Here is a 288,358-nt window from a genome sequence, read left to right on the forward strand (position 1 = left end):
TGTTCCCCAGGTACCATCTGTGTGTTCACGACAATCTTCGCTCCTCTTGGGCTGTTTTTCTGATGTCTGGCTTACCTGCCCTCTTACCCTGGCTGATCTCATTCACCGTTCTCAAGCCATACTGGCCCATCTTATGTTCCTTGAATGCGCCTGGCTTGTTTCTGGGTCTGGGTCACGGCCGCTGTCCCACTGCCTGTAATGTGTGCCTCACATAATCCAAGACTCACTGCCGCGAGCTTATACCAGCCCATAGCGACTGTATAGGACCGGAGAGAACTGCTCCTGTGCGTTTCTGAGACTGTAAGTCTTCACCAGAGTAGAAAACGCCCTCTTTCTCTTGCTAATGTGCTTTAATTCCTCCAGAGCACTCATCACTACCTAAAATCTATTTTATTTATGAATGCGTTTGCTTTCCAGGTAATCGTCCATCTCTCCCACCAGGCTTGTCCTTCCATCATCCAGGGCTGAGTGCCCTAAGATACATACCTGGGGACAATCCAATTGGGCTGGAATGAAATTTGGCCTCATTTTCCACCTTGTTCCGGTTGGATTGCAGCCACCATGCAATCATTTAGAAGTTGGTTTACTTGGGATTTCCCCAGTGGCATGGTGGTTGGGTATACACAGTTTGCATTTCTGTCTTGTCTAGGAAAGGCTGGCTTCATGTGGGTGCTTGCCTTAACAGCCTCAGCGGGTCAAACTGTGGAAATCCCAGTCAGCTCCTAAAACTTCAGGCCAGGACATCCCCTGTATTACTTTTGCTTGCATGTGATTGGCAAGTCTTACGATCACGTCTCACCTCAAGAGGGCAAAATATTACCCCATCCTCCCTGGGCCAGCAAGGAAAAGAGATGGATTATTTGTGACCACTCTCGACCTTCACTGTTACGCTTTTGGAGATATGCTGGCTTGCTAGAAAACATGAAAGTTTTCTATGACTATTGAGCAGTCTTGCACTTTATACTTAACTTTTACACTCCACATGCAGGTTTGTGAAGGATCCATTTACCTCCAGTCCCACCTGGAGCAGTGCAGGATCACCTCCACACAGGACAGGGGTGGCATGAACTAATGTCAGTAAAGGTGGTTTAATCATGAAGATCTGACTCGCAAGCTCTGTTCCTTACCCTTCCACAAGCTCGTCCTCTCCAAGTCCTGGCTGACAGTCAGAGAAGCTGCTGCAGATCCAGACTCCTTCCTAGCCATGGGGATGAACATAATGGGCATCCCAGAAGAAGAGAGGTCAGACAGTAGTGCTTAGCCATCAGAATGACCATCATGATGTTCAAGCAGCAGCCAAGAAGCCTGACTGTATTATTAGAATGGACATATTTAATAGTCGGTAGATATCTGATGTTGGTTCCTCGCTCTGGAGGGTGACAGTTAACATAGTGGGGTGGGGAAGGTTAAGGGAAGTTCTTAAAACACACTCCCCAAAAACCCATCTCCACTAGGGTAGGGCTTGGTAGAGATGGCAATGGGACCTCACGTGACACTTAGGCCAGAGCTTCCCTTCATGAACTTCATGGCTGGAGTTTTATGGACTTCCCTTGACCTTCCTCCCTATAGTGGCCCCACCAGCAATCCAGAAGCTAGACGTGGTACAAACTTGGACAGGGGCAAGCGGAACAACTAAGTTACAGGAACAGGTGGCCCAAACCCCGTATCATCTATCATTGTCGCACTGACTTCACAGACATTTAGGAGGTCCCTTATGCCCATCCAAGGAAAACAGCTGAGCTTGGGCCACAAATGGGTCAATCTGTTATGAGGGTCAGAAATAGGATCAGGCAGAGCTTTCAACATGGTCTCTGGGCATCTCTACTTTTTACAGGAGGAGGGGGGATGTTAGTCTGGTTTGACTACAAAAACAATTTCGTAGACATGTAGAAAAGGAAAGCATTAAATAAAGAGTAATTATATTGAGATGAGGGAGTGCGGAGCGGGGAGGGAGGGGGGAATGAGGAACTGATGCCAGCGGCTTAGGTGGAGAGCAAATGTTTTGAGAATGATGAGGGCAATGAATGTACAAATGTGCTTTACACAATTCATGTAGTTGCATGAGCTCCTAATAAAATGATTTAAATGAAAAAAAAAAGACATGTTACAAAGTTCTTTGAGGTCTGCCTTTAAATGCCCAAAGGGGCATGCCTCTTTGCCATAAGCTCCAACCTGAGGGCAGTCAACTGAAACTCTGTGGGTCAGCAGACCCAGCTCCCTGAATTAAGTGCCCCCAGGCACCCTACCCCAGTAAGCCTCAACTCAGACATTCAGCTCCACAGGTCAGCAAGCCCCTTCCCAGGTTAGGACCAAAGGCCATAACCCACGCCACAAGCCAGCCTCTTGTCCCAAACACGGAACTGCACTTGTTTCTGTGGCTCGGAAGTCCCACTCTGCTTCATGTTCTGGCTCCCGGATGTGCTGGCGCTCCTCTGCTGCCATAGCTGTCTTCGGGATCCTGGAGATTCACTGGGCAGGCACCTGGGCTCCAGAGGACAGGCTCCACTCCAGGAGCTTGCTGGTAATGGGATTCCTCCTCCTGCTTCTCAGTCAGGTCATTTTATATGCAGCAAGATGACATTCCAGGGAATCCTGATCACAATTACTGGTGAATCCCATCAGTATCTTCCTCTGCCTTCCTAGGAGACCCACTCAGGAAAAGGTGGTTTAGTGGAAGTGAGAGACTTTGGCTAGAAGAGCCATATTAAATAATCCACTGCCCCTGCAACTGCTCGTGGTAGAGAGGCTTCAGTGGAACTTCCAGACAAAGAAAGGCTAGACAGCAGGAGTTCTTGACCTACTTCTAAAAAGGTTGGCCAATGAAAATATTAAGCAGCCATGAAACATTGTCGGATACAGTGCTGGGAGATGAGCCTCTTAGGTTGGAAAAGGAAAATCCTAATCCGAATTTTAACCTTTGGAAAAGAACTTGAAGGTCCTGCCAGGCCCCATGCACTTCCTTCCTCATGCCTGGGATGCTCCCATCACCTGGCCCCCTTACTCAGGAGCATGTTTGCTCTAGAATCCCTGCCTATTCCACTTCTGTGACCTTGCTCCTGCAGATAAAGTATAAAAGCTACGTTCCCCGTTCCCCATCCCCCGCCTAAAAAAAGCTACACCCAGCCGACATTCAGGACCCAGATCTTCCGGAACGCGTTTCTTTGAGTTGGCGTCTAATAAAATTTCCTTCTTTCAAGTTCTCCAAGAGTGCCGTCTGGTCACGGTTTTGCCGTTTCAAAAGTATTGGCTGACCTTAAGGACATGGACAGAGTAAAGCTCTGAGGCCTTCATTTGCCATTGGGTCATGCCTCTGAAGGAGAAGAAGCATTCATTAAATATCAGGATGTGGAATGTATGGAGCATGAGTACCTTTTATTTTTTGTGTGTGTCATTTATTTTTAGCAGCCAAAAAGTCATGGTTTATTCTATCTGAAGTAATTTCATAATTCAAACCTAACCAAGCTGTACATTTTGCAACCGCATTCTGTCTGGAAGCCGCTAAAAAGCCACGGACTATTTTCGCATCTCGGGACACAAACAGCATCAAGGCAATGTTATGATGGCAAATTCTGCGCCTTTAAAATGCTTCCCCTTGTTGAGTGTTTCCTCTTTGACTAAGCGAACATTCTAATGCCATCTGTGAGCAGAAGGGGGGCGGGTAAGAGGGTTTAAAAAGGGCTCAAAATAAAATAAATAAAAAGGGCATAACTTGTTAGTTCTGCAAAAACATTTAAAGTTTTTTCTTTATATAACAAACCACTTGTAAGCCCCAGACCTTGTTTACAGTATGCATAGTTGCTGGTTTGGGCTTGAAGGTACAAAGTCACACATTAACACAGCCACAAGAGGGCAGAAACATATACAGCCACTTATGGGATGCCAACAATTTGCCTATGGATTCCTAGCAAACCGTCATCGCTCACTAATAAAAAGACAGCATCGGGAAGCAGAATGTCCAACTCCAGCTTTAAGCATGTTTTTTTTTTTGTCAGAGATAATTCTTTAGCAGAGCATTATGTAATATCAGTGCTAAAAGTCGGGGGTTTTCTTTTATTCTTATAAGAAACTACAAGTGCTTGTTTGTCGTGTGTGTGTGTTTTGTTTTGTTTTTAACTGGGGAACTGGGTTTCCTGAGAATTAGTGCCATTTGGTCTGACACTCAAACACCCACTCCCCAACAGGCTAGAAAATCGCTCACTGCCTATGTGTTCCCTGCTGATGGTTCGTATCATGAAGGTTAACAGCTGCACAAGAGTCTCAAAACAGCACAAACATTCAAAAGTAGCTACAGAATTTTAAACTGCTTCAGCCAGGTTAACCCATTTTAAAATTACTGACATCGGAAAGCCAGTTTTGATTGCCTGATCAGAGAAGCATTCTTTCTTACCACGGAGTGACACCTATCAAACAGAAAGGTGCCTGTCACCTATCCACAGGCTACTTTGGGTGAGACCATCCCAAATACATAGGAAAATCTCAAATTTTATGTATGCATTTAAATTCCATTCTGTAGAGATGATTCTGACTCATAGTGACCCAACAGAACAGGTTTGAACTGCCCATGTGGGTTTCTAAGGCTGTAGCTCTTCACAGGAGTAGAAAGTCTCAGCTTTCGCCTACAGAGCAATGGGTGTGTTTGAACTACTGACCTGGTGGTAGCAGCCCAAAGCACCACTTTATAGTGACCCTAAATATCTAAATCCAGACACGCAAATTTCAAAACAGAGCACTAGTTACTAGGTTTACTTTGGATCACAAAAGGAACTCACTATGCCACCAGATCATCTATTATAAATATTATTCATATTTACATATATATGTGCATATACGTGTGTATAGAGAGAGATGCTGCTCTCCCACAAAACATGTCTAAAACAACACAACAGAGTGCCTGCCAAAAATAAGAAATAACTCTGTTAAACGCTGAAGCAGAACGATAATTTTCAGAAGATTCTGAGTCACGCCAAACTCAGGCATCATAGGCAAACAGGACTGAGAACAAACTTGTTCACAGCTAAGAAAATGCACAGCAAACTTCATAAGACTAAGACATTTTCTAAAAGCCATGAAGCAGGAGGTTGTCGTTCCAAGTGTGTTCACCTTTGCAGCAGCGTCTCTGAGGTCCACAGAAATGTGGGGCTCAACACCCCTTTCTCTGGTTGCAGTTTTCTCCAACACAATGAATGATTAAGTCGATGACCACGCTCACCCTACCCAACCCAAGGAGGTCTAGCCTCCCTTAGGAGCTTGCCTGCATTTGTCCACGATGGAGGTCATTGTGCTGAGGTCACATAGTTCTGAGTCACAGCCCTGCCATGGCTGGAAGGCCCTGGACCAATCTTGTCATCTCTTCTGCCTAAGCATGGGCCGATTCCTGATTCTGTAGCCCCCCATTATCACTGTGAGGTACTGATCTTCCACCAGCCATGTTTCTGCAAGTTTCCTTTGTCCAATCACGTCTTACTTAAACAACCAAAACGATTCTCTGTAAACCCTTGGAAGCCAGTATGATCTTCTGCGAACGGTGTCTCTGATTCAGATGGTTTGTCTCTATGTCTTGTTTTTAATTCAGAGCAGGCTGCTAAACCGTGAAGTCGGCAGTTCAAACACACTAGTACGGGAAACGCTATATACTATCTATGCTGAGTGTATAGGGTCGCTATGAGTCTGAACCGACTGCTGGCAGTGGGGTTTGTTGGGGTTTGGGGTCCGAGAGATGAGCTCTAGTCTTTTCGATAGCAGCCTAGCGATGAACCATTGCGCCACCAGAAAGCACGCAGAAGATGGTCACAACTCGACGAAGTCCCTCCCTGGTGTAGTCCGGCCCCAGGGAACGTCCCCGAAACAGTGGGCGGGGCCGGAGTCCCGCCCCGCCCCGCGCGCGCCGGTCGCATGCAAAGAGACGTGGTGACGCCACGACGCGAGATTCATTATTCATGACGTTTCCCGGGCTCCGGCGGGTCACGTGAGCTACTTTTCGCGCGAAATCCGTCTGGCGCAGCGAGCTGAGCGGATCGCGGCGCTGCGATGGCGGTGAGCGCTGGGCCCGGCGGTCCCCGGGCGGCGAGCTGAGCCGGTCCGGGTGACGTTTGTGGGGGCTGCGCGCTTCCACGGGGGTCCGGCCGGGTGTGGGGCAGTGGGGGGTCGGGGTGGCCGCGCGCGGGTCCAGAGCGGATGGCAGCTGCTGGAGGGGGGGGGATGGGCGCCGAGAACTTGAGGCAAAGCTGGAGGGGGAGCTAGGGGGGGCGTGCGCCGTGCGCCTTCGGGCCCCCTCCCCTGTCCTGCCCCGCCCCTGGACTTTGGTTGGAGTTTTTCTCCTGTATTATCCTCCTCCGGCCATATCCATCCCCCGGAACTCGCCGGTGCCCGACCACTTAATTCCTTTTGTACACGCTCCTTGGGCCGCCGGCCGTCTGTCTGATTTACATCGGACTGACCTCCGTGCGCCTCTCATCACAATCCTCCCATCTACCCTTGGCCTGCATGAGTGGCCCTTGCGCCAGTCTGACGTCCAGAGCCGGTAGGGGCAGCGCCTGGCCCATGCGGGTGCTCACGTGGGCGCTGCGTTTGCTTAAAACCAGAGCGAAAGAGGGCATGCAGAGCTGGCCAGCCAAGAGCCTGCGGATACAGGGGTGTCGCCTGGAAGGCACGGGGTGTAGTTTAGGACATAGGACACGGATCCCTGGGTCTGATGGAGAAGGGCACCTGGAGGGGGACGGGCAGTCTCGTGGTGAAGCCGTGCTCGTCAGCCCTCCTGGCCCGTCACTGACAATGCTCTTTCCTCCACCAGGAATCGTCTGAGTCTTTCACCGGGGCGTCCAGCCCGGCTCGGCGCCGCCGAGGCCCGGACCCCGTTACCTCCAGTCCTGGCCGCAGCTCTCGGCGCACGGATGCCCTGACTTCCAGCCCCGGCCGAGACTTACCTCCCTTTGAGGATGAGTCAGAAGGGCTGCTGGGCACCGAGGGGCCCCTGGAAGAAGAGGAAGATGATGGAGAAGAGCTTATTGGAGATGGCATGGAGAGGTATTTTTCGTTGAAGCCTTAGGTTAGGATCCGGGTACAGATGGATTCATGGAGCCGCAAGTCAGGTCTACTTGTCACGCTTTGCTGTCTCTGATTTACAAAGACTAGATCCAGAGGCGTGGTAACTAAACTCACCTCCAGGGGATCACCCACCCCCCACCCAACCCCCGGGGAATGCAGGAGGGGCTGATTCTGATATGGGGGCCTTGGCTTGGAAAGAAGGGGAACAGGCAGCTTCAACCAACAGGAGTTGATTTTACCAGCTCTATACCAGGCTCAGTAGTATTAGATACTTTTTCACAATTATTGCCTCACTTAACTCCTAAGGATAAACTATCCTAATAGTAATGGCTAACTGGACTGAGTGGTCAGTGAACAACATTAGATATTTGCTTCTTCACTATTATGTACTCATAACTGAGACTTGATTGAGACTTTAATAGCAGAATTGTTATGAGTGCCCAGGAGTTTCATTCCCTCCCCCCCGCCCCACACCCACCCCCCAAAAAGCTTCCTGTAGGTTCTTCCTTCATGTGTCTTTGTTTACGCACCGTTGGGAGTTCCCAAACTTAGAGTGAGGGTACTGGACAGACCATATGTGGCACCCTGTATGAGTAATGTGAGGACCTCTAACGGGCATCTCAGAACACCCAGGACTCCAGAACCTTTCAGCATTACCCACAGAACTTGCCCCAAAGATGGTACCAGTGCAGGCTTCGACCAACTAGCAAAGAATGAGAAGCTTCAGGATCCCTCAAACCTGGCTAGAGGGCACACATGTGAATGCACTTGAACGGAGGGGGAGACAGTGAACAACAGACAGTTCACAAGTGTCTGCTCTCTAGCTGTAACTTACCCTGTAATTACCTACCCTCCCCGGGTAATCATCAAAGAAAGTTTCTTTTCGTATGCAGACCTTTTTCTGGACTTTTCATAGTTGTGAGCTCATACAAGGAGCCCTGGTGCCATAGTGGTTGCACATTGGGCTACTATCCACAAGGTCAGCAGTTCGAAACCACCAGCTGCTCCAAAAGAGAAACATGGGGCTTTCTACACCCATAAAGGGTTAGTCTTAGAAACCCACCGGGGCAGGTCTATCCTACCCTATACAGTCACTATCAATTAGCATGGGCTTGAGAGCAGTGAGGTTTTTTGAGAGGTTTCATAAAAATTTCAGACTATTCAGTTCTGTGTATTTAATGTGTTTATCCTTCCTTCTATGGATGGGCATGTAGGTTATTGCCATCTTGTTGTTATTGTGATTAGTGCTGCAATGAACATGAATGTGCACAGGCCTGCATGTACTTATTTGTAGGAGCCCTGGTGGCATAGTGAATTACACAGGGAACTGCTCACAGCAGTTCAAGACCACCACCTGCTCTGTGGCAGAAAGATGAGGCTTGATGGCATAATGGATTGCAAGTTGGTTTGCAAACCATAGGTCAGCAGTTAGGAACCACCAGCTCAGGAGCAAGAGGAGGCTTTCTACTCCTATAAGCAGTTCAGTCATGGATTCCCCCATGGGCAGTTCTTCCCTGCCCTGTAGAGACGCCGTGAGTCAGAATTGACCCAGGCATTGAGTTTGCTTTTTGGTTTATTACTACGAGGGAGCCCTGGTGACACTGTCAAGTAGTCCTGCTAAGTGCAAGGTCAGCAGTTCAAAGTCAGTACTGGGTGTGCTGGAGAAAGTTGAGGCTTTCTGTTCCCATGAAGATTGACGGCCTTGGAGGAGCTGTATTTATTTGAATTTCTGTAATGGCCAATGAAAGTGAGAATTCATATGTTTGTTGACTCCTTAATGTCTTTGATCCCCTCCCAGATTTTCCGTGGAACTTGTTCTCGTTGAAGTGCTGAAGTTTTCCTTAAATTCTGCAGATTAGTTTCTTGTCCTATATAACATTGCCAGTGTTTTGATGCTCTTAAGTATTTTAATATTTAAGAGGTCCCTGTCATCTAGTTTGTTCGTCTTAGGTTTTCCATTACGCTTGATCGTCTGTCAATACCTGTATTAGGGCCCTAAGATTGTCACCCTTTTTTCATTAAGCTTTTTGCAGCCATAGATTCTACATGTGTAATCTTCGTTCCATCTGGAGTTTTTTGTGTGGTGTGAGATACGGGTCCTATTTTGTTTTTCTACACATGGATATTCCATTTTGTCAGTACAGCTTATTTAAGAAACTGTCTCTTCTCCATATAATGAGCCTCGGTCCTTTGTCCTTTGACTGTCCATGGCTGAATGGGTGTACTCCGGCTTCCTGACCCTGTTCCATTGGTCTGTGTTGGGCACTGTCCCCCTGCCTGACTGTGTGACTGTGTAGTAGGTTTGGAAGTCTTCCTATCTGTGAGCAGATCTCTTGTTTGTTGTAAGCAGTGTATTATGATTTCTATGTACAGGTCTTTTGTTTCTCTGGTTATATTTATACTAAAGTGTCTCATCTTTTGGATGGCGATTGTAAATGGTACTGATTTCATTTTCAGACTCTTTGGTAGCATAAAGGAATTCAACTGGGTTTTGTATGTTGATCTGGTCTCCGCCACTTTGATGAATCTTTCCATTAGTCCCAATAACTTTCTGGTTGAGCTTTTGGGGTTTTCTATTTATAGGATTATATCACCTGCAAATAAAGAGAATTTTTCTTTTCCAATTCAGGTGTCTTTCGTTTCTCTGTGTTGTCTTACAGCGCTGGCTAAGACCGCATAAGGTTAGAAGAATGGCATGGTGATAAAGGACATTCTTGTCTGGTTCCTGTTCACCAGGGAACACTTTCAGTTTCTCTCCTTTGAAACCAATGTTAGCCATTCGTTTTGCCATATGCCTTTAATCATTTGAGTAATTTGCCTCTTATTTGTGTTTTGTTGAGTGTTTTTATCAAGAATAAACGTTGGACTTTGTCAATGTCTTTTCTACATCTCTTTGATTATGTGGGTTTTTTTAGTTGTTTTATTAATATGATATATTATCTTGTCGTCTCCCCCCCTCCCCCATGCTGAACCATCTTTGCATACTTTATAAATTCCACTCGGTCATGATGTTTTAATTTTTTATGTTTTGGATCCTGTTGTATATAATTTTACTGAGAATTTTTCTGTCTGTTCATGAGAAAGAATTGACCTGTGATTTTATCTTTTTTGCCCGGTTTTGGTGTCAGGGTTACGCTCACGTCATAGAATGACGTAGGAAGAATTCCATCCTGTACTCTGGAATGGTTTGAATAGAATTCATGTGTGAATGAATAAAATGTGTGTGGAAATGTTTGGTGAAATTTGCCCAAAAGATTGTCTGGACCTGGATTTTTTATTTTGTTGTTTAAAGAACTATCAGTTTTGTTTGTGTGCTCAAACTTTCCTACCTCAGTCTTAATTAGTTTAGGTAGGTAGGGTGTTGCTAGAAATAGTTACCCCCTCCTTTGTTGGAATACAGTTCTTCTTAGTATTGTTATTATTTCTGTGAGAGAGGATTCTACCCAGTGGAAATCTACAGTCCGGTGCTTTATAATAAATTTCCTTAGCTGTGTATTTCCACAATCCAATTTTAGGTCGTTTCCTTCATTCCAATAAGCTCCCTCATGCCTATTTGTACAGCTAATCCTAATGCCTATCTCCCTCCCCACACAACACTAATCTCTTTTGTGTCTGTACATATTTGTTAATTTGCGGCATGCCCCTAAGTGGAATAAAGCCGTCTGTGGATGTTGTGTGTAGCTTCCTCCACAGAACTTAATGTTGTCGAGGTTTATCTATATGTAAAATGTATGCGAACTTCCATTTCTTTATAATGATGATTAACATTGTTTTATATAGAGAGACTGTCCTTTATCCATTCCTCAGTTGATAGACACCTGAGTGGATGCTGTTGTGTTTTTGTAAAACACTGGCCTAGGGCACTTAGGGAAATACCTTGTGGAAACCTTGGTGAGATTGGCGAACAGAAGATAGTATATTATATGTTTTTTGCACAAAATTATGATACATATTTGATAGAAATGAAGTTCGCATACATTTACATATGATACAGGTCGATAAGATCCCTGTTGCGAAGTTTAACACTTTGCTTTTGTCCACTGAGTTGTGTTTCTAAATAGATCCTGAGTTTGTGTCCTGAATGCAAATCCCTCACCAGATAATATGATTTATAAATATTGTCCCTCTACCCTGTAACTTACCTTCATTTTCCTCCTGGTGTCTTGTGAAAATGCAAAAGCCTGGGGTTTCGATGAATCTGATTTATTAGTTTTTTAGATTTGTTTGTTTTTCAATGGGCCAGTTACATCTTTTTGCTGAAAGCGTATCATTTGATGTAAAAGTCCTCAGAGTCCAGTCATACAGAGAGCTTTTCCCAGAGACCAGTTCAGTATTCTGAACTGACCACTCCCAATCTTTACAACTTTACCAGACCCCGAGTTGCATACAGTATCAGTTCTGGGAGCATAGTCTGGCAGTTTATTGGGGGGAAACCATGAGCACCACTTTCTGAGGAAACACAGAATTCTGGCATATTATCTTCAGGTTGGCAAATGGGGTGACAAAGCTTGCTGTTTGCTGTGTGACCATTGCCAGGACCCACATCCCCACAGTCTCTGTAGCCTCATCTCCCAGGTGCATCCCAGGGTGGCTGGAAGGGAGAGCCAAGTGCATTGCCAGGGAAAGCTCTGTGGAGGTGGTCTTTCCCTTTAAATGTCTGAATCCCCATCATGTGGCCAGTCATTTGTCTGGAGATCTTGGAGCGGCTTCAGAGGCTTGAGACAATGGATAGAGAGGCTGGCTTGGCCGGTGGTGAATAAAAGACAGCGTGATTGGAAATGGGAAAGCTGCAGAATGCCTGCCGTGTGGGGGCAGTGGGCTATCTGATGGCGTTTCTGAACGGAAGGTGTTGAGGTTCCCCCAGCCCCTTCTTACTAGATGCTCAAGCTGTGTTTCTGCCCTGGCAGCTCTGGCCCTGGACCGGTCCAGCTTGAGACTCTTTAATGTTTGAAACCGCTCCAGTCTCCAGGAAGGGTTCTTTTGGTGCTGACTGTGACGTTTCATGGTCTTCCAGGGACTACCGCGCCATCCCAGAGCTGGATACCTATGAAGCTGAAGGGTTGGCTCTGGACGATGAGGACGTGGAGGAATTGACCGCCAGTCAGAGGGAGGCCGCTGAGCGGGTCATGAGACAGCGGGACCAGGAGGCCGGCCGAGGCCTGGGCCGCATGCGCCGCGGGCTGCTCTATGGTATGTTCCGTTGGGTCAGGGGAGGGGTCCTGGGGGCGGAAAGCAGGCTACCCTTCCTGTCCCTTTGCTCCCACAGACAGTGATGAGGAAGAGGAAGAGCGTCCCGCCCGGAAACGCCGCCTGGTGGAGCGGGCCACCGAGGACGGCGAGGAGGATGAGGAGATGATCGAGAGCATCGAGAACCTGGAGGACCTGAAGGGCCACTCTGTCCGGGAGTGGGTGAGCATGGCGGGCCCCCGGCTGGAGATCCACCACCGGTTCAAGAACTTCCTGCGCACCCACGTGGACGGGCACGGTCACAATGTCTTCAAGGAGCGCATCAGTGACATGTGCAAAGGTGCGGCTCTGGCGAGCACCCCTGCTTGACACCCCGGTCCTCGCAAGGGCTTTGTTTGGGCATGTGGCAGCACATTGAATAAAGAAGCAGCGTCCAGGGAGTGCCAGGTGACTTGGCCATCGAGACAGGAGCTCAGGAAATGACAGATAAATCCACAAAATGTTAAATCTCTGCTCTAAGACCCTTGTTCCGACAGGCTCGGAATGGGCGGGTTTACTCCTGAGATCAGAACATGGGGGTCGCGTTCTTATGTGGTGATTGGTTTTGAAGGCAGCATGTGAACCTCAGTCTCTGGAGACACTCTTCCACTCCCCTTTGTCTTAAGTTTGACGCAGTCTATCCCTGTCTCCTTCCTGGCCCCTGTAAGCAGTGGAGATTGTAGCCCCTGGGGCACTAGATGCTGTGTTGTTTCATAAGTGACATCATAAGCTGTGCAATTGTCCCATTTTATAGATTAGGAACTGGAGGCTCAGGATATGTCACTTTTCCAAGCCATGTAACCCCAAACAAGACACAGTTGACTCGGATGTAGCAGCTGGGTTTTTCACTCACCCTCAGAGATTTCAGCAAGCAGCTTCCTCCTTGCCTTCGGTGAGTGAGCGCCCGCCCTGGGCCGGTGCTATCTCTTGTCATCCTCTAGAAAACCGCGAGAGCCTGGTGGTGAACTATGAGGACCTGGCGGCCAGGGAGCACGTGCTGGCCTACTTCTTGCCCGAGGCCCCCGCAGAGCTGCTGCAGATCTTTGACGAGGCTGCCCTGGAGGTGGTGTTGGCCATGTACCCCAAATACGACCGCATTGCCAACCACATCCACGTCCGCATCTCCCATCTGCCCCTGGTGGAGGAACTGCGCTCGCTGAGGTGAGCTGGGGGCTAGGAGAGAGAGTGCGAGCATGGGGTGGGGGGCTCTGGGGAAGTCCAGAGGAGCCCTCGTCCCAGCATGGAGGGTGGATGGGGTGCAGTGGTGAGGATCTGCTTAGTCCTGAACAGGCTCTCATGCCGGAATGCCCTCGTGCACCTCTGACCCCTCAGGAGGGCAGGGGTCAGAGCCACTTATGTCCCCTCTCACCCCTTGCAGACAGTTGCACCTGAACCAGCTGATCCGCACCAGTGGGGTAGTGACCAGCTGCACGGGCGTCCTGCCCCAGCTCAGCTTGGTCAAATATAATTGCAACAAGTGTAGCTTCATCCTGGGGCCCTTCTGCCAGTCACAGAACCAGGAAGTCAAGCCAGGCTCCTGTCCCGAGTGCCAGTCGACTGGCCCCTTTGAAGTCAACATGGAGGAGGTGAGTGAGGACACTGCCCTGGGCACCCCAAACTGCCTCTGGGGCCACTGGAAGACCAGGGTAGGCAGTGGAAAGTGGCAAGAGAGAGGCGAGTGTTCCTTACACCGCAGTGAGAACCAGATCCTCGGGGTGGTGTGTGTAGCTTGGGCCATGTCATGTTTTAAAGAGGTGGTTTTGTTTATGGCTTCTCTTGAAAAACTGGGCAGGGGGAGAATCTGTCAGATATGGGTCCCCTTGCGCTTTGGCCACCCAGGGAACAGTGCTTGGGTGTTCTGGTCAGACATCGCTTCTTTCTTCACCCCCTGTACACGGGCAGTCCCCGATCTCAGCTCGCAGACTGCCATCCTCTGCGTGTTGAGACCTTAGGGAGCCACTTGTGTCTCCTGGGCCGGCCTGCCCTCACCTGAAAAGCAGGGCGATCACCCTGATCTGTAGGCACCCCAATCCCTCCACAGTAGGTTACTGTGCCCAGGAGCACTATCCTCAGGCTCTGCTTCGGAAGATCCTAAGGTAGGACCACTGCCATTGAATCAGTTTGACACCTGACCCTAGAGGACGGAATAAGACTTCTCCTGTGGGTTTCCTAAGACTGTAAATCTTTAGGGGAATAGAGATCCTCATCTTTCGTAGAGATACTGGTGGTTTCAAACCGCTGAACTTGTGGTTAGCAGCGTCATATGTAACCCACCATGCTACAAGGGCATCTGAGACAGGACCTGGAAGTGAAAACGAATCATTGCAGATAAGACCTCCTGAGTCCTGGCTGCTATTGACAAGTGGTAGTGATATATTATGTAGTATCTCGCATTTATAAATTAGGCAGTGTTATTAACCATGTAGTGGGTTTTATATTAAGTCAACAGGCACTCCATTAGAGAAAGATGAGACTGTCTACTTCTAAAGATTTATAGTCTCGGGAAAACCCACAGGGATAGTTCTACTCTGTCCTGTAGGGTTGGTGTGAGTCAGAATTGACCCATGGGAGGGGTGTGTGTGGGGGGGGGGGCGCGGGTTGTGGTGGTGTTTAGAGACGTAACAGGAGGAAGTTAGAACTTAAAATTTTTTTATGTAGTATGGCGCTTCCTGCGGGGGCTTGCACAGTAGTTTAGGTTCTCATTCCCTAATTTTTACACAAGTTATTCAGTGACGGTTATGGCAAAAGGCAAGCCTTGGGAATGGACAGAACACCGAGTGAAGTGTTTCAACGAACAGAACTCGAAGCCCCCACTCAAGCATACGAAGAAGACAGCTGCCTAGCCAACTGGCAGCTAGAGACCTGTTTTCCTGTCTATTCTAAAGAAAAGTGGCCCAACACAATGTGGAAATACATAGAACCAGATGTTATCACATGCAAGTAAAGCTTTGCTAAAGATAGTCAATGATCGCAGTAGTACAGCGATAGGGACCTGCCGGAATTCAAGCTAGATTCAAAGGAGGACTTGGGACAAGCAAATAGTTCTGCTGATATCAGATGGATCTTGCTGGAAAGCGGAGAATTCCAGAAAGGTATTTGTTATTAGGTGTCACTGCCGACTCATAGCACACCTGTGTACAACAGTGTGAGACGTGGTCCAGGCCTGTGCCACGCTCGCAGTGACTGCTGCACTTAAACTCCTTGTTGTGGACTGCAATCCGTCTCCCTGAAGGCCTCCCTCTTTCTCACTGACCTCCTTCACGAGCATGATGTCCTTTTCCAGGGACTGGTCTCTTCTGATACCAGGTCCAGAGTAAACGCGACGAAGTCTCCATCCACTACATCACTTGACTGCTACGTCCATGGCATTGATGGTGGATCGGAGCAAAAGGAATCTCTGAGAACTTGCCAGCTTTTTCTCCATTTATCACGATATTGTCTGTTGGTCCAGTTGTGAGGATTTGGGTTTTCTCGAAGGTGTAGTTCTTCACCACGAAGTGCTTCTAAGTCCTCCGTACCTGTGGCAGGCAGGGTTGCCCCATCTTCATGTCCCAGGTGGTTAGTACACCTTCCTCTAATCGGATGCCAAGTTCTTTCCACAGTCCAGCTTCGCAGACAGATTTAAGCAAAGTGAAAGGATACAACCGTGGCATACGCCTTTTCCTGATCTTGAAGCTTGCACCTGCGTGCTGCTTGTTTATGTTTTTATTGACTGGAACAGCACTTGACTGTGCATCATAAGGTGATGGATAATATCGCAGCGCTGTCACGTGAGGACCAGAATAAGGTGCCGGCTCAGCTATGCGGCGCATTGCCTACAATAGTACTTGACGATTATGACTGGAAGAGGGCATTCCAGAGCGATGGTGGCAGGGACAGGGACTTGCACGGATTTGCTGGGTCTTCGTAGCTGATTCCTCACCAACTTTCACTCTTTCTTTCTTCGTAAATAGAAATGAATAACACCACCTATTACCCCTCTTTGGGATTATGGTTAGTATTGATGTCTTCAGAGAAGCCAGTGCTTTTAAGTTTAACGGGTAATTATGCCTTCCACAAAAAACCTTGCTACCCAGGCAGGGCCCCGTAAGACTTCTCCTTTGTCCCGTGCAGACCATCTATCAGAACTACCAGCGCATCCGGATCCAGGAGAGTCCGGGCAAGGTGGCCGCGGGCCGACTGCCTCGCTCCAAGGATGCCATCCTCCTTGCTGATCTGGTGGATAGCTGCAAACCAGGGGATGAAGTAGTAAGTAGCCGCTGGCAAACCAGGAAGGGCCACCTCTGAGGAAATGGGCATGAGTCATTGTGCCCACAGGAGTGGTAGGGGGGCTTTTCCTCGTAGTTGGAATATTGGGCTCAGGAGTGGTTTCCTTCTGCTTTAATAAGAATGCCCATCTTGGTGATGATGATGGTGGTGATGAGAACTTGGTGCGGACGTGGGCTCTGGCTCCTGTGTCACTGACCGCTTGCTCTCCCCCAGGAGCTGACTGGCATCTACCACAACAACTACGACGGCTCGCTCAACACCGCTCACGGCTTCCCGGTCTTTGCCACGGTCATTCTGGCCAACCACGTTGCCAAGAAGGACAATAAGGTGGCTGTAGGGGAGCTGACAGACGAGGATGTGAAGATGATCACCAGCCTCTCGAAGGATCAGCAGATCGGGGAGAAGGTAGGTGTGAGCAGAGGAGCGGGGCTCTCCGCTTGCTGCCCCTCAGGCCCGTGTCCTGGAGACTTGCTCCCTACATAGAATGCCCGGGGTGCACCTCAGGAAACCCGCCTTGATGCAGAGCAGAGATTGGCGACTCCCATCCTAGCACTGTCATATCTTAGCGACATAATTGGACAACCTGGGTGACCCCTCAGAGCCGGTATCCTCAGGAAGAAAAGCAATCTGATTGTTGGGGAAATACTTAAGAGAAGTATGCCCTTTTCGTCCAACCAGCTACATCCAGCCGGGCTTCGGCTTGACTAAAGGGAGAGTACAAGGAATAATAACTCATGACTGGTGTGTTCCTCCATCTCCAACGATCGCACTTTGTTTTCCAGGCAGGCTGCCCACTTAAGTTCTTTTTGACTTGTTTTTAACACGGACAGTTTTATCAAAGGTTCGGGAGGTGGGGGTTATGTTGCAGAAACACCGATTATTAAGTATTTGTTCATAAAAAGCCTCTTCCATTTTTATTGCTGCTCAGGCTCCAACCTGCTCCCAGCTGGCTAAATGTTTATTCTCAAGCCCACTCTGCTCTCCTTTCCCCCTTCTTCCCAAATTCCTCACTTCCTGTTCAGTTCTATTCCTGTTGTATTTGCCTCTCCCATTCATTTTTTTTAAGGTGTAGGTGTTACTTATTTTTTTTTTATTAGGGGCTCATACAACTCTTATCACAAAACATTTGCTCTCCACCTAAGCCCCTGGCATCACCTCCTCATTTTCCCCCTCCCTCCCTACTTCCCCCTCCCTCATGAGCCCTTGATAATTTATAAATTATTATTTTGTCATATCTTGCCCTGTCCGACGTCTCCCTTCATCACTTCTCTGTTGTCCGTCCCCCAGGGGGGAGGTTATATGTAGATTCTTGTAATCGGTTCCCTGTTTCCAACCCACCTTCCCGCTACATTGCTAGTATCAACACTCACACCATTGGTCCTGAAGGGATCATCCGCCCTGGATTTCCAGTTCCAGTCAGTTTTCTAATGGAGAGCACTATCGTGTTATCTTTGCCCCTGTCTCCTGCTCCAACAGAGTCATGTCCACAGGGCAACATGCGGGTCAGATATCAGTTGGCTTGGTTAGTGAATACGATCATTTTCCTGTTCACCTCTGTCCTCAGATGCTGGCAGCGGAAGGACTTGAAAGAGTGAAGGGCTGAGTGATGAGGCCAAGGCTCCTTAAACCACCCTTCCTTGAGCCACTCAGAGGCCTCTTCCTCCTGCCGCCCCCCTTTAGAGCAGCTGTGCTTGCCCTTTGTTCCCCTGCTTGCCTTCCCGAACGTGTCCGTTGCTTCATATTCCTGCATATGTATCTTCCTATCTCGACCCCTGGAGGCATCTTCAAAACTGAGCGGTTCCACCTCTCGGTGCATGTGGTGTGCTGCCCTGCACTGTGAGAAGAGTGTGTTACAGGCACTACCTGCTCTGCCCAGATGCAGAGAGAGAGCGCCCTTCCCACTGACTGTCCCTCCTTCCCTCAGATCTTTGCCAGCATTGCTCCTTCCATCTATGGCCATGAAGACATCAAGAGAGGCCTGGCTCTGGCTTTGTTTGGAGGGGAGCCCAAAAACCCAGGTGAGCAGCGCCGTCCACCACCCTCCTGTCCTGTGCAGGGACTCGAGTAGGTGCTGCTTGAAGGAGTCGGTGTTCTCGGTGATAGACTAGGCAGGACTGCATTGCAAGCATGAGCCTTTGGGAGGATGACATCCTAAACGATGACTGGAGCAGTGGTGATTGCTCATCACATGGACGGAATAGTCCATCGAGCTTTGATACCTGCCGTACAGTTCCAACAGCCAGTGTCGGCCCCAGCCCCGTACTCTGAACTTTGAATCCTTGGCTCTCTTTATTAAATTTAAACTACAAGCGTGATCCTTGATTGTGTTTATGCTTGTATCATATCCAGGCTGAAGTCACCGCTGATGTCTATTTCTAACCCTAGGCTCCTCCCTCTAGGCAGTCTGTCTTTGTTTTTTCATGGTTAAAAAGGTTATTCGGTCTTTTTAAAAAAAATCATTTTATTAGGGGCTCATACAACTCTTAGCACAATCCATACATACATCAATTGTGTGAAGCACATTTGTACATTCGTTGCCCTCATCGTTCTCAAAACATCTGCTCTCGGCAGTCTGTCTTCACAGTCCCTTGTGTCTGCTTGCCGCCTTTACCTAGGGGTTTACATAGACTTCCCCCCACGAGAGTAAGGCATGCAATGATTGGCCACAGTCACAGGAACTTTATTCAAACAAAATAACAAGATGTGAAGCTTCTCAACATACTTTCCATCTCTCACGCCTGAAGGCAGTGTTTCTCGCTAACCCTTCCCCCGAAGGGCCGACCCCGGGCTCTGCAAAGCACGAAGTCAGAATGTTCTCTGAGTTTGGGGGACAAAGAAGTCTGAAGGGGCATGAGGAGAGCTGCAGGCTGAGCGGGTAGATTCCCAGTGACGCTTCCCTAGGTCGGCCCTTGCTCCCCTCGAGGCATGAGCAGGAGGGTTGAGATGCACATTCTCTGGACAACTCCTCTGGCCTTGTCTCGCCATTTCCAGTGCTTAATTTTCTTAAAACTTCTTCCTAATAAGTCCCTGTGACCATCCTGTGCCCTTTGATAAAATCTGTCAAGATTGTCTCTTTGGAAGAGGGTCCACATGACCTTCTGACCTTGAATGTGACTGGCCTGGCAGATCTCCCGGGAAGCCACTGGAGAGCACTGTGATTCTTTGCAGATGTGCACATTTACCGTGAGCTTGTTTGTGCGTGCTGACTGTGTGCCCAGGCACAGGTTTCTCTAGGGGAAGTGCTCGGATTGCCGGTCACAGGGCATTGCATTCCTCTCTAGAGAGAATATCCTGCTCTTCCAAATGATACCATTCCTAGACCCCTCATCCTTTCCCCCTCTTTCTCTAATCCTCCTTTTCTCTGTGACAACCCCCCCTCCCCCAGGTGGCAAGCACAAGGTACGAGGTGACATCAATGTGCTCCTGTGTGGAGATCCTGGCACAGCTAAGTCGCAGTTCCTCAAATACATTGAGAAAGTGTCGAGCCGAGCCATCTTCACCACTGGCCAGGGGGCTTCGGCTGTAGGGCTCACGGCCTATGTCCAGCGGCATCCTGTGAGCAGGGAATGGACCTTAGAAGCAGGGGCCCTCGTGCTGGCAGACAGAGGAGTGTGTCTCATAGATGAGTTTGACAAGGTGGGTCTAGGGGCCACGAGGGGTGATGGGATTCAGGGTGTGTTGGCTTGACCCTTCCGTGGTGAAGAGTCTGTGGGATGTGGTCTAGTAGTAGCGGGAAGTATGTGAATCTCTTGCAGATGAACGACCAGGACAGAACCAGTATCCATGAGGCTATGGAACAACAAAGCATCTCGATTTCAAAGGCCGGAATTGTCACCTCACTGCAGGCTCGCTGCACCGTCATTGCTGCTGCCAACCCCATAGGTATATAGAAGTCACTGCAAGGGCAGAGGGGTCGGGGGGCTATCCATGAGCCGGAGGGCACCTGGGTGCCCATCTGAGAGCGCAATCCACGGAAAGAAAGTGCTCGCACACGTTTCTTGCCAGAGGGGCAAAGTGGGAGTAGGACTTGGGACACCTGAAGTCTTTTGACAGTGTGCTCTCAGAACTTGGATGTTTCTCGTACGACACACAAGGGAAGCATTTCAGAGCATTATCTAAATTGAATTAGTGGTTCCTCTCAACCGGGAACTAATTTAGAGGGCACAGAAGCATCCACACTAACAGCTCTTCGCTTTTTGCTTCCTGAAAAATAGCCCTCTGACTAAAGGCCATCCCAGGAGTTAATTATCCCCCTAGAGTATGTGTTGAGTCCTGACCGCTGTGCCTGTGGTCAGAGCTCCATTTAGGACGAGGCTGTCCTTGCTACGCTCTTGAGACGGGGTTAACATAGAGTATGTATTTTGAGTCTATCTCGTAAGATAGAAAAGCGATTAAGTGCAAGCGAGGAACAGAGACGAGGAAAGAAACCAAGTTATTTGAAAATTGCCCAGGAGCATAAGCTAGTAAAAAGGAAGGAAGGACCCTACTCCATCACTTGACAGAAACTCTTCCCCGATGACCAGCACCCTGAACTGAGACTGTCACCTGCTAAAATGGAGAAAGTACGTGTCTGTTTCTTAAAGCCGCCCCCACTTGGGGAGCTTCTGTTACAGCAGCTCTAGGTAACTAAGGCACCGAGCAGTTGCCAAGGGAAAGTGGGGCATCTGTCTGCCTCCTTTCCAGGAGACCTAGCAGTCAGTATTCTGTGTCCTTCACATATTTCCTTTTCAATTCTTTCGATCCCCTTATTCCTTTGGTGTTGAAGCTCCCTGGTTTGTTAAGAGCACTTACTGAAGGCTGAGAAGAAGAAATCTGGTAGGAGGCTCCGATGAGCTCTGATAGAAAGGGACCTCTGTTTTACAGGAGGGCGCTACGACCCCTCACTCACCTTCTCAGAAAACGTGGACCTCACAGAGCCCATCATCTCGCGCTTCGATGTCCTGTGTGTGGTGAGAGACGTCGTGGATCCCGTCCAGGTACACCACTCCCAGAGTCGGCGCGAGCAGTGTAGCGTGCCAGGACTGTGGGAGCACCCTGGGGAGAGGGACCCTGGTGATAATCTAACCCCTTGTCCCTCCTTCGGCAGTATTTCCTAAATGTTTCTCACTACTTATCTGCCACAGCTCAAATAGAAAGGATTGCAGTCATGGGGTAGTTGGTCTCCTGGATTCCACTCTTGCTCCCATTGAGACCCTTTTCTCATTAGGAACCAGAACCATCTCTTGAAAGTACAAATCAAATTATGGCTTCTCTCCTCGCACTGCTAGTAGCTTCTGGTTGGAATGAGGGTAGAATCCAAAGTCCTCACTGCCGCCGGCACGGCCCTGTGTGGTATGCTGGCCTGCCTCTCCAGCCTTCTCTCCGGGGTTTCTCTCTCGGTTCCCTTCCGTTCAATCGCAGTTGCTGCTCTCTCTCACTGAAGCATGTCTGGGCTTTAAAACTGCTGTGTTGTTTTCTTGGAATGGGAGAAAGATGGGGCTTGAACTCCTGGGAAGAGTTCCCATCTCAGAAACTCACAGCGACAGATCCATCCTGTCCCGTAGGGTCTCTCTCAGTCCGCATCAGCTTGATGGCAGCGAGTTTTTTCATCACCTGATTATCTTCTCATGTTTATCTGACAACTTAGCTAGGGAGGTCTCCTCAGTCCTTCTATCCTTTTGCATGTGTTACTTGTACAATAAATTCTTAAAGAAAATTTTTAAAAATAAAAGTATGTGTCATTCACTTGGAAGTAAGCCTTGTGAGGGCTCTGTCATGTCTGCCGACGTGCTTTAAGCACCCAACGCTGCCTGGTGCTTGGTAGGCGTGTGTTTGATGCTGTGGAGAAAATGCTATTCTCAGAGCACATACACCTTTCAGTTCTTCCACTGAGCCATGTTACCCACCCTCGCCTTCGGGCCTTCTTCCTCAGGACGAGATGCTGGCCCGCTTTGTAGTGGGGAGCCATGTCAGGCACCACCCCAGCAACAAGGAGGCGGAAGGTCTGGTCAACGGCAGCACCGCAGAGCCTGCCATGCCAAATGCACACGGAGTAGAGCCTCTGCCCCAGGAGGTACTAAGGAAATACATCATCTATGCCAAGGAGAAGATCCGCCCAAAGCTCAACCAGATGGACCAGGACAAGGTGGCCAAGATGTATAGTGACCTGAGGAAAGAATCCATGGTGAGAGGCCCCAGGATGGAGCCTGGAGGGTGGACCGGAGTGGGATGTGGGGGTGGAAGCCTCGGAGAATCTTGCCAAGAGGTGCAGTTACGCTTTGTCGCTGGCCACTTAATTCTAAAAGTCCAAAGCAGAAAAGCTGAGCAAAGAAACTTGTATGCCACAACATTTTGTTTTAGGTGAGAGTATGCACGTTCGTTCGTTTGTCCATCTTGGTAAAAGGTCAAGGCCTTTTGAGTGTTGGTTCGTTGATTAAGTTTCGCATGACTTGCTCGAAATCTCAGGTGGACATGCGTTGTGAGTTCAGTTTTGAAAGTTCATAGCAGGGAATTCAAAGACAGCTTGCAAGGAATTGGAAGGTAGAGGTCTTGTGGACTTGTATGTCCCGCCCACTTTGCCCATCTCCCTGACACCTCACCTGATAGCAGCTCTTTTTTGCCTTTTAACTCTGAGAGCATTCAGCTTAGTTTTCACAGAAACAAATGTTTCCCACGGCCTCGCTGGATCATGCAACATTTTGGGACACGAGGATAGCAAGCACAACTCTGAGCTGGTGGACAGAAATGTGTAGGCACAGTAATTTGAGCCCATGCACGTGCAACATCCCTTGGGTACCACCCTATTACCTAAGAACGACATTCCTTTCTTCGCCTTCCTTTCCCTACCTGAGGAAAGAGGAAACCCGAACATTTCCTTCTCTTCAGGCAACAGGCAGCATCCCCATTACTGTGCGGCACATTGAGTCCATGATCCGAATGGCAGAGGCCCATGCGCGCATCCACCTGCGGGACTACGTGATAGAGGATGATGTCAACATGGCCATCCGTGTGATGCTGGAGAGCTTCATCGACACGCAGAAGTTCAGCGTCATGCGAAGCATGCGGAAGGTGGGTGTGACTGAGGCTTAGGGCCCTTTGAGCTCCACGTTTTCCTGCCTGTGAGCAGCTGTTTCTTGCTCGAACTGCCCTTGGCCGATGTGTGGGGAAGCACGGTCCAAGGGAGGAGGCTTTCCTGTAGGAGCTTGGAGGGTCGTGGCGTGGGCCTGTTGTCTCACTCTTGCTTTCTCTTTGCAGACGTTTGCCCGCTATCTTTCCTTCCGGCGCGATAACAACGAGCTGTTGCTCTTCATATTGAAGCAGTTGGTGGCAGAGCAGGTGACGTACCAACGCAACCGCTTTGGGGCCCAGCAGGACATGATTGAAGTTCCTGAGAAGGACTTGGTTGACAAGGTATGGAGGGCAGCTAAGAACTGGGACTGGTAGTCTCAGGAGATGTCAGCTGGGGACTGGGTCATGGGTGGACAGTTCTCAGTGCAGTAGCGCTGGGACCTTGAGTGATCGCCACTCGGTGAGTGTTGATAGTGAGATGTCCACTCAGAGCAGGAACTGCAGTCGTGTAATCAGTTGAGTGAGGTTGGTCTCATTATCTCATTACACAAAGGAGGCCGCGGGCACAAGGAACGCGTCGAAGTTCATGCAGTAACTGGCAGAACTCAGATTTGAACTCATGTCATCTAGTTGCAGTTACTTAACCTCTCTGCACCTGGCCTTTTCCCCTATAAAGTATAGAGAACACTTGCCCTCCAACTTCAAGGCTCTGTAAATATTGGACGTCATTGTTTTCATCACTGCCAACTCACTCGCCCATTTCTCTCGTTTTAGGCTCGTCAGATCAACATCCACAACCTCTCAGCATTTTATGACAGTGAACTCTTCAGGATGAACAAGTTCAGCCTCGACCTGAAACGGAAAATGATCCTTCAGCAGTTCTAGGGCTTTGGGCCATCAGAATAACTAACTGTGCCTTCTGGTTTGGGCAGGCAGAGCCAAGTGCTCAGGTCACCATGTCCTTTCTAAATTCACTAGGAATCCCCGGTCCAGTGGGGTCTGAAGTTGAATCACCTGGCTTCATCCACAGACTTCTGAGGGCTAAGGCCATGGCTTGGAGTCATGGTATTTATTTCTTTTGCTCTGTTTCCAGCTTCTCATGCCTTCTCACATGAGCGCACTTTACCAGTGTTACAGCCTGCTGAGCTTGGATAAAAACTGTGTGTTCAGCACCCCTATGGTAGAAGATGTAGTATTCTTGGATGAGGTCTGTCTTGGGTAACTTGCGTACAAGTGTGTTCAGAGAACTGTTCTCTGGAAATGGTTTCCAGGTCCAGGCTGCTTCTACCACTTTCATCCTAGGAGCAGCTTCAAAGGCACGTGTAGTAGTTCCCCAAACCTTGTTGGGAAATTTCTCGAAACCACAGTGATACGACAGCTTTACCGATAGTCAGTTGTGGGTTGTTCTGAAAGTTTTATCTGATAGTGAGGGTTATCTGATAGCTACAAGTGTCCAACCAATATCACTATGTCCATCTGTTTTCTCCTACCTACCCATTGCTCCAGTCTCATATTTGTACATTTGATTTTTTTCCCATATACTTTTAATTTTTAATAAATTTAAATAAAATGCAAACATTAGCATCTGTTGGTCTCACATTATTTTACTATCTTACTTCAGGCTTCACTAGACTTTCCTGGGCGAACTTTTCTCCTGCCTTTGGGAGGAACACAGGCAGAAGCGCTGTTTTTATGGATCTGGAGAGGCTAGCCTGAAGTGGCTCTAGGAACTCAATCTGCAGTGGGTTGTGTATTGCAACTATATTCCCTGAGTAGGACCCGTGGGACTCAGAATAGACTGGAGGTGATTTGGCACAACCTCCTAGTTGGGGAATACTGTTAACATCATTAATGTCACCGTCCTTTACATGCTACATTAATGGGCTGCCTTGGGAATTGTTGGCCATACTACATTTCGTGACACAAGTACTTATTACCTGAGATTTGGCTGAAATGTCCTCCCGTGGTTGCTATCTTGTACTCCAAGTCTTACCCTTGAGGATCTTCCTAGGTGAATTCTTCAGATGAAAACCAGGCAGATACATGACGTTAACGAGCATGTCTGACTCCCTTACTCAGTTCCCGACTCAAATCCTTGAGGTTCAGCACCTAGGGACAACAGGAGAACAAAGACACGGTTTTTGCTTTTATGAAGACTTGAGTGTAAGTGGGTCACTTTAAATCAGAAAAGGGAAAATCCCTGCAAGTTGTCCTGTGAAGAAAAGGGGGAACCGTACAGCTATGAGAGAAGCAATCAAATGTGAAATCGAACTGGAGCAAATCCAAGTCTAGGTAGGTCCCATGCTTGTGGGTAATACATTAGGCAGGAGGCTTCCCTGACTTGCATAACTGCAGGTGCCAATGAACCCAAGATTGACTGGAGGAAGATAGGCTGGTGGCTTGACCAGCAAGTGAATTCAAGGTCAGCAGGATGATTGCAGAGGTGAATGAGTTACAGGTCAAGTGACAACTCCCAGGATCAGTATGGCAGGCAATTGTCTCCAGCCCATATATATATCGGTTATTTATAGCAGATCCCATTATGGAGGTAATAATGTGTTAGGTCATATGGGTAATTACTAGGTCTTAACAGCCAAACCACAGAATCCTGGCCGAGCCAAGTAGACACAGTCTTAACTATCCTGATGACTATAGCAGACTATATATTCTTAACTGGCTTTTCAAGATAGCATTTTTGTGTGAACTGTTTTAAACTTGCCACAGCCCTTAGGACAGAGTGGAACTTTGTATAGTGTTTACTAGGCTATAAATCTTTATGTAAGCAGTGCGCCATATCTTTCTCCTGCCAAATGGCTGATGAGTTTAAACTGCGAACTGCCAAGCACATTAACTGCTGTGCCACCAGTGTTCCAAACGTTTGCTGGAAGCTGACATTGAGTTGATGGGGTTATTTTTTTAATTTTAAACTAGGTCTCCAAATTGTGTTTGTAGATGGAACTAGAACCCCAACAGCCTGCGATACATAGATGACACACCTTGCTTGCTGAAGTGAAGACTTGAAGCACTTGCTGATGACGATCAAGGATAACAGCCTGCAGTACGGATTGCAAACTCAATGTAAGGAAGACCAAAAACCTTCAAATTTAACCAACATGATAAAAGGAAAAGGATTTTACCTTGGATTTACAATCAATGCTCATGGAAGCAGCAGTCAGCAGATTAAAAGAAGAGCTGCATTGTGTGAATCTGCTGCACAAGACCTAGAGTACTGAGAAGCAAGGGTGCTTGCGAACTTTGAGGATTAGGGTGCACTTGGTCCAAGCCATGGTATTCTCCATCACCTCATGTGCATATGAAAGTTGGACCGTTGAGAAGGAAGATTGAAGAATCGATGCATTTTGATTGTGCTGGTGAAGACTATCGAAAGTACCATGGACTGCCAAAAGGACCAACAAGTCTGTCTGGGTCGAAGTCCAGCCGAAGTGCTCCTTAGAGGAAAGGATGGTGAGACTTCAGATTACATACTTTGTACATGTCAGAAGAGACCAATCACTGGAGAAAGACATCGTGCTTGGTAAAGTGGAGGAGCAGCAAAATAGCATGGATTGATGGAGTGGTTGTAATAGGCTCAAACATAAGAACAATTCGGTGGATGGTGCAGGGCTGGACAGTGCTTTGTTCTGTTGTGCAGAGGTCACTGAGTCAGGACTGACTTGATAGCAACAAATTGGACTCATAGTTCTAACAACACCCAAAAGTAGTCAACACTACGTAAATTCAAACATTCGCTGAGTCCTATTCTGAATCTTTGGTAGATTTAACCTTATTCCTCTTTCAGCCCTAGTTAGACTTTAATCATCTCACCAGGACGATGTTAGCAATCTCTCTTACATCTTTCTTCTCACTGTAGTCTCATATTGCTTTCAGAATGACCTGTCAAACACAGGCATGATTCCCATCTAGGAAGTTAATTCCTCATCAGATCCCCAAATGGCTCATCATTTCCTACCAAGTCATTACCAACCTTTCTAGTATATCTTCAGCTTTTGTTTACTGTGCATATTCATTTCAAGGAGATTGTGAGAAATAAAAAGAAATAAAGACATCCGAAATAGCTAAAACCCTTTCTTGCTCCCAGAGAGTGGTTTAATCCATTCTAAACTTGTGACATAATGAACAGACATCACTCATCAAGTGAAATGACTGCTGGAGTTTCGATGGACCACGGGCTAAATGAAGGGATGTGGTGCTGTGAGTGAAATAACAATGCCTTGAAAGGAGCCCCTGGGGGGTACAAACAGAGGGCTTGGCTGCCAGCCAACCCAAAGGCTGGAAGTCCAAGACCACACTTAAGGCACCTTCAAGAGAGGCCTGGAGAAATGCTTTGGAAAGTCAACTGTTGAAGCCCCCGTGGAGCAACGTCCTCTGGTACAGTTGTGGTCATCAGAGTCAGTCAACTCAACAGCAATTGGTTCTTCTTTGTGCTTAAAAGTTCTAGATAGTCACTGGCCTCAATGTTTAAGTTTTTCTTTTTGTTTGCATAGACCTTTTTATTATTTAATAGTTTTGACATCTTAAACATTCCAATATATATAGCCATTCACATACAATTCTGTTGTTCAGTTCCATCGGGTGGAGTTACACAATCATCAATGCTGTCAGTTTCTGCCCCCCCCCCACATTCCTGTACCCTCAGGGAACTGTTACTCCTGTCACTGCCTCTGAGGGGTCATCTTGACTTTCATGTACCAAGCAATCTTAAATATACAGATGAACATACATAAATCTGATGTGAATTAATGAAAACTTTAAACCTTAGGAGTAAGGGGAGGAAATATTAAGGAAGTAGAGGACAGTTATGTGCTTCATCAGTGCCCTATAGGACCTTGCCTCTGCATTCCATATGGCCCTTCGGAGAGGGACTGTCCAATTATCTTGCAGGTACGTTTTGGGTCTCCATTGCATCCAGGACCCTTCACAATGAGTTGGTTGCATGTTTTTGAACTTCTAATACCTCTTCCCGTCGACACCTCATGATCACACAGTATGGTGTGCTTCTTCCATGTAGGCTTTGTTGCTTCCCTGCTGGATGACCGCTTGTTTAATTATAAGCCTTTAAGACCCCTGATGCTATATCTTGATCACACCATCAGCTTGCTTCACATTTGATTATGCACCCATTCTGTCTTCAGGGATCCTGCCAGGAAGGTATCATACAGTGCCACATTATGGTAGGTACAAGGTGTCAACTTGCAAAGGGGTGGAGTCTAGCCTGTCAATCAGGTCTCAGCTTGATAACCTCATTTGGAGGCGCCATGGAGATAGAGCTCACTAGAGGCCAGATACATACAGACTCAGCCTTGTGTTTCTGCTGACAAGAACACATGGAGCTACAGTAGAGGCCTGGAGCTGGAGGAGTCACGTGGAGACCCCTGCCAGCATTGACATGCTTCCACTGCCAAAGACTTTCCACCCACTGACCTGTGATCTTCCTGCATTCGGCATCATTGCATGTGTTGTGTGAGTCTGAAGAGGACTTTATAGATTGGCATCGGACTTATGGGCTAATATCAGACTTAAGGACTTGATCTGGACCGGGCTGGGATGTTTTCTCAATATACAATTGCTCTTTTATATAAAGCTCTTTCTTATGCACGAGTGTCTATGAATTTGTTTCTATAGTCAACCTGGACTAACACACACATTGTTAGAGCACACCATTTTTTTTTTTGGTCAAACTATTCTTGTACTGAAGCAAGATTTAAGTGGAAGCTTGAAGTCCATCTGCTTCCTTGTTACATGCATATGTAACATACATATATGTGTTATATATGTAATTATATATGTGTACTTACATATACTACATATATAATATGTAACAAGGAAGCAGCTTTGTCTATACATATATTTTCCCTCCTATGCTACTGTTAGGTTTGCCCATCATTTACCTTTCAGTAATTCCTCTCAGATATAATTCAATTGTTCAAGTGTGACAGAAAAAGTCACACACACCATCAATTTCAGAATACTTACTATTCCCTTGTACCCATCATTATTGGCTCCCCACTCCCTTTCCCCCTTCTTCCCTTTCCAGACCCCCCAGGAACCACTGGTCCAGTTGCTGTCTCCATAAAGTCACCTATCCTGAATATCTTGTGAACACACACACACAAAACCATATAGGTAGTCACAAGTCTAACAGGAATCATGATATAGAGAAAATGAAGACTTCTTTTTTGTTGTTTTTTTTTCAGATGAAGACTTCTATGTGTGTGTGTGTTTTTAAATTACTTTATTGGGGCCTCAAAAGCTCTTATCACAACCCATACATATATTCTTTGTGTCAAACACATCTGTACATTTGTTACCATCATCATTTTCAAAACATTTTCTTTCTACTTGAGCCCTTGATGTCGGCTCCTCATTTCCCCCATGCCTCTCCCACCCTCCCTCCCTCATGAGCCCTTGTTAATATATAAATTATTTTTTCATGTCTTACACTGACCAATGTCTCCCTTTACCCACTATTCTGTTGTCTGTCCCCCTGGGAGGGGGTTATAAGTAAATCATTGTGATCAGTTCCCTCTTTCTTCCCCCACCTTCCCCTTCCCCTCCTAGTATCACTACTCTCATTATTGGTCCTGAGGGGTTTATCTGTCCTGGATTCCCTGTTTCCAGCTCTTATCTGTACCAGTGTACATGCTCTGGTCTAGCCGGTGTTCTAAGGTAGAATTGGGGTCATGATAGTGGGGGTGGAGGGGAAGCATTAAGGAATGAGAGGAAAGTTGTATGTTTCATCGGTGCTATCCTGCACCCTGACGGGCTCATCTCTTCCTTTTGACCCTTCTGTAAGGTAATGTCCAATTGTTTACAGATTGACTTTGGGTCTCCACTCCGCACTCCCCCCCCATTCACATTGATATGATTTTTTGTTCTGGGTCTTTGATGCCTGATACCCGATCCCATTGACACATGATCACACAGGCTGGTGTGCTTCTTCCATATGGAATTTCTTACTTCTCAGCTAGATAGCTGCTTGTTTATCTTCAAACCTTTAAGACCCTAGACGCTGTATCTTTTGATAGCCGGGAACCATCAGCTTTCTCACCACCTTTGCTTATGCACCCATTTTGGAAGACCTCTGTGTGAAAGATATGTTTATAGAAGGACATATTAAAAGCCATCAGCCTAGTGGCCTTTCCTTTCATGGTTACCTAACCTGGGTCCTGCTTACCTAACAACACTCACACCCTTTTAGTCTTCAGCAATTGTGTCTAAAAGATGAGCCTCCTATACGTTCACAATGCTATTCCCACAGCAGTCAGGGATGGCGCAGTCTAGTGCCACATGCCCCCTCCCCCCCAGCTATACCTTTAGTCAATGTTTAAGTTTTTCCTGTATGTAGTCTAAAACTTACTGTTTTGTACAGATAATCCCAAATATATCACAGTATTTAGCTATTAAGTCACTTTATCTAATGTGTCTGCTTTTCCCCATTCGAATCCCCAAACCTACCCAAAGTATGAAATGCCAAGTCCTCTGAGCTACCTTTTCCTCGTTGAATAAGCCCTGGTGATCAGGGTGATCAAGGTCAGCAGTTCAAACCCACTAGCCCCACTCCTTGGGAGAAGGTGAAGCTTTCTGCTCTCGTGAAGAGTACAGCCTTGGACACACAGAGGTGCAATTCTGTTCTGTCTTCCCCTCTTTCCTTTCCCGGCTGCTTTCCTTCCTTGCAGCCCTGCACCCACCTTTTGTCCATAACTACTACTTCCCTTTAATATTTAGCCCTGGAAGGGTTTTTTTTATATCATACACAGTCTACAAAGTCTAATGATATCTACTCCTTGATAGAAGGGTAAAGGTATAGTTTGAAAAATCATATTCAATATAATTTTATATTTTAGAGAAAAATACTTTCTCCAATACAATGTATCTGAAGAGCCTCAGAAAGCTGTGGGAAAATGGATTTCAAAATCATGGAAATTTCCACCTTTTTGAACTCCCTTGTATGTAATGTACAGTCCTTCAAAGTTATGGTTGCTGGAGATGTATGAGTAGCAGTGGGTCTGAAGGGACAGTGGTTTTTCCTGTGTCCAAGGAGGAACAGAATTATCATTATTCTTTTCTCAGTCTGTTCTCTATCCAACCCCACTTCCTGCTAACAACCATTCATCCTTTCAGGTATCAGCTTAAATGTCATTTTCTCCAGGAAGGTTAGTGTAAAGACTCCTTTCCAGATGCCTCGAATTTCATGTACTTGTGTACTTTCTTAACAGAACTTACTACTATTGTAATTATGATTATCTATGTGTACATTAAAAAATTGTTTTCTCCACTCGACTACCTGTGAAGACAGGATGTGCATGCTTGATTGACGACCAAAGTGTCCCGCACATGAATGTATTTTAGTTAACAAGAGTGAATACATTTTAGTTTGCCAAAAGCAGCACGGGTTGAAAAAGTTAATAAATGTTGATCTAATAATCCCGAATCAGTGAAACCAAATACATTGCAGTGGAATCGATTTCTGATTCCTGGATGAGTCAAGAGTGGAACAGCTCCAGAGTTTCAATGGCTGATTTTTATCAAGGATATTGCCCAGCTTTTTTTTTTCCTTCCCCTGAGCCGCTTCTGTGGAACCTTCAACCCTTGTGTAATCCTTTGCATCACCTAGAATTCACAACTCACTGCCACCGAGTCAATTCCGACCCTATAGGGCAGGGTGGTCCTGCCCCTGAGGGTTTCCTAGACAACATCGGAGTCCTCATCCAGCAGTGCAGATGATGTGGGCTCTGGGGCTGTTCCAGGTCCCCCCAGAAATAAGTTAAAGATTTGAGCCATGCTTCCTAACCTCAAGCCAAATCCCATTCTTGCTCCTCTAGGTCCGCCGGCCACGTCTCTGCCCACTCAAGTCCTAGGTCTTTTCAAGCCCCGTTCCTCTGCTGCAGTTTCCCTTTAGCTCCGATGCACCACTGCCAATAGTGACCACACTGTGCACGTGTGTTGTAGCTACTTCTTCCCATCGCATCCCGATGACTTGATACAAACCACCAGGCTTCCGAACGCCGAGGAGGAATAGGCTCGGGCGCGCCCACCACCCCTGCAGTCCCCGGGGACGAGCCAGGGAGCCCGGCGCGGGGTCTGCGCGGCCGAGAGCCGCGGGGCTCGAGGTCCAGGGGTCCGAGGACCGAGTCCTCTAGCAGCCCGGACCCGGGAGCTGCCGCGGCGCGTGCGTCGGGAGCGGTGCGTCCCCGCGCGCCCACCGGGTCTTCGCGGGGGCGCGCCCGCGGCACGCGGCCGGGCGGGGCCAGGCGTGAGTGACGAGCCCGCGGACCAATGGGCGCGCGCGCCGGCCCCACCACCCGCGCAGCCCCTGACGCGGAGCCCGGCGCCGCGCCGCTGCGGCTGCGGGCGGCGACGGCTGCACCATGGGCCGGCTGCTGCGGGCCGCCGGGCTGCCGCCGCTGCTGCTGCTGGCCGCGGGTGAGTGCGCAGCGGGCGGGCCGGGCCCCCGCGCCGAGGGGCGCGCCGCCGGGGGGTGCCTGGGTCGCGGCGGGGCGGGAGGCGGCGCGGCGCGGCGGCCACTGCGGGCTGCTGGACAGCTCCCGCGCCGCCGCCACACAAAGGGCGCCGCGACGAGGCGCGACGGGGCGTCTCTGCCTGCCCGGCCCCCGCGCAGGAGACAGACGGACGGACCGACCGACCCAGAGGCGGCTTCGGTCCCCACGGCGGTGGAGTGGGAGGGTGTGTGTGTGAGTGTGAGTGCGCGCGCGGAGACACCCACGGGCACGCGGGCGTGAGTGCCACAGGCGGCGCCCCGCGGGTGAAGGGGGCCGTTCGAGAGAGGCTTCTGGTCGCACAGGGTTGGGGGTGAGGGGCGTGAGTGTGTGCGTGTGTGTGTGTGTGTGTGTGTGTGTGTGTGTGTGTGAGAGAGAGAGAGAGAGAGAGAGAGAGAGAGAGAGAGAGAGAGACTGTGTGTGTGAGTGAGTGTTCCTTGGCTCTGGCGGCGACGTTCCACAGCAGCACCTTGGGGGTTCTGTGCACAGAACGTGTGTGTGTGTGTGTGTGTGAGAGAGAGAGAGAGAGACACGCAGATGCCATCGTCACAGGGGGTAGGGGCCCTCTGAGCGCCCCATAGGGAGCAAGAGGATGTCCCCGTGGGATCATGTGCGAATTAGGGGGGGGCAGGCCATGCAGGATTCCATCCTTACAGGCGCGGCACTGCGTTGTGGGCGCACGTGTGCTCGCATCATCGAGAGACTGCTAGAAGGCACCCAAGGGTGGTAGTGTGTGTGTGTTGGGGTGGGGGGCACGCTCCCACTAGGGGATGAAGGGAAGCATGGGTGAGAGAGGAAGAGAGGGACCCCAGTGCCCAGCTTCCTTTGACAGCCATACAAAGATGGACAGACGTTTGTAACGTCCCCTGTGGCCACCACACGTGCTCTCTGTGGCTGAGAGCGCAAAATTGCCAGCTGCGATGGAGGGAGTGTGGCTTTACGCAGCTCCTTGGGAGTATTTCTCTTAGATTGTGCGGAGCTACTTGATTTGGAGTAGGTGTAATAGCAACGTGAAAATGTGTGGCTTTGACACACACTGCTGAATAGCTCCTATTCAGCTGATATGAGAGGTGCATGTGATAAGTGAGTTTTATCCCGCAGCTACACCAGGGCATGGTAAGTGCAGGTGTATGAATAGGTGGGAGGGTATGGAGCAGGTGCTAGATAGTGTGTGTGTGTGTGTGTGTGTGTGTGTGTGTGTGTGTGTGAGAGAGAGAGAGAGAGAGAGAGAGAGAGAGAGAGAGAGAGAGAGAGAACGAGAACCTACTGAACACCTTCTGAGTGGCAGACACACAAGATCTAGGTGTGTGTGTGTTGGGGCAGATGTGGTGCACACAAGTTAAGTGCATGATTATGAGACAGCTCGTATGTGGCCACCATCCCAAAATACAGGTGGGAGAAGGGATATCTGAAAGGGGGAGGCAAATGAGGACATGACTAAACAGCTTTGTTCCAAGGCTGACGCAGCAGTAGGGTGAGTCTGTGTGATTGGTGTCACCGCAAAGGAGTGCTGGGATGGATGTCATGTGTGTGCTTGTGTATGCATGAGTACACCAGTGGACATATGCACGCGCCTATCAGATAGACCTGGGTAACTTGACTTCGAATGTACGCACAAGCACATGGAATGTGTGTAAGTCTGTCTACGAGGCATTGGCTACTAGGTAGTTCTCATGAAGTGAACCCACCCTGTGTCCATATGTATAAGAGGGAGAGAATCTTCTGATGGGAGAGCACGTGATATCTGAATGAAGGCAGGAGTCCTCTGCTCGGGGTAGCGATGAGATGGCCAAGGTAGCGTTGCCATGGGGCCCAGAGTGACATCATCTGAAAAATGGCTGGAGGGGAGAGGGGCCACTCGTTCCCTTGCACATCTTAGGAAGGTTCAGTTCAGCAAGGGCACATTTTCTGTGTAGTCAATCCAAGCATTGCATTAGCTCCAGGATTTAAGTGATAAGCACAGAAAAAATACCCACCTGTGTTTGTCTCTCACACACACCTACTCATATCCTTCAGTACCTTAAATCCTTATGTGGAGAAAGGTGAAGTTCAACAAGTAAGTCAATATTAATCAGTCTATTCTCTCTCCCTCCCTCCTTCCCATACACACTTGATGATGCACATTCTTACCTCAGTGTTTGGAGAATGTGTTTGTCTGGCAGTTTGTCTTTTCACACACATGTCTTGTATAGAAATTGTAAAAGGACCCTTTTTTAACTTCTCAGCATTAATTCCCAGACACAAACCAACACACACAGCCTCATGTGTTAGTGCTAGACACTTTCTGTTGTAGCTGACACTCAGGATGGGAACTGTGTGTCAGACACTGCTGGGAAGTTCCCGTATTCGTATCTGGTAAGGACTTCAGATTATCTGAGTTTCTGAGCTGCTGCGTAGGGGAGGAGTAGAGGTGGTGGAAATTAGGAAAGGATCCTTGGATCAGAAACAGATTGCAGTTTGGGAAAGTGAGGTGAAACATGGGGATCACCTCATTCGTCTCACCCTCCCTACTCTCCCCTGAGGTATAAATCCACTTCATTGGCTTAATTTTCTGAATGTGTTTGGGTCCAGTTTTCCATTCTTTGAGGCTGATCTCTCAACCCTTTTCATGTACCTCTTCTTCTCACCACCCCTCTCTGTTGAGAGGGATGAAGTAAGAGACAATTATAGGCGCTAGAGAAAAAAAATCACACAGTGTAACTCTGAAATGTTAGGTCAGGTGGGTCTCAGTTAAGGCAGCTTAATTATTAACTGCAAAGGTAATTATACACAGAATGGTTAGGTCTCAGATACTATTTTGGTTTAATCTTATGGTGGCCAAGTTTGAAAAGAAGTAACTTCTCTTAATTACATAAGTAATTACCCACTGCCAAGGCTGTTGAAAATACCATTTGGATAAAGACAAAATAATAATCACAGGGAGAATAACTTCAAGAAAATGTAACTGTTTACTCTTGAAGAGCTTCAGCTTCTGGTTAAGAATGAAAAATCAGGATAATGCCAGTTTCCTTTTTTTAAAAAAATAAATCATTGGGGGCTGGTATAACTCTTATCACAATCCATACATCCATCCATTGTGTCAAGCACATTTGTACATTTGTTGCCATCATCGTTTTCAAAGCATTTTCTTTCTATTTGAGCCCTTGGTATCAGCTCCTCATTTTTCCCCTCCCTCCCTCACGAACCTTTGATAATTTATAAATTATTATTTTTTCATGGCTTGCACTGTCTGATGTCTCCCTTTACCCACTTGTCTGTTGTCCATCCCCCTTGGAGGAGGTTATAGGTAGGTCATTTTGATCGGTTCCCCTCTTTCCCCCACCACCTTCCCCTTTCCCTCATGGTATGGCTACTTTCAATATTGGTCCCGAGTTTATCTGTCCTGTATTCCCTGTGTTTCCAGCTCTTACCTGAGTACCTGCTTTGTAAGGTAAAATTAGGGTCATGATAGTGGGCGGGGGGGAGGAAGCATTAAAGAACCAGAGGAAAGCTGTATGTCTCACTGGTGCTATACTGTACCCTGATTGGCCCGTCTTCCCCCCCCCCCCCCGAACCTTTCTGTAAGGGGATGTCCAATTGCTTACAGATCGCTTTGGGCCTCCACTCCCCACCTCATTCACATTATGAATTTTTTTGCTCTGAGTCTTTGATGCCTGATACTTGATCCCACTGACACCTCATGATCACATAGGCTAGTGTGCTTCTTCCATGTTGTCTTCGTTGTTTCTCAGCTAGATGGCCGCTTGTTTATCTCCAAGCCTTTTTAAGACCCCAGACGCCATATCTTTTGATAACCGGGCACCATCAGCTTTCTTCCCCACGTTTGCTTATGCACCTTCTTTGTCTTCAATGATCGTGCCAGGAAGGCGAACATATCAGAGTGCTGGATTATTAGAACCAAAGTGTTCTTGTGTTGAGAGAGTACTTCCAATTTCCTTTTTCTCACACACATCTTTTCACCAATGTTACCAAAATCTTTGTTAATTTCTTCAGGACCCTGAGTTAATGAAGACCAAGAAGAGAATGGGAGAGGGGTTAGAGGGAGACTACAACTTCTCCGTTTGATAGGAGGAAGGCAGGGTTCAGAGAGTGGAGTGAGTAGCCCAAGTCATGGAAAAGGTAGGGAATGGATTCAACAGATTCATCAGAACCACAGTCTTATTCAGAAAGAGTGTACTAACTAAGAAGTATGTTACCTTCTAGAAGTGACAAATAAGCCCTGCATCAGACTTTTGTAGAGAGGGCAGGAGCAGCCATCCCAAGCCCCAAGCCCCGCAGGGCTGCAACATCTCTCCAACCACGCTAGTCCAGCTCGGAGCCAGTTTTGCAGTTTCAAAGAACCAATCCATGTTTGATCCCTCTGTGGTTTAGCAGAGGGTAAAATTCTTGAAAATAATTTTGCTGTTTTCTAAAAATATTGAAGTAATCGTTCTCTTTCAACATACCTACTGTGCATGTGGATAAAAGTCTTCCCCTCTCAGCCCTCTCAAGGATTGGCTGCGAAGGTGTCCTCACTGTTACCAAGTCCATTCTGACGCAGTGATTCTAGAGGCAAAGTAAAACCGCCAGCAGTAGAAAGCCTTGCCTTTCTCCCTTGGGGTGGCTGGTGGTTTTGAACTGCTCACCCGGTGGTTAGCAGCCCAATGTACAACCACTTTACCAACAGGGTACCTATATAACATATTATTTGTTTATTCTAAAGTTTTTTGGTGGCACATTTAGTTTTTTTCTTCATGTACTGCCTGGTTTTTGTCCCCCAGTGTCTTTGATTTGCCTCTTTGCTAGCTTCGTTCCCCCAACCCTGGGGATGGTGCTGCTGTAAAGGAGTTGCCATTAGGTGCCCTTGAGTGACCCAGCCCCTTGACAAAAACACTGCCCAGTGCTGTGCCACCCCAATAGTTCTTGTTATGTGTGAGTCCATTGCGTCGGTCTGCTTCCTTGGGGTCTTCCTCTTTTCCGCGGACTGTGGACCAAGCATGATGTCCAGGACTGGCCCCTCTGGATAACATCTCCCAGGCATGTGAGATGAAGTCTCTGCGTCTTCCCTTCTAAGCAGTAGTCTGCCTGTATCTCTTGCAAGGCAGATTTTTTGTTTTTCACAGTCCATGGTACTTTGAATATGCTTTGCCAACACCAGAATGAAAATGCAACAATCCTCCCATCTTCCTTATTCACATGCTTGTGATGCAATTGGAAATCCCATACCTTGCATCAGGCATACCTTCATCCTGAAAATGACTCTTCTCTAACGTTTGAAAGAGTTCCTGTGCACAGATTTGACCAGTGGAAGATGTTGTTTGATTTCTTGGCTGCTGCTTTCATGATCATTGATTGTGGATGCAGGTAAAATGAAATCCATGACAGCTACAATCTTCTCTGCAGATAAGTAGGGTTATTATATTAGCCGATAAGCTGGATAACATATATATTGTGTTTTTCAGAAGACTGCCGTTTCCTGAGGGCAAAGGCTATATCTATTCTCCTTTGTCTCTTCTGAGAGGGCCTGGTACGTTACTAGACAAAGAATAGAGGCTCAATGGTGATAATATGCTTAAGTCCATCTAAACGCCTTCTACCAAGATTGCCCTCCGTACAACAACACAGCCCACCTAAAACCAAAGTTTGATTCTAAATGGCATGGCATTACTTGATTGACAGTCATATGAATCTGATTAACTTTTTAAAATTCGGAAGTAACTATGAAATAAATGCAGTAGATGAAAATAAAGGCCCCGAGCAGAAATGCTTATAGAGGGAATTCTTATTTTTAGATAGTTTTATTGGCATATAATTCACATATCAGACAATTGAATATTTAGGCACGTTAAGAGTTGTGCGATCATCACCACAAACATATTTAAAACATTTTCTTCTTTTTTGTAGTCGTCGTTAGCTCCTCATTTCCCACCAACCGCTCCTGCCATGTTCCTAGGTAATTATTTATCCATTTACTATCCCTGTAGATGAATCTATCCTGGATTTCACACACAGAAAATTATACAAAACAAGAAACAAATAAAAAACTAACAACAATGACAAAATAGGAGAAAAATGCAATTGAAAAGAAATCAAAATATTAAAAAGTGAAACAAATTTAAAATGGGTCAAAAGGGAGATCAAATGATGAGGCGTTTTATTTTAACCTGACTACATCTGCCATAATTGATTTTACGATGTTCTCTGGCCCATACCAGGCTGTTCACACCCCTGGACTGTGTTCTGAGAGGATTCACCAGAGTCTGACTTCGCACAGGGACCCTCCAAATGGAGTTTGGACTTCCACCGACATCGATAGCCTTCTACACTCTAAGCCTTTAGACTGTCCTGTCCTCTGGAATTAGATTTTATTATTTATAATCTAGTTTACACTGACGGGTATGTGTCTTATTTTTAAACTTAGTGGATGCCTCACTTGGTTGCTTGTTTTAAGGCAAGCCATTAAAACCCTAGTTGCTATTCTTCCTTATAGCCGGACACCATCTGATTTCTTCACCACATTTTGCTCGAGCAGCATATCTTCATTTCTTCATGTGAGCTAGTATCCAGTAGGGTCATGGCATAAGAATAAATTGTTCTTCAATTAGGACTTCAATTATGTGCGAGCCCAAAATCTATTCATATATCTATGGTTTATATATGTCTCTGGTTCACTTTAGAGATGTCATCATTTCATTAGGGAACATTATAAATCATTTCCATGGGCATAAAGTGATTCTATTAATAGTATTATTAATTTAGCCCATGAATTTAAACCACTGCTGAGAAAAGGAAATTATACAGATATAAGCTGTCTCTTCAGACTTGCAATACATGAATTGTTGATTTATATATAGATCAGAAGCAACTGAACACTGTTTACACAAACAAGTATGTGTTGGGGATAGGGTAAAACTTCCAGTAACATTCATCCACAAAGAGAGAACATGAAAGTGGCAAATGTATGGTAGTCCCAGGCCACCACTCATTGGGCACTCTCAAAGCAGGAGGTCCAAACCAAGAATAGCCACCAATTCCATAACCTTGGTGCAGTGATCAACTGCTTCTTACACGAGAGTGTTTTATCCTTTAGTCCAAGGGATTATTTTAGTTGAATTTTTAGGTGTTTGAAAGCAAAGATATCACTTTATTATGATTATATATATATAAAGGTCATTTTATTGGGGCTCTTACAGCTCTTATAACAATCGATACATCAATTGTATCGAGCACATTTGTACATACGTTGCCATCATTATTTTCTAAACATTTATTTTCTATTTGAACTCTTGGAATCAACTTCTCTTTTTTCACTCCTCCCTCCCCCCTAATAACCCCTTGAAAAATTATAAATTATTTTTATATCTTACACAGATGCTGTCTCCTTTCCTCCACATTTCTGTTGTCCAACTCCCTCAGGGGGAGATGGGGGTGTGTGGTTTGTGTCCATCATTATGAGCAATTCCCCCTTCCCCCACTCCACCCTTCCCCATCCCCCTACCCTCTTGGTGTCTCTACTCTTATTTCTGTACCTGAGGAGGTACCTACTCCTACTCCTATTTCTGTACCTACTCCTATTTCTGATCTGGATTCCATTCCGTGTGTTGTGAGCTCTTATCTGTACCAATGGACATGCTGTGGTCTAGTCAGAACTGAAAGACAAGACTGGGATCATGATAGTGGGGGTAGGGTGGGGGCAGAAGGAAGCCTCAGAGAAGCAGAGGAATATTGTGTGTATCATCAGTGCTGTCCTGCACCCTGGTTGACTCATCCCTTCCTTGTGACTCTTCTGTGGGGGAATGTCCTGTTGTCTACAGATGGGTTTTGGGTCTCTGCTCAGACATCTCATTCTCAACAATATGTTTTTTTGTTTGATTATTTGTTTTGGTGGTTCTGATGCCTGATACTTGATCCTGTCGGACAGGCTGGTGTACATGTTTCATGTGGGCTTGTTGCTTCTCTGCTAGATGCCTGCTTGTTTAATTGCAAGCCTTTTTAAAAAAATCATTTTATTGGGGGCTTGTACAACTCTTATCACAATCCATACATCCATCCATTGTGTCAAGAACCTGTGTACATTAGTTGCCATCACCATTCTCAAAACATTTGCCTTCTACTTGAGCCCTTAATATCTGCTGCTCATTTTCCCCCTCCCTCCCTACTCCCTCCTACCTCATGAACCCTTCATCATTCATAAATTATTATTATTTTGTCATATATTACACTGTCCGATGTCTCCCCCCACCGCCTTCTTCTCTGCTGTCCATCCCCCAGGGAGGAGGCTATACATAGATTCTTGTAATCAGTTTCCCCTTTCTACCCCACATTCTCTCTACCCTCCAGGCATCGCCACTCTCACCACTGGTCCTGAAGGAGTCTTCTGTTCTGGATTCCCTGTGTTACCAGTTGCTAGCTGTACCTATGTACATCCTCTGGTCTAGCTAGATTTGTATAACTCCAAGCCTTTAAGACCCCAGACACTATATATTTTGATAGCTGGGCACCATCAGCTTTCTTCACGATGTTTGCTTATGCACCCATTTTGTCTTCAGCACTTGTGCTGGGAGAGTGAGCATCACAGAATGCCAGGTTGTTAGAACACAGTGTTCTTGCATTGAGAGAGGGCTTGAGCAGTGGTCCAAAGTCCATCCACTACCTCAATGTATTGCCATATAAATATGTGTACATAGGCCAATACCTCTATTTTTATGAATTAATATATTTGCATATATACACACCTATGTTTATACCTCTATCCATAGCTTTGCTTCCCAGATCTTTCCTGTTTCCTTTACCTTCCTCCTGCCCCACCATCATGCTCACCCTTCTTCTGCCTCTCAGTAATTCCTCTCAGCTAGATTGTTGCTCCAACAACCCAGGATCCCTACATCCTCTTTGTTGGTGATTTTAATTCCTTAGTTGGTCCCATGTCTATGTCATTGTTTGCTCACCACTCCCTTCTTCTACCTCTTTCTCCCCACAACTCCCTCTGGAACTGTCAGCCCCATTGATTTCTCCTCGTGCTTGCTTCCCATTCCTATCTTACTTTGGTAGACAAACCAACAATAATGGAGGCAAAACAAAAAGAAAACAAAAGATGAGTAAAAAGAGAAAAAAAACCCACCTAGCATAAAACCCTAAAAATCACACATAATTCCAGGTCTGTCTGCTGTCCTTTATGACTATCTCCCCACTGGTCCTGGGGGTTCTGGGAACTGCCCCTCCTAGCGTGAAATCTAATTTGGGAACTACTCAGGGGCTTTGTGGCTTTGCTTTTCTCCCATTACTGATATGTTTTCTTCTTGGTTCACTCACTGTGGGGGGGGGTCAGACTGGACTCACTCCACACCGCGTGTCCCCAGTATTGTTGTTCTCTGTCGAGGTGTGCTCCCTCGGGGGGACTTCATGCCTTGAGCTGTTGTTGGCCCTGCAGTCCTCCCTGTGCCTCAGCAGCTCCATGCAAGGATGTCCTCCTCAGGGCCTGTGTGCCAGTGTTCTCCTTTACCTTCTTGGTTTGCTTCTGCATGGGCATGGCAGACCGACCCCTCTCCAAGTTGAAGGATTAGTGTTGTCTGCTGTAGCACATACTTCTAGGTGGGTGTCAGCTTGGCTCGGACATAGGCCGGCCCTGTAGACCTCTCTATTCGTGAGTTGCTCCATGTGGATACGTTGCCTTCAAGGTTTGGCGTGCTGTGATGGGGTCTGCACTCACACTCCCATTTCTTTGGAGACATAAACGATACCCTCCCCCTGGGTGTACTAGTGCCCTGCTCCCCCAGTGCCATCGTCTCCCTCTTCTTAACCCTCCTGTTCTCTCTTCCATCTCCCTTCCCCTTATTTCTGTTGGAATGACACGTACACCCTTGGGTTAACCTGTCCCCCGCCCAACTGCCTGCACCTCAACCAGTATAGTGTGAAATAAATGGCTTTTCTTCTATAACTACAGTGCTGTTTATACTTACCTCATATTGTATTTTTCCTCTTGTGATCAACTAACTTCATTTAGTATAATTTCCTCTAACTCTTCCCGTGAGACTATGTGCTATATGCAACTGTCTGTGGTTTTTAGTGATGCGTAGTACTCCACTGTGTGTAAGGGCCAGAGTTTTCTAATCCACTTATCTATCGATGGAAATTTAGGTTCCAATTCTTTGCGATTGTGAATTGTGCCACAATAAACATTGAAGCATAGATGACTGGTTGTGGTCTATTTCTTACCTCTTTTGGGAATATGCCCAGTGGAGGGATTGCTGGATCAGAAGGTAGATCAATTTCCATTTGCTTTAAATATCGCCAGATCGCTTTCCACAGGGGCTGTATGTATCTACACGACCACCAGCAGTGGAGGAGAGGTCCTGTCTGGTCCCCTCTCCTCCAACATTTCAGTTCTTTAAATCTGCTACCGGCGAGTTCAGGGGAAAATCTCGCTTGATTAGTGGAGTTTCCAAATTGGATTCTTCTTGTGTGGCCTACGAGGGATGCTATGTGCCTCGCAAGGATTAAAGTCTCAGTTGTCTGTAGCATGCAGCTTGGGTCATGAACAGCTGGATAGAAACTAGGTCAAAGCTGTCCAATTTGGACCCTAATACAAGGGATGTTCTCCCTTTGGGGTCTAGAAATAATGCTAAGCATTCCCCCCCCCCCCCATGGCAAGTTGCCCACCGGGTTTACTAAATAAGAGGAATTCTTAGTGGTGAATATTTTGTGTTCACTTTACTGACTTTTGACCCTGCATCTTCCTGCAGTTAGGATTTGCGGTGGGGACCTTGCACACCTGCTTGATTGAAAAGGGTGTCTCTTAAGTTTTCAGCTCTGACCTCTGTCTTTGGTCCTTAAATCCCATGCGTGATTTACATGATCTTAGATTCTCTTGCTTTATGTATCCTTTGGAGGAAGTGATAGGTTTCCTTTTTTCATGGATCATCTGAAAAGTCTTTTTGTGGGAAAACCTAGCTAATTACTGTTACTTCATTAACCAGCTATTTGACTTTAATCACATGAAGTCTGCTTTAACAGGTTCCCTGCATGCTCTGATGCTGACTCAAGTTCAAACAGCTCCAACACAACACTGAATTTTAAAAAACACTAGCTTAAAAACAAAACCTATTTATTTAGGTCATGGTTTTTGGGGTTGGCAGTTCTGGCTGGTGTACCAGGGAAGTTCTTCCAAGCTTAATTGGACTTGTCAAGTGACTGTGAATGGTCAGCATTGCTGATCTTGGATAGATTCTTTTACATGAGGCTTCAGCTGGGATGACTGAACAGATGTGTATCTCTCTTACATGAGCTCATTCTCCAGTAGGCTAACCTGGGCTAATTTGGGCCCAAAGTCTAAGAACTGAAGTTTACGAAGACTCTTGAAACATAGATTTGGACATGCTACACCATCACTGCTGCTGTATTTTGTTGGCAAAAGTAACTCAGTTTTAAAGGTTGTGAAATTAGACTTCATCTCTTGATGAGAGGAGCTACAAAGTTTCATTGCAAAGATGGTTATTTATTGGGATTATCAGTGGATAATCACTCTACCACAGTGCCACTGGGGGTAGAAAATGTCACTTTGGCTCCTTCCCACTTTTAGGCGATGGATATTGTTTTCTCCATAATGACAAGGCTGTAAATAACCAACAAGAATAGCACTCCCAATCATATCAGTGGGTGCCCACCTTCCTGATATAATCACTGAAAACAAATGTGTGCATAAGCAAATGTGGTGAAGAAGCTGCTGGTGTCCAGCTATCAAAAGATATAGTGTCTGGGATCTTAAAGGCTTGAAGATAAACAAGTGGCCATCTAGCTCATAAGCAACAAAGCCCACATGGAAGAAGCACACCAGCCCGTGTGACCACGAGTGTCGAAGGGATCAGGTATCAGGCATCAAAAACAAAAACCATATCATTGTAAATGAGGGACTAAAAGCTCATCAGTAGGCCACTGGACACCCCCTTACTGAAGGGTCATGGAGAGGAGATGAGCCAGTCAAGGTGCGATGTAGCAATGATGAAACATACAAACTTTCCTCTAGTTCTTAAATGCTTCCTACCCCCACTATCATGATCCCAAATCTACCTTACAAATCTGGCTAGATCAGAGGATGTACATTGGTACAGATAGGAACTGGAAACGGAATCCAGGACAGGTGACCCCTTCAGGACCAGTGGTGAGAGTGGCGATACCTGGCGGGTAGAGGGAAGGTGGGGTGGAAAGGGGGAACCAATTACAAGGATCTACATATAACCTCTTCTCTGGTGGATGGACAACAGAAAACAGTGAAGGGAGATGTCAGACAGTGTAAGATATGACAAAATTTCATACATTATTAAGGGTTTATGAGACAGGGACGGTGGGGAGGGAGGGGAAAATGAGCTCATACCAAGGGTTCAAGTAGAAAGCAAATGCTTTGAGAATGATGATGGCAACAAATGTACAATGTGCTTGACACAATGGATGGATGGATGAATTGTGATAAGAGTTGTACAAGCTCCCAATAAAATGATTTTTAAAAAAAAAGAATAGTACACACACACACACACACACACACACACACACACACACACACCCCAAATGATGGGGAAGATCATTTGAGTAGAAAGGATCTTGGGAAGGTCAAAGCTATATTTGAATCCAAGATGCTTGATTTAGTATGGCTCAGCAACTCTGGGGACCTTTAAGGGAAGCACCCTCAAATGGATTGGCTGGGCATTCTCTCGTCCCTAAATACCTGTGGTTCTAAGAACTCACAAAATATGAAGTGCCCATGCCCCCATCTGAGTCAGTGACACAGATGCAGACGGAGTAGCATGACTTCAGTTTAGGGAAGCCAGTATTTTCCTAGAAGTAAAACCTCTCACCTTAGCTGTAGTGTCCAAGAGAGAAGAACCATTCTGGAAGAGGTGTAGCGAGGTTTCCTTGGTTCCATTATAAAGCTTTCTCTACATTAGCTCCTAGAAGCAATATAACATAGCTATCATCTAACATCAATATCATATCATTTGACCCTGTTTTCCAGAATTTCAGAGTTATCACAGATACTTCCTCTAGTTTGTGACTTGACTTTCTAAATATCAAAGTTTGGTCCCTGACTTACTGATTTCAGCACATCTCCAAAAGGGAAGCATTGTCGGCTTTCTTTTTACAGGTGGAAGAGTTGGCACACAGGCAAGTTTAGAGACTTAGGTTCATGCGTCTTGGAGTGGAGGTGACCATAGACATCCAGCTTCTGGTTAAATTCACTTTGAGGCTCTGACACCTCATGCCAAATGATCTTCCTGTGTGTCCACCAATTCAAAAAAAAAACACAAAAAAATAAAACCCCAACGCATTGCCATAGAAAACAGATAGAGTTTCTAAGGCTCTAAATCTTTGTGGGAGCAGACAGTCTTATTGGCTCTCTTGCAGTGGTTGGTGGATTTGAACTGTCGAATTTATGCTTAGCAGTCAGATGCTTACCCAACAGTGCTACCAGTGTTCTTCCACCTATTGAGCCTACTTTTTTCTTTATAGCCACCTAAAATAAAGCTAATCTTTAGTATTCAATTAGTCTTTTATTTTAATAGAAGACACTGACTTGTCTGAATTAAATATTCTCCTTTCCAGACCCAAGAACTTTGCTAGATCTCCATTTTTTTATATAAGATCATAATACTTATATTTGTATTCTTATAGTTTGTGAAGCTTTGTAGAACAATGTACACACACTTCATAGAGACTATTGCCTTTGATCCTCCCCATCCTGTGAGGGCTCTTTTCTGCTGTAATACTTCTGCTGTCCTGTTTTAAAGATGAGAGAACAGAGACTGGTTGTAGCTAAATACCTTAATCAGAATACCTGGCTGAGAAGTCACAATATATATATATCAACTTTCCTTCTCTCTTTGGTTGGAAGACCTACTTATTTTCTTTTGTATACTTCTTAGTTTGTTAACACTTCTTTTACTCCGCCCCCCCCAGAATGCTTTCTCTGGAACTGAATAGACTATCATTCTGTCAGGCCTTGGTTGTCCAACCAGTGCATAGTTTGCAAACATCCCACCACATTCTGAATACTGACCATATTTCTGGAATGCTCGTGTTTTTCAGTAGTTTTTCACTGTGTTCTTCATACTAAGTTTATGGCCTATTATTTCAACAGGTGACTGTAAAGATTGAAAATCAGATCAATGCTTGTGAAGCATCAAGTATATGGCACCAATAAGTGTTATCTCTTATTTGTTATATAAACATCATCACAAATTTCCAGGGACTGGTGCCCCACCAGGTCTCAGTGCATATCAGGGCAAAGCAGGAGACAGTCTCCTGAAATTGTAAGGTGATGCTAACATGACCTTGCAAATGGATCCTCAGACCCCTGTTTTCTGTGCTGTAGAATGCCAGTGTTGGAAAAGAATTCCCAAAAACCCACGGGCATCAGGTTGGTTGTGACTCATAGCACCCTATAGTGCAAAGAAGCACTGCCATTGTGGATTTCCAAGGCTGTACATTTGCAGGGGAGCGGGAAGCCTCGCCTTTCTTCTGTGAAGCAGCTGGAGGGTTTGAACTACTGATGTTGCAGTTAGCAGCCCAACTCATAACCCACTTCAGCATTTTCAGGTCATTTTCCCCCCAACTTCGTCATTTTTCAGATGGGAGATTGATACTAGAGGGTTTTAACCACTGTTTGGTCCTTTGGTAATAATTGTGTAATGATGTCATTAATCCAGTGCTGTTGGGTTGACTTTGACTCAATGTAACCATAGAGGAGGAAATCCTTATGGAGGCTGGGTTCAAGACAAGGACTTTGCAGTTAGCAGCCCAACACCTAACCTTCTGTGCCACCAGAGCGTCTTAAGTCATTTAAGTTAGCAATTAAGTCCAGAAACAAATAAGGAAGAGTGGGGGAAAAGGTTCTTCTTTAATTTGCTATTTTTTCTTTGTGTGTCTTGATGAATAAGGAGAGAGGAGACAAGATTTTACCAACACAGGGCGGATTTGACCAATGATCTCACCTGGTTCTTAACAGATCACGTTCTTAACCCAGTTGACCACACTTCGTCCTAGAATCAAGGCAATGTCAATCATGGAAGTACTGTATATACTCGTGTATAAGCCGAGCTTTTCAGCACATTTTTAATGCAGTTGTTGGTAGTAAAATTAGGTACCTTGGCTGATATTCAGTCAGCTCATACTCAAGTGTATACAGTAGGTCCTTAAAAGAAGGGACCTATCTTCATCGGTATCTGTCCTTCAGCACCTGGCATAGTTAGCAGCAAGGAAAGATACTTCAATAGAGATTTTCTGAATGCCCTGAGGGATGCAGGTCCAGTTGACTCTTCCCACCTTTGCTCCTTTGTCCCTGCTACAGAAAAGGCTAAGAAGCTTGACGTTTTCTGTAATGTAAGATGTATTTTATAATCCCCTTGTCGCCACTTGTTGCCATTCGAAGCCCTTAAACACACCTCTGGTTTCTTTGTTGGAGAAATATCTAAACCTGGTGCCGCTTTAATCCACAGTCCTTGGTTTCTCTCACTTCATTTAAAAAAATCATTTTATTGGGGGCTCGTACAACTCTTATCAAAATCCATTCATCCACCCATTGTGTCAAGCACATTTGTGCATTTATTGCCATCATCATTCTCAAAACAATTTCTTTCTACTTGAGCCCTGGGTATCAGCTCCTCATTTTTACCCCTCCCTCTCTCACGAACCCTTGATAATTCATAAACCATATTCTTTCATGTCTTGCACTGTCCTATGTTTCCCTTCACTCACTTTTCTGTTGTCCATCTCCCAGGGAGGGAGTTATATGCAGATCATTGTCATCGGTTCCCCTTCTACCCCCCACCTTCCCCTTCCTCTCCTGCTATCACTACTTCAATTATTGGTCCTGAGGGCTTTATCTGTCCTGGATTCCCTGTGTTTCCAGCTCTTACCTATACCCATGTACATCCTCTGGTCTAGCAGGATTTGTAAGGTGGAATTGTGGGATCGTGATAGCGGGAGGGAGGTAAGACATGAAACAATAATAATTTATAAATTATCAAGGGTTCGTGTCAGAGGGAGGGTGGGAGAGCGAGGGGGGAAATGAGCTGATACCAAGGGTTCAAGTAGAAAGGAAATGTTTAAGAATGATGATGGCAACAAATGTACAAATGTGCTTGACACAATGGATGGATGGATGGATTGTGATAAGAGTTGTACGAGCTACCAATAAAATTATTTTTAAAAATAGAACTAGAGGAGAGTTGTATGTTTCATTGGGGCTGTACTGCACCCTGCCTGGCTAACTGTTTTTATGTCTGCACAGGAGTGACCCTCGGGGTGTGCACTGCTGGGTCTGATGAACCTGGCCCAGAGGGCCTCACGTCCACCTCACTGCTGGACCTGCTGCTCCCCACTGGTCTGGAGCCACTGGACTCCGAGGAACCCAGTGAGGCCATGGGACTAGGAGCTGGCCTGGGAGCTCCGGGCTCTGGCTTCCCTAGTGAAGAGAGTGAGGAGTCGCGGATTCTGCAGCCGCCACAGTACTTCTGGGAAGAGGAAGAGGAACTGAATGACTCCAGCCTGGACCTGGGGCCCACTGCAGGTAGTTCTTCTTACCTAAAGAGAGTGTGTTGATTGTCAGCTGAGTGTGAGATGGGCTAGGCTAAATGCCACATGACCATTTCCATGACTGAGTCATTCCCTTTTCTCTCTACCGGTTGTTACCATGCTCAACTGCACATCAAATTCAAGTCTTATTGGCCCAGAAGGTCGTTCTCTTTTTCGTATTAGCACCATTTAGTGAGCACTTACTCTGCTTACATAATCACAATATGAGACTTACACCTGGTGAGATAAGTAATATTTGCTCCATTTTAGACACGAGAAAAGCAAGGCTTAGAGGTTCAACAAGCCGGAGGTCATGCAACTGTTAAGATGTTGTTATGGTTTTCCCAAGGGTTAGGGTTTATTTGTTTTTCTTCTATATTATGCTGTACTGTCTGTGTTTAAGATTCCCAAGAAAGTGACAGATTCTAGTTCCCCCTTGGGTCAGTATGATCCCCAGTCAAGGCATTCTAATTGCCATTTATGCAAGCATATACCTGCGCTAGTTTCTGGGTTTACAGAGCATTTCTTCTTACATGGATGCTGTTGGACAACTGTATCCTGAAGGAAGTTGGATCAGGCTTGGAACTTTGAACTGGAATGCATACCATCATGGGGCTGCTGGCCTTTTCACCAGCACCAGGGCACTTTCACCACTGAGTCACCAGGGTGTATTTCAATCACATGCAATACTGTTTTTACTTGAAATATTTTATAAATGTATTTTATATACTTACAGGTATTTGTATAAATATAGTTTATATTCTTTATGACTGGATTTCTGATTTTAATGTTGCTACAAATACCCTTAGATATCTTTATTCTGCTCTGATTGTTCCTTTAGGATAAATTTCTAGAATAAAATGGCAAGGCCCAAAGATTTATCCAATAACATCCTACTGAGCAACAGAAGATACACCAAATTAAGATAATACAAGAAAGGTTTCTTTATAAAGCACCTAATTGATAGCGGTACAGCAGATTATAGATAAACCACAAAGGAATCCAGGGTATCAGCACGTGCGCTGTAACTCTCACAGGCCCTAAAGGACAAAAGGAGGGCCTGGCTGAAGGGGACTCCCAAGGACAGAGTGAGGAGGAAACCAGGAGCCCTATTGGTGCTGTGGATTAGGCACCGGGCTGCTTGCTGCAAGGTCAGCAGACCAAAGCCCCCAGCTCCTTCTCTGGAGAAACATGTGCTTGTTTAGTAGAGGGGCCCCATCAAGGTGGATTGATGCAGTGGCTGCAACAGTGGGTTCGAACAGAAGAACACTCATAAGGAGGCGCAGGGACAGGCAGTGCTTCGTTTCGTTTCGTTGTACATAAGGTCTCTGTGAGTCGGAACTGACTCAGTGAGCCCTAGCAACAAACCACTGTTCCTGTGCAGATTTTGCCATTTGGAAACTTTAAGTAGGGTCTCTACGAGGCAATGGATTTGGGTCCCTTCCAACACTCCTTTTAGCTCCCGCCAGAGGAACTTTTGAAAACGTTTGTTAAGTATTTCCCAGTGACACTTCAAAAAGGTTGCTCCAGTGTACATACCTACAAGACATGGAAGCATGCAGTTGAAACAAAACAACCCTTTTATTGTGAACTAGGTGGGATTTGCATTGTCATCATTTTTGAATTCTACAACTTTATTTAAACCCTCCTATTAGCTTGCCCTTCCCTCCCTTCCCTCCTTCTTCTTTTTATGGATATTCTCTCCCCTTTCACCAAATTAGTGCCTGTCGACCTTCTGCCCTTTTGCAGCCCCTCCCCCCTCCTCCCTTCCCATCCAGCTTTGGTGTGGTCACCTTTATCTTAATTTTTTAAAACAATTTATTAGGGGCTCATACAATTCTTTTTTTTTTTTAAGGTCCTTTCAGTATTTTTATTTATTTATTTATTTATTTTTCTTTCTTTTTTTTATTTAATTTTAATTTTTTTATTTTAACAATTTATTGGGGCTGATACAATTCTTTTCACAGTTCATACATATACATACATCAATTGTATAAAGCACATCTGTACAGTCTTTGCCCTAATCATTTTTTTCTCTTTTCTTCTTTTACATTTTATTAGGGACTCAAACAACTCTTACCACAATCCATACATATACATACATCAATTGTATAAAGCACATCCATACATTCCCTGCCCCAATCATTCTCAAGGCATTTGCTCTCCACTTAAGCCCCTTGCATCAGGTCCTCTTTTTTTTTCCCCTTCCTCCCCGCTTCCCCCTCCCTCATGTGCCCTTGGTAATTTATACATCGTTATTTTGTCATATCTTGTCCTATCCAGAGTCTCCCTTCCCCCCTTCTCTGCCGTCCCTCTCCCAGGGAAGAGGTCACATGTGGGTCCTTGTAATCAGTTCCCCCTTTCCAACCCACTCACCCTCCACTCTCCCAGCATCGTCCCTCACACCCTTGGTCCTGAAGGTATCATCCACCCTGGATTCCCTGTACCTCCAGCCCCCATATGTACCAGTGTACAGCCTCTGTCCTATCCAGCCCTGCAAGGTAGAATTCGGATCATGGTAGTTGCGGGGAGGAAGCATCCAGGATCTGGGGGAAAGCTGTGCTCTTCATCCGTACTACCTCGCACCCTCATTGACCCATCTCCTCTCCTAAACCCCTCTATGAGGGGATCTCCATTGGCCGACACTTGGGCCTTGGGTCTCCACTCTGCACTTCCCCCTTCATTTAATATGGTATATATATACATATATATACACACACACATACATACATACATATATATAATATACGCACATATACACATACATACACACACATATATATACATACACACATATATCTTTTTTTTTTTTTTGCATGATGCCTTATACCTGGACCCTTGGCACCTCGTGATCGCATTGGCCGGTGTGCTTCTTCCATGTGGGCTTTTTTGCTTCTGAGCTAGATGGCCGCTTGTTCACCTTCAAGCCTTTAAGACTCCAGACACTATCTCTTTTGATAGCCGGGCACCATCAGCTTTCTTCACCACATTTGCTTATGAACCCATTTGTCTTCAGCGATCCTATCATGGAGGTGTGCAGTCAATGATATGATTTTTTGTCCTTTGATGCCTGGTAACTGATCCCTTCGGGACCACTCGATCACACAGGCTGGTGTGTTCTTCCATGTGGACTTTGTTGCTTCTGAGCTAGATGGCCGCTTGTTTATCTTCAAGCCTTTAAGACCCCAGTCACTATCTCTTTTGATAGCTGGGCACCATCAGCTTTCTTCACCACATTTACTTGTTCACCCACTTTGGCTCCAGCAGTTGTGTCGGGAGAGTGAGCATCATAGAGTTCCAATTTAATAAAAGAAAGTATTCATGCATTGAGGGAGTGTTTGAGTACAGGCCCAAGGTCCTTCTGCCACCTTAATACTTAACCTATAAATATAGACACATAGATCTATTTCCCCATCCTCCTATATATATTTGCATGTACATGTCTTTGTCTAGACCTCCATAAATGCCCTTTGACTCCTAGGTCTTTCCTCCATCTCCCTTGACTTTCCTCCTGCCCTACTACCATGCTTCGTCGCCACCTGGGCTAGAGTATACCTCTACGATATATGTCCTCTTGTACTAAACCAACTTCACTCAGCAGAATGCCCTCCAAATCTATCCGTGCTGTGTACGAGGTGTTTTACAGTTTCATCACCCTTTAGTGGTGCATAGGCTTCAATTGTGTGTGTGTACCAATGAAAATTCCTCCTTTCGTCCACTGAAAGGGTGTTTGGGTTGTTTCCATCTTCTTGCGCTGGCCAATAGTGCTGCGGTGCACATGAGTGGGCATGTATGTGCTTGTGCTCTGTCCCTTTCTTTAGGGTCTAGATAGAGTAGACAGATTTCAGGGTTGATATTTCCATTCCCAGTTGTCTAAGGAAGCTTCACCAGACTTTCCACAGTTGTATTAATACACAGTCCCATCCGCATATATGAGTTCCAGTCTCTCTGTGCCCTTTCCAGCATTTGTTTTTTTCTGCTTTTATGAACGTTGCTATCAGTGCTAGATGGAGATGGCGTTTGCATCTCTTAGATGGCTAGTGGTAGTGAGCATTTCTTCATATGTTTTTTACCCACGTGAATATACTTATTGGTAAATTCTCTGTTTATGTCCTCTGCCAGTTTTTAATAGGGGTAGGCATGTTTTTCTTATTGAGGTGTTGTAGTTTTTAAAAGGTTTTAGAGATTAGTCACTTGTCTAGTATATATCATTGCACAAAATTTGCTGTCAATCTGTAAATTTTATTATTATTATTTTTATAAATCATTTTATTGGGGGCTCTTACAGCTCTTATAATAATCCATACATCAATTGTATCAAGCATATTTGTACATATGTTTCTCTCTCTTTTTTTGTTGAATATTTGTACATATGTTGCCATCAGTATTTTCTTTTTTTTTTTTTAATTGAAGGGAGGGACAGCTGCACACGCGACTGTATTTTCAAGACCTTTCTTTCTACTTAAGCTCTTGGTATCAGCTCCTCTTTTATCTTTCCCTCACCCAACCTCCCACATTTGTGACACCTTGCTAAATTATAAATTATTATTTTCATATCTTACACCAACCGTTGTCCACATTCACCCATGTTTCTGTTATTTGCCCCCCTCCAGTGGGGGGTGGGGGCTGGTTATATATTGATCGTTGCGATTGGTTCCTCCTTTTTCCCCCTTTCCCCCCCACCTACCCTCATGGTATTCCTACTCCCATTACTGTTCCTGAGGGGGTTGTCAGACCTGAATTCTGTGTGTGTTGAGAGCCCTTATCTGTACCAGTGTACATGCTCTGGTCTAGCCTGATTGGTAAGTAGAACTGGGGTCATGATAGTGTGTGGGGGAGGAAGCGTTAAAGAACTAGAGGAATGTTGTGTTTCATCAGTGCTATACTGCACCCTGGCTGACTGTCCCTTCCTTGTGACCCTTCTGTGAGGGGATGTTTAATTGTCTACAGATGGGCTTTGGGTTTCTACTCTGATCCCCCTGGTTCACATTGATACGATTGTTTGTTTTGGGTCTTCTGATGCCTGATACCTGATCCCGTCGACACCTCGTGATCACGAAAATGGTGTGATTCTTCCATGTGGACTTTGTTGCTTCCCTGATAACTGACTACTTGTTTAACTTCAAGTCTTTAAGACCCCAGACACTGTATCTTCTTCTTTTTTTTAACACTGTATCTTCTAATAGCCGGGCACCATCAGTTTTTTTCACCACATTTGTTAATGCACCTTTTTTGTCTTTAGTGATCGTGCTGGGAAGGTGAGCAACACAGAAGGCCAGGTTATTAGAACAAAAAAGTGGTAGTGCATTGAGGGAGGATTTGAGTAGAGAGAGGTACCATGTCCATCTGCTACCTTGATACTTAACATAAATATATGTGCATAGACCTATATTACTATCATTATATATTAATATATTTACATAGATACATGCCTATATTTATACCTGTATAAATGTCTTTTGCCTCCTGGTTTTTCCTCTATGCCTTTTACTTCCTTCCTGGCCCACTCACATGTTCAACATTCATTTGGCTCTCAGCATTCCTCTCGGCTACATTGTGCTTGATCAAACCCCACAGGCATTCTATGCCCTCCTCACCATCAATTTTGGATCTCTTACTGTTCCCTTGTCCCTGGGTTTGTTGGCTCTCCCCTCCCTTTCCCCTACCTCCCCCTCTCCCCTGACCCCCTCGAACTGTTGGTTCCATTGTTTTCTCCTCAGAATTGTTTAGCTTGCCTATATCTTATATAGATAGACATGAAAAAAGAAGTGGGGAGGGAGAAAGGGCTTATAAATAGTTCCATGTCTGTCTGCTGACCCTTTTGCATGTTTTCTGACTGAGTCTGCTGAGGTGCCCAGCCCTGCCTTCCAAATCTGAAGGCTATTTATGGGGTACCTCGGGACCTTGTTGCTTTGCTCCCCTTGCTGCTTTGTCGTGAAGTGAGAATTTTATTTTTACTCTCCATGAGATCTCTGTTATTAGAAAAGCTGTTTTTTTTCCTCTTCAAACCGTTAGGAGCTAATCCAGACAGCATGCCATTCTATAGTGCAGTCATATCAAGCAGTGTTGTACAATCACTACACAATCCATTTCAAAGCATTTCTTACTTCTTGAACTCCTTGATATCAGCTCCCCTTAACCTCCCTCTACCTCCCCTGCCATATTCCCAGGAACTCTTATTCTAGAGCTTAAAAGTTCAGGAAGAAAATACAATTGCTTGACATTTACAACTTCATGTTTTAATAGACACAAGACGGTGGTGAGAGTCACTGAGCATTATTTGCTAAGTGTGAACTTTGGGTTTAATCTGTGTAACAGCTTAATCTATGGGCATTTTGAGGGCCAGCATGAATTGACATCCTGAGGACATGCTACAAGAGGACGGGGGAGGAGAGGGGTCTGCAGGCTTCCGGAGGTTTGCTGGCTAGTAGATTTTTGAGTCAGCTTCGAGTAAGCAGTAAATAGCAGACATAGAGGCAAACCTGCATCTTTCCTGCACCTTTGGCAGAAGCCTCTCCTTTACCAGCTTAGAGCAACCTTGTGGAGTCTGTTTCAACAGAGGTTTATTGAGGGAGAGAGATATTTGGTTTAGGAAGACATCCGAAGTCATAGGGTAAAAAAGGCTGCCTTCGGATACAGGATGAGAGCAAAGAGATTTTTGTACAATTGTAGCAAGAACCAAAAGTTACAAAATCATAATTGACTGACAGAAAAATCAAAGGTGGACTATCTAAAAGCGGGGATTTAGCAGGGTGGATAACATATGGGGATTCTGTGATTGATTAAGGGAACATACTCGCAAGCATGCGGGCTCTTCTGTTTCATACAGAATAGCCACAGACAATGGCAGGGCTGGTTTCTTGAATAACTTGCCAAAAAAATTGCTTTCTCACTCATGCCCGTTTCTGGGGGTTGATTGTAAATATTTACGATGCTGCTGTGCATCACGAGCCTTTGGGTCCAAGTTCTCACATCTTGCAGCTGTTTGTTTGTAGTGGAAAGATGCTCTGGGAGGAGATTTTAAGACGGTGCACCTGCCAGGCCTCAGAAAGAGGCCGTCTCCTTTAGGATAAATGATTGGGTCGGCATCAAGGTCTGAGGTGCTGCTGTTGGAAAGCAGCTTTTATCTCTCCACATGGATTCAGACCGCTCTATTGACGTTCGCACCCCGAATGCCTCTGCTTCTCAGCTCTCCAGCAATACCATGCACCTAGCTCTTTTGAGAGGGACCCCTGCTGGCATATTGGTTATACATTGGACAGCTAACTGCAAGGTGGGTGGTTCATAAACCACCAGCCACTCCTTGGGTAAAAGGTGGGGCTTTCTACTCTTCCTGTAAAGAGTGAATACTCTTGGACACCCGCAGGGGCAGCTCTACTCTGTCCTATGGGGTCGCTGAGGGTTGAGTTGGCATCAATTTGAGGGCAGTGAGTTTTCCGAATGAATTCTTTCGAGCTCCCTCATAAAGTAAAATGGCTCAAGGTTTGCTAGATTCAATAAATTAAAGCTTTTGAGAAAAGGAGAGAGAAATACACAAGTATAGATCAACCATTGGCTAATCTCAACATGACTGATTGAACGTTGTCCTCATCCTTTACTGAGATCATCTCAGGTCACAAGGTGGCCTCTGGCCCTCCACCCACATTTTGAAATTCTAGTAAGCCTGGCTTCAAACAGCAAAGAATAGATCAGCAGCTCTCAATCTGTGGGTTGTGACCCCTTTGGAGGTCAAAAGACCCTTTCACAGGGGTTGCCTGATTCATAACAGTAGCAAAATTATAGTTAAAAAGTAGCAACGAAACTGATTTTATGATGAGGGGGTATCACAACATGAACTATATTAAAGGGTGGAGGCATTTAGGAAGGTTGAAAAACACTGGAATAGATGATCGATTTGGGGTAAAAGGAAAACTGCTGGCAAGATTAATTTTGGTGAGGGATTTCATTACAGTGACTATTTGGTGTTTTGGATAAGAAAACTATAAAATCTAAGTTGTCATCAATTTTTCCCCTGACATCCTTAAGAGAACATTTTCACCTAGACACACAGCCCTATAATTTTTATTTTATGCTAGTAATGAAAAAATAACCAAAACTCTTGTAGATTTGAATATCCTATTTATTCTGTGCAGTTATTCTGTATACATATAGAGGGAGATCACTTCGACTCCAGGAAAAGCAAACAGCCTGAAGAACCGAGGTGCTATGAGGCTTATAAATAGAAGAGGTGGAAGAAATACAGATCAACCAATGGTTAATCTTAACTTGAATGCTTGAACCTTGGCTCCCCCTTTACTGAGATCAATTTATATCAGGCCATATTTGGTCTGCCATCTGATAACTTCCCTTCCACCTACTTGTAACCATGAGACTTGAAATTTAAATTAGGAGGTAAGGGTGTGATAGGTAACATTTTCTAGCGGGGTAAGACAAATTTATATTGCTGTAGAACAGTTTCTTATGGATGTTGGCTGTTGGGAGTAGGTTTCTTAGAGTTAATATATGGCTTCCTGGATAAGAAAAACCTTGAAACCGAAGTCTGATGCCTACTATTAACTTTTCTACTTACTACAATATTAAAAAGTTATAAGTAAAAAGAAAATAAAACCGTTCAATGCCATCACCCAGAGTTAATGAGTGTTGGCATTTTGGTGTACCCCATGTTGACTTATAGAGACACAGGGAAGGCTCTGAACGGCATGGGTGGGCACTGTGGCTTCCACAATGGAAGCAGGTGCGGGAACAGGTGTGAGGATGGCGGGACTGGGCAGTTTGGTGGTGCTGTGCACAAGGTCACTGTGGGTCGGAGCTGACCCAACAGCACCCAACAACAACATACTGCCGTTTTTTGTTTTTTGCCATTTGGGAAATATGTAACATGGGCTTTTTACAGAAGATGGCATTAGAGTGCACACATGTCTTACTCTTTCACTTAACAGCATCTTTCCGGACTAATAAATACACTTTCAGCATCCATTATAAGGGGATAATATTTCATCATGCAGATGGGCCATCATTTATTTAGCCTGCTAGGTGAAGGCTGGATCATTTCCAGTTTTTTACTTCCACGAATTGTGTTGTGGTGGGAATCCTATGGACATTCGTAATTGTTTCCCTACGGTACGTTTCTAGAAGTGCAATGGTAGATTCACAGTGTTTATTGCTAGAGCTTTTCATTCACGTGGACATCTAGCCCTCCAGATGTGTAGCAACTATGCCTGTTTTATGCCTCCATCCAATACTGGGTGTTGTTTTAAGATACACACACACACACGCACATTGAACATTTCTGCGGAATTTCTAGTCCAACATATTTGGCCTCTTGTTTAATTTACATTAAAAATTACAGAGGTTGACCATTACAAAGTAAGTTTTAACTATTTTAGAAATTTCTTCCTATATACCTCTGTTTTACAGAATTCTAGTTTAAATTTGTGACTATCATTTGAATACCTTGAGAGTTGTACTCGGGGACAGTTTTCACTGAATAGCATAAAAGGACATTTATGTGATATTTTAAGACTACTAGTCCTTAATACCTTTTTAAACTCTGTGTCTTGAACAGAGGATTCAGTAGTTTGCTAATATCTCTGCTTGACATAGGAAGTCAAAGGAGAAATAAAAGCTAACAACATAGACCATGACTCTAAGAAGATTAAGACATCCTCAAGAAGAGTTGAAAGTCGGTCTTTTCTAGGCTCAGAGATAACTCTGATGGTCTCTTCTAGGGTTAAGGTTCTAAGCTCCTCAGCATCCCAGCATGATGATGTCTAATCACAAATGCACCTACTGTGAGTTGGATTATGTGGAGTACTTACGGAAGCATAAACCTTGTCAAGTGTCTTCAAGACATTAACTCCCTTCAGAAAGGAGAGTGTGCTGTCCTGGGATTAAATGATAAGACATTACATTTTAACCACACTGTATCTGATAGAATTCATTTTACAATGCTCTCGGTCTTATCACAAGCCTGGTCACATCTCTAGACCAGGATCAGAGGTGATTCGCTGGAAGCTTAATTTGCGTCTGGACCCTGAAGATGGATTTTGGACTTTGACTATCAAAATTGAAGCTCTGATACTATTCCCACCATCATATTTGGATTGTATTATTTATAATCCTTGGATCACACCGGCTGGTGTGCTTCTTCCATGTGTACTTAGTAAAAACCTCATTTAGATGGCTACTTATTTGAAGACAAGCTGTTAAGACCCCAAATGCTAACCTTTCTGAGAGCCAGGCATCATCTAGTTTCTTCACCATGCTTGGCAATCGCACTAATTTCTTCAGTGATCTCTTTACGAGGGTGAGCATGAAGCAAGGCCATATCATAGGAGCTACTGTAGATACTTGAGTATAAGCCGACCTGAATATCAGCTGAGGCACCTAATTTTACCACAAAAACTGCATTAAAGATGTGCTGAAAAGCTCAATTTATAAATGAGTATGTACAGTAAGTGTTCTTGGACTGGGTCTGGAATTAGGTGTGAGCCCTAAATCCATTCATGTATCTGGGTTTATATATGTCTTTGGTTCACTTTAAAGACATTATCATTTTAAGTTAGAGAACATTATAAATCATTCCGATTGGACAAAAGGTAATTCTATTGATGTGTCATTAATTTAGCCAATGATAAAGAACTTAAAACATTGTTGAGAAAAGGAAATGATGTAAGTATAGGCCAGCTACGAATCACATTGCATGAAATATTGACTTGTACAGATTAAATTCTTATGTAACTGGACACTATTTATACAAACAGTAGGGTCCATGATAAGGCAAAACTTTCAGTAACATTCACTGATAAAGACAGAACCTTGCCTATTTGATAATACGTATCATAATGAAGCAAAACTCAAAACCAAACTCACTGCTATTGAGTCAGTGTTGACTCATAGGGACCCTGCAAGACAGCCAAGAACTGCTTCTGAGAGTTTCTGAGATTGTAACTGTTTATGGAGGTAGAAAGGTCCATCTTTCTCCCTTGGAGTGACTGATTTTGAACTGATGACCTTGTAAATTACAGCTCAATGCATAACTACTATGTCACCAGTGCTCCTTTTTAAAAAAATCATTTTACTGGGGGCTCGTACAGCTCATCACAATCCATACATGCATCCATTGTGTCAGGCTCATTTGTACATTTGTTGCCATCATCATTCTTACTTTCTACTTGAGCCCTTGGTATCAGCTCATTTCCCCCTTCCCTCTCCCACCCTCCCTCCATAACGAACCCTTGATAATGTATAAATTATAAATTGTTCAGATATACATATAGATCTGGATTATGGACGCTTGACAGGGCCCTCCGCCTCGTTGCTTGGGAGACTGGATTAGAAGATCACATGGCCTAGGAGCAGCAGCCCGCCTTCACCTTGATGTTTATCCTTAGAATTGTGGACTCATGTAATACCTGCCCTTTTAAAATTGGTTTCCAGGTCCCTCCAAGTCATGAGGTGTTTCATGGATAAACCCTTAATAATAAGTAATAAAATTTTAAATAATATAATTAGATAATCAAATTAAAGACTGACTTATTATTACTATAGCTTTTTTACAGACAAGAATACTGAAACACATAAAGGTTAGGTAACTTCTTTAATGCCATATGGTTGATTAGTAGAACTGAGAGCAAACAGTAAAAAGAAAAGTAATTGCTACTGATAGTAAATAAATTGGAAAGGACTGTGGTTCTGAGTACCAGTGGGCTCAGTTGAGTGTATCGCCAGGATTAAGTAGTAAGGAAGTAATCGGAAATGAGAGGTTAGAAAAAGGTGAAAAGATTTGGTAGGAGATATAAAATTAGCATAGAGGCTATACATAAAGTTTTTGGAGTAAGGCAACTTTTAAGAAAGAAGTTTAGGAATTATCAGCCAAGAATCGACTATCTGGAAGTGATCGTGTTTATGGAATCAGGAAAAGCTTTAATGAAGGAAGTTTGTGTTACGTCTCTATATACAAACCATAAACACAACCTCAAACTTCCTGCCACCCAGTCGATGCTGACTCATAGCAATGCTACAGGACAGGGTAGAAAGCCACATCTTTCTCCTGTGCAGTGGCTGGTGGTTTTAAACTGTTTGCCCTGTTGTTAGCAGCCAATCTCATAACTAACTACTACACCAGGGCACCTAACCATAGAAAAATGAAAAGTCTGTGCCGCTGAGTAGGTAATCCTAATTTATGTTTTAGAATTATGTATGATACAGAGCATACACATAGACAAAATGCAAACACATCATGAAAACAGTAGAGGAAGTCTTAAAACCAAACCAAACACTAAAAGTTGAGCTTACCCAGTAAACAATGTCTGCCTTAAGCATTATGCCCTTTTAAGAACCACTATATGGACTCAAACAGGCTATTGTAATTTTGAAGATGAGAACCTTGGGGCCAGTGAGTTTATATGTTAATGGGGGAGAACGACTCAGAAAAGGAGAATGAGGGGGGGTTAGATAGCTGGAAGAATATAAGCATTGTCACTGAACGCTACATGTAGAAACTGTTGAGTGAATGTACAGTTGGCTGTGTGTGGCACTGTCGGGGAAGCATTGGGCTATTCATTGCAAAGTCAATGTTTCAAACCCACCAGCCATTGCAAGGGATTAAGAGGAGGCTCCTGTATGAGGTTGCTAAGAGTCGGACGGGACGTGATGGCTATGTTTTTCTGTGTATAGTCTCAGTAATAACAAGAAAAATTTAAAATCCCCAAGGAAATGAAATATTTACCTTCTGTTTCATGCATTCTTGTACACACTAAATTTGAGTGACGATTTTATATATGTTTTCTGTTATAAAGGAAACGATGAATAGCTTGGCTCTTGTGTTGTTCCATAACCTTACCCCTCCCTTCCCTCCTCTCCATTCTCTTTCCAACATGCTCCCCATTGTTCCCTGTGAGTGTCTTCTGGTTCTTTTATATTGGCTGCTCAGTAAATACTGAATAATCAATGAACGATGAAACTAGTAAATGAAATTTTCATCTCTGTTCTTAGACTATGTTTTTCCTGACTTAACCGAGAAGGCAGGTCCTATGGAAGACATAAGCCAGGCTCAAGAGGTGCCAAGCCCTGCTTCACCCTTGCCCAAGATGAATCTGGTTGAGCCACCCTGGCATATGCCTCCCGAAGAGGAAGAGGAAGAGGAAGAAGAGGCAAAGGAAGAGGCAGGGAAAGAAGAAGAGGAAGAAGAGGAGCTGCTACCTGTCAACAGATCCCAAGAAGAGACCCAATCTCAGGTCCATGACTTTTCTCCCAGCAGCACTAGCCAGAGTCCAGGGCCCACTAAACAGAGGCAAGAAGATTCTGGGGACCAAGCTTCATCAGGTGTGGAGGTGGACGGCAGCATAGAACCAAGCCTGTCACAGTTCTCAATCACCCCAAGTACATCAACCCTGGGGGATCAGGACTTCTCAGAGGCAGTGGGCACAATGCTGCCAGCTACAGGGTTTGGGGCAGAGTTTGAGGCTCCCCAGGAAGTAGTTAAGGATGCTACTGTGGGAACAACTGAATTGGCTGCAAAACAAGGGGAAATGCCATCCTCGGCATCCTTTCCACAAACAGCAGCTCCAAGTGGGACTGAGACTCCAGAGGAAGATCATTTTCACCCCAGGACCTCAGGCCCTTTCTCCCAGGCCCCCAAAGACATGGAACTGACGCCTTCTTCTGCTACCTTGGCACAAGAAGATCTCAATCAGCAGCTCCAGGAAGGGCAGGCAGCTGAAGCTCAATCTAGAATACCCTGGGATTCTACTCAGGTAAAGTCAAGGTGCATACAAGCCATCACCTTCTTCTGTGGAGGCCCACCATATTCAGGGGTGATGCAGCCTGGTGTGGCAGCTGCCAGGCTAAGGATGGCGTCCTTTCTGTAGCACATACAACCCCAAGAGAACTTTTGGGGTCTTTACTTGATGTCCCAGCAATGAGTATTCTCACCACTTACATGCAAAGACCTTTAAAGGAAAAGATTGATGCCCTTGAACTGGTTTTCACCGGTGCACCTGCTGTCACTCTTAGCCTGCCCTACTGCTGATGCTAACTGCTGAGGGTTGGTGCCGGGTCCATGCTCCTCCCTCCTCCCCACTCCCACCGCCATCTGTGCAGTTCCTGCTTTCCTCTCCCATGTGCCCCACTCAGGAGTAAGTGCTCAGACCCACAGAACTCAAAAGAAAAAGAGGTCCCATGTTGTCATGAGCCCGGCTTACGTAAAAGCAAAATGAGAGACGCCTTCTGCAGTCTGCCCCTGAGACACCGTTTCCTACTTCTGTACAGCATGGTCTCCACTCATTTAAGACAGTTTACGTGGTCCCTGAAGGCAGAGTTTCGGCCAGATTCTTGACATGCCACTACCCAGGGCTTGTCAGTTCCCACCCAGCTACACAAACCTAAAACTGGCCTCTACCTACTAGCTTCTTCAAGGGTTTCCACACGCTCACCCCCTGGCGGCCTATCTTATGCCATTGTAACGGTAGCCCTCTTTGTTTTATCGTACAGGTGATCTGCAAAGACTGGAGCAACCTGGCTGGGAAAAACTACATTGTTCTGAACATGACAGAAAATATAGACTGTGTGAGTGCCAAGCCCAGGCTGGGGCCACAGGGAAATGTTGGAGGCAGGCGGGTGCAGTGGGGAGAGGGAAGCTCTTGGAGAGTGGGAAGTGAGGCCAGGAGCAGTGGACAAAGTGGAAGCTTAGTCCGTAAGTCCCAGGGAATCACCTTATCTGGGGTATGAACCAACAGCATCCACCAATGTCAAAATAAAAGGGCTTTTATATTTTAAAATTTCTAAGGGCTCTTTTGTTCTTCATTTCCTCTGCCTCTTAATTGAAAGGAATAGTTTTATTCATGTGTGCAACATACTACACTGGCCAACACACATATCTGTGCCTTAAATAATAGATTTGTTTCTTGGTATATTTGATCTGCTGATTCAAAAAATAGAACCAGTTTTCCCCTGTTAGGTCTAGATAGAGCACATATGCCATATCCCACTCTTCATTCTGCTCACCCATAAAATGTCAGGATATTTTAATCTAGCGTTAGCTAGCCAGAGACGGAGGAAGTGCACACTGGCTTCGTTTAAAGTGGTATGGGTTGTACTAAACATTTAAGCCAAGTTACACTTTCCGTGGTGCTCTTTTGATCCAAAGATCTACTTGAGCAGTGCACAGCACATGAACTCAGACTTGCCCCTCAGGGTCACATCACCTCTATTAGGAACTGAGTAGCAGGCAGTTCCAATTAGTTTTCTTTAAGAAGCGTCCAGACTTGCTGTCAGACAGAAAGCATTGTGAAGTCGGGTACGGCAGATGTAATTTGGTTAAATGAGACCTTACCATTTGATCTCCATTTTGACCCAACTTATTTATGTGGTTATAAACAGTTTGACATAGTCCACATATCATACAATTCAATAGTTCAGTCATATTAAGAAGTATACAATCATTATCACCACAATCAGTTTTAGAACATTTTCTTTCTTATACTCATTAGCTCCCCATTTTCCTCCAACTACCCCTGCCATACCCCCAAGAAACTATTAATCCAGTTACTGTCTCTGTACATTCACCTATGCTGGATTTCATGTACAGGAAAATATACCAAAAATCCCGCCAAAACAACAACAAAAACTAACAACAATGACAAAATAAAATAGAGAAAAGCTTCAATCGAGAAGAAACTAGAAAATATTAAAAACTAGAACAGCTTTAAAAGGTGATCCATTTTAAAGTTTCATTTAAAAAATATTTTTTACTTTTCTACTGAATTTTTTCTGCTTCATCTAGTCATTGTTTGATTCCTATTTGTGTTTCCTATGATTTTATGTGTGTGAACTCCAGGATAGGTGTATCTATAGAGATGGTAGCTGGATTGATCATTGCCTAGAGGTATGTATGGTAGGGGAGGGTGGGGGCAAAGTGGGGAGCTAACAGCAAGGAACAGGCGAAGGAAATATTCTGAAATTGATTGTAGTGATGATTTTACAAATCTTAATATGATTGAATGATTGAATTGTATAATATGTGAAGTATATACCAATAACATTATTTTTTTAAAGCATGGGGGGCCAGGGGGGAGGTAGAAATAAGAGTTACCATACAATAACTAAGGAGCCCTCATGGCGGATTCTGTGTTTGACTGTTAACCACAAGGTCAGGTATTCGAGCCCACCAGCCGCAACACTTTACAGACTCAGAAACCGCAGAAGTTCCGCTCTGCCCTGGAGCATCACTGTGAGTTTGGTACAAGAAATAGAGATCCAAATGTTTTGAAACCCAAAATGGGTCTGTCAAAATTCAAACTCCTTTATTAAAATGAAAATGTTCTAGTCCTGTCATAAGGTAGTACAACTTCTCTACCTGTGCACAGAAACACTACAAAGGAAAGTTGGAGTTTTTCTTATAAAGAAGCTTGGTGTCAGCCTCACCTCTGATACATATAACGTGAATTATCCATGGAGTGCTACATATTAAACGGCGTTCTGAAATGGTTACTGCATAATTTGAAGAAGAGAAATTTAGAACTTCAAAATATTTAGGAAAATTGCTATGAAGTCTTAAATTTTGAGTGCCTTTCCAATGTCCTTTCTTATGCTCCACTCTTCTCAAGCTGTGTGCTAGCTTGGTCGTATCCAACTTGTCGTCTGTCTATATTGTATGGCCTCCCATACCCCAAAGGGAAGCCGCGGCCATCGAATGGGTCCTTAACTCCTAATGAGCCTGTGGGACAGAGAAGGACTACCCTTTAGCTTCCAGGCCTTTACATCTCTTAAAGGCTGCAGTGACTGGCGGCTCGGATCGCTGCCTGTGACTGGAAGCTCAACGTGTAACCAGCTAGTCATCATGGGCCCATGTGTAGGGACTTTGTCTCGCAAGTCCCTCAATGCCTAATTCTGTTCCAAGGACTGGCTACCTTTTGTGTCTTATCCTGTGGGTCCGAACTCTTCTTGTATGTAAAAACAGGCTGATAAATTAATAAACTGGTATAACAATAGTTGAAGATAGAGCAGAAAACCTTCTCTAAACAACTAGAACTGGTGTAGTCTATCCATCGCAATACTCTGCATCAGTGCCCTTAACCCCAGGTGCAGACCTAAACACCAAGAAAACAACTGGACAGCCTCTGGTATGCTTGTCTTTCAGCAGGGCTCCCTCTGAGTCAAAACAAACACCAAACTCATTGCCATCGAGCTCAGGCTTTCTGATAGTCTTGTTTGTCTCAGGGCACTTCCTCCCCGCCCCCCCCCCCCCCCGTTTGTTTTGCTCAGGTTTTCATATTGGCACGCTCCTTAAATGTGTGATGTTGTCAGTTCATTTATATTTAAGAAAGGCTTTCAAAACGCTGATAGCATTAACTTACCTGTGGCTTCTCGGAAAGGTGATCTGGCTGGGCTATTTCATTCAGAAATCTCTTAGTATGAGCAGCATTCAACCCTTCCTGTCAGTGTGATCTGTAAAAGGAACTTTTGTCCCACAGGGAGTACAAGGGACTGGCTGCAGAATTCTGGAAGCTGAGGCTGGGGAAGAGGGCTGGGTGTCTCATGAATATACATGTGTAAATCTCCAAATAGAAATTTGCTTACTCCTCCTGTTTGCAGTATGTACCCCTCCCCCCATGGGGCCTGGTAATTCTCTCGTTCAGAGACCCTTCATGCTCTTTAAAAAAGAAACCTTTACAAAAATAAAAATAAATAAACTTTTATTTTAAAAAATTTAAAAAACAAAACAAAAAACCATTTTGTCAGTTGTGTGCAGCCCTGGGGAAACGATGTAGGGATCCGGCTGCTTTGTAAACAGGCTTTCATTTAGTTTTCCTGTTTTATTTACACCTACAACCCACAGCTTTGGGGGAGTTGAGACTGTTTTAATCTATTTCTCAGTTATCCCCACTGTTCACTTAGCATTCGGCTCTTTAGAATTTGCTGAATCGGGAAATTTCTACTCATCAGTCTCCTGCCAGTGTCTCATTCTGTTGCTCTGGTTTCTTCCGTTTTCGTTTGCCTTTGTCTTTGTGGCTTTAAGCTTTAAAATAATTCTTGGGTTAATGGGCTTGGGGGGAAGAGTAATCGGTACATACATGCATGTGTTTAATCTAAGTGACACAAAATACTAAAAAAATGTTTTTGTTTCACTGTTTTAGTATCATTATAAATCGGTGGATTTGAAAATAATTGATATTTGCATGTTCCTTAATTGATCCATTGCAGTCATTATTCATATTGAGACCTCATTTCTTGGTCCTTTCAAATTGGCTCGTGGGCCCTTGTGACGGATCTGTTCGTATTTGACAGTTTCTTTACTTTCGGGCATAACGTGTCCCAGGCTCGTCCCGGACCTTCCCTTGTCTGGACGTGGAGACTCGGCATTTTTTGAAAAAGAGCTCTCTCTCTCTGACAGGGAAGAACTGCCCCTGTGGGATGCTCCAGGAGTATAGAGCCTCATCTTTATCTCAAGTAGAGGATGGTGGCTTTGCACTGCTGATCTTGAGGTTAGCAGCCCAAAGCATAACCCACTGTGCCACCAGGGCTCCTGTTCAAGTCCCTAGTTCCTTTTAGTGGAAATGAAACTTAGAATCACAGGGTGAGCACTTGGAGGACCTTTACATGTTTGGAATGCGCATACTTTAACAGTAAAGTTAACCTTTCTCTTCTGGTTCCATACAACACATAGACATTAAAATGCCTTTGTTCTGTTCCCCAGGTTTTTTGTTTTATATGTCATTTTTATTTTGACATTATTAACAGCCAATTCAGCTTTATCAGTCTATTAATCATGTGATGGGCCAGCCCCATTCTGGTTCTCATCCGTGGTTCTTAGGCTTCTAGGGAGAAAGAATTTGGAGACAGCAAATAGCACGCAGCCTAGGAAATTTCACTGCAAGTGAAAGTCCAGAGATGAATAGGCTGCTTGCGAGGGGATCCCCACCCTCTGCCTGCCTGATGGGTCTCCCTTTCGCAGTCCTTCCTTCTAGCCCTGCCTCCTCCTCTTCCGCAGCTGTCAGTGGGTGCTGCTTTCTATGAGTCAGCATGAGTCAGCTTCTTGGAGTTGTTTTGCTGGTCAGTTTCTATACGTGATTGGCCCAGCTTGTTTGAGGTTGTTTTGTTGGGCTGTTTCTCATTCCCAGTATTGGGTTTCCTCTCCCACCACTTCCTCCCACCCCCGCCCTTGCAGCCCTGTGTACAGTATAATAAAACTTTGCCCAGTCCTGAAGCATTTTCATGATTGGGGTTGAATATAGCTGCCTCACACACAATTAATTTTTGTAAGAATTAAGTATCTTTAAAAAAAAACTTTTAATTGTGAAGGGGATGAGGGTTTACAGTGCAGCTCATCAGTTTTCCATTCAACAATTCATGAACATTTTGTTTAATCACATTCCTTGCAGTCCTTAATGTCCTCGCGCCTGCCCCCACTTCATCCCTGTGTTTCTCATTTCCATTCCTCCTCCTTTCCTGACCCCTGGTGAACTTATCTTCGCTTAAATGCTGTCCTTTCTTCTTAAGTGACTGATTAACCTAAGGTGTGGGTGCCTCCCTAATGTTATTGTTCCCCTTGTAAACGTGTCTGTTATTTAGCTGAAAATTAAACCAGAGTCCAGCTCCAGGTTTGAAGGACCCCTAGTCTAGGGGATTCCAGTTGTCTTCATCTGACCAGTAAGCCTGGTATCTTTGTTTTAAAATAATTTTATTGGGGGGCTCTTCCAAATCGTAACAATCCAGCATTCAGTTGTATTAAGCACACTTGTACATATGTTGTCATCAACATTTCCAAAACATTTTCTTTCTAATTGAATCCTTAGTATCTGCTCCTCTTTGTTCCCTGCCCCCCCCCCCCCCCGTAGATCCTTGATCAATGATATATTATTGTTGTTATTTCCTGTCTTGCACTGTCCTTTGGTTCCCTTCACTCACAATTCTGTTATTTGTCCCCCTGGTGGATGGGCCATATATTCAACCTTGTGATGGGTTCCTCGTTTCTCCCTCCCACCCCAGTATCCCCCTACCTGCATGATAACACTATTCTCACTATTGTTCCTGAGGATTTTATCTGTTTTGAATTCCATGTGTCAAGAGCTCTATCTGTACCAATGTGTGCACTTCAGTCTAGCCTAATTTGTAAGGTAGTAGTACTAGGTCATGGCAGTGGGGAGGAGGAAGCATTCAGGAACAAGAGGAATGTTGTATGTTTCCTTGTTGCTATACTGCACCCTGGTTGAATCTCCCTTGCTTGTAACCTTTCTGTGGGGGGGATGTCCAATTGTCTACATATGGGATTTAGGTCTGCACTCCAACCCCCCTCATTTACATATTTATAGTTGCTTGTTTTGGATCTTCTGATACCTGAAACTTGATCCTGCCAACACCTCATGCCAACACTTCACACTTCCCCGCCTTATTCACAATGATATGATTTTTTTGTTATGATGATGATGTCTGATACCTGATCCCTTCAACACCTTGTGATCACACAGGCTAGTGTGCTTCTTCCATGTGGGCTTTGTTGCTTCTGAGTTAGATGGCCGCTTGTTTACTTCAAGCCTTTAAGACCCCAGATGCTATATATATCTTTTGATAACCAGGCACCATCAGCTTTCTTCACCACATTTGCTTATGCACCCATTTTGTCTTCAGCAATCATGTCGGCGGGTAGGTCAGCATCATGGAATGCCAGTTTAATAGAACAAATTATCTTGCATTGAGGGAGTACTTGAGTGGAGGCCCAATGTCTATCTGCTACCTTAGTACTAAACCTATAAATATATGTGCATAGATCTATTTCTACATCCTTATATATAAATATATTTACATATGTACATGCCTTTATTGATATTGGGACAAGAGGAAAGTAAAAGGAAATAGAGGAAAGAGTTGGGAGGCAAAGGGCATTTATAGATGCTATATCTTTTAATAGCCAGGCACCATCCACTTTCTTCAGTACATTTACTTATGCATTCATTTTTTTTCTTCCAGTGATTGTGTCAGGAAGGTGAGTATCAAAGATTGCCACATTACTAGAACAAAGTGTTCTTGTGTTTAGAGAGGCCTTGAGTAGAGGTCCAAAGTCCATCTGCTCTTAATACTTAACATATAAATATATGTATATTGGCCTCTATCCTTTTCGTTATAAATTAACATATTTACACATATACATGCCTAGAGCTATACCTCTATAAATAGGTTTTGCCTCTTACTTCTTTCCTCTATTTCCTTTTCCTCCTGTCTCACTGTTGTGCTCACACTCCATGTGGCTCTCAGTAATTCCTCTTGGATACATTGCACTTGATCAAACCCCACCAGGCATTGTACACCTTCCTAAGTAGCTTTAATGCCTTAATTTTGCCTAGGTTTTTTTTCTTTATTAGTATGCTGTTTTTAAATGGCTTCAAATTTTTGGTAGCTGTTTCCTCAGGAGTACATCTTTTAGAATCCCGGGTTCCTCTTTGCTTTGATTGTATATCATCCCAGCTATGGTTTAACCTTTTTCCATTTTTTCCTTTTTGAATTCACCTCTTTTGGTTTTAATTCTTTCCTTAACATGTGAACCAGTTGGCTTTTCTTCTTTACTATAAAGAGCAATGGATATTTAAAGCACAGTCTCTTATTTTCACTTTTAGATCTTAAGGTAGTCTTTTAGCACACAGCTTTACATTTTATGAGTAAATCATCTATTTTCAGTGTTAACCTGAGCATGTACCCTTTCTCATCTTTTGCTACATTTGACAGTGCCGTAGCCTTAGATAAATTATTGTAGCTCTGTGTCAGCTTTGCTGCTTTTTCTAGATCGTGATTGTAAAATAGTAGCAGTAGCAGTAACGTTCACCTCTCAGCAGTCAGGTTGTCAGACTGTGGATGCCAAGTGTTGCTGTAATTCTCGAATCTATCAAATACCAGCTGGGTCACACATGGAGTTTTAGCGGAACTTTTGGACTGACAGCCTGAGGAGGACCTGGTAATCTACTTAAAAAAAAAAAAAAAAAAGAGAAACACTGGGCTCGTGGAGCATTGTCTCATATGGTGCCAGATGAGTCCTTCAGGTTGGAAAACACTCAGAATATGACTGTCTCTTCAAAGTAGGATTGGCACCAACCAGCAAGAAGGGGATAAGCTCTCCACAGCATCTACTTATGTAGAAGTAGGCCACAGACCTGAAGAGACTTCCTTCCAGTTACACTTTATTCTCATTGTCTTACAACTGCTTGACTGCTCATAGGAGATTCCATCACGGAGTTGTTTATATTATGTTAGGTGACACCTTGGTGGAGCAAAGTGGACTCCAAACTGAATCATCACAGTGATAGAAACATTGTTGGAGATCACATGGTAAAAATGTGCAAAATGAATGACTTATTTGAAGGAGCTGGTGGTGCTGTCTAGTAAGTATTGGACTACTAACCTCTAGGTCAGCAGTTCAAGCCCAGCAGCTGCTTTGAGGGAAGAAATAGAAGCTATCTACCTGAATTGGAATTGACTCTGGAATTTTTTTTTAAGAAAGATAAATGACTACTATCCACATGGACCAAACCAGATAGAACACATACAAATCAAATTGACTACATCTTTGTAGAGAGACAATGGAGAAACTCAATAGCATCAGTTTGGGCTGACTAGCGAAAAGACCATCAATTACTCCTATGGAAGTTCACGTTGAAACTGATACAAATTAAATCAAGTCTATAAGAGCCAAAATAAGACTTTAAGATTATCCCACATGAATTTATAACCTGTATTATGAATAGATTTGGCTCACTGAACACTAATGCCCAAAGACCAGACATATTGTGGGAGGAAATCAAGGACTGCATGCATGAGAAAAAGGCGATAAGTGACAGGGGCAGTTAGTTCTGGGTCCCTATAGGGTCCTTATGAGTTGACATCAACTCGATGGCATGGAACGTTTTATTGAAGGAAGGCTTGTTAACAACCTGTGTTCTATGACATAGCTTTGCTTGCTGAAAGTGAAGAGGACTTGAAACACTTACTGATGAAGATCAGGGATTGCAGCCTTCAATATATAAAGAAAATCAAAATCTCACAACTGGACCAATAGGTAACATCAGAATAAATGAAGAAAAGGTTGATATTGTTAAAGGATTTCATCTTGCTTGGCTCCATAATCAGTGCGCATGGAAGCAGCCTTCACGAAATCAAATGATGTACTGCACTGGGTAAATATGATCCACACAGCCTCTTTAAGATATTGATGAGCAAGGAAGTTACTTTGAAGATTAAGGTGAGCCTGACTTAAACCATGGTGTCTTCAGTTGCATCATATGCATGTGAACGTTGCCATTGGATAAAGAACAGGGAAGAATCAATGCATTTGAATTAAGGTACTGGTGAAGAATATTAAAAAGTACCCAAGTGCTGCCAAAAGGACAACCAAGTCTGTTTTGGAAGAAGTACAGCCAGAATGTTCTTTAGAAGCAAGGATGGCGAGCCTTCATCTCATATACTTTGGGCATGTTATCAGGAGAGATCAGTTCCTGGAAGAGGGCTTCGGACTTGGTAAAGTGTATAGTAAGACCCTCGACAAAAGGGATTGACCCAGTGGCCGCAAAGATTGTCTTGAACATAACAATTGTGACGATAGTGTAGGATCAGTGATTTGTTCTGATTCATAGGTTTGATGGGACCTAGCGACAAACAACAACAACAGTTTTAAGAAGAAATGATGAAGTACAAGAACTGAACAGGATATTTTAAAGGCCGAGTGAAGAAGACAAAGTAAAGTATGATGATGAAGAGTACACAGACCTGGAGTTAAAGATCAAAGAAAGGAAGAACCTGCTCAGCATTCCTCACGTTGAAAGAACCGGAGGAAACAATCCAGGAGGCCTCGGGTTGTAATATTGAAGAATTTTAGGTTGTTAGGTGCCATTGAGTTGGTTCCAACTCATAGTGACCCTTTGTACAGCAGAGCAAATCACTGCCTGGTCCTGCGCCATCCCCGCGATTGTTCTTATGTTTGAATACATTATTGCAGCCACCGTATCCATCCGTCTTGTCCTGGGTCTACCTCTTTTTTGTTGCCCCTCTAATTTACCAGGCATGATGCCCTTCTCTTGGGACTGGCGTCTCCTGACAGCATGTGTAAGTCTGTGAGATGAGTCCTGCCATCCCTGCCTCTACGGAGCCTTCCAAGGCAGGCTTGCGTATTCTTTTGAGAGTCCACAGCACTTCCCATATTCTTCTCCAGCACCGTCGTCCAACTGCACCGGCTTTCCTCCGGGCTCCTTACTCCTCAAAGTAATGCCCTTGCTTTTCAACACTAAAGAGGTCTGTGAGCAGGTTTACTTAATGCAGTGTATCATTTGATCTCTCTTTGTTTAAAATTGGGTGATAGCCACATTTCTTTTCTTCTTCTTTTCTTTAACATATTGTCTAGTGTTCTTTCCCCCGCCTCCACCAGCAGTTTTATTGGCATACAATTCACATATCATACAATCCAATAATTCAGTCACATCGAGAAGAGCTGCACAACCTTCACCACCATCAGCTTTGGACCGTTTTCTTCATTCTTGTACTCATCATCATTAGCTCCCCCTTCCCTTCCGCTACCATACTCTCGGAACCATTAATCCTCTTACTGACTCTATAGATCCTCTACCTGTCCTGGATCTCATACATAGAAAAACATCAAAAACAAGCAAAAAACTAGCAAGCACAACAAAGCAAAACAGATAAAAGCTTCAATAGAGAAGAAAGCAGAAAATAATATAAACCAGAACAAATCCAAATGGATCGTAAGGGAGACCCAATGATAGGGTGGTAAATTTCAGCTAACTGCATCTTCAACAACCCACCTTCCAATGCTCTCTGCATGATAGCAAGGTTACTTACATCCCTGGTCCTTGATCAGAGGGGACTCACCAGGGGCTGAATCCACGTGTTACACGCCCCCCACTTTTAAAACTGGAACAGCTTTAAAATTAGTCAAAAGGGAGATTACGTGATAAAATACTAACTACTTCTGCCATAATTGACTTTGTAGTGCTCTCTGTCTCATATCAGGACTATTCGCATCTCTCCTCTATGATCAGAGTGGATTCACTGGAAGTTCAATCCATGGGGGAACCCTGCAAATAGATTTTGGGTTCCCGTTGTTATCCATAGTCCTCTGCAAGCCAGGTGTGCACAATTTCAGATCTGATGCTGTTCTTCCCTTTAGATTTGGATTATATTATTTATAATCCTTGGATCACACAGGCTGGTGTGCTTGTTCCATGTAGACTTAGTTGGCACCTCACTTAGATGGCTGCTTGTTTAAAAATAAGCCTTTAAGACTCCAGACAAAAATAAATAAACAAACAAATAAATAAATAACAACCCCAGACACAATTCTTTCCGATAGCTAGGCACCATCTAGTTTCTTCTCCATATTTCACACAACTGCCTCCTGGTCCATGTACAAGTTCGCATGAGCACAGTGAAGTGTGTTTGGATCCCCATTCTCAAGGCCATTCATAGTTTGTTATGACCCACACCGTCAAATGCCTTGGCATAGTAAATAAAGCACAAGCATGCATCTTTGTGGTATTCTGTTTTCAGTCAGGTCTCTCTGCCATCAGCAATGATACCCCTTTTCCAAATGCCTTCTGAATCTGGCCTGAACCTCTGGCAGTTCCCTGTCAGTGGACTGTCGCGGCTGTCATTCGGTCAGCTGCAGTAAAGCTTCACTTGCGTGCCCTCTCACTGATACTGTTCTATAATTTGAGCATGCTGTTGGGTCACCTTTCTTTGAAATAGGTACAGATATGGATCCCTTCCAGTCTGTTGGCCAAGTAGCTGCCTTCAAAATCTCCTTTTTTTTTTTTACATTTTATTAGGGGCTCATACAACTCTTATCACAATCCATACATATACATACGTCAATTGTATAAAGCACATCCGTACATTCTTTGCCCTAATCACTCTCAAAGCATTTGCTCTCCACTTAAGCCCTCTGCATCAGGTCCTCTTTTTCCCCCCTCCCTCTCTGCTCCCCCCTCCCTCATGAGCCCTTGATAATCCACAGATTGTTATTTTGTCATATCTTGCCCTATCCGGAGTCTCCTCTCCCCACCTTCTCTGCCATCCATCTCCCAGGGAGGAGGTCACATGTGGACCCTTATAATCAGTTCCCCCTTTCCAACCCACTCACCCTCCACTCTCCCAGCATCGCCCCTCACACCCCTGGTCCTGAAGGTATCGTCCACCCTGGATTCCCTGTGCCTCCAGCCCCCATATGCACCAGTGTACAGTCTCTGCCCTATCCAGCCCTGCAAGGTAGAATTCGGATCATGGTAGTTGGGGGGAGGAAGCATCCAGGATCTGGGGGAAAGCTGTGTTCTTCATCGGTACTACATCGCAAAATCTCCTTTCATAGATGAGTGAGTGCTTTCAATGTCTTTATCAGCTTGTTGAAACATGTCAATGGGTATTCCATTAATCCATAGCTCATGGTTTGGGCTAATGGTTTCCATGCAGCATGAACTTCTTCCTTAAGGACTATTGGCTCTTGCTTCTCCTGAAATGGTAGCATGTTGACTAGTTCTTTTTGGTACAGTAACTGTATTATTTCCATTTTCTTTTTGTGCTTCCTGCATCAGTCAATATTTTGTCCACGCAATTTTCAAACCTAGCTCAAGGCTTGAATTTTTCTTGAGTTCTATCAGTTTAAGATAGACTGAGTGCGTTTTTCTTTCTTGGCTCTCTAGCACCAGGTCTTTGTATATTTCGTTGTAACACTTGACTTTGTCTTTCCAAGCTGCCCTTTACAATTTTCTATTCCATTCCTGACTTTATCCTTTCTCCCACTTGCTTTAGCTACCCCACAATTGAGATAGCTTTAACAAGTGGACACAGAGCTGGACATGTGCAGTCATCCACGCCAGGAGACTTGAAAGACAACGAACTACTTGGCTATCTGACAGGAAGAAACTCACATTCAGGCCCAAGCTAAAGAAGAGTGATTCTAGAGAATGTGGGAAATATTGAAAAGTGACATTAAGACCACATACAATTAAAATGATGCAAACAATATATATTTTTAGAGTTTGCAGCAGTAAACTGACAAAGACCTGTCAGAAATTCAAACCAGATTCAGAAGAGGATATGGAGCAATGACTGTCATTGCTGTTGTCAGATGAATCTTAGCTCAAACACAGGATACCAGAAAGCTTACTTCTGTTTTATTGTCTCTAAAGACTGTGGATCATAAATGATGGATATCGCTGCAAAGAATTCTAGGGCTTTATTCTGTTCATATGAAACCTGTACTAGATCAAAGGCAGTTGTTTGAACAGATGTGGGGCTATAGCTTATTTTAAAATCAGGAAAGGGGTACATCAGGATTAGGTCCCTCTACTTTCCTTATTTAATATGTATGCCGAATAAATAATACAAGACATTATAGTGCCTAAAGAACTATGGGGAATTGGGATTAGAAGATAGACTTGTTAGTGACCTGCAAAAAACAGATGACACAATGTTACCTGCTAAAAGTGAAGAGAACTTGAGTGATTAATGATGCTCAAAGTCTATATCCTTCCGCGTGGATGACACCATAACATAAAAATCCTCACAACTGGTTCACAGAAAGTGTTCAAGTGTGTCCAGGGTTCCATATGACTTGGACCCACGGTCAACACTCATGGAATTGGAGCTAAGGAATCCATGATGTAGTCCTTTGGACATACCAACAAAGGACCTCTTTAAAGTATTGGAAAAACAAGTATGTCACCTTTAGGACTAAGGTGTGTCTGACTTAAGCACACCCACCCCTTATTTATGTTGTTAGGGTCCAGAGACTAAGTTATTTTGAGAAATCAGCATGATGAGAAAGCTGGGGCCACACCCTCTCTTCACTGCTAGGGTTCTGTCTTCATTCCCCCTTGATCCACAACAGAACCAACATCTGTCTTGGAAGTAGTGTAGCCAGATGCTTTTTGGAAGTGCGGATGTTGAAACTGTCTCATGGACTTTGGGTCTGCAGTTTACTCATTGCCCCTGGTGCATCTTGCATGCCAAGATGTACATGGTGTGGCAGGTTTTCAGTTCTCAAGACTCTGATGCCTGAAGGGATTGAGAATGGCTTGGGTTTTACTCACCTTTGAGTTCTCCCAGTGCTTTCCCTGGATGGAGACATTGTTCATCTTCTATCCTCTGTCTCCCATTCTTTTTAAAAAAAACATTTTATTAGGGGCTCATACAACTCTTATCACAATCCATATATATAACAATTGTGTAAAGCACATCTGTACATTCTTTGCCTTCATCGTTTTCAAAGCATTTGTTTTCCACTTAAGCCCTTTGCATCGGGTCCTCTTTTTTCCCCTCCCTCCCCGCTCCCCTCTCCCTCATCAGCCCTAGATAATTTATAAATTGTTATTTTGTCATATCTTGCCCTGTCCGACAGCTCCCTTCACCCCCTTTTCTGTTGTCCGTTCCCCAGGGAGGAGGTCACCTGTAGATCCTTGTAATCGGTTCCCTCTTTCCAACCCACCCTCCCTCTACCTTCTCAGTATCACCACTCACACCCCTGGTCCTGAAGGGATCATCCGCCCTGGATTCCCTGTGCCTGGTAGGGAGGAATTATTAAAGAACCAGAGGAATGTTGGGTGTTTCATTGGTGCTATTCTGCACCCTGGCTGACTCATCCCTGCCTTGTGACCCTTCTGTGAGGGGATGTCCAGTTGTCTTCAGATGGACTTTGGGTCTCCACTTCGAACCCCCTTGTTCGCATTGATAATTGTTTTGGTTCTTCTGATGCCTGATACCTGAACCTGTCGACACCTCTTGATTACACAGGGTAGTGTGTGCTTCTTCCATATGGGCTTCGTTGCTTCCCTACTAGATGACTGCTTGTTTAACTTCAAGCCTTTAAGACCCCAGGTGCTATATCTTGTAATAGCTGGGCACCATCAACTTTCTTTACCACATTTGCTTATGCACCCATGTTGTCTTCAGTGATTGTGCCAGGAAGGTGAGCATCACAGAATGCCAGGTTACTAGGAGCAAAGTGTTGTTGCATTGAGGGAGGACTTGAATCGAGGCCCAATGTCCTTCTGATGCATGGTGCTATTCTCAGGGCCCTGAAAGCAAACATCACTCAAGCCAGTGGAAGATGCCATTGTCACCTCGTCCCAAAGAAGCTCATCAAGTGAAATCAAGATCAAGACAATGATTTGTGGATGTGAGGGGAATAGTACTTTTGGAGTTCGTTCTACCAGGTCAGACTGTTAATCAAGCTTTCTGTTTGGAGCGTCTGAAAAGATTGCATGACAGAGTGAGACAAAAAAGGCCTGGTTTGTGGCAGATAGAGGACTGGTTTAGCCACCACAGCAATGCACCTGCTCACTCAGGTGTCTCAGTGAGCCAGTTTGGGGCAAAAATCAGCATGCCCTCCTTGCCCCATGTACCTTATTCACCTGCTCTCTTTCGGTGGGACTTCTTTTTGTTTCCGCAATTGCAGAGGGACATGAAAGGACAGCAATTTGATGGCTGCAAGAGGTGAAGAAAAAACAAGGAATGTGCTTTCAGCCATCCAAACAGATGAGTTTGAATAATGTTTCCTAGAATGGAACTGCAGATTTGACAAATGTAATGGAGAGTACTTTGAAGGTGATAAGGTTGTATTGTAAAAAAAAAAATTGAGTGAATAGCTTTAAAAGAAATTCCATTTTGGTGTACCCCCTCGTATAAAATCAGCTCATCAGTTTTAAGACATAGTCATACTATCAGGGTCAGGAACTGACTAATCCCCTCTCAGTAGGCTACAGGTACTTAATATGCATAGTAAGTCATAGTCACTTCATTTGCATACAAATATTGACCATTTCATGCAAAGTGCACACTAATCACAGGAGCAAGTGTCCAATGGAAGGCTTTTCCCAGCTCCGTAGAAATAACAGCCTAGCCATGTTTACTGCACCTTCCTGGCACAATATATATATATATATATATATATATATATATAAATATATGTATATCATATATATATTCGTGTATAAGCCGAGTTTTCCAGCAGTTTTTGTGGTAAAATGAGGTACCTTGGCTGGTATTAAGGTAGGCTTATACTCAAGTATATATATATCAGAATTACCTGGAAAAGGTTTATTGCTTAGAGAAACATCTTACAAGGGGAGAAATGTAGTGCCTAAGGCAGCACAGAATATCTCCCTCTAGAGTAGGAGAAAACCAAGTCAAATTCAATGCCATTGAGTCAATTCTGACTCATCCCAACCCGACAGGACTGGGTAGAACTGGCCTTGTGAATTTCTGAGACTGTACCTGTTAACTAGAGTACGAAGCCCTGCCTTTCTCCTGTGGAGCAGCAGGGGTTTTGAACTGCTGCTCTGCAAGTTAATAGGCCAACATGGAAGCACTATGCTACCAGGGCTCCTGACTATGGAAAAGGCGAGGTTTTTAGGGAGTTTGGGCGGGAAGGACATTGTGTGTATCCATAGAACAGAGGTGGAGAGTTCCAGGAGTTGTGTGCCTATGTGTGGGGTTATGGTGGGCATATGTGCAATGATTGTTCAAAACAGGGACTGAATGAGGTATCATTACTTATAGAATGGTGCGCATGTGCCAGTTTCTCACATTTAGGTCCTCTGCGTAGATATTCTTTGTTCTTGGGATCTACTTGAGATCACAGATGTCTGGTCTGCCGCCCTTGCCTATGTTCAGTCCGAGCCGGTCAAATGTTGAATACTGCAGGACGAGGGAGGAGAAACCAAAAGCATATTATTCTTGCAGGGGGATGAAATGGAAAACGACATAAGCTGTTGTAATGTGCCACATGTTTAAAATTAACTAGATGTGGGTGTGGCTGAGCCCATATGTGTTGGTCTGGGGAAATTCCTTAAAGTCATCTAAACTTGAAATAAGAATTGGTAGAAGAATTCAGCTTCTTCTCTAAGCTGCCTCAGTGGTAGCCCAAGGGCAGGCAAAAAGTATCAAAGCACAGTTTGTTTACACTTCACATGGGAAATGCCAATCTACCTGGACAGAAGGCACCAACCCTCTGGTTTAGAGGGAACCATCTCAATCCGAGTTTCCAGAGAACCAAGGCAAAAGGCGACGTAAACTAATTTCACCACATTGATGATCCAGCCCTTGGCACTGAAGTGTTCTTTCAGGATTTCTGTGATCCACTTTAATCCACATTAATCCACTTTGAAGCATACCCTGCCTGGGACAGGTAAATCTATAGAGACAATAACTGGATTAATGGCTTCTTGTGGGCATGGCAGGGGAAGATGAGGGCAGGGGGCAGGAGGGACCTAATAACAGTGAATACAAGAAAGAAGAAAAGGTTCTAAAATCGATTGTGGTGCTGATTGTACGACTCTTCTTGATATGATTGAACTATTGGACTAATATGATCTGTGGATTACGTGCCGATAAAACTGTTTTCAAAGAAGAGTTACAGTCTTGGCAACCTGCAGGGGCAGTTCTACCCGGTCCGATAGGGCTGCTATGGGTCAGTGCTGACTCGATGGCAGTGAATCGGATAGGAGTTTTGTTTGTTTGTTTTTTGAGACCGTTAAGTTTGTTTCTATTTGTATTCCATTTTAGGGTATGTTCCCATCACAGTTAACTGCATTATATTTTTAGTATGGGAAACGTTAATGTGGTGCTAAGTATCTAAATCATGTAAAACTTAATGCTTACAGAATCATCACTTTCTCTCCATCATCTCTCACGCTGGACCCTTCCGCTCTCTTCTAGTAACTGCTCACATGCATTTCTGGTTGTCCTGCCTCTGCTGCTCTTTCACAGAAATAAGCAGGTGGATGTAGAATTTTATCATAGAGCACATTATTTACACTCTATTCTGGAAATGGTTTTATGTCAATTTGAAGAGCTTCAATAATTTTTACAACTGAATAGTACTCCATTGTGTATGACTGACACCATGGTTTCTTTTTTAATCTCTCCTATGTTGGGCATGTAAGTAGTCCCAATATTGTATAACTACGGACAGTGAAACCTTGAATATGTGTATTTTGCTATTGTTGGAGGCATATATTTAGAGTCAGTTCCTAGAAGTGGCACTACATATGCAATTTTGTTTGATATTGCCCAATTCTCACGCCTCATTATTTTTCTTAGAAATCCACTGGTCTTTATTTTTTTCCTCTCAATGTCTCTCTTTCGGAGGCCTCATGTATTTATTAGTCAGTTAATCTCATTTTTTTCCAAAGCTATGTATTTAAATTTTTTTACCAAACAACCTTATCACTTTCAAAGTACTCTCCATTACACTTAATACATTGGTCAAATCTGCAATTCCATTTTTGGAAACATTTTTCAAACTCATCTGTTTGGATGGCTGAGCTGACAGCACCTCCCTTGTGATTTCTTCACCTCTTTTCTGTCTTCAAGGTGCTGTCCTTTCATGTCCCTCCTCCTCAAGCCTGCTCTTTTGCTTGAGTCCATTGTTGCCGCCACCGTGATCTGTTGTTGCTATTTTTAGGTGCCATCAAGTCCAAGTCTGTTCTCTGGGATGGCCATGATCTCAGCAGCCACGTCTGTGCAGAGAGAGGGAGGAGGAGAGGAGACCAGCCAGTTAATCTCTTCATGGACTCGATTAGGCACCTAACGACGACAACATTTTGTGTTAGCCTTTTATTCAGACAGCACTTTGTGAGATTACTCATCCCAGGGAACTTCAAAAAGTTCATGGTAATGGAGTTTGAACATAGAATTTCTCTACGACCTATTTGAGCAACTTGCAGTGTATGTACTTGAAGTTTGTATGTTCTTCTGCATTGCATTTAATTGTTTTATCCAGCCTACTGTTGACCAGTTAGGCGGCTTCCATTTAGGTTTATGTGGACCTCCCTGGCCAGTTCTTTTGGTGAACAGTGGCACACTTTTTGATGGGCACATGTGTGAGGGTGGACTTGCAGCGGCACGGTGTATGCACATGTCCAACAATTTCTTCATCAGGAAGTTTCCAAACGGACGCTCCCATTGGCGGTGTATGAGAGCTCAGGTTTCCCCTTGCCTTTGATAATGTTTGGCCTTGCATTTCTTTCTCACTCACCTGGAAGGTATGTAGTGTTTTGTGGTTTTGATATGTAGGTTGTTGGCGGCCAATGAAATCGAGCACCTTCACATACGCTGTTGGCCCATTTGTGAACCCTCTTGCATGAAGTACCTATTGAAGTTTTCTTCTTTGCCCATTTACCTGTGGGATTACTTACCTTTAAAAAGTTTTAAAATATTTTTGTTGGCACATAATTCATATGTCATATAATTTAATAGATCAAGCATGATTATTTATTATAGTTTGGTAAGAATTATTTATGGACTATGTATTTGAGATTTCTGTCAACTGTACAAACGAACTCAAACAGTTTATGATTTGGGCTCGAACACAATCCTAGCTCCAACTTAAGAATAATTAGTTCTACATCATAGCCCTGTTCGATACTCGCCCGCAGGAAGGGGACACAGGAGATACGGTGTGATAGCAAAATGTGGCGAAGGCTTTAGATGGTGCCCGGTTGTCAGATAAAATAGTGTCTGGGGTCTTCAAACAAGCAGCCATCTAAGTGAGATGTCAACGAAATCCACATGGAAGGAGCACCCCATCATCAGTCCCTGAAGGATTGGAATCTGTACAATCCAAAGTCGAAGGAGGGATCAGTATCAGAGCCTACATTGTGAGAATTCAGTGTGCAGAAGGCGATGGGTGACAGTGGGAGCCCCAGAGTCACTGGCGGAATCACCTAGGAAATAAACCTCCGGAGGACACCCCCCCTCTATAATTGAGGGATTGGAGGACAGTGGTCACTAAGCAGAGTGCTTGGCAGAGAGCAGTGTAGAAGGTCAAAGGCATGAATCTGACCCGAACACTTAAAACTTTGTCAGTATATTCCTCCGTCCCCAACTCCATGATGTGGGCTGGAAAGCTGATCTGGTTTACAAAATTTCTCTACCTTTGGTTTGTATTTTTGTGTTCAGTTTTTGTTTGTTCATCTTAGAGTGTATCTCAGAGGTGTCATGTCAATAGAGGTCACTCTCTTGAAGCTGTGTTATATGCTTTTCCGTATTTTAGTATATGAAGCTCAGGATTGATGAACCGATAGGGACAGCAAATAAATAAGGGGTTTGGGGGGATGGGGGTACAGTGGGGGAGTGGGGTAGCAGGGAGACGATTTCAAGGAGTCCATGTAGAAAAGGAATGTTTGGAAGCTGATTGTGGTAGCAACTGTACAATTCTACTTGATGTGACTGAAATATGGAATGATATGTATGTATTAAATCCCAAATAATAAAAAAAGTTTATGGAAATTTCCATGATCTTTTTAACTCTCTTTTCCATGAACTCTTTCAAGCCCTCATTTTATGTACTGTGAGTACCTCCTCCCACTGTTGGGTGGCCTTTTCACTCTCATCATTGTATCTTATCATCCACAGAAGTTTTAAGTTTTTAAAAACTTAATCATAATATAGTCAAATTTGTTATTTTTCCTTTACGGTAAGTATATTTTGGACTTGTTTGGAGAGCTTTGCCTACTCCAAGATCATGAAGATTACCTTGTAAGCTTACTTTTATTCCCCCAACAGTTTTATTGGCACATAATTCACACGTCATACAATTGAGCATTTCAATTGTTCAATCACATCAAGAGGAGTTGTACAACCACCACCACATCCATCTTAGAGCCTCCCCTCCCCCCACACACCACGGTTATATTGCCTTTAAACCGGATTATGCAATCACGAGCAGTTTGAGTGCTCTCTAGTCCCTACATTTACTTTTAAAAGCTTCCGATCTATACCCCATCTTGGTTGATTTCGGTGTATGGCCTAAGGTATGAATCATGGTGCATATTTTCTCTTCCACTGGGATATACAGTTGCCTCAGCACCAATATTAAAGTTGTAAAATCCTCCCAGGAAGCCTAGGGTATTAGGAACATGCCTACATTTTCAGATGAGAGGGCTGAAGCTCAGGAATGTGCATTATTATTTTGCTCAAGGTCACAGAGCCGGTAAATAGCAGAACTAGGATTTGAACCCAGATTTCTTTGATTTCAAAGCTAGGGCCTTTCCTCGGTGTGACCCAGTTTCCCATCTATAAAATAAATGGCATGACACATAGTTATTTATATAGGCCATCCTAGATCTAACATGATAGGCCTCGGTTTAAGCTAGGTAGGCTTCTTGATCTCGGGAGACCTGGGGCGCACACCTGGTGGAGCAGGAAGGACTTCTGCTTGGCCACTGGACACCCACCCTCACTCAAGCAGGTACTGACACAAGCGCGTGTGTACGCGTGCGTGTGCAGACACACACATACACGAGGATGGTTAAGAAACTGGGATTTTTAGGAACTGGGCTTTCCTTGTTGCTATGTGGCTATTTTCAGGCACCAGTCTTCTCCCAAATTTATGCAAGTTTGGCTTTCTGTTAAACCAGTGAACCTTGAGCCTGTGCCTGGCACTTATGGTAGCAAGGGACAGAGGCCCAGCACTTTAATCACTTTGGTGTCTTTAGCACAGCATGGCATGACAGCCAGAGAGCCGCAGGCTCAGCAGAAAAGAAACGAAGGCTGGCAGGAGCTCCTGCAGAGCTAGACTGGGGCCATGCCTGGCCCCCTAAAGATAGCTGAGTGGCTGGAAAGGGGGTGTCAGGCTTTGGAGGCCAGAGCAGGAGGTTGGTGATGTCACGTGTAGAAGATGGGAAGGCTGGTATAGTGGAGGAGGTGGGAAATGGCCTCAAGACCCAAAGAGGGTCATTTCCAGATGGAGCGAATGAGAAGATAGCAAGAAAGTACCGAGTTCCTACCCAGTTCCAGGACCTGGCTTTCTGTTTTCTAAGGTACATCATTGCATATACATGTGATTGAAAACCATTGAAACAGTTTAAGAGAGTGTCACATGAAAAATAGATCTCCCAGGCTCATATCCCAGGTGTAGCCATTTTTAACCAACTTTTGTTTTTAAAATCATTTTATTGGGGGCGCTTTCAACTCTAATATTCCATACATCAATTGTGTCAAGCATATTTATACATGTGTTGTGATCATCATTTCATGAATATTTACTTACTATTGGAGCCCTTGGTAGCAGCTCCTCTTTTTTCCCTCCCTCCCGCCCTCTTGACCCCTTGATAACTTGTAAATTCATATTGTTTTCATGTCTCAGCCACCTTTATGTTTTTTAATTCTTCCTGTCATCGCTACCTCCGTAAGAGTACTTCACTGTGGACAGTACCTGTGCAATGAGAGAAAAGGGATGATGGTGGCTATTTCCCACCCTTCATAGTTATGCTTTGGGCTGCTAACCACAAGGCCAGCAGTTTGAAACCACCTTCAGCTCCGTGGTGGTGAACTCCTGCAAAGAGTTACAGTCTCAGAAACAGAGGGCAGTTCCACCCTGCCCTATAAGGTTGGTATGAGTTGGCACAGACGCAATGACAGTGAGTTTAGAGTTTGAATATTGATATATGCCAGTGGTTCTCAACCTGTGGGTCGTGACCCCTTGGGGGGGTGACCCTTTCACAGGAGTCACCTGATTCATAACAGTAGAAAAATTACGATTATGAAGTAGCAAGGAAAATAAGTTTATGGTTAGGTCACCACCACATGAGGAACTGTATTAAAGGGTCACGGCATTAGGAAGGTTGAGAACCGCTGATAAATGCATTTGTGTCAGTTCTTCATCTGTTCATCTCCAGTAACACACACTTGAAAACTAACACACAATTAGCTTTTCCTCCACAGTATTTCATTCTTTTTTTTAAAAGTTATTATTTTAAAAAGCATTTTATTGGGAGCCAATATAGATAGCATTCCATACTTCAATTACATCCAGCAGTATTTTACAATTGCTACCTCAGCCAGTTTCCAAACATCTTCTTCCCTCTTGAAGTCCTTGATGTCAGCTCGCAAGCATTTCATTCTTCGTGCACTCCGTCTCTTGGGTTGGCATCGTATGTGGGTGTAACCACCTTCCCATCTAAGCTGTACGTGTCTTCAGGCAGGCCTCATGCCTTCCGCACACTGGGAGCACAGGGCACGAAAGAGCTCCTGGAGGCTGCCAGTGAACCAATGAATCTGTATTACTGTGCACCACCCCCACCCCCGTCTTTCCCACCACACCCGGAGGCCAAACTCCTGTCAAGCACTAACTTCCAGAGTACCCTTTCTCCCTGGGAATGCCCAGATCATCTTCCTAGACATTTAGGTTCTGGGCTGAGGTCGAAATGGGAGGCCAGACCTAGGGGCAGAGAGGCCAGCAGAGCCTTCCTCCTTTACTGAGGACGGGGTGGTGGGCTTCTTTCTGACCTTGCAGGAGGTGTTCCGGCGGCACCGAGGGCTGCAGCTCCTGGCCCTGGTAGAGGAGGTGCTGCCCCGCCATGGCACCGGCCACCATGGGGACTGGCACATCTCCCTGAGCAAACCCAGCGAGAAGGAGCAGCACTTGCTAATGACCTTGGTGGGCAAGCAGGGTGAGTGAAGGCAGGCAGGTAAGAGGGACGGGTGTGGTCCTGTGGAGCGGGGACCCAGGAAGGTAGTGTGAACTAACAGACTGTAAGGATGGCAGAGTATGGTGTGGTGCTAGGAACCACATGCGGTAGAGAGACCTTATGGAAGTACCCGCTCATCAAGTACTCCGCAATTGGAAGTCCACTAGTACTCATCCAACCAGTTCCCAAGGCCTCGTGAAGTCTTCCTTAGAGCGGCAGCAAAGTACACAGGCAACAGGGCTTTTGAACTTGGGCTCTCAGACAGTAGGACGAGCCACTGATGGGACTCCTTAGTTGAGGATTAGGGAGTTCCGGCAGGCTTTGTGCCGCAGAGGACGTGGAGGGTGGGAGTTAGTTATTAGCAATAAGAGGAAGGTGTGGCTTCCACACAGGCATGAAATGAAGCAGCGTGGGGTTTTGGAATTACACTTGTCTCACAGTCAGAGTCCACTAAATAGTTTTTAATAGCTCAGTTCAATAGAAAGTAGGCATAGGAGAGAGCTGGCGTTCACGTAGCACGAGGACCTGTGTATAATTAGGAGATAGCCACGAGGCTATGAAACTTAGATCAGGAGCTGTTTGAGGAGGGAGCAGGGAGCCTGTGGAGGCAGGACTCTGGAGCCAAGTCCATGTTGATAAATGAGTATCTCTCCCTCCAACCAGGGGTGATGCCTACTCAAGATGTCCTTTCCATGCTGGGTGATATCCGCAGGAGCCTGGTGGAGGTAAGAGTCAGGAACGTGGAGGTGGGCTGCAGGACCCCGTTCACTGACGACGTTCTCCGGCCCTCATTCCTGCATGCTCTGGAAGCAGGGCTGGCTTTTCTCAAGGACAGGAGGCTGCTTATAATGTGTGGCTCAAGGGGGTGAATGATACCGTATATACTTGTGTATAAGCCGAGTTTTTCAGCACTTTTTAAATGCAGTTTTTGTGGGAAAATTAAGTGCCTCGGTTGACAATCTGCTCTTGGGAGTCTTCTTATTTAAGATCTCCCTAAGACACAGGTCCAGTGGAAAGACAAGCACGTGAGCACTTAACTTAGAGGTATGCAGTGAATGGTTACCAAAAGATGCAAAGAGGTGGTTTCTAAGAGAGATTTTGGTGGTTGAATGAGAAGTTCTGGATAGACAACAGCACTATCTCTGGTCGAAGGAATTGTGCAGGGACTTGTAGGGATGGAAGAACATGATGTGGTTCCAGGAGCCACATGTGGTGGGGAGGAAGGAGAAAATGGGAGGCATGGAGGTAAGCCATCAAGCAAGTCGTCTCCAATTTGAGACTAGTGGTAGGGCTTGGGCTGTTAACTACAAGGTCAGCAGTTTGAAACCACCAGCTGCTCCGAGGGAAAAAAAAGATGAGGCTTTCTACTTCCATAAACAGTTACCCTGTAGGGTCACTGATTCGGAACCAACTCAATGGCAGTGAGTTTGAAATCTGAGTACTCATCCAGCCCGGGATCTGGTACTGAGATGATAGGTCAAGTCCAGAAACCAGCCCTGTCATCCTGAGAGACAACTCCAACCCAAAGGCATTCTGGCAGCTGCCTGGCAGGTCCTGGAGAGGCGGAGCTGAGGAGATAACCTGGGCGACTAGAGTGGAGCAAAGCCACTGGTCTATGGGAAGGGGCCCGCCCAGTCTTCTGTTCCGCATAATGCATTCCTTCAAAGAGAGGTCCATGCTGTTCTGAGGATAACTAACATTTTCCTAAACTATTTTCACTAATTATGAAATACAGTTCATTCTTGGGGGCTTTTCAGTGTTGGACATCAAAGATGAGCTGTGTGTAATCTTGGGCCTCCACATCCTTATCTGCTACCTGCAGGAATGCGTGTTGTGTTTTTGTGAGCATTGTGAGTGCTGCGTATCAGCCTGCACAGATGCTCACTGAATCCTTTCCCCATCCCACGGGGCTATGAGGATTAAATAACCCCTCTGCTGAATCCTGGTGGCACCCCTATGTAGATGAGTGAACTGAAACCCCGACAGGCTAGATGATTTGCCCGAGACTGCACGGCTAGTAAGTGGTAGAGCTAAACTTTGAACCTGGATTGGTCCATGAGGGCTTTTCCAGTTTTTAAAATTCTGGGCTCATGAACACCTTGGGGACTGTGGAGACTTCAGCTCATCTCACCTTTTTCCCCCCGAACGGTTTCATTGGTATATAATTCATGTACTGTGCAATCCACTGCTTTAAATATATTTAAAAGAGTTGGGCATCATCACCACAATCAATTTTAGAACATTTTATTCATTATTGTACCTACTGCTATTAACTCCCATTACCCTCTAACTGCCTCTGCCATAACCCCAAGGAACTGGATTAACTATCCTGGATTTCATATCAGGAAAGTAGTACAAAAAAACCCTTAACAATGACAACAAAATAAAACAGAAAAACCCCAATCCAAGTGAAATCAAAAGATAATAGAAACTAAACAAATTAAAATGGGTTGAAAGGAAAACAAATGATGTTTCTTTTAATCTATATCTTCAGTAATCCACTTTCCAATGCATTCTATCTGAGGGCAAGACTACTTGCATCCCTAGTCAATGGTGTGAGGGAGTTCAACGGAGACCTAATTCATGTAATTCGGGGACTCTGCAAATGGATTTGGGACTTTCACTGTCATCTGTAGCCTTCTGAAAACTGGGTGCTCAAAATTTAATTCTAGTACAATTTCCTCCTCTGAACTTGGATTTTATTATTTATAATCCTTGGATCACATATTGCTTCACCCTTTTATTACAGATCCTTCTGTCCTTTCTCCTTGCCCCTTGGTATTCTGGTCTTACTGGGCACACTGAAGGGGAGGACATATAATTCAGACCCACTTGGCCAAAAGGCATGATAGATGACTTTACCTTTACCTCCCTTGCCCAAGATTCCAATCTGTGAGTAAGGAAATGGTGTAGGGGCCACAGTGATATGGTGCATTCTCAAGGGATAAAGCAGGAGCCAGGCATGTCTCCACCCTCCATTCCTGTTCTGACACCATGGCATTCTAGTTCTGTGGGTGAGTTTGGCAATTCATTGAAATGGCCACACACAACTCATGGATGATACTCACGATTTAGGGTTAATTAGAAAAGTTAACAAGTTACAATTCATGTAAGAATCATTCAGGGTATTGTTCAGTCAGCACAGTTTCAGCTATGCCTGCAGGCAGGCTTCTTGATTCAGCCTTTCTCTTACTCAGGCAAGGTTACAAAGCTCTTCTCTGGACTGCCAATAAATGCCCAAAGGGCATGCTACTCCACTGTAAACCTTAACCAAAAAGCACCACGTTCCAGTTCTAGCTCAGTGGGTCAGCAAACCCACTTCTCCCAATTAAGTGCCTGCACACACCCAATTCACAATCCAGTCTCCTGCCCCAAACCAGTGTTTCACTTACTCCGTGAGCTGGAAAGCCTGCCCCTGTCTTATCCTCTGGCACCTGGTTCTGCTGTTGCCTCTCCTTGCACACTCCTCTGGTGTCAAAGCTGTTTTTCGGGGCAAGGAGGTTCGATATGCAGGGATCTCATGGTTCAAATGAGGATGTGCTTCCCTCTCGGCTTTTCTCTCTTGCTAGTAAGTGTCGTTTAGAGCGAGTAACAAAAGCTGTGGCTGGAAGGTAATGGGAGAGGGTCTGTCTGGCCTGGTGGGACATAGCAGCCACTTAGCCAGAGAAGGTAGGCCCAGGTGGGCAGCCCAACCCAGACTACATGTGGACCCAGCTGGGAGGTCAGTGGTGGTTTATTAGGCGGGCCTGCCCCTGGGATGGGAAGTTGACTCATCCACAGTGGTGCTTCCTGTGGAAGTGGTTTCTGGGGCTAGACTCAGTGGTTGTGTGTAGGTAGAGGATGGTGTCAAGTGGGTCTTTGCTGCCTTTACTTTTCTCCTTTTTAAATTGAGATCATTGGTGCTGATGGGGCTGGGTGCTCTCTACACTATCTAGCCACCAGCAGCATGAGGGCCAGGCTTAGCAGAGGGTTAGGGCCACAGACTTTCAAAAATATAATTTTATTGGGGTCTCTTACAGCTTTTCACAATCCACCCATCCATCCATCGTGTCAAGCACATTTGTACATATGTTGCCATCATCATTTTCAAAACATTTTCTTTCTATGTGAGCCCTTGGTATCAGCTCTTCATTTCCCCTCCTCCACCCTCCCTCCCTCATGAACTCTTGATAATTGATCTTTTTTTTTTTTTCTTCATGTCTTACACCGACTGCCGTCTCCCTTCACACACTTTTCTCTTGTCTGTCTCCCTGGGAGGGGGTTATATGTTGATCGTCGCGATCGGTTTCCCCTTAGGGCCACAGACTCTTGCACCAACTGGTTTGGGACAGAAGCTATGGAGATAGGGTGGGGATGTGATGTGAAGGGGCTAGAACTTGGACCTGGGAAGGGCTTGGTAGTGCTCTCAGCTACTGGGATGGGACAGAGCAGAGAGCCCCTGCTAAGGGGCCAAGGCCGAAGCCTCTGGAGAGGCATCAGGGTCTGCAGCCACCATTGGCCTGCTCCTTCTCAAAGAGTGCCATAGCCCCAGCGTCCCGACCTGGCAATCTCTGCTGACTGCCCCAGCTGAGGAGCCTGACTCTCCGGCATCCCTTCAGATCGGCATCCAGAACTATTCCACCGCGAGCAGTTGCCAGGCGCGGCCCAGCCAGGTGCGCAGTGACTATGGGACGCTCTTTGTGGTGCTGGTGGTCATCGGTGCCGTCTGTGTCGGCATCATCGTGCTTGGCCTGCTCTACAACTGCTGGCAGCGCCGGCTGCCCAAGCTCAAGCATGTGGTGAGTCTGGGGGGGAGGGGGGTTGGGGGGAGGGCAGCAGGGCCTGAGCTGAGTGTGGGTACCACTGAAGAGTGAGCAGCTCTCGGCCTCCTCTTCTGAGTGGGGGTGGGAAGGAGTAACTAGCCTTGGCCACAGCACTATCGTGAGGACTTGGGCGGAGACATGTACACAAAGCACTTTTTTCCCAGAGCCTGGCAACTCAGTTGTCTGCCTCTGCAGGGAGACACGGGCGCTGCGTGGAGTGCTAGGCCCCACAGGAACCCAGCAGTGCTTCCTGATGGCAGGGCCATCTCTGGCCCAGGGAGTGTGGGGGGTGGGGGTGGGACAAGAAGAGGGTTCGGTCTAGGGGCTTCTTGAAAGTAAGGGCCATAAATTCTGGCTACCTTTAAAGGTCCCCTGGTGCTGTTCATGAGTCTCCAGCCCCCTCCTTTAGAAAATGGGGAAATTGGGAGGGATAATTAGGATTGTTGGGGACAGGTGCCCTGGGGATTCCTGTGTAGGATTTTGCTTTACCTGCTAAGAAAAAAAGTAGTGAAGTGACTCACTCAAGGTTGCAAGCTAGGAAATGCTGGAGCCAGGATCATGCTGGCGTTTGACTGTGCTGTTGGTGGTGGAGGTGGGGTGTGGGCACCAGGGCAGTTGGGGTCGGGCGTGTGGAGGCTGTAGGTGTGCCAGTCTAGCAGCCCTCTCCCACCTGCCTGCAGTCACATGGCGAGGAGCTGCGCTTCGTTGAAAACGGCTGCCACGACAACCCCACGCTGGACGTGGCCAGCGACAGCCAGTCGGAGATGCAGGAGAAGCAGCCCAGCCTGAATGGAGGCGGGGCTGTCAATGGCCCCGGTGGCTGGAGCTCGCTTATGGGGGGCAAACGGGACCCGGAGGACTCAGACGTATTCGAGGAAGACACCCACCTGTGAGGCGCCCTGGCCTGGATGCTGCAGGCTGGCTGAGACCTCCGGTGGTCTAGCGTAGCCGCTGCTTCCTGCTGCCCCCAGCCCCATTCTCGCCCGCGGCTGGCGCCCAGAACGAAAGGCCAGGCCACTGCCACCTCCGACCTCGCGCCTCCCCTGTCCTCTGGGGTCTTCCCGAGCCACCCATTCAGCAGTCTGGCCCTTGACTTTCGGGGAGTAGGGGGGGTCCCCGCCAACTTTACAAAACGGTCTTATGCACAGTCCCCTGCCCTTTCCCCACCCCACTCCACCCGTCACCCCGCAGCCCTGAGACTGAGTCCGCCTCTCAGACATTGGCCCTTCAGGGCAGCTCTCTCTGGGACAGGACCCTGCCTTCCCTGCCCCCGCGGAACCCTGCCCCCACAGCCACTGCCTCTAGCGCCGAGCTCGCCTGGGGGGCAGGGCATCAGCGCACCGTGCCCATCGGGACTCCCATTAAACCGTCCGGGAGACGACGCTGAGCCTGGCCCGCCTGCCGCCTCATTCTTTCCGCCTGCGTTTGGGGGCTCTGTGGTCGGGGTGGGGCGGGCAGCGGGGAGATGCTAGAGGAAGTGGATGGCGGGGCGAGGGCCCCCACCTGCTGGACACGGAGGAATGCGTTAGGTGGGGGTGGGATGGATAAAGGGAGAAAGCTTCGCGGGCAGGGAGGGCTGAGTTGGGGTGACCTGTGGTCTGAGATCACGTGGCGCCGAGCTCCGGGCCCCTCGGGTCCTGCCGCGCCGGTGAGCGGCGGCCGGGCTCGGGCTCGGGCTCGGGCTCGGGGCGGAGGTGGTCGGTCCTCCGGGCGCCAGGCGCCGCTGCGGAGAGCCGACGGGCGGGCGGGGCAGAGCAGGACGGGGGCGGAGCCAGCACCCTTGTTGACATCCGCCGGGACGCGCCGCCGTCCCGAATTCGGTCCGGAGTTTCTGCGTCATGGACACCAGCGACCTCTTCGCCAGCTGCAAGAAGGGGGATGTGGGCCGCGTGCGGTGAGGGACCCCCAGCCCCGGGTTTGGAGGGGGCGGGAAGGGTGCGATGCCCGCGGCGTGGCAAGGCCCTGCAGCTGGACCGCCCCTGGGCAGGGGGAGCCTCGCAGCCTAGTCACAGCCTTCTGCCACACTGCCAGGGGGGGGCATGGGCGCAGAAGCGGAGTCCCCCTAGGGGACACCCAGGGGCTGCAGCCCCCTTCGGGACGGCAGTGCGTGGGCGGAGGTGCTCTGCTCACGGTGGTGGAGGGCTTCCCCAGGAGGGGCTGAAAGAGTGGAAGTAGGGCAGGGAAGAGGAGGGGCCGAGCCTGTGGGCGAGCAGGAGGGTAGCCCTGGAGTCCTGGACCGGGCTTTCTTAACATTGTGCTGCCTGGGGGGTCACCTAGGGTGCCGAACCCCCTACCAGCAGATAAAGCGCAGTCTCCTTTGACTAGGGGTTGGGGGGCTGTGTGCCCAATGGTGAGCTGGGCATCTCTTCCTTGACCCTTTACTTCCTCTCCTGCGTTCATTCTGCCCCCACCCACCCCTGACCCCTACTTTCCTTCTTGGTCCTGATCTGACTTCTGTAGGGTTGGCCCCGAGTTTTCGGCACTTCCTCACTCCCCAGGCTCCTCAGGCCCATCTGCGAGCCCCAGAGGAGACTCCTGAGAACTGGAGACCCCCCCAAAGCTGAAAGCAACCTAGTGAGTGCACTCCTGAGGTCCACTCTGCGCACTTGGCACCCAGACAAACATGTTCAAGTGGAAACCTTTCCTTAGCCCATTTCTCCAGTTCCCTCCCCAGTGTTGGATCTGCCACCATCCCTGCGAACTCCTGCCCCTCTCCCACTTTCCATCGCCACCAAGCCCTGTCCACTTGTTTCCCAAGTTCTCTGTCTCCCTCACTCTGCAATAGCCGCATTTCTGCCCACCCCCCCTGCCTCTCAATCTCTCCCAGGAACATACTGCCCCATCACCCCTTTCTTGTGCTCCCAGTTCCTTCCTGCCAAAGTTTCAGCCTGTTCACATCTGGGGCCTAGCACCACCCCGCCCCTACCCCTACCCCCACCCAGTCCGTGGATCTTCTGCCCAGGGTCTGCCTTGCTCGTTTCCACCCCTTGTATCCTTGTCTGTCCCCCAACCTCTTCTACTCCGGTGCGCTTACCTGACGGCCCTCATCTAGCTGAGAGGGATTCTTTCCCACCTTCTCTGCCCCCTGGCCTCCTCTGCCAGACTTTGGTTCTGACCCAGGCTCTGACCTCCTTGCCCAGGTACCTGCTGGAGCAGCGCGATGTGGAGGTGAATGTTCGAGACAAGTGGGACAGCACTCCCTTGTGAGTGCCACCATGGTGGGGTGGTCGGGGGCTGCAGGTGGATTGGTCAGGTAGGCTGGGAGAACGCTTCCACTGACAGCTGATTTCTGCCTCCTCCCTTTCCTCAGATACTATGCCTGCCTGTGTGGGCATGAAGAGTTGGTACTCTACCTTTTGGCCAATGGTGAGGGGATAGGCTCTGTGTGTGTGTGTGTGCAGGTGTGCATGTACGCATGCATGCACGTTTATTCAAAGCCATGGGTACACTTGTACAGACATCTCAAATCACCCATAGTTCCTCTGGCTCCCGCATCCAGTCAACATGCCCTACCCTCTAGCTAGTTACACCTTTAAAGCAGACTCTCTTCTGTCCACTTCCCCCACCTCCACTGCTGCCACTCACCCGAGCTGAGCTACTAGCGTATCCGCCTAGAGGCAGTGCAAGCTCCTTACTAGCATCTGGCTTCATATTTGAGTAGGGTGACCTTTACTGAAGAAAAAAAAACCCCAACACTTAACCTTTTCCTATGACTTCCTATTTCACGTAGAACAAAGCTCTTTGCTCTTGCCTCGCAGTGAATCTGAAGTTGTGTGTCTTGCCCATCTGCTCTTCTCCCCTCCCCTCGGGCCTTACCCCCCTGTTGCTGCCACATCACCTTCTTTGCCCCTGCTTTGTAGCCTTTTCATTTGCTGTGCCTTCTGTGATGGCCACCCTTTCCCAGACCTGGCCCTCAAGTCTCGGTCCACTGTCACTGCTGCCACTGCCACCCTCTTCCTGTTCCTCTGTAGCAGCTGACGCACAGCCTGGCACGATTTGTTTGTTTGTGTATCCCACCTTTCCTCTGCTGGGCTGTGAACATGCTGTGATGGGGGCCTGTCTTGTCCCCAGAGTGTAGGGCAGAGGGTAGGAGAGAACCTGCTCTGGGTTTTGTATGACATGTGTTAATGAATATGTGCACAGGTGAGTGTAAGTGGACATGCATGTGTTCCTGTGCCCTGGCCAGGAGGATGCTGGGGTTGCAGTGGACCCAGGGTACTATGGGAAGTTCTTTCTGGTGCACAGGGACCCATGGGAATGGAGGTGGCGAAGAAGGGCAAGGAGGTTAGAATTTCTCTAGGCTTGAGGGACATCATCCCAAGCTTGCCGGAGGCCCTTCCCCGGCCACTGTGCACACCGGATGCCCTGCTGACTAGGAGCTCTGAGCACTGTCCCCCCTAGGAGCCCGCTGCGAGGCCAACACCTTCGATGGAGAGCGCTGCCTCTATGGAGCTCTGAGTGACGCTATTCGGCGGGCACTGCGGGACTACAAGCAGGTCACTGCCTCCTGCAGGAGGCGGGACTACTATGACGACTTCCTGCAGCGGTAAGAGAGGAGTTGGCATGCCCGGTGGGTGCCCAGGGGTCAGTGTTAGGGAAATGAGCTTGTTGCATGTGGCCCTAGTGGGGCTGTGGGCTCTGCCCAGGGGTGGGGGGATGGGGCAGGAGAGGGGGCCACCGAGGACCTCCGCCCCCATATTTTCCCCCATCTCCCCGCAGACTCCTCGAGCAGGGCACCCACAGTGATGTGGTGTTTGTGGTGCACGGGAAGCCATTCAGGGCACATCGCTGTGTCCTGGGGGCACGCAGCGCCTACTTCGCCAACCTGCTGGACACCAAATGGAAGGGCAAAAACGTCGTGGTCCTCAGGCACCCACTGGTGCGTCCCTTCAAGGGGCTGGGTGAGCTGGTTGCCCAGAGATGGGGGGAGGGAGGGCTTGTGCTGGGTGGCTGCCTCTGACTGCCACTGCGTTGTCTCTTGTGCCCGCAGATCAACCCAGTGGCCTTTGGGGCTCTGCTGCAGTATCTGTACACAGGTGACTCCCTGGGCCCGGGGTGAGTGGGTGGTGAGAGAGCTGCGGGTTTGGACAGCAGCAAACCTAGGGATGGCCTTGGAAAGGGAAGTCCCCTATGGGCTGGCCTTTCACCACTTCCACTGCGGGGGTCCAGCAGTGAGATACAGGCTCGTGTACCCGGCACAGAGTCTGCACACAAATTGCGCCTCTCACCCATAAACTGAGCCCTCCCATCAGCCTCTGGGGCTCTTTCCTCCTGTCCCTCAATTGTACCTATGTCCTGTTGAGGACATGTGCAACTCAGCAGTCCCTACATGCACAACTTAGTGACACTGCTGACATCCTCCGAATCGTGGACCATCCTTACCTTCCCACACGGACCCACTGCTTCCTAAAGGTCCTGCCTAATCGCCCAAGCCGTGCTGTTAACTCCGGTCCCACATTGCTAGTTCCTAAAAGGGCAGACCTGCCTGACTAGCTAAACTAGTGGATTTGAAGAAAACTTCCAAGGATGATTTTGGTTTAAGGTTTAAAAATTATCTCAGGGCCATAGTTTGAGGGATTCATTCACACTCCATGGCTCTGGAGAGTCTAGTGCAGCGAGTCTCACCCGTCCTCATGCCACGACCCTTTAATACAGTTCCTCAGGTTGTGGTGCCCCCCCAGCCATAAAAGTATTTTCGTTGCTACTTCATCACTGTATTTGTGCTACTGTTAGGAATCGGGCGACCCCTGTGAAAGGGTCGTTCGCCTCCCAAAAGGGTCAGGACCCACAGGTTGAGAACCGCTGATCTAGTGTCTTTTCAGAATTTGAAATTCTGTTATACACATTCCTCCTTTTGATCAGGATTCTGCTGTGGAATCTTCTATCAAAATGTTTAGTGATCACAGCTGGGTACCACCCAGGTCTGGTCGTAGGGGAAAGGGGGCATTTGTTCTTGGAGGCAATTAGCTACGCTTTCCATTTCCTCATCCTGTTTCTAACTTCCCTTCTTCCGTGTTGCGGAATAGAGACAGATGGTGGGGCCTTGGTTGGCTACTTGAAGCCTTTTAAGGCTGCCGGCATTATGCACCGAATTGGTAGAACAGAAGCATTAAACACTTAGGCTAAGAAACTGGGACGTCCCATGAAACCATGACCTTACACTTCCAAGGTCGTGTTCTCTTGTACATAAGCAGCCTCAGCAGCTACTTTAAGTCTATTTGGGGGGGGGTCACAGTATAGCACACAGTCCTTCTAATTCAGATTTTGCTAATTCAGTTTTTCCCACTCCTCTTGATGGGAAACCAGAGCAGCTAGCACTCTTGGGAGCCCCTGCCCTGCAGCCACTACCCACCTTGCATGGAGGCAGCCAAGGGCCCCTCCAGCCCTGACCACTCTACCCCTGCCCCCAGGTCGCCTAGATGTCGGCGTGGAACATGTTGGTGACTGTGAGCGACTGGCCAAGCAGTGCCAGCTCTGGGACCTGCTCAGTGACCTTGAAGCCAAGTGTGAAAAGGTGTTTGAGTTTGGTGCGTCCGGGTACGGGGCTCAGGCCTAGACGGGACATGGGCCGAGCCAGCCTGGCCCCTGACTATTGGTGCTCCCTGCTGCAGTGGCCTCGAAACCTGGCACGTGTGTAAAGGTCCTGACCATCGAGCCACCTCCAGCTGACTCTCGCCTGCAGGAGGACCTGGCGCTGCTCGCCGGCTGTGCCCTGCCCCCTGAGCTCCGCGTGAGTGCAGGCTGAGGGCCGCAGGGTCTGGCCTTGAGTTCAGGGCCTTCCTGTGACTCTGCACCAGGCCCTTCCCCTTTCTAAGACAAGATACCATTGCGCAACTGCCTGCTCTGATGAGGACTGCTGTCCCTCTCTCCTAGGGCGATCTTGGGGAACTGCCCTACCCCGATGACTTCAACAGCTGCCCTGACATCTGTTTCCGAGTGGCCGATTGCAGCTTCCTTTGCCACAAGGTGCCCACCTCATCCCTCTGTCCTTACCCCCTGCTCTAAGCCCCCAGGGCTCTTCCTCCGGGGACAGGCCTTGGTCCTGGCCCTTCCTGAGCTCAGACTCCCCCAGGCCTTCTTCTGCGGCCGCAGCGACTACTTCCGAGCCTTGCTGGATGACCACTTCCGAGAGCAGGAGGAGCCAGAGACCTTGGGGAGCCTCCCAGTGATCACTCTGCATGCCATCTCCCCCGACGTCTTCACCCACGTGCTGTACTACGTGTACAGCGACCACACTGAGGTGCGGGGCTGGCACGGGCCGGGTGCAGGCTGGGGCCTTGCTAAATATGGCGCTTTGAGGGAGCACCCAGGGCCTGTTTGACGGCAGGTGGAAGCTCCTGGTCGGTTCTGTAGGTAAAGTCTTGATGAAGCTAGACAGGAAGGTTGTGTGACCTGTTGGGGTTTTGCTCTAAGGTGAAGGGAGCGGTGGCAGGTCCCTGGGCAGGATGAGCCATCATGCCCCTCCCTGTCTCGAGCACTTGACACTGATGTCAGCTACCTGGGGTTCCTAAGTCCTCCAGGTGGGAGGCAGATGAGGGGGAGCTCCTGGTCTGCCCTCCTGCCCTTGGGGCTGCTCTGGACTCGGGGCTTGTCGGTTCATGTTACTTCTTGCTGCCACCTCTTTCTTTGACAAGGCTAGGGCCGTGTGGGCATTAGCAGGTAGAGACTTGCTCTGCCGGGGGGGTGGTGGGGTGTGTGTGTGTGTGTGTGTGTGTGTGTCCGTCCCCCTTTTAAGAGACGTGTGGAGAAACGTGTGCTTCCCCTCATCTGGAGTGAGTGCCACCTGACAGCTGACTTGCTGAGGACCCAGGCTGTTTTCTCCACCTGGGTCCTGCCATGTCGTAGAGCAAGGTCAGCAGGCTCTGTGCAAAGGACCAGAGGGCCATAGTTCAGGCTCTGCAGCCGTCTGGTCCCTGTCACAACTGCTCAGTTCTGTTGTAGCAGCGTAAAAGCAGCCCGCACAGAGGCTGCAGGAACGGTCGTGGCTGTGTTCCCATCAAACTTTATTTACAAAAACAGGTAGGGGAGGTATTCATGGGCCTGCCCGGCTCGGTCTGGAGACTAGGCCCCAGGTGGGGGGAGCGCACACACAGGCCCCTTTTCTAGGAGCTTCATAGGTAGCCAGACTTGTCAACAGGGAAGGAAGGTGGACCCTGGGTGGGCAATCCCATCTCTGTGAGAAGAGGCTACAGTCCCTAATGATCTCTCTGCCTGGTCCCTCCATTCGGCTGTCTGTCCTCGGCCGTCTAGAGTTCGCCTTTGCCTATCCCGTCTCCCTCCTGAAGGAGCCTTGAGGGCCTGAGGGGCAGGGTGGTGTAGAGCATGGGCCATGGAACCAAACCTGCCGCCTCTGCTCCCAGCTTAAGCCTGTATGAGCTCTGTGCTTCTTGGCAAGTGACATAACTGCCCCAGGCCTCAGTTTCCCCATCTGGGAAGGGGGACTGTCAGTCCTCGCATGGTCTTGTGCACGTCAGACTCGAGCTTGGTGCAGGGTGCACGGTGCCATTGGGCCTCACCCCCACCTGTTCCCTACAGCTGCCTGAAGGCCAGCCTGACGGGGAGGGGGAGGGACGGGGAGCCATTTGTCCGGATCCAGGATCCAACTGTAAACCTCACTGGCCTCTGGGAGAGGAAGGGGAAGGCTCAATACCTCCACCCTGATGTCGGGGTGGCACACCACCCTTGGCAGGTATTGAATAGCAACTTCTGTTTCATTTTCCCGACAGCCTTTTGAGGCGGGCCTCACAGATGGGGAAACTGAGACGCAGAGGCTAAGTGCCTTGCCCAAGCTCTCTCAACTAGAAAATGCCCGAGCCAGGCCTTGTACCCCGGGGTCCATGTGATCTCAGGGCTCAGCCTCTTTCCTTCGCTCACCCACCCCAGGGATCCTGACTGGCTCTTGAACTACTGGGGTACAACCCACTCCTCATCTCGTCTGCCCCTGCGCCCGTGGGCCCTGTGGGAACATGACAGAGCACAGGTGCATGTGTGGGGAGAGGCTTCCTGCCTCATGGTGGGACATCCCGGGCCTTGGTGACCTGGCATGATCCCCTCTGTCCCCTGCAGCTGCCCCCTGAGGCGGCCTATGACGTGCTCTGTGTGGCTGACATGTACCTGTTGCCAGGCCTCAAGCGGCTGTGTGGCCGCAGCCTGGCCCAGCTGCTGGACGAGGACAGCGTGGTGAGTGTGTGGCGAGTGGCCAAGCTGTTCCACCTGGCCCGGCTCGAGGAGCAGTGCACCGAGTACATGGCCAAGGTCATCGAGAAGGTGAGCCGGCGTCTCGGGCGGGCAGTGATGGGGTCAGGGCCTGGCTCCTCCTGAGCCCACCTGTCCCTCCCGCAGCTGGTGGAGCGAGAGGACTTCATGCAGGTGGTGAAGGAGGAGGCGGCAGCCGTGGCCGCCCGGCAGGAGACAGACTCCATCCCGCTGGTGGATGACATCCGCTTCCACGTGGCCAGCACGGTACAGACGTACAGCGCCATTGAGGAGGCGCGGCAGCGGCTACGGGCACTGGAAGACCTGCTTCTGGCCATGGGCCTGGACTGCTAAGCCTGCCTGGCACCTGGGCCCATGCGGCCGCAGCTAGCACTTCTGCGTCTGGGGAGGCTCACCTAGGGACAGGCCCTCTGCCCCAAAGCATGAACGCGCCTCCACGCCTGGGGCTGGGCACCACTCAGGGAAACCCAGGGACGCCCCGCCCCGGCTGCTCCCACAGCCTTGGCAGGGCTGGCCTCCCCGCTTGCTTCTTGGACCCCGCTTCCCGCCTGGGCGAAGCCAACCAGGCAGGTGCAGGAGAGCCTGTGTGTGACAATAAAGCTTAAATTCCTGGAGCGCCTGAGCCTTTGTGGGCGCCAGCATGTCCAGGGCGGGGGAATGCTGGCCTTGGGGGTGGGAGGGGGGCGGGGAGACCTTCCCACTGGGACCTCTGCCAAGGGCCAGGAAGGAAGCTATCCGAGACCTCTCAGCTGGGACAGTGCCCTCTCTCGCCACGGGACGGCCCCGAAACCTCGCCTTGGGTCAGCGAGTTCACCTCAGGAAACACAGCTGCTGTCCTGGGCTCCTCCTGGCCAATTCAGATGGATACCTCCGGGAGGTGTCTGGGGAAGGACCCGGGACAGCCAGTGGCTTTTCCTCCTTGGGCATCATCATGGGCAGCAGTTCTTCCAAAGCACCTGCCGTGGGCTGCACTCGAGTGTAACGTACTCGTGGTGTTCGGTAGCACCGTGCTGTGTTCTCCAGGGGCCACCACCTCCTTTTGGCACATGTGGGGGCTGAAGTCCAGCCTCAAGACATGGCCACGGGGAGTAAGTGGCAGAGAAAAGAAAAAGTCTCCCCCCGGAGTCTCAGATCGAGTCCGCCACAGACTCCCTGCCACCAGGGGCTGCTTCCCCAGGATGCTCTCCACCCTCACCTCGACGACATGGACCTTTGCAGCCCCTACATCCGCCAGCCCTCCCCCACCTTCCATTCTGCTCTCCAACCACACGGTCACCCCATGGGTAGAACACAGCAGTTCCCCTGGCCCTTGTGACACCGGCAGTCTTGGCCCACGCTGCAGGGCCTCAGCTCCTGTGCATCCCCCGCGCCCCCGTCCTCCCTCGCGTCTGTCGCCCATCATGTTCTCCATGCCTCTCTTGTTTGGGAGCACGCAGATGAGTGGTCCAGTGGAATCGGGGAGCCAGCAGGTAGGAGTGCAATCCGCATGCCAGAGAAGGAGAATTCATGGAGGAGATGACTGGAGCAGAGTCGAGGGGACATGAGGTGGAGGGTGCTGTGTCCGCACCGCTGGCCTGGAACCCTAAAATAGCCAGAGAGCTGAGGGCCCAAGCCCAGGCTAGGGCAGAAGCTGGGACTCCTCCCACCTTGTCTTCTCTCACTGCCTGGTCACCGCTCAGTCTGCCCATCTGTAAAAGGGGGTGGGTTGACTCAGCACCTCCCTCCTGGCTTGTTAAGAGCAGCAGACGAGTTGGTATTTGTGAAGGGCGCGGTAGAGCAAGACCTGGCTGTGCTGTTAAACGCTGCATACGCGCAGGGCCAAGGATGCTGGCCCGGCGAGCTCCTGCAAGCCAGGCCAGCTTGCACTTCACTTGGTCTGGATGGACACAGCTGGAAGGGCAGGGTGAGGTGAGGGGCCTCAGACCACACACTAGCTAGTCCTGGGTGTGCCAGGGATGTAAAAGAGGAAAACGTTTTTAAAAATCGCTTTGCATCCTTTTAATGTAAGAGAATGCATTGGCATATCAAATCTGCTTGGTAGAGGGGAGGGTCACTGAAAAAGAGAGACAGATGGCTTAGGGGGCTGCGACATCGGGCTCATGGGGTAACAATTGTTAGGATGGCGTGGGACCGGCAGTGGTGGCTCTGTTGGACAGCTAGGAGTACTGACTCGGCAGCACCGAGCAACATTGGAAATGACAGGGTTCTGATTGTTCTGGAATTGATACACCGATCAAAAGCAAAGCCAGTGAAGTCATCAGCCGTGGCACCTCTGCCCAAACTGGATAGTCCCGGAATGGGCGCCCCACAGGACGGGGCATGGGGGGTGGGCAGGGGCCGTGTGCACTCCGGTGAGCACGCCACCTCCCAACCACAAAGTTCCTCATTTCCAGCGTGACTGTGCAGTGTGAGGTGGAGATGCCAGGAAGGTGAGGAAACGGCATCACAGGTTGAAGGTGTTCCGGGCAGTGTTTGCACCTGAACAGGAAGCGTCACACCCGGCCGGCCAACTGTAACAGAGGGGGAGGGCCTCTCGCTGCCTGAGGGGGGCATGGAGGCTTCTGTGGCACTGGGCCTGCAGAGGCCCCGGGGGCTGTGGGAGGAAGAAGATTTTGGTTGACACTCTAATGTGGCTTTGTTACTTTTAGAATTAAAGACATGTAGCTACTCTTCACGTGTCACTTTGGTTCATTTCTGCCTCTAAGTGAAAAATGGCTACATAAGTAAATGTTAGTGAGTTGAACAGGCATCCTGTCCCAACTCGTGTCACTCCCAAACGCTTCAAAGACGGAAAAGCCGGTCCACAATGGAAACAGCAACAGCTGCAAGGAAATACGTACAATTTTGCACATAAAATAAAGGTCATCGGTGGCCTGTGTTAAGAGAAGCGGCAGGGAGGGCGTGGGTAGGTGGATGGGTGGGGAGCTCTTTTTGGAAAGTGAGTTCTCAGATTTTTTAACCTGTGGAGCATTATTATTTTCTTACACGGAGACTGCACTTGATAAAGTTGCCACATGGAAAATGTGTTCAGTTGCAAAGTCAAGTCTAAGTTGGAGTGACACAACCACAGGAAGGGTTGGAGGCCGGTCATGGTTTCGTGCCTCGTCCCCCTAAGGCCCCAGCCTTGAGATCCCAGCCCCCACTCCTGGTTCTGCAGCTCTAGGGGTAACGGTTGGAGTCCCAGGGACCTGCCCTGTCTCCGGCAGCCCCTTATCTGCCCACCACAGTCACGAGCTCTTAACTGAACTTTCCGTGAAGTGTTTTTGAGGGGGTTGGGGGGGCGTTCCTCTAGCCTTCCGGAAGCTCTCTGCCCCCAAGGTCTCACTGAAGTGTCTTCTGCTTGTAACCCTCCCTGCAGAATCCCTTCTAGCTGCCTCTGCGAATGTGTCCCCGGGTGCCTCCCCGAGGCTGTGTGGATCCAGCAGAGCCGCCGCCCCTGGAGCTCACCAGGCCTCCCTGCACAAGTGCTCCGCACGGGCAGAGCACCGAGAAAGCCAGGGCTCTTCACCGGGCAAGGTGACAGCTAGCCATCTGGGACATCCGTTGGAACGTTAATGGTGGGAGGCTGGATGCCGATCGGTGTCAGTAGGCTGCAATGCTGGCGAGAACAGACAGCCTTCTGTCTGTCCACCCAAGGCTGGGTCCTTAAGGAGAGGGCGAGTGGGCCCTGGTCACCACACTGATTGGCTACATAGCTGTAGAGCCCAGAGCAAGATGACAACGTGGGTCCCCTCATTCAAACTATTAGTAATTCTCAACCAGCGCCTTTACTCTCACTGCCATCGAGTCGTCCCCAACTCACAGTGACCCCTGAGGACAGGGTGGCACTGCCTTGGAGTGTCTGAGGCTGTGACTATGGGAGTAGAAAGCCCCACTGTCCATGGAGCTGCTGCTGGTTTCAAACTGCTGACCTTGCCATTAGCAGCCCATTTTGTAACTACTACACCACCAGGGCATCTCTCTAAGACAGGAGTAGAACCTTATAGCCAGCACGGGCCCTTCTATATGCGTAAGTGCAGGGCCCTGCAGCCTTGAAACTGGCCCTGCGTCGCCTCTTTTGCAAGGCACTGCACCCTGGGTGGGGTGTGGGAAGGGGCAGGGCCAAATGACCATGGCAGTGGAGGAGAGAGGGTAGGGGTATCATTGGACTGAGCAGAGGTGGCTCCTGGCTTGGCTCCTAGTGAACCGCGCCCCCTGGAGGCCATGTGAGAACAAAGCGAAAGAGGAGGCCAGGGACCTCTGAGGCTACCCAGGGAGGGGTGACGAGGAAGGAGCGGCCTGGGAGGCCAGGGAAGAATAGTTAGATTCTGGCAGTACTTGAGGTTGGACTGGCAGGATTTTCCAATGGATCTGATGTGGGACCAAGGGAGAGGGTGGGGGTGAGGTGTTGGTTCCACGTGGGCAGTCAGGGATGCACTCAGCCCAGGCTAGAGCTCTGGAACCCGAGTGTAAGGTGTCGCTCTCCACCTCTCCTCCAAACTGCAGGAGTCAGCAAAGAGCCTGACCCCTGGCATCCAAGAGGGAGGATGAAGGAAAGACCACCCGTGTAGTCAGCCCAACAGAAGGCCTCTTGTTCTCACAGAAGCAGATATCTGGGCCCTGGCTGGTGGAGGCAGATAGACAGCCAACACTCAGAAAACATCTGGTTTATTTAGGATTAACTATAGCATACATTGGTCCCTTTAATAGTTTGAGAGTGATAGACATAGCCCCCACGCACAGCATACATGTAGGGACATGGTAAAGCTGTAGTGACCATTACAAACTGGTAAATTGCTTGGGAAATCGTGGTGATTCTTCATAGGACTATGTTAGCAATCAGCAAGGGAGAAAAAAACAGATGAGACAGCTAGCTAGCGGGCCCTGGATGGGATGCTGAGCTGGCCAGGTGCTCACCCACCAGGTAGGGCTTTCTGGTGTGTTTCCAAAGGGCTGGGCCAGCAAGAGGAAGTGGGTCACCCACCACTCCTTCCTATAAAGGTGGGCGGACAGGACCCCTACGAAGCCTCCAGGCAGGTTTCCAGGTGTGCAGCCACTCCTGCCTGGCGAGCCTGGCATGAGAAGGTGCTGTATCCATATCCGAGGACGGGCCAACCCCTATTACTGGGGTTCTGTGCCCAGAAGGAGCTGGGGTCAACTGCCGCCTCCTCTGAGGCCCCTGGCTTTGCTCTCCTCCACAAGACTGGCGGGTGCAACCTACCAAGCCCAGGCTCCCCTGTATAGCCAGCCTTGCTGCTCAGACCCACACAGGCTGCAAGGGATGAAGTGACCATGAGAGCTGCAGGCACATGGCCACGCACCCAGTGGGCTGGGGTGGGCCAAGACAGTCCCGGTCTCTGATGATTTTCTTCTTTTAATGGAGATATGCATTAGCCAGACAAGTCAATGTGACAGAACTGGTCTCTGTCGCCTGCAGGCTCCCATGTAATTCACTTCCCACAGCCGACCCCGTGTGGGACTTCATGGGGAACAATGCAGGCGTGTCCTGGGAGGGACCTTTGGAGGAGGCTGGGCCAGGGCCATCAGGGCGTGGAGGGTGGGGGCGAGGTGGAGCTGGGTGCTAGTTGGGGTGCAGATGGAATGCTGCGTCTCCTGAGCCCAGCAGCAGAAACTCCCAGCAGTTCCCCAGCAGGGTGGACCTTTTTGAGTGCGTGTAAATATATATTTTTTCTCCTGGAGGAGCCAGAGAAATCTAGTAGAGCTGTGGACACTACTCTTGGGGACCCTGCTTGGACAGCACCCAAGCCCCACCCAACTGGCCCCTGGGTCCTGGGTTCTTGACCCGGGGTGGAGTGGGGTTAGCATATTCAGGGCAGAGGCCGGGCAACACAGGCCCTGGGCCACAGGCTCGAGTCACCTTCACTGAGGGGCCCAGGAGAAGCCCTGAGCGGAGCAGGGCAGTGGTGAAGGGCAGGGAGGTTTCTGGGCCCAGCCCTCAGCCTGCAGTGCCTTGCCTGGGTGTTCTGAGGGGCACTAGTTGGAGCAGTGGTGGCAGCTTCCTGACACTGGGTGGGAATGAAAAACCTAGGGGTGGGGTTGGCAGTGGGCAACTCAGCTCCCAACCCAGAGCCCTATTTGTCATGCATCCATCTGATGAGGTAACGAAAATCCCATTTGAAAGCGGAAGTAGTTCCAGTGGGCCGGGAACCCTTTTTATTGCTGTTGCCTGTAAGGACGCGGGGCTGGGTACGGGGAGGGGTGGGCACCTGAGAAAAGCCGGGCAGGGCCTGGGCTCAGGCATTGGGATTGCCTGCCCCTGGGGTCGGCAGTTGCGTGGAGGGGCGAGGGGCCATCTCCAGCCAGGCAGGAGGTGTGCATTGGTGCAGTGGGCACCCGGGCACTGGGACTTTCCTCTCCCGCCACCAGAGGTAGCTGTGCACCCAGCTCTGCAGGCTCCTGTGGCAGCTCTGGGCAGCAGGTGCCCAGGTCAGGGTCTGGGGCCCGCTCTTGCTGCAATTCCCTGCTGCATGCACCCTTTCTCAGTCCCCTGGGCCAGGAAGGCCACCCCGAGTGCTCAACCTCAGGAAAGGCCCCGCCTGGTCTTTCTCCTGCACACAGGGCTCCTGCCTTCTGCCCACCCTCAGCCCTGTGTGCTCCTTCTCAAAGCAGCAATAGCTTCAAGGACCCTTCCCAGGAGCTTGCACCATGGGCAGCTGCAAAGGAGCCTGTGGCCCCGTCTCTAGGCAATCACATATGGGAACATGCTGGGTCCTCAGCAGGCCTCACCCCTATCCGTCCACCCAAGATGGAGTTGAGGGGTGGCAGGGAATGCTAACCTGGCAAAGACCCTTCAGTGGGGCTGGAAGGTACCACCTGAAGTTCCTTCAGGCTCTCCCGGTCCCACCCACCCAGCAAAATAATCTATGCTTTAGGATATACATTATATATTAAACATTTCCTCTTCAATATAATTTTCCTCTCATTACGTTGGGGAAGATTAAACAAGGGACGCCACCTCTGGGGACACAGCCCGGTCAGTGGTGCTCTACCAGGAGGGAGCAAGCAGAGGGGTGACACAAAGATTGAGCTCCTGGCTCTTGCCCTCCCTCACCCGGGGTGAGGCTGCAAAAGAACGGACAGGACTGGGGGCTGGGGTGGCACTCAGGTTGGAGTGCGGGTGTTTTTCTGGGCCTCGGAGGGGCATGGAGTCTGTCCTGAGGTGCTGGCCTCTGGGGACAGCAGCCCCTCATCATATAGACAGAGAGGCCACTAGGTGGTGCTAGGGAGGCAGGTGCTTAATGAGCAGTTGGTTCAAATGGCTGCAGCCGGGATCCCAAGGAACATGGGGCAGACTGCTGCATCTCAGGACATTTCAGCCAATCCCCTCTCCTGAAAATTGCCTCCCACTCTTCCTCCTGGCTATGGTAGAGCCGGTCGGTGGCTGCTGGCTCAATATGTGACAAGAATGTCTTTTTAAAATAAAAACTAATGTCTTTTTTTAAAATGAGGGATTCCTTGTAATTTTTGATGATTAGTAATTTTTTTTTTTTTGGCAAGCCTCATCTGAGAAACCACGTCCTGCCCTTCCTCTGCCCACTTCCCCCAGACCGTGACCTGGTCATCGGCCAGTGCGCTCAGGCTGGGGACCCAGCTCCTGCCTCAGCTGTCCTTTGAGAGACCCACATGTTTATTTCGTGGAAGACGGAGTTGGTTACTTCGGGAAGCTCCTTGTGAAGCACATGGTAGGCACCTTCATAAATCTGCAATTAAGAAAAACACAGGCGGTCAGGGTGCCCTCTGTGGGGTGGCGTCACCTCAAAATGGGGGGCTGTGGGAGGGGACTCCTGTGTCCTTGAGACACAAAGGATGTCGGGCTTGGGATAAATGATTTGAACCTGACAGGTCCCTTAAGGGAGGCACCGCGACTCTATAAAACGGAGTGAGAAATGGCACTGGAGCCAGGGCTTCCCCACGCAGAGGCCAGGGGTCCAGTCCCAAGGTGCTCCCTGGGGTGTGACCTGACCAGTGGGCCGCAAAGGGCCACTTTTGGGGCCAGAAATCACCTGCCTTGTAATTTCCCTTCCCACTGCTCAGTGGGGAGCTGGTTCCTAGTGCCACCGGACAAAGGAACACTGCCCCAGCCCCAAACACCACCGTCCACCCTAAGCCTCTAGCTTAGTGCCCCAGGGCTCGGAACCTACTATGGTGCATGCTCAGGTCCCACGCCCTCTCTCTCTAGGCCCAGCTCTTGCAGCGACTCCCTTGGAAGACGAGACTCTTCTCTGACCAGCCAGGCCGTGCAATGCCCAGAGCCCTTTCGACAGCTGTCCAGAACTGGTGCCCTTGGGTCCTGGGCAGGATGAAGCTGAGGGCCTTTTCTCAGCAAATTTGGTTTGTTCCATGTCTAGCTCTGGGTTCTTTCCTGCTCTTCAAACCTTCCAGCTGTTCTTCCCGTATTCCCTTTCAGTGCATCCACTCGGAATAATTACAAAGTACTGTGTGCTCTTTGAGCAACCAGCAGCCGAGTGCCTCTAGCACCTGCTTCCCAGGGGAGGGCAGGCAGGCCCTCGTGTGTGTGTGTGTGTGTGTGTGTGTGTGTGTGTGTAGGAGGGACAGAGGGGTTGGGCTGATGTCCAGGTGTGTGTGTGTGTGTGTGTGTGTGTGTACGAGGGACAGAGGGGTTGGGCTGATGTCCAGGTGTGTGTGTGTGTGTGAGAGAGAGAGAGAGAGAGAGAGAGAGAGAGACAGAGGGGTCGGGCTGATGTCCAGGAAGGGCTGCATCATCCTGCTTCCCTGGCAGGCAAGGCAGAGGCCACACTCACCTTGAGCGTCTTGTCCTGGCTCTTGGCTGCTTCCATGAGCATGTAGGCTCCCTTGCTGTCGCACAGGCGGTCAGCGGAGCCCTGGAGCAGCAGGAAGGGAAGGGTCAGCTTGGGGAGGGCACGCTCCACCCGAGAGACGGCGTTGAGCAGCTGCATGCCGAAGGACACCTTCAGGCCTGCCCGGCAGTTCAGGGGGTCGGATACGTACAGGTCCACCTGGAAGGAAGGAAGGAAGGGGCCCTGTCACCTCTCCCCACCAGGTCCATTGGCTTTCTTGGGAGCCTTGTAAGAAGCCATGGTTTGGCCGTGGCACTGGGAGTCCAGCACGGCCGGAGGGAAGGCACACCCGGTGACGGGGGACTGCTGGTTTCCTCTTCCATTGAGTTTGAGTTGCGCCTATGCTACAGTTAAGGCCCAAGGCCCTCTGATGGCCTGTCCCATCTGTCCTTCCTTAAGGCCCCACTAGGCTTCCCCATTGTCTGCTTGGGAAGTGTCCTTCCACCTCTCCCAGGCACAGAGGAGGTGCGGTATTCCCTCCCCAAACCAGGTATGTGTGCATGTGGTGGGGGTTTGGAGGAGGCAGCTCTAAGGGCCAGATATGATGGACACCAATCGGCTAGGCATGGCTTGGGCCCCGGAGCCCTGAGCAGAGTGCAGTACAAGGTGCTTCCTGGGCGGGTGGGTTGTGGCCTGTCTTCCTTCCTCGGCCTCCATCCTTCTTAGCTTCAGAGTGCCCTGACTTGGCTGGGGTGCACAGGCCCCTGGCTTCCGGCTTTCACTCCATCTGTCTCTGTGGGACGGTTCAGGGGAATCAACCTGCCTGCAGGCTGGGTGAGGTCCAAATGGACAGGCTTGAGAGGCCTCTTTCCCCTTCACCCACTTGTCTTCCTTTTTGCCAGGGAGTCCCAGACTGAGGGCTGGCTGAGAAGTGCCCTGGGCCCAGGGCTGAGCGGGATTCGAGACCAGGGTGCTGCAGGGAACCATGCCTCTGGCTGCCCTGAAACCAGGGAGGTTATGGCCTGGACTCACCGCCCCTCTGTGACCACCACTACAGCCAAAGGCCGAGGGGAAGCTGCCCTGGGGCCACCTCCAAACTGCCATTCCTGAGTCCTGCCCATGCTGGGGGACCAGGCCCTGCAGCCTGGCCGTTAGTGACAAGCTGCTCGGGGAAGGATTAGTAACTTCCTGCAGCTGAGCTGGCTTGACTCCTGTGGGGCAGGCCATCTGCTCCTGGCAGAGTGGCCAAGGGACCGCAGGCAGCAGGCAGGCTGAGGCCACAGGGTGGGGGCCTGCTGGTGCCCGGTTGGGAGGAAGGCTGTCACGGAGACTGGGAGCTGGCAAAAGCAAGAACAGGAACAACCGCACCACCCACCTCAACCCCCTGTCCCTAGCCGGACACAGCCTGGGCTGCCTTTGCAGGGCTTGAGGGACGGGATCTCCCTCATCAACGATGGCCGAATCGACCCTTTCTGACTATCAACAATCTGTCCGTTTGTCGCACTGTGGGGGCCCGTGTGCCTGTGGTACTGGAAGCTATGCCGCAAGTATTTCAAATACCAGCCGAGGTGCCCAGGGTGCGTAGGTTCCAATGAGCTTCCGGATTAAGATAGTCTAGGAAGAAAGGCCTGGTGATCTACTTCCAAGCACTCGCCAACGAAACCCCTAGACACGACCCCAGAAGATTGCCGTTGGACAGAGTGCCTGAAGGCGCCCTGGCGGCGTAGGCAGGGGTTACGTGCTGGGCTGTGATTTCCATGGTCGGCAGTTCCAAACCACCGGCAGCTCCGAGGGAGAAAGACTGGGCTTTCTACGCCTGCCAACAGTTACCGTCTCTGGAGACCCATAGGGTTGGCTTGGCTTTATGGTGCTGGGGGATAAGAGAGTCCTCTCACTTGGAAGGCACGCGGCTGCACTGTAGCTGCAGCAATGGATTTGAGCATGCTGGCGCTTGTGGGGACGGGGGCACGAACTGGGCAAGGCTCCCTTCTGCTGAACATGGCTGCCTTGAATGGCAGCCAACGCGATGGCAACTGCCCGCCACCCCCACCAACACTGCTGAGCTCTTTCTTTGTGCTTGGCACCGAGTGCTTTGCGTGGAGCAGCTCAAGCTTCCTAACCAGCCGGCCTGAGCAAGGACTATGATAATCCCTTTACTTGAGGAAACGATGGGACAGAGAAGTGATTAACTTGTCCAGTTCCTACCATCCAGACAGGATGTTTCGTTCTGGGCACCACTCCCAGGACAAAGCCTACATGTCCCAGCCTCCCTTGTCCTGCCTAATCCTCGCCTCTTCCCAGCAGCAGGGACGGCCCCGAGCATGCTTCCACTGGGGACCATGTGGAAGAGGCAACACCACGGAAACTCCAGAGAAACAAATGTTCTTTCTGTGAAGTCACTATTCTTGGGGTCCTGACCTAGGCCCTGGCTAGCAATCTGGAGTTCACCTCTCACCGGGCTCCCGAGGGCCTTCATGGCACATGGACGAGAGACTTGCCCCGCCATGAATCACAGGCGCACACAGAGGGCTGGGGCCCTGCTTCCCCCGCCTTGTAGCAACGCTGACTGCCTGTCCCAGGTGCCCACGAGCCCTCTGGGAGTTCGCTCCCAGGTTTCATTGCTCTGATGATCCCCAAGGCTACCTGATCTTTGCTCTGTTTCCCCAGCGAGATCATGTAGGCCTGATTTACACAATGGCCTACTCTGGGCCACAGAGGCAAACGGGAAAGGGCAGGCCCTTAGTGTGAACCACAGTCAGCTATAGTGAGGGAGAGGCGTGCCAGGGCCAGCAAGCCTGGGCGGGGCACACTGCTCCTGGAGCCAGGCTGAGCCTCCTTTCTGCCCAGTGCTCCTGCACGCATGGCTTCGCTAGATGACACGGACGCCCCAGTCAGACCCAATCACAGCGAGCTTAGTCTTTCGGGAGCCTGACATACAATCGCTCCAAAAGCTCTTTGGGTGTGCGTTCCAGAAATGTGTCCAGGAAGGAGCCGGATGAGTCGCCCTCACAGGGCAGGCCCAAGACCACAGCACTGGAAAAGATGCTCAACTAACCGAGGAGATGACAGGGCTTGTCACAACCATGGCCGCCCGGCTGTGCGGTCGCTTCCGCCTCGTTTCTACCATGGGGGACCGAGTCGAGATGCCTCCACAGAGATGCCTGGGCTGTGATCTGTACGGAACCGGATCTCCGGGCCTCTTTGTCTACGGAGTTGCTGGCGGTTTGAAATGACAGAGCTTCCAGGCCACCAGTGGTGTGCTTAAGCAAACCACGAGAGCTAGGAACAGACGAACCACAAGTAATGAGTCTTAGGATGTGGAGAGACTGGTGCCATCAGCTTGCTTACATGGATGTTTGAGTGGGAATTACGTGGGGGTGTATACAGCAGTCGCTTTGAAAAACAACGTGGTGATTCTTCAATAAATGAAAGAGTTACTACATTGCCCAACAAATCTACTCCAAGAGAATTGAAAACAGGTAAACAAAAATTTGCACACAAATAACAGCACTATTTACGATAGCCAAAAGGTGGACACAAGCCAAAGATGCATTAATGGCTAGATAAGCCACATACGGTACACGCATACAGTACCAAAGTATCAGCCTTACAAAGAAATGAAGCGGAGGAACCTTGAAAACGCCAAGGTAAATGAGTAGCCAATCACAGAAAGCGACAGATTATCTGGCTTCAGGTGCGTGAGATATGCAGATGCAGCAGATCCGCAGAGACTTACACTGGATTATTGCTGAGTGTCGGGGACTGGGTGGGGCAGAGAGAAATGGTTACATGCACGTGGGGTTTTCTCTCAAGGTCATGGCTATTGGGGAACCGGATGGAGGGCATGGCTGCTCAACAATGGGAACGTACATTCGGCCGGGAAGCATCTACTTCACAGTTGACTTTGTGTTCTCGCTAGCCTGAGTGGTCCAAGTGGTTTTCTGGCCACTATCCCAAAACGTTGGCGGTTCGAACCCTCCCCAGGAGAAATGGTCTGAAGATGACAGCAAAGAAAATCCCAGACTCATCCTGTTCTGTCTCATATGGACCTGTCATGAGGCAGGGTCTGAGTCCCTGCGAATGAACAGCGATCTGATGGTGTAGAGGTGTCACATCAACAGACAGAAAAGCAACGACCATCAAGGCAATTCCAAGAGGGCTCCTACTGCAAGAGCGATCCCATTGATAGAGCATCTTGACATGACGCCAATGGATTAAACGGCCGACTGGAGGAGTGGTTGCCAGGGGTGAGGACCTGCTTTCAGAAATAATCACATGCTATCGTTAATGTCACGCAAGCGAAATGTTGCTGAAGACAATGAAAAATCAGTTGCCCAGGGAGGGAGCTGCCAGAAATTCAAGTTGGGATCAGAAGAGAGCAGGGAACCAGGAATGTTATGAATGATGTCAGACGGATTTTGGCTGAAAGCAGAGACTCTAGAAAAATGTTCACCTGTACATGTTTGACTATGCAGAGGCATTAGACCATGGGGATCATAACCAACTACTGATACCATGGTGAAAACTGGGATCCCATCATGCTTTCCTGTGCTCATGCAGAACTTGTATGCAGACCTAGAAGCAGTCATTCAAGCCGCACAAGGCAATACGATATGGCTTAAAATCAGGACTGCATCTCTGCCATAACAAAAATGCAGTTCTCACAACTGGACCAAGAAGCACCATGATAAACAGAGAAAAGACTGAAGTGGTCAAGGATTTCATTTTGCTTGGGTCCATCATCAACAACCATGGACATTTTGCATTGGGCAGATCTGGTGCCTAAAGCCTCCTTAGTGTTGACAAGCAAGGAGGTTGCTTGGAGGACTAAGGAACACCTTGCCCTAACCATGGTAATTTCAGTAGCCTCACCGAAGAAGCAATGGCGAAGACCATGGGATGCATGCACAGCCAGAAGAAAGAGCCCATCTGTCTTGGAAGAAGCACAACGACCATCTAGCTGAGAAGCAACAACGTCCACGTGGAAGAAGCCCACCAGCCATGAGGTGTCGACAGGATTAGGTATCAGGCATCAAAGACCCAGAACAAAAAATCCTATCAATGTGAATGAGAGGGAGTGCAAAGTGAAGACCTAAAGTCCATCTGTAGACAATTGGACACCCCTACAGAAGGGCCACAAGGAAGAGACGAGCCAGTCAGGGTGCAGTGTAGCACCAATGAAACATACAGCTTTCCTCTTGTTCTTTAATGCTTCCTCCCATCACCCCCCCCCCCCCACTATCATGACCCCAATTCTACCTTACAAATCTGGCTAGACCAGAGGATGTACACTGGAACAGATAGCAACTGGAAACACAGGGGATCCAGGGCAGATGATCCCCTCAGGACCAATAATGAGAGTAGCGATAGCAGGAGGGTAAGGGGAAGGTGGGAGTAGAAAGGGGGAACTGATCACAAGGATCTACATATAACCCCCTCCCAGGTGGATGGACAACAGAATAGGGGGTAAAGGGAGACATTGGTCAGTATAAGACGTGAAAAAAGTAATAATTTATAAATTATCAAGGATTAGTAATGGAGGGAGGGGAAAAATGAGGAGCTGATACCAAGGGCTCAAGTAGAAAGAAAACGTTTTGAGAATGATGATGGCAACACATGTGCAAATGTGGCTGACACAATGGAAGGGTGTGTAGATTGTGCTAAGAGCTCTATGAGCCCCCAATAAAATGATTTTTTTTTAAAAAAACAAGAAGTACGGTGAGAGCGCTCCTGAGAAATGAGGATCTTGAGGCTTGGTCTAATGTCCCTTGGACATCCTGTCAGGAGAGTGCAGTCCCTGGAGAACGACGCTATGGTCGAGAGTCAGTGCCAAACGGGAAGGCCATCATGAGCTGGGTTGACCCAGTGGCTACAGCTGTAGGCTCAGACATGAAGACCAATGTGAGATGGTGATGACTGGGCAATTTCTTTCTGTTGAACGTGGGGTCCCAGTTGGAGCAGACTCTGACTCTTGGGAGGACCTAACTCTGCTCTCCCCATCCTCTCCCTTCCTCCATCTCTTTTCTGCGCCTTTGGGCCCCTGGGCAGCTGTTCCTTCATCTTCAGGTCCTTTCCTCCACTGCCCTGAGGGGTTTCAACTCACCCTGGACCCCAGCCGCCTCCTCACAGCGACTCCTCCGGCAGGTTCCTCCTCTGAACCTACAGGCCCATGTGGCTGGAGGTTTCTGGGTCCAGAAGCCCCCACCTACGGCTGCTCTCGTCTGCTGGGCAACCACCTGTGCTACCTCTCCTCAAGCCCAAGCCTCCTCTAACAGGTGACGGACCCCTGGGGCGTCTGCGTCTTTGCCTCTGTCTAGCTCAACCTGCCTTCTCCACCGGCTCTGACCAAGTCGACAATGGCGACGGCAACAAGAGCCGGAGAAAATCCCCTTTAAAGCCCCACATCACGACTGCCGTCCAGTGGACTCCAGCACACGGTGACCTCACGCGTGTTGGCGGAGAATTGTGATCTAGAATGTTTCCCGTGGTTGGAGTTCTAGAAGCCCGTCACCAGGCCTTTCTTCTGAGGTGCCTCTGGGTGGCCTGTGGCTAGCAGCTGAGCGTGTTGGCTGTTTGCACAGCCCTGGAAGAGGAACCCAACCCGCAGCCCCTTGCTGTCAAGTTGATCCAGACTCCGGGTGATGCAGAGAGAACTGTGCTCCCGGGGGTCTCTTGGCTGTGATCTTTCAAAAGCAAACCACCAGCACGCACTCTGCCAAGCACCATGGCATGGTTTTCAACGGCCAGTCGCTCTGTGAGCAGTCAAGCAGACAAGCCGTTAGCACTCAGGATTCTGAGCGGCCAGGGCTACGGCAGTTCAGTGAGGGCTCTGATGGAGTTCCTTTGAGGGCGACTGGCTTAGCTAGTGGTGTTGGTCCACACTTAAAGGATCACTATTGTATCAAGGGCATGGGAGCATTCTTTCCTCCCCAGAGTGACTTTCGCTCTGAATGTTTGCACTCCTGGGTGTTTCTGAGCCCACAGGCATTTCGGAGCAAGGAGCTGGGCTTGGTGCAGGCAGGCCCTGGGCCTGGGTACCTGGTCTGCCTCGTTTGTCCCAAGCTCCTGCCAGGGGCTGGCCATTCTCTGGGAACCCTAGGGGGCCACATCCAGGCATGGGGCCCAACATCTGCCTCCTGTGCTCCTGTGGCGTGGAGAGTCCCTGAAGCGTGACCCCCCAGACACTCCCCGCACTCCATGCAGCCAAAGAGAGGAGAAAAAATGTAGCCAGCGCACTCTCCCCAGGCCCAGGACTGAAGAAATCAGGGGAAAAGCGGGGACTTCCGGGCCACACTGCTGGGCCCTTTCATGACTGCTGCTCCCAACGCAGCAAGACCAGGTAGTCTCCAGTCTTTCAAGCAAAAGGTGATGACAAACGAGGAATGTACCACGTGGGCTACAGGAGGCGACACCAGGGCATGACATCGCTGTGTGGGCAGGACCCTCATCCTGGGTCCTGGTCCTCAGGCCCCACACGCCGAAGATCTCAGGAGCCAAAGGTCGTGGTGTCTGCAGCTCACGGCCCAACAATGCAGCCACACAAGAGATCAAGGTTGGAATTCTCATGTACAGGTTTAAATTAAACAAACGAAATCAATAAACTGACATCAGAGGGGATGTTTGCAGTGGGGTGCATCTAGAGGCAGGGCCTGCGCGAACTTTGGGGGCAGATTTGGAAAACGTCCTCTTCCACACTGGAGGACAGCGTCACGGACTGATGCTGAGCCCTCTCGTTTGCTGGGTGGACAGTTGCCACATTCTCTGCCCGGACACCCTTGGCCAACGTCCTTGGGCAGGCCGAGCCTCAGGGTCTGGGGCCCCAGAGTGTGACTGTCGGGTTCTGGGACTTAGCCTAGGGCCTAGCAGACTGCTCACATCCAGACCCCGGCTGTAAGTGGGGGTGCAATCCTGAGCTCTGGGAGCATTGCCCATCCCCCCTTTCCCCGGGAGGGAAGTGCAGCTGGGTCTTCTGGGCACTGCGCTGCCTTGCTGTTGGCACCGTCTCCCCAGGAAGCCTCCCTGCGGTCACCAGCTTTGCCGCAGCAGCAATTAAAGCAGGGCCTCTCCAGGGCCAGCCTCTCAAGGCTGCTTCTCCCAAAGGGAGGGAGGGAGGGAGGGCTGTGGATAGGAGGCGTCTGAGGACGCCGGGATCAAGGGGCCTGAAGGTGCAGGGGTCAAAGCGGCAGCGCAGGCTATGTTATGCATCGGTGAGGTTTCCGTGGCCTCCGGGAGTGGACCGGTGAGAACCAGACCACCTGAAGGATGGCACCGAATCAAGCCAGGCTGCCCAGCAGGACTTCCAGCGCACCAGCCACCCCTTTTGTTCTCAGGAGGGACGTCTGTGTGGAGTATCCTGGGGACCAGCGTGGGAGGCCGCGGTGTCTTTAGCTGTGGCTACAATTAGTCAAAGGCTAAATGCGGCCACGCTTTCCACCCCTCGGCAGGAGGCCTGGGGACAGGAGGCATGAAGCTTGCTGAGAGGTGTAGGTGAGAGGCATGTAGATGACAGGTGCGTTATCATCTAATCTTCGGTGCTGGATGCATCTGAGAGGCTGGGAGGGGACAGGGGCAGCGATGACAGCCATGGAGGGAGGCAGAGTCAGCAGCTCCTCACCATATGGCCGGCCCGCCAGGAATATCCACTAGCCGGAATGTGCCTGGAGGGCGTCCAGGGGTATTTATAGGAACGAGGAGTGGGTTCTATTAGACAAACTGCCTCAACATGTCAACAGTGGCTGTCCCTAGGACACACTGTGCTCAGAGTCCTGGTGCCTCCTCTCTTCCCCTGGCGTGACTCAATTGCACGGCCGGCTGCAAAGAAAGCCGAGCGCGCCCCAGGATTAGGTAGTTGGACATTATCAACTGCTGGGGAGGCCTTCCGCAGTTTATCCTGACTTCCTCTCCCCTCCACACCCATGGTGGGGGGAGGATGATGTGACATCGGGGGCAGGGGGCAGGGCTGGGCACAGCACCGGCTTGGCGAGGTTGCAAGATCGGGGCTTGGCTCTTTTCCCTCCAAGCTGTGGGTCGGTGGCTCGCCCTCTCTAGGCTCAAGCATCTGAAGCTGCCAATAAGCGCTGGTACCAAGGGGGGCAGACAGAAGGGCGATGGTGCCTGGCACAGGACTGGGAGTGACCCGAGCCCAGGGGCTTGGCGAGACAGACGCACAAAGGCAATTTCCCTGCACCGCCTCGAGGCTTCACACTTTCGGGGAGACGTGGGTGGCAGCTGTAAAGTGAGGCTAGTGCGGGGGCTGTGCTAACAACTCTAGGTTGTTGTGAGCACACTTGCGACTGCACACCACCAACAAACACCCTGCTTGTGACCCTGGACCACAGAGCCCAGGGGCTTCCCAGAGGCGGTACCTGGCTGCCTGCCCTGCAGCGCCTGCTTCCCTAGCTCGTTAGGTAAGTGTGTTTCTTTCTCAGCCTTCAGAGCAGCCCGGCTCCGTGGGGGACGAGCTCAGCTAAAGATGAGCCTCGAGACACCCGTGTTAGATTCAGGAGGAGCCTTTCCTGAACACATTCTGCCCCTGGCTCGGCTATTTTTAGCGCTCAGCAACACGTTCAAAGGAACCATAGAGTGTCGCTGGCAGGGGCTGGTGCTCCCTGCGGGGGGGGGGGGGGTTCGCCTCTTCATTTAACCCAGTGGGAGCCTGCCCATGGGCTGGCCAGCCACCTCCCTTCCTGCGTGGCCCATACCTGGCTGGCTGGGAGCCCCCAGTGCGTGGTGGGGGATGCAGACCCCAGAGGCAGGGAACAGAGGGTGGGGCCGCCCCCGCCCCCCCGACGGCACACTGGACTCCAGTGGAATTTTCCATTGTGGTTTCAAACATGAGCTGGAAGCTTGGGAATTAGATACTTTTTTCTTATTTTTTAAATGAGGGCATGGGACCATTTTATCTTGATCATCCCCTGGCCCACCTTGTTCCCGCCAGCGAGATCAACAACTTGGGCTTGCATCTGGATGCAGCAGGCCAAGCGCTCACGGGGAGCTCTCGCCCCTTCAGAAAACCCATTGCTGTCTTGGCACAGCTATGGCAATGCTAGCTGGCTCACTGGAGAGGTGCAGTAAAGCAAGGGCCACTCCTGGGAGCTGGCAGGTGGAGGGCCCCCGCCCACAGGGCAGATCCCCCCACCTGCACCCCCTTCCAGGTTGATGAGAGGGAAAAAAACCCTTGTGGATATAAACACCAGCCCACGGGCTCACGGGCTTTCTAATCACCTTGGTCTCCCATCAGGCTCTGCCTGGATGAGTGACCTCAGCTGGCGAGTCACTTAACCGATCTGGGCTGCTGTTGCCGCATCTGTGAGCCAGGTGGACTGGCCTCCTTCCTGACAGGATCACCTGAAACCACACCTGCTACTCGGCATCTGACTGCTCCCTGAACCTGGGTCTTTTCTCAGAACAAACCTGCCTTCTGGAGTATTTTTTTTTTTTTTAGTCTTCACTAAAATACTCTCTCAGAAAGACCAGGGTTGGGAATCCAGGATGTATGATCCCTTTGGACCAGCGGGGAGAGTGGTGATGCCGGGAGGGTGGGGTAGAAAGCAGGAACCGATTACAAGAATCTACATATAACCTCCTCCCTGGGGAATGGACAACCGAAAAGTGGGTGAAGGGAGACGTCTGACAGTGTAAGATATGACCAAATAATAATTTATAAATTATCAAGGGTTCATGAGGGAGTGGGGAGCTGTGAGGGAAGGGAAAATGAGGAGCTGATACCAAAAGCTCAAGTAGAAAGCAAATGTTTTGAGAATGATGTTGGCAACAAATGTACAAATGTGCTTGACACAATGGATGTATGTATGGATTGTGATAAGAGTTGTACGAGCCCCAATAAAATGATTTTAATAAAAAGACCAGGGTTGGGGGTTGGGGAGGTCCTATGAGTTTTTTAAAGCAAGTTTCTAGTGGACAGTGTCGTTCCCGAGTAGTCCAGACCCTCCCAGCTACCCCCTGCCCCCATGTCAAGCCACATACATGGCAAGAGGACCACTTGATAAATGACTTGAGGGGCCAGGAGCTTGGCTTTCATGATGAAGTGGGAGCCCACCACTGCCTCCCAAGGAGGCCAAGGAAAGCCCCCCCCCCCCGGAGCACCCCACTCCATCTCTCAGGGCTTTGAGGGAGCCAGTGCGGAAGTGAGCTCAAGTTCCCAAGGCAGGGGAAACAGGCTGAAGAGTGGCAAAGTGGTTGGCTTACTCCTGAAGATAATTCAGGTGCCTTCCTGATGCCCACTGATGCTTCCTGCCAGCTGGACCCCAGCCCCAAAGGGACCCTTGTTCCAGAGAGCGCCCAGCTGGGACCAAGCCCACCCAGACTCTCAGGCTGGCTCCACAAGCTGGGGACATCATGAACCACACCTCCTGGTCAAGGCTGCAGTGAGGGGCGAGGGCTGGGTGACCCAGCTCCACGTGGACCAGCCTCAGGTGCTGCGGTGTGGATTTCACTCACACCCCATATCTCAGGCACACGACTGGCTTTGACCTGTTATTGTCCACGTTGGGCTTGGTGGCTCTCTAGAGGCCAGGCTGTTGACTGGGTGAGTACAATGTTCTAACGTCTCTCTTCCAGAGGTGCCTGGCCTCTGCCTGAGCTTCTAGATGCTTGTCATGGGAGGCAGCTTAGCTCTGCTTTGGGGCTGTGGTGTGGTTCTGGCAGGGCCGTAGTTTCTGCAGGAAGAGGCTCTCAAGGAACTTTATGATCTGACGTCATGATGTCGCTTGTTGCATCCTTGCTCCTCTGGGCTCGGGTTGAACTAAACTCCTGACGTGCTGTGCTAGCTTCATGCCTGGGCTTCATGCCTGGGCACTGGCCTTCATGCCTGTGCTAGCTTCATGCCTAGCTTCATGCCTGGGCTGGCACTATCTCTTCCACCAGGCACCCTGGTCCCTTGGAAATGCCACTCCCTCTCAGCCCCAGCCTGAATCCATTACGGCCCCTGCTGCAGCCAGTATCCTAATGCTTCCTCTAGGGAACCACCTTCTCTATGCTCAGTCTAGGAGGCATGGTGGTTTTGTCACCCCACTTTCTGGTCCAAATAAACCAGGCTTGGGAAATCCACCAGAAAGTGTCAGCCCTGAGTCGTCCTGGAGGGAGATGCTCGCTTTCTATGGGGGATGCTCAGGTAAAGCTGCTAGTTGCCAGCGTTGCCTCTAACTGGGGAGACCTGGCTGGGGATGAAGCCAGATCAGAAGAAATGACAGCTGGAGAGTGTGTGTGTGTGTGTGTGTGTGTGTGTGTGTGTGTGTGTGTGTGAGAGAGAGAGAGAGAGAGAGAGAGAGAGAGAGAGAGAGAGAGAGAGAGAACAAGACTTCCAAGCCCGGAACCCAGCCATGCCTAAAACATGTAGTTCGCTCCCCAGTAAACCAATACCCCCTTTGCTTTACTTCCTTTGCCTTGGTCACTTGCGACCCAAAGGGTATGGACTGACCTATACCCTTTATCTGGTCTGCCCCTCTGGCAGGCTTAGGACCCAGTTCAACCTCACATCTCTCCCCTGCCACCCGGAAGACAGACAACATCGCAGGCATCTCCGTACCTGTTACCCACCAGTAAATGCTGCCGGCTGTGGGCAGAACCAGAACTCAGGGGTCTGCCCCTCACCAGCCCCTGCCACCCCATCTGTCCCCCCCACCCCCCATACCACATTCAGAGAGTCTCACCTCTGACTTATTCCGAGAGAGGACACTGGCATCGATGGGCCCGAGGGACAAGTTGGGCAGGACAAGGTTGAGCACTTTCGCGGCAAGGACCTAGCCAGGAGGGAAGACAGGAGCTGTGAGTCTCAGTGGAGTCCCCACCCGGCTTTCCCCGACTGACAGCTGACAGTGAAGTGAGGAAAAAGATGCCCAAACTGATCATCAGCCAGGGGTGCTCGACAGGGAACCCCAAGGCATTCTCTAGGCAGGCTCAGACAGGTGCTGGCAGCGCTGACCCCTAACCACTGTTGGTGAGTGAGAGAGGCGGGCCTCGGGCTGGCCGCAGCAGTGGCGGGGCTGTTTCTGCCTGCCTTGGTTGGGGTGCAGCTATCTCCCCACTGTTGCAATTTTGGATGATTTGCAGGAGCTGCCTAGGCAGGCTCTGGGCACACTGAAAATAACAGCACCCCCCTCCCTCACTGACCCCTATCACCTGGGAGGGAGGCAGAGCGACCGGGAAGGGCCCGGAAAGGAGCCTGCTCTGATCAGAGTGCACCTGCCTATCATGGTGGCTTCTCTTCTCAGGAAATAAAAATAGCCACCAGCAGGCCTGGAAGGCGAGGTGGCAGGAAAGGAGGCCTGGATCGGATGGATCTTGGCTGTGCTCCCTGGTGAATCCGGGCAAGGCTCAGAACATTGTGAGTCTCCATTTCCTTCCTGCAAACGGGATCCTGGACCCCTCCTGGGGACCCCTTGGGCTGGCTGAGCTGGGCCACTTGTGCCCGTGGGCAGAGCACACAGTAGGAGCTTATTATGCATTCCCTGAGTTCAGCCCTGCCTTGGGCGGGAGTCCCCTGCCCACCATGCTCCCTCGCCTGCCTCTCTGGGAAGCTTGCTTAGTTACCAGGAAGAGCTAGGCGCGGACCTCACACCCTGCTCAGAGAGAGGCTGTTTGCATTTCTGAAATGTGTGCAGACACCGGGGGATGAGAGATGCTATTTCGAAGGGGAGCTGTGAAATGCTGAAATTAGAATCACGGGGAAGGTGGGAGGAGACACTGGCAGGGCCCTGCAAGGACGCATCACGTGGCTGGGAGATGACCCTCTGGGCCCAGAGGGAAGCTGTGTCCGGGCCGGCTTCAAACCTCCACAGCATCCCTGTGAGGAGGGGGCCTTTGTTCCCTTAAATGAGCGTGTGCGCCCAGGTGGCTGTGCTGTCCTCTCTCCATCACTGACCCTCTCCCTTTCTCCTCTGGCTGGGCGCACCTGAGAGCTCCCACCTGCCCAGGCAGGATCACTGCTGTTCTCTAAGCCAAAAGCTTGCCGACCTTCCCTATTAGACCCAGGGCCTTGAACACCGACTTCCTTCCGAGGGCTGTCCCCGCACCCAGGAGGTGTGGTCTGAAGTTATGATGTTTCCCAGGACACCAGGGATCAAGCAGGAATAAGATGGGGCCTGGTCGCCAAAGGAGTGCACAGAGGGGAAACGGGTCGGCTCTTTTCCTCAGCTCCCCCTTCCTCTGCAGTCATCACCCTTTCCTCTGTAGTCCAAGGTGCTCTCCCTGCCCGAGAGGCATCACCCCCATCCTGCTGTCTGGAGGAGGACATCTTCTACACTTCAGTTCACTGCCAGGGAGGAGCCAGGCTCTAGGCCAAGACTGGCCCCGCTGTGTCGTGCAGGCCTGGCAGTTCAGCACAGGCATATCAGGCGTCAGTGTGCACCCCCAGGAGCCTCGGGGGAAGGGCCTGTTGGCAGGTCCAGGAGTTGAAGTGGACTGAGGGCCAGCATAACAGGCAAGGCCGAGAAGGGGGCACCCAGAGCCCTCTGACCTCTAAGCAAGGAGTTGGGCATTTCAAACACAGGTGAAACCTCTGTGAACTCTAGGAATTGATTGGGAGCTTCTCTGAGAGATGGGATCTGGGCTTTCAAAGACTGGGGGTGAGGGTGGGGGTGCGGTGGAAACAGGGACCTAAGGCCTAGGAGAAGGGAGCCGTCTACATGCAGACAGGTCATGGCCTGTCAATCTTGATGGCCTTCTGCCCACCTGGCGGCCCTCGCTGGAGCCCAAGCATGGAGGGAGGGGAATCTTAGGGTCCTACCAGTAATCGTTCATAACAGGACTAGAGCATTAATGGACAGAAGGAAACAGTCTTAGGAAAAGTAGCTTGCTATATATTTCAAAGTGACACAGGCAGGGCAGCCCCAGCAAGGGCACTAGACACACCTGCCCTGATGCTCTTTTGGGCGTGCTGCTCCCCTGCCGTCAGTGAGTGAGGAGGAGGGGGTGGAGCACCTATTTATAAAGGAGGAAACAGACCCCCTCGTCATGGTATAGGAGGAGCGGCTCACCAAGAAAGGCAGTGGGATCCAAGATACTATCACAGCTGGTGCTTGGGCCACCTTGATCAAACTGCTGGGCAAGACCTGCGGGAGTATAGAGAGAGCTATGGACCCAGCTTTAGAGAGGTGGCTCAAGGGAAAAGCCCCTCACTGTGGTCAGGACCATTGGCCACAAGAACACAGCTATGGGCAACCTGGGGAGCAGCCATGTGAGGGAGGTAGATATCCAACTCTGAGACTTCGGGAGGCAGGTGCTTCTAAGGGTTGAATGCATGAGCGGTGCAATGTACCTGGACCTGTGCAGACAGCCCCTTCTTCCTTTCTGGCTGAGCCCGTGAAAAGCCCATGAACATTGTCTCAATGAATAATCCAGTGAACGTGCTATTTGGAGCAGAGACAAGTGTGTGATATGTGGCTCTTCTCCAAGAACCCCACGTTATTTCACCCGCCACAGAGGCCAGACCTCCTGGCACGGAACTCAGGACGTTCAAGTGTGGCACAAAGCCATGTCGTTCTTGGAGAACTCCTGGAAACTCAGTATAAATGCCGGATATTGACCATAGAGGCCTTTATGCATCCAGAAGGTTTTAATGACTCGCTCAAATAATTTGTAAGCTTTTGCCCAGCAAAGACGTCATAGGACAAAGGTACTTATAATGGCTGTCTCTTAAAGTGGGGTCAGCAGCCTGCTGACCTGTACAGAGAGGCACAAAACCCCTGCCTTCTATGAGCACAGTCACTGAGAGAAGGCAGGTCCACGATACAGCAAAACCCTGGGGCCACACTTGGCTTTTGACTCTCCGAGGGAGAAAGACGAAGCTTTTTATTCCCGTGAAGAGGGACAGTCTCAGAAACTCTAAAGGGCAGTTCTTCCCTGTCCTTAAGAGTCACTAGGGTCGGCTTCAACTTCACAGCAGTGAGTTTTTTTAAGTACCCAAGCCTGGAAGCCCGGGCTTGTATCAGGGCTGCCCGCTCACTGTTGTGTCTCATGCCTAGAAGACCCTGGGCACAAATGCATTTAGGAGTTGTACTGAATCCTCCAAGAGTATTCAAGGAAGTCTTTTTGAAGATCCCCAGGACTGAGTGACCAGCCATTGCACAGCAAACTCCTCGGCCTAAATGTACCCCATGTCTCAAAGAACAACCATTCTCCCATGTCCCATGCCCCACATCCTGCGCCTCTCCCTGCTGGGTTCCATTGACAAAAACCGGATGAGTGACATTCAGGTAGGAAGTGGGTTAAGGTCAAGGGCAGGCAGTTGATCTTGCATACTTGGGGGTGAAAGGGAACACCCTGTTACACGCACTGGCCTGAACCGGTGCTCAAGGGGATGCCAATTATGACCATAGGCCTCATTTCTGTGTTCAAAACTGGAGAATGATTGCTCTCTGCTAAGATGAAATGAGACAGGATGTCACACGACTCTCTGAGTACAGGTTTCTCATGGGAACCCCTCCCAGCAAGTGCTTCCCGCTGATGGAGAAGATCATCTCTGGGAAGCACCGGGCTGATTCCAGCGTCCTCCCCCAGGACTCCCAGGGAGAACGTGCAGGGGGGCGGGGTGGGAGGGAAGGAGGATTCAGTGTGTCCTCCACCCATCTCCCCTCCCTCTTTACCTGTCTCGTCTCAGCTCCCCTGCCATAGAGCTCCTGGAGAAAGAGGGGCTCTGAGACCCTCTGCCCCTGCCCCTGTGTTTTATCCCTGAGAAAGCACATGTGGGGAGACTGGGGTTGACACTCTTCCAGCCGGGCAGCTGCGGGTTTCTCCTCTGTGCCAGGGCACGAACTCGAGCACTGCCTTCGCTGACACATGAGCCGCTGAACTCACCTCCATGAGAGGACCTCATCAACCACCAGGCATCCTCCTTCCCCACTCCTTGTTTCCCTCACTCATGTGTACCGGAGCAGACTCTCGGCAAACACGCACCGACCACCAGCTGCTACACGCAACCACCAGTGGCTGCCTTCTTCCTGAGTGTTCTCCCCCACCGATGTAAACACACTGCCCGCCAAGACACCTGGCTAATATTTCACCTGTCTGTTGTTCATGCGCTCCAGCACAGGTAGTTGGTAAAAGAGCTTCATGCTTAGGGCAGTTTGATTTTTAGAACAAAACATTTCAGCTAAAATGTGGTTTGGTATTAAGAAGACTTCAGGGGACATTTTTTTTGTTGTTGTTCATGGTTTAAAGGTTATCTTAGGGCAACAGTTTCAGAAGTTCATTCAAGCTTCCTGGCTCCAGGAGTCTGCCATCCATGAAAACCTAATGATGTGTTCTGCATGCCCCATTTTGGATGTGTGTTCTTCTACAGAATCTCTGCTCAAAAGGTTCATACATGGTAGCAGGCTGACTAGGTAGGAGGCAGTCACTCATGGAGGCAATTAGCCACACTTCCCATTAAACAACTTAAACCAACCCACCACTGTCAAGTGGGTTCTGACTCAGAGAGACCCTGTAGGTGAGAGTACTAGTCCTCCATGGGGTTTCCCAAACTCTCAATTTTCTTTAACCTCCCCGCACCCCCAAGGGGATGGACAACAGAAAAGTGGGTGAAGGGAGGCAGTGGTAGGTGTATAATTTATAAATTATCAAGGGTGCATGAGGTAGGGAGGGAAAAATAAATGAGGAGCTGATACCAAGGGTTCAAGTAGTAAGAAAATGTTTTGAGAATGATGATGGCAACATAGGTACAAATTTGCTTGACATAATGGATGGATGAATGGATGGTGATAGAGTTGTAAGAGCCCCAATAAAATGATTTAAAAAAAACAACAAAAAGATCAGAGGACCATATCTTTTCCTATTGAGCAGGTGCAGCCCAAATGCTTAACCGTTGGTGCCACTAAGAACCCTTACACATTCCTTGTCCTCCTTTTATACCCAACTCTTGGTTCCTCTGGTGCCCTAGGGAAATGGGAAACAATTGTTGCACCACAGGGGGCAACCTGCAAGCTTGCTAGACCTCAGGCATAAACATATCAAACCAGGAGGTGGAACAGAAGCACTAGGCATATTATTGGTCCAAGGAACTGGGAGGTCCCCTGCGACCAGGACCCTGAACCGCCAAAGCAGGAACTCAAATCCCATGAGGTGTTTCGTTATACACAAGCGGCCTCCGCAGTTACTCTTGTTGGGATTGTCAGGTAGCCATCGCACAGTTTGGGCCAATTCCCCTCTTTCCAGGAGCACAGCAATTACAATAATCAGCCGTGCAACCCTGTGCTTCATCAGTGCAATATTTCCACCACCATGAACACACAGACCAAAGGGCCTTGCAAAAAGCACGTTCCACCCCACCCCCCGCAATCTTGGAGCGCTGTCTGTACTACGGCACTCTCAAGGAGGCTTAGTTTCTCCTTCTGGCTGAGCAGTGTTCCAGTGTATGCGTGCATCCCATTTGGCTGATCCATCATCTGGTTGGTGATGGTTGTTTAGGGTGCTTCCACTTTACTGTGAACAGTGCTGCAAGGAACACAGGTGTACAAGTCTCCGCCTTCAAGTCGTCCAGGGACCTACTTCGTTGTGGAGCTGCCGGGTGGGTGACGTGGTAATCCTCATTTTAGTTTGTTGAGGAACTGCTCAGGACACTTTTCCACGAGGGCTGCACCGTGTAGCACTCCCTTCAGCAGTGGGTGGTGGTCTGCATCGTCCCCTCTCCTCATCAGCGTGGGTTACCCATGGCTTTTATTCCTGTTGTGATTAGTTTTTAAACTCTTAGCCATCCTAGTGAGAGTGAAATGCTATCTCCCCGTGGTTCTGATGACAACGCATGCTGAGTGTCTTTTCCTGGGTTTGGTGGTCATCTGCCAAAGGACTTTGGCTAAATGTCTATTGGAGCTGTTTTCTCATTTTAGGATTGGGCTATTTGTCTTTTTAAATCAAGCTGTTGAAGTTACAGATGTAACTTCTGGTTATTAGATTCTCACTGGGTGCAAAGTTTCTGAAGATAATCTCACCGTCAATAGCTTATGTTTTCACATTTTTCGGTAAAACCTTTTGATGGACAAATGGCTTTGATTTTATGAGGCGCCATTTATTTATGGCATCTGTTACGGTTGGTGCTGTTATGATTATGCTAGATAACTCAATGATAAAAGCCAGGCCGGACAAGCTTGCCCTTGCTTGTTCTTTAAAGTACTTCATGGTTTTAGTCTGCACGTCTTAAGTCCTTGATCCTTTTGAATCTTGTCTTTCCCATGGTATGAGACCTTGGAGGCAGTGTGGGTTACAGGCTGGTCGGCTACCTGCAAGGTCAGTTGTTTGAACCTACCAAGGGCTTTACGGAAGGCAGGCCGGCAGGCAAGACTAGGAAGTGTGTGGCGGCTGATCGGATCATTGTGGACAGGGGAGGCCAATGGATCACAGTCTCCCTCAGCCAGAACGGCTGCGCTTCATGTAAGCAACAGATTGATCAGGTGGGGAGGGTGGGTTTTCAAAATCTTGGGCCAAAGGGTCTCTAATTTGTCTTGGTTCCTAAGGGCAGACCGGCATTCCACAGGGACAGCTGGTTCCTGATTTGACAAAGTGATCTATTAGCATCAAGCTCTGAAAGGTTGCCCTGGTGGCTGGTGGCGCTCAGGGTTCACAGGAGCCTCTGCGGACCCCAGGAGGAAACCCTGTCACTCTGGTTACAGGCCTCACTGCTCTCCCTCCCCCGCGGGTCCCTAGATCTTATTCTAGAAGAAAGCATCCTGGATGGCGAGGGGAAGCCCACTCCACCAGCCAGGAGACACTGTCAAGTCACTCATCCTTTGAAGCCTCGGTTTCCCATCTGTAAAACACAGGTGTGCCTGTTCCATGAGCAATCCTGGGAGGCAGGTAAGCTTGAGGGAGAGTGGGAGCTGCCAGGCACAAATAAACAGAGGAGCCCAGGATCTATAGTCCAGGCTCATGGGAGCAGCTGCCCAGGAACCAAAGGACACAGTGCATTGGGCAAATCTGATGCAGGAGCCCACTTCCAAGTGCTCAGGAGCAAAGATGTCATGTGGAAGACTATGGTATCACTCAACCTTCTTACACAGTTCCTCATGTGGTGGGGACCCCCCACCCTGACCATAAAATTATTTTTGCTGCTACTTCATCACTGTCACTTTGCTACTGTTATGGATCGGGTGACCCCTGTGAAAGGGTCATTCCACCCCCAAAGGGGTCTCGACCCAACAGGTTGAGAGCCGCTGCCCTAACCCCAGCCATGACATTTTCAGCCTCCTCATGGCATGCAAAAGCCCGACAATTGAGAAGAAAGCCTGCGAAGGAGTTAACGCCAGGACTGACGGTCCCGCTGTCTGGGGAGGCGCAGCCAGGGAAAGTCACAGTGTCCTCCGGAGTGGATGCGACTCAGTGCACAGATGGTGCACGGATGGTGTGGTGACTACCATGCCCGCCAAGCATCAGCTCTCCCCCAGAGCCCTGAGAACAGGCTTGGGGCAGTCTAACCCTCTGGTCCATTGAGTGAAGATGGGCACCCCCTGGGAACACACGGGGCCGTATTCTCCACTGCCTTGGTCTACCTCAACACGCCACTGACCCACGTTGTCCCTGCCGTGGGCTTGGCTGAGGCGGCTCCTTTCAGCTCCTTTACAGGGAGGAAGGCGCTGGCTCAATTTCCAGTTGTTTGTCAGCTCCCTGGGCTTGATGCCTTTGTTCCTTGACAGGCCCAGGAAAAGGAAAGGATGTTCCGCTCACAGGCATGGTCATACAACATTGTAGCCACAGAAAGAAAGTGATACAGCAGCCAGGTTTAGAGGTGAAAGTGCTCAGGGACACTTTGTTATTATTAAGGGCCATTGTTTGGCTCAAGTTGGCAGTATTCCACCACAACCACTTTAAGCTTTGTTGTTAACAGCTGACTTGTTAACAAGAGTACTTTGTAGGATCAATAACACATGGATAATCGTTTTGTTTTGTTTTTCCTTGTAACATTCACCCATAAAGCACACACAAAGAGGAAATGTTTTTTCTTCTGTTTTGGGGAGGAAAACAAACACAAAAACAAAAGAAGCAAAGCCATCCGACTTCAGAAGTGACTGAATTCCGGTGGCAACAATGTTTGATTCGGTCTCGATATGAACACAAACGCACTTGCAGTCACAGAACAGATGCGGGCCCTTTAACCCAGATCCTGGCCCTACAGGCAGGCTCCGCCAAGGCCCAGCAGTGGCTGCAGTCCCTCCGAACCAGAAGCCCTCTTACCTTGAAAGTTGTTGCTGACTCTGGATTTGCGATAACCAAGGGCGAGATGAGAACCATACCGGAGAAGTAGCCTGGCCTGTCTGCGGCGGCAAGGATGGCAATGGCTCCCCCCTGCCAGACAAATGGACGCGATTGTTACAAGTCACACCCCGAATTCATCTTCAAAGGCAGGCTGAACCACTCCGCCCACCCGAGGGTGCAGGCCTGGCGGGGACTCCTGAAGATCCCACCTGGGAATGGAAACCACTACATGTTGGCTAAACTAGATCTGCGATGATTTCATTATAACTGGTTTTTTTTGGGGGGGGACCCCTCTCTCCACTCCCCGGGTTTTCCAAGAGGAAACATTTCAGGGAGATATCAATGTGGTTCTTGCTTGTGAGCCCCAAGTTAAACCACAACATGCCCCTGCTTCATTTCAAGGCCGATAGCTGGCAACCCCCCAATGCATTCATTCCTTCGGGCCTCGTGCAAGGCTTCTTGGCAGTGCTCAGGGATGGTTACCGTTCTTCCTAGTTCCCCAAAGACCCCACAAACACCATCTAGTGACGTTAGACGGTGGGGACGAAGCCAGGCCTGCTCCTTTGTTGAGAAACCAGCAGGGTGTTTCAACAAGAGCAGAGGTCTTCCAGGCCCATGCACAGAATGTAGAACCCGACCCAGACAAGGTCCAAACAAGCACCAGCTCGTTTGGCGTCGATGCCAGTGGACGGTGGCCCCGGGTCGGAGTAGCCCTGTGCTCCCGAGGGTGGTCAGTGGCTGGGTTTGGGGAGGTAGAGCATCAAGTCTCTCTCCTTAGGCACCTCTGGGTGAGCTTGCCTCTCACCTTGCAGGAAGGCTCTGAGAATGCCGAGTCCACCCAGGGGCTCCTTGAACAGAGCCAGGGGCTGCTCACATTCAAATTCAAGGGGTGGAAATACTGGTATGAGTTAGAATCACCTCAGTGGCAGTCCCTCCGGGTTTGGTGTTGTGTGTCTCTGTAGGGAGTCAGCTAGGAGGCGGCCAGTTAAGGACCCTGGTGGAAAGGTGACACTTGATTGAGTCTGAGAGGATTTTAGACATCCAAGCAGTTTTGAGTAACATTTGTAGGACCGCTTCCACAAGAGCCCCTTTGTGCCCGGGTCCTGCACAGTCCTGAATGAGAAGCGAAGGCCTTGGCAGTCTGCGGGCCTCTCACTCACCAGGAGAAGGGGCTCTGCAGGAAGAAGTGCCCTTAGGAGCCCCGTGATGAAACAGTCCCGTGTGCCAAGGGCGTTGAAAGGATCAATTTCCCAGGGGGCCCGCACACACCTCAGTGAGGCCTTGCTGGCATATGGCCGGGAACCCCAAGGAATCAATAGGCATCTCCTCTGGCTCCCTCCAGAGCCCAAACCTGGCTGCCTTCCTAAGTACTAACTTGCCTGGGAACTCCAGTGCAGGGTGACAGAGGGCACTGTGTCCCCCCCCCCCCCCCCCCGCCGGCAAGAAGGACTGGGCAGGTCCCTGGGCAGCCAGGTCCTCTAGGGTCTGCTTACCATGGAGTGGCCCAGGAGGAAGACAGGAAGCGCGGGGTAGTCTTTCTGCATGACGTCCACATGCTGCAGCACATCCCTAATGAAAACTTGGAAGTCAGACACCACCATCCTCTCTCCTTCGCTCTGACCGTGACCAACTGGAAGGGAATGGGGGAGGAAAAAGACAGGCAGTGTTACCCAGAGTTTGACTCTACCCAGCAAAGCCCAGTGGGCCCCTCACCAGCACGATGGGGGGCTCTTTCCTGAGGCCCTTCCATCAGGCAGGCACTTGGAATGTGCCACCTTGCCTAGCCGGCGCCAGCCACACTTCCCAGTCTGACGTCGCCCCATTTTCCAGATCAGGACAGGAGGGTGCAGGGTGGTTAACAAAACAGTGTGATGTCACAAAACTGGGAAGCAGTGGCCCTGCAGAGTTCTCAGAAGAGACCCCCCCCCCACACACACACCCAGGTAGGATTTTTCCGGAGTCTTTCCAGCTCCTCCATCTTCATAGTTTTGTTTTCATGCAAGGTGACTTCAAAAAGTTCATGGAAAAATGTCCACCAGCTTTTTGAGCCCACCCCCCCAAAGCCCCACCCCCTGCATTAGCTTCTCACTAGGCAGAGCTGCTGCATTTTGTCATCTTCCCTTTATAGCCCTGGGGAAGAAATTACGACAAATAAAAGAGTCAAGTGTGAATGCCAGAAATGTTCCCAGTAGCCATAAAACTAGGTCACATTACGTCCTCCTGGATTCTTTGTGTGTCAAATGTCTGTGCGGTTTGCTCCCCCTCTGCTACTTCCTTTGAGCCTCTCCCCTTCTCCCTTTGAAGTGCATCGGTTGCTATGGAAACCAGGAGCTGGCAGGGCTTCCGTGTGCTGCTGGCTGCAGGCAGCTGAGGGGAGGGTTGGAAGCCACAGAAAGAAACAGCTCACAGAGAGCCCTGGCCACACAGCAAGAGCGTCGCTGCTCCAAACCTCTCCTGCTAAGATCCTAAAGGGCAATTCACTGAGTCCCAACCGCCTCTTTGAGGATGCTGTTAGGGTAACATTCACTTGTCATCGTCTGGGCCCAACTGGTGGCCCAGACCATGAACTCTCAGACATTCTCCGTGGTCATAAGTTCCTGTGCTTCCAACTGGTGTGTTTCTGTGGCACCTGCCTGGACTGCCAGCCCCTATCCTTCCCATTTTCCTGCTTGACCGGTGCACCTGCCTCTCTGACCACCCTCCACTCAGCGACACCCTGCATTCCCTCTGCATTTGACTTTGAACATCTTCCTTATCATGCACCCTTCTCCAGTCTGACTCCCTACCCTCAGGGCTGGGTGACCCTGACCGGTGAAGCCAGGAGACACTGGGGTCTCTTCACACATCACTGGTTTCTCAACAGACTCATCTCAGCATCTCTTCCCCCAAATCTCCATTCTCCCAAAGCTTCCACCCAGCTCACAACTTTCACCATATGGGGCCCACACAGCGCAGCCCACCTCCCCTTCCCCCTCATCGCCTTTGGTGAGGCTCCATCTTTGGCTCATTGATATGACTTCTTCCTCTCTCTTCAATAAGTCCTTTCTCCATTCTGCACCCTTCCAAACATCTTTCTCATTATTTAGAGAACGATGTACAATGTTTACAGCGCTTCCTCAGCCATCTTTCTCCAACTCCCTTTCTCTGGCATGGTCCTACTGTCGCTCCTCATCTGAGCTGGCCAAAGCCAATGGCCTCTCTCCCTCGTGATCCTCTTCCCAACTCTCTACTCAGTCACACCACATGCCACCCCCATCTCTTTGAGACAAGGCTCATATGGAAATAGAATTCATTCTCTTTCTGCCTCTCCTTACTCTCCTTCTATCAGACACTTGCCATTCATTCAAATTTAAAACATCAAAGTGGTATAAGTAATAAATCAAGACATTTCTTCCCAACTTTTGTCCTGTTCCTCCCCATTCACCCATCTTAGCTTCTTCTACATTCATTTCATAACGCCCCCTCTGTTTCCTTCCAGTGCCTCCTGATGAGCAAGTACAATTACATCTCTTTATTTATGCCCCCTTTTGAAGCAAACTAATATCCAGCAGAACTTGTTCTGCACTTGTTTACTTGACAATATACCCTGGGGCTCTTCCAACATCTAAAGTAGATGTTGAAAGATATTTTTTTCTATAACCTTTTCTTATGAAAAATTCCCAACACACATACACACACACAATATTGAACGAATGATTTATTGAAAGAATAATAAGCATCTAATTACCTACTATTTTTCTTCAAAAGTTAAGGTATTTTATTTGTTTTAACCATTATGATAGTTCACCCTCAATATTTTATTATACATTAAGATAGTTAAGTTTTATTGTACCAACCTGGCCGATAAACACATGTGGGGTTAATTGAAGGGTGGAGAGTTAAATGGCTCGGTGAGCCTCGCCTTTTAAGTTCTTGGGTCTCTTGATTTGTGATGGTCAGACCAGGGTGCAGCTGCCTTAGCCAGTTCCCTGCTTCAGCTGGCAAGGTTCACTTTCTGCAAGACATCCCTGAGGAGAAGCCACATAGACCTATCCTGATGCAGCGCTGGGTGCTGGAGCAGCCGTGTGGAGACCCTGCCAGTGCTGAGATGCTTACACATTCACTGACTTGGCTGTCTTCCTGCAGTCGGCATTATTTGGGTGTGTTTTGTGAGATGGAGGAGGACTTTGTGGATTGGTGTAGGACTTGTGGGCTTGGGTAGCGCTGGGTTGGGATGTTTTCTTGATGTGCATTTACCCTTTATATAAAACTTTCTTATACATGAATTTCTGTGGATGTTTCTCTAATGTACCCAGACTAACACATACATCTTATAAAATAAGACATTCCCCCAAACCAAACTCACTGCCATGGAGTGGATGCTGATTCATAGGGGCCCTGAAAGGACAGGGTAGAACTGCCCCTATACGTTTCCGAGACTGTTAACAATTTACAGGAACAGAGAGCCATGTCTTTCCCCTCATGGTTTTGAACTGCTGACCTTGTGGATCGCAGCCCAATGCAGAACCACTATGCCACCAGGGCTTTCCTGCTAATAACTAAAATGTTATTTTTGTACCAAAGAAAGTCATAATAGTCCCATAATATCTTCCAGTACCCAGTCCAAATTCAACTCTCCCAGCTGTCTCCAAGGATTTTAAAAGTTTTTGTTTCTGAGTTTAGAACTAGGATACAAAGTTCCTACATTGCATTTGGCTGCTATGGCTTGTTTGTCTGTTTTAATCTGGAAGCACCCTCTCACTTTTATTTTAAAGAGACAAACCAACCCCACCCCACCCACTGCCTCTGCTCCCTGGGGACTCCCAGTGACTTTCTAGGGTCTCCGAGGGTGGCCCTCTCTGTGGAGCAGACAGCCTGCTCTTTCACAGAGTAGCTGGTGGGCTTGAAGAGTTGGCCTTGCAGTTGGCAGGCCGACACCTAACCTGCAGGGCTACCAGGGACCCTTGCAAAGAGGCTGTAGAATGTCTTACATTCCTCCTCTCCCTCGGAGTCACTGAGCTTGTTCTTGTGCCCAGATGGGAAATTACAAGAGATATTTCTCCAAGGAGCCCCAGGGTCTCCTTTTTAGCATTGAAGGGTGCTTAGAAATCACCATGGAAGTATCAGGGGTGCTCAATGGCATGAGTGTGCCATTGCTTCTAGGTCTCTTCAGAGGGTAGAATGAGGCAACTGATTCCCCGCCCCCATAAAAAAATCATGAGTCTATATTGATATTTCCAATAAAAAAATCAATGGTTCTCAATAGTGTGAACACAGTTGCTTATTTGTGACATCCTATACTACACAGCAGTCCCAACATTACGATCCCAATACTACCACTTTTCTGAGGCCAGCTCTGACAGTGCAGTGGGTTACCTGGTAAGCTTCTAGTTGCACGGTCAGCATTTCAAATCTGCCAGCCCTGTGCTCCCTGGGGAAAGCCAAGGCTTTCTGTTCCCCTAATATGGGAAACAGAAGGATTTCTCCCAAGTTGTCTCCCCCACATATATGCCAAACTTAGCTGCTTACGAATCACTGTACACTTGGAGGTCATCAGGAGTAGATCAGGGGTTATTCTCCCTAAGAGCTATCAGCCATCCAGAGCAAGTAGACACCACTGTTTATCCAACAAGTAGGGCCCACTCCCTTCTGATAAGGATAGTAGTTGTCTGTTTCCTTGTAGGAGACACCAGAGAGGTCAAATCTGCCCAAGGATGACCAAGGTTAGGCTGCCATCATGAATCTAGCGTCCTCCCATCTTGTCACGTGTATACCCCTAGACCTTCCCATTCCTATGGGCACACACCTAGCTCATCCCCTTCCTGTCATGCTTATGCCTATCAGACATCCCCTTCTCACGATGTGTCTGCCTGTTGTACTGCCCCTTCCTGTGACCTGTGGTTACCTGTAATCACGCCCCCTAATGAGATACAACCCTTGGTTAGCAATAAAGTTAAAGCTCTCTCCGGTTCTCGCTCCCGGAGGCTCTCCTGCTCTTGCCGTCGGGCTCCCCCCACGAGGACCACGAAGCGGGGCTGAGGTGGGCATGCTACCATGAATTGTGTCTGACTCCATTATCCCAATCTCTCCTCTACCTCTCATGCTCTCTATGACTTTACTATAATCTTTACTTATTATCGCTGTACAATTGCGCCTACCGGACATGAGATGACTTGTTGGGGACTCTCTTCTCCCCACACCCTAAGGGTTTTCCACCTTGAAAATCCACGTGGGCAGGTCTACTCAGTCTGAGGTGCAATTCACTCATGGCAATGGCTATCTGGAGTCTGAGACCCTTTCTAGGGCCGCTCCCAATTCTTATCATCTCCAAGGAATCTTGCAATCCCTTCAGGCAGATGCAAAATACTTCCTCTCCACAATAGGTCTTGAGTCTTTTCCTTGATCTCCTCTCTAGCACCATTCCTTCCCCCTAGACCAGTGGTTCTCAACCTTCCTCATGCCTCAGCCCAGTACAGTCCCTCATGTTGTGGTGACCCCCCCAACCATTAAATTATTTTTGTTTCTACTTCCTAACTGTAATTTTGCTACTGTTATGAGTCATCATGTAAATATCTGACAGGCAGGATGTATTTTCATTGTTAGAAATTGAACATAATTAAAGCATAGTGATCATTAAAAAACTGTGTACTTATATATTGTGAAATGTTGCTTTTTAAAAAATAAATATTTATTTCTAATGACAAATAAATGAAATGTTGTCTTGAAGCATGGTGTAGCATGGGTAACAGTCTTCATGCCGGGTACTTGTATGTGGGTGTATCTGCATGTGGGCAGACCCGCCTGGTAATGGATAGAGGTGTTTCTAAGACCATGGGAAATATGTGTTTTCTGATGGTCTGATGGTCTAAGGCAACTCCTGTGAAAGGGTCTAGACTCAAAGGTGGAGAACTTCGGCCCTAGACTAACAGTTCTCAGTAGATAAGAGTACTGTGAGTGATTAGTAATGTCTGCCAGGAATTCAGAGTGAGGATCACGGTTCAACATGCCTATATGTGTCAGGACAGTCCTGAGAGCTGGAATTCCAACGGCAAGGGAAGCATTTCAAAGCCACCAACCCCTCTGGGAGAAAGGTGAGACTGTCGGCCGCAGTAAAGATTCACTGTAAAGCCCTGGAAACCCTACATACTGTCAGTGTGATTTTGGAATGGACTTGGTGGGTAGGACTTGATCCTCAGAGAAAGGGTGTTATTGTATTTACCTGTAATTTCCTCAAGCCTCATAGCAGATCCCAGGTATGAAAGAGGTGCCTGATAAGGGCTTTTTGAAATGAATTGAAAGCACCATTTCTCTGACAGCCACCCACCAACCAACTCCATTGTCTCAGCTGTAGCAGACAGGATACAGTTCCCTGCAGCTATGGAATCAGGAGTTCTGTGTGTGCAATTAAAACTCTTCTTCCCCCTCTGTTGCTTTTAGAAATAAACATGTGCCAGAGAACCTAATCCGATGTATTTTTAGTCTTATTTACCCCGATTCCGATAGCACTATATTTGACATAAAATAAGCCCTTAATAATTATTCGTAGAATGATAACATAGTTCCAATCTCTTTGTCTCACACACAGCATTTCTACCTGAAAATGACTTTTGTGATGTAAAAAAAGGAGAAGAAGCAGGAGGAGAAAACAGAACAGAAACAAACCCAGGGAAGTCTCTGGAAAGCTGATGCTCCTGTTCATGCTCCCGAGGGAAGAGATCACTTTCCGCCCCTGATCTTAGGGAACCCGTTCTGCTTAGTATTCATTTCCCTACAGAAGGAAAAGCTGGTGAAATACAGCCCTGAGAACGGGAAGAGATTAAGCATTGAGGTGCAGCAACATCACGACACCTGGCGTCTCGCTTGTGTGGGAGTATGCAATTCCCAGAGCATTTTCCCCAGAGTTCATTCCACTTGATTCTCGCAGCTTTGGCACCGAGTCGAGGTCTGGCTTCCCCTATCTTCTAGCTGACCCTCAGAAAGACTGGTCAGCCACGTGACCACACTCAGTGCTGACCCTCGAGACTTGGGGCAAGGGCTGGAAAAAAGTCAGAGCTCCAAAGATGGAGAGAGACCCCTCTTCGCGAGGCCCAGGAGTGCCGTAGACCTTCTTTAGGAGCCTTGGCCTGAGCCCCTTCTCCCCGAGGGCATCTGGGCTGTAGAGGGCCTGGCATCTCACCTGGACACGAGTGCGGTGACTTGATGGTTGTGACCTTTTACTGAGTCTGTGGCCAGGTGGGTCAGGATGGGCAGTCTCCTTCTGTGCTTTCACCATGATCTGAGAGCCCAGCTGAGGATGGTTGGGCCAGGGGCTGGGCAGAGACCAGTGATAATGGGGTCAAGGACAGGGCAGGGACCCAGGGCGATGGGCTAGGGGCTGGGCAGAGGCCAGCACTACAGCCCACAGGAAACCCCCAAAGTCACTGCTCGCCGCATTCCCGAGCACACAGGTGAGTTCCAGTCAGGAATGCCAAGTGTCTGGGAGCTGAAGGACCTGCTATGACCCTGGGCTCCCCTGAGGAAGGATGCTTGGAGCCAAGACAGGAGAGTTAAGTCCAAAGGAGAAAGGGTTGGGGACAGCAGGTCAGGTACCAAGCCCATCAATAAAGAATGCCTGACAACAGGACATCCCCTTACAGAAGGGTCTCAGGGAGGAGAAGAGCCAGTCAGGGTGCAGTGTCGCAATGATGAAACATACAACTTTCCATCTCATTCTTAAATGCTTCCTCCTACCCCCACCCACCTCCCCACTATCATGATCCCAATTCTTCCTTACAAATGCAGCTAGACCAGAGGATGTACACTGGTACAGATAGGAACTGGAAACATCCAGGGTGGATGATCCCTTCTGGACCAGTGGTGAGAGTGGCGATACCGGGAGGGTGGAGGGAAGGTGGGGTAGAAAGGGGGGAACCGATTACAAGGATCTACATATAACCTCCTCCCTGGGGGACAGACAACAGAAAAGTGGGTAAAGGGAAATGTCGGACAGTGTGAGATATGACAACATAATAATAATTTATAACTTATCAAGGGTTCATGAGGGAGGGGGCAGCGGGAAGGGAGAGGAAAAATGAGGAGCTGATACCAAGGGCTCAAGTAGAAAGCAAATGTTTTGAGAATGATGATGGCAACAAATGTACAAATGTGCTTGACACAATGGATGGATAGATGGATTGTGATGAGTTGTATGAACCTCCAATAAAATTATTTTTTTTTTAAAAAGAGGCCTGGAGCTGGGAGAAGCGTGCATAGTCTCTGGAGAGGAGCAGACTGATACATGCTGGGGAGGCCTGGGCCAGACCCGTCAGAGCTGGTGGCTGGGATAAGGACCTGGAGAGACCAGAGATAATGTTGGCAGTTTAAAACCAGAACACCTGGCCCTGTGTGATCCCCTTCTTTATAAGATTCTCATGGAGCTTCTTTGTCCACCAAGGACATTTCCCCAGCTTGGCTCTGCAGGGCCTCGAGGTAGCATTGCTTTGACAGCGGAAACTTTGGGAGGGAAAGCTTTGCCTCTGGGCAGAGAGGGACAGGGGTGTGGAAGGAGAGTGGGCTGGGGATCACAGGTGGGAGAGGCTGATCTACAATCTCAGCAAGACCTCAATAAGAGCAGAGTGGCCAAGAAACACCCGCCCCCCCGCCCCCATCACCGAACCTTTAGAGTCTGCCACCTTTTCCACCAAAGCATTCCACATGGCCTCTTTCTCTGGCGAGGGTCTCTAAGTGGAACCCCTCCCCGCCTTGCTCTTCCTAACTCCTCATCATGCACTCCCTAGAGGGCCCCCATTCATCACAGACACAGCTCATTTCTCACAGCTGCGTCTTTAGAGGGGCCAGCTAGGTGGACCTCCCAGCAGGCCAGCAGGAGGTCATTAGGATCAGAGATGTGAACTCCACTGAAAGATGAAAGGACTAATTTTGGGGAAAATTCTGGTCTTGGCTTTGTCCCAACTCAACATCATGAGGATGGAGAGACACAGGGAGCAATGAGCTCTTTAACAGGCTGTGTGTTTATTTACACCAGACTGACAGACACCCTCTTTCTTATTGTCAGGGCAATCTCTCCTCTAGAGCAAGATGGTGTGTCAGGCCTGGTTGACCAGAGGAAAAAATCCAGTGAGACTTCTATATGTGTAAGAAAGAACATTCTGGGGAGGGGGGGGGGGAGAAAGAACATTCTATCAAGAAGTAATTGTATATCAGGAAAACATCCCAGCCCAGTCCAGCTCAAGTCCATCAGTCTGATACTAGTCCCTAAGTCCTTCTTCAGACTCCCGAAGCCACATGCGATGATGCAGAATGCAGGAAGATCGCAGGCTGGTGGGGGCAGAGTTCTGTGGATCCAATGGCCATGGTCCATGCATAGGACTCGCAAGCCTTGGCTTATCAACAGGACGGTGAAGGGAGACAGAGAGAGGAGAGGAGAGGAGAGAGAGAAAGTTCCCAAGATCTTCCATGTGGCAGTGGGTTTTAAAGTTGGTACCAGGAGGCAAACACAAGACCATTCTTTCATAATATGGAACAACTAGAGAGGCGAGACACTGTAGCAACAGAAGTTACTTTACAATAGTTAAAAAGAAACTGCAGTGGCATGCAGCATCACACATGGATTTTAGAAACAAAATGTAACGCAAAGAAGCAAGTCATAGACACCTATACAGTATGAGTCATTTTAAAATGCTAAAATCGATGTCTTCCAGAGATCCATCCCTGTACAACAACCGAAAGAAAAAAAAAGCAGGGGCATGAATTCAAGATCGTGGCTGTCTGATCACATCTCCACTGAGTTTCGGTTTCCCCGTTTATGAAATGAGAAGACACCTACTCATCTCCTAGAGTTGCTGGGGGGCGGGGGCGGGGAACGAACGCAGATACCTAACACACAGTCCATCTTAACAAGAGGAAACGCGTTCATTCATCCTTTGTCTTGGTGCTCGGGATTCGCTCTTCAGAGACACTCCTCTAGCGCTCACTGTATTCTTCCCACGGAAAAGGACGCCTTCTTGTCCGACCGTCACAGAAATGGGGGTCTAGCGCTCTGCCTCCTCAGCATAACTGGCTGCCGTTACAGAAGACACATCACATCCCCTTCAGCTTGGTTTCCTTCCAGCCAAAAAGCCCCAGGCTTAACACGGGACAGACTTGCTTCATTCCTGCAAGATCCTGCAGTTGGGCCGATGGAGTCTTTGGTCAGATTACTAAGCTCCCAGCAGGCTGGGATGTTTGTTCTGAAGCTCAGGGTTGGGAGGTAACACAGCACACATAGACACGTGGCACCAGAACTTGAACTTCTGTTGAATCTGTAATACATGTTTTTGTGAGAGCATATAGTTGAATGCGGTAGAGCTAGTGGCGTTGGGAAGACATGCACATACAGAGTCCAGCAAGGTGAGATGTTATGTGTTTAATTACTGGTAATCCTATGGTATGCAAATAACTAAAAAGTTAAAATCAGGGCGCCAAACTTTAACACAGTCAGGAGACGGGTCAGCATTTTCTCAGTCACAGGGATTACATAATCTGGTTGTAGGAAAAAACAGGTTGACTGCCATCGAGTCAATTCCGCTTCATAGCGACCCTATAGGACAGGGTAGAACCGCCCCTGTGAGTCTCCAAGACTAACTCCTTATGGGAGTAGAAAGCCCCGCCTGTCTTCTAAAGAACAGAGAGTGGTTTCAAACTGCCGGTCTTGCAGCTAGCAGCCGCACGCATAACCACGCCACCACCAGGGCTGCAGAACAAACACAGTCAAGTTGTTCGGCTCGGCCCGAGATTTCAAAGTTCCTTCAACAAAGGGACCAGAGCTTCTGGTATTTCTGGCTAGTCAGGGCCTGGCAAGTGCAGATGCCCACTAGCTATTTGCTGAACGAACGAGCCGTGTTGCAAACATGAATTCAACTAACATGTTAAAAAGATAAAACTAAAACAGACTCATTTAATAAGTCCTTATTTTAAAAGTACTTTGCCAGCCCACTGGATTTGTTAGTTGATAGTCACATTTGATCACAACCCACCCCAGGAGGTAGCAGTCACTGCCCCAGTGAGAAGTAGAAGACTGAAGCTGGAGAAGCAAAGGAGACAGAGGGCAGTATGTTTTTATCAACATCATTGCAGTTAAGTGAGAGGACTCAGAGTACTCATGATTCCTTTAAGCTAGGGAATGATGAGCTGGCTCATCGCCAAGCAAACGTGGTACAAACTAACCACATGTGCTTGTGTCCTGAGACAAATCCCTTTCAGGTAAAGTAAAGGGTGCTGGTGCCCCATGGTCATGGGCACAGGGTCTCTGGGCCATTGAGGCACCACGAGTTCTCCGTTCCTCTGTCCTGGGAATACCACAAGAAGGCCTTTTCTGGAAACCATCTATTAGGAACGGAAGCAGTCTGCTAGCTGACCCCCTCCCATGCCTGCTGATGTGGGTGCAGAGCCATGGCCTCTGGCTGTCAGGCCAGCGCCACATAGGAGTGGCCATCCAGGCAGGCTAGGGTACTTATTCCCGCTTCTGCCAGGCTGCCAGGGCCGCAGGGCAGGTGCTTTTGTGTGCCATCAGGCCATGTGGATTTGGGCAAAGGTGGCAACTGATCCACACGGTCCAATTAGAGAGCCACTAGCTGCATGGGATTCCCTAAAGGTAACTTTAAGCACAATGAGTGAATGAACATTTGAGTTCTTCCGTCTCACTAGACCCATCTCAAGTGCTCAGCAGACGGATGGGTGCATGGCTACTGTCTTAGAGAGTGCCAATGTCAAACGTGTCCATTGGTGCCTCCCGTTCTGAAGATGCCATATGGGATGTGGAAAAACGCCTGTATGGATTTGCCTGCATTTTATTTTATTTTTATTTTTTTACTGCTCTTCTTCTGTGGTTGCTGAGAATATCCACAGCAAAATAAACAACTACTCACCAGCGTCTACAAGTTGCTAACACTTTGGAGACACTGACTACATTTATCCAGTTCTGCTGCCATCCTTCCCCTCCTCCTCTGGGAGGTTCCTTCACCATTCAGGTAAACCCACTGCCCACGGAGGGGGCCAAGCCATATAGCTAGTTCTTTTATTTTTAATGAACTTTTTATGGTGAATTAGGTGGGATTTACACATCAAGTCATCTTTTTTTTTTTTGGTCTTCCACAAATCAACCATACTCCCTGGCTGGCGCTGTTTTTGCCACTCCCCATTCCTCACCCCCTTCCCCTTATTTTAGCGCTGTGCCTTCCCCCTGAGCCACCTTAACACCTACCCTCTAGCCTGGGGACCCCCTCAGGGTCAGCAAACTTTTGAGAGGGAAGAGCCAATCCTGTCCTTCACAACAAGTTAAAGAGTATTTGAGAGGCATAAATGTATTTTTACAAACAAATGAAATCACCATTAGCTGAATAACATCCTTCAATTTTTTTCCGTTTTACTTCAAAGCCACTGTGCGCACAGGGCTCCAGGACTTTAGTTTACTGGCCCTGCTCTAGCCTACACACACTCTTTCCCCTGGGCCCTGCCCCACACCCAGGAACCATCCGCATCTGTTTCTTTCTCCTTCTTTTTAAATTAATAAATCATTTTATGAGGAGATCTTACAGCTTTTATAGCAATCCAGATATCAATTGTATCAAGCACATTTGTACATATGTTGCCAACATCATTCTCAAAACATTTTCTTTCTGTTTGAGCCCCTGGCATCAGCTCTCCTTTTTTCCCTCCCTCCCTCCACCTCCCACCCTCACGAGCCCTTGACAAATTATACAAGATTATTATTTTCATATCTTATACCATCTGCTGTCTCCTTTTACCCATGTTTCTGCTGTTCATTCCCTCCAGCCCCCACCCCCAGGGGCAGGGGTGGTGGTTATATATTGGATCATTGTGGTCGGTTCCCTATTTCTCCTCCTTCTCCCCCACCTCCCTCATGTGTCCATACTCCCATTTCTCCCCATTCTCCCCCGACCTACCCTCATGTATCCATACTCCCATTACTGTTCCCAAGGGGGTTATCTGTCCTGGATTGCATGTGTCAAGAACTCTTCTCTGTACCAGTGGACATGCTCCAGTCTAGCTGGATTTGTAAGGTAGAACTGGAGTCATGATAGTGGGGAGGAAGCGTGAAAGAACTATAGGAATGTTGCATGCTCTTTATTATGGTATGGATTTTAAAAAAATTTCCCTTCAAATCAGTGGTTTCATACAGTACTTGTCCCTTTGTGCTTGGCTAACTGCATTCAATATGTCCTCCACAGCCATAAGAATAATTTTCAAAAGAGCATAAAGGTCCAGGCAAACTTTTTATTTTTCCTACTGAATCTGTACTGTTGTTTGGTTTTAAGGGGGATTTGGGGGACTTGGGGGTGTAAGGTTTTATTGCAGGGAAATCGTTTCAGAGGTCCATAGAGTTTCATGGCTCAAGAAAGCCTGAAGTCTATGAGAATCGAAAATGTCTCCTCTCTTGGGGAAACAAGGAATGATGAGTCACTGTGTCAGCGGCACACAACATTCTGTTTGAGATGATGAAAAAGCTTTGCATACACACAGTAGTGATGTCAACACAACAGGAAAGATATCAATCAAGTCACTGGACTGTACACTCAAATAGGGTCAGCATGTCCGATCTGCTATTTGTTCTACCACGCCTTATTTAAAAACACAACCACGGCAACTGTTCAGAGCGTCGACCAGTAAAATATTTTTTCAGGATAAAAAAATGCCCCCCTTTGATCAGAATTTTCCGACACAATCTTTGATCAAATTGTTCAGCCAGAGCACCATCCAGCTCATCTGGTCTCACGGCAAACGAGGCTCTTGCTCACGGAGACAATTAGCTACACCTTCTGCTTCTTCCGTCTGTGCCTGCTTCTCCTACCTTGTTGTTCCAGGTGAACAGACCCCAATCGCTGCGCCTTGGAAGGCTGCTCCTGAGCTCTTACCCTTCAATTTTGTATTGTGATTTGGGTGAAGGTCTTTCAGAACAGGTCAGTCTGCTCTTCAAAAATCCACACACATTTTGTTTTATATCCTTGATTGCAATCCTCACAAAGTAGCAGCACATACTGGCTTTCTCTCGTTGCTTTCCATTTCCATTCACCCTTCATTCTTATCCCTTCCTGCCTTTCCAACATCTCCTCTGGGCAAATGCTCCTCTTTTGATATCAAATAATGAGCTGTGTTACCTACAACAGGCTTAAAGCATGACCAGGAGCCTTTGTCTCCAGGGCTCCACCAGTCTTTATCCAACCAGGGCACCTGGTTTTCCTTCGGATTTTACGTTTTGTTCCATGTTTTTCTTCTGCTCTATCAGACATCTCCAATGGTGAGTTCTCTGAAAACCACCTACCGGTAGTTCTTCGGTCTTCGGGTTGCCAAGGCCGAAGTTTGTGTGGTTCAATAGTTTGGGGGCACATTGCTTACATGCATCTTTGATTTTCTTCACTCTCTTTTGCTCTGGATGGGGCGAGATCAACAGTTGCACTTTAGATGGTGGCTTTTTTTTAAAATAAATCATTTTATTGGGGGCTCGTACAACTCTTCTCACAATCCATCATCTATCCATCCATCGTGTGTCAAGCACATTTGTACATGTGTTGCCATCATCATTCTCAAAACATTTTCTTTCTACTTGAGCCTTTGGTATCAGCTCATTTTTCCCCTCCCTCCCCGCTCCTCTCTCCCTCATGAACCCTTGATAATTTGTAAATTATTGTTATTTTGTCATATCTTACACTGTCTGATGTCTCCCTTCACCCACTTTTCTGTTGTCCATCCCCCAGGGAGGAGGTTATATATAGATCCTTATAATCGGTTCCCCCTTACTACCCCACCTACCCTCCACCCCCCAGGTATCGCAACTCACACCTGGTCCTGAAGGGATCATCCACCCTGGATTCCCTGTGTTTCCAGTTCCTACCTGTACCAGTGTACATCCTCTGGTCTAGCCAGATTTGTAAGGAAGAACTGGGATCATGATAGTGGAGGTGAGGAAGCATTCGAGAACTAGAGGGAAGTTGTATGTTTCATCATGGCTACCCTGCACCCTGACTGGCTCGTCTCCTCCCTGCGGCCCTTCTGGAAGGGGCTGTCTAGTTGCCTACAGATGAGCTTTGCACTCCCCATTATTCACAACGATATGATATTTTGTTCTTTGATGCCTGCCTGATACCTGATCCCTTCAATACCTTGTGATCACACAGGCTGGTGTGCTTCTTCCATGTGGGCTTTGTTGCTTCTGAGCTAGATGGCCACTTGTTTACCTTCAAGCCTTTAAGACCCCAGATGCTATATCTTTTGATAGCTGGGCACCATCAGCTTTCTTCACCACATTTGCTTATGCACCCATTTGTCTTCAGCGATCCTGTCGGGAAGGTGAGCATCATGGACTGTCAGTGTAATAGAACAAATTATTCTTGCATTAAGTGAGTACTTAAGTGGAGACCCAATGTCCATCTGCTACCTTAATACTAAATCTATGCATATAGGTTTATATCCCCATCATCATATATAAATATATTTACATATGTACATGCCTTTATTTAGACCTCTATAAATGCCCTTTGCCTCCTAGGTCTTTCCTCTATTTCATTTTTATTTCCTCTTGTCCCACCTCCATGCTCTGCCTTCATTTGGGTTTCAGAAATTCCTCTCGGTTACATTACCCTTGATCAAGCTCTACCAGGCCTCCTATACCCTCCTCACCACTGATTTTGGATCAATTGTTGTTCCCTTGTCCCTGTGTTTGTTAACACCACTTCCTCCCCCGCGCCCCCCCCCGCCACTTCTCTGTCTCCCATGTTTCCTCTGGCCCCCCAACCATCGGCCCCATTGTTTTCTCCTCCAGATTGTTTATCCAGCCTATCTCATCTAGATAGACCTGCAGAGATAACAATATGCACAAAAATAACAAGACAAATAGACAAAAGAAAACAAAACAATGACAACAACAACAAAATCAATGACACACACTAAAAAACCTGTAAATATTTCAAGGTCTGTTTGTTGACCTTTAGGAGTGTTTTCTAGTTGAGTCTGATGGGGTGTCATGCCCTGCCCCAGAGTCTATTTTTGGTATTCCCTGGGGACTTTGTTGCTCTGTTCCCCTTGCTGTTCTGTTGCACACCCTTAGTGTTTTGCCTTGGTGTGGTGGGGTCAGATGGGGCGCAATTCCCATACTGTCTCCAGTGTTGTCCCCTGTAGGGCTATGGGCAGTGAGGGAATCTTTTATGTGTTTCATATGTTGTTGTTGTCTTCTTCCCCATGAAAAAAAAAAAGAGCTGTTGAAAGCCTGACCCAAACTGCAAAAGTATTGACTTTTTTCTTTTAACCAGAAACTGCTCTGCAGTGTTGTTAAGTTTGTCTTTCCCAGCTAGAAAAGGGTAGTCAATAAGAAACCTATTAACTCATGATTTAATAAGGGGACTGTGTGCTTCTTTAATTTTAATTTCAAGAGATCTCATAGCTACAAATGGGCAAAGAACCAAGTTTTCAGGAGTGACCTTCTTCATGCTAATGCGAACCATTAAGTACTTGGTCACCATGGAAACTTGTGTTCATTAAGAAATATATATATATATATATCTATTTAAGCTTTTGTGAAGCCTCCCATCCACAGAAGCATTTCTTTATTCACTTTTCCTTCATACATGGAGACTTCACTCCTCCAATTTGCAGATGGCTTATTGAATTAGGAAACAATCATGTATTATCTTATTATTTATTCTTAACAATTATAACTAGCCTCTTTTGAGCTGCTTGATTTTAGAAATGGGATTATCTCCCCGCATTTAGGCATACAGAATGACTATTCTGCATAAACCTATGTTTCAGGGTTTTTAAGAGTTTAAAAAATTTTAAACATACTTAACCAGCATAGGAGCAAGAATTCAGTCTGAGAAAATGCCATTCCAGAGTCCAACCTTTGACCCCACTCTCAAAGGCTACCTCGTACTTCCCCTTCCACCCATCTAACTGAGAAGCAACAAAGCCCACGTGGAAGAAGCACACCAGCCTGTGAATGAGGGGGAGTGCAGAGTGGAGACTCAAGGCCCATCTGTAGACAATTGGACATCCACTTACAGAAGAGTCACAAGGAAGAGACAAGCCAATCAGGATGCAGTATAGCACCGATGAAACATACAACTTCCTTCTAGTTCTTAAATGCTTCCCATGCCTCCCCACCCCCATTATCATGATCCCAATTCTACCTTAAAAATCTGGCTAGACCAGAGTATGTACGCTGGTACAGATAGGAATTAGAAACACAGGGAATCTAGGGCAGATGATCCCTTCAGGACTACTGGTGAGAGTGGTGATACCAGGAGGGTGGAGTACAAAGGGGAAACTGATTACAAGGATTTACATATAACCTCCTCCCTGGGGGACAGACAACAGAAAAAGGGGTGAAGGGAGACATTGGACAGTGTAAGATATGACAAAATAATAATAATTTATAAATTATCAAGGGTTCATGAGGGAGGAGGGAGAGGGGAGGAAGGGGAAAAATGAGTAGCTGATACCAAGGGCTCAAGTAGAAAGCAAATGTTTGAGAATGAAGATGGCAACACATGTACAAATGTACTTGACACAATGGAAGCATGCATGGATTGTGATGAGTTTTACGAGACCCCAATAAAATGATTAAATCACACACACACACACACACACACACACAAAAGATGTCTTACTGTTGTCCCCTCTCCCACTGGCCTTCAGAAGGGTTCTGAACATTGGGGTTCAGATTTCTTGTCTGGAAGGCAGAGATAATAATACTCACTGTCTCACTGCCACGGACTGGAAGTCAACTCATAGCGACCCCATAGGACCAGCAAGAACCGCCCCTGTGAGTTTCCAAGGCTGTAACTTTTTACAGGAGTAGAAAGCCTCGTCTTTCTCTCAACAAACTGCAGTGGGCCAATAGTGCTGTCAACGAACAAAGATGGTACCTTGAGACCTGACCCCAGCCACGGTATTTCATATGCATGTAGAAGTTGGGCAGTGACCGGGGAACACCAAAGAACTGATGTATTTGGTGTGGTAGTTACATAATCTGGCATGGACTTGAGACTCTTAAGCGTGAAGGGCTGGAGTTTAGCCTGTGAATCAGGTCACCGTTTGACGCCTAATTTGGAGGCTCTATGGAGATAAATAGCTCACTGGAGGTGGGACCCAGACACTCCCCCTGTGAGACATTCCTGTTGACAAGCCACATGGAGCTACACTGATAGAGCAAGAGCCCTGAAACTGGAGGAGCCACGTGGAGACACACACCAGAGGGGAGATGCTTCCATCACCACTGGATCCACAAGACTCTCCACCCACTGGCCTGTGATCTTCCTGCACTCAGTGTCATTGTACTTTGTGTGTGTGTGTGTTTGCTATATTTCTTTTTTAAAACATTTTATTAGGGGCTCATATAACTCTTATCACAATCCATACATACATCAATGTGTAAAGCATATCTGTACATTCTTTGCCCTCATCATTTTCAAAGCATTTGCTTTCCACTTAAGCCCTTTGCATCAGGTCCTCTTATTTCCCTTCCCTCCCCCTCCCCCCTCCCTCATGAGCCCTTGATAATTTATAAGTTATTATTTTGTCATATCTTTCCCTGTCTGATGTCTCCCTTCACCCCCTTTTCCATTGTCCGTCCTCCAGGAAGGAAGTCATGTGTAGATTCTTGTAATCGGTTCCCTCTTTCCAACCCCTCTCCCTCTACCCTCCCAGTATCACCACTCACACCCCTGGTCCTGAAGGTATCATCCACCCTGGATTCCCTGTGCCTCCAGCTCCTATCTGCACCAAATGTACATCCTCTGCTCTATCCAGACTTGCAAGGTAAAATTCAGATCATGATAGTTGGAGAGGGTGGTGGTGGAGGAAGCATTTAGGAACTAGAGAAAAGCTGTATTCTTCATCAATGCTACATCGCATCCTGACTGACTTATCTCTTCCCCAGTGGCCGACAAATGGGCTTTGGGTCTCCACTCTGCACTTTCCCCTTCATTCACTATGGTAAGATTTTTTTTTTTTGTTCTGATGATGCCTGATACCTGATCCCTTTGACACCTTATAGTCGCACTGGCTGGTGTGCTTCTTCCATGTGGGTTTTGTTGCTTCTGAGCTAGATGTCCGCTTGTTTACCTTCAAGCTTTTAAGACCCCAGACACTATCTTTTTTGATCGCCGGGCAGCGTCATTGTACTTGTTGCATGAGTTTATGGACTAGCATCGGCATATGGGGTAATATCAGATTTACGGGCTTGATCTGGACTGGACTGGAATGTTTTCTTAATGTACAATTACCCTTTGATATAAAGTTATTTTTATACATATATGAGTGTCTATGAGTTTGTTTCTCTAGTCAACCTGGATTAACACATATGGGTTGTGATATTAGAGCCAGAAGAATCAGCCAATTTATGTTGGAAGAAGTGCAGTCAGGTTGCTCCTTGAAGGGAAGTGTGGCGAGGTTTTGTCTCACGTACTTTGGAAACGTTATCAGGGAAAACCTGTCCTGGAGAAGGACATCATGCTTAGTAAAGGGCCAGCAAACAAGAGGAAGACATGGACTTCAACATAGGAATGGCTGGCTGGCTGGATTGCGATAAGGGTTGTATGAGTCCTCAATAAAATGATTTTTTAAAGAAAATAAATGACCAAAATGGAGATAAAATGATAAGGTATTAAATTTTAACCCAACTACATCTGGAAAATACACTTTCCAATGTACTCTGCGAGAAATAAAAGAAAATGTTTTGAAAATGATGATGACAATATAGGTACAAATGTGCTTGACACAATGGATGGAAGTGTGGATTGTGATAAGAGCTGTAAGAGCCCCCAATAAAATGATTTGTTTTTTAAAGTCCAGATATTTTGGTGACTTAATTTCTGGAAGCAAGAACTCTTTGGAAATGTCCTGCTTCGACGTTAGTTGTCAGAGGCAAAGAAGAGAACTTCGAGCTTCATGACCTTCTCGCGAGCACAGGGGCCTATCATTTCAAAATGCCTTTGTTAACGTAGTAGGTGTCAACGCTCAACGATTTTCCATTAAGGAGTTCAAGTTCCCTGTTTTGGACTGAAGAACACGTGGCTCAAGTCAAACGCTGCCCCCCCCCCATGTCCCCCTTCTTGCCTCCAGGCTTCAGGCAGCCTACTTCTCTATAGAATACACACATGTCACCCAAACAACAGGTCACAAGATGACTCAGACTTGGAGCAGCCTGTGGGTGAAGCAGGGCTGGTGGGACCGCATGTGCCCTATCAGAAGCACTGCCAGGTGATCTGACAGCATACGAAAGGGGGGTCCCCCGTTCCAAGCCCCCATCTCCTTGTTTCCGATTTCCCCAGGCAGAGCGCTGTGCCCTCTGATTCCAGGCTTTCACCTCAGCACTCTCACGGAAAGAGGATGTCGCACTTGCCGCCCATTTCCTTCCTACCTTAGGCTGCGACCAGTTACATTTCCGTGGAGCGTCCACAGTGGTTCCAAGTCCAGTTTTCTGAGGACGGTGGGGTTCTCCCTCCGGTAGCAGAGATTCCGCCACCACCGGCATTCTATAGTCTAGGTCTGCTTTCAGGAAATAAGACCGTGGACACATCAAAACGGACCGACAGAAGGCCACACCTCCACTTGCTGCCAAGAACATGCGTGTGAAAGGCAGCGAGTGTGGGAGGAAGACCGACTCGAGGACACAGGACAGAGGGACTCGCAATGTGCTTCCCACAATGGGAGGTGGGACATGTCTTCCCCGACCCAGGCAGGGCCAGGACTGCCCTGAGGTTAGAAGCCGGGCTTGTTTCTCTATTCATTTGCGAGAGCAGGCATGTGGCGCAGAAGTCCAAGAGCACAGCTTGTTGGCCTGGGAACAGTTTATTTCCCTCAACAAGAGTCATCCCCTCCTCCCTCTGGCTGTTGAGGGTCCAAGCGTCCGCCCGCGGACATGCGGCGTGCCATGTGCTGGTCTCCTCAAAGCCCATTGCCACGAGCCACCTCGGAACCAAGACCACTCTCCCCACGGGGCGCTGGCTCTGCCAGCCCAACACGAGCCCGGTTTTACAAAGGAGATAAAGGCAGAAATTAATGTCTTTCCTAATTGACAACAGCTTGAGAAAGGTATTAAGATGCCAGGATTCAGCATATGGGCTATGGAAACACATCTCGGCTCCGGCTTTTTTTTTTCTACCCCCCCCACCCCCCCACCCCCTACCCAAAGTTGCTACCACGTGCTTTAGAATGTAACCAACTAAAAGGCTGTTAACGGTGTGGCATTTTCAAAGTAATGCATTCTCAGGATTTCATATTTAGAGGATTTATTTGAAAACATCCTACTCTCCACTGTATAAATAAGAGGAAACAGCGTGACAAAAAGTGTCATAACTACAGTTCTTGGCACCCAGCACGCTGATCTTCCCCTCGCATCAGCTCCAGGATGACAACTGGGATTCAGAGAGCAGAGGGAGGCGGGTTACGAGGTTCTCCACACGCAGCACCCCGGGGTCCCCTCCCCCGGTCCACTTCCTCTCATCCAATGGTGGGGCTTGGAGCAATTCTGGACTGGCCCCGGTGATTCAGAAATGGTGGACTTGCCACCCAGATCTTTCTGAGGAAAGCTGCCTTGACAGGAAGTCCCTGCAGCTGATAAACAAGCAACAGCTGTGGGGTGGGGCGAGGCACTCCCCAGCAGAAACGTCCGGGATGCTCTGGGATCCAGGAAGGAAGCATGGGCAACGCAATTATAGGGAGGCGCAGCAAATCCCAAATTGAGCCTGGGGCACATGCCGGGCTCCATGAGATTAGCAACCCCAAGGGCCACCCCCCTGACTTCAGGAAAAGGTCTAATGTCAAAACCTGCAGGCCCTTGGAAGCAGACGCAGGGAGCGCGGCAGGGGAGGGTGCAATCACTGTGCCAAGTGAGGCAGGTCAGTGACCCCACGCGAATCTTAAGAATACTTCATTTCCCATTCCTTTCTGAAGCTCCCCTAGACTTTTATTAGAAAGCAGCCTTAAAGTAACAATGGTGGGTTGTTGTTGGCATGGAACGCACTCATGTCCGAGGGCACCTGACTTTATTGAGCTTGGCAGACAGTGAGTTGTTTACAAAGGCAAGGTTTGTGCCACCCGGTGTCAAGGTCAAATGCTTCATGTCTCTGGATCACATTTTGGTCATTTCACAATATTTCCATTCCCGCCCCCCACCATGTGATTCATCCTTAATAGACTACAGGGTAGTGTAAACACAGCTTTATATGCTCTGGAGCAGGAGGGAATTCATGCGACCCACGTTATTGATCCACGTTATAGCGGTGTTCTGGAATCCAACCCACAATAACCCTGCGATCTGCCTGTAACATGTATAGTCAAAAAGGGACTGCTTACGAGGGTTCTAGTTCATACGTACATACATGGGTCTATTTCCAACAAAATACACGTAAACACGTGCTCAGCGAGAGGATGCGTGAACGGCTGCGGATAAATTCTCTCAGGAGTGCTTGCCGTAGTCTCGGCCAACCAGAGCAATGGCTCCCAAGGGGAGCTGCTGGGCCAGTCAAATTCAAGGCCGAGAGGTCTGCTTGGCAGGTGATGGGGGGCTGTTTTATTTTGGATTCCATGGACACCTCTGGTCTTCTCACTGGACACAGGACGATCATGAGGCTTTGTTATGAAGGAGGCTGAAGACCAGGTTATAAACCCAGGCTTCTAACTCTGGACCCAGGTTCTTCACCTCCATCACCAAAGTCATCAATTCACTCTCTTACTGGCATGAACCTAGCACTGGGGGCTCCTGGTGGGGAGCGGCAGGCATGTCCTCCTGCACAGGGAGGGAGCTCACAGACTAGGAACCGGCTCCACGATGGCCAAGGAGACAGATGAACACGTCAGACTGCACTGGGCCAGGCCAAGGAAGAGATGTGTGGTCTGGGATCTCACACCTAGACTGGGATGACCGAGGAAGGACACTCAGGCAGAGCAATCAGCGTGTGCAAGCGCTCAAGAGTTGGGGTGCGGTGAGGGGAGAGCCCAAGGGACCAAGAGCAGCACTTAGATAGCAGGGAGATACAGGTACAAGTGAGGCAGCGGGTGCCACATCTGCTCAGTCTGATAGCCCGGCTTCAAGTACCACACCGAGTCTTCAGTGTGCCCCAGCGCCAGCTCCGGAGTTATCGCCAGTGAAAACACAGTGGCCACCGAGTCATTGCCAACTTCCTGGTGAGCCAGGAAGGGTTTCAGATTTGCACAGGGCTCTCCGGGGCGGCCTTTCCAGAAGCCAATCACCACAGCTTTTCTCCAAGATACCTCTGGGTAGACTGGACCATCGGCCTTTCAAAAGGCAGCCAAGGGCGTTCATGTTTACCCAAGCGGAGACGCCACCAGAGTCTATTTGGACTCCATCTCACATCCCTGCCCCGCATTGTGCTCCTCTGGGGCTAGACATTCCCGGAGGCTGCCAGCAGGGACTCAACGCGAGGAGAAAGAATGAGACAGAGAGGCTCCCTCCACTCGAGGTTCACAGAAGTCAAACTCAGGCCTTGTGGTGTAAGCGACGTTGTTTTCCTGGCAGCTACCGGCAGGCTTGTGCAAGACAATCTCACGTCCCCAGGAGAGTGGTTTTCTCAGCCATGGCTGGGTGAGCACCCAAGGGCAGTCAAGGAAGAAACATTCGGGGAGGGGAACGCAGGTGGGTTGCCATCCCACCCCTGCGGTTGGCAGGCCCGCTCATCAATCCCCTCACCAGGGGCGAAGGGGCTCTCCATGGAGCAGGATGTGACCTCTCCTGAAGGTGGCAGGAGCTCTCTCACTTAAGACTCCATGAAGAAGGGGGGAAGCCATATATAAAGGAACTAACACGGTCTGGAATGAGGGGTCTTAAAGGTAGTTTCAAATGAAGGGAGACAGCTGGCAAGTGGACAATGGTTCTCACTGGTGCAGTCACAGCGGCAGTGCTGTGGCCGGTGTGTTTCTTAAACTACCTTGGCCTCACCTTGCTTTGCCCTCTACACCCCAGATGCTTTGGCCTCTGCCCCAGAACATCCCAAGCAAAATCCCGCTCTTGCAAATTCAGAATTGTACATCACTAATCTATTGACATAACTCCTTCTTTAAGAATCCCCCAGGAGAAAGCCCGAACTCCTCTCGAGGGCATGTGAAGCCGAGCTGCCTAGCTGGCTCCTGAACACCTCATCTGAAGTGCCCTCGACTCGTTTCCCAACCCACCATCCTCTCCCTTCAGACGCTCCGAACCGCAAGTGGACTGCAATTCTCTCTACACCCTGCGACTCTATTCTTTCACAAAGTCTAATTCTGTGTGTGTGGGATGCCGGCCTCCTCTGCGCCCCACACAAGCTTCTGGACAACCTTTGTAGACATTACCTGATTGTCCAGGTGCAGCCTGATTGTTCAGTCCCTCCTGGAGGGAGCTGCTGCTGCGGTCTGCCAGTCCGTGGCATACACTCCTCTCACTAAACACTCAAACAATCTGGTGCCTGGGAAATGGGAATCCTGACTGCTAAGGCCCAGAATGCAGCAGGCACTCAATATGTGTGTGCGGGATTTCATTACACATTTCTGCTTCCTACATGGCCAGAGACCAAAGACTTCAGATGATTTCAACATTCCAACTACTCCATTTACTCTGTTTCCCATTGCGAGAACTGCAGCACCTAATCAAGCTCTGGCCTTCCAGTCTCCCAACAAACACGATTCTGATGAAGCCGGACCAAGGCAAACATTGCACAGCATGCTCGCTCTAAGCCTTTTTGAATGAACAGATTTAGTTAATAGCTCATTTTAAGAGGAAAAGTGCCCATCGCGTTATTTTCAATTTGACTTCATTTCAAATTCTACTCACCCAGATGTTATTGTGCAAGGCACGGGCCTCAGCAGCGGGCAGATTGGCAAAGACCCTGAATTCCTGCCAGCGCTGAGTCGTTAGCATTTTATCGACTTCCAAACAAATAAGGGGAGGTGCAGAAACGAGGGAGAGGGCACACAGGGGTCAGGGACACTGTCCCAATTGGTTGGTGGGGATGCACCCACGAGCCTCTACTGGTAGAATCGCTTTCCAGCATCTGCCCGCACACAGGGGGGCAAGGACATGCCCAAACAGGGCGGAGGTCTCTCTGGGTAGCACAAGTAAGAGGATTTTGATGTTGTACTTATCTATGTTTTCCAAAATGTCTAGAGTTTCGTCATCCGGGGAAAGAGTGAAGTCCTTCTCCCTTGTGTTTTTAAGTTCTACTTGTACATGGGAACAAACTACATAGGCAAAGTCACCCACACTGCCATCCCCGATGCTCTTGAGAAATAGCTGGAATTGGAGCTGGCACATCCATGCGTTATGCCAACATGCCTGAGGCGCTGAGTACAGGGACTGAATGAGCAATGTGTGCCTCTGTGGGGGTGGGGGTGGGGGTGGCATAATAACAACCAACCTGAGAGCACTGTAATTGAGGACTGATTCTTCTACTTCCCTGGAATACAGCTATCAAGAGAATTCCCTAACCACAACCAAGATACCCCCAGTACAAGGGGGTGGGGGCTGGGGGTGGGGAGAGTCTATGATCAGAGAGAGCTCCAAGAATTGCTTCTTCTTGAGGGCACCGATTACAAGGATCTACATGTGACCTCCTCCCTGGGGGACGGACAACAGAAAAGGGGGTGAAGGGAGATGTCGGACAGGGCAAGATATGACAAAATAATAATTTATAAATTATCAAGGGCTCATGAGGGAAGGGGGGCAGGGAGGGGCAAAAAAAAGAGGACCTGATGCAAAGGGCTTAAGTGGAGAGCAAATGCTTTGAAAATGATTAGGGCAATGAATGTACAAATGAGCTTTACACAACTGATGTATGTATGGATTGTGATAAGAGCTGTATGAGTCTCTAATAAAATGTTTTTTGTTTTTTTTAAATTGCTTTTTCTTACATATTGCCCTCTTTGCATCTCTCAAACACACTTGAAGGAAAGCTTATCTGGGTTGGCTGCCTGGTGTTGTAATCGTGCTGCAGTCTGTTACCCTGTGTCCACCCTCCTTTCAACATGATATTGCAGTTCCTCCTAACACAGGACAGCAGAGGTGATACGGTGCCCTTTCTGAGCCCGGGCAATAGCTTGGCACCTGTTCTTGAAGCCCTAACGCACCAGGAAAATAAGCCCTGGCCAGCCTGCTGGATGGTTAGAGGTACCTTCACCTCTCCTCCCCTCCCCTCCCTCGTCTCTTACCGAGCCAGTAGTCAGACAAGCCCCAGACACAGAGCTGACTGCAAGTGTGTAAGGTGGTCAAGCTGAGCCTAGACTCACCCCTTTCCAGCATCATGAGCTAAATACACACGAGTGGCTGTTGGCGTAAGCTACTAGCTTTCGGGGTGTTTTATTACAACAGCGACAGCTTGCTGATTGCTGCCCCAAGTGTACCTGCGAGAGAAAGAACACCTAGGCCCACTGAGCAGGTGAGGCCCTGGCCAAGAGCATCACCCCCTGCAATGGCCACCAGGGTCTTCCAGGCCAGAGGGGGCCTTTCAAGGTTTCCGCATGGTGGTAGGTGAAGTCACTGCCATCGAGTTGATTCCGACTCACAGTGACCCGAGAGGACAGAGTAGAGCCATCTCCATGGGCTTCGGAGACGCTACATCTATCTCTCCAGGGGTAGACAGCCTCGCCTTCCTCCCACCGAGCAGCTGGCGGGTTCTAACTGCTGAGCTTGTGGTTCAGTGCATAGCTTCCTACCCACTAGAGCTCCTTGTGGCAGCTGACGGGCCATAAATAGGACATAATCAGCAAGCCTGCATGTACGATCTGAAAACTGATATTTATTTTAAATGATAAAATACAGGCCTACAGTCTCATTGCTCTCAGACTCCCTGACGCTACCGTGGTGGTGTGTCCTCTTCTACCCCTTTGCCTACACACCTGCACTCATGTATCTGTGCTTTTGTGCATTTGCTTTATGGTGTTCTCCCCCCACCCCCACCTCCACCCCACCAATTGTTGTTAGGTGCCCCCAAGTCAGTTCCAACTTATGGTGACACTATGCACCACAGAACAAAATCCTGCCTGGTTCTGTGCCATCCTGAGCAATCGTTCCTGTGCTTGAGCCCATTGCTGCAGCCACTGTGTCCATCCAAGCTTGATGTCGTACTCCAGGGACTCATCTCTCCTAATAGCGTGTCCACAGTACGTGAGACAAAGTCTCACCATCTTTGCCTCTAAGGAGCTCTCTGGTCATACTTCTTCCAAGATGGATTTGTTTGTTCTTTTGGCAGTCTATGGTACTTTTGGTATTTTTCACCAATTCAATTCAAACACACCGATTCTTCTTCAATGTCCAACTTTCACATGGCTTGGGTCAGGTGCACCTCACTTCTCAAAGTAACCGCTCTACTTGAAACACTTTAAAAGAGGTCGTGTGCGGCAGATGTGCCCAATGCAATGAGTTGTTTGAGCTCTTGGCTGCTGCCTCCACCAGCAATGATTGTGAATCCCTTAAACCAGCAGTTCTCAACCTATGGGTCGTGACCCCTTTGGGGATTGAATGACCCTTTCACAGGGGTCCTAAGACCATTGGAAAACACGTATTTCTGATGATCTTAGGAACCAAGACCCTGCTCTTCTATCCCTCTCCAGGCGGGTCTGCCCACATGCAAGTACACCCACATACGAGTACCCGGCACGAAGAATGTTACCCATGCTACACCATGTTTCAAGCCAACATTTCATTTCTTTATAATTAGAAATAAATATTTCACAATATATAATTACATATCATTTTTGTGATGAGTGACTATGCTTTAGTTATGTTCAATTTGTAACAATGAAAATTATCTTGTATATCAGATATTTACATTAAGATTCATAACAGGAACAAAATGACAGTTATATAGTAGCAATGAAAATAATTTCATGGTTGGGGAGTGACCCCAGCATGAGGAACTGGATGAAAGGGTTGAGAACCACTGACTTTTTTTTTTTGAAGAACAATAAAAATGTATTTTAAAAAATTTTTTAAATCTTTTTATTGGGGCTCATAAGTCTCTTATCACAGTCTGTACATACATCAAGTGAGCAAAGCACCCTTATACATTCGTTGCACTCATCATTCTCATAATTCACCTTCCACTTGGGTTCCTGGAATCAGCTCGGTTTCCCTTTTTTCCCCCCCATCCCCCTCCCTCCCCGATCCCACCCCTGGTCCCTTGATAGTTTATAAATAATTATTATATCTTATCTTACACTCCCAGGCATCTCCCCTCACCCACCTCCCCATTGCCCATCTCCCAGAGAGGAGGTTACACATAGATCTCTGAGATCGGTTCTCCCTTTCTACACCCCCTTCCCTCCTGGTGTTGCCACTCCCACCGCTGGTGTTGAGGGGTTCGTCTGTCCTAGATTCCCTGTGCCTCCAGATCCCCACTGCACCGCTGTACATCCTCTGGTATAACCAGGTCCGCAAGGCAAGGTAGAATTGGGGTCATGATGATTGGGAGGGGAGGAAGCGTTCAGGAACTAGAGGAAGGTTTTGAGTTTCATTGTTTCTACACTGAACCCTGAGTGGCCCATCTCCTCCACACTACCCCTCTGGAAGGGGTGTCCAGCTGTCTACAGATGGGCATTGGGTCCCTATCACACACTCCCTCTCTTTCACGGTGATGTGATTCTCACCACCACCCCACCTTTGTTGTTGGAGACCTGGTCTCCTCTGTCCTTCACTGTCACCTATGTTGGTGTGCTGCTTCCGTGTGGGCTCGGTTGCTTCTGGGCTAGATGGCCGCTTGTTTCCTTTGAAGCCTTTAAGTCCCCAGACGCTATATCTCTCAGTAGCCGGGCACCATCAGCCTTCTTCACCACACTTGCTTATGCACACTTTCGTCTTCAGCGATTATGTGAGGAAGGTGATCACACAATGATTGTTTTTGTTCCCTTGTATCTGCTACATGGTCCATTCAACACCTTGTATTCGCTTAGGCCGTGTGCTTCTTCTCTGTGGGCTTTGTTGCTTCTGAGCTAGATGGCCGCTTATTTGCCTTCAAGCCTTTAAGACCCCAGACGCTATATCTTTTTGATAGCCGGGCACCATCAGCTTTCTTCACCACGTTTGCTTACACACACGTCTGTCTTCAGTGATCATGTCGGGAAGATGGGTATCCTGCAATGACTGTTTAGCAGGGCGAGGTGCTATTGTATTGGGGGATTATGCATGAGGAGGCCCAATGTCCATCTGCTACCCTATTACTGAACCTATAAATATATGCATATAAATCTATTTCCCCCATAATCATAAGTATATTTACATATGTATATGTCTGTATTTAGGCTTCTCTGTATGCACTTTGCCTCCTACTCCTTTCCTCTATTTCCTTTCGCTTTCCTCCCGACCCATTACCATGTTTAGCCTTCATTCTGGTTTCAGTAATTCCTTTCAGTTACCTTGCTCTTGGTCACTCCCTACCAGTCCTCCCCTCCCCTCCCTCCTCTGGTTTTGAACCACTCGCTGTTCCCTTGTCCCTGTGTTGGGCGACACCTCCTCCCTTCCCCTACCTCCCACGCTCTCATGTCCCTCCAGGACCGTTGGTCCTGTTGTTTTCTTCTCTCATTATTTGTCCAGCCTATCTTGTCTAGGTGGACCTGCTGACATAGTAATATGTGCATACAAATGCATATGACTTTGACTGCGCCCAAGTGGCACATAAGAACATGGCTTTGACAGAAGCAACATCGACATGCTGATAAGCAGAAAAGCCACTAACATACAAAATTTACAAGGTAAAAAACACAACAAATAAAAAAAGACTAAACAAAAAGATAGCAAATATTTAAAGAAAAATTGCTAGTAGTTCAAGGTCAGTTCGTTGGCCTTTAGGAGTGTTTTCTAGGTGTAGCTTGTGAGGCACCACATCCTGGCCCGGAAGACCATCCTTTATACTCCCTCAGGATCCCTTTGCTCTGCTTCCTCCACTGTTCCATTGCATGCCCCCAGTGTTTGCCTCAGTGTGGCGGGGTCAGCTCAGTCGCCCATCCCCCATTGTGTCTCAGGTGCCGTCCCGTGTAGGGCCATGTGTTGGTGCAGGATGTCGCATCTCATAGTGTGGCCAGCTGAATGGTCCTCTCTGTATGATGGGCCCTTCTAGCTGGTCTATCGACCTTGGGCTTGGTGGACCCAGGTGTACTCCACTACGTCCTTTCTCCTTCTTTTGTTTCAGCTTCCTTCTGGATGTGGTGTGGTGGGTCAGTTCCTTTCCCACTCCAGACGATCTATTTTTGTTTTCTGGAGAACCACTGCCTTAAACAGAACTCTTTTTTGTAAAAATCTTAGAAATATGTCCTGGTGACTGTGGTAGTTACTTAATCTGGTGTCAGTTGGGGACTTGAGAAGATTAAGAGTTAAGAGTCTCGTCTATCAATCGGGTCATAACCAAAGAAACCTCCGTGTGGGCATGGCCTTCTCCTGGGGATTCTGGGAACTCCTAGATTTCCTCCTTGGAGATGGGAGACACTCTTTCTCGCTCACCCCTGAGAGACTCTCAGCTGAAAGGACACATGGAACTATGCTAGACTTCTGGAGCCAGAGAAGCCACGTGGAGACCCCTGCCAGTGCCCAGACGCTTATGCCACCACTGGGTCCACAAGACTTCCCACCTACTGGCCTGTGATCTTCCTGCATTCGGCATCATTGCATGTGTTTTGTGAGTCTGAAGAGGACTTTATTGATTGGTATCAGACATATGGACTAATATCGGACTTATGAACGGGGAGTGGACTGGGCTGGGATGTTTTCTCAATATTCAACTGCTCTTGTATATAAAGCTCTTTCTTGTCCACATATGAGTGTCTATGAATTTGTTTCTCTAGTCCACACGTACAAACACAGTGACCTTGCTGTGCTTAGTGGCTTTTATGTTGGCTCTACTTCAGGTGACCTCATACACAACAGAACACAACACTTCCCAGGCCTGCACTACCATCACCATCCTTGGTTTTCTTGAATACACTGTTGTGTCCACTGCATGTTTTTCAGTGCCTTCCAACCTGGGGGCTTGTTCACCCTCCACAATATCACATGCAGTGTTCTGTTCTGTTCTGTTGTAGCCCACGAGATTTTCACTGATGGATGGATTTTTAGATGTATAGCACCCACTCTCTCTTAGTCTGGGTGTGCTGCTGAACCCCGTTCAGTATCTTAACAACACACGGGTCTTCACCGTACAACAAACTGACAGGTGCTAGTTGGAGACCTGATCATGTCCAATATTATAGAGTCTGTTCTTTCTTTTTAACTATGGCGAGGAGTAAATGTAGTTCAGGCCCTCTAACGAGTCCATTGTAGAGGGACATGAGGCCATTTTCATTTTCCCCAAGTTCATCTCCAGGCACACAGGTTGAGTTCCTCCAAGGCTGAAGCGGAGTCGTGGAGTCACTGACCACAGGCCTGGGAGCCTTTCAGAGGGAGGACAGCAAAAGATGGACAGGTATCAGCCACGCCGCACACTTCCCGGAAAGCCCGCTGTATCCCTTGAGTCTCTCTTACCTCCCACGATCCTCAGGATCCCTCCCTGTCACTCCCCCTAGAGCCTGAAGTGTTTACGAGAAGGGAACTTCCCGGAGAGTTTGATCATTCCCTGCCTTCATGTGAAAGGCACGTGTCGTGAACTAGCTCTCTTTGTCCAAGCAGGGGATGCTCTCAATTTGGTTGTTATTGTCATGACGTGATTGGTTCTTTCTTTCTTTCTTTTCCTTTTTTGATTCAATGGTCCTTCCAAGGGAAAAAAAATGTTGATTTTTTCCCCCCATCTCAATAAACACCAAATTCTTAGAGGAAGGAAAAAATATTAGACGGAGCACTACAAAAATGAGAGATGGAATGCCCAAACGAGTAAACCGAAAAGAAGCCATTGGATGTCGGCACAGCCCATCAATGCAGGTTTTGCTGGCTGGGAAAGTATCCTGGAGAAAGCGACCAGACTCTCTTCCATGTTCCAGGTAGAAGAGGATGATCATGCGGATGGAGCAGTCACTGACCACAGGCCCACTGAGCATTTTCAAAGGAAGGGAACCACACAAAGGGATGGAGATGTTCCCCAATCCACCTTTCCCTGCAGACTCTGGGCCATGCCCTAACGTCTGTGCTGGCTCGGCGGCGTAGAAGTCTAGCTCTCCCTGCAGGAGACCTGGGGTCCCTTCTTGGTCATTGTACCTCAAGTGTAGCTACCATCCCCCCTGCCAACAGAGGCCTGGTATTGCTACGATGCTGAACGGGCTTAGAGAAGCTTCCAAACTGAGAGGGAGTGGAAAGAAACGCTGAAAGATGAGCAGTGAAAATCTTAGGTGCCCAGCAGTCCGGTCTCACGAAGTGTGCGGTAGGTCACAATGAGCAGAGGACCGACTGAGTGGCAGCTATCAATAATGATGCTCTCGGGGGTGGGTGGGTGGGTCCTGAGTGATGCTCTGGAGGGTTTGGCAGGAGGCTGTGTGCCCTGGCATAAAATGGTCCTGGGCCCATGGGCTTCCTAGGTGACAGGCTCGGAGTTTTCTGAACCCCGTCTCCTTGAGTTCTACAGCTTGTGCTTCAGAACAGCCCTTGAAAGCTCTGGGGCTGGGCATTGGTTGAAGGTGTTTCCATTTAATTGGCGGCCAGTCATTCTAGGGTTGGTGTTCTGACTTGGCTGTTAGACCTCTCGCTCACTGCCACTGAGTAGTTTCCAAGGCCAGGTGATCTTCGAAAGGAGGTTGTCTGTCTTTCTAGGCACAGGAAGCTTGATCTTTCTCTGTCAGGGCGGCTGGTGGGTTGAAACTACCGACCTTGTGGTTAGCAGCCTAATGCTGATCATACTGCACCACTGGGGGCGGGTGGGGGAGGGTCAGGTTGGTGGGGGGCATGGGGAGCTCCTTTCCTTGTGCACACGTGCTGGGGCTTTTTGGACTTGCATTTTCTCGGTTTAAAACGGGGTGGGGAGGGAGTCAACAATATGTGAGAAAAGTTCCTTGGGCAACTAATCCAAGGCTCGGGCACAGCCTGCAGACATAATCGGGGGCACGTGGCTACCAGATGGCAGACTGGAAGCCGGTTTGCAGGATACTTGTCCCCGCCGCCTCCCCATCACTGCTCTCCCACACCCTTCCCTTCTTGGCAAGTCTCCATTTCCATTTCCCCGAAGCAACACAGCCCTGAGGCCAGCTCTTGCTCTGCTTTCTCTCAGGGGGCCTTGGGGGTGGAGCAGCTCTTCTCCGGGTGGTGGTTGCTGTGGTTTTGGTCACCCTGTCTGGTGGCAGTGCCAGTTCTGGGGCTGACATCCGGGCGGGCGCAGAGGAGGGTATGCACACTCACTTAGCCAGGCTCTGCTTCATCCTGCTTCTGAGATTCACCCCCCCCATGCATCACCACCCCCACCCCCCCAAGTGGCTCAGCCCCTATTCTGAGAGAGAGAGAGAGAGAGAGAGAGAGAGAGAGAGAGAGAGAGAGAGAGAGAGAGAGAGAGAGAGAGAGAGAGAGAGAGAGAGAGAAAGAGAAGAGAGACCAACACATGGCTGACCCTTGATGCTGAGTGTTGGGATCTGCCCTCCCCATGGCCCAAGTTCACAACAAGTTCAAGAGACTTCTCCAACACCCTTGAGAGCAGGGTGGGGCTTAGACGAAGTAAGAAAATATCTCTATGTTAGGGACTCGGCTTCACTCTGTCACCCACACCATAAAAGGAACGGGCAGTTCGATATCTCCATACATATTGTCGCTTCACTAGTCACACAGTTATTCATCTTTCAGGTGCTGTTTATTTCATGTCTGTTTTGATTTCCTCCACCACAGGGGGAGAAACACACAAACAAACAAGCAACTTGGCTCCTTTCCCCTCTTAAGTTTTTGTATATCAAGGGCCCCAAAGCCTCTCTACATAACTGCAACTCAATTGGTCACCACAGGGGGCCTAACACTGATCTCCACTTTCCGGAAGTTAGGTGATGGGCTGAGCTGGGGCCACACTAGGCAGATGGGGATCAGCTGGCTCTGGGAGAGGGAGTCTCACTGCAGGGGAGACGGAGCCAGGTGGCTGGGAGAGCTGAACCCAGGGGCACAGGCTCCCTGGCCATTTACTTCTCCTATCTTCCCAGCCAGCCTCCCCACATTGCAAACTGCAGGGTGAGAGGAAAGGCCAAAGTGGATGGGAGGAGACTGGTAGGATCTTACCAGGTGGGTTCTGCATGTGTGTCCTCACAAACCGCCTGGAGCTGCCCTCCTGGATGATGTGCATGTCTTTTGAGTCTTTGGGCCAGCGATGTGCGCGCAGGAGGAGCACCGGTCTCTGATCAGACGGTGGGGTGATTGCTTTGTGTACATGCATTGGCCATCCCAGGTCTAACAGGGCACCTTCGGTTCCTAGGGTCACCCCAGTGCTGGTATTGGGGGAGCTTAGACCAAAAGAGCTCCTCTCAGCCCGGAGGTTGCTCTTTCAGTCGCCACAATCTTGTCTAGGTGGGGATGCCCCGCCAATTGCTCAAGCTCAGACAGAAAAGGAGAAGATACAATTTTCAAACAATTTCACTTCTCACTAGCCATGGTGGTGACTCGGGAATGAAAGAAAAGCAAGCTTAAAATAGGATTCCCATTAGTTACTGGACGCGCTCTCCGTGATAGGGAGATGGTCTATCTAGCAAGATTTGCCTATCTGCTTAACTCAGGGTTTTACAAGATAAATACCACTGCCGCTTGCCTGTCTGCTCCTGCGCTGGCTTGCCTCTCATCATTCTGCCCTGCTGGGGAAGCCGAATGTCACGGATATTCATAGCAAAGGATGGTGTGTGCAGTGGGCCGGCATGAGGGTGCCCTGCCCACTCATCTGGGGCAGCCCCTGTGCCACACAACTGGAGTCACCCCTTTGGGGGATATAGGTGGGCCACTTCTCCTCTGAACTCAGCACTGAGGGGGATCCACAATGAGTCTCCGGACAAGGTTCCAAGCCTCTATCAGATCAGTTAGGGTTGCCCAATCGTCAGCCAGTACCGCCTTCACAATCTTGTCCTAGCTACTCCTGACTTTGTTCATATCATCAAGTACTAACATATTCCTTTATTACACTGGCCCACGTTGCCTTCGGAGGCCAATACACTGAAAGAACTTTCTATTAAGGCTCTAAGTGGAAAACGAGAGTGACTTCCCCTAAACAGAGAAAAGCCAGTGGAGACTGCCCCACCCATCATCCCTTCTCTTTCCATCTACCCCATCACTGTAGCTACCACCCACCTCCCACACTCTCCTGCAATCAGGAATGGTTTTGTCACTACGCGTAAGTTCTAGTCGTTGAGATATAGGAGGATATTGGGGGGGGGGGAGGCAACTTCCAGAAAGACTCATTAAAAGGAAGACTGCTATGATTGCCGATGTCTGGAATGCAGATGTGATGTGATGGTTGGAACTCCAGTGGGATCACGAGGTCAAGTTTGAGGCTGGATCTTCCAAGGGTGATGGGGCAGAAAGAAGAAAGCTGGTTGGTTGATAATATTATGGGGTCACCATCCCCGGCCTGGGCCATTTGTAGATGACTTTACAAGTGAAAGAAAAAGAAAAAAAAATCTTTCTTCTCGTTTTAGTTTCTGTTGCCACCAATCACCCTTCCTAGCAGCAAAATTAAATTCTTAACGGTTATGAAAATCACAAAACAAAGGCATATCTTTTAGAACAACACATGGTTGCTTAAGAACTATCTAAAATTCACCCAGGATATTATTACCCTTTGAGAAATACTGTTCTTTGTTCAGAGCTTTATGGGTCTTTTCTGGGGAAACATCCTCGTGGAGACGTAGATGCATTAATGAGTCGTTTCCAATCCATGCGGCTCCCAATGATTTACCATACCCTGTACTCATGCTCTGTGCTCTGTGACCTTTCAGTTCCTCCTGTCAGATAAGGAATATGTGGCCCCACCCTGCTAATGTTGGACTTGGCCATGTGACTTGCTTTGGTCAACAGAATATAGGAAGAAGTAACAGTGGGACAGTCTGAGCCTAGCATCTAAAATGCATCAGATGATCCCACTATCCTCGTGCATCTGCCATGACCCCAAAAGAACATGACTCAGCTAGTCCACTGGTCTAAAGGGCTGGAAGGCATGTGGGGAGAACTGGATCCACCCAAGCCTGGCCAAGCCCGGTCTAGATCACCTGACCTACAGATCATGTGAGAATGAATCGGCTGTTGTCTCAGGCTAACGAGTTTTGGAAATCCTTTGTTACACAGCGTCACGGTGGTAATTTTGATTGATTTAGTCAGGAAAGCAACACAATAGAAATATTTGATTCCATACTGTTTTCTGGAAAGCCACAAGCTAGTAGCATTCCCTACCTAACTCCTTACCTAACTATATTCCTACCCTGCCTTCCCTTCATGACATGGCTTCTGTCTTCCAGTAGTTTATATTTTAGCACAGGATTTTCCCCGTGCTAAAGACCACTGAGATAAACTCAAGTGTAAGCCCCAGTGAGAGCTATATTACAGTTTACCTGGCAATCGAGTCAACCAGTGACCCCCTAGAATATTACGGCCTTGATGAGGAGTCATAGAACTAAAGACCTGTGAAAGTGACATGAAGCTGGGATGTCCCAGCCACGGAAGATGCCACGGCAAGTTCAAGGTCCCCTGACTCAGCTGCATTTAGCCTTGCCCTGTAATGGAGAGCTGACTGGTGGTCATTTTTTTTGCTCCTGTAGAAAAGGTAACACAGCTCACCTCCATGATACTCTCGCTGAAGACAAATGGGTGCACAGGCAAATGTGGCGAAGAAAGCTGATGGTGACTGGCTATCAAAAGGTATAGTGTCTGGGGTCTTAAAGGCTTGAAGGTAAACAAGCAGCCATATACCTCAGAAGCTACAAAACCCACATGGAAGAAGCACACCAGTCTGTATGATCACAAGGTGTCGAAGGGATCAGGTATCAGGCATCATCAGAACAAAAAATCTTACCATTGTGATAGTGAATGAGGAGAGGAGTGCAGAGTGGAGAACCAAATCCCATTTGTAGGCCACTGGACATCCCCTTACAGAAGGGTCTCAGAGAGGAGACGAGTCAGTCAGGGTGCGATGTAGCAACGATGAAAAATACAACCTTCCTCTAGTTCGTAAATGCTTCCCACCCACCCCCACCCCCCACGATCAGGATGCCAATTTTATCTTGAAAGTCTGGATAGACCAGAGGATGTACACTGGTACAGATAGGAACTGGAAACACAGGGAAAACAGGGCAGATTATCCCTTCAGGACCAGTGGTGTGAGTGGAGATACCAGGAGGGTGGGTTGGAAAGGGGGTACCGATTACAAGGATCTACATGTGACCTCCTCTCTGGGGGATGGACAATAGAAAAGCGGGTGAAGGGAGACGTCAGGCAAAGCAAGATGTGACAAAATAATAATTTATAATTTATCAGGGGTTCATGAGGGAGGGAAGAGTGGGGGGAAGGATAAAAAATGAGGAACTGTCTTAAAGGCTTGAAGGTGAGCAAGCGGCCATCTAGCTCAGAAGCAAAAAAGCCCACATGGAAGAAGCACACCGGCCAGTGCGATCACGAGGTACCAAAGGGACTAGGTATAAGGCATCATGCAAAAAAAAAAAGATATATGTGTGTATATATATATGTGTATATATATATGTGTATATATATATGTGTATATATATGTGTGTGTGTGTGTGTGTGTGTATATATATATATATATATATATATATATATATATATATATATATATATATACCATTTGAATGAAGGAAGTGCAGAGTGGAGACCCAAGGCCCAAGTGTCGGCCAATGGAGATCCCCTCACAGAAGGGTTCAGGAGAGGAGATGGGTCTATTAGGGTGTGAGGTAGTACCGATGAAGAACATAGCTTTCCCCCAGATCCTGGATGCTTCCTCCCCCCAACTACCATCATCTGAATTCTACCTTGCAGGGTTGGATAGGGCAGATGTTGTACACTGGTACATATGAGGGCTGGAGGCACAGGGAATCTAGGGTAGATGATACCTTCAGGACCAAGGGTGTGAGGGGCGATGCTGGGAGAGTGGAGGGTGAATGGGTTGGAAAGGGGGAACTGATTACAAGGACCCACATGTGACCTCCTTCCTGGGAGAGGGACAGCAGGGAAGTGGGGGAAGGGAGACTCCGGATAGGGAAAGATATGACAAAATAACGATGTATAAATTACCAAGGGCACATGAGGGAGTGGGGAGCGGGGAGGGAGGGGAAAAAAAAAAGAGGACCTGATGCAAAGGGCTTAAGTGGAGAGCAAATGCTTTGAGAATGATTGGGGCAGGGAATGTATGGATGTGCTTTATACAATTGATGTATGTATATGTATGGACTGTGATAAGAGTTGTATGAGCCCCTAATAAATTGTTTAAAAAAATGGTTAAAAAAAAAAAGAAACAACAGCAAAAAAAAAAAAAGAGTTGTATGAGCCCCTAATGAAATGATTAAAAGAAACAGAAAGGTAACACGGATGCTCACGTTTGTTGGGTATGTGAAGGCACTCGGTATATGTGATCTCCCCGAATCTGTGTACGAGCCGATGAGGTCCTTCATTCCTATTTGACAATGGATGATACCGAGGCTGGTCCAATACCTTCAGGGTCACTGTTGATCTCATCCCTTTGACCCTTCCTCCACATTGGCTACCGATGAGACATACACACTCTGACCTTCAGACCTCTGCCCAGAATACTCTCTCCAAACCTTTGCATGCCTTCCCCTCACCTCCTTTCGTTATTTGCTCAGTGAGGTTGGCCTATTTAGAACGGCATGCCTCCTCCCCCACAGCCTTGGCCCCGTCCCTCATGCATAACTTTCCACGGGGCCATCTAGAGCAGGGGTCCTCAAACTTTTCAAACAGGGGACCAGTTCACTGTCCCTCAGACCCGTTGGAGGGCCGGACTACAGTTAAAAAACAAAAAACAAACTATGAACAAATTCCTATGCACACTGCACACATCTTATTTTGAAATAAAAAAAACAAACGGGGCAAAAACACCCGGCAGGCCGGATAAATGTCTTTGGCGGGCCGCATGTGGCCCCGAGGGCCGTAGTTTGAGGACGCCTGGTCTAAAGTCATTCAGTTCTGCTAGTCCCTATCTCTCCACGGGGCAGAGGTATTTTTAGTCTGTCTTGTTCTCAACAGTATCTCCTGTGCCTAGAACCACACTTGGCCCATGGCACAGGTTTTCAGAAGCAACAGCATGAATGGGTGAAGGAAATCAACGAGGCTCCGAGATGCAAAGAAAGTTGCCAATGAGCAACTGCAAGGCTTGAGGAAAGCCCAGGACAGCGTGACTCCTCCCGGAGCCCCAGGCTGCTATGTATATCATCAACTATGGAGCTTCCCTGTCCGCCTTTGGTGCATTCCACGTGAGCGCTTCAGTCATTCTGCTGTGCAGAGGGAGGAGAGTGGGAGAAGTCTCTTTTGCTTTAGAGAAAGGCCTTTAAAAAAAAAAACGAAAAAAACTCTGGATACAGTTGAAAGAAAAAGAATGGAAAAGCCAGTGGACCTATCATGTCAGTGACAAGTTTGTGCTGAAGGGAAAGCATCTTCCTTGAAAATGTGCAGAAGTATACTCGCTGTATGTGTCAATGTTATCCTCACAAGACTAGGGCCATTTAGGAGGTTCTCAACAGCTATTTCTACCAGTTCCCATCCTTCTGAAGCAGCCCCACCCCCTCCACTCTGAGACTCCAGCAGCTGAAACACACATGGTCTGCCAGTTGGGTCTCAGACCTGACACTTTCCAACCTTAGCCTACATCGTTCCTGTCCCTGTCCTAGCTCTTAGTGGGCTCTCACGCTCCATGTAGCTGTCTGTGCGTCAGGATTCTCGTCATTGTGCCTGTCACCTTGTGCCTGGCTGCTCCAGGAAGGTTGGCTCCCTTCCCCTTTGATCAAGAAGGTCTCCTGTGCTCACTTCCAGCCACGTAGAAGGATCAGCTGTGGTGTGGGTGATCTCCTGTCTCACTCACCCTCGTGACCAAGCCCCATTTGGATGCCGTCCCCAGGAAGGGAAGAGAGACTTTCATTAGCAGAAGGACGCTTCTTCAGAGCAGTGGTTCTGAACTTTCCTCATGCTGTGACCCTTTCAAACCATTCCCCATGTGGTGGTGACCCCCAACCATAAAAGTATTTTTGTTGCTACTTCATAACTGTCATTTTGCTACTGTTATGAATCAGGTGACCCCTGTGAAAGGGTTGTCTGACCCCCCAAAGGGGTCGCGGCCCACAGGTTGAGAAGTGCTGCTTTAGTCCAGGGATCCTGAAGACCCCCAGGTCCTTAGTCCTTGGGCAGTATGGAGGAATGAGGAGGACCCCAGGGTGTGGCTCAGAGCCCCAGCTGCACCCATTGCCCTCATCGCCACCCCGGGCCTTGGAGTCTCTCCCTGCAATCTGCCAAGAAATGCTGCTGGTGGTTCTCCTAGTTTGGTAAGAGGGAAAACTTCCATTGATTGCCTCTAGACCGTTTCCCGATCGTGGGGAATCTGCACCATCAATGAAAGAAGTTCGTAGGTCTTCCCCCAACTACCATGATCTGAATTCTACCTTGCAGGGCTGGATAGGACAGAGGCTGTACACTGGTACATATGAGGGCTGGAGGTACAGGGAATCCAGGGTGGATGATACCTTCAGGACCAAGGGTGTGAGGGACGATGCTGGGAGAGTGGAGGGTGAGTGGGTTGGAAAGTGGGAACTGATTACAAGGATCCACATGTGACCTCTTCCCTGGGAGAGGGACAGCAGAGAAGGGGGGAAGGGAGACTCCGGATAGGGCAAGATATGACAAAATAACGATGTATAAATTACCAAGGGCACATGAGGGAGGGGGGAAAGGGAAGGGGGGGGAAAAAAAAAGAGGACCTGATGCAAGGGGCTTAAGTGGAGAGCAAATGCCTTGAGAATGATTGGGGCAGGGAATGTATAGATGTGCTTTATACAATTGATGTATGTATATGTATGGATGGTGATAAGAGTTGTATGAGTCCCTAATAAAATGTAATAAAAGAAAAAAAAAAAGAAGTTCGTAGGATGACGGTCCTTAAATGGTGAGGCATTCCCAACTCTCGGGGATGAAACTGGGCAGGGAGCCTACTTATAAGGTTGCCAGGCAGGCTCTGTTGTCTGATTGAGTGGCACTGAGGAGCTGAGGGCATGGGCTGCCAGGCTGCCGAATGACAGGCGACAGTGCAAGTGAGGGAAGAGGTGAGGAAGGGCAGCCTCACTTGGGGAGGCCGCACACCTACTGGGTTGAGCTTGTGCTGGGACCTGGAGGCAGCCTCAGGCCCATCTCAGAGGTGAGAAAACGCAGGCTCCACGAACAGCGAGGGCAGGCACTGAACCGCAGCCCCTGTCTCTCCATTAAGCAGAAACACATGATAGAGTAGTATAGCCTTCCGGGCTTGAGCTGATTAGGGGTGACCTGATGCCTCTCCAGGCTTCACGGCGATGCAGTTACAAGGATGTGGAGCAAGTGGGGGAGAGCAGGCTGGGTCTTAGTTGCTGCACCAGCCCTGACATCATCTCCGTCCATCAGCTGACTTGGCCCCCCTGTGGGAGGTAGCATATCAGAGGGAGCAGGCCTGGACAGCAGGCCCGCTGGGAGAGCTGCCCTGGGAACAATTGAGGCCTCCCTTGGGGTATAGGAAGAGGCAGAAGCTCTGGTCCAATGTCTGGGGACTGTGGCTCAAGGCAGACTCTTCCGAGGTCCACTGCCAAGAAGGACCCTCCTCAAAGGCACAGAGAGGACAGCAGCTCTCTCTGGAGCCGGTTTCCCAAAGTCAAAATCCCAGCAAGGTGACGCGCACAGGGATTTGGAGGAGTTATCTGACCAGCTTCCCTGAGCACTGCAGTTAGAACCAAGGAGTGACCCGGGAGAGAACCCCCAGCAGAGATGGGTCTTTCCAGGCGGACAAACATGATTTGAGTTTTAAATAGGGCTCCCCGCACCAGTCCAAATGAATCTGTGCGTGTGCACAGACACACACCCAGTCACATTCCACACCCACATACACGCGATGTACAGATCCGAGTGGGGGTAAACCCAGAGAACCCAGCGCCCGTGGCTCAGCAAATGTCCCAGAGCAGCTGTTCTGTGCAGAGGCCACTCTCCTGGCAAGGCACTGGCACTCTGGTGGGCAGGGTGTGCCTATGGAGGAGGCGCGGGCATGTACCCAGGGGGTGGCTGTGGGCAGAGCCCCACCGGCCTTGTATTTTGGAGACCATGTGGCAAACCTGCTCCTTCCAGGCTGTGGTTCTGTTCGAGAGCCCAGACTGAGGGGGCTGTTTAGGGGGAGACCAGAAGCTGGGAAGGATTGAGGGGTCTCTCTGGAGCTCTTTCCCCATAGGCAGTGCCACTTGGACACAGCTCTGCTTCTCAACCAGGTGGGCTGCCCACTGAGCCTGAGGGTAGCCTGCCACTTCTGTAGCCACACTGTGTGCTGAGCGATTACATGCAGAGTTCTCAGGAGCCCCCCTCGCCCCCCACCTCCCCGGCCGATCATCCTGGGACAATGAGCTGGGACTGGGTTTGTGCTTTGCTCAGGTAGACGGGATTGAGTACTCTCGCCTGCTTCCATGACAGATACCTTGGCTCCCCTGACCACAGCCCAGGGGAGTGGCTGCTTGCTCCATCCTTTTGCAGGTGAGAGAGAGACACTGCCAAGTCCCAGAGGCCACCAGTAGAGCTCACCACTCCCTACCTCCTGCAGCTCCACTGTTGGGGCAGGTGAGAAGGTTAGGTAACTAGTAAGTGGCTGGCCAGGTAGCTAAGGCCCCGGAGGTGTATGACTTTGCGCTACCTCCAACCTGAGCCCGCCTGCACAGTACGACTAGAATGATAATAGAACTCGAGGACCATTGTCTTTTCTCAGTCCCGAGCTAGCAGAGCGGGCTGAGAGAAGTTTCCTTGCCTGGAATGGTTTGGTTTTCCGTTTCCATACAGCATCACATGTGACTGATTTTTTTATTCTCCTCCAACAAAGGACTCCTTGAAGCACTTCCGAGACAGTTTCTTCTAGAGATGTACAGCGAGCTATTTTCTTCCCAGCAGCAGATCTGAAAATAATTCTAACTTAGGGGCCATCTGCAGTAGTTTGAGTGGCTGCATATTCCCTTGGGATAAGTCCCTTTGGGAAGACAACTGGGTGGCACACGATCGGGCAGCAACAGCCGGGAGATGAGAAAGGCTGACCCCGCATTTCCAGGGGCCTCCATTTGGCTTTCCCAAGAGCCACCTGTCTAACTCAGCTGATGGACAACACACCAGGTCCATTCGGGAACCTCTCAGGGTTCACACTGAACTCTCTGCAATGATCATTCTCAAATGGTTTTAGAGACGACAACCAAAAATTCCAAAGGACAAGGTAATCAAATGAAGCAAGGCAATCAGAGTGCAGCCCCCCAAGGCTGATAAAAGCACACCCCCTGCCACACTTCACGTCCCGCAGAGCAGCCACATCGTGGGCCGAACATCCTCAGGTGAAGACAGCCTGGCTGTGTGAACAAACTTCTGCAGAAAAGATGGAAATGTCTGAGGTATCTGAAAACAATGTCTAGGAGAGTGTCCAATGAGTAGAGAGGGAGACAGCACAGATCCGGAGCGCCTCCTCCATCCCTAATGGACTGACCATGACTTCGGAGTGACAAGGTTGGGGAAGTAGAGGACTGTGTCCTCTCTGGAGGCATTCCCAGCTATTGCCCCCAAAGCAAAGGCAAACTGGGCCCCCTCCCTCCCACGTATCCCAACACACACTGCCCCAGGGCCTCCACTAATTTTTCCCTAAAGCATGTCTGCCTCTTTCTTTCTCCTGGCTTAAGGCAGTAACTAGGTCGGTGCCGCTGTATTTTCCCACACCCAAGAGAGACCCCGAGCAGACCTGGTTGTACACAATACCTGTGTTAGTCCGGGTGGACTAGAGAAACCAATCCAGGACACTCATAAGGGTTTAAGGGAGAACTTTATATCAAAGAGCAATGGTACATTAAACCAGCCCAACCCAGTCCAGGTCAAGTCCCTAAGTCCGATATTAGCCCATATGTCTGTTACCGGTCTACAAATTCTTCTTCAGACTCACGCAGCACATGCAATGACGCTGAATGCAGGTAGATCACAGGCCAGTGGGTAGAAAGTCTTGTGGATCCAGTGGCGGTGGAAGCCTCTCAGTGCTGGTGTGGGTCTCCAAGTGGCTCCTCCAGCTTCAGGCCTCTGGCTGCATCAGCATAGCTCATTGTCGTCGTCAGGAATATCTCAAAAGGAGTGAGTGTATGCAGCTTCCAACTAGTTATTTATCTCCATTGCGCCACCAAATGAGGTTAAGCTGCAACCTGATTGACAGGCTAAACGCCTCCCCTTTACTCTTAAGTTTCAAGTTGACGCCAGATTATGTGACTACCACAATCCCTGTTCTTATATATTTCCAATATTAAATGCATCTACACTAGACTTTATTTGAAGTGAATTCAACACACGCAGATACAAAATCCTGTGGTGTCCGTCACTCAGTCTTCCTCCACATGTGTGAAATCCCTCTTTCTCCCCTTCATCTCCCCGCTCTCAGCTCTGGAGGTCCCTAGCTGGATTTCAGTGTCCTTCTCCCTCTGCCCATCTTCATCTCCTCACCCGTGACATGGTGACAGACTTTGTGAAGAGTACCACGGCCATGCCACGGCCACAGGGACGTGAGAAACAGGTGGCTTTGCTGGTGCCTTGGGCAGGATCTTGGACGCTGTTGCTGCTGTTGCTGTTAGGTGCCACCAAGTCGGTTCTAAGGCCAAGCGATCCCAGGCGCCACCGGAGGAACCCTGCCTGGTCCCGCGCCACCCTAACGCTTGTCCTTATGTCCCAGCCCACCGTTGCAGCTGCTGTGTGACTCCCAGCTGGTCAAGGATGACCTTCCTCTTTTCAGTGCCCCTCCACTGGACCACGCATGGTGTCCTTCCCCAGGGGCCGGTCTCTCTTGATAACATGTCCAAAGTTCTGAGACGAAGTCTTGCCATCCTTGCCTCCAAGGAGCATCCTGGCTGTACTTTTCCCAAGACTGCTCTTTCGGCAGTTCAAGGTACTGTCGATGTTTTCCACCAACACCAGAGTTCAAATGCTTTGGTTTTTCTCCAGGCGTCCTTACTCAATGCCCCACTTTCACAGGCATATAAGGCAATTTAAAACTCCCATGGCTTTGGGTCAGGCACACCTCACTTCTCAAAGTAACACCCCGGCTTTTCAACACTTTCAAGAGGGCTTGTGTGACAGATTTCCCTAAGGCTATGCATCCTTGGCTCTCATGACTGTTGCTTCCAGGAGGACCAAGAGTGGATCCAACTAAGACAAGATCCTTGGCAACTTCAACTTTTCTCCATTGATCACGATGCTACCTATTGGCCCCGTTGTGAAGATTTTGGTTTTGATTATGTTGCATTGTAATCCACACGGAGAGTTGCAATCCTTGGTCTTCATCAGCAAGTCTTTCAAGTCCTCTTCACCTTCCACCAGCCAGGCTGCGTCCGCGACACACCTCGGGTTATTCACCTTCTTTCCAGGCCTGATGTGAATTCTTCTTCATATCATCCAGCTCCTGTGACTATTGCTCAGCAGACAGATTGAATAACTACGGGGGAGAGATGCAACCCTGATGTACACCTTTCCTGATTTTAAACCATGTTTAAAATGTTTAAAACCTTGTTCTATGTGCACACATGAAGCTTGATCCGCGTACAGGTTTCACACGAGCACCAGGAAGTGTCCTGGAGTTCCCATTCTTCTCAAGGCGATCCATGGTTTGTTATGATCCACAGTCAAATGCCTTTGCATAGTCAGTGAAACACAAGTAGACATACTGATGGTATTCTCCGCCTTCAAGGTCCATCTGACACCAGCAATGATATCCCTTGATATCTTGGAAGTATTGAACCATAATTAATGCAAAACCACATGACACCCATCTTTGTGACAAATGGCTTTTGTTGAGGTATTTTCTTTGAAATTCAAAGTTCTCGGTTAACAACAACAACAATAACAAAGGCCGTGTAAGGGGATATGTTAAACTTCATCTTTCGTATACCCTTCTTCATGACCACCACTGCAGTCTCTGATCACCGTCACCACCACCATGACCATCTCTGAGCCTGGATCGTGGAGCCTAGCGTTAGCTAATCCCCCCAAGAAAATTCAACAATATTTGCATTCATATGTCCACTTTGTAGATGAAGCAATGGCTGCCCAGAGAAGCTAAGGTCACAACATTTTCCAAGGTCACAAACTGTGGATCTTGGGGTTAGCTCACTCATAACCCGCTTTGCCATAATCATCACCACGTGCTGGTAAAGAAAGGAAGGGGCATGACCAACCAAGTGAGGCTCACGAAAGATTTGGTTATTTCTCGAGGCAGATGATAAAATTGATGGACCAGATATGCACATCAAAGAGGGAAGATACGGGCATGTTTCATGGTGAACAGATAATGAAGAGGAGGGCAGAGAGGACATCCAAGACCTCCCTGCCATCTAAGGGTACACTGTTCATTCTCCGACACCTTGTCCATTTGCCACGAGGCCCCAGTGGACTCTTGAAACACGACCGGGCAACCGACTCTGTTATTTTCACTCTTGTATTTACTAAGGCAAGAAAAATTGTTAACACATTTTCAAACATCTCACATACAAAAATACACCTCCCCCCCTGGCTGATGGCAGTCCGTTTTAGATGCGTCTGTCAGTGGACCTGGATGGAAATCTGGATAAAAATACACAGAGATTATCTTTGCTTTTGGAATTTCCTAAAGAGCCTTCTTCTTCTGTCTGGGCAGGGCCCACTCCCCCTAAGAGAAACACGCATAACTGCCACCCACGAATATTCCCCAAAAGCTTTCTCTTCTCACATACCCCAGCTGAGTTAAAAAAAAACACAAACCAAACACTAAAAAAACCCCAAAACTCCCTTTAACACTTTCTCTCAAATATTTGTAAATAATTAATTCACTGCTAATCTGCTGAGGAGGGTTCCTTTCTGCTTGGTAAATAAAGCAAAAGCCTCTCTGGCCCTAGCAAATGTGTTTCCAAATGTGCCAGGGTGCAAGCCAGCAGGCTGCTGGGGGTGGGAGGTGGGGGGAAAGGGCAGGGCAGCTTCTAGACGATTCTCCAGGGTGAGATGTGCCCAGGCTTGGTCTGGGCTGTCCCCCGGGCTCCCTGCCACGCTCTCCCTGCTCGCATCAGCCAGTCCTCCATGCGAGGGTTTTCCAGTGAGTCACCGCTCCCAGCTGGTAAACCAAGGAGTGCAGTGAGCAAAGCAATGGCTTCCTTGTGCTATATTTAGACTGTCACCAGAAAATCCCACTGTGAGGTTCCCACCTGGTCCAATACGAGGTCCTCCTGCCCCCATCCTTTCCGCACTGTCCCTCTGCTCTGAGGGCCCTCTGCCAATAAATACTGCCCTAGGGCTCCTCCAGGGCCCCGCTGCAGTCCCACTGGCCTTCTCACACCCATTCTGTCCCTTCCTGCCTGCACTTCGACGCAAGTTCCACAGTATTCAAGGAGCTCTCGGCAGAGCCCTGGGCTTCCCAGCCAGGATCTGTTTCCTCTTTTTGGTTCTGGTGAAGCCTTTCCCCCAAAGCAGGCCAAGCAGGTCGTGACCCACAGCAGCCTCACGTGCACAATGGCTCCAGAGCCGTTTCAAGCGTGTGGCCTCTCAGAAGGACAGTTCCTGGGCTTCGACTTCCAGAGCTCAGCGCGGCAGAGTCCTGCGGAGCCATGGGATGGGCCCAGTTGCCCCCTCTGCTTCCAGTGGAGATCCTCAGACCCCCCCAGGAGCTTCTTGCACTCCCAGAGGCAGGCCACACCCCAAACGAAAGGCCATCAGAGGCTCGTGGGTAGGACTCAGGCATTTTCAAACTCCCCACCTGACTCCATGGAGCAGCCAAGGCCGACAACCAGTGCTCCAGGTAAGTGTTCTTGCTTTCTCCACACCTTCTACCCGCGCCAAGCTTCTGTGTACCTTGAGTCCCCACTATCTTCCCATCCTTACAGGCCTCACAGGGCACTGTGCTTCGACACACCTGAGGTGCAAGCGGTGTCCCAGGGGTCCTTGCCAACACCGCACTGACATCATTGACCAGCTCCCCTCACAGCTGCTCTTGCACCCCTGCCCATCAGACCCAGAGTCCCAATGGCCATCTGGTTCTCTCATCTCCACTATTAGAAGATATGATGTTTCTCCCTGCTAATTTGGCCACTGACATGTGTGGGGTACCAGCCCCCACAATCGAACGGTGCAAGGGGCGGTTATGTAATTGAGAGGTAAAATTAAAGAGACATCAGACAAGATAAAGAATGCAATTGCTTCCCTCCCCGACGGCCATGAGCTCAGCAGCCAGGTCCTCCCATAGAGAGATAATATATTTCCAATCACGGCTTATATGCACTTAGGAGACGTGCAAGCCCCCCTGATTACACCACAGCAGGAAGGGGTTGTACCATAGGCACATGTGCAACAGGAGGGGAACGAGCTAGGAGTGCACACGCAACAGGAAGGGAGGCACTAGGGGCTCACATGTGACAAGGTGGGCAGGACCCTAGAGTCAAGAGGGCAGCCCAACCTTGGTCCTTCCTGAGTTGGCTTGATGTTAGCCTTTGGGCTCTCCTTCAGGGGAACAATCCACGATCCTTATCAGAAGGGAGTGGGCCCTACTTAGGGTGGGACAGACTAGAGCAGCACTTCTCAACCTGTGGGTCTCAACCCCTTTGGGGGTGGAATGACCCTCTCACAGGGGACACCCGGTTCATCACAGCAGCAAAATGGCAGTGATGAAGCAGCAATGAAAATCATTTTATGGTTGGGGGGGGGTCACCATAACATGAGGAACTGTATGAAAGGGTCGCAGCGTGAGGAAGGTTGAGAATCACTGGACTAGAGGGTCTGAGTACTCTAGGTGGCTGATAACCCTCAGGGAGATAGCCTTTAAGCAGCTGACCTCCAAGTGTACGGTCATTGACCATGGTTAGCAAGCAGCACCTTAGGCTTGGCATATAATGTGGGGGCGCAGCCTGGTGGAAGCTACTAACCCCTTGGCTGGGGGACACCAAGAGCCTGAGAGACCCAGCATTCACAAAGTTAGTAAACTACAAATATGAGCAGGGACAGAATTACCATTGTGATAGGACATGTCCATGGGCCCATCCACAAACGCAGGGCCTCCATAGCTGTGGGGCCACCCACACTTTGGCGCAGTGCACACCAGGTGATCTGCACCAGGGTTCTCAAGGGGACCCTTGTCTGGGACCCTTATTATCCATACACCGCAACCAGGTCTTAGTTGACAGTAAGTGTACACTGAGACCCAGAATGATCTGGCCCACTTGGTACAAACCAAAACCAAACTCACTACCATTGAGTCGATTCTGACTCATAGGTGACCCAGTCAGACAGGGCAGAAGTGTCCATGTGGGTTTCTGAGACTGTCATTCTTTAAGGGAGTAGGAGGTCTCTCCTATGTCCTGGGGAGCAGCTGGTGGTTTCAAAGGGCTAAGCTTGCAGTTAGTAGGCCCACAGATCACCACTCTGCTGCCAGGGCTCGCTGGCCCACTTGGTGAATGTGCACCTTCAAGTGTGGGAGAGTTAAACTAGATCTCCTTGGTCACACCAATTGGAGCCACAGTCCAGGGGAAGAAGAGTTCATTCTTCTCCAGGGGTCAAGGCTCCGGAGAGGTGGCAGAAAACACGCAGGAAAGCGACTTCTGGGGGAGGACGAGGGGACTGCGGGCAGAGGAGAATGGGTGGTGGAGAAAACGAAGTGTGGATTCAGATGTGTCTTCCTGCACTCTGACATTCGTAGCACGGGAAGAGGCCAGCTTTAGCCCCAGCACTTGCAGGTTCAAACATCTCCTACGAACACATTTCTTAAGCAGAAGGAAACAAGGCCAAGAGCACTGACCTCGGCATCCTACCTGTTCACCTGTTCACCTGCGGGCGCCTCACCAGCATGGCAGCTCTCCACTAAGCACGCGGCACTCATTTTCATCAGGACACAACACAAGGCACACACCGTCAAGTGGGTTCCCTTCTTGAAGTGAACACATTCCTCCAGCCCTTGCCGGAGGGGTTTCCAGCTAGTCGCTGAAAGGAGCCAATCAGTCAAGGAAACCAAAACAGGGACACAAGCCACCGTTTTTCAGGATGTCAACAGGCGCGTGCGTGCCAACGTTTAAATGTTCTCCTGAAGCATCACAAGGCGGGCTGTTTCTTCTTTTCCTTTGCTCTATAAAGGAACCTTTTCTTACTCTGTTACCACATCACAGTCAGGCAAAAATAAATAGGTCCAACCTTTATTTAATCCCACAGATTTAGCCAAGATCATGTGAAGAAATGGCGGCTGATAGGCAGAAAACAGACACCTGAAATTCTAGTTAGAGGTAGGTAGCACTTCTATGATGTAGACACTGTTTTTCTCACCACATTGATGGTCACAACACATCTTAATGATGCTAAGACAGTAGAGAATAATTGCCTCTCTCAAACTTTTGCAGAGTGTAGACAGTGTCCACACTACTAATGGCACTCCCCCTGTAGCTATAGCCAGGATCATTCTCAAATAGTACTTCTCAGCCTCCCAAACATTACTAGGATCATTCATAAAGCAATAAAGACTGTCACAACTGTAATAAAAAAGATCCCACAATCTCCTCAATTACCCACATACTGCACAGATCTGGCACAGAAAGTGCTCTTGGCAGAAGGAAACCAAATGTGCAGTTTATGACATTAACATGTCCATCAAGATTTCCTCCTCTGTGTAAGCATTTCTGCATGGATACAGTGCTCTCAAGCCCCCTCCCTCTCTGTGCAACCAGTTTCCATCCCTGTTTTCAAATCACATACAACAGAAGAGCAACTATGGGCTTGGGCCAGGGTGACAGAATTCTACACTGCCGAGAAATGACCATTTTCAGTGAGAAGGAACTCGTCATTTTAAAGACGAGGAGACAAAGAAAGACCTAACTTGGGAATCTCACTCCTGGTGGTGTAGTGGTTACACACTGGGTTGCGATCCACACGGTCGCCGGTTTGAAACCACCAGCAGCAGCGCCAAGGGAGAGAGACTAGGGCAGTGGTTCTCAACCTTCCTCCTGCTGCGACCCTTTTATGCAGTTCCTCATGTGGTGGTGACCCAGCCATAAAAATATTTTCGTTGTTACTACATATCTGTCATTTTGCTACTTGTTATGAATCAGGCGAGCCCTGTGAAAGGGTCATTCGACCCCCAAAAGGGTCGCGACTCACAGGTTGAGAACCGCTGGACTAGGCTTTCTACTCCCATAAACAGTTACAATCTCAGAAACCCCCAAGTCAGCACTGACTCAATGGCAGTGAGTTTGGTTTGGGAAGTTTACCAGCCAAAGAGAATATCATAAATGTGATTAAGAAACTGTCCACTGCCACGAATATTACATTTTGATGGTTATTTTGAGGTGTGGCACATGACAGGGTCAAATGGAGACGATTCCACTTACCCGGGCCTGCACCAGTGATGGCTGGTGATCAGAAAGTTCATCTCACCCTCTTTATTCTTCACACACTCCAGTGACCAAAAGTGTGGCTAGTCCCACCTTCCTCCACCTAACACCCTCCCATGCTGTCCCTGCTCCACCTGCAGTCAGAAGGGTGCCTTCTCAGATTAGACACCTGGTGCTCACCATCTCCACATCTGGATACATGCTCTCTGCTTCCGCTGCCAGCAGAGCAAGGCCACCTGGACCAGACACCCTGCCCTGTGACACATCCTAGACTGTCAGGGCACTCCAACACAGACCGGGCACCCTGCCCTCTTCTCAACCAGAAAGCATGCCAACCAGACACCCCACCCTTACAAGTTTTTCCTTTCTTCTTCCTTTTTAAAATTCTTTCTTTGTTTCCCTTTTCCCCTTCCCTCGTTTTTCTTTTTGCTTTTTTCTCTTACCCTTGTTTATTTCTTTATTTAATTATTCTACCCAGGGGGAGATAGCAACTGCATCTACACTACCCAGTTACACCTACACCAAATGCAGCTTCACCCACTGGGCATCACCTGGTAAACGACGGGCAGTGGCCTGTTATAGTTAGGTGTGGGATTATAAAGAGAATTCCCCAGCTTTGTCTCCCCCAAAGACATGCCAAATATTAGGAGCTATTGGCCAACATATGGTGAGAGGTCAGATGCTTAGAGACATCCTCCCGGAAGGCAGGCAGTTGCCAGACTACTGTATGGTCCCACCCCCTGCTCCCTGCTGTTAAGGACAATGGGCTACTTCTCTCTAAAGGCTTGTGACCCTCAGCTTGGTTCCTGTAGGTGGGGTTTACACCCTACTGATAAGGATTTCTACAGAGATCTAGGGAACAGGTCAAACCGGCTCAGCAACGAAGTTAGGCTGCTGTCCTGAATCTAGGATCCGCCCATCTTGTCACATGTGTACCCCCAATTCTTCCTCTTCCTATTGCTTGTATATCCCTAGATTGTCCCCCTCTCATTGCTGTATAACTTGTAGTGCAACCCCTTCCTGTGATGTACATCTTTACCTGTAATTAGGGGGCTTGCATGCCCCCCCGCACCCGCCCCCCCCACGAAGGTATATAGGCCTGGGTTAGCAATAAAGAGCTCTCTCTCAGACTCCCCTCTTGACCTCTCATTGGCTCCCCTTCTTCTCTCCATCCTTGCTCTCCTGTTCCCTTTCCCCTTATCCTTCTTCCCCTCCCCCTCTCTCCACCTGGACCACCAAGCAAGGCTGAGGTGAGCATGCTACTATGAAATGTGTCTGACTCCATTATTTCAATCTCTCCTTTATCTCTCATGCTCTCTATGACTATATTATGATAATTATATAGCTCAACCATACAATTGCACCTATTGAAGCTGTGATTAGTTGTGGGGGGCTGGCATTTCCCCCCACAGTTAGGGTTTATATCAACTTCCTGTTGACATAGTTTGTATTCTCAATAGTTTGGCAGTCAAAGCCTCCCTCATGATATGACTTACCATAATGTAAACAATTTTATCATGGGACTGCTGTGAGCAGCCAAGCAGTTTTAGGGAAATTAAGGAAGGTGGAATGTGACCCTTAGTCAAGTCACAGCCTGATCTTGTTTTCTTGGGGTGGTGGATATATATATATATATATATATATATATATATATATATATATATATATATATATATATATATTCTTAGGACTTGGGCTGGCAGCCTGACATCTTGCCTTCTAGCCCTGGCTACATGAGTCTCAACTATCAGAGATTGAAAACATTTCCATTGCAAATGAGAACCAGACTAGGAAGCCCTTCATCACCACTTCTATTCAATATTTTACTTGAAGTTCTGGTTTGAACCACAAGGCAAAGAAGGGAAATAAGAGGTATCCCAATTGGCAAAGAAGTATCTCTACTTGCAGGTGATATGATCCTACATATAAACAATCGCTGTGACTCAACATGAAAGCTATTACAATTTACAGAAGGATCCAGCAAAGTAGCAGGGTACATAATCAACATACAAAACTCAAGTGGATTATTTTATACTAAAAGGAGAATTTTAGAAAATAAAACCCAAAAGCAATACAATCTACAAAAACTACTGAAAAGATAAAATATTTAGGAATCAATCTGGCCAGTTATACAAACACACACACACACACACACAATAACAACAACCACAGAACACTACTACAAGAAGCCAAAAGTTACCTGCATAAATGGAAGAACATAATACTGTCATGGATAGGAAGACATAAAATTGTGAAAATGTCAACACTACCTAACGTGATCAATAAAATGTGATCCCAAAGCAGCATCATTCTTTAAAGAGATGGAAAAACTAATCTCCAATTTTATACAGAAAGGAAAAAGACCTCAGATAAGCAAAGAAGTACTAAAGAAGTTTAAAATAAGAAGTCTCATACAGTCTGATCGTATAAACTATTACACACCCACAGCAGGAAAAAAAACCAGCCTGATACTGGTACAATGACAGAAATACAGACCATTGGAATAGGATTTTAAACCTAGAAATCCAATCATCTATGCCAGCTGATCTTTATCAAAGGGCCAAAATCCATAAAATGTGGACTAGAGAGTCTCTTTGACAAATGATGCTGACAAAACTGGAAATCTGGAGAAAATGAAACAGAGCCCATCTCACATCATATACAAAAATGTCCTAAAATTATAAAGATTATAAAAGAAAAAATAGGGATACATTTAGAGGGTATCATATTCGTCATAAATACATTATCATACATAATTAAAAAGCATTCACTCAATAGAAGACACATGAGATGACTGGGAACCCCTAAAATTATATTCTTGTACACATTAAAGCCTTTCACCAAAGGTACAGAAAGAAGGTGTACTGACTGGGAACGTTTTGTGGCAATGACATATTAGACCCGAGACAAGTCTGAAAAAAATTATTGAAAAATTCAACACCTCAACATCCCAAAGACAAAATTTATATTTTAAAGATTGGTAGAACAAACACTTCACCTATCAGAGACCAACAAACACATGAAGAAATGCTTGTTACTATTAGCCATTAGGAAGCCGCAAATCAAAACAACAGTGAGAATATCTCCTGCCAGTCTTAATAGCAAAGTTAAAGGTGTGGAGAGATTGGAACCCTTAAGACACTGTTGGTGAAACTGTGAAAAGGCACAACCACTGTGGAAAACTATTCTTTAAGAAATAACACATGGGAGGTGAACATATCTGATCAGAGCACACGGGAGCAGATGAAGGGGCAGGAGGAGAGAGTGGGGCACAGCCTGGCCCACCAGGCCGTGAGGATGATGTTCCTGAGTAGAGCAGCCAGTCCACAGAGAGAACAACATGGCTGGCTCCACTATGAGAAATGATGCCAATCAGTGACTAAGGGCAATACAGGGGACAGCACCGGAGACACAGTGTGGGAATTACACCTGACCTGATCCCACCACACTGAGGCAAAGCACTGGGGGAGTGCAGCGGAACAGCAAGGGAATGGAGTGGCAAGGTCCCCAGGGAATGCTGAAAGTGGACTTTGGGGCCAGGGCGTGGTGCCCCAACAGACTGGACTGGAAAACGCTCCTAAGGGCCAGCAAACGATCCCTGAACTAACTACAAGCTTTTCTCTTGTGAACTGTTGTGTTCTGTTCTTTGTCAGTGGTTTGTTTTCATTGTCTGGTTGTATGCTGTTGCTTTGTTTTCCTCTGTCTTGTTTTCGTGTATGTTAGTGTCTCCACAGGTCTGTCTGAATAGGACAGGCTGGATGAACTATCTGGAGGAAAAACAACGGGACCGACAGTTCCGGGGGGACTTGGGATGGGGGGATAGGGGGGGTAAGGAAGTGGTGTTAACAAACACAGGGACAAGGGAAAAACATGGGACCCCAAATGGTAGAGAAGGGGGAGTGGCAGGCCTGGTGGGAAATGATCAAGGGTAAGGTTCCATAGAGAAGAAGTATGTCTAGCCCAGGTGGCCACGAAGCATGGTGGTAGGGCAGGAGAAAAGTCAAGGGAGATGGAGGAAAGAGCTAGGAGTCAAAGGGCATTTATGGAGGTCTAGACAAAGACATGTACATGCAACTATATATAGGAGGATGGGGAAATAGATCTATGTGTCTATATTTATAGGTTAAGTATTAAGGTGGCAGAAGGACCTTGGGCCTCTATTCAAACACTCCCTAAATGCATGAATACTTTCTTTTATTAAATTGGAACTCTATGATGCTCACTCTCCTAACACAACTGCTGGAGCCAAAGGGGGTGAACAAGTAAATGTGGTGAAGAAAGTGATGGTGCCCGGCTATCAAAAGAGATAGTGACTGGGGTCTTAAAGGCTTGAAGATAAACAAGCGGCCATCTAGCTCAGAAGCAACAAAGTCCACATGGAAGAACACACCAGCCTGTGTGATCGAGTGGTCCCGAAGGGATCAGTTACCAGGCATCAAAGAACAAAAAATCATCATTGACTGCACACCTCCATGATAGGATTGCTGAAGACAAATGGGTGCATAAGCAAATGTGGTGAAGAAAGCTGATGGTGCCCGGCTATCAAAAGAGATAGTGTCTGGGGTCTTAAAGGCTTGAAGGTGAACAAGTGGCCATCTAGCTCAGAAGCAAAAAAGCCCACATGGAAGAAGCACACCGGCCAGTGCGATCACAAGGTGCCAAGGGACCAGGTATTAGGCATCATGCAAAATATATATATATATGTGTGTGTGCGTATGTGTATATATATATAACATATTAAATGAAGGGGGAAGTGCAGAGTGGAGACCCAAGGCCCAAGTGTCGGCCAATGGAGATCCCCTCATAGAGGGGTTTAGGAGAGGAGATGGGTTAATTAGGGTATGAGGTAGTACCGATGAAGAACACAGCTTTCCCTCAGATCCTGGATGCTTCCTCCCCCCAACTACCATGATCCGAATTATACCTTGCAGGGCTGGATAGGGCAGAGGCTGTACACTGGTACATATGAGGGCTGGAGGCACAGGGAATCCAGGGTGGATGATACCTTCAGGACCAACGATGTGAGGGGCAATGCTGGGAGAGTGGAGGGTGAGTGGGTTGGAAAGGGGGAACTGATTACAAGGATCCACATGTGACCTCTTCCCTGGGAGAGGGACAGCAGAGAAGGGGGGGAAGGGAGACTCCGGATAGGGAAAGATATGACAAAATAACGATGTATAAATTACCAAGGGCATATGAGGGAGGGGGGAGAGGGGAGGGAGGGGGAAAAAAAAAGAGGACCTGATGCAAAGGGCTTAAGTGGAGAGCAAATGCTTTGAGAATGATTGGGGCAGGGAATGTATGGATGTGCTTTATACAATTGATGTATGTATTTGTATCGATTGTGATAAGAGTTGTAGGAGTCCCTAACAAAATGTAAAAAAAGAAAAGAGAAAAAAAATGATTAGGGCAAAGAATGTACAGATGTGCTTTATACAACTGATGTATGTATATGTATGGACTGTGATAAGAGTTGTATGAGCCCCTAATAAATTGTTTAAAAAAAAAGAAATAACACATGATCTAACAATCCTACCTCTGGATATAGACCCTAAAGAAATAACAGCTGCGACAGGAAAACACACACACACACACACACACTTACATTCATACACACACCTAGACCATGTCACGATAGCAAGAAGACAGAAACAACCCAAATGCCCACCATTGGAAAAATGGGTAAGCAAACAAGAGTACACACACACAATGGAATACTATGCAATGCTAAAGAATAATGATTAATCTGTGAACCAGCTCAAAACACTGGTGAACCTGCAGTGCATTAGACTGAGTTAAAGTAGCCAATCAGGGCTACAAGTTCAAAGGAGGCATCAAAAAGTTAGTGGAAAATTCAATGATTCCACCACCACCACCCACCACCACACCACCACCACCACCACCACCACCACCACCACCACCACCACCACCACCAAAAAAAAAGAAAATTCAATGATCTTTTAATTCCATGTTGCATGAACTTTTTGAAGCCCCCTGTGTCCACACGGATACAGTAGACTAGATGGAGCATAAAGTCATGAAGACTGCTTAGCCATAACCAAATACCTTGAAGAATGAGTCATAGGGCCTAGGGGTCAGGAGCATAGTCCCGGGGGACATCAAGGTCAACTGGTACAACATAAGTCACAAAGAAAATGGTTACATATATACTACTTTGGTGGGCAGTGCCTGGCATCTTCAAAGCTTGTGAGCAGCCATCTGAAAGTGCAACCACTAGGCTCTCCTCATTCAGAAGCAAAAAGATGGATAAAAATGGAATGACACAAAGAAACGATTAGTCCAAAGGACTAACGGTCCATGAGAACCTCACCCTCCGTGACTATGAGGCCAGGAGAATTAGATGGTTCCATCTACCACTGCTGACTGTTCTGAAAAGGATCATAATAGAAAATTCTGGGTAGGCTGGGAGAGAAATGTAGAACAAAACTTAAAATCACAAAAGATCAAGGCTCACTGGTAGACACCCCCCTCCCCACAACACACCAAGATGATGGCCTTTGGTCACTCTTCAAGGCTGGAAAAGGATCCACCTTTAAGTCTCAACTTTCAACCAAAGGAGAAGTCTGTAAGGTGGACAATAACACGAGGGAGGTGCCTACAATATTTGGAACAATCAACCCTCACAGATCAAAAGAGCTGCATTTGCCCAGGTGCAAGATGCAGATGGCAGGAAGAGGAAGGAAAAAGGATGCTTGAAAACTCAGAGTGGCAATGGGTTGAGTGATATTATATTGTGAGGATTTGCAATTATGACCTGGAACAAAATTATTGAATAGAAAATGGGTTTGCTTTAAGTTTTCACACACACACACACACACACACACACAGAAAGGTTAATGCAACAAAACAAAACAAGAACAACACACTAACCATGGGGTGATAGAAATCAAAGGAAAATGTCTACTCTGCCTAGGGATGCATGTGTGTATCTGTGTGTGCTTGAGTGAAGAGGTGAGTGTGAGTGTATGTGTGAGTATGTAATGTGTGGGTGAGTGCATGAGGGTTATGTGAGTGTGTGTGTTTGGGGTAACCAATAGGGTCTCTTGAGATTGTCACTATTCTGCTGCTTTGAGATGCTTTGTAAACCTCTTGTGGCTGAACTGGGGTTTAAATTGGGCCTGAGATGACTGCGCCACATCCATTTGAAGTCCCTTGGGAGAGAACTGGGACCCATTTGATACGGAAAGCGCTTTATGAATATATGAGATTATTACTTGGCCTGGGGCAAGTTCTTACATAAACATGTTCTAACTCTGCTTTTTCCAGCTGCGGTTTCTCATCAGCCTGCACTCAATTTCAGACTCAACAGACCGTCTGGTCAGACCTATCTTTTGTTTACATTGTTAGCCACTTAGAAACAACCTCCAGTTGAGAAGGCCTTTTCCCAGTTTCGCAGCAGGAATCAGAAAAGCCAAACTGAGAGGGAGAAAGATGGAGGGGAGACAGACTCAAAGGAAGCTCTGCCAATTGCCAGGCACAGCCAGAGTACGAGCATGCCACTACCCGGCACCTGCAGCACTCACCATGGTCATGGGCGAACACCAGCAGGCCCAGTCCCATCAACATCTGAGCCAGTTCCTCATAGCGGCCGCAGTGCTCAGCAGCTCCATGGGAAATAAACATCAGAGCCCTGGAAGGGGTGAGAAGGGGGATTGGTCAGGAGAATAACAGGCCACTGAGGTTATTGCTTTCCTAGCACCAATAGCAAGCCAGCAATAGAAACACAGTCTGCACGCGTTATTAAACAAGAGGGGGTTGGGAGTCAAACCCTGGGCTTCCGGTTTTTGAAGTCCCTGGGCAGCACAGAGGTTGGCGTGCTTGGCTTTGAACTACAATGTTAGAATTTTGAGTCTATCAGCCACTGAAAACCCTACAGGACGCAGTTCTACTCTGACACACATGGGGTTGCTGAGTTGCACTTGACTTAACGACAAGGGGTTCCAGAGTGATAGAGGCAGACTCCACTTTGGCTCTGCCTAGGAGCGTCATTTCTTCACGTGTTGGATAGTAATAAGAATCCCCGTCTTGGGTTAAGTGTGGGGATCAAATTTATGTCAAAGCACTAGGTAGAGGGCTGGCCTCTGACACGACTTATTCCATGGTGGCGTCTATTGACGTCATGGTCATTGCCCTTGGCTACAGTGATCACGTTCAGGGAGAGGCATGAGACCCAGCCAACGAGCCCCCTCGGAGTTCATCTTACAGCTTTTGTTTAAGAAGCAAGGGCATAACATTTTCATTTTCACAGTTAAGTGCCTGGGGATTGTGGGGCGGGGTGACCCCAGTCCTTCTGCCATCCTCTGGAGGTCGTATTGACCCACAGAGGAAGGTGAGGCCAAGCCAAGTGATAAAGAGAAGCAATCTTAATGGTGGTGTTTGAGCCGGAAATTCAGTGGACCAGAAGTCAGCATCCCCGACCTCTTTTCCTCCCTCATCTTTCCTGAAGTCAGATGGATTTTCTTTCACTTGCAAAAAAAAAAAAAAGTTGTAGCTTATATAACAGAGCAGAGCATCAGCTTTGTATCCATCTATCTATATTTTCCTTTGTTTGTTTCAACTCATCCATTTCATTCCCCTCAATACCATTGCTTCTCCCACGTCCTCTGAGTGTTTTCTGTTTCCACTCCTCTTTCTTTCCGAAGACTCTGATCTTAAGTGGTTGAGTATCCTGACATGGGGTGAGTTCAGGTCATAGTCTTGGGTATCCCACCAGTATCTATTCTTCCAATGAGCCTGGTCTCTTATGATTTTGAGTTCCAGTCTACATTTTCCTTCTATTCTATTCAGAATGCAAGGTGATCCTTTCCCGAGCATCTAGAGGGGTCGCCAAGCATCATCCAGTGAGTCTGATCTCAGAGTTGTGGAGACTGATGTTTACAGGGCCCATTGGATGGATGGTTTCCGTGTGTCCTTAAAGTTTCATCTCTCTTTCCTCTGGATTGGAGAAACCAAGGTTTACAACTGAGATGGTGATTCACAAGCTTTTAAGAGTCCAGTCACGAGTCAACAAGGAGGAGGTAACACACTGTCTTCGTGAGCTCTGGTAAGTGAATGACCATGGTATCCCATGAGACCTATTCGTCCGGCCAAGTGACTTATGTTTAAGAACTTTTCATAACTTTGCCCTCAGCATGCCCCACCATGTCCATGGATATCATTGCAGCTAAGGTAAATACACGTACAACTATCTGTGGTGAAATATCCATATATTCATGGGTATCATCCCATTCTTCTTCTCATATCTGGTCATCCGTCATGTCGACTTCAGCATCTACTTGTAGATCACCACTCTTGCAAGATTGAGCACCTAACAGGATTTGTCTCCTATCGCCTTTTTTTTTATAGGGGAGAGCGTGAACGCAGTCCCCAACTACCACAAATTATGCAGTCGAGTTTCCCACATTTGGGGAAATCTCAGGGGTCAGCACACTCCTATCGCCTTTAACTCTTGCAAACCTCCCAGTACCTTCCTCTTTTTGTGTGGAATAATTTTACTTCTAGATTCATTCTTCTACCAAACCCGAAAACTGACTACTGTCAAGTCAAGTCAGACTCACAGGGACCTTATAGGACAGAGCAGAGATGATCCCCTAGGACAGTGGTTCTCAACCTTCCTAATGCTGCGACCCTGACCCTCCCCCCAACCATAACATTATTTTCATTGCTACTTCATAATTTTGCTACTGTTATGAATCGGGTGACCTCTGTGAAAGGGTCATCCGACCCCCAAAGGGGTCGCCACCCATAGGTTGAGAACCGCTGCACTGGGTTTCCGCTGCACTGGGTTTCTATAGCATTTTGCAAATAAGCTATTCCCATGGTTAGTCCCTAACCTTCTTGACGGTAGGCAATGATACCTTTTCCCTTTCCTTTAGTGATCATTACCGTGTTGAGTTCACGGTGGACATGCTGTAGACGCTGTTTCGATGGAGGATGGGAGGAAGGAGGGAAGCCTCGAAGGGAGGAAGGTGCAACATTTTAAAACACAGGATATCTCACTAAAAGTTTCATGTGGGAGAAGCCTCAGGGACTAGGAGCAGAGGTTGGTAGGGGAGCCTCTGATGTGGCTGTGATCACGCTGAGGATAACCCCAGCAGCCAGTCTCCTCTTAGGGCTCCTCCAGCCTCTCTACAAGTCATGGTACTTGAGACCCTTTCTCCACAAGAAGGTCAGCTCAGCTGTGGTGGGGCTAGACTCTTAAATAGAGTTTTTCAAAAGGCTCCTCGTGTTCGAGCAGCTCTATAAGTGGCCCCTAGGTCCCTTTAGGAAGTAGTGAATGCTCTGGGCCGATGGTGACTTAGTCTCTGTCAATAACAATGAGAGGACAAAAGTCACCACTTTACCGAGCACTCACTGTAGGCTACTTCCTGGGAACTCCAGGCACACAATTTCTAACCTGTATAACAACCTCTGTGGTAGGCTTTACCATCATATTACAGGTGAGAGATTCATGAGTTACTTGGCTCTGGGCTCAAAGGCGTCGGCTTGAGGGCCCTTTGAAAGCAACAGGGCAACCTGGGTACATGCATTCTCCAGGCTCTGCCGCTCTGGGTCCTAACAAGCTGGCTTGGAGCTGCTTCAAAGCAGCAGAGCTGCCGCCGGGGCACACACCTGTATAGGTTTCCCTCCTAGAATGCACATCAGAGCGAGGCACTGGAAGCATACACACCAGTCACTGAAAAAGTGGAAGCAGATGCTGGCTCCAGACTGTGTCTTCTTTTTTATTCTGTATTTAGCAACTCATTAATTATTATTACTACACTGGCCAACACACATTTTGGTACTCAGATGTTAGACTTTTCTGGGTATATTTGACCTGCTGATTCAAAAAACGGCACCAGTTTCCCCCTATCATCTCTGTCTAGTTTTGAGCTACAGCACACATGTAAGATAGCACTCTTCACCCTGTTTACAAGATATGACAAAATAATAATTTATAAATTATCAAGGGCTCATGAGGGAGGGGGGAGCGGGGAGGGAGGGGAAAAAAGAAGAGCTGATGCAAAGGGCTTAAGTGGAGAGCAAATGTTTTGAAAATGATGAGGGCAATGAATGTACAGATGTGCTTTACACAATTCATGTATGTATGGATTGTGATAAGAGTTGTATGAGCCCCTAATAAAACATTAAAAGAAAGAAAGAAAGAAGCAAATGTTCAAAAAAAGAAACATGAGGAGATTTTAATGTAGCGTCAACTAGCCTGAGATAGAGAAAGTACATGCTGGCTTTATTTTAAGTAGTTTGTGTTGTACTAAATATTTAGGTCAAGTTATACTTCACAAGGTGTCCTTATATGAACAGTGCAAATTACATGCACTTGGAAATGTAACCAAGTATCACTTCATTTTAATTAGGACGTGAACATCAGCAGTTTCTATTTATTGTCTTAAAAGGGGGCCAGAAGTAAGAGTTACTTTTCAATACATAAGGAGCCCTGATGGCATAGTAGGTTATGCGTTAGACTGCTAACCACGAGGTCAGCTATCTGAGTGCACCAGTCCTTCTGCAAAAGAAAAATGAGACTTTATGTTCCCATTAAGATTTAGCCTCAGAAACCCACAGGAGAAGTTCCACTCTGCCTTGTAGGGTCACTATGGGTTGGAATCAACTAATTGGTTATGAGTTTGGTACAGTAAACAGAGATTCAAATGTTCTGAAACCCAAAGGGGGTCTGTGAGAATTTAAACTTCTCTATTAAAACTAAAATGTTCCAATCTTGTTACAAGATAGTATAAGTTCTTCACTTGTGCATGAAAAATCTTAAAAGTTAAAAATATTCTTATAGAGAAGCTTGGCATCAGCCTCACTTCTGAATTAACATGAATTATCCATTGACTTCTATATGTTAAAATGTGTTCTGACATGTTTACTGCATAATTCAAAGAAGAAACATTTAGATCTTCAAAATATTTATAAAAATGCCTATGAAGTCTTACATTTTCAACACTCTAAATTGCACTCACACCTTCCATCTACATGGCTTTTCTCTTTTCTTTGTTTGCCATTCTTCTTGTGCTGTGTTCTAGCTTTAATGTATACAACTTTTAGCCTGTCTGTATTGCACAACCTCCCAAATAAAAAAGAAAACCTCACTGCCATCCAATAGATTCAAACACTTATTAGATAGAGAACTTCCCCTTTGCCATCCCAAACCTTTAAATCTCTTAAAGGCTGACTGTTGGTTTTGAACTACTGAATATATATATATATATATATATATATATATATATATATATATATATATATATATATATATATCAGCTCAATGCATACCCAATAGCCACCAGGGGTCCATATATAGCTTCCCTTAGAAGTACCTTAATACTTAATTATTTTAAAACTATTTCTTACCTTTATGGTTCTATCCTGTAATCTGTGGGTTTCAATTCTTCTCATATTTACAACTATCATGATAAATTAGCATAATTTAATAGTTGAAAATCGAGTGGAACACATATCTAAGAAACGAGAGCTGATGCGATCTATCCAGTAAAATTTTCTGAATCAGTATCTCAAGTAACCCCAGGCACAGTCCTAGAAACCAAGACACCAAGAAAATAATTTTATTTTGTTGGGCTGTGTTATTATTTTAGATTTTTGTTTGTAATATTTTTGCCTTTTGGTTTGCTTGCATGCTTATTTTCTGACTTGACTGTATGGTTGGTTTTGCAGTTGCAGATATTTATTTATTTATTTATTTGTTTGTTTATTCCCTAATTCATTTATCGCTCCACTCAATGGAGACAAGTATCTGACATGACTCAGCCACTCTTGAACCTCTAATAGCTACACCTACTGGACTAGGAGCATTACTCACTCTAGACAAAGGTATAACAACTTTCAATAAAGTCAATAAAAACATCACAATGTTGTCTCAGAGACAGCAGACACTTAGAGCTCATACGACGAAACAAGACAAAATGGCACAAACAAGTGACCCCCACATGGAGCCCAAAGACATGCTGAGGAAGGTAAAGCATTAGAACTAACAGAAAGGAATTCAGACGATCCTAAGGATGATATTTATGTATTTTCAGTGGATGGAGAAAAAGATGGAGAGTTACAGAAAAAAAATTCAGGAAAGCACTTTAAGAGCAATCTGACAAGAAAAACAAAGTATTAGAAACCATACAAAAATACCAAGTAGAAATTCAGGAGGTTAATACTAAGATATTAGAAATAGATAATATATTGAAAGAGCAAAGCAATAGAATTGATGCAATGGAGGGCTGAATCAGTTAGCTCGAGGATAATTCCCTCAATACCAAAAATACAACAATTCATAAAAATAACCCAAAAAATCAGATGAAAGTATAAGAATCATGCAGGACACCACAAAGAAGAATAACACATGTGTAATTGGAATGCTAGAGCAAGAAGCAAACCAATAAAAAGCACAGAGAAGACTGCCCAAGAGCTGTTGGAGGAAAACTTCCCCAACATTATCAAATAGGAGAAAGTCACTACAAAAGAGGTTAAAAACCACCAAACAGGATCCACCTCCAAAGAAAATCATCGTAATATACTGTCAACAAAATAAAGACAAGGTAAGAATCCTGAGAACAGTTCAAGATAAAAGAAAAGTTACCTACGAAGGGAAGCCAACACAACCAAGCTTGGATTTTTCAGCATAAACCATGCAGATATGAAGGCAATGGAATGACATAAATGAAATCCCGAAAGAAAACAATTGCCAAACATGAACGCTATATTCAGGAAAATTGTCCCTCAAATATGAAGGAGAAATAAGGGCATTTTCAGATAAGGAATTTGTATAAAAAAAAAAAAAACCCAACAAACTTAAAACTATATTAAGGGAAGTTCTTTGGCTAGAGAATTAATAATTACAGCAGACATCAATCCAAACTCAACATTAAAGACATCACCCAGATGTCAACCTCGTTAAACCAGTACTCAAGGTAAGCACATTTACAACACGGAAATTAGGAAGCCAGAGACAGCATTCCATAATTAAAACAACTAATAAATAAAAGATGAAATAACGTGACTATAAAATATTTGAGTACAAAATATTTGAATAGAGAGGAATTCAAGCAGACTTCAAAAGAGAGTAGACTGTTTTAAACTTGATAGTAAATAATAAATAATAAGGTAACTTTAAAGAAAATAAATAAAACTCATAAAAATTAAAGAGATGATATCACAAAAATTTTGTAAAATAACAGCAAAGACAAAATAAAACAAAAATGAACTCAGTACATAAAATTATGAGTAATTACATCAATAATAATGTCTCACACACACACACACACACAAAATGCACAGCAAACTGACAGTAATAAATTCATACCTATTAATAATGGCATTGGATGTAAATGGATTGAATTCACCAATTAACCCTATAATGCCTAAATTTTTAATTTCAGGAATAATTTTTTTATTCTTTACTTTCATAGTTATCAATATATATTAATATATACATTTAATTAAATGTTATGAGAATGTCGTGCTCAGTGTTATAGGGTTAGGAGAAAAGAGTAGCAAAATGGATAAGGAAACTGGAGACATCAATATGCTGCTTATAAGAAACACACCTTAATGTTAAAAAAAAAGCAGGAATAGCAATTTAATCTCAGCTAAAATAGACTTCAAGGCAAAATTGACCATGAGAAACACAGAAAGACACTACACATATGATCTAAAAGACAACTGAGCAAAACGATATAACTAAAATAAATATCTATGTACCCAATGAAAGTCCTTCAAAATACATTAAACAAACATATAGATTTGAAGAGAAAAATAGACAATCCTACAGTAACAGTAGGTGACTTTAGTCACCTCTCTCAAGGAAAGATAGAACTAGAAAGTAACTCAACAAAGACACAGAAGAATTAAATAATAATCGATCAGCTTGACTTCTTAAACATATACAGACCGATCCACCCAACAACACAATACACTATCTTTTCTAGTGCAAATGAAACATTCTCCAGAATAGACCATATGCTAAGCCATATTGCAGGGGAGCGTGAAATCACAGGGATGAAGTTTATGGCCCAGGTCACACAACACGTTAGTAAAATGTAGATCAGAGCCCATCCCCACCCAGCTGAAGGTGGTCAGAAGGTTGTCATGGAAGCCCCATCTTGCCCCCTCAGGCTCTTCATGTCAGTATCTGGTGGTACTTCAGCAGTCCTGACAGGACACCAGGATGAATTAATAAAACATAGTCCCTACCTTGAGGAACTTGTAGCCCTTTAGTAGCTGATGCTAGAGATGATTTATAAGAAGTCTGAATGAAGTCCGATAGAGCCACAGAAAGAGTCCCTCACTCCATCTACAGAAGGATGAGTAGGGGTTGACAGGATGGCATTGAGTTTGGTTTGAAGATGGAGGACACGTCATCTTCTGATGTTTTGCTTTAATGAAGACTTTCATGATTTTGTAGCAGTACTTTTTGACTGGCCCTCACATGTGGGGTCCCCATGAGTCAGAGTCAATTGAGGGCAGCAGCACCACTGACATTCCAGGGCTGGTGGAGGCGAATGTTCCTAGAACACTGTTTCTAGAGGTTGGCAGTGAGACAAGCCTGAGTTCTGGGCAGTAGTAGGACGTGCAGGGGTTCACAGGCAGCAGTGAGCCCTGGAGCTTTTGCATAGGCAGAGGATAGACACTGGTCAGACTTCAGCTTTCCAGAGATCCTGAGCTGCTGAGCAGTGAACAGAGGGGAGCCCAGAGCAGAGACGAGGCGTGTCAGGCAGCCAGCGGCAGGGCCCTCTGTGGAAGCTGGGTGATTTGTACCCCCACCCCCGCCCCCGTTTCCCCTGGCATTGTGCGGGAGAAAATTAGCAGAGCCATTTATGCAGACAAGGCAATACTGCAGAAACTGGGTTACAGAAGAGCTGGCTAAGATCTTTTTCCTGGAGCATCTTTACCAGCTGCGGAAGTCAGAGGCAGTACTTTGGAGAGAAGGCCTGACTGTCAGGGACCACCCCCAGACCAGGGACCCGCCTGGCATTTGAGGAGAGCATATGTACTCCTGAGCAGAGCCCGTGGTGCAGCTCCTTAGACTTTCTAAGGCCCAGTTTGATGAACTGGATTTCCCCTCCTTCAGAAATTCCCTGGATTCCTTTGCTTACATATTGTTAAAGCTACTTAACCTCACCGGGTCTCAGTTTCATTACCTGTAAAATGGGGATGATCATATAGCTACTCTTAGAAGGCACTACAAAGTATACCAAACATATTGGGTTTTGTCTAGAGGGAGAAACCCCCATAGCTGTTGACTACGAAGCTGTTTTCCCCAGAGGCACAGATGGGCTTGAAGGAGGGAGAGGGCGGTGGCACTGGCAATCTAGAGGCTTAGCATGAGCTAGCTCCTGGATCCCTGTGTGCCTTGATCCCTTGGTGCAATGGGGGCATGGGTGCTTCCCCACGGGGATCTGGGGGTGTGGGCTGTACTGGAGGCTTCGAGCTTTCGCAGCTTTCCTTCATCCTGTTTAGCCTCATGATAATGAGGGACCCATGCACTATCAGTCACCTGGCTCAGTGTGAGCGTGTTCAGGGACCACGGGGAGATGAGCAGGCACACGACACAGCTTCACTGCCTGTAGGGGCCTAACTTCTCCTGCGTTGCTCACAGGGCTCTGTGCATCTCTAGCGCTGGGTTATGAAGATCGACCTCCTGAGCTGTGGGAAGAGCAACGGGCCAGTGGCTCCACAGCACCTCGGCTGGCCAACACAGGCTCTTTCCTGCCTGTCTTTCTGAGCCACCGGAGGCTTCATTAATAGAAGAGCTCAACTAACGTTTTCTTCGCTCTCGGGGAAAACTTGCCAAACTAAGCGCCTGTTGGAGGAAAAGTGCAGTTGAAGGGAAACAATGCATGTTCCTGCTATAAGGTGATAACTCAGAGGCTGGGAGGTGGGGACATTCTGCAACTGCCCAGGTGCCTTTCCCCACAGACCTTTCTGATGGCCTCGACAGAGGGGGCAGTAGTGTCCACAATCTCTCGGGGCAGTGCGTGGTCATACCTCGCCCTCATTCCCAAAGCATCCCACTCACTCAACTGGATCGCCTGTTTTGTCATCGCATTTAATCTTCTTATCGCCAAATTGCACGACTTTAAACATTCACACGTCTGTCACCGGTCGAGTGTGGGATGGCGAGGGTGACTTGGATCCCTTTCCTATAACTAAAGCAGACACCTTATGGGCTCTGCTAGAATCCAAATTTAACTCTCCTTCCCCTCCTCTTTAAAGTTCGAGGAGAACTTTGATGCCTCCAAGTCTCTGGCTGCCCTCCACAGCATGGGCAGAGCGTGGGAGATGGAATTAGAACCACTCAGGGAAAGGGGCTTGGCATTCTACAGAGAACCAGAAATAGACTTCTCCTTTGTAAGGCACATCAATAATTCCTGCCTCACAGGAGCTTTGTGAAGAGTGATTGAGAGAATTTATGGAAAATAACCAAGCCCAGCGCTCGGCGCAGAGTTAGGCATGAAATACCTGCCAGAACTAGCAGGGCACACTTATTTGGGCCAGAGACTAGTCTAAATGGGTGACGCGGTTACTCATTTTAGCCTCACAACCCCCCCACCCCCGCCGGGGGGGCGAGCAGGGGAAGGGGAAGGTCCTACTATTTTCCCTATTTTACAGTTCCTCAGGGAACTCAAGCCATATTTCTTATAAATGTCCTGTAAGTTTGGGGAACAAAAAGAAGCCTAATGGGGCAAGATCAGGGTTGTAAGATGGATGGGGGTAGGTTTTCCCAATGAAAGTTTTGTAGGACAGCCCTGGCTTCTCTTGAAGGAGCAGGTGCATTATAGTGAGAGAAAAGAATTCCTCAGCATAACTTTCCTGGGTTTTTTCTCACCAATTCAGTTTTGAATTGGATTAACTTCATAATAAGCCCAGTGATTGTCCTGGTCCTTTAAGAAATATATTAACCAGATCATCATTTGGAGGTACACAAGCAAATGTGAAGAAAGCTGATGGTGTCAAGCTATCAAAAGATATAGCATCTGGGGTTTAAAGGCTTGAAAACAAATAAGTGGCCATCTAGCTGAGAAGCAACAAAGCCCACCTGGAAGAAGCACACCAGCCTGTGTGACCATGAGGTGTTAATGGGATCAGGTATCAGGCATCAAAGACCCAGAACAAAAAATCCCATCAATGTGAATGAGGGGGAGTGTGGAGTGTAGACTCAAAGCCCATCTGTAGACAATTGGAACATTCCCTTACAGAAGGGTCACAAGGAAGAGATGAGCAAATCAGGGTGCAGTGTAATACCAATCAAACATACAACTTTCCTCTAGTTCTTTAATGCTTCCTCTTTGTACCTCTCTACCGCTGCCCCACTATCATGACCCCAATTCTACCTTACAAATCCACCTAGACCAGAGCATGTACACGGGTATAGATAAGAGCTGGAAACATAGGGAATCCAGGACAGATAAACCCCTCAGGACCAATAATGAGAGTAGCGATACCAGGAGGGTAAGGGGAAGGGGACGGGAAATAATTGGAGAATCAATCACAATAATCTACATCTAAGCCCCTCCCAGGGGGCAGACAACAGAAAAGTGGGTGAAGGGAGACAATGGTCAGTGTAAGGCATGAAAAAAATAATAATTTATAAATTATCAAGGGTTCATGAGGGATGGAGGTTGGGGAAGGGAGGAGAAAAATGAGGTGCTGATACCAAGGACTCAAGTAGAAAGAAAATGTTTTGAAAATGATGGTGGCAACATATGTACAAATGTGCTAGATACAATGGATGTATGTATGGATTGTGATAAGAGCTGTATGAGCCCCAAATAAAATGATTTAAAAATAAAAAAGAGGGGCCGGCCCCAATCCCAAATACTTGGACAGCTGTCCTCCCCCCAGGAGAATTTACTTCAGAGGACAGCACTGAAACTACAGCTCAGGGAGAGGGACATGTCTGATCAGAGCACATGGAGCAAATGAAGGAGGAGGAAGAGAGAGTGGAGCACATCCTGGCCCACCAAGCCTTGGGGACTATATCCCCACTCAGAGCAGCCAATGCACAGAGAGGACCATATGGTCGGCCCCACTATGAGACACAACATCCCTCACTGACCCACTGACTCCAGGGGACAACACTGGAGAGAGTGTGGGAATTGCGACTGATCTGACCCCATCACACCCAGGGAAAACACTAAGGGCGTGCAACAGAACAGCAAGGGGAGCAGAGCAAGGAAGTCCTGCGGGAGTACCAAAAATAGACTTTGGGGGCATGGCACCCCATCAGACTCGACCAGAAAACACTCCCAAAAGTCAACAAACAGAACTGAAACTATTTATAGGCTTTTCTCTTTTTTTGTCATTGTTTTTTTGTTGTTGTTGTTGCTGTTGTCATCATTTTGTTTTCTTTTGTTGCTTTGTCTTGTTTTTTTTTTGTATGGGTGCATAGTATTATATCTGCAGGTCTATCTAAATAAGATAGGCTGAATCAACAATCTGGAGGAGAAAACAACTGGACTGATCATTGTGGGCAGACTTGGGAGAGGGGAAGGTGGGGGGAAGGAAGTGGTGTTAACCAACCCAGGGAGAAGGGAAAAACAAGTGATCAAAATCAGTGGCAATGAGGGTGTAAGAGGCCTGGTAGAGCTTCATCAAGGGCAACATAACTGAGAGAAATTACTGAAACCCAAATGAAGGCTGAGCATGATAATGGGACAAGAGGAAAGTAAAAGGAAATAGAGGAAAGAACTAGGAGGCAAAGGGCATTTATAGAGGTCTAAATACAGGCATGTACATATGTAAATATATATGAGGATTGGGAAATAGATCTATGTGCATTTATTTATACGTTTAGTATTAAGGTAGCAGATGGACATTGGGCCTCCACTCAAGTACTCCCTCAATGCAAGAACACTTTGTTCTATTAAACTGGAATTCCACAATGCTCACCTTCTCAACTTGATCACTGAAGACCACTTGGTGCATAAGCAAATGTGGTGAAGAAAGCTAATAGTATCTGGGGTCTTAAAGGCTTGAAGGTAAACAAGCTCAGAAGCAACAAAACCCACATGGAAGAAGCACACCAGCCTGCATGATCACAAGGTGCTGAAAGGATCAGATATCAGGCATCAAAGAACATAAAAGCCTATAACTATGAGTGACAGGGAGTGCAGATTGGGGGCCCAAAGCCCATCTGAAGGTAACTGGACATCCCCTTCCAGAAGGGTCAGTATAGCAACGATGAAACATATAACTTTCTTCTAGTTCTTAAATGCTTCTTCCCCTGCCCCTCTCCCCGCCTCCCCATCATGATCCCAATTCTACCTTACAAATCTGGCTAGACCAGAGGATGCACACTGGTACAGATAGGAACTGGAAACATAGGGAATCCAGGACAGATGATCCCTTCAAGACCAGTGGTGAGAGTAGTGATACCTGGAGGGTAGAGGGAAGGTGGGGTAGAAAGGGAGAACTGATTACAAGGATCTATATATAACCTCCTCCATGGGGGATGGACGACAGAAGAGTGGGTGAAGGGAGACATCGGACAATGTAAGATATGACAAAGTAATAATTTATAAATTATCAAGGGTTCATGAGGGAAAAGAAAGGGAGGGGGGAAATGAGGAGCTAATATCAAGGGCTCAAGTAGAAAGCAAATGTTTTGAGAATGACGAGGGCAACAAATGTGCTTGACACAATGGATGTATGTATGGATTGTGATAAGAGCTGTATGAGTCCACAATAACATGATTTAAAAAAAACCTACCACTTGGAATGCCCACCATCAATTGGCATCATTTTCTGAGCTGACTTCTCTGCCTTGAATTCATTTTTGAGGCTTTCCCAATTATTCCCATAAACTTGTTGCAAAGCTATGAAAATCTGGGGAGTTGCCCACTTACTTCAGTTTTGGTAAAAATCTGATTATACCCCTGACCTCAAAACCTTCCCGCCCCACCCCACCTGCGGAAGAAAAAAGCATCACACACACACACACACACACACACTTTTTAAAAAGCATTCTAGAGCGAGTAAGACAAGGTATCCCTGGGAGAGTTTGTTTGCAGCCATCCAGTGACCACAGAAACATGCTCAGGCATGCTCCGTTTGGAATAAACTGCAGGAACTAGAAGCCTAGTCATGTTACTTCTCTTAACACCTCTCTCTCTCTCTGGCTTTAAGGGTACCATGTTTGTGTTAAATCAACCTCCTTTCATTTATCTTCCTTTCACAGACCAATTAGATGGTGGAAAGACATCACTGGGGACCAGAAAAGTGTGTCCTAAAGTTGGATGGAAAGGGATGGGAGAAAACAGAGTCATGGAAAAGAGAATTTTCCAGCTTGGGACATTATCTCGCCAGGCGTGGAGTCCTCCTGCTGATATCTGAGAAAGTCAAACAGGGCCTCAGAGGCCTTGTCTGTAAATAAGATTAATGGTCCAGTCTCCCAAAGGTCTTTGAAGATTAAATGGGAATGCCCATGGAATGCCTAGCTTCCCCAGGCCACTGCTGACCTCTTCTCCCTCAGGTGCCTGAGAGCATCCAACAAGTCCTCAGGACAGATATGCAGGGTACATGCATGCACCTGGATCCATTGGAAACCCTGTTAGTGACATGGCCTGGAGAGACCCAGCTTTCTGACCTAGGTGCTTGGGTTTTTCTCTGCTTGGCTCTCATAATGTGGACACATCTGTGTCAATAATGGGCCAGGTGATCCTGCTCAGTGCTCCTAGGCCACAAGGTCCGTACTGGAAGCAGTGACTCTTCCGCCAGCGAAGGAATTCTCATTCTCCCTTGGTGTGCGCCCGATGGAGCCTTTCCAATCTGGTGGCTGCAAAGGCCTGCCTCACTGCAATAAAGCCATCAGTGTGGGCCCAGTAAGCAAATGACAGCACCCTGGCTCTCACTGGCTTGGCAACTCTCAGGGCGAGTGCAGGCCTCGCTTTGCACCTCACAAGTTCAATGGGGAAAGGGCAATGGATACAACCTTGGCAGAACTGAACCGTGAAGGTTAAAGAATGGATATTTTGTGTGACCCCTAGTGAATGAAAGCTATTCAGACATGAAAAAAAAAAAGGTGATGTGTGTTGATAGGTTCTAAAGAAGAGTAACTTTACAAAATCATAACAGGTACCTATGTGCCAGGTACTGGGCCAGGTGCCCCACATGTTCTCTCTCCGTATTTCCTTCTTCGGTTTGGGAAACTGTGCATCCCGAGGAATTAAACCCTTGGGACAATTACTCTCAGCTTGGTATGTTACTCTGCTCCCCACCCTTCCAGTAGCTAATCTTTCCATTTTGTGTGGCATTCCATTTCCTGTCCCCACTGCAAAGGACGGCCACAGGGCCCTTCCAGCTCAGACAGTTCCCAGAGCACAGCGTAGCCCCAACATCAATGTCCTCCAACTGACCCTCGAACTAGAAGCCCACTGAACGAGTGCGCTATCTGATTTGCCTTCCTCCCTGGGCCCATTTTAGAAGATACGCATCCAGAGAAAAATTCTAGACGAATGTGACTCACCAGCCAAGTCTCTCCATTTAAGGACAAAGGTGTGTTAGAGGATGAAGGGGGTGGGGGTGGGGTTGGAATGCTGGAAGTCTAAGGAGATAAAATATCTCTCAACGCCCCCTCCCCCAAACTCACTGCCATCGGGTCCATGCGGGTTCACCGCCATCCCCTTGGGAATTTCCCAGACTGTAACTGTTCACGGGAGTAGAAAGCCCAGTCTTTCTCCCTCAGAACTACTGGTGGTTTCAAACTGCCGACCCTGTGGATAACCAGTCCAACACACATGCCGCACACACCCAGGCCTCCTCAGGAACGATCTAGGTGTCCCCAATTGAGAGAGTCTGTGGTATCTTGGCCACAGGGCCCTTAGTTGCTCCTGGTTTGTACAGCCAGTAAAATCCCGATTTCTCTTGAATGCAGTTGTTCATTGTTACGGCTAATAGAGCAGGGTAAAGATCTAAAGTTTGTGCCGACAACAGTCTTTCTAGATGACGGCGGATCCCTTCTTCGTTAGGGCCCACTCTTATTTTATGGAAGCCAAATCTTTCTGAGTCTTCTTGGAAGGTGTTAGAAAATTCCCGGTAACAATATTTTATAAGAAGGCCTGCATCTGACCCTCAGAGAGCTGTCCTCGTTGGAGTGCTGTGCCTTTCCAATTCCGGGCGGTTTCTCATCGCTTATTCATCATTACAGCAAAACAAAAACAAAAATAATCAAGGTTTCTGTAGTCAGCAGTTCAAACACTGAGCAGCTGCTCGGTGGGAAAGAGGAGGCTTTCTACTCCCATAAAGATTTACGGTCTCAGACACCCACAGGGGCACTACTACTCTCTCCTATAGGGTCACTATGAGTCCGAACTGACTTGATGGCAGGGAGTTTAGATTCAGGGGGAGAAATGGAGGTGACTCTTGCCTAGACTTTTCCACCTAGATGGAACCATAGAGTTAGGGATGCTGGAAATGTCTGTTTAAAAGCATGCAGAGCAGGACTGCAAGAAAAAAAAAAAAGAAGCATGTCAGGGAGGAATACCGAACGCTTCTGATGAATTTATTAAGTGAAAAAAGAATATGCCATCCAATCTCCACATATACCACATGAAGAAAGCATACCCACCGACAACCCATGATTTATGTTTGAAAAAGGAATTTGTGTCATTGCAAAGAAGATGGAAATTTACAGGCAAGCATAAAGTAAAATAATAACATCCTTTCAGAGCCTCGCTAGCCACTGAAAACAATTCTGGACATCCTGATAGTGTTCTTCCAGGGATTTCAGCTCCATCTATATTACACTCTGCTTGTAATCAGCCCCCTGGGGAGGCGTCAGCACCTACTTTGAGTGTGGCTGAGAGCATACATCTCTCAGAAGAGGACTTCGGAGAAAGCCCCCAACACAGCACCAGCACGTGGCAGATATCTAGGAGGTGGTCAGAAGACAAACGCATGGCACTTGTGCTTGTCACCAGTCCCACTCCCAAGCTCAGAGCAAACATTACTAATCAATCTCAGCTCCCTTTTCCGCCCGAGCCAGGAGCTTGTGAGTCTTTTGGGCACCATGCCCTAAGCAGCCATATTTTCTAGTCCTGCATGAAGCCTGGCTTGAAAAAAGGCTGGGTTTGAGTGGATTCTAATCATAATTTCCCCCCTGGGACTCTGACACCATGACTTATGACTGAGAGCACAAGGAATCTACAGCTGGGTTTCTATATTTAGTTGGGGCTTTATTTTAAAAAAAGCCCTGTAGAGCTAATGGATTAGCGTTGCCAAAATTCGGGGCTGGCTTCAGAGCCTCTAGATAGGTATCCAGGAGTTGAGATTAATCACAGGGAAGAGTTTAGTTTGGGACCTTTGGACGATTAAAAGAATGTTATCCTACCAAGAGGAATATCCTGGAGCCACGAGGCCCCTGGTATCACAAGATGCCTAGAGTTATCCATTCCTCTCAGTCCTAAACCCGAGCACGGCTCTCCTGTGCAAAAAACAATTAAATTTCTAAATGGACCTGCCCCGAAGTTATTCAACTAGAAAATTACCAGCCATAGCAAAAAATGCATTTCCATATTAATGCGTAAAAGCAAATACAGTAATACAGCCGGCCCGAAACACCAGGGGATTGACCATTTGATTCATTTTACCACCGATCACGTTGAGGACAGCGCTCACATGGCATTATTAAACCGCGATATGCAGCATCAGGTTAGGAGAGAGGCTCATCAACAACCGTGCAGCTGACACAGCCCTGCTCGCTGAGAATGAGGGGCACCTGAAGCAAGCAGTGAAGACCATCCAAGACGACAGCCTTCCGCGTGGACAGACGACACAACTCCTTGCAACAGGGCCCGCACGCAGCATCGTGGTAAACAGAGCGCAGACTGATGCTGCAAGATTTTCATTCTCTGGAGCCACGATCAACACCCAGGAAAGCAGTCGTCAGGAACCCGACTATGCATCGCACTGGGCGCATCCGCCACACACGATTGACGTGAAAGCGTCCAAGAGCAAAGCTGTCCCTTTGAAAACAGGTGTAGCTGACTCGAGTCACGGTCTTTTCAAGCACCTCAGATGCACGTGAAAGCTGGACAGAGAAGAAGGAAGGCCAAAGAAGACTGGATGCATTTGGACGATGGCATTGGTGAAAACCATTGAGTCTATCGTAGACTTCTACCTTGAGAGAAGTAGATGGCTCCTTAGAGGCGAGGACAGGGAGGCTTCCTCCCCCGTATTTTGGACAGGTTATCAGGTGGGATCAATCCCTGGGGAAGGACATCATGATTGGTAGAGCATCGGTGAAAGAGAGAGAGCTTAACACAGTAGCGGCAGCAGGGGCGCCATGAATGTGAGGATGGCCCGGGACGAGGCACTGGCTCACTTTCTTGGACATGGAATGGCTATGAATCAGAATCCACTCAATTGCACTGAAGAGCATCCCCTCCGCCCCCCCCACAAACACACACACACCCCATTGGGTCCCCGAAATGCTTGCCGTACACAGCCTGGAAACTGGGATCTTGGGGGAGGCTCCAGCTCCACTGGTCTCCTGCAAGCACTTCGGAAGAGATGGACAGCAGGGCAAACCAGACACCACACTCGCCTGTTGCCATTGGTTCCACGGCCATGCCAGCAGAATTGCCTTGCCAAGTCTCCCCACTATCTTTCTCCTTGGCTCTCTGTGGAGCATGTGCCTCAGCTTCTGGAATATTCCATCCTGATTCCTCTAGCTTCTTCTCTGGCGGCTTCATCTCATCTCTCTACCCCACATGGGCATCCCCAGAAGACCTGCACCTCCTCTTGGGAACAGCACAAAGGCCAAGGTTCCCCCTCAACCCACAGCCATGGTTCTTGGTTCTAAGATCATCAAGAGTCCTGTGTCTTCCAAATAATAGTTCCTCTGGACTCAATTACGCTTGCTCTGCACATAACCTGTTTTCGAAGACTGAAGGTCTCCTGGCGACAGAAACCCAGGGGAAAAAAGATGGAGACCTCACACAACCTATTTCTTATAGTGTCTATGTTTCCCTATGTATCATCTTAAGGTTTCATGCATCCTGAATATCTCTAATAATCCCCCAAAGATTCCACGTTAAAAAAAGAAGATCGACTCAAGATTCTCTTAGAGCACAAGCGAGCTTTCCCAAGATGGACTCAATTCACTTCTGTAGTCTATCCTACCCTAAATTCCTATGACACCAAGACCAGGCCGGTCCAGGTGACGTTCTCACTGTGAAGCAGATCCCGTGTAGTAAATACTGTGCAAGAGCCTGTGCGACTCCAAGAAGCATAATACGAAGTGAGCAACCATGCTCTCCCCGCCGCGGGATCAGTAAGCCATTCTTTCCCTCTTCCCCCCGCCCACCCCAAGAGATCATCGCTCTTGATTTGGGTGATCTCCTGGTTTGCTTCATTGTTGAACCAGCAACATCCGTAGAGAGCAGGGCCCTGGTTGAGGGAGTGGGAGGGGGGCTATACAAGGGACTTGGGCTGCTAACCAGTAAGGTCCGCAGTTGGAAACCACCAGCTGCTCCTCAGGAGAAAGAGAGGGCTTTCTGGTACAGTGTGAGTCTCAGAAATTCACAGGGGGCAGTTCTACCCCATCCAAAGGGTCGCTGTGAGTCGGTATTGATTCCATGGCACTGAGATCGTGTTTTTGGTTTTTCTTAACTGACCTAAGACCGGTGATTCAAACCAACCCTGAAGCACAGTGGAAGAAAGACCTGGCTCCTTGCTCCCATCAAGACTACAGAAAACCCTGTAGACCAATTCTATGCGGTGACACCAGAGTCCCCTTGAGTCAGAATCAAGTCTAAAGGAAAAGTTGCTTTATTTGTTTGTGCTATGCAAATAAGCAATCATTTATTTGGTTATGCTCATGATTGATTTTCTACATCCATCCTCATGGTTTTCTGGATCATGTTTCTTTTGTTCCGATGTGCTATGGGGCTGATCATTTTGTTCCTGGATTGTTTCCATAAGGTTTAGAGATCACTTATTGTTTCGGCAGAGAACTGCTTGGGTTAAGGTGGAAGAAAGGTTTGGATAAAAAGACAGTCAGCCCTTCCTCCTGGCTCCTTTTGGACACAACAGCTGGGGCACAAAGGCAACTCTTGGTAAGAAGCAGGCAGTGCGCTGCTCCCAGCTCACGTCTTTGGCTTCAGCCTTCTGCTTGGTTTTGCACCAAGAACTCGGGCCTCTGAGGACCCCTAACTGCCCATGTGGCTCCCACCTTGCTCTGCTCCCGGTGGGCCGTCCCTGCCTCTTCTTCAAGCTGCTTCCGGAATCAGAGTCCCACGACCTCCTCTCTGAGACAGTCCTGACCTCCTCTCTTGCACTTGCTCTTTCTCTTCCTCTGCTCCCACACCCAGGCCCTAGCTCTCTCAGGCCGGAATGACCGCGGCAGCCTTCTCCTTGGACGTCCTGCCTCGCCTCTAGAGTTTATGCCCACTCTCTCTTTACATGATGTCACTTCCCGTCAAAAGTTCTCCATAGGTTCCTTGTACTCCGGGCCCTTTCGCCTCTGCTCCTGCCCCATCCCACCCTCTTCCCTGACGCAGAAGTTTCCCATTATAAGAGGTTTCGCTCCGAAGCCTTCTGAGAATGTTCTAGTCATCGTGGGGGGTGTGTTTGGTCTGCGTGTACACAATGAGCTGAGACTGGGCTAATGGACCGGGGAGGGCCAGCAAGAAATCTGAGGGCACAGCAAGTAGGAGACTGAACCCAGTATGTTTCTGCCGCAGGAAGATGCGAGGGGGCAGCTAGAAGCCCCATGGGGCAGTGCAGACCCAAAGGCTTAACTCCCACACCCGAGGAGTGGGCAGGATACCTCCCAGTATCCCTGGGTGTCAGCCCACAAGGCTCTCTCTGAACCTCACGGGCAAGCGTCACAATTTGTTAGGGACACAGACACTGGGAAGGAAACTCACACGTGGCAACCTGTGGTGGGATCATACTCCATATTTGGCTCTGAATACATCATTATCTCAGGGGCTATTCTTAATACTATATTACAGATTACGAGAGTGGTGTCCAATGAGGCGAGGTGATTCACGAGGAATCAGAAGAATCAGAATCAACTGGCTCCATCTGACTTTGAAGCTCTGCGTTGCCTGCTTGGCGCATTGCTCGAGAATTGGAACTCGTGACCCCTTGCCCCCTGGCTCGCCAGGCGTGCGACTCCTGGCACATTATGGATCCTCCTGACGCTGCCAGGCTCCCCTCCTGCGGTGGGTGAGAAGGGGCAATGGAATAAGTATCTGGGGGCCTGGCCACTGCATGTTGCTGCTGCATGTGCTGTTTCACGCCCTTTCTTAGAGGGAGACATTCGTAAAGAAACAAGAGCAAAGGCATAGTGAAATAAAGAATCCATCCTCCTCCTCCTTCACGTTTCATGGGCTGATGTCTCCTCTCCCAGATGGGTCACAGGCAGAGGCAGAGATTGATGCTTCTTGGTAGCCCTCAAACCGTTCATTGTGGTGGTATTCCCTTACTGAATAAATCACTGACGACTACATGATCATAATGAATACACAGAGGACTTTGGTCTTAGCAACATAAGCATGCAGGAATGAGAACTCCTTTTTATTATGGCAGTCTGTAAGTTGCCCACCCAACAAGTCCTTTTCCCCTTGTCCCCTAGTAAAGAGAGTTTTAGCTGGACACATGGCTGCCCAGAAAGGGACCATATGACCCCGCCTCTTTTATGATTGTGTGGCCACATGACTAAGTTTACACCAATGGAATATGAACAGAAATGATGCATGCCACTTTCATAAAACCTACTGAAAAACAATTGGCTTGTCTTCGATGTTCTCTCTTCCTCCCCGGTCTGGAAGATGCAGCTGTGACATGGCTAAGGTCATGTACACGTAGACTACGCCCGTGGGGTGGTGGAGAGAAAAGATGGAAGGAACTTGAGACCCTGAACTACTGTGTGGAGCAGAGGCCCCACCAACTTGGACTACTCACCTATAGACTGCTAAAGAGAGAGATATCTTTATCCCCCTTAAGGTCACTGAATGTTTTAGTCTTTTTATATTAGCACACAGCTCTGTTAACCAATGCAGATTATGAATAAGACCCCTCACAAATGAAAGAGCCAGTTCACCTGGGCTCAAGTTCAGACTGATACTTCCTAACTCCTTGACTTGAACGTCCCTGTCTTTGTCATCTGTGAACCGGGCATAGTAACAGGACTTGCCTCGCACAGTGACCGTGAGAAATCAACGATCCTGATCTCTCCAACGTTACTGCCCCCACCCTCATTCCAGGGCAAACTCCTATCACGTCTAGCAGCAAGGGCTGCCCTGGAAGACTGTCCAGGCACTCACGGCGCTGGTCACAGGGCCAGTTCAGAATGGCAGTGACCAGGGAGCTTTTCAGATGCATCTCCTTCTTCTGGGTTCAGCTCAGCGCTCCACAGAGCCCACAGGTGCAAGGTCAGCATGAGAGATGCTGCTTGCACTTGGATTTAGCGCTCGGGGGAAGGTGTGGTGTGGGAGGCACGAAGAACAGAGCTGCACTACCAATTTCACAGGAAGAATGTGTCAGGGTAAAGCTTGGCTGTAAGTCTCCAGAGTGCTTCCCAAAGGATCGACTTCCTTAAAAAAGACAGAAAGAAAAATGTACCTGTATTTGTCTAGAAAATATGAAGCGCCGAGAAAGTCGTTCTAAGACTGCTGGATCACAGCCCGGAAAGAGGGAGCAGGTGCTCTTCAGCTCCCCATTATCCGACCATGTTTGAGGGCTTTGGGCCAGCACTGGTGGAGGCTCTTGGCACATAAAAAAACCAAAACCCCAAACTAAACTCCCTGCTATGACATCAATGCCCATTCACAGTGACTCTATGGTCCAGGACAGAACTGCCCCTGTGAGTTTGACACTGTTTTTTTAAGCTTAGTAAATCATTTCCTGGGTGCTCTTATACTTCTTATCACAATCCATACATCAATCATATCAAGCACATTTGTACATTTGTTGCCATCATCATTGCCAAAACATTTTCTTTCTACTTGAGCCCTTGGTATTAGCTCCTCTTTTTTCCCCCTCCCTCCCCTCCCCTTGCACCCTCATGACCCCTGCGTAATGTATAAATGATTTCTTATTTTCATACTTTACACTGCCTGCTGATGAGACTGTATTCTTTGTGGGAGTAGAAAGCTCCATCTTTCTGCCTCAGAGTGGCTGGTGGTTTCAAACTGCACACGAAGCAGTTAGCAGTCCACAGTGCAAGCCCTACCCCAGCAGGGCAGGGTGAGATGAAGACCAGTCCTAATGGAGCTGGGAGTGTGCAGCCTCCTTGGTGAGCAGAAGAGCTAACTGGTTATGTGGGTCGGGTCCTATGAGAAGTAGTGGAGTTTGACAATTAATGAGATCCAGGTTTATGAGCTAGGTCAGAGGGAACTTCGTACCTTACTGTTTCAATCAAATACAAAAGTGATATATAGAATCGATATCAGAATATAGAAATCCAATAGAAGACCAGAAGCCTGGCAGCCCTCCTGGCAAAAACGCAATCACGGGCCAAAGGGAAATGCTGGGTTCCTTAATTCAGCTTAATTAGCCTCTCGCACATTTCTCCCTCCATCTGTAATCTCCTATAGGTGCAGAAAATATCTGCCAATTCCAGTGGAGTACAATGGATAATCGTTCCACATAAAGTAGGCTAGAAATATTTATGGAAATCACTATTCCTGCACCACCAGAGACCTCCTGCCGCAAAATAATTTCACACGCTTTGGAGACATAAGCCACAGGGAAGGTTTGTTTCTTTCATCCCAAAGCAGCTCGGGCAGGGCAGGAGACAGAGACCCTCTGTCAGCATCTACCATCTGACCTCCCCACCCCCTATCCTGCCCCCACTCCCCTCCAGGCTCCTGCAGGCCAATCAGGCCCTGGCCACTCTGAGAAGGTCCTCCTGCCAAAGGACTCCTCAGGGAATCCAGATCAATATCTGGGACTAGCCTTCTGGGAAATCACTAGGGCAAGACTCCTGGTGTGACTCACAGAGAGGCCCATTGATGAAGTGCTTCCCAATCCCAGGAGAGGAAAGATGGGGCTGGACCTTGGTAGCTGACTAAACCTGTAGGGAAGACCCCTCAGCTCTGTCTTGTAAAATGTCTTCATCACTGTACATCGAGAAGACCTAGGTTGGTTCTTGAGCTGAACCGGGAGGAAGGGGGGTGGGGTGGGGGGACCTCCAGGCCACCTGATGGATAAAGGAGGGGGCCTTTAGCCTCCAGCTGCTTCCTCCCCCGAAACCTTACAGGTTCCGCTAGGCTTGCAACAAAACTTGCACCGAGTCTATGCACCTGGGGTATTCACTTTGAGGGTAACCTCTGCATGGAAATGAACACGCATGGAAAAGCAAACAAAACCTATGGCCACCACGTGGCTTCTGGATCACAGTAACTCTACAACAGAGCGGCACTGTCCACAGCACTCCCAAGGCCGTGCGCAGGTCTGCAGGGAAGCTCACTGCCACGTCTGTCTCCACGGACTGGCTGCAAGGTTTGAACTGCTGCCCCTTTGGCTAACAGCTGAGTACTTAACCACTGTGCCATCAGGGCCCTCTGGGCGCACACACGGGTCCCTTTGTACACACCTACCAGAGTGAAAACCAGCCAAAGAGAGTGAGAGAGCTGCGGTGTGGCGGGAGGTACCCATATCGAACATGTGTTCGTTGAGATGAAGTGCGCACTGATTCCGGGGTGGGCCAGAACCTGATCTCAGCCTATAGGATTCCAACCGCAGGTGAGGTGATGCTTGGGGTAAATAAAGGCACTGTGGTGCCAAGAAATGGTATTAAAACATATGCGATGAGAGGCATGTAGTCCCCTAGTCTATCCACATCCAATCTTGTGTGAGTGTGAGGGAAAGTCTCCGTTGGCTTCTGATAACCCTTAAACACCTTTTGAACAAGAGCTTCTAGAAGAAAGAGTACCACAGCCCCCCATGTGGAGCGGAGATCCAGCACCATGGTCTTGCTTGCTCCTATGGTCACTTCTATGGATGGCATATGACAGTGGCTTTCCATTTCCTATGTGAAACAAGCTCCTGTTTAAAGTGGCTTTAGTGGTGAAGCCAGAGGATGGTGCCCAGCTATTAAAAGATACAGTGTCTGGGGTCTTAAAGGCTTGAAGGTAAACAAGCCGCCATCCAACAGTGAAGCAATAAGCCCACGTGGAAACAGCACACCAGCTGGTGGGATCATGAGGTGTCGAGATTGGGCAACAGGCATCAGAAGATTCACAGCAAACAGTAAATAAACAAACAAAAATACATTGGTGAGAATGCAGGGGGCTTGGAGCTGAGACCCAAAGCCCATCTGGATAATGGAGTATCCCCCCACAGAGGGGTCGCAGGGAGGGGGTGAGTCAATCAGGGTGCAGTAGAGCACTAATGGCTCACACAATATACCTCTGTTCCCTGGAGGCCTCCTCACCCCCTGCTATCACGACCTCAGTGCCGCCTCCCAATCTAGACTAGATGGGAGCATGTACATAGGTATAGGCCAGAGATAAAGCTCACAACACATGGAACCCAGGAACAGGAATGGGAATAGAGATACCAAAAGGGTAGAGGAAGGGAGGGAGACATGAGAAGGGAGGGGGCACCGATCTCAATGAATGCTGCATAACCACTCACCCCCAGCCAGGGGGAAGAACAACGGAAACCAGAGGGGAAGGGAGATGGTGATCAGAGTAAGGTTTAAAAATAATTAACAATCTACAATCTCTCAGGGGACCACGAGGGTTGGGGAGGGGGCAAAGAGGGAGGGGGAAAAGGAGGAGCTGATCCCAAGGGCTCAAGGGAAAGTAAATGTCCAGAAAAGAATGATGGAATATATGTACGAATGTGTCGGACACAACTGATATATGGTCTGTAACCAGAGTTGTAAGAGCCCCCAATAAAATGATTAAATACAAATAAATAAATAAAGTAGCTTTAAAGTGAAAGTAAAGAAAACGATTCAGAAATCATATTCAATGAAAGTAGCTGCTTTGAAAATCACAACGTCGAACTGAGACAACTGAGGTTTAGGAAAAACTGATTTAAAAAGCAATATGCAAACTGCTTTAGCCCCACTGTTCCATACAGCCTCAGCACCCTCCTCTCCAGGAGCCAGACATGGGGTGTTGAGCTCAATTCCCTAAGCTGCTCTGTTCCGGTGGGACAGGGCACCAGTGCCTGGGGGATCGTGGCGGGTGGTTTCGAGACAGCCAATGGATCTGGTCCTAGAAGAGATTCAGAAGCACAGCCAGAGCTCCTGGCTCGTCCTGCACCACAAAGGACCACTGGCCTGGCCGCATTTCTGGAGAAGCAGCCCCTGGGGAAGAAGTTTTAAAAGAACAGGCTGGCCATGGTGCCACCTGGGTACCATAGTGATGCTAGAAAAAATATCCAAAATATACACCCTGGGGCGGCTTCATCCAGTCAACAGACTAAGGTCAACAAGCCTTTGGAAACTCTCCTCATGGTTAGTGATTCTAATTCCAGTTGGTAGAGCAATCAATTGGGTAATCCCAGCCACGTTGGCACTGGTGGTGGTTCTGATGTACCACTTACACACGGCAGGAGAGTCATTCCTTTTCAAAAGCCATGGAAAGAAGAGACCCAGAAGCCAATGCCATGTCCACGTGGCAACTGACCAACTACCGTAATGCGTCTGTGTCCCTCTCGCTCCGGCGCGAGAAACCACAAACCGAAAGAGCCGTTCTGTGCTTTCCACTGCTCTTGAACTTTTATTCCTGGGGACGCCTTTGCATTCATGAATGGGATCTTGATGTTTCTTATGTAACGCCGTCATCCGACTGTTCTAAAGCACATCTGGCTTAGACAGTGTCCCACCAAGAAAGAAAGAAAACACGGTGCAGCGTCTTCTGCCTGGAAGCCAACAGATCTCTCGCTTGCATGCACATCAAGCCCATCCTACCGTCAGGTTGTTACCTGAGGCAGTGTAGAAGCCTTTGGAGAACCCGACAGCAGGGCAGAAAGGTGGGGGAGAGACCTAGTGAGAGAAAGGACTGCATTCAGGTCGCCAGGTAGGAGGGGAACCTCGCCAAGAGTCTCAGGGAGATGGGAAGTGGCCGAGGCATGAAAACGGCCCTTGTAGTGAGGGAAGAACCAGGGCCACAGGACTTGGCAGGGCACTGGATGGGAGTTTGGGTAGTTACATAACCTGTTGTCAGTTTGAGACTGTTGAGAGTGAAGGGGTGGAGTTTGGCCTGTCAATCAGGTCGCAGCTTGATGACCTCATTTGGAGGCACTAAGGAGAAATATAGCTCACTGGAGGCGGGTCATGGGCTCAATCCCTGTGAGACATTCCTGCTAACAAGACACATGGAGTTATGCTAGAGCCCTGGGGTTCCAGGAGCCACGTGGAGACCCCTGCAAGTGCTGAGATGCTTTGACTACCACTAGATCCACAAGACTTTCCACCCACTGGCCTGTGATCTTCCTGCATTAGGCACCATTGCATGTGTTGTGTGCGTCTGAAGAGGAATTCATAGATTGGTAATGGACATATGGGCTAATATTGGACTTACGGCCTTGACCTGGACTAGACTGGGATGTTTTCTCAATATGCAATTGCTCTTTTATATAAAACTGTTTCTTATACAAATATGAGTCTCCCTGATTTGTTTCTCTAGTCCACCCAGAATGACACAGAGTCTTCTGCTGGTCAGCAGACTCCCACCCAGAGAGCTAGCTCAGAAGTTGCTTTCCCTGAAAGGTGCCCGCCTACCCTGAGCAAAGTCAGTTGGCCACCTCTGCTCACAGACCATGATGCCAACTAGCACCCTGTCCCACCGCCATTCCTTGTTTGTCTCATCTGACCCCTGATGCCTCTCTCAGACCACACAGATCTTAATAAGGGAATGGATCATTCTAATTCCTTCTCTGCCGCCATTTCCCCATCTGTAAAAGATGTGAACTAGATCGGTTTTCAGATATATTCTGACTCTTCTGAATCTTTAAATGTAAACAATAAGGATCCTGGGGTGATCACATTTTCTTTCATCTGTGGGCATTTCATAATGAACCCGTGCACACGCATCCACCCAAGTAAAAGAAACTATGTACAAAAATACTAAGGTAAGCAAGGAGGGCAGTCGTGAGTCAGTGAAAACACTCTCACTTTCGACGTGGGAAATCCATGCCAGATGTCTGGCCACTGCACCTCCTATGCAGCCCATCTGTCAGCGGAAACTTCTGGGTTGCTAAGATGCTAAACAGATTTCAGGGAAGCTTGCAAACGAGGGCAGATTAGGAAGAGAGACCTGGTGATCTACGTGCGAAATTCAGCCGGTGAAACTCCCCTTCCCCCCTACCCGGGACCCCCATGGTCACAAACCAACTGCGTGTGGGGTCACCATGAGTCAGGATGATTCAGTCTTAACTAACTGCAATGGAACGAAAGTGTGGGGGAGGGCTCCCCGTGACAAGGGGAGGACAATCACAGCTGCGTGGGCTGCTGCACTGGGGAGGCCCTAGGAGGGCGTGGGTTCGGTTCCACGGGGAGCCTGCAGATCCTCTGGGACTACGGGCGCTCCTCAACGTCTGCCGTCACTCAGGAGCACGGAGAAGGGCACGGCTCTGACTCTGACGTTGTCAGGAGCAAGGCACCTCCAAGAATCCTCTCCTCTAGAGCCCAGAGTCAGCATGGCTGTGGGGACTGGACTCAGAGTCTTTTAAAACTTGGCAAAGAAAACATTTTTATAAAATGACTTCAAGGCAATCTTTGGACCGTGAGACCCAGGTCCATGTAATAGGGAATTTCTCCAGTCAGGGGAGTGGCTCCCCAACATTCCTATAAGAATGTGCAAGCTTCCATCTTATGTAACATTAAGTTTTGGTTCCTGGAAGGAGAACAGCGTGAACTTTCCAAGTCTGCAGATGGCTCGAAGTTCTTCTGGGTGGTGAAATGCCAAACGGATGGCACTAAACTATCAGGAATTTATTGAGAATGCAGGAGAGGTGAGAGGAGTGAAGCGATGCATTTAAGGAGAATAGTCACAATTTTGGGGGCATAATGACGTCCCATAACCCCCTTAGGGCCCAAATGGGTAGCTGTGGTCAAGTCCAAGATAATAAAATCAGAGAGGATGTGGGGGATGAAAGAGGCACTGGGACTAGGGTCATACCACAAATCTGACATTCTACCTCCAAATCTTCTCAGAGCTACTGAGCCTCTCTGCAACCTCAGGCTTCTAAACTGCAAAACGGGGTCCTCATCCCCGTGGCCTGGGTTCTTGTGGGGATTCCATCGTAATCTGTGCCCACAGATGGTTTACATGCATCACTGGGGATTCTCATAAGGCAGAAACGGGCATAGGAGAAAGGACAAACAAACAAACAAACAAACAACCAGGGTTCAGATCTTGGCTCTGTTACCAATTCTCATATGGCCCAAGCGAGTGTGTGAGGCTGCGCGCTGAGACCCAGTGTCTATCAGCTTTCAAGGATGATGCTTACTCCTCCCAAGGCACTGTGAGATTCCAGGAAGTAAAGCCGAAAAGCACCCAGCACAGGCTTGGGCCTTAATCAACATTCGTTTCCTTCCCCTTCCCAACGCCTTAAATAGAGACTGGCTACAAAAGAATTTCAAGAAAAAACATGCATTCAAGGAAGCCTGGCTTCCTGCAGCCTTCTGAGGCTGAGCCGTGGACATCAGCCAGACTCGCTCTCTCCCTCTCACAGCTGGAGCTTCAGTGGCAATGAAGCCTGACAATGCACACTTTGGTCGGGTTTGTGCGGTCCTGCAGGCATTGCACGGCTCACAGGGGATCAGTACAGCCTGAGAGGCTCCATCTCAGTGGGCTTTGCAGTTGAGACTGACCCATTTCCAGACCCTCTGGCGAGGTACTTGGACCTGACTCTACCAGAGTGCAAGCAAGTGACCCTGCGGCTTCTCTGCACTGCAAGTCTTCAAAGGCAGGGACCACGGGGGCTCTACTTCTCCTCCAGCCACAAGGTTAGAGTTGGCGCCCCCACCATACACGTGTAAAGGATGGATATTGAGTACACAGGATATTAACTGTAAATGGGTGGGTGGATGGATGGATAGAAGGGTAGCTAGGTAGAAGAAGAGATGGATGGACAGATGACTGAACAGACAGCTGCATATAGTTATGCATAGCTATAGCATGTCACTTGTCTCCTCACTTGAAAAATGACAAGGCCTCCAGGTCCTCTAAGCTTGGATTTGGAAGCAGACGGTCTGTTGCTATCCAGCCCCCTCGCCTCTTTCCTAAGTCTTTCTGAAGAGGGAGTCGGTCTCCAGAACGCTCCTCCCGCATTCCCCACTTTGTAGCTCAAACCACCCAAGACAAAGACGACGGAGAATCCTGCGTCAGCTGTGTGCTCCCAGCAGTCATGGTGCTGAAGCCTCGCCCACCTTGTTCATCTGTGATAATGGTCTCTCCCAAGCTCCTCTCCCCTTTGATAGTTTTAAAAATATTTATTTCATTGTGCTTTGGTGAGAGTTTACCCAGCAAATTAGGTTCCCATTAAGTATTTTCTATGCATATTGTTCAATGACATTGGCTACATTTTTTACGATATCCACATTCTTTTTTCACCTCTCTCTTTGACAAGTTCCCTGACTCTGGCTCTGTGGTGGACCTTGGCAAGGGACCACTGCTCTCTTCCTTGCATTAACTCTCACGGAGTCCTAATCAGTCCTTCAGAAGTGTCCTCTAGCCCACAAGTCAAAGTCTACAGAAGGCACAGAGAGCCCTTTTCAGCCAGATGTCTGCCCATTCCCAGATTCAGCCCCGCTCCAGCCCTGCCCTTAAGTCCCCAATTCTGTCTTCTGAGCCTCAGAGGCTGCTCTCTGCCCACACCACATCTGCCTCTAAGCTCAAATCCCAGCATCCTTCAAGCCTGACTCAGGTATAAAGCCTTCCAAAGCTTTCTTCCCAAACGGCTCCTTTTAGAAAATGTGGGAAACACAGACTCTCAACAATAAAATGAACACTACCTATCACAATTGCATGACCTAAAGATATCACTAGGTCATGTTTTGAATGTTTGTTTTTCATGACTACATTTTTTAATGTGGCTGAGATTATAGCTTTATACTTTATAGCTTTTTTATAGTTATAGCTTTATATTGTTTTTTCCTACTTATCATATCTTAAACAATTATCTGTCATTAAATGTTTTGTAAATATTATTTACAGTGTTTGCTTCATATTCCTTAACTTTTAAATCCTTTACATAGTGATTGCAGTTTTTAATAAGACATTTATTGAACTATAATTAACATACCATATAAATCACTTATTTAAAGTGTGCAATTCAATGGTTTCTTTTGGCACATTCATAAGAGTTTTACTACAATCAAATTCTGAAAATGTTCATTACTTCAAAAAGAAACTCCATACTTATTAGCTATCACTTCCTAAACCCCCCAGCAATCCCCAGCTTTATGTAACCACGTACCCACTTTATCCCTCAGCAGCTTAGTCAATACTGGACATTTCACATAAAGGATATAATAAAATTTTGGGTTTTTTTGGTTTCTTGTCACTTAAGTCTAATGTTTTCAAAGTTCATCCATATTATATGCTGAGGCTTCGTTTCATTTTTGTGGCTAAAAAATATTCCACCATATGGATTATCCATTATGTTTATCCATTTATCAGATGATAGACATTTGGGTTGCTTACGTACTTTAACAATTCAAAATAAGGTTGGTATGGACATTAGTGTACAAGATTTTTGTGCGAAGAACTGTTTTAAATTCTCTGGGGGTAGATATATAGGCATCTATCCTAGGTCATAGGCTAATTCTCTTGAAAACATTTTTTGAGGAATTGCCAAATTTTTCCAAAGTGTTTGTATGATTTTACATTTCCATCAACAGAACAAAGAAGTTCCAGATCTCCACACCACCAAGTATGATGTTTTAAAAACAAACAAACCCCCCAAATAAACAAACAAAACCCCACTGCCATTGAATTGATTCTGACCCACAGCAATCCCAGATAGAATTTCTGAGGCCGTAAATCTTTGTGGGAGCGGGTAGTCTCATCTCTCTGGCACAGAGCAGGTATGGGGTTTGAACTGACAGAGTTAGCAGTCCAACACTTACCTGACAGTGCCACCAGGCTAGTTGGTGTTAGCTGTGGTTTGTGTGTGTCACATAGGAGGCTGAGGAAATTCCCTTCATCTTCTAATTTGGTGAGTGATTTTTGTCCAATGCTTTTGGTCCTTGGGAATCACTGTTTACTGCAATGTAATTCCTACTCCTAGACGTGTTTTTCCATGCCAAGCTTTACTTCTGGGTCAAGCTTGCTAAAATTCATTTTAGATGTAACCACATTTCTGGATCTAGGCACTACTGCACTGAGTTAGCCCCTCTGAATGGGATGCTTCTAGACAATCATGCCGGAGGGACTAGGGAACTTATTCCATCTGTGGCATCTCACTCTGTATGTGGGGCAGTTCATTCTCTGAGCCCAATTTTCCATTTGAAAGTGATGAGGATGATACAGAAGTTTGGTGCCGCCCACTGGGGCTCCCCATATTGAAAATATGGTGACATCTACAATCCATTCCCCTCTCCAAAACACTGCATATGCTTACATTCCTTCAACATTGAGAAGTCCTTAGCCCCCTAAAACTATCCACGGACTTTCTTGAAGTCCCCAAGGAGCTGGTGACCTCTGAGGGGACCTGAGTGCTCAAGTCATTGTTTTTTACCCAAAGAGCCAGCTCTGCAACAAGCCTCTCCGTGTCCCCTTCCTCTGGCTGCGTTTGGTGACCAAATTTGTTTACACATTTAAGAAGCACCTATGGAGGCCTGGTCCCTTTTCTAAGCATCAGGACCCAATCCGTGTACAAAGCAACAAAATGCCAGAGGGTTTTCAATTTGGTGAGAGAAGCTCACCAGGGTATCACTAATCCAACCCTTTCCTTGTGTCAATCACCCAACACCTGCTGGCTGGAAGTCGCAATCTCAGACTACCTATAAGGCCTCTCAGGTACAGGCACCCTAAAAGCAATGTACGTATTCCTTTCCAAACCAAGTGGTTTCCATATCGATCTCTCCCAACCCTAAGTATTTGTTTCAGAAAACCAATGCAAAGAAAGAAGGCCACACTGTCAACAAGAATCTGTTTTTGGAATCGATCTGGCTTTCATTCCACTCTTCTGTTCCCCCTCCCCCCTCGTCCCTTCCTTTCTCCTTCCTTCCTTTCTAGAACACAACAGGAAAAGGTCTGGGATCCCTTGAGGAATGGTCTGTTTGAATCATTTCAAGGAAGGCGAGCGAGGCATGCTTTTAATCGCATCATACGGAAGATTTGTTGAAAGTCAAGAGCAGAAACCGACTGAGCATTAGGTGGGGAGGATGGTGTGCTGGAATATGGCTACGAAGGTGAAATTGAGGTAGCTGTGTATGAAACCCCCTGCAGCACCCAGGTCTCATGCCAACCATCCGCGTGGTAGGCTATCAGCCTTCAATTACCCCAAGAACAACCTCATACCCAGTCACTCTGTGGGCGTCTGCCCTCCCCCCTCCCCTAACAAATAACGCTGGCTGGGTGAAATGGAGAAAAACTCCTCCCGACTGACCCCTGGGAACCTTGGATGACTCAAGAGCATGAGACAAGGGTCAATTTGTCTGCTCATCTGTGAAAATGTGCACCGTTGAAGGCCATTTCGCCCACGTCCACCATAACCCATGGTTTGTGGGTGTCCATGGCGAGAGGGCCTCTGGGAGGGAGGTCTAGATCCAAAAGATGCCGGCCTGGGGAAATAGGCAATGATGGACAATGGGTGCTATTCAGGGAGCCGCTTGCGTTGCTATTTTCCCCTTGGGTTCCACTGGAAAACAAAGCTAGATTTGTAGCTGCAGAAAATTCTTATAACAACTGGAAGAAATTATCCCTGAACGAAGCTGCTGGAAAAATCAACTGCAAGAATAGCAGCCGGCCTTTCCTCTTGATATCAAAAGATCTTCACTAGTTGAAGGGCTTAAAAAAAAAGCCCAGAAGAGATGCTCTACTTAAAAACAAGGCAGTTTGCAAAGGCACAGGCAGCAGAAGGAGAAGCAGTGTCATACGAGAGAAACTTTGGAAATTCTTAAAATAGGCGTAGGAAATAGTGCACTGAAAAGCAGAGAGCTATTGAAAACTAAAGTCTTTGCTAGCTGATGCACAGTGAGGCTCATCTCCTCGGAGTTCAAGTGCAATGTCAAACAACGACCGAGACAACGCAAAGGCCTTTAGTTTTTAATTATTCCTTATGTGAAGCCACCTGAGACACCATTTCTCCCTTACGGTCATGGGAGTGGAAGTGCTCTTTGGAAGATGGTTCTGCAGGGCTGGGAATGCCTACCTCCCTGTCCTCCATGGCACCCCTCGGTTTATTCCGGGGTTGCTCATGTGAAAGGCCTAGTAGCGGGTGGTGGCATACCTAGACATCTTCTGAGCAGAAAACAACCACCAGAAGGAATTTGCTGTGAAGAAGCCCCCTCATTCCCTGTACCTGTCTATGGCACCAGTGCCCAGCTGGCCACTTTGGGAGGCCCTGGGGTGTCATCCTTTCCCTTCCTCCACCATCTGTCAAGCACCAAACATGACCCACCTTGGCCTTCCCTAACCATGCGGTGACTTAGGCCTTGTCACATCTCACCTGAATTATGGCAAACACCTCCAACTGGCTGTCTGTCTAAATTCACAGCTGATATTGCTGTTTCACTACTGAGACCTGCATGTCTCCTCCTGCTTTAGAGACAGAAAACCAAGGTTCCTGGCTTGGTTTGCAAGACCTCTTAGGTCCACTGCCAGGTCCCTGCCAGCTTCAGTCTTGTTGCTTTCTTCTCAGTACCATCACAGTCGTGGCTCTGGAAGTCACCGGGAGCTGCAATACTTCCTACCTTGGCTCCCTTCACCGGCATGCCCCTCTCACAGGGTTAACAAGCAGGAAGGCGAGTGAGGACAGAAGCCCAGCCCACATTCTGCTCACCACATGCACAGCAGGGGCCTCCGCTAGCTCCATGTTTCCCAAAGTGGGAGGCAGATACCTACACTTTATACTGGATTGTTGGCCATCATACACCCCCTGCTAGGGGGTTGTAGGCTAAATAAGTTTGGGAATCTAAGGCTTAGCTGGAGGGGCCACAGTTTCTGATCTGCATAACGGCTCCACATGGCGGGGCAGCAGCTCTGTTTCCAGGTTCCTGTCCACCCACCACCACCCATCCACTGCCGTTGGTCGATTCCAACACAGAGTGAACCTGAAGAACAGTTGAACTACCCTGAGGCTTTCCAAGACTGATAACATCTTGCTCCCACAGAGCAGCTGGTGGGTTCGGAGAGCCAGCCTTTTGGTTCACAAGCATGTGCTTAACCACTAAGCCAATAGGGTTCCTCTCTGGGTACCTGCCATGCTATATTTTAATGATTCATCATTTATATATTTTTTGGATTTCTATTTCTCCCTGCCCCCCCTCCACCCCATCAATCAAAGCAGTCTTTGCAACCCTTTCTCCACCCTCCAAGCACAAAGCCTGGCACATGTAGACTGTAATACAGTATAGACTGTAATACAGCATAGACTGTAATCAAAGAGTGCTTGCTGAACTGGCTTAGAATGGGCTGAATGTTAAGCAAGAGGAACAAGAAAGCCCCCAGAGCTGAGCCCCCAGAGCCCATCTCACTACAGGGCTCTGGGGGAGCCCAAGAGCTAGCCTCAACCCAAATCAAAACCAAACCAGCTGCTGTCTGGCATTTCTGAAGCTGGAAGTCTTTACAGGAGGCAAGAGCCTCATCTTGCTCCCCTCAGAGGAGCTGGTGGGTTTGAACTGTTGACCTTGCAGTGAGCATGTCGCAGCACAACACCTAATCCGCTATGCCGCCAGGGTTCCTGAACTAGCCTCACTTCTCGCAGTTCACCCCAGTATGCAGGGGGAGGGGAGAAGGAGGCTGTCCTTATTCCCATAGGGACCAGCAGATGGGATTCACAAAGGCTACTTTTTGGGCAAGTGTGCCCCCTAATGATGTCGCTCCCACTGAGGGCATCTTGGGTGGCTCACAGGAAGGTTTCTAGTGCTAGAATCCAGCAGCCCCAGCACCCAGGTGGCACATGCTCTGAGGAAGCGGAGACGGAAAAATCTCACCCATCCCTTTAGACACACACAGGTGAGAAGGAGGCCTTGGGAGATGAGACAGAGTCCTCAACCATCCAACTGCACCATCAAACCCACCACCATCAAATCGATTCCATCTCGTGGTCACCCTTCATGGAATTTATGAGACTGTCAGCTTCATCTTTCACCTGCAGGTGGCTGGTGGGTTTTACAACCTGGTGAGAAACCTCAGCGGGCTAGGTAGAAGAGGAAGGACTCCAGCGTCATCTTTTAGAACAAGATCAGCAGAAGGCGGCCGGGATAGAAATGATGTGCAGCCAGATGGGGATGACTCTTCATCTCCACTATCTGGATGCAGGTGGCTGGAAGGCCCTTACCTTCGGGAGTCATGGGAACTATACCCAATGGCTAGTTGCTACTTAGGAGGAGGGAAAGGGAGCTGGGGTGTTTTGTACCTTTCAAATATATTTAGCTTCAGGGGAGCTGCTTCTTCTCCAGGTAAATTTGCATAGGTGGGAGGACATGTCCTTGGATGCGCTGCCCGCAGTTCTTGATATGGAGAGGGAAGCCTTCTGGGAATGGACTATAAATCCAAGACCCACGGACAACAGACCATGGCTCTGAGAACAGGGGAGGGTCCCCAAAACAACACCATGTGCTTGTCTCCCTGGTGGCTCATCTCTGCCACATGCCCCACCCTCAGATGCCCAACTCCTGGTGAGCCACCAGAATGGCTATCGATCGCCTAAGAGGGAACTCGGTCTTGGAGAGCAGGAGGTGTGAGTGTGACAATCAGCAGAGCCCAGAGAGAAGGAATGGTGCAAGGCATACAGTGGAAACCAACCCCATCACCAAAGACTGAGCAAGACTGAAAGCTCTGGAGGAGAAATGTCAGAGCTTTCACTTCTGGACGGAATCTCTGGACGATGTCAAGGGTTCATGACACTGCTAACCTCAAGGTTGGTGATTCAAGTCAACTTCCTGGCAATTCAGAAGGAAAAACTTGGAGCTGTACCTCCCCCCCCCCAAAAAAAAATCCGTTGTCTAAACCCTGTGGAGCAAAGTTCTACTGTAACACATGTGGAGTCAGCAGGAGTCAGAGCTGACTCAATGGCAACTGGTTACCAGCTCAAACATTCCTGAAGGCCTCAAGAGCAGCCTTGCCCCTCCCAGGAGTCTGCCAAGTCCATCCCACCCAGGAGTCATCCTCTGACCACCCTGTGGATCTCATCACTGGAGGCTTGCTGAAGAGCCAGTGTGAAACATGCCAAGTCACCAAGCAACCACAACATGTGAGAGGTTCTTTCCAAACAGACGCACTCTCTTCCCTCTCTGCCCTGCTTTCAGTTCACACGGAGCTTGCGCCTGCGGAGAATTTACTATTGCCTTCCTCTCAATCCCAGGAAGTGGTCTTTTACCCAAGTCCAAGAATTTGTCAGGAAAGCACAATCTAGACAAACAAGAATCTATCTTGGTGGTGTAGGGAGAAGTGCCGAGGACCAAATGCAACAATGTAGAAGGGTTATATTTGGCCAAGATACGTTATAACTCTGGACACACAGAGCACACATTCTCCTCCGTTTTCTATAAAATGGGAGAAATAATATAACAGTAATAACTGCCTCATCAGGTTGACATGAAGCTTAAATGGGATCAAGTATGGATATCCAGACTTCAAACACACTTGACACTAAATTAATGAGTTTATTATGATATACATTGAGCATAATAAAAATCACTCTACATGATAATATGTATAAATTATAGTTATTAAATTAAATCATTAACATTATGATATAGATTAAGCATCATAATGATTCGCTAAGTAATACCAGATGAGCATGACTCTGCCGTGACTACCGTGCGTGCAGTTTTAAATCTTTGGGTCATGACTGTTAACGTATTCAGCCTCTAGCGAGCTGTGTTCAAACAGCATGGTGCTTGGAGCATAACATAATTCCAGCAATGCTTTCTCCTGCCTTAGTGTCTAGTCTGACAAGTTTGGCAGTTGTTAAAACAGCCACTGCATGGAAACAGGTTAAGCTGGTGTGTCCGGTTGTGGCCAGCATTTTTAAGCTGATACTGCTCTCAGCATTTGCGGAGCCCCAACAACTCCTCGGAGGGAAGACAGTTCCAGCAGTTGTGCCTGGGTCCACTTGGAAAGAACAAAGCACCCTCGGCAACTTGTTGACCAGAACCCCAATACAAACCAATGCCAACTAATAGAGGGCAGGCAGCATCTCGAATTGTACAGTTCTTGGTTCCTCCTACAGGCCTCCAGACATTCCAAGATCCACAATCACAGGGTTAGCTCCGGTGGCGGTGGGCTCCAGGACCCTGCTCCATTGTGACTGGTCAGCGCTGGGTAGCGTGGCACATATTAAAGACTGCCCTTCACACAAAGAACACCTACCCCGGGCGGGGTGGGGGGTGGGGGGGGGGAGGCAGTTTAAATGATCAGCATCATGCCTGAGGAGGAGGCAGGCCAGGCAAGACAGTGACCTCCTATCCTCCTCTGTAAAAGGAGGTTGACGGACAGGGCAGCTCAATGAACCTCACATGCTACTTGTTTGGTTGCTCTTTCTGTTCCAATCTATCTGCTCTGAACTCTTCATGTTCTCTTCTTAACTCCCAGGATCCAACTGCCTCAAGCCTCTCTCATCTCTGTTACGATCCACCAATGAGCAGACACCCATGTCCAAGAACAAGTGCAACATAAGCTTGGCAGGCGAGTGGCCTTCTTGGCCTAGAGAGGGACACAGAGCAAAGCACTCTCTGCAGGGCATTTTGAACACACAGGTTGTGAAACCACCCACAGCCCAGGCAGGGAAGGGCAGCCAACTTGGTCCTTGCTGGCCCTTTAGCCCACAGCCACACAACACCCACCCCACTCTTTCCCTTCAGGGTGCGGCGGGACTCTTTGACTGCCTTTTATCTAGGACAGCCTTGCTCTCTGACAGACACAGCCTAAAGTCTGAGGCTTGAACACGAAAAATTGGTACTTTCAATTCTTACCCTCTTCTTTGTATACCGATCTAATAACTTACAATCTACCATTAATTTTTTAGAAATTGAAACAAAACATGACTGGTTAAGTGGGACTTGGAAATTAATGGTTAACTGGAATGATGATTCTTGACCACATTCTCCCTTCCCTCTCCCTCCCTCCCTCCATCCCTCCCTCTTTCCCTCTGAAACACACATGCAGAACCACATACTGGCCTCTTGAGAAATCAGTCAGTAAGCTATTCCCAGAACTAGTAGGTAATATTGTCAGTCACCTTGAAAAGACACCAGAGGGGGAGAAAAAAAATAGCCAGCTTGCCAAGCTGCCTTGAAGCTGTGATCTTCAGCCAGGGCTTCATTAGAGGTGCCTCTTTCTGGGGGCCAGTAGCTTAGATGGAAAGTGCAGCTACCTGGATTCTACGCATCTCACTGAAGGAAGAGCAGACATGGTCTGTGCTAGGGTTGGGTGGCTGCTAAAACACCAAGGGAGATCATATCCTCACCAAACCTAGTCTCTTAGGAGAAAAGGTGTAACACGACTTCCAGGGGACAGGAACTTGCACTTGTCATCAAGTCAATCAGAGATCACCAATCCTTGCTTTCCCTAAATGATACAAACAGGCAGGGTTTTCCATGTTTCATGCAACCAAAGGAGCTGCAGTAGACCAGATGTCTCATGGTACGTAGTCCCAATGCTTCTTGCTAAGAGCCAGGCCAATCCTTGATGGAAAATGGAAAAACTGAGCTGACAGGACTTTAGAAGGAAATGCCCAGGACATTCCCCACCCCCACCCCCTTTCCTAATTATATACCTATGTCCTCTTTGGAAGCTCCTAAGCAGACAGAACATGAATGCAAAGGGTCAAAAAGATCTCCTGTTTTAGTTTCTCATCCAATGGCAGGGGTTTCTCCGATTGTTGGGCTTGATGTTACCTGGCTGTCCAAAGAACAGGAAATCAAGTCAAGTCCAAAAAATAAACTCATGGGGAATTTTTGAAAACGGCCATAAGGTGGAATCTATAACCTAGCTGTGAAAACGAGACTAGACCTCCTGGTTCTGAATTTTAAAAACTATGAAGGCTAGACCTCAGCTCCGCTAGCAGTTTGTGCCAACATTAGAACGACACATGAAGCAGCTCTGGTGGGAAGAAAAGCAGGCAGCTGCATCTCCACGCCAGTGCAGCCAGCGTGCCGAGAGGCACTTACTTGGGTGTGGCCTTGGGCTTCCAGTACCTACAGAAGAGGTGGTGCCCATCTGCGTTGACCAGGTGAGGGTGGTTGGGAGACTGAGGGCTCTTGGGGTCGTGCTTGGGAGAACTTTCCTCCGGCATCCTGAGTGGATCTGTAAGTCCTTGAAAGAAAGGAGAATATTGTTAGCAGCCAGAACTATGGCAAAAGCAGACAGAGATGGAGAGGAGACACTGGTTTCAGTAACGTTAAACCCAAGACAGAAAACCCCGCACTTTAACAGTTTAATGGAGCCCTTTCCAAAGGTTTCAACACACGTCTCTTTCTTGCAAACCTCCCCCATCCCAAGACTGAAAAATTCCATTTGTTCTTAAGAAAACGCTCACTTTATTTAAGCGCCTCCTTACAGCTCTTTCCCCCTTCCCATCTGTGTTTATCTTAACTCATTTCAGGACACTTAATCTTAACGACTATTTTTGTTGTAATCAAGTGGAAATGATAGTCTGTTCTATGGGTACAAAGACCCAGCTGCGGAAAAAGAGACCCATCTATCTTAAAATCTCTAAGGAACAGTTTCACGGGCCACAATAATGAGGTGGATGATCGTCCGACGATTTCTAGAGGCTGAAATTCCAGATCGGTGATGACAAACCTGTTTCCATCATGTCCTGGCTTTGCATTCCAGAAGGGCGACAGCCTGGAGACTCAGAGCCAGGCAAAAAAGGGCTGCTCCCTCCTCTCTGCTGTCACAGGGCAGCGTTCACACCGCTCCCGAGCCCCTCTCCTAGCCTCCATCCCTCCCTCCCCTCCGCCCCTGTTTCGGGTTTGCAGAGTGCTGAGCCAGGAGCCTGCTGCCAGCTCTCCGGCGGCCAGCTCCCGGGGTTCCAACGCCTTCCCCCCCAAAAGGGGGGAGGACGGAGAAAGGTGGGGGCCGGGCACTGGTGGGTCTCCGCTACGAGTTCATCTGGGCACTTTTCCGAAAGCAGCCTCTGGGGAGTCTTGGCGGAGGGCGGAGGGCTCGCGAGCCGGGGCGCCAACGGCCGGTGGGGGGGAACGGGAACTGCTCGGCGCCCACGTGAGGCCACCTCGCGCACCGGCAAACGCAGGTCGCCGACACAAAGTCACCCCGAAGGTTCGGACAAACTTTGCTGCCTGCCCGTCCCTGCCGGCAGAGGGAATGGAGCTCGGCGGCTGTCCGCGGGGAGCCACGCGAACACCGGAGCGGCTGGGCGCGGCGTCCCTACCCCGGGGATAGCGTCGACTAGGAAGACGGGGAGGGTGGGAACAAGTGGATTTGGGGGCTGGTGCGCGGGAGCAGGGAGGGCCCGCGCGCGCGCGCGCGCACAGCCACCCCGCGCGCACCCACTCGCGCGCACCCACCCAGGCGCGAGGCGCGGCGCGCAGCGGGCTGCGGCCCCCGGGGCTGCTCTCCACCCCGCGCGGCCGCTCGCGAGCAGGCAGGGCCCGGGAGCCAGTTACCGGGGCCACTAGCGCCGCTGTCCGCGTCCCCCGAGCGCCGCTCGATCCGCGTCCGCAGGCGGCTGGGGCCAACTGCGCGCTGCCGTCTCACTGGCGACTGGGCGCGGCGCCGGAGCCGCCACTTTATCCCGGGCCGGGCTCCGCGGCGGGGGCGGGCGGCCCGCGGTGGGTGGGGACGCGCGGCCCGGCGGGCGGCGCGGGGAGGCGGCGCCGGGCCCACGTGTGCCAGGCAGCGGGGAGGAGCGCGGGCGTGCGGCCGGCCCGCCGGCCGCCCGGGTGGGCCACCGGTGGAGCAGGCGCTCCGGAACCCTTTGCGTGCGAAGACCCACTGCGCACCCGCGCGTCCACACAGCACACGCGCACATAGACCCACGACCCCACAGGCACGGAGACACTTGCACACAGCATATGGTCCGCACCAAAGACACACCTCGACGCAGACACATCACGCCCAGATGCGCACAGACCCCCAGACACGCACACAGGTACACACATATCCACACACGCCAACACGGGCACCACCGGCACACAAATCCAGAGACCAACGCGCGCGCGCGCACACGGAGACACCGACTCAAACACTCAACATTCACAAAGATACACACCGGGAGACATAAATGCTCACATGGACACACACACACACACACACACACCAGCATAGGCATACCACACACAGAAAGCCATATATATATATACACACACACATACACATGAGGACACACCAGGATACATGACTAAAGGATATGCACCCCGTACACACAGACACCCACGTTCAGGGTCAGACACACACATAATACACTGAAATGGGGAGGAGGGCACTGGCTAAGGCCAGCAAAAGCCTTTACTCCCACCCCCATCAAACTCAAAATCAAAAGGAAGCAACCCCAAACTCATTGCTGTCAAGTGGACTCCAACTCATAGTGGCCTCATAGCCCAGAGTAGAACTGCTCCCGGGGTTTCGGAGCCAAGCCCTTCATGTCTCTGGCGCGTCTACCAGGATGAGGATGAGCTGACACTGTTCTGTGGACTTAGATGTGGGGAGCTGAGGTGCTGGGAGGGGGCAGGCAGAGTACAGGGTGAGCACTGGACACAGAGTCAGATCACTTGGTTCAACATCAGCTCCTACACTTGCCTTTTGAGCGTTGGTTTCCTAACCTGCCATTTGTGACAATGCCCAAGTCCCAAAGGACTGTGGGCAGTGTCCCTGGCTCACACTGACCTCACATCTTTCTACATCCTTCCTGCTCTGCCAATGGTTTTACACCATCGCAGCCCTGAAAAGAACTCATACCTTCCAGAAAATGATGTCTAATTATCACATTCTGTCCCAAAGTCTGCAATCCAAGATATTTAACAATAGTGTTCTAGAAGGATCTTGGCCTGAAGACTCCTAGGAAATTCACCAGGCTTCAAAGGAAGAGAAGGAGAAAAATGACTTCTTAAGGGCCACGCTCCTGTGTCCAAGCATCCAGCCGAGATGTAGTCACAATACTCCCCAATGCAGGAGGCTAAGGGCCTTCCCTGTAAACTAGGAGTGCTAATTGCACTGAATTTTCCACACTTGCCATTTATTGGAAGGTGGGGTTGAGGGGTGATTGGGGGACAATGAATGTGACGGGGTCTCACTGGCCTCCCTAGTCGCTTTTATAAAGATATTAGTTTCAGAATTTCTCAGCTCCAACAATAGTTAGTGATTTTAAAAATGCCTCTGGAGTTCTTAACGGAACTGCAGCAGAAATGATGCTCCAAAGCCTGAAGCATTCCTTCTTGCTTCATTACCAAAAGAACTGAGAACAGGGCATCTGCTCAGCAGGCCAGGAATCTGGGAGTTTAAGAAATAAAATTACATTTTTTTCTTTTTTTTTAATAATTGAACTTTAAATTTAAAAAAAACATCATTTTATTAGGGGCTCATACAACTCTTATCACAATCCATGCATACATCAATTGTGTAAAGCACATTTGTACATCCATTACCCTCATCTTCTCAAAACATTTGCTCTAATTTGCTCTCCACTTAAGCCGCTGGCATCAGATCCTCATTTTTTCCCTCCCTCCCTGCTCCTCCTCCCTCATGAACCCTTGGTAATTTATAAATCATTATTTGGTCATATCTTGCCCTGTCCAACGTCTCCCTTCACCCACTTTTCTGTTGTCCACCCCCCAGGGAGGAGGTCACATGTATTGTAGATCCTTGTAATCAGTACCCCCTTTCCAACCCACCCTCCTGGTATCTCCACTCACACCACTGGTCCTGAAGGGATCATCTGTCCTGTATTCCCTGTGTTTCCAGTTCCTTTCTGTACCAGTGTACATCCTCTGGTCTAGCTGGATTTGTAAGGTAGAATTGAGGTCATGATAGTGGGGTGGGAGGAAGCTCTAGGAACTAGAGGGAAATTGTATGTTTCATCATTGCTACACTACACCCTGACTGGCTCATCTCCTCCTCTCGAATGTCCAATTGCCTACAGATGGGCTTTGGGTCTCCACTCTGCACTTCCCCTCACTTACAATGATATGATAATTTGTTCTGATGATGCCTGATACCTGATCCCTTTGACACCTTGTGATCACACAGGCTGGTGTGCTTCTTCCATGTGGGCTTTGTTGCTTCTGAGCTAGATGGCCGCTTGTTTATCTTCAACGCTTTAAGACCCCAGACGCTATATCTTTTGATAGCCGGGCACCATTAGCTTTCTTCACCAAATTTGCTTATGCACACATTTGTCTTCAGTGATCATATCAGGAAGGTGGGCACCCACTGATATGATTTTTAGTTTTTTTGGTCCCTTCTACACCTCGTGGTCATCCAAGCTGGTGTGCTTCTTCTATGTGGGATTTGATGCTTCTCAGCTAGATGGCCACTTGTTTATCTTCAAGCCTTAAGACCCCAGACGCTGTATCTTTTGATAGCCAGGCACCATTAGCTTTCTTCGCCACATTTGCTTATGCACACATTTTTCTTCAGCAATCGTGTTGGGAAGGTGTGCATCCTGGAATGCCAATTTAATAGAACAAAGTATTCTTGCATTGAGTAAGTGCTTGAGTGGAGGTCCAATGTCCATCTACTGCCTTAGTATGAAACCTATGAATATATGCACACAGATCTGTTTCCTTACACTCATAAATATATTTACATATGTACATTCCAGTCTTTAGACCTCTATGAATACCCTTTGTCGCCTAGTTCTTTCCTCTATTTCCTTTTACTTTCCTCTTGGCCCACTATCATGCTCAGTCTTCATTTAGGTTTCAGTAATTTCTCTCGGGTACCTTACCCTTGCTGAATCCCTACCAGGCCACTCACACCCTGCTTGCTACTGATTTTGAACCACTTATTGCTCCCCTGTCCCTGGGTCAGCACCACTTCCTTGCCCCCTTCTCCCCCTCTCCCGTGTCCCTCCCCGAACCATTGATCCTGTTGTTTTTTCCTTCAGACTATTCATCCAGTCTATCTTTTTGTGAATATGAAAGAGTTTTATATAAAAGAACAATTGTATATTGAGAAAACATTCCAGCCAAGTCCAGATCAAGTCCATAAGTCTGATATTGGCCCATATGCCTGATACCAATCCATAGGGTCCTCTTCAGACTCACAAAACACATACAATGACTCCGAATGCAGGAAGATCACAGGCCAGGGTGGGAAGTCTTGTGGATCCACTGGCATTGTAAGCATTTCAGGGCTGACAGGGGTCTTCACGTGCTCCTCCAGCTCCAGCTCACTAGTGTAGCTCCAAGTGTCTTGTCAGCAGATGTGTCTTCCAGGGAGTGAGCATGTGTCCCACTTCCAGCGAGCTATTTATTTTCTTAGTACCTCCAAGTGAAGTCATCAACTGTGACCTGATTGACAGGCTTCATGCAGCCTATCTTATCTAGATAGATCTGTAGAGATAATAATATGCACCAAAAACCAAGTCATAGCAAGATAGGTGATGAGTGAGAACACAGCTATGACAACAAAAAAGGAAACCAATTACCCAATAGAAGAATACGTTAATTAAAAGAAAAAAATTTTAATAAGAAAGAAAAACCTGTAAATAGATCAAGGTCTGATTTTTGATCTCTAGGCGTGTCAGACACTATCTTTTGTTAGCTGGACACCATCAGCTTTCTTTTGCCACATTTGCTTATGCACCTATTTGTCTTTAGCAATAGTATCAGGGAGGTAAGCACACAATGATATGATAATTTGTTCTGATGATGCCTGATACCTGATCCCTTTGACACCTTGTGATTGCACAGTCTGGTGTGCTTCTTCCATGTGGGCTTTGTTGCTTCTGAGTTAGATGGCCACTTGATTATCTTCAAGCCTTTAAGACCCCAGATGCTATATCTTTTGATAGCGGGGCACCATCAGCTTTCTTCACCACATTTGCTTATGCACCCACGTTGTCTTCAGAGATCATGTCGGGAAGGTAAGCATCATGGAATGCCAGTTTAATTGAACGAAGTATTCTGGCATAGAGGGAGTACTTGAGTGGAGGCTCAATGTCCATCTGCTACCTTAATACTAAACCTATAGATATATGCACAGAGATTTCTACATCCGTATATATAAATATATTTACATATGCACATGCCTTTATTTAGACCTCTATAAATGCTCTTTGCCTCCTAGTTCTTTCCTCTATTTCCTTTTCCCACTATCATGTTCAGCCTTCATTTGGGTTTCAGTCATTTCTCTCAGTTACATTACCCTTAGCACACCCTACCTGGCCTCCTACACCCTCCTCACCACCAATTTGGATTACTACTTGTTGTTCCCTTGTCCCTGGGTTTGTTAAGACCACTACCTTTCCCCGCACCTCCCCCTTTCCCATGTCCCCCGGAACTGTCGGTCTCATTGTTTCCTCCTCCAGATTGTTCATCCATCCGAACAACGCCAAGACAGAGCAAAACCAAGCAACAAAAGAAAACAAAACAACAGTACCATCAATAAGCCAATGCCAAGAAAAACAAACAAAACACAACAAGAAAGAAAAGCTTGTAGTAGCTAATTCAAGGACTGTTCATTGGCTGAACTTTTAATTTTAAGATAAGTATATGTGATTACAGGAAATAATGTCACTTGTCTTATAAAACTATTGTGTCTTGTCACAATCAGGATATTGGCATAGAACCATTATGCCAGAACATTTCCATCCCCACAAGAATCCCTCCGGTTACCCTCTTGGAACCACATCACTTCTTTCCTATCTCCAGCTCCCCATGATTCCTGGCAGTCACTAATCAGTTCTTTAGTTCTCCAATTTTGTCATGACAAGAATATTATATAAAGGGAATCTTATACTACTTTCTAGAATCTGCTTATTTTGTTCAGCATACCTCTTTCAGGCAGTTTTGTACATCAAAAGTTAGTTCCTGTTTCTTGCTGGGTGGTCTTCTCATGGTATGGACCCCATCCTGTCGCTGACATGGTTTACAAAAAGGAAAATTAAGGTGTCAAGGTTGTATTCTTTCATCACAACTCTGTTTGCTGAGCAAATGATCTGAGAAATGGGATTATGTGAAGAAGAATGTGACACCAGGATTAGAAATGTCATTAACAAACTTGTGCAGATGGCAACATTGCTTGCTGCAAGTCAGAACTCGAGAGGCACTTGCTGATGAAGATCAAAGATTGCAGCCTTAATATGGATTAAGACTCATCATAAAGATAACAAATATCCTCCCGATTGGACCAATAGGCAACATCATGATCAACAGAAAAAAAAAAGTGAAGTTGTGAAGTAAGAGTGAAGAAATCATCTTGCATTTGGCCAATCTGCTGCAACAATTGGATGTCAGCCAGATGACCATGTGCGCCATGGTCAATGAACAGAGAACAAAGGTGTCAGCACACAGCACACCATGTGTGCCAGATCACGCCATGAGATTTTCAATCACCTCGTATGCCTGTGAAGCTGGACAATGAATAAGACAGACCAAAGAGCAATGAACACTTGGGAGTGATGGCCTCGGCAGAGAATATTGACCACAGTATGAGTCACCGGGAGAATGAAGTCGTCTGTCTTGGAGAAAATAAGGTCCGGTGCTTCTAAGAAATGAGGCTGGTGAGCCTTTGTCTCACTTATCTTGGATTCCGGCAGGTTATCCCGAACAACTAGTTTCTGGAGAAGGCCACCATGCTCGATGAAGTAGGCAGCAAAGGAAAGACCTTCAATGAGACGGGTTGACAGAGCAGACTCACACATGGCACCAGTGATGTGGCTGGTGCCGGGCCAGGCAACATGTCCTTGTGTCAGGCGTCATCAGGCCATTCTGAGACAAACTGACTTGCTGACACTTAACTATTATAACGGTCGTCCCTGGTTTGGATGTGGCAAAGGGAACCACTTACCCGTTGAAGGAAACCTGGAATGTTTACAGTTTGGTTTGTTATGAACAAACTGCTCCCAGCAGGTATGCACAGGATTTTTTGTGAGCGTATTCTGGAATGCAATGGCTGGATGATATGGAAATGACGTATTTTTCTTTCTATTTAAAAAATCATTTTATTGCGGGCTCATGCAACTCTTATCATAATCCATACATAACTCAATTGTGTAAAGCACATTTGTACATTCATTACCCTCATCATTCTCAAAACATTTGCTCTCCACATAAGCCCCTGGCACCAGTTCCTCGTTTTCCCCCTTCCTCCCCGCTCCCCACTCTCTCATGAACCCTTGATAATTTACAAATTATTATTTTGTCATATCTTACACTGTCCGACGTCTCCCTTCACCCGCTTTTCTGTTGTCTGTCCTCCAGGGAGGAGGTTATATGTAGATCCCTGTAATCGGTTCTCCCTTTCTACCCACCCTCCCAGTATCACCACTCTCACCGCTGGTCCTGAAGGGATCATGTGTCCTGGATTCCCACATGTTGTTTCAAGGGACTGTCAGCATGCTTCCCCGCAGGACAGTACCGTTCTTCCTTCTGCCAGCAGTGCCACGGGGTCCAGTTTCTCCATACGCTCACCAGCACTTGGTGTTCTCATTATTTTTATTTTACCATTCTGAAGGCTTGTGACATAGCTTATTGTGGTTTTAATTCGCTTTTCTCCGATGGCTGAGGTTGAACCTCTTTTCAAGTGCTTATTTGCCCTCTGTATATTTTCTTCCGTAACATATCTCTTGGTGTCTTTTGCCAACTTTCTAAATGAATTGTTTGCTTTGTTATTATTGAGTTTTTGTTAGGTAGTTCTAGTGTAGGGATGGGGAATGTCCGTTAACGCATGCCCAGAGAGCCAAGCACGGGAACAGGTAGTGGCCCACTGCACATGCTCAGAGGCTCAAGTTTCCCACCGGTAGGCGTGGGTGGGCGCTAAACCTGGATTGGCCCACCTAGGCCACCTGGATTGGCCCGCCTAGGGCCAGGTGAATTCAATTCAGCCAATGGGGTCCATCAGGGGTCGTCCACCACGCCTCCCCATGGAATGCTTGAAAAGGCAGGTGCCTAGAGTTGAGAGAGACTTTGTCTGTGCGATGCTGAGCAGCTTCCTCCAGGCTGCGTGGTCGGGAGGAGTCCTATGGGTGCCGTGTAAACCTGAAACTTCTTCTCACTCTCATAAAACTCACTTGGATCACGAACCAGATTTCGGCGTGAATTCTTTCTTGCCCGGCGCCAAGGACTGAGGTACAAATCTAGCTCCAGAGAGATCTGACATTTTCAGAGTTCTTTATATATCCTTGATACTAGCCCTTTGTTAGCCGGGATTTGCAAATATTTTCTCCCAGTCTGTAACTTGTCTGTTCATCTTTAAAATAAAATCTTTCTTAGCAAAAGTTAAAAAAATTGATGAGGCCTAATGTATCAGTTTTTCCTCTGATCGATCATGCTTTTGGTGTAAAGTCTAAGAACTGACTAGTCCTCGTTCTGAAGATTTACTTCTTTTTTTTCCACTCAGTTTTATAGATTTATGTTGCAGCTCTAAGCCCATCTTCCACTTTTAAAATTTTTAGATAAGGCATGACATTTCATTTTGGTTTATTTGTTTTTCTCTGGCTATTCAATCGCTCCATATCGTTGGTTGAAAATGCAGTATTTCCTCTATTTATATGCTTTCACATTTTTGTTAAAAAATCATTTGGGAAAATTTATGTGGTTCTGTTTCTGCTTTTTATATGCTGTCCATTGATCTATATGCCTCGTCTCTATCAATACAACTAACTTGATTACCATATTTAAAATTAGATAGACTTATCCCTCCCATTTTATTCTTCTTTTACAAAATGATTTTAACTATATTTGCTTCCATAGAGTGGATGCCAACTCATAGCAACACTATAGAACAGGGTAGAACTGCCCCTGTGAATTTCCAAGACTGTTTGTGTATAGCTATAGAAAATGCTGGAATTTTTAAAGGAATTTCATTAAACATGTGCACTCATTAGGGAGCACTGACATTTTTCCTATATCGAGTCTTTCAATCCATGAGCATGGTATGTCTCGTCTTTTATTTAAACCATCTTTTTATTTTATCAATATTGAATAGTTTTCAGCATGCTTTCACAGATTTCTATCTTTCCTTTTTTTAAGTAATTATAAATATTAGGTATTTTTAATTTTGGCTTCCTCATGTTTATTTCTAATATATAAAGATACAATGGACGTTTATATGTTCATGTTGTATCCTGCAACATTGGTAAATTCACTTAACACTTCTGACATGAAAAAATAATTTATAAATTATCAAGGGTTCATGAGGGAGGGAGGGTGGGGGGAGGAGGGAAAAAAATGAGGAGCTGATACCAAGGGCTCAAGTAGAAAGAGCATGTTTTAAAAATGATGATAGCAACAAATGTACAAATGTGCTTGACACAATGGATGGATGGATGGATTGTGATAAGAGCTGTATGAGCCTCCAGTAAAATGAAAAAATAAATTCACTTATACTTCCATTGAATATTCCTGATGGCTCACTCATCCTTCAGTTTCATCTCCCATGAGTGAGCAGGCATACACATCGCCTGACTGGAAGTCATTGTAATAGACAGCCATGTGGTGGTCTTTCCTGACCCGCTGGTGATCACAGGGGAAAGCAAAATAGCAAATTGCTCATCTTTCCTGTTTCCCATAATAATCACATCAACCAGAATACAAATCAGTTGGGAAGGTAACTGGTGCTCAGAGTCACATTGCTCTCTCTCCATATTAGCCCTGCGGGGTGTGCGCTAAATGTGGATTTGACACTGCAGAGAATTCCCCTTCCTTGCCTAGGCTATAGGTGCGAGGGTGGCAGAACCAAATATTGATCCTGATATTGATCTGCTTCCTGTGTTCTTCCCTTGCAACACACGAAGTCAAATGTGGACGACATCCGCTGCTAGGGAGACAGATTTGAGTGTTGAGTCTGGTGAATGGAACAGTTAAAGTTACACACGTCACACGTCGAAGAATATCTCCTTGGAGTGAGTCTAACCTAAGGTAGAGGACTCTGCTACCAAGTCACCTGTCACACGTGCATTCTTCCTACTTTATTAGTGGAAACAAAACTCTGCTCTTTCAGAAACGGAGGCCATTGACCGGGTGTTAGAGTTCCGTCTCTGAAGAGAAAAGAAATGGTGATTAAGTTTAGGCAGGGAAAGTTCAAAGAAAGACTGAGTGAGCAACCGTGGAGAAGCTCCGATTCATGCCTAGATATAGCACCAGACAACTTAGGCACAGCTGAGAAACATACATAATTGATCAAAATGATAGTACTTTTTTTCTGGGCTTTTAAAAAAATTTGCTGGTTTTATTCAGAGAAAATCGTGTGCTCTGTTGCTTGAGACACAGACTCTGGGACCCGACCACTTGAATCAGAATTTCAACCCTGGGATTTATACATTCTATGGCTTCGGGCAAGTAAATGGGCCTCTTTGTACTAAATGCTCTGGAGATAAACACTACTGCTCTTTACCCCTCTTGAGTTTTAGTTCCAGGAAGAAATGAGAGTAAGTAAGCACATAATCACAACCAGAGAGGTGAGCTTCTTCATCAATAAGACTGAAGTAATGGTTGTTATGTTATAAAAGTCTTAAGATGAAATGAATGAGATATTCAAGAGTTTTGAACAATGCTTGGCACATGGTAAATGCGTCATGTGTAAGCTATATTATTGTTAAAATATAATTATAAAGCAGCTTCTACTATCCATGTCAAATTGCTTTAATACATTCTGTACACCTAACAACCTATATCTTAAAAAGCCGTGTTATCTTTCAGGAAAACAAAAGGGAGAACTCAGTGCTATTGTGTTAATTCTAACTTAAGTGGGTGAAGGGAGGCTGTGGTTGGTGTAAGACATGAAAAAAATAATATATAAATTATCAAAGGTTCATGAGGGAGGGAAAAGATAAACGAGGAGCTGATACCAAGGGCTTAAGTACAAAGAAAATGTTTTGAAAATGATGTTGGCAACAAATGTACAAATGTGCTCGACACAATGGATGGAGGTATGGATTGTGAGAAGAGCTGTCTGAGTCCCTAATAAAATGATTTAAAAAAAGAAGAGAGAAAAGGTGATTCTGTTGAAGGGTTGGAAGGAAGTGAGGCGGGTTATAGCGCCAGTCTCCATCATCATAGAGAAGACAGCGGCACCAGCAACGGAATGTTGCTAGAAAGCTGGATATTGAATGTGTTTCTGGTGAGTCTTTACAAGTAAATGATGAACATGTGCTTGAACAATGGAGGAAAGACAAATAATTTGTCTTGTTATGCTGTGGCAAAAAATTCATCTGAGCTATATTCAAACGTTTGGTGAAAGGTAGAACTAGGAAGAGATAAACTTGGATATCTGGCTGAGATGTCTAAGCAAGATCTGAAAGGTTATCCTTGATGTTTAAAATGAAGTGAGAGGAACGAAATGGGTTAAAATCAAACAGCACTTAAAGTATCTGAATAGACCTTTCTGTAGGGGGCATATAGAAATGGCCAATAATGTGAAAAGTATGAATATATATGAAAAGTACTTTAAAGCCATTAGTCACCAGGGAAATGCAAATCGAGACTACTCTGAGATACCACTACACACCCATTATGATGACTGTCATCAACAGGGTGGAAAATAAAGTGTTGGTGAGGATGTGGAGAAATGGGAACCCTGTGCATTGCTGGTGAAAAATATAAAATGGTGTAGTCACTTTGGAAAACAGTTTGGTTGTTTCTCAAAGAGTTAAAGAATTACTATCTGAGCCAGCGATTGGCTATTGAAAAGAACTGAAAAGCAGACGCCCAAACATCATGATCATGATAGCCAAAAAGTTGGAAACAATCCAAGTGTTCACCAATAAATAAATGGATAAACAGAGTGTGGTACAGTGAACGCGGTGATAGCCAGAACTCTACGGGACTGCCCTGTTTTCCTTCTGCAAACGTTCCACATTTGACATGGTACAGTTTTACCATTTTTCGTTTGCCCTTTATTGGTGGAAAATATTTGGGTTTTCCTCCTTTCCCAGGTTTCCACCTTTCCCAGGTTTCCTCCTTTCCCAGGTTTCCACCTTTCCCAGGTGTCCACCTTAAACATGTGTGACTGTTCAATGGAATGTTACTTATTACAAGAAAGGAAGTTTCTTCTGTCATACCAGGGATTTGTCTGGAAAACATGAGCCTAATAGAATAAACCATACACACAAAAAAGGGCAAATATCCGATGATCCCTCTTATATAAAATACGTAAAAGACTTAATCAAAAGACATTAAAAAATAAGATTGTGTATTTCCATTTATTTGAGGTATTTAGGAATATTCACAGAGAATAAAGGTAAAATAGGGGATACCAGAAGCTGGAGGGTGGGTAACAATGGAGTGAAGTGGGGAATTTAATGGGTACAGAGTACCTGTTTCGGATGATAAAAGAAACAAATCTGTAAGTTGATCACAGTGAAGTTTACCCAATATTATGAATGTACTTGATAGCACTGAATTATACATGGAATAATATTCTATTAGGAAATGTTTTGTTACTCTAGCGCCAAAATTGATTATTTGGAATGGCTTTTCCAGAAACCCATGCAATATCAGACAAGAATTTTGTATGTCCGCCAGCTACCAGTGGGGATGATGCTGTAGAAACGAGGAGAATAGGAAGAGTCAGTGCCCTCTAGGCGGAGTGTATTATAAGGACTGCAAGGTCAAACATAGAACACCTTGTTACATTTAAACTTTGAACGAGCGATGAGCACTTTTTAGTATAAGCCTTGTAAGGTTTAAAATGTCACGTGCTTCTTTGACATCTTTGAGCTCTGTGGGTCCTTTAAGTCCTAACAGTGAATTATTTTGCTCTCCCCATTTTTGCGCTCCCCATCCCATAGCAGCAATGACACCCCCAGTCAGCCAGTTCCCCAACCAGCCAGGCCAGCTGCATTCTGCCAGGTTCTCAGCCTCGTGCATCTCAGGTCCCTGCCACTCGATAAAATGATTCAGATCATACTATCATCTGATCAGAGCCACTCCAATATCTTACTATAAAGCCCGCTTTCCACATTCCCTACGGGTTTCCTCTACTCCTGAGTGCAGCCAATAGCTGGCCCTACATGGTATGCAGTGTCTTCCATCCCACACGGTGCGCACATGTGACTAATGAGTTACTGTCCATCCCATTTGCCTGTAGTGTCAGGAGTCATGTGTTTGGTCATCTCATACTATTTTGGGCTGGAGATTCTTCTTTCACCAACAGACTGAATAGGAAGTGGTCAGAATATTAAGTCCCATGACAGAGTTGGAACATTCTTATACTAAACATTTGTGTTTACTTGACATTAAGATTTAACTGGGCATCAATTACCTTTATTTGCTAAATCTGCCATAATTAGTCTACCAGGATCCAAATCTACCTGTTGACATTTTAAAGGATTTGAAAGTATTGAAACAAGATAACTAAGAAAAAAATGAAAGAACAGAAGGGATGGCTTAAGTTCAGCATGCCAAGCAAATTAAGTTGGGAATATATATATATATATATAATGCTTGCTATATGTGTAATTATTTATAATATTTGCAATTCAGTAAGGATATAGTTTAATCACCATCCTCTCCAAGAAAAGAATAAGAAAAGATTTAAAAGTGAAAGATAAACTTTAAAAATTAGTAGATGAAAGTGTAAGAAAGCATCATTGCTTTCCAGGTGAAGAGAATTGGTCAAATACAATTTTAATGTACAAACTACAAGGCCAAAAAATGTAATGAATTTTATTACACCCAAAGTAAGGATTTATTTTCAACAAACCATACCACAGATAAAGTTAATAAGTGAAGACAAACATGGAGTATAGATTTTAGCCAAAGATAAGAATTCATTTGTAAAACATCGAAGGAACTTTTGAGAATCAACACAGAAAAGATCGACAGCTGTTCTAATAGGGGAAAATGATATGAAGAGGAAAATACAGAAATAGAATCTCTAAAAGCTTATTGAAAAAAAAAATGCTCAAAATCAGTAGTAACGAGAGAGGTACACAAGGAAAAGACCCAGGACGCTCGCTCTGTCACTTGAACTGTAACATGGGAAAGCTGCCAGCCTGAAGGACTGGCGGGCGGGAAGCCTAGTGCACTGCTGCTGCTCACAGTAATGGAATGCATGCACCCCTGTGGCACACCAATTGTTTTTTGATGTATCTGACATCTAAATTCTCCCTCAAGTGCTGAAAAAAGAGCACACTGGCTTGGGGGGCGGGGCGGGGTGGGATTTAAGCTGTCTTTGTATTCTGAATATTCATCACTGTGAGTGGGAGAACGATGAGTCCTTCTGCTTCCATCAAGATTGATCACCTTAGACACCCACCAGGAAGGGGGTGGCGCCTCTATAGGGTCGCCATGAGTGAGAATCCGCTCCATGGCCGTGAGTTGTTCTTTGTGGCTTTTTATCACTGTGAGAATGGACAGTTCCATGTGGTAGATACACTACAGAATTAGGAGCAACCTGGGAAACCCTATGAGGTAGTTTCTACTATATTCTCTAGGGGCGCTATGAGGTGGAATTAAGTCAACAGCCATACGTTTGGTAGGCCTGCAGGCCTGATCAGACCAGTTATCAGAGTCCATTTGTGATGTGTGCATCCTTCGTTTTTACCCCTTTGTTAGGGCTGCCAGAGGTTTGCTGATTTTGCTCATCCTTTCAAAGAACTAACCTCTTATCTTGTCAGCTCTTCCTGTCAGTTTTTCTGTTTTCTGATTCATGTATTTTTGTTTTAATCTTTATTATTCCTTTTCGTCTGGTGACTGAAAGTTTATTTTGTTGCTCTTGTTCTAATTTGAAGATGTTGAAAATGTTGGATTACAGTGTTGATTTTGATTCTCACTTCTTTTTTCATGTGAGTTTATTGCTATAAATTGCATTTTGAATACTACTTTTGCTGTGTCTCAAAGTTTTGGTATGTTGCATGCCCTGTCTCATTTGTTACAGGACATTTAAAATTTTTGTATCTTATTTCTTCAATTACCCAGTAATTTTTAAGCAGGATGTTGTTCTGTTTTCAAGTGTGTGATTCTCCCCTCCCCAACCCATGGTCTCCTTACTGCTCATTTCTAATTTTGTCGCATTGTGATCTGAGAAGATGGGTTTTGACATCTCAATGTTTTAAAATTTCTTAAGGCTGGCTTTGTGACTATCCTATGGTCCATTTAGAGCACACTCCACGTGTATCGGCAAAGCACCATTTTGATACGTGTAAGATGCCCGGTGTGTTGATTGTGTTGTTTAGTTTTTCTGGTCTGTATTGAGTTTCTTTCCTGAAGATCTGTCCTTCTTCACGAATGAGCAGCGAAGTCTCCCACTGTTCCTTTCGTTGTCCATGCCTTGTTTCAACTCTGTGAGTTGGAGTAACGTACCTTCAGTCTTTCCTTGGGTGCACATCTGCTTATTGGGGTTGTGTCTTTTGGGGCTGTCATCCCTTTCATTATTATGCAATATCCTTCTCATGATGAATTTTTCCTGGAAGTGTATTTTAGCAGCGATTAATATTGCCACGTCTGCTTTTTTTTTTAATGCTCTTGGCTTGATATTAACATTCTATCTTCTGATTTTTATTCTTTGTTTTCGCCTTTGTGTGTTTCTTGAGAACTGCATGTTGCCAGGTCCTGTTTTCTTAGCCTGCGGTCTCTGACTCGGGCCTGTTAATCCGTTTACATTCCGTGTCATTAGTGATGTGTATGGGTTTCTTGCTGTCATTTTGCTCTACATGTGTTTTTGTGATGTTTTTTCGGTTGTTTTTTGTTGTTGTTGTTCTTCATAAATTTCTGTCCTGAGTGGAGGGAGGGTGGGTGGAAAGGGGGAACTGACTATAGGACTCTACATATAACCTCCTCCCTGGGGGACGGACAACAGAAAAGGGGGTGAAGGGAGACGTCAGACAGGGCAAGATATGACAAAATAATAATTTATAAGTTATCAAGGGTTCATGAGCGAGGTGGGGGAAATGAGGAGCTGATAGCAGGGGCTTAGTGGAGAGCAAATATTTTGAGAATGATGAGGGCAACAAATGTGCCTGACACAGTTGATATATGTATGGATTGTGATAAGAGTTGTATGAGCCCCCAGTAAAATGATTAAAAAAACAAAACAAAAGAAGATGATCCAGTGTAAGACATGACAAAATAACAATAATTTATAAATTATCAAGGGTTCATGAGGAGGGGAGAGGGAGGGAGGGGGAAAATGAGGAGCTGATACCAAGGGCTCAAGGAGAAAGCAAATATTTTGAGAATGATGATGGCAACAAATGTACAAATGTGCTTCACACAATTGATGTATGTATGGATTGTTGTACAAGCCCCCAATAAAATGATTTTTTTTAAATTTCTGTGCTGAGTTCCTATTGTTTTGAGTTTTCTTGCCCCTTTTTCCATGGCAGTTATTTTACTTTTTACTAGATTTTTGTGATTTTTAAAGTTTTTCATTTTGATGTTTTTCCATTTTCTCTGAAGTTACATTATTATTATTTGTTTTCCTCCCAGATTTAATGCAGTCTGCTCTCTAGTGAACTTCCAGTTTTCCTTTCTCTTTGAATAGTTTGTATCTGTACTTATTTTCTGTTTTCTTTGCATTTATTTTAATTGCAGATGAATACCTCTCTTTTCCTATTTTCAGTCATGTAGGCTTGCTTTACTCTGAGTACTACTTCCTGTGGGTTGATTTCTGTGGTAATGGCTTTAATGTTGGTCTCAGGTTTATGAACAAGATTTTACTTGATTCACTGTCTCCTTAGTCTTTTTTGTAAAGCTAGTGAAGAAAAAAATGTTTTTCTTTACAAATTCCTTTAGTTTCCTGGAAATATCCTTATTTCTCCCTTGTATTTGTGGATAATTTTGCTACATGTAAGATTCTTAGTTGGCACTGGAGACACAGTGCAGGAATTGCACCCTATCTGACCCCACCACAGAGGCAAAACATTTGGGTGTGCAACAAAACCGCAAGGGGAGCAGAGCAAGGAAGTCCCAAGGGAATACTAAAAGTAGACTTTGGGGCCAGGGTATGGCCCCAAAGATTCACCACAAAACACCCATAAAGATTAACAAACAGATCTTGAACTATTTACAGGCTATTCTTTTTTTTATCATTGGTTTCTTTGTCTTTGTTGTTTTCTTTTGTTGCTTTGTTTTGTCTTTTTTTGTGTGCAGGTCTATATAGATAAGATAGGCTGGATAAACAATCTGGAGGAGAAAGCAATGGAATGACAGTTCCAAGGGACATGGGTAAGGGGAAGGGGGATTGGGGAGGGGGAGGAGGTGGGTGTTAAAGTCAGGGACAACTGAACAACAAGTGATCCAAAATAGATGGCCAGCAGGGTGTAGGAGGCCTGGTAGGGCTTGATCAAGGGCAATGTAATGGAGAGAACTTACTGAAATCCAAATGAAGGCTGAGCATGACAATGGGACAAGAGGAAAGTAAAAGGAAATAGAGGAAAGAACTAGGAGGCAAAGGGCATTTATAGAGGTCTAAATACAGGCATGTACATATGTAAATATATTTATACATGAGGATGGGGAAATAGCTCCATATGCATATATTTATAGGTTTAGTATTACGGTAGCAGAGGGACATTGGGCCTCCACTCAAGTACTCCCTTAATGCAAGAATACTTTGTTCTATTAAACTGGCATTCCATGATGCTCACCTTCCTGTCAGGATCTCTGAAGACAAAGTGGGTGCATAAGTAAATAAAGAAAGTTGATGGTGGCCAGCTATCAAAAGATATAACATCTAGGGTCTTAAAGGCTTGAAGATAAACAAGCGGCTATCTAGCTCAGAAGCCATAAAGCCCACATGGAAGAAGCACACCAGCCTGTGTGATGACGAGGTGTCGAAGGAATCAGGTATTAGGCATCAAAGAACAAAAAAATCATATCATTGTGAATGAGGGGGAGTGTGGAGTGGAGACCCAAAACCCATCTACAGGCAACTGGACATTCCCTTACAGAAGGGTCACAGGGAGAAGACAAGCCAGTCAGGGTACAGTTGTAGCAATGATGAAACATACAACTTTCCTCTAGCTCTAATGCTTCCCACCCCCACCCCCGCCCCCACTATCATGAACCCAAATCTATCTTACAAATCCGGCTACACCAGAAGATGTACACTGGTACAGATAGGAACTGGAAACACAGGGAATCCAGGACAGATAAACCCCCTAGACCAATAATGAGAGCAGCGATACCAGGAGGTTAAGGGGAAGGTGGGGTAGAAAAGAGGAACTGATCACAAGGATCTACATATAACCCTCTTCCTGGGTGATAGACAAAAGAAAAGTGGCTGAAGAGAGACGTCAGACAGTGTAAGGCATGACAAAATAATAATTCCTAAATTATCAAGGGTTCTTGAGGGAGGGGCAGCAGGGAGGGAGAGAAAAAAAATGAGGAGCTGATACCAAAGGCTCAAGCAGAAAGACAATATTTTGAGAGTGACGATGGCAACAAGTGTACAAATGTGCTTGACACAATAGATGGATGTATAGATTGTGATAAAAGCTGTATCAGCCCCCAATAAAATGATTTTTAAAAAAGATTCTTAGTTGGTAAGTTTTTCTTCAAGAGTTCTTTATATATCATTCTATCTTATTGCCTGCATGCATTCTGCTGAAAAATCCAATCGTATTCTTATTAGTTTATTTTGTAGATAACTCTTATTTCTTCTTGTGCTGCTCTCAGGATCTTATCTCCCGCGTTGCTGTTGGAATGTCTGATGAAGATATGTCACAATGATTTTCTTCTGGGATCTGTCCTGTTTGGGATTCCCTTGGCTTCTTCAATAGTTATTTTCTCTTCTATTCTGGTAGGGAAGTTTTCTTCCAGGAGTTCTTGTATTATTTCCCCTGAGGATTTTTTGGTTTCTTCCTATTCTGGAATCCTAATGAGACATTAGTTGTTCTTCTTGGTAGAGTCCCACGTAGTTCTTAGGCTTTCTTTAAGATTTTTTGCTCTTTTTATTATTCTTCCTGTGAACTCACTGATTCACCTTTCCATGGTTTCATTTCTATTGATTTACTCTTTTTAAGTGCTTTGCAATTCTATATTTTAGTATTAATCTTCTGGATTTTGTTTCTGCGGTTGGAAAGTTTCTAATTTTCCATAACTCTTCCGGTCTTTTCCTTCCGTCATTGAAAGAACCCCAACATCATTTTTCTGAATTCTTTTTCTGGTAATTTCAGAATGTTTCCTTCAGAAAATCCCTATGGATCTGTGCATGGGTTATTTTTGTGTTGTGCGTATGGCTGTCCCTCCTGCTTCTTTGTGTAAACTGAGATTCTCTGCTGTGTCCATGCATGATGATGCAGCTGTCACAGGGCTGGGAGGGTAGCTGTACTGTGGTTGACTCCTTCAAGTGGTGCAGGAAAAGAATCATAGAGACCACAAGCCAAAGAGCCCCCCCCAAAAAAAAGAAAAAGAAAAAAGAATTGCTTTATTGAGGTGTATTGTTCCCTCAGTCCTGGAGACTAGCAGGGGTATGTGATCGAAATCCCTCTCACATACTATTTGTGCACACTTACTGCTCAGTCGCAAGATTCTAGGGGGGATTTGTACCTAGGATCTCTTTCTTGCAGCTCTGTGGTTTAGGTCAGAGCAAAGGGACCTTTTATGTTGTTTGTTAACTTCAGACAGCAGTGAGATAATAGGGAGTGAGTCAAAAGTAAACAGGCGCCACCCTTGTCAGCCTCACCAGTTCAATGAAGAATGAAAATTGCAAAATATAGAGGTACAGGTATAGGCATATATATGTAGATATATATATATACATGTATACAATATGTGTGGGTATATTAATCTATCATGAAAGGGATAGAAGCCAATGTATGCTTATTTACATGTGAAGTATTAAGACAGCAGATTGTGGGCCTTTTTTCAAGGCCTTTCTAAACACAAGAACACTTTGCTCTAATAACCTGGCACTCTATGATACTCACCTTCCTGACATGATCGCTGAAAAGAAAATGGGTGCATAAGCAAATAGGGTGAACAAAGTGAATGGTGCCCAGCTATCAAAAGATACAGGATCTGGGGTCTTAAAGGCTTGAAATTAAACAAACAGTCATCTAGTAAGGAAGCAAATAAGCCCCCATGGAAGAAGCACACTAGCCTGTGTGATCATGAGGTGTTGATTGAATCAGGTATCCATCATCAAAAATCCCAAACAATTATATCTATGTGAATGAAGGAGGTTGGAGTGGAGACCCAGAGCCCATCTGTAGACAATTTGGCATCCCCCCCACAGAAAGGTTACAAGGTTGGGATGATTCAAACAGGGTACAGTATAGCACCAAAGAAACACACTTCGTTCCTCTAGTTCCTGAATGCTTCCTCCCTCCAACTGCCATGATCCAGTTCTACCTTACAAATCTGCCTAGACTAGAGTATACACATTGGTACAGATAAGAGCTCTCCACATGTGGAATTCAGAACAGATAAAACCCTCAAGAACAGCAGCAATATCATGAGGGTAGGGGAATGGTGGAGGTGGAGGGGATAGAGAGGGAGAAAGAGGGAACGCATCACAAAGTTGGATATATAACCTGTGGGGGAAAGGAGGGCCAGCCCCCACAACTAATCATGGGTTCAATAAGCGCAATTGTATGGTTTAGATATAAATATATATTACATTATAGATTATATCTAGATTATAATAAAGTCATACAGAGCATGGGAGATAGAAGAGAGATTGAAATAATGGAGTCAACATATTTCATAATAGCATGGTCACCTCCTGGATGGCCATGATCTTACCAGCCACGTCCACTTACAACATGGGCCGAGGCAAGGTGGGGCTGAGACTGGCAGCCGGCTGGAGACCCGGCAGGAGGCTCAAGGTCCCTGTTTCTTGCTCACAAAGGCTTTTCTCTACTTCGGGGGCGAGATTACAGGTAACGTCACAGGAAGGGGCAATACAATAGGCATACACACCATAGGAAGGGGATGTAGGACAGGCATGAGTGTGACAGGAAGGGGATGAGCTAAGGGAGTGCCCAAATGAAGGGGGTTGACTAGGGGTATACATGTGACAATATGGGCAGACCCTAGATTCATGATGGCGGCCTAACCTTGGTCACCCTTGGGCGGGCTTGACCTCTCAGAGGTCTCCTACAAAGAAACAGTCAACTACTATCCTTATCAGAAGGGTGTGGGTCCTACTTGTTGTGGGATAAACAGTGGTGACTGCTTGCTCTAGATGGCTGATAACCCTTAGGGAGAATAACCCCTGACCTACTTTGGTTGACCTCCAAGTGTATAGTCATTCGCCAAGTGTAGCAAGCGGCTATGTTTGGCATATATTTGGGAGGGGGGCAACTTGGGAGAAATCTTTGTTTCCCATAATAACCCACTCCCCAGGGGGATGAATAAACAAATGTGGGTGAAGGGAGACAACAGACAGTGTAAGATATGAAATAAAAACAATAATATATAATTGATCAAGGATTCACAAGGGTGGGATGGTGAGGGAGGGAGGGGACAAAGAGGAGCTGATACCAGTGGCTCAAGTAGAGAAAAAAATTTTGGAGATGTTGATGGCAACTTATGTACAAGTGTGCTTAATACAATTGAATGATGGATTGTTATAACATTTGTAATCCCCCCAAAAATGATTAATTAAAATAAAAGAAAACAGAAACTTAAAAGGCCCCACACAAAGTCTGTAGGTCCAGTTCACTAGCAAACGTGGTCGACCTGTCCCTCCCCTGAGTACTCCGGGATCCTTGGAGATACAGGGCTTAAGCCACTAACACTCCACCCTCCACCCGACTCCTGGGTGTGGCGGGTCAGCCTGCTGCTCCCCTTCTTCCGTCCACACCCACAGCCGGTCCACTTATCTTTAATCTTATCTTCCAAGATTCCAGACACCTGGCTTCCTTTCAGAGTTTTGTTGTGCATGTGTCTAGGTGACCATCTTGTCCTGGAAGTCAAATAAAAAAAAATGACACTCAGCAGATTATGGAGACTTGCAGATAAAATTCTCTGTCTTTGAAATATGTGCGGGAATCCCAACTCCTATACCTGTGGGTTTGGTGTGCCCTTGAGTGTAGCTTACCGACCTGAATTTAGAGACCACCTTAAGAACAGGTTTGATTTATTGGACTTTAATGACTGAAGACTAAAGGAGTTACAGCATAACACCAAGAACAACAGAAGATCGTCAAAAAGACAAGAACGCAAGAAATGGCCAAAGTGAAGGTCAGAAGAGACTCCATAACTTGCTTTGAACAGAGAGTAGCTGAAGTAAACTGAAGAAATGAAGTAAGAGAGGGCAATGTGACGTTTCCAAGGCCACCCCAAGAAGACACACCAAAATGTGCGCAGAGTTGGGAGTTGAGAGCCAAAAGGGAAGAACATGTTCAGCATTGTTCAAGATGGAAAAAAAAAAACTGGAGGAAAACAATTCGACTCGAGTTGAAATATTGAAGGATTCTAGGAACAAAATTGAAGAAGGCAGGAGGCATCAAAAAACAACGTTCCTCTAGTTCTTTAGTGCCTCCTCCCGCCCTGCTCCACAATCATGACCTCAATTCTACCTTACAAATCCAGTTAGACCAGAGGATGTACACTGGTTCAGATAAGAGCTCACAACACAGGGAATCCAGGACAGATAACCCCTCAGGATGAATAATGAGCATAGCATGCCAGGAGGGGAAGGAGAGGTGGGGGGAGAAAGCGGAAACCAACCACAATGATCAACATATAACCCCCTTCCAGGGGGGCAAACAACAGAAAAGTGGGTGAAATGAGATGGTGGTCAGTATGAGACATGAAAATAATAATGATTTATAAATTATCAAGGGTTCATGATGGAGGGAGGGGGGAGGGGAGGAATGAACTGATACCAAGGGCTCAAGTAGAAAGAAAATGTTTTGAAAATGGTGGTGGCTATGGGGGAGTGGGAGGGAGGGAATGGGAAAATGAGGAGCTGATGCCAAGGGCTTAAGTGGAAAGGAAATGCTTTGAGAATGGTGAGGGCAACGAATGTACAAATGTGCTTTACACAATTGATGTATGTATGGTTTGTGACAAGAGTTGTATGCGCCCCCAATAAAATGATTAGAAATAAAATAAAATGCAATTATAAAAAAAAAAAAGAAAATGATGGCGGCAACATATATACAAACATGCTTGACACATGGATGGATGTATGGATTGTGATAAGAGCTGTAAGAGCCCCCAATAAAACAATTTTTTAAATGGAAGGAATACCAAAAAGAATTGGTTAGTGGCCAACTATTTCCAGAGGCAGCATATGCTCAGAACCTATGATATTAAAGGACGAAGTCCAAGATACATGGAAGATACTAATGAAAAATAAGGCTCCAGGAATTAAAGGAATATCAATGGAACTTTCTAAACAAGTTTAAGGGAGCACTGAAAGCCATCACTAGTCTATGGCAAGAGATTTGGAGGACAGCTACCTGACCAATAGAATGGGAAAGATCTATAATTGTACCCATTCTGGAGAAAAGTGAGTCCTCAGTACATGGAAATTGTGAAATATTCATTAGTATCACATTCAAATAAAGTTTTGCTGAACATATATATATTTTAACAAGTGGTTACAGCAGTACATGGACAGAGAGCAGCTAGAAATTCAAGTCAGATTCAGAAGAGGAGGTGACACAAGGGGCCTCGCTGCTGACATTGGATGGATCTGGGCTGCAAGCAGAGGATGCCAGAAGAATATTTACTTGTGTTTTATTGGTGATGCAAAGGCAGTTGACTGTGCAGATCATACCAAATTATGGATAACACTTAGAAGAAGGGGAATTCCAATATAATTGCACTCACGGGGAAATTGTGCCAAGAAGCAGCTGTTCAAACCGAACAAGGGGAAACTACCATGGCTTAAAACCAGGCAAGCGGCGTGTGCCAGGGTTCCCCATGTGTATGGAACCCCTATGCAGAGATTGGTTTGGTTTGGGTTTGTAATCTGAGAAACCAGACTATCTGAATGAAGAAGAATGTGGCATCAACCTGCGATATACAGATAATATATTTTGTGGGAAGCCAAGAGGACTTGAAGTGATGGCTGATGAAAACCCAGGACTACAGCCTTCCTTATGGAGCACAGCGCAACACAAAGAAAACAAAAATCTGCACAACTGGACCAACGGGCAATAGCTTGATAAACAGGAAAACGATTATAGTCGTCAAGGATTTTATTTTACTTGGCTCTACAATCCACCCTTATGGACGCAACAGTTACGAAATCAAATGCCATATTGCACTGGGTCAATGTGTGGCAAAAGTTCTCTTTACAATGGTGCAGAGTAAAGAATTGTACTTGACCCAAGCGATTGCATTTTCAGTCACCTCTGGCGTCTGTGACAGCTGAACAGTGGACAAGGAAGCCCAGGAAGGATGAGGCATTTGAGCTACGACATTGGCGAAGAAGACGGACTATACCATGACCTAGCAGCCGAGCAAGAGATGTGCAGCCAGAATGCTCTGTAGAATCGAGGTTGGCAAGACTTGGTCTCATCGACTGTGAACACATTATCAGGAAAGACTATGGTCTGTTGAAATAGACACTGTGTGCGGTAAAGGACAGGGCCGGTGAGAAAGAGGAGGTCTCTCGACAAAAATGAGCTGGTGCCTTCTGGCCTCAAACAAGGGGCTCAAGCGTAATCATAATTGGGAGGATAGTCCAGGACGAGGCAGGGCTTCACTTTCTTGTATTTGGGGTTGCTGGGAGTTGTGATCAACGTGAGGGCCCCAAACATTAACAACCGGGCATTGTTTCAGGAGCTCTGATGGTGCTCAGCTGCCAACTGAAAGGCTGGTGGTTTGAAACCGTCCAGCAACAACAAGGGAGAAAACCTTGGTGATTCGCTCCTGTAACTGTGCCCGCAACGACAACAACAAAACCCATGGGATTGTTCTATTCAGTCACTGAGTTTACTAAGGGCCCCAAATGAACTCATCAGCACCTAAGAACAACAGTAAATAGAAAACTTTAAATTACAATTGTAGCTCATATTTGTGGTTCACATTCTATTTCCATCGGCTGGTGCTGAGAAGAGAGTCACCTGGTCTTCTGGGGCCTGGCATCAAGATGCCCCTGCTATATACGCTTGGTTAATCTCTGTTAAAGGGGACTTTGCATTCTCTCTGCCTCTCTCCCCAACTTCTTGTCCTCCTTAGTGTCATTTCTATATAAGAAACAATCTTTTGGGTCTGCTTACTTAAGACCCTGTCATAACTCGGGCCCTTCTTGCTTCGATTTCATAACACCTATCTTTTGAAAAGAACCTGAATTTGATCACAAAATAATCATTGTGTTTTAAATCTTCATTGTATGGGCAAAGTACTTAATGTAGTTAGTCTGAGAAAGTCTTCAGAGGAAAGCAAAAAGCCAAAAAGCAAAAAGAAACAAACTCAGGCATTGGATACTATTTATTATTAAATTATTTTCACCTGTTGCTTTTTAATTTTTCACATATCTTCTAGAAAATTTGGAGGAGGCCTTGTAGCATCACGGTTAAGTGTCTGTCTGTTCACCTGCAGGTTCAGCCCACCTCTGCATTGTGCAGGGTGCAGCTGGGAGAGCCCGGGACCGAACACTGGAAGGTGCTGCGTGCCTGAGAGAGGAAAGGACAACTGAGTGAAGACAGCAAGGGACACAGTCAAGCACTGAGATGGTTTCCCAGATGAATTCAGGCACGCCTTGCTAGGACCAATGGGCTGACAACAGCAAACACATCTACAGTTTGCAGAGTGGTGAATTACAAGTAGTTCCCTATTTACAACAGAGCGCTATCCCAATGACTCCATGGTATTCCGGTTCTGATGTAAGTCAAATGTATTTTTCCCCCTAAGCTTTTATTATTGTTGCCATTGTTATAAGTTTGATCTTCATTCATCTTTGGGGGATGAAAAGAGTACCTAGCAACTTCCAGCTACAATATTGGTACCCGCTGCTTCTCCAGTTAGACATGCATTATGTAAGCCCCTCCCACCCCCAAGGATGGTCATAGTATGGTTCATCTGAACAAGTCTACATTGTAAGTCAGGGACTACCTGTACTATAACTTAGCTCTTTTAGCTATGGCTTTGTGAGGCCTACAAAATGACTGGGGGCTGGCGGGGGATGCAAATAAGGTGCTTGTGGCCTCCCAGGGGATTAGACATCCTGCTAATAATGCAAGTAAGGTGTGTGGGAGACTTGGGGCCATGCAAGGCATGTGTATGGAGCAAGAGAAACGGTCAACTTTGCCATCATGAGAGGCAGGATGGGGAACTCACTACATCAAATAAAGAGGCCAGGAGAGAACATGTTTCTTTGAACCCTGGGCCCTTGCAATGAAATGCCCCTGGACCCGAGACAGAGCGAGTGCTGAAACACCAGAAGCAATGAGAAGCAGTGGGAAGCACAGCAGAGTGCTACATGCCAACGGAGGAGATTCAGTGAGAATAACGTAGGCAAGTTCCCCACTCATTTTGAAGTTCATATTCTATCTCAGGAGATAGAAAATTAGTAAACAAGCTCACAAATAGAAAACTATATGTAATCTCTAGACCTTATGCTTGCTCAGGGAGAAGGGAATCCATGTCCTTAATTAATTTTTAATAATCTGCAGTGTAGGAGATGAAGTTAGACTGTAAGAAATTTTCTGAAAATAATTTTCTGATGTTACAGATTATGAGTAGTTAAGTTAAATCTCTACAGCGACAAAATTCAGGCTAGATAGGCTACAGAGACCCTCCCTCTAAGAGACATTTTGAGGACCAATTCGATACCAGAGGGCTTCCTAAAATAAATGAGTTCCTATCCAGTCCTATAGCAAAGTGCCACCAACATGGAATAGGTCCAACACCCAGTACACTCATTGCATGTGAAAACATAGAAAATACTGTATTTCTAGATAGGAAGAAATATACATCTATTTTAATACCGGTAGTCGTATTTAGTTTAACACTAAAGCCAAAATACTGTCGCAAAGGTGCGAGACTTGGTATTATATTTGGCAACGAATTAAAGAAGAGGAAAACACGATCCCGACAGAAGGGAACATGCCAGCCTGAAAAGCCCTTGAACTGCACAGCGTTCAGGGCAGGAGAGAGCGCCTGCCTCTTTGTTGGCTTTGAGCACACCCAAGCATTTTCTGGAAACCGCTAGCTCCGAAGCTCAAATTGCCTGCTCTAAGCTGAATGGAGACAGAAGCAAATGGAGCAAAGGCATTAATTTGAAATTCTGCGGTCACTGCAATGCCAGGGCGGGAGTCCATTTACAGAATTGTTCAACGGAGAAGACCTGGCAAATCTATAATGCAACTTTTTCAGGAATGTATAATCAGTCCCTTAGTTTATAAATGATATAATAGTAAATCTCTGCTGATTGAATTTCAGGAGGAGGAATGGGTGTGCTGTTCACAAATGGGATCGTAGTCAAGAAGGAAACACTTAAAAAAAAGAATGAGGACTGGTCTGGGTCTACGTGTAATTATATCACCTGTGTTCATTCACCCATTCACTAAAGATCTATTCGTGCCTGCCACAAATTTAGTGTTGGGATGCAAACGTGAATAAAACATGCTCCTTGACTTCAAGAAAACTAGTCTAGCTGTAGAGACCAACTTATAAGCCAATGTTTATGGCACTGTGTAATAAGCACCAATAATGGAAGCTTAGGCCCTTCCCGATGGGTTCAAAGAACGAAGATACGCACTTCTCATCTGTTGACATGGCCAGGGCCCAAAGACCAGGTTGTTACTTAGTACTTGACACTATGAGAGCACAGCAAATAACCACCAAAGGAGGACAGTGACGTCATTGTACAACTGCCAGACCGCGGTGAATCATCGCTAGTCAGGTTGACCTATAGCCTTCACCATCACGTCAGAGTTACTCTTGCCTCATACCTCGGTGTTTATCACTGCCAAAGGCACAGAGGCAATACACAGACTAGCCAGACAGTGATTTTACTACTGTGGTAAATATGAAATGTCTGGTAACGGGATAACAGATAAGCGAGGAGGAGTACTCCTGCCTGAGAAAGCAAAGAGGCGTCACAGGAGAGTAGGGCCATTTGAGTGAAGCCGTAAATGTCCAGAAGGACTTAGTCGGGTAGTTGAAGAGAAGGGTATCCAGATCAATTTCCATGCAGAAGGAAGTGAACATGCAAAACTGACATTCCAAAACATGTGTTTGGAAGGAAGTGCTTTATACAAGAGGGTTGCTTATAAGCCGTATGTGTAAGTTTGGATATCCGGAAGAGAAAAAAACAAAACAAAAACATTCCCAAATAAGAATGACGCCCAAAATAACCATCGTATGGGCATGAACAGTCCTGAGCTGGTAGGAAATCTTCTCAGTGTTAGAGACCCTGTCTCCTCGTGTTGGCCCACAGTCCTTCCCTTGGGGTGTGGCCTTTGTCACAAGGTCAAACAGGATACAGACCTGTGCATGATTTTCCTCCCATGCCTTCATTCTATTCTAACATGCTTATTGTCACAATGTAATCTATAGTCACCCTTAACACAATCTGCATTCTCACTGGAAGATAAATCTCTTCCCAACAATTTGGGATTGTGCTTATCACTACATAATGTACTGACATGATAAGACTTTAGGCGCAAAGAAGTCTGGGAAATGGAGATTTTGTCCTGGGCAGACATATGCTAAACTAACAATGGGAGGGCCTACTTCCTGAAGAAACATGAGGAAAGTAGATATGAGGCAGTATAATTTAGTGCGCTGTATTTATAACCTCAACAATGGCCATGGGGAAATCAGAACATCACAGGCCGGAATTTTCTGCTTTGTTTATTCTGAAGTGCTTATTCAATGATGGTGTTTAAAAAGGAACTTTCTTTTTGAGTACAGTTTTAGGTCAACGGAATTTTGAGGAGAAAGTACAGAGTTGCCACAACATCCTGTCTCTCCTACCCATTTCCTCTTCTTGTTTTAGTATCTTGTTTTTGTGTCAATTCATTGCAATTGATGAATCGATATTGATAGCTTGCTATTAACTGAAACCCATAGATTACATTGTGGTTTATTCTTTGTATGGGACAGTTCTGTGTGCTTGGATACTGCATATTGCCATGTACACACCATGACCGTTTCATGCAGAACCGCCCTGTGCTCCACCTGTTCAGTCCAGCTTGTTCCCTCCGACCTCCTGACAACCATGGTCTTTTTTATTTGATTCATTTGACTGCTTTTGCCTTTTCCAGAATCTTATATAGCTGGAGTCATATACTATAGATAGTTTTTTATTAAAAATTCATTTTGTTGGGGGCTCGTACAACTCTTATCACCATCCAGCTATCCATCCATCCATCCATCCATCCATCCATCCATCCATCCATCCATCCATCCATCCATTGTGTCAAACATATTTGTACATTTGTTGTCATCATCATTCTCAAAACATTTGCTTTCTAATTCAGCCCTTGGTATCAGCTCTTCATTTTTCCCTCCCTCCCCACCACACCTCCCTCATGAACCCTTGATAATTTATACATTATTATTATTTTGTCGTGTCTGACACTGTCCAGCATTTCCCTTTACCCACTTCTCTGTTGCCCGTCCCCCAGAGAGGGTGTTACATGTAGAGCCTTGTAATTGGTTCCCTCTTTCTACCCCACCTTCCCATCACCACTCTCACCACTGGTCCTGAGGGGTTCATCTGTTCTAGATTCCCTGTGTTTCCAGTTCCTATCTGTACCAGTGTACATCTGATCTAGCCGGATTTGTAAGGTAGAATTGGGATCATGATAGTGGAGGAGAGAAAGCATTAGAGAACTAGAGGAAAGTTGTATGCTTCATTGTTGCTACATTGCACTCTTACTGTCTGGTCTCCTCCCCACGACCCTTCTGTAAGGACATGTCCAGTTCTCTATAGATGGGCTTTGGGTCCCCACTCCACACTCACTCTCATTCACAATGATATGATTTTTTGTTCTTTGATCCCTTTGACACCTCGTGATGATCGCACAGGCTGGTGTGATTCTTCCATGTGGGCCTTGTTGCTTCTGAGCTAGATGGCCGCTTATTTATTTTCAAGCCATTAAGACCCCAGATGTTATATCTTTTGATGTAGATAGCTTTAAAAAAAGGTTCTATTAACACTTCATCCATGTGATCCAATTCAATAATCCAATCATATCAAGAGAAGCTGTATAATCATCATCATAGTCTGTTCTAGAACATTTTCTTCTTCCTTGTACTCATTGTTATTCATGTAATTATTTTTTCTAATTGTGGCAAAAATATATGCAACAAAACATTCTGCAATTTCTACATGTATAATTCAATGCCATTGATTATACTTTTCGTGTTGTACAACCATTAACGATATCCTTTTCCAGATTATTCCACCACCATTAACATAAACTCAATGCCCTCTAAGAGACAACTCTTCCTTCTCCTTTTCCCAAGGTAACCACCAATCAAGTTTGGCTTCTTTCTTTCCTTTTAAAGTAGTTTTCTTGATAGAGTATTCACATATCACACACTTTCACAGTTAAATTGCTTTTAAAACGAGGTGTATATACATCTTCAAAACTGTTCTAGTGCTCTCCCCCACCCCTCCCATATTCATTGTTTGCTCCCCAAGTCTCCTCACCTTCCCCACCCCCCAATCTTTTTCTATATAGCTTTTTCAGACTGGCTATTTTCACTCAGCAATATGTGTTTAAGGTTCCTCTGTGCCTTTTCACGGATTGATCTCTCTCTTTTTTATAGTTTGAATAAAACTCCATCATTATCCAGTCACCCATTAAAGAATATTTTAATGGCTTCTAAGTTTTAGCAATCATGAACAGAGCTGCTATAAACATTCATGTCAGGTTTTATGTGAACACACATTTTGAACTTATATGGGTGCATAACCAGGTGTGCAGTTGCAGGATGGTATGGTACATTTATGTTTAGCTCTAGAGGCAAGTACAACACTGTCTTCCAAAATGCCAATACCATTTTGCATTCCCACCAGCAATGAGGAAGGGCTCTTGTTGTTCCACATCTTTACCAGCCTTTGGCGTTGGCAGTGTTTGGATTTCAGCATTTCTAAAAGGGGTGTTAGAAGTTCTTGTGGCACAATGGTGAAGTACTTAGTTTATAACTGAAAGATTGGTGGTTCAAACCTACCTGGAACATCACAGGAGAATAACCAGGACCTCAGCAACTGTGGTTAGTCCAGGGGGACTAGAGAAACAAATCTAGAAGACTCACATGTGTATAAGAGAGAGCTTTATACACAAGAGCAGTTGAATATTGAGAAACATCCCAGCCCAGTACAGATCAAGTCCATACGTCCGATATTAGCCCATATGTCCAATACCAATCTGCAAAGTCCTCTTCAGACTCATAAACACATGCAATGATGCTGGATGCAGGAAGATCACAGGCCAGTGGGTGGAATGTCTTGTGAATTCAGTGGCATTGTAAGCATCTCAGCACTGGTAGAGGTCTCCATATGGCTTCTCCAGTTCCCAGGACATGGGGTATATCAGCCTAGTGCCATGTGTTTTGCCAGTAGAGCGTCTCTCCGGGAGTGAGTCATGAGAGAGAGTCTCTCCTACCTCCAAGGAGGAAATCCAGGCATTCCCAGAATTCTTGGGAGAAAGCCATTCCCACACAGAGACCTCATTGGTTATGAACTGATTGACAGACTAGACTCTACTCCTTCACTCTTAATCCTCTCAAGTCCCAAATTGACACCAGATGATGGAACTACCACAGCAATCCGTTGGGTAAACCTAATGGGAAACCCTATCAGGTAGTCTCCTCTGTCACATGGGGCAACTATGCATCGACATGGGCTTGATGGCATTTAACAACAATAAAGCATGCAGTCGTATTAGTGCTTTTTTTTCACTGGCAATTCCCTGGTGACATAGGATGTTGAACATCTTTTCACATGCTTATTTGCTTTCCACGTATTGTTGGGAAGTATGCAAATATTTTGCCCATTAAAAATTCTTTAAACTTTTTTTGGTTTTGTTTTAAGGATTCTTAGATTGGATCTGAGGTCTTTATCGGGTATGAAAAAAGAGTGCATTAGCATGTGGCAAAATGTTAGCAACTGGCGACTTGGGGCAAGAAATGTGGATTTTCATGGTGTTATTATTTTTAAACTGTGGGGGTGGATTTTAAGTTTCTGAAAATAAAAATCAGAAGAGAAAATCTGAAGCAATGAAGGGACAGAACTTGAGTTCCATAAAAGAGGGTTACCTTGCAGCTCTGTAAACACGAGAGCTCCTGGAGCTATTGCCTTCCAGTTGCTTCTTCCAGTGACAAGTAGGAGATAACTTACTGTGCTGATGATCATGGTCAAAAGGAAAGGGAGGATGCTCTCACAATGGGTCTTGAGGGGGGAGCTCCATCCGTAGCACCACTGGGTCCTTACTGAAGACAATGTGTGAAAACAAATGTCAAAAGCTAAGGCAGAAGAACCAGAGTGCTATTGTCTTGTGGAATATGAGTGACCTTCAAGCATTTTGTGGAAAACCCTCATATTAAAATGTCATGAAAAATTTCCACCAAATTTCTGAAGCCCCCTCATACCTTCACTCAATATGAATTTCCTTAAATGAGATAAAAGAAAAACCTACCAAGGGCAGATGATAAGACTTAGCTAGAGGAAGAACCATTCTGATCATGGGACAGGGACTCTGGCTGCTGAGGAAGGGCACACAAAGGTTTCTGGGGGTAGGGTCTGAGATGGGCATGGGAATTTTAAGTCATGCCCTTGATAGAGGGACACGTCAGCTCCATGAGTTGAAGCAGGTCATTGAGAAAGGTGAATCACTTGAAAAGAACATCAGGTTTGGTCAATTAGATGGTCAGTGAAAGCAAGAAAATCTATTAGTAAGAGGAATTGACATAACAGTCACAAGAATGGACTCAACCATACCAACTGTGCTAGGCCAGGTTGACTCAAGAAACAAATCCAGAGACACTCCTATATGTATAAGAAAGATCTTAATATCAAGAAGGAATTCTACATCAGGAAAACATCCCAGCCCTAAGTCAACTCAAGTCCCCAAGTCCAATACTAGTCCATAAGTCCCTTTTCAGACTCATGAAGCCATAGGCTGGTGGATGCAAAGTCTTGAGGATCCAATGGCAGTGGACACATCTCCAGGGCACAAGCAGGTCTCAGTGTGCTTGGCAGGCATGAAGATGAAGGCAGAGGGAGCGAGAGAGGCCTGCCTTCAGCAGCCATTTATCTCGATGGTACTTCTATATGAGTTCATCAAGCTGAGACCTGATTGACAGGTTAAACTCCACCCATGTCGCCATACGGGTGCCATGTTGGCACCAAAAAACCTAACTATCACACCAACCAACATGAACCAGTTACAGGACCAGCCTATAATTCATTCTGTTGTACATAGGGCATCAGGACTTAGAGCCAATTCATTGGCAACTAACAACAATTTCTCATATTTGTAGAAATGGTTTACTCGGGAGCAGCTGGATGATGGAAGAGCACACTCCTCAAGGAATCTCAGTAGTAGACTGGGTAGGCATTGGATCCTAACCACAAGGTTGGTAGTTCAAACCCACCAGCAGCTCCAAGGGAAGAAAATGAGGTTGTCTGTTCCTGTAAAGATTTACAGTCTCAGAAAATTCGATATAGGAAGCAGAATCAACTTGAGGCAGTGGGTTTTGGGTGGGGTTCAAGTTCATTCAAGGGGAATTTTATATTTCAGTATTAAAAGAAGGCACATTCACACTGAAGTGCTGAACCCACAGTATTGAGATTTACCAAAATCACACAGAAGAGAACTAGCAGTGTCTGGAAGACAGTAAGTAATCAACACATTTTACAATAAAATAATTTAGTAAACAATTGAGCTGATGCTATGTGTTCCATGGCCAGCACCAAGTCTGTCTGATGCAGGAAATGGGGGGACTTGGGAGGACAGTACTGTCTAGGGAGAATTTAAAATCAGGAATGGCATTAAGTGAAGACTGCTTTTTCTGATCACCACAATTCTAACCAGTGCCTTTGATTCATACGCCTTCTTGTAATAGACTTTTGTCTTAAATAATTGTAATGACTTTTTATAATTTCCCCTGCAACAAACCATCTCCTGGTTATACTCAGGGGTCTCAAAATGTTTGTGGAAACTTTCCATTCTCTTTTAATTCTGTTGTCCACAAACTTTTTAAAGTCCGCTTGGAGAGGTGGGCTCCCCACACAAGGACATCCACCTGCATGCATGACTTAAATGTGTAGTGGTTCGCAATCATGTAAGTTCTCTGCCATCACAGAAGATAGGTTCCTACCTCCAACCTGTCTGTGGTGTGAGCATGCCACATCTCTGCATTTAAATAGTAGCTTCGATAGCATGGAGACAGAATCAGAAGGCGAGTTACCTCAGTTGTGATTCTTGTCTGTGGCAACTCAGTGTTTTAATTTTTAAATTGAAAACAGCAAACTGGATTATAAGCCCCTGCCCCCACTAAGAGGAAAATGTCGAGGAATTTATTTTCTTTGAGTAAACAATGAATGAACATTGAAGCCGCAATTTAGAAATCAAATGGCATTGAGAAATCTATTAGGGAAGTCTTTCTTAACATGTTAAAAAGCAAAGGCGTCCTTTTGGTGCCCAAAGTGGACTTGACAGTCTGTATTTCCTCATATACATGACAGATGGACAGTGAACAAGGAGGACCAGAGAACTGATGCATGCCAATGGTGGCTTTGGTGACAGATATTGAACACAGGCTGCCAGAACAAACCGATCGGTTTGGGAGGAAGTCCAGCCCTAGCACTCCCTAAAAGAGAGGCTGCAGAAATGCTGGCTTGCTTGCTTTGGAAAATGCATCATGCTTGGTAAAGGGGAGGGTCAGTGAAAACCAGGGGCATCTTCCGTGAGATGTTTAGACAGCGGGCTCCAACATACGGGCTTAATGATGTTGATGATCTTGAATCCACTCGATGGCAGTGTATTTGCTTTATGTTGTGAGATTTTCAGCCTCAGAGGTCCACAGGGGCACTTCTACCCTTTAAATAAGAGCATATCTTATTTTTCTGAAAAGTACCCAATACTTTGAATACCATTTTGGAACAATACTGTCTAGATCCAAGTTAAGGACTTTAGGAATTCCTTGGCCCTCCTTCCCATCTGGCTCCAGACTTTGTCAAGCACGCCGTCTTTCAGCCCCGCGGGTCCCAGCAAAGTTTCCAGCCAAGCAAGTGTGTCTCCTAGGCGTCCCTGCAGGTGCCCTCACAGATCCCCCATGTGGCCGGTCTCTTGCCACCTCTGGTGGATGCATTTTTCTCTGCGTTCTCCAGCATTGTAGTCATTCTCTTGCGTTCTGCATTTCCTCACAGTGCCCCGTCCTGAATTCCAGTGCCAACACCAATCACATTTATTATTTAAAGGGTGCACAGCACGAAGTTGAAAGACATGGTTTATTTCCCAGAGCCATCGCTTAATATTGGCGACCTTCCTTCTGAGCTAATTTTACAGCAGGAAAAGCGGATAATAGGCGCACTGCGCTGGTTGAGGGAGGAGGACCAGCCCACTCTCACGCACTCTGCCTGTGGAGGAGGCGTCTGACATTGCTGGTCACTGGTCAGGGAGAACTTAAGGGAGGCTCAATCGAGGTGGTGCCTCCAAAATGGACTTAGAGTTCTCACGGGAAACCATAACCCCGCACAAACCCAGTTTTCAGAATTTAGGTTCTAGCCCATCCTCTCTCTAATCAAAAATTTTATTTAAAATATTTTGGTCATATTTAGGTTGGTGTGCTTCTTCTGCCTGGACTGCCCGACAGCCTCCCTAGGTGACCATTTGTTTTCAGACAAGCCTTCAAGACCCCAGGTGCTATTTCCCCCCAAGGGTCTGGAACCATCTAATTCTTTCACTCCAGTTTGCTCTCTCACTCATATCTCCAGTGATCGCCTCGTGAGGGAACATTGAGAAGAGCTCCAGCGTAAAAACTAATTCTTCTTAGATGAGGCCTCATGCCTTCAGTTGCTTGCTCCAAATCCATTCATAGAATTCATCTTCTTTTTGTATCAAAGGTTCGCTTCATAAGCAGCATATTAACTTCCTGAGAAATAATATTATACGTAATTTGATAATTCTGAAATTAATAGCATCCTTAACCTAGTCGCCAGTTTAAATTTAAGATGCTAGTGAGAAAAAGAAACAACACCTAAGGCTTGTAGCATAAAAGCAAAGAATGAGAAATTAGTCGCAATTATATAATAAACTCAAGTTGCCAATGTCAGGCAACCTCCAAAGCAATAGAGATTTGACAAAGTCCAATCAATGCAGTCTATGATCTCGGGGTAGCCATCTTCCACTCCTGCCCACTAAGAGTGTTTCAGCTTCACCCCCAACAGCTGTTTCAGCTCCTTTAATCTGCAAGGTGTGTGTTTAAGGTTACACAGCAAATTTTGGTTCTTTCTAGTGGGGTTCCAAGTGAGTCCTTCCACTGTGTCCTCTGAAAAATATACATTTTTCAAAGACAAAATCTAAAATCCATTTAGTCTAAGGCATAAAGACTGGATCACCAAAGACAAAAAAGAAATTTGTTAACAACACAGGTGTAGCAGGATAATATAGGGTGGACTCTCTCATTGGGGGTCTATAAAAAAAAAGTTAAGCTTCACTCCAAGGGAAAACTACCCTTCTCTAGTTCACCGTACAGCAACAGACAAAACCGTACTTGCAATGCATCGATTCTTCTCTGGCCGTGCTTGTGCATGGCTCAGCTTTCACATGCACAGGAAGCAGTCAAAATGCCATGGCTTGATACAGGCAAACCCTAGCCTTCAAAGTGGCATCCTTGCTCTTCAATGCTGTAACGAGATGTTTTGCAGCAGATTTTCCCAGTCCTTCCTACATTGTTCAATATTTGCCCACAAAATCCTTCAATTTTGCAACTTGAGGTTAAAATTTTTTTCTGTTAATTCTTGCACCTTGAGAAATACTGTGTCCTTCCCTTTTAGGGAGATACTCAATATATAATTGTACCTCTTTTGACCAGTTCTCCTTTCAAGCCAGTGAGCAATCAAATGAGGCATGAGTGTTTCCTTCTCAGTTCTCTGATCATTAGGAACTCTCATGAGGCCACATGACTGTGGAGGGAAGGTTACATGGCACAAGTGGAGACTGGGCATTTGGGCCATTTCTTACTTGTTTCTTATGGTCCTGCAAGGCCCTGATCTCTTATACACTACTTTCATTTAATGACGGAGTGCTTCTGTGCATATCCAACATTAACAACTCTTGTGTTCGACATCATATGCCATCTAACCTAACGAAACCTTTGGCTACCTCTGCTGTATCTTAAAAAAAACACCAAAAAAACAGATCTTACCAGATATGGTATGTAAAGTTGTTTTAATACAGGCTACTGCATGCTTCCCTCTCCATGAAATAATCTCTTTCCATCTGCTGAGTCAACACATTGAATGAAGACAGAGATAGTTAAAGTTTATTGTGCAATTGGGTAGATAAACACATATGTGGTTAATTGAAGGGCAGAGGGATAAATGGCTCAGTGAGCCTCGCCTTTCTACTTCTCGGGTCTCTTGCTTTCTGATGGTTGGAACAGGGTACAGCTTCCTTAGCCAGTTCCCTGCTTCAGCTGGCAAGATTCACTTCTGCAAGACATCCCTGAGGAAAAGCCACATGGACCTACGCCGATGCAGCCCTGGGTGTTGGAGCAGTCGTGTGGAGACCCCTGCCAGCACTGAGATGCTTACATGCTCACTGATTTGGCTTTCCTCCTGCAGTCGACATCATTGCATGCTTTTTGTGAGATGGAGAACTTTGTGGATTGATGTCAGACCCATGTGCTAATGTTGGACTTGTGGGCTTGGACAGCACTAGGTTGGGATGTTTTCTTGATGTGCACGTACCCTTTATATAAACCTCTCTCTTATGCATATGATTTTCTGTGGATTTGTTTCTCTAAAGTACCCAGACTAACATAAGACTCCATGCTTAGTGGTCTCCAATAAATAAAATCAAACCGATCCAATGTTACATTCCTTGCACCATTATCCTAAATGCTTAATAGCCACCCCCACACAGATTAACCAGGTTCTCAGCCCCCAATCTTCCATGTCATGTCCCTACTAAATTATTAATCCACTTACTGATTCCATAGACTTACCTATCCTGGGTTTCATATAGAGAAAAAACATGAAAAACAAAATCAAGAAATAAAAATAAAGCCTAACAATGACAACATAAAACAGAGAACAACCTCAATTGAAAAGAAAACATAAAAGATTAAAAATTGGACCAAGTTGGAAATGGGTCAAAAGGGAGACCCAATGATAGGCTGTTAGAGTTGAACCTCCTTGGTGATTTAGGGGTTGTGCCTTGGGCTTCAATCAGCGTGGTCAGTCATGCTCAACCATGGACCTCCACCCAGGAAGACTGGGCTCTCTACACCTGTGAACAGGTCAAGTCTAGGAAACCCATCAGGGCTCCCTATATATCAGCATTTACTAATGGCAGTGAGTTTGTTTTTTGATTTGGGGATTGATGCATATAATTCAACTTGATGTCCAGAAAGAAATTATGGTAAGAGAACATTCTTTAGTACAGGGCCACAATTTTCTGATGAGGTCTTCATTCGATCTATTCTAGATGTAGATAATTGAGTAATGAACTGTACACAGTCATGTGGATTCTGAACTTGAGATAAGGAGGGCCAAGCAGTTGGATTCAACAAATGACATCATTTGCTTTGAATATTGGAAGGTGTTAATACAGATAATAATGGATATGAATCCTTTTTAAAGAATCAGTTATGTTTCTGACAAATGCTAAGTCTAAGGATCATTTACTAGTTCTTCTGCTGTATAAGGGTACTCTAAAATCACTTGGTTAATTGACTCTAAAACTAACTTTTAGAAAACTTGAATACGCTTGAGTTACTGATTCTAATTTTCATTTATAATAAGCAATAGGCTTCTGATTTCCTCCATTGTCCCGAGTTAAAATTCATGGGTTTGCTCACCTCTTTCATGTACAAAAAGGTAGAAAAGTTTATCATGATTGGGAAGACCAAGGCAGATGGAGTCTTTATGTGCTTTTTTCAGTTTGTAAAGAACTGTTCAAATGTTCCATCCAAGGCAGGGGTTCAGGAATATAGCTTTTACTAGCTTAACTCATAAAGAGGAGAAGCTCCCCACCCCCAAATGCTTTTGACAATGTCCCACTAATTCTAAAACTGAATCTAGTTATTTCTTAGTGTAAGTCTAAGCAATTGTCTAATAATGTATTATCCTGATGAAAAAAGTCTTACTCTATTTTTAGATCATGTCCTAAGTACCACAACAGATTCCTGAATAAATTGCAGTTTCTTCTTTGAAACCTTATGTCTTTTTATTGCCAAATGTTTCAACAAATGAATTAAAACCCTTAACTCTGAGATATAATAGTTCGAGTAAGTAGTAAAATTTCCCAAGGAAATGTAAAAATGATTTTGGCTAACTTCACCCACAGCTATGCTTTAAAAAGCAGAACATCTATGACTGTTAACTAATATGAATATGAGTGAACTTTGGAAAGTAAAATATGGGGATTTGAAAGTAAAATGGGATTTGAAATGATTGAAAATCTAACAAAAACAATTTTGTTGATTGCTCTAAGATTGTGCACAATCCTTGTCCGTTCTCTATAATCCATACCCACCTGGAAGCTTGTTGCATTGTGGTGGTTTGTGTGGAGTGCTGTCTCTCCCATTCAATTTCACTCTGATTGAAATTTCCAGTCTAATTTCTTTTCCCTTGAGAGCACGGATTAACTCTGAACTCAAATATCCTACACATCTCCTGTCATCTTAGAGGAGTATTAAGAAACTAATATATATATATATTAGTTATTAGTTATTAGTATTAAGAAACTAATATATATATCATAATGTTGTAACAGGGAGACTCTCAGGACTTATTCCAAGTACAGAGACCTGAGCTCTAAAACCCTGCTTCTCAAGGTCACTTGGTAATCATAGAATAGTTACTTTCTAATTTATGGACACTGGGAAATAACAGTGGAGCCACCTGCAGATGGAACTGTGGGGTTCAGGGAAGAAAGACAGCAGTTGGAGTCATGGTGATGGAGAAATCAGAGCAGAGGGTGACAGTATCCTCCCAGGGGAGCCCTGGATACAGGAGTGCAGAGAACACCCTGGGACATTCTCAATTGTGCCCCACCCCGAGTTTTAAGACGAAGAGCTGCTGATAGTCATGCTGTGTCAGCAGAAATGCCGTTCCCCTTCTTATCTTCCTTCTTCTCAGGCATTTGCCATATTTATGGCATACAGATACGCCAACCCTTGTCTCATCTGGCACACCCTCTGCTCATTCCTCCTACCCCACAAATGTCTGTCTTGCTTAATGCAAAGCACTAAGCCATGGGACACCCACTTTAAATGGCACCCACGGAACATGCTGTACTGCTATACCTGAGATATGCTTTTGTCCTGGTAAAGCACTCAGTGGGAGTCAGCAGGTACAAAGAGCAGGGATGCAGTGTGCTTGGAGACCTGGGTTGGGGGCCCATCTTGGTTCCCTCCTCTGAGCTATGTACATACAGCTGCTGGCAGAGAAGGCTTTCCAAAGAGAAGAGCCGCCAAGGGAGCCCCTCTGTGAAAGGGGCTGGGGAGGATGCAGGAGGAAAGATGGCAGGCAGCTCAGCTAAAGATTGAGCTACATCGAGCCAGAGCCTTCCTTGACGTCCTGGTTCCGCTGATCTGCTCCCAGCCACCTATGCCTAGGGGAACCGGGAACTGAGGGAGCGGCTCACAGAACAACTGCATATAGTAGAGTAGTCCGTATTGTCCTCTGTTGGGTGGATGGTCTGCTTCTATGTCTACTATCTGGGTGTCTAAGCAGAGGCCTTGAGCCCAGAACAACCCCTGTGAAGGACACAGTGGGTTGGGTCTCTCTATCTGCCCTTTAATTCCTTCTCCTTATCAGGGTGCCTTTCTCCCTGTTCTGGGCGCAAAGTAACTTTCATAACTTCATAGCTTTCATCTATAGCTTTTCTTGGTAAGGAGGGTGTATGGTTTCTCTCGCTTGTAGGACACTGTGGGAGAATGGTGCCCACCGTTGAGCTGACCTTGTTCTTTGTCTTCTCTATACAAGCAAAGATACATTTCATCCACGGTCTGTGCCTTTTTTGAGTGACCTGTGACCTCACCATGCCACCTCTTATTATTACTCTGGAGCAGACAAAGGGGCTCTTGTTCACCAGACGCCTGGAGCAAACTACCACCAAGTTAGACAAAGACCAAGAAACTTAAGGAAGACCGATCCTGGCTGAATCCGAAACGATGCCAACCCCAAACCAAGTTACCTGTCGAATTCATCTTAATTAAAAAAATTTTAAATATAATTTAAATTGTGCCCCTGTCCTCAATTTTAAGATGAAGTGCATGATTCAAAATTCTAAGAAAAATAGAAAGAGAAACCATGAGAATTCTCCTCATTGTCCTCAGTTTCATTCTTTCCCATCCTAAGGACACTCCTTTTTTTTTTTAAATTAGTGCAAATTCATGCAAATTTAAGACCTGGAGCTCGTTTCCATTCTGTCTTACACAAGCATGGCACACCCATCGTGCTTTCATAGTATGCCCCTGGAGATGTTTTCATGACAAGACAGAGCAAGTCTTTCCATCTGTTTGTAGCTATCTTCTACATCAGCGGTTCTCAACCTCTGGGTCAAGACTCTTTTGGGGGTTGAACGACCCTTTCACAGGGGTCGCCCAAATCATAAAAGTAGCAAAATGACAGTGATGCAGTAGCAATGAAAATAATTTTATCTTTGAGGGTCACCACCACATGAACTGTATGAAAGGTTGAGGCTGTAGGAAGGTTGAGAACTGCTGGTCTACATTATTTGGAGAGTATGTTGGGGTTGATGGCCCCCTTTCTCTAGATGAGCCCTGGAGTTGACTTTTCAGTCTGTTGGCATCGAAAGCTAAGCTTCATATCATAGGGGCGATGGTATGATTGGGGACATGGGGTTGCCTAGTCAAAGGATAAATGTGCTTGTACTTTGGGAAACGTTGCCACATCTCTCTCCTTAGATGCACTTGTGCCTGCAGCTTCCCCATAACCGCACTGACCAGGTGTCACCCACCTGTGGAGTTGTGTCTATCTGAGAGGTCAGACACGCTTTCTTCACACCCATAGTTTTCATTCTCATTTCTCTTACAACTGAGGCTGGACGTCTGTTCAGGGATTTCAGGGCCGTTTCTGTGTATTCTCCCACAGACGGACCATTGTTTACTGCGTGGTTAGTTCTGCTCTTCCCCAAGCACTCCACCGACGCAGAGAGCAGCTCTGTTGTAGGTGGTCCATTGTTTTCCAAAATGGACCGCTTGTTTCTAGACTTTTAAAGTTTTCATTATGAGAAGTTTCAAACGTTTGCAGAAGTAGAGAAATTAGCATAACGAAGCCTAAGTATTCATCATCCAAATTCGATAGTTGACAGCAATCACTCAGTCTTACTGCTTCTGTCACCCATTCCCTCCCACCCCTGCTCCGGATTATTGAAGGCAAATCCCAACGATCATTGTGTTTCATCTATCAATATTTCAGCAGATGTCGAAAGCACATCCTACTTGGCAATGGAGAGGGTCAGTTGAATCGAGAAGTGGACACAATAGCATCAACAATTGGCTCAAACATTGAAGACCGTGGAACGGGTTCAGGCAGAGGCAATGCTTCATTCTGCTACACAAAATACCTCCACTCTTCAGAGCCAGCTCGAAAACAACCCGCAACAGGTTGTTGCAAGAGATTCCATTTCAAAACACAAAACAACAATACTATATGTATCACCTATACGTAAACAAAAATAATTCCCCCTTTTCTTTATTTAATTAGGTTCTTTTTAAAGAAATCTAGAACACAAATTGGTGAGGATCAATTCCATCTGTGAGCATGTAGGTAGTGGGCAAGCAGCCTTGGGGCTGGGGGAACAGCTTTGATTTTTACTAAAATTTGCGAGTCCACGGCTTTCTGATGAGCTTTGCACTGATGTGTGATCTCGTATTTCTCTTAATTCGTGTCAAATAGCTCACCTTCTCGGTGTTTGGGTTGACCCAGCTTCTTCTTGAAGGAGGCGTCCGTGAGATGCTGGAAATATTCACACCATTGATACCGATTTTGGTGGAGGTGGTGGCGATGGCAAGTTTCTGGCGCGTGGCACGCACAGGGACTTGAGGGAGGGAGAGAGGTCCAGTGACAAGCAGCGAGCCACTGCCCAGCTGCTTCAGGCAACCATGTCCTTGCCTCGGTGGCACCCTGCCAGGAAGATCACAGGGTCCCGGGTTGACTCTGGCACGCAGTCCTACAGGCCTGGGCTCCACCGCTTTCCAAGGCTCGACTTCTGTAGGGTCACACCTAGGCACTGTGCGCAGCTCACCACGCAGGTACTACCATGCTTGTCACCACCAACTGGGTTTGTGACAGTAGCTAGGACCTCCTTCTTCTTCTTCTTCTTCTCCTCCTCCTCCTCCTTCTCTACCCTGGATCTGGCCGCTGAATCCTTCCTCTTGTACATGGTCTTTCCAGAATACATGGTGGAGTGGGAATGCCGGCCAATTCCTCGGACTAGGACAGGATTTCGGCTGCAGGGGGGCATTCCTTCTTAGAGCTCTTTGCCCTTGATCGTAGCCTTCTGAACTTGCTCACTGGCGTCAGCTTTCTTGACTTCAGGCTTCTTCTCTTTTGTGTCTGGCTTCTTCTGAGCCTTCTTCCGGCCATCTTGCAAGATGACAAAGAGAATTAAGGCTGCAACTTCTGGTCTACAAGGTTAACAATTCCTTAACATCATCCAATAACCCGTGTTTAAGTTTCTCTGTACCCCCGGGTTAATGTATGTGTCTTGTAAATCTCCTTCATTCTGTAGACCCAGTCTCTCATTCTTGCTTTGCTGAATTTCTTTTCATTTTTATTAATTATTTTATTGGGAGACTTTTACAAATCTTGTAACAATCCACCTATCAATTGTATCAAGCACACTTGTACATATGTTGCTGAGAAAGGAAAAGTTTATTGTGCCAACCTGGCCGATAAACACATGTGGGGTTAATTGAAGGGTAGAATGATAAATGGCTCCGTGAGCCTCACCTTTCAAGTTCTCGGGTCTCTTGCTTGTGATGGTTGGACCAGGGTGCAGCTACTTTAGCCAGTTCTCTGCTTCAGCTGGCAAGGCTTACTTCCTGTGAGACATCCCTGGGGAGAAGCCACATGGACCTACCCCAACGCAGACCTGGGTGCTGGAGCAGCTGTGTGGAGAACCCTGCCAGAGCTGAGATGCTTACATGTTCACTGATTCGGCTTACCCCCTGCAGGCAGCATCACTGTGTGTGTTTTGTGAGATGGAGGAGGACTTTGTGGATTGGTGTGGGACATATGGGCTAATATTGGACTTGTGGGCTTGCGCACTTGGTTGGGATGTTTTCTTGATGTACACTTAACCTTTATGTAAAACTTTCTTTTCTACATGGGTTTCTGTAAATTTGTTTCTCTAAAGTACCCAGACTAACACAGTTGCCATCAACATCTCCAAAATATTTATTTTCTACTTAAGCCCTTAGTATCAGCTCCTTTCCTCCACTCCCCCTCCCCCTTATCAATCCTTGGTCAATTAAATTTAATATTTCATGTCTTACAGTGTGCATTGTCTCCCTTCACCCACATTTCTGTTATTCATCCCCCTGGAGGGTGGGCTATATATACAACCTTGTGATGGGTTCCCTCTCTCACCCTCTCACCCTTCTTCTGCCTCCACCATCCCCCTACCCTCATGATACCTCTACTCCAACTACTGTTACTGAGGGTTTTATCTTTCCTGAATTCCATGTGCCGAAAGTTCTTATCTGCACAATGTGTATACTCCAGTCTAGATGGATTTGTAAGGTAGAACTGGGTCATGGTAGTTGGGAGTGAGGAAGCATTCAGGAACTAGAGGAATGATGTGTGTTTCATTGGTGCTATACTGCACCCTGTTTGAATTGTCCCTTCCTTGTAACCTTTCTGTGGTTGAATGTTCAGTTGTCTACAGATGTGCTTTGGATATCCACTCTGACCTTCCTCTTTCACATCAACATAATTATTTATTTTGGATCTTTTGATATCTGACTCCTCATCCTGTTGACACCTCATGATCACATAGGCTGGTGTGCTTCTTCCATTTGGGCTTATTTGCTTCCCTGCTAGATAGCTGCTTGTTTAAATTCAAGCTTTTAAGCCCCCAGACCCCACATCTTTTGATAGCCGGGAACCATCCACTTTCTTCATCCCATTTACTTATGCACCCATTTTGTTTTCAGTGATCGTGTCAGAAAGGTGAGTATTAAAGAGTGCCAGGTTATTAGAACAAAGTGTTCTTGTATTTAGGGAGGCATCCAGTAGAGGCCCAAAGTCTGTCTGCTATCTTAACACTTAACATATAAATACATGTACATTGATCTGTATCCCTTTCTTATAGATTAATACACTTACACAGATACATGCTTATAGCTACACCGCTCTAAATACTTCTTTCATCTATTTCCTTTCACCTTCCTCCTGTCCCACTATCATGCTCACCCTCAATTTGGGTCTCAATAGTTCCTCTTGGATACAGTGAATTTTGATACTTTTTTTGGGAACTTTGATACATTATAGTCTTACAAAATGTACTTGTGAAAAAATTGAGTTGTTGGCTTGGCAGCATTTTCCACAGCCTAGAATTGCCAAGTGGGCCTCCACAGTGTCTTTTTAATGTGTTAATTTGCCTTCAGCCCTGGTGGTGTAGTGGGTTGGTTACATGTTGGCCTGGTTAACAGTTCAAAACTTCCATGTTCTCTGTGGGAGAAATAATGTGACTCCCATAAAGATTTACAGCCTCAGAAACACACAGGAGCAATTCTACTTTGTCTTATAAGGTTGGGTGAGTCAGAATTAACTCAATGACAGTGAGTGTGCTTGTATCTTCTGTAAATCAGTTGCTAGATTCGAGGACTTTAAAGCATTGTCATTTGATTTTAGAGTAGGCAATATTATATGCAGATTATGTAAAATTTATATAGAAAATTTTCTACATCAAATATTTGGTTAATCTGAAGTTTAATTCATATAGCAAAGACACAATAAATACTTTACTATTTTTCTCTACTTACTACTTTTGGAAATAGTAATTAGTGCCCTACGATTCTCCAACAATAATGTGTGATTATTATCCTTATGAACTCATATACTTTAGCATATTTATGTGTTTCAACTCATTGCAATTATTGTCCTTACTTACACTAAAATTGGCCCATGTTTAGCCATTAGAAGCCACTTCAAGTTGAACCAAGTGCTTGTGACATAACCTCAGGTAGTCCTTGTGACTCTCCTTACTTTCTGATAGATCAAGGTGTTCCAGCTTCTCTTGTATATTTCCTGCCCTGGTCCTGGAAACAACACATTATCTCAAATTAAATAAATAAACCCCAAGAGAATAAATCCGATATGATTTCACTTATCTAGGACTATGTAGAACAGGACAAACACAGAGGCAAAAGTGTATCAACGATTATCAGAGGATGAGGGAAAAAGGAATGAGAGTTATTGCTGAAGGGGTACGAGGTTTTTGGTTGGAAAGATAAAGCTTTTTTGAGGAAATGGATAGTAGTGACAGATGCACAGCATGATGAATGTATTTCAATTGTCCATTTAAGACTGATTAAGCCAGTTAATTTTGGTGACACACTTGTGTATGTTACCACAATGAAAACTAAAAAGATAATTGATGGTCAACTAGCTTTTTAAAATTTTTTATTTTTATTAAAGGTCACACTCACATCTCTTGGTAAACTTTCAGAACAAAAGATAAAGAGAAGGTCTAAAAACCTCAGGAAGACAAAACAGCTCTCCCTGCAAGGTGAGGGAATTAGAACATCACACTGATAAAGGGTAACATTAGACAGAACAGTGAGCAATGGTTCAATGCTATCAGATTCAATGTTATCAGCATCTTCAGCCTAGAATTCCAGAACCACTCAGAATTTATATAATTACAAAGGTAAGAGAGCATTCTAAAACCCCAAAATTTTATATATTTAAATTTTATTTAGGGATATTCTAGCAAAACAAAACAGGGCCACATGGGATATAACATATTGCAGTAGGTGTATGTGAGTCATAAGAAATTGATAAGACATCAAAGAACAAAAAATCATATCATTGGGTGCACACTTCTATGACATGATCGCTGAGGACAAATGGGTGCATAAGCAAATGTGGCGAACAAAGCTGATGGTGCCCGTTTACCAAAAGGTACAGCATCTGGGGTCTTAAAGGCTTGAAGGTAAACAAGCGGCCATCTAACTCAGAAGCAACAAAGCCCACATGGATGAAGCACACCAGCCTGTGTGATCACGAGGTGTCGAAGGGATCAGGTATAAGGCATCATCAGAACAAAAAAATCTTACCAAAGTGAATGATGGGGGAGTGCAGAGTGGAGACCCAAAGCCCATTTGTAGGCTACTGGAGATCCCCCTGCAGAGAGGTCTAGGGGAGGAGATGAGCCAGTCAAGGTACGATGTAGCACTAATGAAAAATACAACTTTCCTCTAGTTCCTAAATGCTTCCCACACTCCCCCAATATCATGATCTGAATTCTACCTTGCAAGTCTGGCTAGCCCAGAGGATGTACACTGGTACAAATAGGAACCAGAAACACAGGGAATCCAGGGCGATGATCCCTTCAGAACCAGTGATGTGAGTGGCGATACTGGGAGGGTGGAGGGATAATGGGTTGGAAAGAGGGAACCGATTACAAGGATCTACATGTGACCTCCTCCCTGGGGGATGTACAACACAAAAGTGGGTGAAGGGGGACGTAGGACAGGGCAAGACATGACAAAATAATATTTTATAAATTATCAAGGACTCATGAGGGAGGGGGAAGCTGGGAGGGAGGGGGAAAAAAAGAGGACCCGATGCAAGGGGCTTAAATGGAAAGCAAACGTTTTGAGAATAATGAGGGCAATGAATATACAACTGTGCTTTACACAATTGATGTATGTATGGATTGTGATAAGAGTTGTATGAGTCCCTAATAAAAATGATTTAAAGAAAAGAAATTAATAAGAATACATGGAAATAAGAAGAATCCACATGAATGAAACTGATCAATCTCTAATGTGATGAAGAATAGATCAAGTACATATTGGAAATTGCATTACTCTATTATTCTAAAGATTCAGATCTTGGGCTATAAGAGACTATGTTTTCAGTAAGCTCCTCAGATGATTCTCTAACTTTCTTTGAGGGGACTGCTTTACATTCTAACCTTTTTCTAGCCGCAAGATTTCAAAAACAAAGAATTTCACGTTCTTCTCTATGAGCCTAGTCTTACTGCTTACTCTATTCATTTACTCAGTAAATATTTATTGAAATACATGTTGAATTTACCATGTGCCAGGGAACTGTTCCGTTTTAAGCTTATGTCATAGATCCATATCAAAGCAGAGGAAGACTCCCTGATTCAGGGAGCTTATTTTTAACCTCAAAGGAACACATAAGGAGCCCTGACATAATCAGATATTGAGCTGAGGTGTTAGTCTAGGTAGACTAGAGAAACAAATTCATGTAGACTCATATGTGTGTAAGAGAGAACTTCATATCAAAGAGCAATCGAATATTGAGAAAACATCTCAGCCCAGTCCAGATCAAGTTCCTAAGTCCGATATTAGCCCCACATGTCTAGTACCAGTCTGTAAATTCCTCTTCAGGCTCACATACACATGCAATGATGCCATGTGCCCGATGATCATAGGCCGGAGGGTGGAAAGTCTTGTGGATCCTGTGGTAGTGGAAGCATCTTAGCCCTGGCGTGGGTCTCCACGTGGCTCCTCCAGCTCTAAGGCTCTGGCTGCCATCAGCATAGCTCCATCAGCTTAGCTTGTCAACAAGAATGTCTTGCTGGGAGTGAGTGCGTGTCCCACCTCCAGCAAGCTATTTATCTCTTTAGTGCCTCCAAATGAGGTAATATCAAGCTTCCACCTGATTGACAAGTTAAACTCCACCCCATCATGCTTAAATCTCAAATTGACAACAGATTATCTAACTGCCACCGCTGTTAATTTAAAACTTGGTGCTTCAAATCCACCCATTTGCTCCTCAAGAGAACGATGTGGTGAGCTCTCTTCCAAAAGATTACTGTTTAGAAAACCCTATGGGGCAATTCTACTTGGTCATATGGAATCAATTATAAAGTCTAAAATCAATTATATGGCACCTAACAACTACAGAAAATAATTGAATAATCACTGTGGTAGTTACGTAATCTCCTGTCAACTTCTGAAGGGGTGGAGTCTAGCCTGTCAATCAGGTCACAGCTTGATGACCTCATTTGGAGGCGCTAAGGAGATAAATAGCCCACTGGAGGCCAGATATACCATCTGCTTCTCTCTCTCTGCTTGTCTTTCTGATGACAAGACACATGAAATCAGAGCCCTGTAGCTGGAGAAGCTATGTGGAGACCCACGCCAGTGCTGAGTTGCATCCATCTCCACTGGATCCACAAGACTTTCCACCCACTGGCCTGGTATCTTCCTGCATTCAGCATCATTGCATGGATGCATGGATCTAAAGAGGAATTTATGGACTAGTATGGACATATGGGGTAATATCGGACTTATGGACTTGATCTGGGCTGGGCTGGGATGCTTTCTTAATGTACAATTGCTCTTTGATATACAGTTCTTACACACATGAGTGTCTATCAATTTGTTTCTCTAGTCAACCTGTACTATCACACACTGTGTTAGGCCGAGTTATCTAGAGAAATAAAACCAGTGATGCTCATGTATGTATAAGAAAGAACCTTATATCAAGAAGGAAGTTTATATCAAGAAGCCCAGTCCAACTCAAGCCCACAGGTCCAATGCTAGCTTGGGCCCTCTTCAGACTCATGTAGGCACATGCTGGTGACATAGAAAGGTGAAGCGAGAAGCAGAGATCACAGGCTGGTGGAAACACGGCAGAGGGCCAACAGTTCGGAGGTTGGCTCCAAGGGTCAGTGACCCTTGGGCCACCTGTGGAATCCAACCCAGAGTCCCAGCAATGAGGAAGACAAAGGGCCAGTGAGAAAGGCTCAATGTCACCCTTATTAAAAAGACCACACTCCTGAAGGCATCATCAGACTGCGACCAGTTTGATAGGTTGGACTTCATCCCTGCACAGGTTTGAGTTGACATGAAATTCAACTGCCATCATCACCATGTGCACTTACATGAAATGATCTGATGAGGGATAGGTGGGAGGATGGGTAAAACTAAAACACCAAACCTTTGAGTGGAAAGCTCAGTCTTTCTCCCTTGGAATGGCTGGTGGTTTCAAACTGCTGACTTTGAGGTTAGCAACGCTATGCATAAGCACGACACCACCCGGGTTCCTCTTATGCACGGCAGGAACATTTAATTATGTCATGGCATCTGTGACATCTAAGAAGCAATATGTTGAAAGTGTGGAATTATCATAACTACAAAATTAAACGTGTATAATTGTTTTTGATCAAATATTCCACAGCAGAAGGAGGGGGACTGATAAAATCATCATTCTAACATTTGGAAGAGGAATAAAACCGGAGCACCCGCTGGGTGGCATCAAATTTCCTTTCCTTGACTCAGATCCTTGTAGGGCTTCCAAGACTGTAAATCTTTACTGAGCAGTCAACCATGGGGTTAGGAGCCTAACACCTTGAAAAAAAGGCAATGATTCAAATTGCAGAACAAAGATCACAAAATCCAAGGAAGCAAGGACTTAGAGTCAGGTGTGACTAAACGAACGGCAAGAGCCACTTCTTGTATGAATCCTGTAAGTATTGCCTGGGAAAGCAGCTTGCCGAGCTTTCTCATCAGGCAACCGGAAGAGCTACAAGTACTGAATCATAGCCCCCAGCTGTAAATGTTTAATACTCTCACAAATTTTCCTTAAATTTAGTCACATCTATATTTTCTTAGTTTTGATAAGTGGAATCATAATTGTTAATGTTTGCTAAACGTGGGATTTCGTTTGGAAGATGACTGAAGTCCTTTCATATGCAAATATTAGATGAAGCTATGATTTTGGGGGGATATTTGAATATTTTTCTTGAAGCAAAGTTTAGATCAGTTTGCCTATTCTAGAATGTCACATAAAGGGAAACCATGTAGTGTGTACTCTTTTGTATCTACCTTCTTTAGCTCAACATAACATTAAAAAAATTAATGCTATTATCCCACTAATTGACTCCTTTTTAATTACTGTTATTATTCAATTGTATATTACAGAGTAATCATATACCTCCTATTGTTAGCTAGATTTTTGTGTTGTTTAAAATTTTTAACTAAGGTTATATCTTCTGGCAAACATATTTTTTTCTTCACTCGTTTAAAAATGGAGAAGCAGAATTTTTGTGTATGTATATGTTTGACTTCATAAGAAGCTACCTATTTTTCAATGGATATGTCTCACTTGAGACCCACAAAGGGAGTATATGAAAGTTCAAGTTTCACATCCTTTACAACATTTGATTTCATCAATCTCTTTAAAATTAGTCAATCTGTTTAGGGTTTAATGTAGTTTGTAGTTTCATTGTACTTTCAAATAATATTTCTCTGGTGACTAACGATGTGAGCATCTCTTGAGGTATTTATTGGCTGTTGTTAGTCTGGGTTGACTAGGAAAACAAATTCATAGATGCTCTTATGTGTGTAAGAGAGAACTTTATATCAAAGAGCAAGTATACATGAAGAAAATATCCTAGCCCAATCCAGATCAAGTCCATAAATCCGATGCTAGCCCATATATCCATTACCAGTCTGTAAATTCCTCTTCAGACTCATGCAAAACATGCAATGATGCAGAATGCAGGAAGATCACAGGCTGGTGGGTGGAAAGTCTTGTGGATCCAGTGGTGGTTTAAGCATCTCAGCGCTGGCATGTGTCTCCATGTGGCTCCTCCTGCTCCAGGGCTCTAGTGTAGCTCCATGTGGCTTGTCAACAGGAATGTCGCATAGGGAGTGAGCATGTGTCCCGCCTCCAGTGGGCTATTTATCTCCTTAGCACCTCCAAATGAGGCCATCAAGCTGTGTAACCTGATTGACAGGTTAAACTCTACCCCTTCACTCTTAAAAGTCTCACGTTGACAACAGATTATGTAATTACCACAGCTGTTTTTGTGATTATGCAATTACCCCACTTTCTTTTGAAAATATTTTTTTATTTTTAAAATTAAGCTGTTCCCTCATTGATTATTGATTTATAATTACATATTCTGCTACAAGTCCTTTGTCAGATACATATTTTGTGAATATTTTCCCTCAATGTGACTTGCTGTTTTATTTTTGTCTGCTCTCATCTTATATGTAGACATTTAATTTGTTATGGAACACAATTTATCAATTTTATCTTTTGCACTTATAAATATCAGGATAGTTCCCTGTGTTTTCTTCTAGCAACTCCTATAATTCATCCTTAATTCATTTTTAAGTATGATATGAAGTAGGGGATTAAAATTCTTTTGGTTTTCTTTCCTGATATCCAGTTGTTTAATAGCATTTGTTGAATAATCAATAGAGTATGTGTGATTCTATTTCAAGACTTAGATCACCTTTCCTTTCTCCCATAAATGTTTATATATATATTATATATAATAAAATACTTTATATACAAGTAGTCATTGAGACTGATTAAATGGTTTTTAAAAATTCTGCAGTTCTAAGTCAACTCCTAAAAAACAGAATGGGCTCAGGGGTTAGCACTCAGTAAACACTATATACACTATTAAAAGTTAAAAGACTGTTGAATTCTTTGACTACTATATTAATGATTCTATTTTTAAGAGCGGTATCAGTGCTTACTGAAGAAAAAGTATACGTAAAATAAAGACTTTAGTCTGATTGCAGTCTTGTGCAAGCCTTTTATTCCAAGCCTTGCTTATCCAGCCTTTTATTCCAAGACTTGCTCCAGTACCCATCATCTCACCCACCCCAAATCTCTCTCTTTTGTCTACCACAGCTGTACCCTTGTTTCCAAGCGACCGCCATCACCATTACGAGGGTCCAAGGATTCCTTACCAACTCCAGGGCCTGTGAAATAATGTCTCATTTGGCCCCACTCTCTCCAGCATTTCAGCCATCAATGCGTTCCACATGCTGGGTTCCAAAGTTAACATTTTAAAATACACACCTGAACATTAAATATGTATTCGGTATTTCTTTAAAATTAAATGCTTCAACTATATCTTTCTTGATGTACTAGCTGTTTTACTATAACATAGACTAGCAAATACATTTTCCATATTCACAGTTATTCCAGGAGCCATGGCGGTATCATGAGCTACCCCTTAGACTTCTACTCATAAAGTCATCAGTTCAAAGCCACCATCCACTCTGAGGGAGAAAATGGGGCTCCCTATGGCAGTGTGTTTGGTTTTGATATTATTATGCTGTCAAAATAGAGATAATTTTCACAGTCATTACATTGTGAAGGACTAGGATTGGGGTTTCTTAGTTATGCTACAATGCCATATTGGTGTGGAGTCTGATTTTGCTTTATTAAGAGCTTTATTGGCATGTAATTCACATATCATAGAATTCAATAGGTCACCATCACCACAATCAGTTATATTAACACCCCATTTGAGACATAAAGAGGGCAGAGCAGGAACAGAGAAGCAAACAAAAATGGGGGAAGATCAACGCCACGCCACAGGAAGATCACTGAGGAGCCCAAGGGCTGAGGTGAAGATGAGACAAGAACCTTTCCCCTAGCAAGAAAGCAAGCCTTGAAGTCGACTTCTTGTCCCCTGTGGGGGTGCAGTGGGGTGCAGGGGAGTTGTTTGTTAAAGAAGAAAAGATAACTTTCAAGGGATCCAGGGTAATAATAGTTGTAAAAATACCTTAAATTGTGAACACCAAGCTTGCAGTCGTCCCTGCATGACAGTGGAAGTCCCCAATCCATTTGCAGGGTCCCCATGTGGGTGATGTCTCCAGCAAATCCCTCTGATTATCGGTGAGGGGTGTGGATACCCTTGCTGTCTGACAGAGAAGAGCCTTGTGAGGTTAATTATGTGGGTAGGCTAATATGTAATATTTCATCATTTGCTTCCCTTTGGATCCATGTTGAAGTTGTTTCCGTTTTGAGGTTTTTCTATGTTTTATATAGTCATTGTTGTTGGGTTTCGCTTGTTGGTTTGGCTTGTATGATTGTGAGTGACTGTGTTGTTTTGTATTATCTTCTGTATATGAAATCCAGGAGCGATATGACGATGGAGACAGTAACAGGCTAAGGGGACGCAGAGGAGCTGGGGGATGGGGAACGAGCAACAATGAGTGTGAGAAGAAAATGTTCCACATCAATTATGATGATGATTGCACACATTTTAAATACAACTGAATGACTAAAGTGTGTGAAATATGAAGTAAGTTCCAACAGAACTATTTTAAAAATGTGCTTTCAAATTATTTGACAAGCAGCACAGACTTTTAGTTAAAATAACTAAAGTCAGATTTCAGTAAATGAGTACAATTATTGATCTTAAAATACATGAAAAGTAAATGCTACATTAAAACATAAAAGATCTTTTACTTGTCGCTGAGTCACATGATTCCAAGTGAGGAGCCTGCACTATTTGCAGAAGAACTAAATTGAGTCTCCTTGATGAATTGTTCGAGTTGAGTTTTCCTGACTATGACATAAATCATGATTTACAATGTGATTAGTACTGAATTGATGTGAATAAATCCATGCGACCTGGAAGCCATGATCAAAGATGGATAGTTAGCCATCATATAAATGACCTTAAAGGAAGACCCCCCCAAGTAATTTTTGAAAAGCAACAGGAAATCCCAGCTCTTTGGAATTATGGTTTTGTGCCTCAAAGTGGCATATCACCTTGTTTTCGTCAGTGATGATGTGGTGGTCCATTTTATAAACCTGATGTAATCCTTTTCAAGAAGAAAAACAACAAAAATATAGGTTATGCTGCTGCACGTCTGTTTGCCAAGTTAGAAGAAAGAAAAGAGTCATTTTGCCACCTTGCTCTCTACCTTTGCATTCCAGTTGAGTGGCTACAACAGCATCCATCATGCTTCACATGACAGTTTTTCTTTGTGATTTCCCCCAGTTCATCATAGCATAATTATGTTCCATGTTTTCCTAGCCCCGGGCTGGCGTCCTCTTTCACCCAGGACCACAGCTGCAAAGCTCAACCTTGATGACTTCTCACAATGGTGAGCTGTGTTTGCTTTTGTTTCAGCCTTGGCAATTCTAATTTCCACACTCTTGCTTGACAAATTTTCTTGCTGCCAAAAAAGAAAAGAAAAATGCATTCAACTCTGAAATGTTCGTAGTAATGTGCGAAGGAGCTCCCAGGGTGCTTAGTACTGGTCTGCACTGTATCCTTGGGCCAAGTTGTTTTTCGAAATGTCTTAAGAAGACGAATGCTGCTCTCCTTTTTATAGGCTTGTAATTGCTAAAGGAGAATTGTTTTTGTGTCGAACCAATCCGAACATTTCTATTCTTCTCTCTATTTGTGTATACTCACATCAAAATTTTCTGAGAGCTGGAGACAGCAGGCCCAAATCCTGTCCCTAAAAACTGTATGCTTTCGAGAGAAAAATGAAAGATTTTAGGAATGCTAAGCATAGTTAACAGTTTGCTGAGGGTTGCTCTGGGAACATATTGTTCTAAATGCCTTTTGCAAAATACCTGATTTATTCCTCACAAAGTACTACCATTGCCTTGATTTTTATTGAGGAGGAAAAGCAGACTGAGAGGGATTTGAGAAACCGACTAAAGAGTCCACAGCTAAAGTGACCGAGTGAGGAGTTAGATTCCAGAAGCCAAAGTCTCTGTTCTTTGCTGGTTTCCCACCTGTCTCTCATCGTCTCTCCAATATTCCAGAAGTTCTGGCTGCACAGAGAGCGCTGTGGTAATAGTGCTTGATGCTCAGCTGATAGCCCACAAAGCCAGTGGTTGAAACCCATTAGCTGGTCCGTGGGAGAGAGATGTGGCCATCTGCTGCTGTGAACAGTCCCGTTTTGGAAGCCCTACGGGGCAGTTCTAGTCTGCCCTACCAGGCCACTATGATAGTAACAAATTTGGTTGACTGTCAACATTAAAAACTTGATGCGTTCCCTGCTGCTTCTCCACTTTCTCTTCTCTCCTCTCTTCTCTTTCTCTCTCTTCAGTTCAGGCACTCTTTTGGGTCTGTGAACTCCTCTTTAAAAAAAAACCCAACTTGATAGAAACCAAAAATTGGCTGCCTTTTTTATTCTGGACACCTTATTTGAAGTCATTGTCCTAATGTCTCACCAACAGGTGTTCTGTAGAAAATAAGCACAGCTTGCCTTCCCACCATTTGGCGAAGGGTTTCCCACCCCCACCCTCCACGGAGATTCCAAGGTTGGCCATGGGATTAAATCAAATGACTGCTGCTTGTTCTCCAATGTGTTTGGTCCAACTTCCTTCCATTGGATTTCTGCCTCCAATTTTGTCCACTCCTGATTGATCTGACTCTCTTCTTTCCCTTAAGAAAAGAGCCTGGCTTTTTGTAAGTGGGCTCTTATAACTCTGAATGGCTACAGAGGCTGGAGAGATAAAAGGGTGTTTGATGATTGCATATGCCTTGTTTCTCATCAATCAGATCCATCCATTTAT

General features: G+C 46.9%; 4 protein-coding genes and 1 pseudogene across 12 annotated transcripts; 3 read left to right on the forward strand and 2 right to left on the reverse strand.

Annotated features, from left to right (window-relative positions):
• Positions 1-5,944: 5,944 nt before the first annotated feature.
• MCM2 (minichromosome maintenance complex component 2) lies at positions 5,945-25,167 on the forward strand. The gene is made up of 16 exons (XM_075550260.1): positions 5,945-6,033; positions 6,791-7,023; positions 12,059-12,234; positions 12,311-12,571; positions 13,212-13,431; positions 13,649-13,856; positions 16,384-16,518; positions 16,753-16,944; positions 18,464-18,557; positions 19,925-20,175; positions 20,295-20,421; positions 21,403-21,515; positions 22,451-22,702; positions 23,404-23,586; positions 23,773-23,928; positions 24,361-25,167. The coding sequence occupies exons 1-16, from the start codon at positions 6,028-6,030 to the stop codon at positions 24,469-24,471; spliced, it is 2,718 nt and encodes a 905-aa protein (XP_075406375.1). The 5' UTR covers positions 5,945-6,027; the 3' UTR covers positions 24,472-25,167.
• Positions 25,168-32,975: 7,808 nt separating this feature from the next.
• PODXL2 (podocalyxin like 2) lies at positions 32,976-93,279 on the forward strand. Its single transcript, XM_075550910.1, has 8 exons — positions 32,976-33,291; positions 49,363-49,641; positions 62,643-63,403; positions 64,140-64,214; positions 86,938-87,094; positions 87,776-87,837; positions 91,711-91,890; positions 92,595-93,279. Exons 1-8 carry the CDS (start codon positions 32,976-32,978, stop codon positions 92,805-92,807), a joined length of 2,043 nt encoding a protein of 680 aa, XP_075407025.1. The 3' UTR covers positions 92,808-93,279.
• A 408-nt stretch (positions 93,280-93,687) lies between these two features.
• On the forward strand, positions 93,688-101,744 carry ABTB1 (ankyrin repeat and BTB domain containing 1). 5 transcript variants are annotated; one of them, XM_075550261.1, is made up of 12 exons: positions 93,688-93,808; positions 95,055-95,117; positions 95,225-95,280; positions 96,316-96,460; positions 96,634-96,793; positions 96,905-96,950; positions 98,325-98,441; positions 98,526-98,644; positions 98,788-98,880; positions 98,987-99,154; positions 100,981-101,181; positions 101,257-101,744. In XM_075550261.1, exons 1-12 carry the CDS (start codon positions 93,753-93,755, stop codon positions 101,461-101,463), a joined length of 1,431 nt encoding a protein of 476 aa, XP_075406376.1. In that variant the 5' UTR covers positions 93,688-93,752; the 3' UTR covers positions 101,464-101,744. The 5 variants fall into 5 exon arrangements, with proteins under 5 accessions (XP_075406376.1, XP_075406377.1, XP_075406378.1 ...); XM_075550263.1 differs by having other exon boundaries at positions 93,699-93,808; positions 95,055-95,082; XM_075550262.1 differs by lacking the exon at positions 95,055-95,117 and having other exon boundaries at positions 93,689-93,808.
• A 4,017-nt stretch (positions 101,745-105,761) lies between these two features.
• Positions 105,762-232,453, reverse strand: MGLL (monoglyceride lipase). 5 transcript variants are annotated; one of them, XM_075550271.1, is made up of 8 exons: positions 232,192-232,453; positions 230,830-230,974; positions 191,087-191,193; positions 132,584-132,720; positions 131,070-131,180; positions 122,561-122,650; positions 109,893-110,108; positions 105,762-108,830 (listed from the first exon to the last, which is right to left on the reverse strand). In XM_075550271.1, the coding sequence occupies exons 2-8, from the start codon at positions 230,952-230,954 to the stop codon at positions 108,705-108,707; spliced, it is 912 nt and encodes a 303-aa protein (XP_075406386.1). In that variant the 5' UTR covers positions 230,955-230,974; positions 232,192-232,453; the 3' UTR covers positions 105,762-108,704. The 5 variants fall into 5 exon arrangements, with proteins under 5 accessions (XP_075406386.1, XP_075406383.1, XP_075406385.1 ...); XM_075550268.1 differs by having other exon boundaries at positions 232,291-232,422; XM_075550270.1 differs by lacking the exon at positions 232,192-232,453 and adding an exon at positions 231,464-232,031 and having other exon boundaries at positions 109,893-109,973.
• Positions 232,454-274,575: 42,122 nt separating this feature from the next.
• Positions 274,576-277,193, reverse strand: LOC142449318 (large ribosomal subunit protein eL6 pseudogene; annotated as a pseudogene).
• Positions 277,194-288,358: the final 11,165 nt, after the last annotated feature.

Source organism: Tenrec ecaudatus, chromosome 5 (assembly GCF_050624435.1).
Source record: "Tenrec ecaudatus isolate mTenEca1 chromosome 5, mTenEca1.hap1, whole genome shotgun sequence".
NCBI lineage: Eukaryota > Metazoa > Chordata > Mammalia > Afrosoricida > Tenrecidae > Tenrec > Tenrec ecaudatus.

Coding starts and splice junctions, on each gene's coding strand:
- MCM2 (XM_075550260.1), top strand. Junction 13,857..16,383: donor TTGAAGTCAACATGGAGGAG/GTGAGTGAGGAC, acceptor TGTCCCGTGCAG/ACCATCTATCAGAACTACCA. Junction 20,422..21,402: donor TGCTGCTGCCAACCCCATAG/GTATATAGAAGT, acceptor TCTGTTTTACAG/GAGGGCGCTACGACCCCTCA.
- PODXL2 (XM_075550910.1), top strand. CDS start 32,976: ATGGGCCGGCTGCTGCGGGCCGCCGGGCTGCCGCCGCTGCTGCTGCTG. Junction 49,642..62,642: donor GGACCTGGGGCCCACTGCAG/GTAGTTCTTCTT, acceptor CTCTGTTCTTAG/ACTATGTTTTTCCTGACTTA. Junction 64,215..86,937: donor TGACAGAAAATATAGACTGT/GTGAGTGCCAAG, acceptor CTGACCTTGCAG/GAGGTGTTCCGGCGGCACCG.
- ABTB1 (XM_075550261.1), top strand. CDS start 93,753: ATGGACACCAGCGACCTCTTCGCCAGCTGCAAGAAGGGGGATGTGGGC. Junction 96,461..96,633: donor TATGACGACTTCCTGCAGCG/GTAAGAGAGGAG, acceptor ATCTCCCCGCAG/ACTCCTCGAGCAGGGCACCC. Junction 101,182..101,256: donor TGGCCAAGGTCATCGAGAAG/GTGAGCCGGCGT, acceptor TCCCTCCCGCAG/CTGGTGGAGCGAGAGGACTT.
- MGLL (XM_075550267.1), bottom strand. CDS start 231,491: ATGCAAAGCCAGGACATGATGGAAACAG. Junction 230,975..231,463: donor CCAGGACATGATGGAAACAG/GTTTGTCATCAC, acceptor CTTTCTTTCAAG/GACTTACAGATCCACTCAGG. Junction 122,651..131,069: donor AGTCAGCAACAACTTTCAAG/GTAAGAGGGCTT, acceptor CCTCCTGGCTAG/GTCCTTGCCGCGAAAGTGCT.